This window comes from Theropithecus gelada, chromosome 3 (genome assembly GCF_003255815.1).
Source record: "Theropithecus gelada isolate Dixy chromosome 3, Tgel_1.0, whole genome shotgun sequence".
Lineage (NCBI taxonomy): Eukaryota > Metazoa > Chordata > Mammalia > Primates > Cercopithecidae > Theropithecus > Theropithecus gelada.
This window is the reverse complement of record NC_037670.1, coordinates 160,065,914-160,354,271: the sequence shown is the minus strand read 5'-3', so window position 1 is coordinate 160,354,271 and position 288,358 is coordinate 160,065,914. Positions and strand designations below refer to the sequence as shown.

General features: G+C 43.2%; 4 protein-coding genes, 1 non-coding gene and 2 pseudogenes across 8 annotated transcripts; 3 read left to right on the top strand and 4 right to left on the bottom strand.

The window, feature by feature from the left end:
• Positions 1–86,878: 86,878 nt before the first annotated feature.
• FAM180A (family with sequence similarity 180 member A) lies at positions 86,879–105,991 on the top strand. Its single transcript, XM_025378770.1, has 3 exons — positions 86,879–87,220; positions 98,755–98,855; positions 101,295–105,991. The coding sequence occupies exons 1-3, from the start codon at positions 87,145–87,147 to the stop codon at positions 101,637–101,639; spliced, it is 522 nt and encodes a 173-aa protein (XP_025234555.1). The 5' UTR covers positions 86,879–87,144; the 3' UTR covers positions 101,640–105,991.
• Positions 105,992–106,329: 338 nt separating this feature from the next.
• On the top strand, positions 106,330–153,737 carry SLC13A4 (solute carrier family 13 member 4). Of its 3 annotated transcripts, XM_025378767.1 has the most exons (17): positions 106,330–106,473; positions 107,894–108,190; positions 114,096–114,224; positions 127,443–127,579; positions 129,699–129,871; positions 130,349–130,403; positions 133,030–133,069; positions 134,123–134,203; positions 136,341–136,525; positions 139,826–139,945; positions 141,060–141,161; positions 142,904–143,005; positions 143,698–143,795; positions 144,010–144,134; positions 149,331–149,492; positions 150,746–150,883; positions 153,284–153,733. In XM_025378767.1, the coding sequence occupies exons 2-17, from the start codon at positions 108,092–108,094 to the stop codon at positions 153,419–153,421; spliced, it is 1,884 nt and encodes a 627-aa protein (XP_025234552.1). In that variant the 5' UTR covers positions 106,330–106,473; positions 107,894–108,091; the 3' UTR covers positions 153,422–153,733. The 3 variants fall into 3 exon arrangements, with proteins under 3 accessions (XP_025234552.1, XP_025234553.1, XP_025234551.1); XM_025378768.1 differs by lacking the exon at positions 106,330–106,473 and having other exon boundaries at positions 107,368–108,190; positions 133,033–133,069; positions 153,284–153,737; XM_025378766.1 differs by lacking the exon at positions 106,330–106,473 and having other exon boundaries at positions 107,368–108,190; positions 153,284–153,737.
• A 7,829-nt stretch (positions 153,738–161,566) lies between these two features.
• On the bottom strand, positions 161,567–175,462 carry STMP1 (short transmembrane mitochondrial protein 1). The gene is made up of 3 exons (XM_025378771.1): positions 175,349–175,462; positions 165,168–165,221; positions 161,567–163,891 (listed from the first exon to the last, which is right to left on the bottom strand). The coding sequence occupies exons 1-3, from the start codon at positions 175,361–175,363 to the stop codon at positions 163,817–163,819; spliced, it is 144 nt and encodes a 47-aa protein (XP_025234556.1). The 5' UTR covers positions 175,364–175,462; the 3' UTR covers positions 161,567–163,816.
• On the top strand, positions 172,229–172,332 carry LOC112621871. The gene has a single exon (XR_003118807.1). It is a non-coding gene; the product is annotated as a U6 spliceosomal RNA (small nuclear RNA).
• Positions 175,463–177,325: 1,863 nt separating the features above from the next.
• Positions 177,326–177,941, bottom strand: LOC112621131 (annotated as a pseudogene).
• Positions 177,942–187,818: 9,877 nt separating this feature from the next.
• LOC112621458 lies at positions 187,819–189,277 on the bottom strand (annotated as a pseudogene).
• A 2,145-nt stretch (positions 189,278–191,422) lies between these two features.
• Positions 191,423–284,154, bottom strand: NUP205 (nucleoporin 205). 2 transcript variants are annotated; one of them, XM_025379843.1, is made up of 43 exons: positions 284,096–284,154; positions 272,045–272,187; positions 269,283–269,454; positions 266,605–266,749; positions 265,865–266,024; positions 264,958–265,186; positions 264,053–264,228; positions 257,681–257,856; positions 255,023–255,139; positions 254,724–254,861; positions 251,524–251,674; positions 249,939–250,144; positions 248,411–248,593; positions 245,723–245,773; positions 244,938–245,147; positions 241,449–241,548; positions 240,911–241,048; positions 239,413–239,602; positions 237,957–238,077; positions 236,198–236,279; positions 235,527–235,691; positions 235,079–235,203; positions 228,118–228,232; positions 226,318–226,467; positions 225,336–225,407; positions 224,817–224,974; positions 224,381–224,461; positions 223,457–223,648; positions 222,430–222,697; positions 222,232–222,330; positions 218,553–218,701; positions 216,148–216,339; positions 215,138–215,259; positions 213,148–213,286; positions 210,852–210,978; positions 205,990–206,066; positions 203,575–203,703; positions 202,949–203,075; positions 196,788–196,954; positions 195,130–195,253; positions 194,557–194,685; positions 193,925–193,998; positions 191,423–191,769 (listed from the first exon to the last, which is right to left on the bottom strand). In XM_025379843.1, exons 8-43 carry the CDS (start codon positions 257,822–257,824, stop codon positions 191,617–191,619), a joined length of 4,965 nt encoding a protein of 1,654 aa, XP_025235628.1. In that variant the 5' UTR covers positions 257,825–257,856; positions 264,053–264,228; positions 264,958–265,186; positions 265,865–266,024; positions 266,605–266,749; positions 269,283–269,454; positions 272,045–272,187; positions 284,096–284,154; the 3' UTR covers positions 191,423–191,616. The 2 variants fall into 2 exon arrangements, with proteins under 2 accessions (XP_025235628.1, XP_025235627.1); XM_025379842.1 differs by having other exon boundaries at positions 264,064–264,228.
• Between the last annotated feature and the right edge of the window lie 4,204 nt (positions 284,155–288,358).

The window sequence follows — 288,358 nt, the reverse complement described above, 5'->3', positions numbered from 1 at the left end:
AAAGCCTGTGGGCCGCGGAGACCTGGCTTTTAGGTGAAAGGAGATTTGGTCTCTCCTAGACAAGAATCCTGCGAGTCAAATATCCTCTAATTGGATAGGCTGGCTGTAAGAATTGCACTGGGGAATTTGTCCAAGGGGAGAGTTTAGCCAAGAGGAGTTTAAGAAAAAGCCTGTGGTTTTTGATGCACAACTTAGTGGTCCAGATGAGCTGCTCTGAAATGGAGCATCTTTTTTTGAAGTCAGCCCTGGTTGCAGTTGAATAATGGAGTAAATGGGGGCTCTGAGATGCCCCCTCCATCAGGATCAGAAAAAGAAGTCCACTGGCCCTTCCTTTTGTCTGACATGACCCTGTTCCTGCTGACAGCACTGGCAATGTCAAAGTTTTCCTGGGCATGGTCCCACCTGCTCAGAAACTCTCAGTTTTTGAACTCTAAACAAGCCCAGCGAAGAGTAGGATGTTCTGTAACAATATTTGAGAGTCTTCCTACTTTTTTGGAGAGTTCTTTGGGGAACTTGAAAAGAGCTCTCTCAGGCCAAGCACTGTAATGCCAGCACTTTGGGAGGCCAAGGTGGGCGGATCTCCTGAGGTCAAGAGTTCAAGACCAGCCTGGCCAATATGGCAACAAAACCCCATCTCCACTACAAATACAAAAATCCGCCAGGCGTGGTGGCGCGCACCTGTAATCCCAGCTACTCGGGAGGCTGAGGCCGGAGGATCACTTGAACTGGAGAGGTGGAGGTTGCAGTGACCAGAGATCATGGCACTGCACTCCAGCCTGGGTGACAGAGTAGGATTCCATCTCAAAAAAAAAAAGAAAAGGTGCTCTTATGGAAAGCTGTTCCTTCAAATCTCTCCTATCTTCAATTCCAAGGTCACCCTTGTCCTGCTGATGTCTGACTTCCCTGCCCCTCCCCACTCAGCCTTACGTGTTGTGCCCATCAGCCTCCACTTATCCAGCCCTGGAGCCAGGGCCGACCAAGGCAGGAAAGAGACTTGGAGCCTCGGGCCACCAAGAGATGGAACCTGGAAGAGAGTGTGCTGCTACCGATCCTTGGTGCCTGCGGAGGAGCCTGAACATCCTCATATCCACTAGGCCTTAACCTTCTGCCAATCCCAGCCCCACAGCTGGGTGTCCCCCAATGTCTCCTCTGGGAGAACAGAGCTGACTGTATCCCCTGGTCAGAGCCTGGGGGCTTTTTCTAACTGAACACATTATCTAGACCCCCAAATCACTCCCTACTGCCTGGGACTGCCTGTCACCCTGTCCATCCTCCATGCAAGCCCCGTGGACAGCCACCCCTGCTGTACCACGCAAGGTACTCTATAGCTCAGAGGTTCTCAGTCTTCAGAGACTTGGGACACTTGGGAGCTTGTTAAAAACGAGAAGTCCTGTCTCCACCACTGGAGATGCTGATTCAACTGCCTACCCTATCCACTGATCCCCACCCCTGGGGGACATTGTGGAAGAGCTCTGGGAGCCCAGCCTGTATAACCCAGCAGGGGTGAACCGAGCCACAGGCCAAGTCCTCTACGGCTCCGGTACCTTCCCCTGTGCTCCCCACCAACCTCACCTCTTCATGTCCCAGCCTGTTTTGCAGGCAGTTCCACCAAGCCACAGCATCATCTGTAACTTATCCACATCTGTTCCCTTGCATCCAAAGCCTCCTTCAGCTGCAGGACACATGTTCTCTCTCAGTTCAATGAGACTGTCTATTGCACTCCAACTTCTGATCTCAAAGTATGTATAGGCTCCTACATACAGTGGGATGTTGATAAATTCTGTATCTAATAGAAAATTATTCAGCCTTAAGGCAATGTCTTTAAAGATCTTGCCATTTGCTACATGGATGAAACTGACGACATGATGCTAAGTGAAATAAGCCAGACACAGAAAGATGCTGTATGATCTCACTAATATGCAGAATATTTTTTAAAAGTCAAATAAATAGACAACAGTGGTTACTGGAGGAAGGGAGGAGGAGGAAGTGGGGAGAAGTAGGCCAAAGAGTGCCAAGTTGCAGTTGTGTAGGATGAATAAGCCTAGAAGTCTGATGCACAGCAGGAGGACTGTGGTTCATAACATTGTATGACCTACTCAAAACGTGCTAAGAGATACATCTGAAGTGCTCTTACTACATACACACAAAAGATAACTATGGATGGCAATGGATATGTACCTTTGTTTGACTGTCATAATCATATCACTATGTATATGCGTACCAAAACATCATGTTGTACACCTTAAATATAGGCAACAGAAGGTAAATTAAAAATAAATAAATAATAAATAATTAAATTCTATATCTGTCGGTGACAAGAAGCTAATTTAAGGAATATACATTATTAAAGAGAAATATGGGTTGATATTTCAAGCACGATAAATGTCTAAAGAACTGTCGTCGCACAAAAATGAACAAATGGGTGAATCTAAGAAGGTAGAATATAATAAAATCATTTTACATTTGTCCCATGTGGTCTATCTTTATCCTTTTCACAGTACAGCAGAAAACATTTTGATCTGACACCAGAAGGAACTTTCCATCCACAGCTTTATTTCAGATAAAGCCTGCAGAACCAGAACCCCATCTTGTGGGCAGAGAACTATGTATATAGCACACCCTCTTTACCCTGTACCCACCCTGGCACCAACACCGTGCCAGTCCAATTCCACTCCCGCTTCTTGGTGGTGGTGGGAGTGGTCCAGATTTTTCTTTAGTCTTGCCTCCCTCAGTCTCTCATCCCCTGCTGTGCCCCCTCTCGTGGTCTGTCATCTTTATTCACAAGACACAACATTAGGGCCTCTATTAGCATAGAGAACGGCAGTGAGAAATACAGTATGTGGAACAAGCCTCCCGCTTTCTCCTTTCTCTGCAATTATCACTCAACTGCCTCAGTAAACAACAAAATTGTTCTCCACACACATCATTACTGCTTACAAGATTAAAATAGTCTGGAGGTCAGGAAGGCGAACACAGGTTAGTTTGAGTTTTTGAAATGAATTGCTCTCCCTGGCTAAACTTTCCCTAACCCCTTCTTTCCTGGGGAAATTGAGAATAAGAGGCCAGTCAGTCAAGCTAGCAGTTCCCTCCTCACATGGGAAAAGATTTTAGAGAGAGAGAGAATGAGAAAAAGACTATTCATTGCAGCCTTGGGCTGGGCTGGGGGACACAGGCTGGGAAGCTGGGCTCACATTCAAGGTCTCTGCACTCTCAGCCACACCTTCCTGGGCCTGGGCACCCTCTTGAACCCCCAAGGCTTTGGTGCATCTTCCACAGGCATGCAGATGTTGGATTCTACCTGCAAGAGCCACCGACTAGGTCCAAAATAGGGAGTCCTGGGTGAGCAGCTTCCCATTCATCTCTCCAGATTGTAGTCTTTTTTTGAGACGGAGTCTTGCTCTGCTGCCCAGGCGGGAGTGCAGTGGCATGATCTCAGCTCACTGCACCCTCCACCTCCCAGGTTCAAGCGATTCTCCTGCCTCAGACTCCTGAGTAGCTGGGATTACAGGCACTTGCCACCACACCTGGCTAATTTTTGTATTTTTTGTAGAGACGGGGTTTCGCCCTGTTGGCCAAGCTGGTCTCAAACTCCTGAACTCAGGTGATCTGCCTTCCTTGGCCTCCCAAAGTGTTGGGATTACAGGCATGAACCCCTGCACCTGGCCATGGTCCTGATTTTATTATCCACCCAACCCCTGACAAGGTGGGCATGAGCTTTGTATACCACCAGGGCAGTATGATAATGACCAAACCCAACAGGCTAGAACCAAAAGCATCCTTACCAACCACAGCCCATGCTGCACTCCAGGGGCTCCGCATGTGCTACTCTCCATGGGAACAGTGCCCTGGAGCGGGGTCACACCACGGAAGCCTCCAATGGCACGGGCATGGCCCTCTGGCCTTGTTGGCTGATGCTCTCTGATAATGGGCTCTCCCCACAGATAAAGAGACACTTTCTATGACCTTGAAATGTGTCCTGAAAGGATGAGAATCAGTCATGAATGAACAGATTTAGTTGGGCCATGGTTCTATACCTGGCATAAAGGCGACGGGTGGATAAACTCAAATGACTCCCAGGACCAGAAAGGCAGCACACGTGTGAGCTCTGGTGGACTAGAGACACACCCAGCTGAAGGTCTTCAAATGCAAGTTTAGAAACCGTGCTGGCCAGACAAAAGACAGCTGAAGACCAGGTTCAGCCTCCTGGCATCCAGTTTGTGATCTCTGGACTAGGAAGAAAATAAAAAAGAGGAAAAGCAAGAGATGAGAATAAACAAAGGCAAAGGGTTTTGTTCTCCTACTGACTAGCAGCCACATCCTCTCTCCGCGGTGAAGCGTCTTCCAGACTTTGAAAAACGATCCCCATGAAAGGAACATGTTTCCAGGATGTTTTTCTAGGAATCAGAACGCCCTCCACCAGCCAGCCCCACTCTCTTCTAAGCTCCTTTGGGACCAGAGACGTCTTATGAAATGTCTAGCCGACATTAGAAGGAAATCTGCCGCCACAGCCTGGAGGGTTTTCTTCTACTGAAACTAGTTGGCATTGGCCATAATAAAAACCGCATGAGCTTGAAGCTATTTGCGTGGTGTTGTAATGGCAGCGCAGACCAGCCCAGTCTTCTGGTATTCTGTCCTGATGCCTGGCGAAGACGGAAATGAGGAGACACACGATGACTGCGTCCCCAGTGGTGTTCTGTGTCTGTGCCTGCTAAAGGCACTAACAAAGAAGCCAGTCATTGCCTCACACCATCATTACCCATCCCCTCTGATATGTGGGGCACAGGATGAGAGCATGATGAGTTAGCAATCAATCACATCCAACTAGGTTGGAAGTAAATGGGACCTTAAGCACAGGGTGCACCCAGCTGGAAGGATTCCTGCAGCTGCTCCCAGCAAAGATATTGCTCGTCCATAGAGACTCCAAACAGGCTTATTGGGGGCGGGTGAGGGGCAGGTGGGAGAAGTAGCAACAGTGGTTGGAGGTCAGGAAGGGAAGGGAGGGGATTGTCAGGCCTTGGGGACTTGGATTACATGTGAGTTCCATAAGGCCTGGTCCAGTAAAAATCATTAAAACAGTGGTTGTGAGGATTTGGGATCTAATTAAATAATAGATTATAGTTGACTGATTTACTAATGTTTTCTTCTGACGTCAATCAAAGGCATCTTTTCCGTTTCTTTTCCTTGTATTTTTGAAAAGTAGGAAAATTCCAAGGACAGGGGAACAAAAAAGAGGATAGTTCCCTTGTGTGTGCATTTGAGATTCAGTTTGAGAATCTGTTAGAAAACAATGGGAAACTGAAAGCTACAATGAGGGAGGGAAAGGGCAGATGGAATCAGTAGGTAAATACCTAATGCCAAGAGCTCCCTCGTGCCTCCCACATCACCATCCGGCTGCCCTGGCTCCCAAAACCCTGGTGGGCACAGTTGGAAACCACTGTGGCACCTACCAAGTCACCAGCCTACCAGACGTCCCCCATCCCACCATGGCTCCTGCACCTCTGCCCCATCACTACAGGTCCCCCTGGTCAAAGTAAGCCCAGACCCTGGCAGACACTCAGTGGCCTCCTGGTCCCCTGAGGGGGTGGCTGCCTGACCAACAGCCTGCACTTTCCCAAGGTTGCCCTTCATGGCCACCCAGGGGAGCTACAGCCTCCATAGTGCACGGCACAAGTTAAGTATGTTGAATATCACCCCCAGGGAAAGGGCTAAAATAGGAACAAGTTGGCCTAAGAACACTTCATAGTAGAAACATAAAAAGGCCATGGTTAATAAATGTATACGGAGACTATTGGGGGAAATGTAAAAATTGACATGAAATTGACGTGATTGGAAAGGCATCAGCTACAAAAGAGCCAGAGAAGAGACAAATATTTTCTTGGTCAGATAAAGGGTGAGATTGATAAAGTTTAGATGATATGAGCTACCTTAGCCCAGAAATGCCTATCAGTCCAACCTTGAGACAACTTCTCAGCATTTTTGTGGCTTAAAAACAACAAAGAGAGATAATCTCATTTCACTCAGCACCTCAAAAGAACTCTCTGGTGACACAGTAATATGAAACTCACTAATCAAATGCCTCAGGGTAAGTCAGCCTCCTTCACTTTCTGACAAAGTTCTATCATCTATAAGAAGAAGAAGAATTTCTAACCTGAGTCAACCAATTTAAAATCAGTGATCAATGGGCTGGTCTTTTTGCTTGAGGATGGCACATAATTTTTTTTTTTGTTTGGCGGTATACAAGGACAACAAAAAAGTTCCAGGGGAGGTAAGGTTGTCCTGTTAAACCACAAGATTGATGCAAGAAGGACCACAGTATAGAGCCTAAATCTCCAGAAAAAGATAGAATGACTCCCAAATCTATAAGACTGAACTGAAAGTATGAACAGATGAAGCCAGATCATGCCATCAGAAAAGAAGTTTTCTGGGATGTCACACCCAAGGTGTGACATCCCAGCCCATTTCAAGTTCACCAGAGCTTGTGGGCCCTATATCCCATATTTGGCCATGATTCTTCAGTCTCTTACAACTTGAGGCTGATAAACCATCTAACTAGTGCACCTTGTTCCGATTCCAAGCTCCTCACCAAACAATCTGCTATTGACAATCGACATGAAGATTATGCTATAGGACGAGACAGGTGCGAGCCATTACAATGTATTTTATCTGCATGATAGTTGCATTTTTCAGTATCTGATATGAGCCACAAGTATATACATTTGTTTAGAGCAAATCTTTCTAAGCATTGGATCTGCTGTTATCATCCTGACTGAATCAGGTTTTGAACCCATAAAGCTAGGGGTAAACCCTCGACCTTGGGGAGGCCTTCAATACCATTATCAATAGAGTCAGGCAGCTTCCCTGGTTACAACTCACTGCAGCCCTTCAGTTCACATCTGTGACTCCCACTTGAGTTCTTTGTTTTCCAGACGTGTATTGTGTGTTGGGCAGCTTTGAGCCTCATCCTCCAGAGCCAAGGACATACTTTGTAAGATGTCTGCCTACAGGTTTTTTCTCTTTGGTCAGTCACCTGGTCACTCTGAAGATTAAATGCATAACCCAGGTTTCGGCACACCCAGCTCTGGTCAACTGAGTGAAAACAACTCTAGCGCAGATGCCTTGAATATCCCTGACTTCCAACCATCTTATATGGGGCAGATTCCCAGAGAGACAGTGATGGCCTCCAAAGTTAACTGAGGGTTATCGGCCCCTTTTTCTCTCCAGTCAGGCTCTCACAGGCTCGCCTGGATGGCAAGTTCTCCACGGATGTTAGCAAGTGCTTTCTTTCAGCCTACTACTCATGTCAGTATCCCCAGTGCCTAAGAGGGTTCCTGGTCAGGTGGATCATGAGGTCAGGAGATTGAGACCATCCTGGCTAATGTGGTGAAACCCCACCTCTACTAAAAATACAAAAAATTAGCCAGGCGTGGTGGCCGGCACCTGTATTCCCAGTTACTCGGTTGGCTGAGGCAGGAGAATGGCGTGAACCCGGGAGGCGGAGCTTGCAGTGAGCCAAGATCGCACCACTGCACTCCAGCCTGGGCAACAGAGCAAGACTCCATCTCAAAAAAAAAAAAAAAAGGAAAGAAAAGAAAAGAAAAGAAAAAAGAGGGTACCGGATACATAGCAGGGACTCAGTAAGTGATTTGGAGTGAACCAATGAATGAATGAATGCAGGCAGTATTTCTCTACCTTGCCTCTGCCTCCAAGTCATTCACAAGCACAACATGTCCTAGAAGTAACAACTCTCATGACACAAAGGGATTCTCAGTGGTATGGGAGGGAGAGGAAGTCAGTTGCATCTCAAAATATCTACGGCCTTAAGTTTAATAACACTCCCCCTGCTCCCCCAACACACATCGCAGGAGATTCTAAAACTGCCACACTGACTCTTTGGAAAGAGACTAAAAGGAAACACTTGTTGGCTTCCTCCATGGAGGCATCCCGCCCACCTTGGACAAAGCCAGGCAGAGCCTGGGGAGCAACCAGAGAAGGAGCGTGCTGGTTCTCCAAGGCTCTGCTCCTTCTCATCCACCCACACGCAAGGAGCCTAACTCACTCACAGCACTGGGTGTTTGCCATTTCCTGTATGGAAAATGGTTACGGTAATTTTGTTTTCAAAGAAACAAGCCTCCCACTCAAACACACCATGCCAAAGGAGAAACCAGGCTCGCGAGAGCCCACTACAGGGCTCTGCCTGGAGCAGCACTTCCTTCTTGCCACAGACAGCACCTGTCTGCTCCTCCTCCTTGTGGTGGAAGCCCATGGCTGCCCGGCCTTGGGAACCCAGGCTGAGCCCCCAGGTTACTCCCACCACAGCTCTGGGGATGTGGGGGCACACTGAGAGTCTTTGGGGTCCCAAAAGATGGAGACAAAAGAAGGTCAATTTTGAAGTGAAACTCCCTGGAGAGGAATCCAAGAGGAGGCTCCAGGAGCTCTGCCCCGCAGGCACAGTGGATACCTTGAGCAAGGAACTATCAAATGCCAAATCAGGACCCCAGGACCCACTGGCCTATGTCCCCACTGTCCTTAATCCCCAGCCTCTGGGATCCCCAAGGCCCCCTGGATGTGGGAGTGGCTGGCATGTCACAACCTCAAGCTGTCCTCTCTCCCACCTGTCACCACAGCGACACCCATGAAGCAGCAGAAGTGTGCCCTGAAGGCATGGCACAAAGCTGAGGTGAGGCAGGAGGAGGGAGGGCAGCTGTGGGGGGTCCACTCACCTTTGGCATTTAGTCCAAACACCTGGGTGACATCCTCATCCCTGCTACTTCTCTGAGTTCTGTAAAGTCCAGGCCATGATTTTCCCAGAGACAAACACCTTGCACGGTGACTCCGGACACTAAGCCTCACTGGGAGTCTCTGTAGCCCTGCGTGACTGCTCAGGCTCCAGTTAATAACCAGATCCTGCTGCCTGCCCGTGTCTGCCACGTTCCTGTGCCAAGAGGAGTAGAGGAAGACCCTGTTCCCCGAGCACATCAGCGCTGCTCTGACCCACCACTTGGAACAGGCTGCCTGCACTTGCAAATCCCTAAGAGGAGCAGCCACCAGTCATGGGGTGCTCACCACACACCAGGCCCAGTGCTAAATGCTCAAAGCGCCCTCTCCCTTGGACATAGAGACTCTCATTATGCCCTTTTTATAAGTGAGACTTCGAAGAATTGAGTCTCACAATGACCTTCACCCCTCTGTCCAGTAGAGGCAATTTATAAAACCAGGATCTGGAATTAAGTTTGTTGCTACAGAGGAGAGTTGTATCCCAGATATGGAAATACAAGAACCCCTTGAGCAGCCATCCCTGCATCCCTCACTGCATCTAACTAATTAAATCAACATTTTCAACAGCCTCCCTGCGCCTGGCACCATCTTGACCTGTGTTAGCATCTCCCGAGTGCTGGTCAACATTTGCCATGAGAATAGCAGTGGTCTGAGGACCCGGTGCTGCTAGACACCGGGTCTCAGCTTGACCTTTGAGAACAGAGTGGCTTTTTACTCACTGCCTCCCCACCGGACACAGGAGACGGGACTCCCTAAAATGCTTGCCTTACAGGCAACGAGAATCCCCCCAAAGCAAAGCTAAAAAGGGATCTGTCTTCAAGGACGCTGGGGCCCTCCTTTTTTTTTAAGGAAGAAAATAAAAACGTGGTAAAAAGTGCTGAGAAGATTGAATTATAACCCATCAGAAGGAAAAGAGAATCTGCAGTTGTCCTTATTGTCGTCAGCCTGTTCAGTAATGAGTGGGGAAATGAGAAGAGGAAAGCAACTGGAAGAGCACATGACCCAGAAAAACCTGGCCCTTTGCAAATGCTGAGCTGGGCCTCCTTCTCTCAGGCTGCTCCAGAGCAGAGGCTCTCAGTGAGATCCCTGGACCGGCAGCAGCAGCATCACCAGGGAGCTTGTTAGAAATGCACATTCTCAGGCCTCATCCTAAGCCGTACTCAATCAGAAACAGGGTGGCCGGCCTTGTAGCCTGCGGTTGCTCATTTGAGAACCTCTGTTGTAGGGGAAAAGAAGTACCTGGGATATATTTACAGCTTCTTTACTCTTGCTGGAGCTGCAACACAGCTGCAAAGCCATGAGCGCAAGCCAAGGAGAGCCTGTGCCATTAGTGCAGAGCATGACTGGATCAGCATGTTGAATCCCAACTTTTTGAGTCATCTCCGAGGTGAAAGTGTTGTTTCCCCAACCTTATTTGCTCCAACCTTTTGAAAATCAGTTTTCTGGCCACACTCTGCCTCTTGCTCCCTCGCCAGGCAGATGGGAAGTAGGATTCCCCGAGAGGATCAGGAACAATCTCGTTGGACTAAATTAAGCCAATCTTCATCACGTGCCTAAAACTACCTTTGGATCTTTACAGGACCTTGAAAAACACTGGCTCCTGTTCCTTTGTCTTACTTCTTGCATCTTCCCAGAGCACAGCACAGCCTTACTCAATTCTTCTGACATAAATATGAATCACAGACCCTCCATAAGTACCAGCCCAGACAGGGACACAATCTCTCCCAGTGAGAGATGTCCCGTAGCATCATTTTGTCCAATCGTCCATTTCCACTGATGGCTCAGAAATCACATCCATGCCTTGTTATTGAAATGTACAGTTTGACACTGTTTTATTACAAAGACAAAGCCACACTGTAAAAGCATGTATTCGGCAAATCACTGGTCAGCACAGACATCAGTATCCCCAGGACTCCCTGAGATACAGCAGGAGGGAAGAGCCATTCTCTGTGGGTGATTTGCCTATTTTCTCTTTAAGGGACGGGAGAGAAGTTCTGGCTTAAGGGCCCCCAATTTAAATGTATGTCACTGTCATCTCACTGTTAGATCAGCTGTCAGCGACCACTCTCAGACTGTGTGAAGTCACAGTCTTTGACACAGCTTACATAGAAACGGTGACCCTGTGACTCTAGGGAGCCAACGACATAGAGAGGCGCCCACAGTGGGGCCTGTGAGCAACTGCTGATGACCAGATTCTACTTGTGGCTGGGATTCAAGGAGTTCAGTGAGATTGGCTCTGTCTCCAGCGATGGGACTCTCCATGTGGTGGAGGAGGGCTTAACTGGCAAGGTCACTGGGGGTGGGAGTGACACAGATACAACCTCTGCCAGCCTTGCTCTTTCCCCCAGCAACTAGGAGTCACTCATTTTCCCCTGCAAAGAAGGAACTGAGCAGGTTGCTCATTTGCCTAACTCAGAGGCCTCTGAATTTTCCAGATGCCAGGCCGTCTGCCACTCTTCTGCGGAGGGGACGGCCACAGGGGCCGGAAGCAAATTATCTTTAATGATCCTAGAAGGATCCCTTCTGGGGCCAACCTGCTCTCCATATGCCAAACGCCTGCTACATTGAGCTCTCTTTCTTCTCCATCCCCAGAAGCACCTCTTTTTGTGCCTCATTTAAAGGGTCTGAAAGGCAAATGGCTTCCAGACCTCTTCTACCTCATATCTTGAGCTCATTAACAGAGACAAAGAGGGACTGGGGGAAAAGTCACCAAATACAAAACACACTTTCAATGGGAAACGAAATACCATATGTTCTTACTTCTAAGTGGGAGCTAAGCTATGAGGACGCAAAGGCATAAGAGTGATATAATGGACTTTGGGGACTTGGTGGGGGGCAAGTTGGGAGGGGGGTGATGGATAAAAGACTACATATACTGGGTATGATATACACGGCTCAGGTGACAGGTGCACTAAAATCTCAGAAATCACCACTAAAGAACCTTTCCATGCAACCAAAAACCACCTCTACCCCAAAAACTGTTGAAATAAAAAAACTAATTTAAAAAAACTGTATTTTTTGTTTTCTGTTTAACATTCACTCACGCCTGGGCACAAGCATTTAGCAAGCTGGGCTAGCCTCCGTACAAAAGGACAATAGAACCTCATTGAAATAAACACTTATTTATTCAATAAATATTTATAAAACACATTCTTTAAGGCATTATGCTAGGAGTCCCAAAGTAAACTAATGCTGAGCAAAACTAACGTAGCCCTTTCCTCACTGAACGTCAGTGCAGAGAGCAGACAGGCATTCAACAAGAACATAAACGAATGTATGTGTGATTTCAATGCATGCTAAGTGCCAGGGAGAAACAAAGCACAACGATGGAGCCGAGAGGAGATCACTCAGGGAAGGCCTTGCTGAGGAGGAAATATTTTTATTATTATTATTATTATTATACTTTAAGTTCTAGGGTACATGTGCATAACGTGCAGGTTTGTTACATATGTATACTTGTGCCATGTTGGTGTGCTGTACCCATCAACTCGTCAGCACCCATCAACTCGTCATTTACATCAGGTATAACTCCCAGTGCAATCCCTCCTCCCTCCCCCCTCCCCGTGATAGGCCCCAGTGTGTGATGTTCCCCTTCCAGAGTCCAAGTGATCTCATTGTTCAGTTCCCACCTATGAGTGAGAACATGCGGTGTTTGGTTTTCTGTTCTTGCGATAGTTTGCTGAGAATGATGGTTTCCAGCTGCATCCATGTACCTACAAAGGACACAAACTCATCCATTTTTATGGCTGCATAGTATTCCATGGTGTATATGTGCCACATTTTCTTAATCCAATCTGTCACTGATGGACATTTGGGTTGATTCCAAGTCTTTGCTATTGTGAATAGTGCCGCAATAAACATACGTGTGCATGTGTCTTTATAGCAGCATGATTTATAATCTTTTGGGTATATACCCAGTAATGGGATGGCTGGGTCATATGGTACTTCTAGTTCTAGATGCTGAGGAGGAAATATTTAAGGCAAAACCTGAAGTATAAAAATAGGCCAGCCATGCAAGCATTCAGGAGGGAAAGTGTCCCATGCAGAGGGAACTATGCGTCAGAAGACCAGGTATGGGAAGTGTTGCATGAATTTAAGGAACACAAAGCAGTCAGAGCGGCCCAAGTGACATGAGTGAGATGGTGGGGAGTAGAACAAGATGGAATTGGAAAGGTGGGCAGGGGCTGGATCAGGGGAGGTGGGGTTGGGAAGGTGGGCAGGGCCTGGACAAGGGAGGACCTTGATAGACATACTATGAGATTTGGACTTTTTTCCAACATGTAATGGAATACCATTGAAGTGTTTCAAGAAGGAGTGTCATATGGTATAATATATCTTTTTTTAAAAAAGTATCTAGGCTACTCTGAGGAGAAAAAATAAATTGAAGGAACTGGAGAGAAAGTAGGAGACAAGTAAGCAGCTGGTGTGGTTGTCCTGGTGAGAAATGTTGCTGTCTGGAATTCTGCATTAGCAGCAGAGATGGAAGGAAGTGGATGTATTTGAGATATCTGGGTGATGTGGAAGAAGAAGAAATCAAAGACTGCACAAGATTTCTGACTGGGACAATTAGATGAATGACGGTCCCAGTAGAGATGGGCTGAGCACTCTGGTGACAAAGGCCATGTCTGTTGAGAAACAGAGGCAGGGGTCAGGCATCCAGAGGGCTGCTCTGAGCATGCCTGTGCAGAGTCAGTCCATGCGCTGACGCCCACCAGCAGTGCCCCAAGCGTTCCTTCCTCACTGCTGGCCATTAGCCAGAACATGGCAGTGAACACGCAGTTCCACGTCTCCTGGCATCAGCAGCTATAGCAAAACAAAACCAACTTTCTGCTTTCAACATTTGGTGTTGAAACACAAACAGAAACATCTCAAAAAACACCATTCATTTGGGTTTCCCATTATTCACACAGATTGGGTTGCCTTCTTGCTCATGACAGTCCGAGAACTAGCAGTAGGCCAGGCTTCCATACGGAGTTACTTGTTGACTAAGGAAATGAGAAGATCTACAGCCTTCAAGAACCCTGGTAATCCCAGATGTAAGGTTTCTACATCTGCTCTCCCTGGTTCCACTTTGTGAACCATCCCTCATTCCCATCTCTAAAATGCACGAGCCCTTAACTTGGACACAGTTGTGAATATCGTGGTGCCCAAAAAGACATGTAGTCTGACTTATATAATAAACCGAAGAATTCAACCAAGCTTTATAACTTCTCTCACAGCAGGTATAACTCTTTAAATTTTTACCGTACTTGTCTGCCTGTGTGTTATCTCTTCTACTAAATGCTTTGAAGGCAGGTTCTTTGGCACGGTCTGGGACTCTGCAAAACTTACTCTGGCTTGCTCACTGGAGGGAGACGCTTAATAATTTCTGATGATGATGTCACAAATCTCCAATGCCATTGTCAATTGGGAAGTTTAATTCAGACCTGTCATTGGAGGTGAGCTTAAATGGAAAAAAATGTAGGACCTCCAAGCTATCATCCATCCAAGTCAAAACAGCATTTCCTATTCACAACTAGCTAACGAAAGTACCAGATGTAAAATCATGAAGTCAAGGAGGTGCAGTAAGGAGTGCAGGAGCAGGCTCTGTGTCACGCTTCCTGGGCCCAAATCCCAGCACTGTCTCTTACTAGCTTTGTGAACTTAGCAAGTTACTTGATTTCTTTGGACCTAGTTTTTTTTTTTTTTTTTTTTTTAATCTTTAAAATGGAGATAATGTTAGGGTTATTACGAGGATTGAATGAAATAATATGTGTAATCAGCTTACAACAGTGCTCAAGAAGTGATCATAGGGCCAGACATGGTGACTCACACCTGTAATCCCAGAACTTTAGGAGGCCAAGGCAGGTGGATCACTCGAGGCCAGGAGTTTGAGACCAGCCTGGCCAACACAGTAAAACCCCGTCTCTACTTAAAAATAAAAATAAAAATTTGCTGGATGTGGTGTTGTACACCTGTAGTTCCAGATACTCAGGAGGCTGAGGCAGGAGAATAGCTTGAACCCAGAAGGCAGAGTTTGCAGTGAGCCAAGATCATGCCACTACACTCCAGCCTGGGCAACAGAGCGAGACTCTGTCTCAAAAAAAAAAAAAAAAAAAAAAAGAAGTGATAATGGTGATGATGGTCAGGATGATGGTGATGGTAAGAGTGATGGTGAGGATGGTGAATGATAAAAACCTTGCACATGGGGAGCTGAAACCAAGCTGAGTTGTTTCTAGGGAGTCACTGAACCTATGGAGTGCTTTGGGCAGGTTTTGAGTGGGCAGGCCTAATGAGAATGGAATGATTTATGGCAACACGGGACTTTATGAGCAGTGCTTTGCAGAAGCCGTCTAACAACAGCTGTAACTCATGTTGGCCCAAAAGATATCACATCACAGAACATGGAGCAACAATAACTTCCACTATTTCCTTCTTTCTTTGATGCCAGAAACAAATGTGACCATGCGGCAGCTCATCCCTATAGCCTTTCTGCCATCCTTGGTTAATGCCCGGCTTCCTGCCTTGTCTCGCAGCCTCCTTTAGATCCATTTATAGAAGATGACTTTTAGATGTGACTCCTGTATTCCTCAAGATAATGAGGAAATGCCTAATTACATGTTAACCTACCAAAAAAAAAAAAAAGACTAATTAGGTGACCAGGCCATTAATAACACTAGTGTGAGAATACAGACCAAGAGGGTCATCCAAGACCCTATTTCTCAGAGGAAAAAGAAGAGGAGAGGATGGAGCATAAATTCTGGGCTTGCACAGAGTCCCAGCTAGAGGGTTTTTGCATTGTCTTCTAGCAGACACATTAGCTGGATGGAGGACACTGTCACAACTGCCTGTCATGCTTGTTCCTGCCACTGGTCATTTGACCGATCCTGTCTCATCCCCTTCTTGACTCCTGGGTAAGACTCCTGATCCCTTGCTTTGTTTAAACACCCTCCATCCACCTTTAAGATATCAGAGCAGGAACAATGCATGAATCCATTTGCTTCAATCCCCCTCTTCCAACTGAACAACAGTTTGTCCCCAACCTACAAATGCTCTTTGACAGAACTAGACTTTACTCCCTCATCAAAACCCTCTTACCATCAGCCAGCATTCCCTAGACAATTCCAGGCAGAGAGTCAGGGAGAAGAAACCTTCCCAAGTGACCTCCTGTCCAGGCAACTCTGAAACAAAGCAAAAGGTGTGGATTTGATGAGAGATCACAGATTCCAAAGCTGAGTTAGGAGTGTAAATGCCAGCCACCCTCTATGAGCAGCTCTTCCCTGTTCCATGCAAGATATGACTGGGAGATGTGCCCCATGGCACTGGCCAACTGCTGCTGCGAGACATCCCAACTCAAGGAGCAACCTCAGCCAGGGAAAGTGTAAACTCCACTCATAAGCAATTGGTGGAATGAAGCTTGCAAGCAGGGGAATCCACAAGACCTGTCGGAAGCTGCTCCTTGGTGTACCACGCTCCACCTTACACACACACACACACACACACGCACACGCACACACCATTCACAAACCCAGATGCATATGTTGACTTGACATGATGTCAAGGACTCAGCATTAGAAAACCTTGTGTTTTGGGCTGCTTTTCCGGTAGAATCCAGCAATTATATCTTGAGGATATTTTATATAGCTAATGCGAATTCAATTACATGCATTGTGAGTAGGAGGAGGGACAGGGAAAGAGAGAAGAAATTGCAGGGTAATTTGTCCTCCAGTCCACACAGAATCACGAGCTCCACTGTCAGCCTCGGTTCCCATGGGTCCTTTACAATGTGAGTGGCTCTTAATGCTGACGTAAAGCAACCACTGTCTTGGCTTGCCCGGGACTTCGGTGTTACCCAGGATGCAGAACTTTCAGTGCTAAAACCAAGACAGTTTCAGGCAACTGGTACAGCTGGTCACCTAATCACAGCCTGTAATTCCTGTGTCTAAAGATCCTTTTCTGTATTTAAGATGCTGTGGGGCCGGGCACAGTGGCTCATGCCTGTAATCCCAGAACTTTGGGAGGCCAAGGCAGGCGGATCACTTGAGGTCAGGAGTTCAAGACAAGCCTGGCCAATATGGTAAAACCCTGACTCTACTAAAATTATATATATACAAAAATTAGCTGGACGTGGTGATGCACACCTGTAGTCCCAGCTACTCAGGAGGCTGAGGCAGGAGGCTGAGGCAGGAGGATGGCTTGAACCCAGAAGGTGGAGGTTACAGTGAACCAAGATCATGCCACTGCACTCCAGCCTGGGAAACAGAGCATTCGTATTACCCACTGGATATTACTTTCTGCATTAGACATTCATGACACATAATTTAGCACAGGATTTTACACACTCAAGGGTTTCATGGTAACATCAGAGATTTTCCAACGACAATTTTGAATCTGAGACTTTTCCCTTACCTGATGACTTTGAAGCCCACATAAGATGAAGTTCACCACAGAGGGACTGAGCCACTGAAAACCCAAGGCTCAGAGAGAAATCCCAGGCACAGAAGAGTCTCACATTTGTGGGACGCCAACAGGGCCATGCACACAGCCAACATCATGAGTGGCCCAGACTCAAACACTCACAGCTCTCCCCAGCCAAGACAGTCGCCTGTCCAGTTGCCAGCTGAGCTGTCGGCAAGGGGGACTCTCTGTGAGGTTCTGGGTACGTTACTGGTCCCCTCTGTGTTCTCAGCATCTCATAGCTTAAAAAGTTTTAAAAACACATGGCCAGGCACAGTGGCTCATGCCTGTAATCCCAGTGATCTGCAAGGTGGGATGATTGCTTGAGGCCAGAAGTTTGAGACCAGCTCTTGGCAACATAGTGAGACCTCATCTCTACAAAAAAACTATTAAAAAATAAAACATTTTTAAAAGACCACACTTTATAGCACACACTGAGATATTTGACGTGGAAGTCTTTTTACAATATGAATGTGATGCCATTCATATAATAAAAAGCACGATATTGCCACAGTCCCAACCCTCTGCCTGCATCTCCTCCCCAAAACCCCACACCGCTGGGGCTAACCAGGGAGAGCAGGCCAGTGACCTGTACCCACAAAAGGAGAATCAGAGTCTATAAACGAACATAAGGCCTGGGTGGGCGGGCTGGCTCTGTTCCAGATCCAGAGCCCCTGCCTGTCTTGGGAAGGGGAGCTCTATAAGAAATCGGCTATCACAGAGCAAGTCCAAGGTGAAATAGTCTATGATTATGCAAAGTCAGAGGCTGATGCTGGTGTGTGGAGGTGGCAGTACCTGAGCTGCATTTTGAAGACTGGGTAGGACAAGGATTAGCACATGGGACAGGAGAGGGGAAGGGATTCGAGGCAGGGCAACAGTGTGACTAACCGCAGGGACAACAAACATTTCTCAAGTGCCTACTCTGTGCAAGGGGGCTGTGATAGATGCTGGGGTGAAGGGAAGGGCCAGGCACTGTGTCCCCCTGGAGACTGCTAAATGCTCTCCTCCTTGGCCTTTCTTTTCTCTTCCTCACACCTTCTCTCCATCTCAACCACTCCCATCATTGATGTCAGCTTCATCTCATCACTGCTGGCTTGAGACTCTCCAGCAATTCTCTTTGGCGTTTTTAGACCAAATGTGATCTCAGCATCGTCCTACAGTGCCTGGCCAGCTGCAGTCTCCACACCTTCCCATACACTTTGCTCACACTTCTCAGATACCACCTGTACTCCCATGTGTGACTTTAATGACTAAAAGGCAGAGAAGCAGGAGGAAAGAAAGCAATAGTAGAAGTGCTGGGCTCAGTGCCATAGGGAATTGCTTTTAGGACTAGGCTCTGTAGCCACTTAGCCCTAGGGTCTTGGCCAGGTCACTAACCTCTTGGTCCCTCGTCTCCTCATTCAGATGGGAGAAGTGTGCTCTTATTGGACACTGACTCAGCTCAATAAGCAGGACATATTGTTTGTGTTGCTTCATTTAATCCCCACAATGGCCTTGGGAAGTAAACCTTCATGCATCTATTTTACTATAGACAAGGGAGTTGAACCACTTAATCTCCAAAGGCCCTTTCAATTCTAAGATTTATGATTCCATAAAAGAGTTTAATTCTGAGGCTCAGTAACAGAAAGAGGGCAAGAATGTTTCCTGTATTAGTTATCTACAGCTGCATAATGAGTTACTCCAAAATTTCCCAGCTTGAAACAACAAATGGTAATTATCTCCATTTTCCATGGGGCAGGACCCAGAGTGCCTTACTTAGCTGGGTAGTCCTGTCTCGGGGTCTCACAGGAAGTGGCAGTCACTATATCAGCTGGAGTCACAGAGCTACAGAGCTGCAGGATCCACTTCTCAGCTCAGTCACATGGTTGTGGGCCAGTCTCTGGGTCTCACTGGCTGTTGGCCGGAGGCCTCAGTAACTGCCCACGTGAGCTTCTCCCAAGGGCTGCTCACAGCATTTCCCCAGAGTGAGGGATCCAAGGGAAAGAAAGAATGTGAGAAGTCCCAACGCCTTTTATGACCTAGTCAGAGTCACACATTATCACTTGCACCTTATTCTGTTCATTACAAGTGACTCACATAGTCAAAGGGTGGGGAATTCAGTTCTACCTCCTAAGGAGATCAAGAAATTTGTGTCGTCTCTTTAAAACCATCATACTCTCCCATTCCAAGGGGAAGACAATAAGCAAAGGTAAATCCAAGGGACAAACATCCTTAACGATGGGAGAAAGTAGGTCCAGAACATGGGCTTTGAAATCAAAGCACCTTGAGTTTGAATCCCGGTCCCCAGTCACTTGAAGAACATACAACCTTGGGCAAATCCCCTAACCTCCATGAGTTTTAATATTAGTGGCCTCATCTGTAAAATCATGACAATGATAACTTCTTTGTATCATTATTATATATAGCAAATGCAATGTTCTGTAAAGCTAACAGACATTAACAAACAGCATGAAATAGTAGCTATACGATATGCCTCTCGTTTTACAATAAACTGTGCACATCTCTAACAACAATAGGAAGTTCCTGGATTAGAAGAATGTGAGACATTAGAAGAAATATGGATACCTTTAGGGGAGGGGTGATGAGCCCAGGAAATCAAAAGTGTGATCCGTAGACACCTTAATTTTTTGTTGGTGGCAGCCATTGCGGCTGTGAAAGCAAGAGGCTTCAATATCTTTTTGCTGTTGTTGTTTTATTCTTTGTGCCCATTGTAATTATATTTACGTTATTTAAATATCACCATTTCTACTGCTGTTGCAACAAACTACCACACACTCAGCAGATTAAAATAATACAAAGCTATTATTTCAAAGTTTCTGTAGGTCAGACGTCCAACATGGGTCCCACTGACAAAAACCAAGGTGTCCTTACTGGACACTGAGGAATACAATTCCAAACCTATGCAGGTTGTTGGACAAATAAATTCATCTCCTGGCAGTTATAGGACTGAGGTCCCTGTTTCCTTGCTGGCTGGGAGGCAGGACTGCCTTCAGCTCTTAGAGGCCTTTCTCAGGTCCTTGCACGTGGGTGCCTACAGCTCAGAACGGGCAACAGCATGTGAAATCCTCCTCACACTTGGAATCTCTCTGACTTCCTCTTCTGCTGCATCTCCTCTGCCATTTTCTTCCTTTGCACCTCTCTGGCTTCAGCCAGAGAATGTTCTCCACTTTTAAGGGCTTGTGTGATCACACTGGGCCCACTCAGATAATTCACGAGAACATCCCTATTTTAAGGTTGGTAATCTTATTTACATCTGCAAAGTCCCCTTTGTCATATAACACCCAACTTATTCATTCAGATAACCCAGATATTAGGGCATGGACACCTTCAGAGGCAACTACTCAGCCCACCACTGGTGCTAAATGGCTTCCCTGATCTGCAATAGAACCACCCACATCGTCAATAGGATATACAAACCGAGAGTCCAAGCCAGAGGGTTTAGATTTGGGGATGGGTCCCCAGACCCTGAGAATTGGCAAGAACACATGAGGGTCCTAGTGTTAGAGAAACAGGACTAGCCCGTAAGTGAACCAGGCAGAAATTCTAGATTAGGGCAACTAGATAGAAAACCACCACCTGGGCTGGGTGCAGTGGCTCACACCTGTAATTCCAGCACTTTGGGAGGCCAAGGCAGGTGGATCACCTGAGGTCAGGAGTTCGAGGCCAGCCTGGTCAACATGGTGAAACTCTGTCTATACTAAAAACACAAAAACTAGCCAGGTGTGGTGGTGCACACCTGTAATCCCAGCTGCTCGGGAAGCTGAGGCAGGAGAATCTCTTGAACTCTCACGAAAGAAAGAAAGAAAGAAAGAAAGAAAGAAAGAAAGAAAGAAAGAAAGAAAGAAAGAAAGAAAGAAAGAAAGAAAGAAAGAAAGAGAGAAAGAAAGAGAAAGAAGGAAGGAAGGAAGGAAAGAGAAAGAGAGAAAGAAAAGAAAACACCTCCTGAAATTAGCATCAGGGAAATGTACGGTTCGTACCACAAGGCAGAAACCCAGTTACTCTGCCCATAAGGTCAAAGCGGCCCATGGCAAGACTGGCTAGGTGGTGGGTGGATCTGCGGGCTCCTGAATTAAGCATCCTCACAATTTCCTGACTGAGAATAGGGTGGCCTGAACCTGTAGGCTGCCTGTCAGTGTTTCCAACTGGACAAATTTTAATTTGAAGGGAGAGAGCTGGGTAAGCCCTCATAGCCCTCTTTCTGAAAGCTCCCAGTAGGGCCTGGGGTAGAAGAGGCATAATTCACAAATAGCCTCATCTTAGCAATGTTGCCCTTCTACGTGTATTCAACTACCAAGAGATGAGAAAGTCCTCTAGTTAGTTACTCAAGGTATCCATTTGCTTTCTTCATCTTTGATGTACGTGTGTGTATTTCTGTGTGTGTCCCACCTCTTTTCTGTCCCTGGACCTGATGAGATGCTTGTTACGCTGCTCTATATTGTAAAGGTGAAAAATGTGCAGTCCATAAGCCAATGAACATAGCCACAGCAGCAGAGCCCTCCCTAGACCATGTCACCTTGGTGCAATCGTTTTGAGTAACACTACTCAAGACAGTGACAGGTAGGTAGAGGAGGTGATAGAGACCATCTCCAGCCCACACAGGAAAAGATTCAGGAGAAATCCCGTCTTCTAGCACCCTCTTCTCTGTCCCCAAGACAGAGGAGAGACAAATCTTTTGACTTCCTGAAAACACCAGTGCTTGTTCCCTTCCATTCTGTCCACTCTGTCCCCAGGCTACGTTTCCATCTGGCTGCCCTCTCCTCACCAGCAGTTTCGCTGCTGAAGGTTGTATTGGTTACTTTTATGTGTCAATTTCACTACACCATGTGATACCCAAATTAAACTGGATGCATCTGTGAGACTGTTTCTGGATAAGATTAGCATTTGAGGCCAGGTGTGGTCATGGCTCACCACTGTAATCCCAGCACTTGGGAGACGGAGGAGGGCATATCGCCTGAGGTGAGGAGTTTGAGACCAGCCTGGGCAACATGGTGAAACCCCATCTCTACTAAAAATAGAAAAATTAGCTGGGCGTGGTGGTGTGTGCCTGTAGTCCCAGCTACTCGGGAGGCTGACACAGGAGAATCATTTGAACCTAAGAGGAAGAGGTTGCAGAGAGCCAAGATTGAGCCGCAGCACTCCAGCCTGGGTGACAGAGCAAGACTCTGTCTCAAAAAAAAGAAAAAAAAAAGATTAGCACATTTGAATTGGTGAACTCAGTAAAGTAGATAGCCTCCCCAATGTGGGAAAGCATCACCGAATTTGTGTAGGGGCTAAGTAGAACAAAAAGGCAGAGGAAGGAGGAATTTGTCCCTTTTGCTACCTGCCTGAGTGTTTGAGCTGGAGCATTGGTTTTCTCCTGCCCTCGGACTGAGATTTGCACCATCCACTCCTCTGGTTCTCAGATCTTCAGATTCACACTGGAATTTCATCACCAGCTTTCCCAGGTCTCCAGCTTGCAAAGAGCAGATCACCGCATGTCTCAGCCTCCATAATCACTGAGTCAATCCCTCATCATGAGCCTCCTCCTGTTTATTCTGTTTATATCCTGTTTATTCTATTTCTCTGAAGAATCCTGGCTAGTACACTGGTCCACATGTTGACTCTCTCTGTTTCAACGATAACAATTTCTCTGGATGTTTATTTTAACTAGATTTTCCCAAACAGGAGAATTATAGGTCAGAGGGGGACACGCTTGCGGTATGCAATGATCCGGACCCCAGTGCCATCAGGATGGTCTGTAGAACCCTAGTGTGAGATGCACTGAGCAATCATTTCAAGAGGTAGCTCCAGTTCCCCACGAGTAACAGCCTTTCCAGTGACTCCCCTCAGCCTGAGGAAATGCAAGAGGTGGAGGTGAAGAGAAATGCCACCCACAGCCCCTGAGCCCTGTGGCAGCAGCTGAGCAGGCTGGCGAGGATTGCAGAAGCGAGTCTGTGACAAAACGCTCACTCTGCTCCGGTCCATGGTGTGCTGAGGCACCAGTGGCTGTGACTCTCTCCAAGCCCGAGGTCCTTGCCACACCGCCTGCAGTCTGCTGTGTGACCTCTGGCGGGTCATGTCGACTCCAGAGCTCAGCGTCTTCAACCATGAACTGAGGGATTTGGATTAGAACCTCCGGGCCTGGCATGCTACTCCCTGCCCAAATCCTCAACAAAATGTTTGACCTTTGAAGGCCTGAGGAGAAGAAGTGAATTTTACGTCTACACTCACAAACACAGTGGAAAGGCTTGCCTCTCTATCCCACTCCATCTTTTTTCCAACTTAGGCTCTGTATTCGTCTTAGTAACTTAACGAATCATACACCGCAGAGTGTCTAATATTCCCAACCCCAATAGATCGTGGGCTACTCCAAGACTATAGGAGAGTTCTAATCACTTTGTATCCCCACAGCACTGACCAAAGTATAGGGTTCTGCTTCCTAAATTCAATGAAAATACAGCTGCCAGGGCCTCATCCCAGACTGACTGACTCAGAATCTCAGAGTAGGAAACCGTATTTTTCGAAAGCTTCCCCAGTGATTCTAATGAGAAGCTTGCATTAGAAACCACTGTTTGGCCGGGCCCAGTGGCTCATGCCTGTAATCCCAGTACTTTGGAAGGCCGAGGAGGGTGGATCACCTGAGGTTAGGAGTTTGAGAGCAGCCTAGTCAATATGGTGAAACCCCATCTCTACTAAAACTACAAAAAATTAGCCAGGCGTGGTGGCGGGCGCTTGTAATCCCAAATACTTGGGAAGCTGAGGCAGGAGAATCACTTGAACCCAGGAGGCAGAGGTTGCAGTGAGCCAAGATCACACCACTGCACTCCAGCCTGGGCAACAAGAGTAAAGCTCCATCTCAAAAAAAATAAAATAAAATAAAATAACTGGGCGTGGTGGCACACGCCTGTAATTCCAGCTACTAGGGAGGCTGAGGCGGGGAGAATTGCTTGAACCAGGAGGTAGAGGTTGCATTGAACCAAGATCACACTCCAGCCTGGGCGACAGAGAAAGACTCCGTCTAAAAAAAAAAAGAAACCACTGGTTAAGTAGAGCCACAGTAGGTGCTCAATTTGTTGAATGCACATTGAAATCTACCTGGTTGGTAGACCCAATTAGAAAACAAAAGAGAAATGCACGATCTGTCTGTGTTAAAAGTACTAAACCATCTAGCTGTCTTGACCTCAGGAGCAAAGCCTCATCTGTCTTCCTGTCTTCCTCATTATCAGGTTGGGTTTTTTTGGGTTTTTTTCCTAGAATGACTGTATTTGCCCTTCTGGATAAGAATTATTATTTATAGAGTGACAAACCACTCAGTTAAGAACATGATCATGCCCAATTCCTTCACCAGCTTTAAAATACAGAGAAAGGGGCTCTGCTTTTAAGGATACCAGACCAGCCTAAGGATAGGAAGATATAGCAGCTGGGCGTGGTGGCTCACACCTGTAATCCCGACACTTTGGGAGGCCAAGGCAGGTGGATCACCTGAGGTCAGGAGTTCAAGACCAGCCTGGCCAACATAGCAAAACCCCCGTCTCTACTAAAAATACAAAAATTAGCTGGGCATGGTGGCATGCGCCTGTAGTCCCAGCTACTCAGGAGGCTGAGACAGGAGAATTGCTTGAACCGGGGAGGTGGGGAGGTGGAGGTTGCAGTGAGCTGAGATCGTGCCACTACACTACAACCTGGGTGACAGAGCGAGACTCCATCTCAAAATAAATAAATAAATAAATAAGAAGATATAGCAATCTGTGCCCTTGGTCAGTCTAATTTTTTATGGTACACATTTTCTAGGTTCATTTCAAGTCCAGAATGCATTGACATGATGGGGAGGATTAAAACGCAGAAGTGAGAAGAAAGGAGGGAGGGAATTCTTCTGGGCCTTTTTCTAATCTGCTCTTTTCCTGAGCCTATGCTGGAAAAGGGAGCCATCCTTGGCACTGTGCCCTTGGCCTGCTAATGTTGATAATAGTTGCCATGATCCAGACAAGGCCTGCAGTTTATAACACAGGCAAGAGATACGATAGTGCAGCCACTTTGGCTCTTTTCTGTCTCCACGACAGGCATATGACTGCTACACAAAGGAGGGAGAAATGCAGCCATCAGCTGCAGAGACAGAGAGGAGGAGAGGAAAGGGTGAGTCTTTGGTTGTGATGAAGATGTTTTAAATCAGGAGAGTGAGACATAAATGTCAGAGCAGCGCTCCTCTTCGTGGCCTGAAAATCTGCAAGAGCAAACAAGAAATGGTTCGGCGGTGGAAGGAGGTTAATGGGCCACGGCTCTATGCCCAGGCCTGGCTGGGTAGCCCTGAGCCAACACAGGATGGTCCTTCACCAAGGGAGGGGAGAAATTCTGAACTTGGGCCATAGGGGTAGGGTCAACAGCATGGATAGCCTTAATACAGTCAGGATTTTTCCAACTTCATATGCCAGAATCATCTAGAGATCTTGTTAAGAACTTAGATTCCTGGGCCCCACCACCCACGGGGGTCTTTGACCTACCACCAGACATGACCCAAAGTCCTGGAATTCCAGTGGGCGGGGAGAAGCTGGAGTCTTCTTTCTGCTGTTTACCCATCATTATAACATGCCACAGAGTCCATTTCTTGGCCTCCTAGCAGGCATGCCAGCCAAGGCTTGCTTGCCCCTTAACTAACAGTGGGATAATGAATCTCCAGCAGGACTGAGTTGCCCCAGAAACTTAAGTTCTTCTTAAGTCTGCACTGGCAGGAGCTGCGTTCTCATTTGGAAATAGTTGGCCGGCCTGGGCTAGTTCACGGGGAAATTCAGCCCTGGGTATGCATCAGGAGGACGACTGATACTTGAGAACTCACTGAAAATGTGACCAGGATTAGATTACTCCCTTTGAGCTGGACAGGTCAGATTTCCAGATGCAGGAGAGGCCATGTGGGGACAAGGCTTCCAATGGCCTACCCCATCACAGGCAGTGTTCTACTTTAGACCACCGCACTGCCCTGCAAAGAAAGAAAGAGCGTGTGTATCTATGTATGTGAACAGGGGCGTGAGTGTGTGTACTCAGGAGTATAGGCCTGAGGCACACAGCGTACTGAGGTGTACGGCAGCCATGGATCTCAATGGAAGCACATGTGTAGGGCTCTGTGCGGGTCACTGCTTGTTTTATTCTTCCTTTTGGGGAAGAAAAGACTTTCTCCCTTTCTCAGCATTGATCAAGCATCTCCTCTATTTTAAGCACTGTGGGAAACACAAAGGCCCTTATATATCAGAATTTACAGCCTAACTAGGTAATTTTGCAATAGAGGGCTGCATTTTACTCTATTTCTTTCTAATCCATTTCCAATCTATTTTACTCCAATCTTAATCCATGTCATCCACTCAGACAGAGCCCAGATCACCCCCCTTTTAGCCATATTTATTGAACAGCTATTATGTGCCCAGTATTGTGCCAGGTGCTGGGGGTATTCAAAAGAAGCATACTAAGAAATTAGGGAGCCAGGTATATCTTGTATAAAACCAATAGGAAAAGAAAATGAAACAAATTTATGATGCCAATAATATGTATGAAACCCAAAGACCTTTCTCCCCAGCCACAGTTTTTCTCAAATTAAAATAATGAATACTCTCTCCAAAGAAAAACTTGTCAGGAACCTTCCAGTTTCACTTAAAATTTGTCATGTTACTCGAATATGTATAAATATGAAACTTGGAATAATTTTTTAATTTACAAATAAATACCAAAGAAAATTTATAAATTACTTAGTCAAACAAAAAAACCTTCTGAAAAAATCAATATTCAAATTAACATCAATTTAATGATACTGTTTTGCTGCAATGAAATTGTTAGTCTTGGGTTTAATAATAGGAAAAGCATCAGGTCTGTCTCTAATCAGTGTTGTAGTTTGGCTTTTATAATACTAATTCAGAGAAGGCCTGTTTACATAAAAGAGCTGCTCAAAATTATATTAATGGTTTCAAGGCTTTGTCTGCTAGTTCAGAATAATCAGACCTCATACTTATACTTAAAACTTCCCCACATGTGATCCTCAAATGTCTATTTCAGTGATTTATCCTCTTATAACACCATGAAGCTGTCTCACTCCGTTGAAGATAAGATTAACATTATGACACTCTTCCATCTGCTTTAAATTTAGTCTCATCATTGCCTGTATTCGAAGAAAAATTATTCATTATAAATTTACTTATTTATTCATTTATTTAATTATTTATTTAGAGACAGAGTCTCACTCTGTAGCCTAGGCTGGAGTACAGTGGCGCAATCTTGGCTCACTGCAATCTCCGCCTCCTGGGTCCCGGTTGAAGCAATTCTCCTGCCTCAGACTCCCAAGTAACTGGGATTACAGGCATGTGCCACCATGCCCAGCTAATTTTTGTATTTTAAGTAGAGATGCAGGTCCACCATGTTGGCCAGGCTGGTTTTGAACTCCTGACCTCGTGATCTGCCCGCCTCGGCCTCCCAAAGTGCTGAGATTACAGCTGTGAGCCACTGCGCCCAGCCTCCTATATTTATTTTTAATGAACTGCAAGTTGCAAAGTACAGTTGAGACATACAGTGTATCTATTTGTATGTGAAACTACAATGGTGCAGATCCTTTGGTGTTCAGCATCCCGCCACCTCTATAAGCTACGAGATGACAAAGTTCTACCTCATCTCCTTATTTGAAACTCCAAAGCTTCATCGTACAGCCACAGTGATTTCACTTGTCTTTTACCTGGTGCAAATGGGATTTGGGCACAATAAATGCAAGCACAAAAACATTATGACAAATTTTGGTTAAAGAATAACTAGTCAGGGCCGGGCGCAGTGGCTCATGCCTGTAATCCCAGCACTTTGGGAGGCCAAGGCAGGTGGATCACGAGGTCAGGAGATCAAGACCATCCTGGCTAACACAGTGAAACCCCATCTCTACTAAAAATACAAAAAACTAGCCGGGCGTGGTGGCGGGCGCCTGTAGTCCCAGCTACTCGGGAGGCTGAGGCAGGAGAATGGCGTGAACCCAGGAGGCAGAGTTTGCAGTGAGCCGAGATGGCGCCACTGCACTCCAGCCTGGGAGACTGCGAGACTCCATCTCAAAAAAAAAATAAAATAAAAATAAAAGAATAACTAGTCAGAAGATCTTAGATGAACAGTTTTAGATTTTCACTGAAGTAAAATCATAAAGCTAAAAATTACTGTAAAAAAACTGCAACTCCCTGTGAATGTTGAGCTGCATTCATAACCCTCCATTCTGACCATCCATCTCCCAGGTTTCTCCGTGCCAGCCCACGCAGGGGTCCATCTCACAAGAACTGGGTCAGGTAAAAGGATGAACTCAATGTCCACATGAGGGAAAGGGATAAAGCTGAGCACTAAATAAATAGAACTTTCCCAGGCTCCAAAAGGAGAGCATCTAAAATATGAACACCTCCACATAGGTGCCCCTGAATTGTACCCCTTCGTCACCCACCTGCAACCCTTGACCCAGAATTCCTGTATCTCTCCTCGGAGAATTGCCTTTCATCAAACTCCCAAACTGGGAATCTCTATTTGCCTTTGGTAAAAACAAACTGTTCACCAGAAGGGACCTCAGTGTCTACTATCATCTTTCTTCTCCCCTTAATTCACTTCCCAAGTCTAAATCACTTCATCTGGAGGAGAGTCTCAAGAATTCTAGATAATTGTGACAGCCATTGCTATTGTTTGAATGTTTGTGTCCCCTCCATAATTCATGTTCAAACATGCAACACTGTTAAGAGGTGGGGCCTTGAGGAGGTGATTAGGTCATGAGCGCTCTGCCCTGGTGAGTGGATTAGTGCCTTATAAAAGGGCTGGAGGGGCTAGGCGGGGTGGTTCACACCTGTAATCCCAGCACTTTGGGAGGCAGAGGCGGGTGGATCGCCTGAGGTCAGGAGTTCAGCACCAGCCTGGCCAACATAATGAAACCCCATCTCTACAAAAATATTTTTTAAAATGGCCAGGCATGGTGGCAGGTACCTGTAATCCCAACTACTCAGGAGGCTGAGGCAGGAGAATCACTTGAATCTGGGAGGTGGAGGTTGCAGTGAGCCAAGATTGAGCCACTGCACGTCAGCCTGTGCAACAAGAGCGAAATTCCATCTAAAAACAGTTAAAAATTTAAAAAATAAAATAAAAGGAGTGGAGGGGTTGGCTCAGCCCCTTCTGTCCTTTCCATCTTGAGAGAACATAGCATTTATCCCCTCCAGGGGACAAAGCAACAAGGCACCATCTAGGAAGAGACTGGGCCCTTATCAGACACCATACTTGCCAGCTCCTTGATCTTGGACTTCCCAGCCTCTGGAACTATGAGAAATAAATTTCTGATCTTCATAAATTACCAAGTCTCAGGTGTTTTGTTAGAGCAGCACAAACTGCCTAAGATAAGCATTAACACACCAAATCCCACAGAGCAGTCCAGTGAGAACCGCTTTGGAATTCCTGCTTTCCCAGTGGGTAAAGGGGATCTCCTAGGCCAGACTGCCTTTGTGATCTCTCACCTGAATGGGTTATGGGCAGGATTGTCCCTTAACTATTGGACCTGTTGGACTAGGCCCATTCACACACATGCACACAGGTATGCGCACACAGACACACACATGTGCACAAACATTAATTCTCAGAACTGTAGCTTCTACTAGGAAGGAAGTATTTTTCTAACTTGCATAATTTTTGATGTCATCTCTATCCATCCATGGCATTAGAGAATCATATTATTATACAGAATAGTGTTTACTTCCTTTCCTTATTCTTCTTTAGGCTTACAGAATGAGAAAAAGACCACATATGCCTTAAGAACCCTTCCCTGAGGTACAAGGGAGGGTTGTATTGATCATTCTTCAGTTTTTCTTAGAGACAGGGTCTCACTCTGTTGCCCAGGCTGGAGTGCAGTGGCACAATCATGGCTCACTGCAGCCTCCAACTCCTAGACTCAAGGAATCCTCTCACCTCAGCTTCCCAAGTAACAGGTACTACAACCATGTGCCATCAAGCCTGGCTAATTTGTTTATTTTTTATAGAGATGGTGTTTCACTATGTTGCCCAGGCTGGTCTTGAACTTGTGGCCTCAAGCATCCCTCTCCTTGAGTTTTCCAAAGCACTGGGATTACGGATGTGAGCCACCATGCCTGACCTGAATTGATTATTCTATTGATGAGTCATGTAAATTCTCCACCAATGGCTTTTGCCCAGTGGAGAATGACCCAGTATTACACATCATCAAAATGAGCAAACATCAACATCTTCTAGACTTACTAAGGAGGCTTTATGGACAAGGCGAGGTCTGAGTTGAATCTTGAAGGAAAAGTAGGCTCTCCGCAGGTCTGATGCAGAGGTGAGGTGAGGGAGGGAGGGAGGGACACAAGAGCAAGATACCTGCACAGGGAAAAGCACAGAGCCTGTTATGGCCATAGAAAATAGTGGAAGATGGCCTGAATAGCCAAGATGAGCTAGATTATAAGGCTTCTAAAATACCAGAATGAGTTTAGGTTTAGCCCAAAAGGCCATGGGGAACCATTATATATCCTTGAGCAGAGAAAGGAAAGTTTGGAAGTGAATTGGGATTTGGGGCAAATAAATCTGGCAGTAGTGGGCAGGATGGGTTGGACTGGAAACAAGTTAAAGGGTTGTTTTCCATTATAAATATGACCGTAGTAATCCAAGTGATGAAACCCCGATTGTGGGACTTTCGTGCCATGTGGGCAGGTGTTGTGTCTCACATGATAAGCCCAAAGTCTACAAGTGTGCCCCACATACAGAAGGTGTTTACTTCTTCAACTAAACAAATAAAATACAGTTTAGTTACCAAGAGTCAATCATGGAGCCCAAGTGAGGATTACAAACATTCCTCCTCATATCCAGATAGATCCCACTCCCACATATACATCTGGCTCAAACAGCCATGATCTTTTGTGCTCTTTTAATAAACCTGGGTCATCAGAATCTCTGAGCACTTTGCCAATCTACTCCTACTAGTCTACAGATAGATGAAGAAAGAGCTTCATCACCCCCAGAATCTCGGGAGTAAGAAACCTTCTATAGTCCTCACATTCTTTTCCAGTATAAGTTATCTATTGCCGCAACATTGTTCCATAACAAACAACCACAAAACTTGAGTGGAACACAACAATAAAGATGTATTTTTGCTCATAAGCCCGTGGGTTGGCTGGGCTATCCTACTGATCTCAGCAGGCTCACACTCACATGTCTGGCAGGTCAGCTAGGGGCCAGCTGGTCTAAGACAACCTCAAGCTAGAATGACTTAGCTCTGTTCCATATGATCCCTCGTCCTCCAGGAGGATAGCACAGGCTTGTTCTCATAAGGTGGCAGGAGTTGATGACAAAGAGAGAAGCAAACAAGCCCAAATTTGCATCCAGTTTGCTCCTGTCCCATTGACCACAGGAAGTCCCAAGTCCCAGAGTCAGAGTAGGCAGGGACCGCAAGGTTACAGGGCAAAAGGCATAGGTATAGAGAGACCATTGGTGTGGGATATTAACGACATCAATCTGTCACAGTGCCTGAAAGAGATAAGACTGAAATTCCAAGAACAAGTAAAAGCCTAGGATTGAGGGAGGAACTCTCCAAGGTAGAATTAGGAAAGTAAGAATAGAATTAGTCTCCAGAGAAGTGAACCTTTGGTTTCAAAAGAAATGGTGAGTCACAGACTGGCCCCATGGCTTATTCTGACCTTTTCTCCTCCTCTGAGTCCTGCGAGCTTGGGCAATGAATGGCTGAGAGCCCTGGCTTTTTAACTCTCCTCTGCAAGCAATCACAAATACTTTTGTTTTCCCTACCTAAGAGATCTTTCCCTTCTGCATTCAGATATGATCTGCTCACCTTAAACAAGCTCTCACTTGACTTCTTGGGCCTCTCCAGCTCTTGAAATACTGAAAATGTAAGGAAGAGAAAGAATAGTTGGGAAGCAAGAAATACTGGTGTCCTAACATGATCGTTCCCTTCAAGTTAGCACAGTGAGATTTCGGCTGGGGGCAGGAGGACTTTATCAGGACCAGCCAGGATGAGGTGAGGCAGGATCTCAACCTACCCATGTCATTAGCAAAATCTGCAAAGGCTAGACTATGAGGCCATCGTGTTTCTTGTTCCTCTTGGCTCTGAAATGTGGACTAATCTAACATGCACAGATGTCTGCAGCCTCCTCACAACTTAACAAAGAGACGGGAGGGCTAGTTCACAAAACCCCCAAGAGTCCACTTTCCAAGATTGTTCCTACTGAAAGGAGGGTGCTGAGCACAGAGTTGGAAGGTTTAGGAAGGGCTCTTCATTTATCAGTGAGGCAGAGAAACAACCTGAGGTGCATTCACCTGGAGCAAAGGACTTGGGGAATAGCACAATAAATGTCCAGGTGCCAAGAACAGTTGGCAACGAGGACAGCAGGAGCCAAGCGGGTGGGAATGGCCTCCCGGGCACACCGCCAGAGCAGGGCTGTGCTCAGAGACAGGATAAAGAGCCTGAGGGACCACAATCAGTGGAAAACCCAGCAGACAATACCAGAGGTGATGGCTGGAGGGACATCTAGCCAGACCATATGGCAAGTGGCCTCTAAGACCATTGTTCCAGCCTGGGTTAGAGGGTGAGAGCTGGCATCTGTGACCAAAACGGGCCAAAGGAAGAGGCTAGGCTTTGAGCTGGGGCGCTCAGATATGGTGAACTGCCAGAGAAGATAGGTATTCCAAGGCCGGCAAGTTAGCCAGGGCTGGGAGAAGACAGGGTGCCTAAAGTAGATTGGTCAGTGCCTGAATCTGTGCCAAGTTGGAAGAGGGACAGGGACTATGTCTGTACTTTACAACTGAGCAGGGTTTGTTACTATAATCCCTGAAACTGCTATAGGATTGAACAGATGATGTGAATTGGTGATGTACAGAAAATGACCTGTAGGGATGAGGGGCAGGGCGGGGCGGGGGTTGGGGGAGAGGCGGTCCGTGAATTCAGATGCAGGGTCTTACAGAGGAATTTGGACACCCACCTTTGTCTCCCATTGGGAGACTAAGGACTCTTTGGTCACTTATGGGAACAAAGAAAACAGTTCTAAATTCCTCTCCACCTATGAACAGAAGACTCACCAGCAACGGGGTTTGCAGTTGACTTAGTATTCTCTACTCCCCTTGCCCTCCCCGGGAATGGAAATAATTAGTGTTGACTCGTATATTCACAGAAATGCATTTATAAGGCATCAAGCCAATGATTTTGACCTTAATATTGCTCAGCTCAGACTAATTGCACTAATGCAATCGATCACAACATGCAAAGAGGGTTCAGCGGTTAGCAATTTTTCCAATTGTCTTCGCCTAAGAAGAGAGCGCCATCTTGTGTACAAACACTGGATTCAGGCTATGCTGAACCTTTTTTTTTTTTTTTTTTTCCTGACTTAGTTCACCGGATTTCCTCTGAATCTGTGACCTCGTGTTTACTTTCCAGAGTTTCCTGAAACATTGCATTATGAGAAACATGAAGATGTCCCTGAGCGTGTTAAGCTGTTGCCAGCCACAGATTGTTATATTAAAGATGTACCTGGCCTGCGGAGGATCTCTTTCAGCCTAGTTTTTGAAGATCTGTTACTTCTCTTCCTCGATTTTGAGTTTAATAGATGCAGAAAGTCTTCCTACCTGAAATTCCACCTTTAAAGCATGTCTGTGAAACAAAGGTTTTCTACTAGCTCTTCCATCCAAGTTTGAAACCTCCTGCTGAGCTTTTCTTCCCAATGTGTGGGGCCAGCCATGGCGTTGCTCCCAGGGAGGGAGTGGTCTTGATTGGTAGCATTTGCTGATTTCCCTGATGCAAACTCTTGCACCATGGCTGATTTCAAGGACCAGTGCGACCTCATTGCTGCAGAGCTGGGAAAAGCCCCCCCTTCAGCTCTCCACAGCAAGTACAAGCTGGTTCCCGCCCACGTGGGAGACCCACGGATTATGCTCATCTTTGGGAAATGGCTCAGTTCATTGCTCAGAGATAAGGAACTGCTCAAAAGAGAGAGAATGGCTGACAGGAACAGGCCGGATGTGCGGACGCAAAGACCTATAATGTACCAGGCAATAGCAGGAAGGGTGATATGGAGCAAAGAAAAGACATCTTCTCAAAATAAATAAATAAAAAGACACTTTCTCTCCCTTTTACAAAGACACAAAATCCCAGCACCTTGAATGCTGTGTCCCAGAAGGGTCCATTTTCACCAACAGAATAATACATAGAAGAGGCTTAAAACTGCTAACATTTAGTGCTCTATACGTTGTCTTACTTGTTGTTAAAACTCAACTTTCTGGGATGCCTCAATTGGCCACATATCTTGATAAATTCATTATTTTCTTCAATTACGCTCTAAGAAGAATACTTGTATCTTCTTCAATAAGCTCTAAGAAGGATACTTGTATCTCCTTCAACCTCCAACAGACATTCCTTCAGCATCTACTGAAAGACCCCAAATATTTTCACTGGAAAAGGGCCAGTAGTGAAATTAACCAACACTCCTTCAACCAGGACAACACTTCTGAGGAAATGACATTTATTGAGCACCTACTACACGCCAGGCAATTACAAAAGATCTCATTTCACCCTCACAGCAACTCCGTAAAGGAGGCGCTATTGCTGTCCTTTTATAAATAAGGAAACTGGGGCTCTGAGATGTTAAAGGAGTTGTCTAGGACTATATGGTGAGATAGTAACACGGCTGGGTGATTCAAATCAGAATCCCTCAGACTCAAAGCACATTCCTCTCTCTATGTGTCTGCACTGCCCTTGATTGACAGAAGGCAGAGCTCAAAGGTGGCATTTTCATCAGGTCGTGAATCCACTTTCATGTCACATCACTGTGTGAATGGGACTCCTGCATTTGCACAGTGTACAGCCTGTGCACCCTTACAAGGCTGTGTGTGTATTTCTTGCCCCTCTTCTCTGTAACCTGTGCCCCGGGGCCATTTTCTCTTCCCCAACCTACACCCCAATGCAGAAACAAAGGTCCAAAGAAAACACTCACTTCCACTTCAGTGAAAGACAAATATTTTTCTCCTTAGAAGGTTGAGGAAGGAGAGAAAAAAGATGGTGGCCACTGAAAACAGGAGTGGAGGATGGTCTGGATTCCAGAAGGATGAGGAGGCCCCTAAGCAGAAGAAAGGAGGTCTCTCTATCAGAGAAGCCCAGCAAGGAGGATGAGCTGCCCCTATAGAAGCCTCTGCCAAGTTCTCCTGTAGACAACGTCCCAGACATGTGTAAGTTCCCCTCACCTTCAGGTCAGGAACCTGGGTAAGGGACCACGAAGGAAAGCTGAGTCCCTGACCAAGGGGTAACTGAGCGGAAATCAGTGGGGACATTTCCCTGTGGGCAGCAATAAGTAGTGATGAGGTTCCATGCTGCCCCCGGCCACAGGGAGATGTGCTGTGGGTAGACTACCTACCATAAAGGTAGTACAAGTGGTCCTGGGGATGAAAAAATAACATCTGAAATAGCTGCCACCAAAATTCCTCTTTGAGAGGAAACTCCTTTGTTGGAAGGGTTACTTGGGAAGTACTAGGGTTAAATAGTGAGCCCTTGAGGGGCATGGATGTGGCGGGCACGAGGGCTTTTAGGAGAGTATGGCCTGGGCTTCCCGTGGTTGGTATGGAGGCAGGGTGAATGGGTGGGAGGAAGGAGGTCAAAAGAAAGACAGGAGAGTGAAGGGGGATGTCAACGAGGTAACAGGAAGCTGCCTGGAGAGGTGGAATGCCCCTCTCTGCAAGGAAACATACTCAACCCACGGCTGTGATCGGGGTGAATGGGACTTTCTGGCAACTTCAGAAGCAGCTGTGGTCACATCTGGGTGGCTATGGTGTGGGACAGAGACTACCCGCAAAGACTTGGGGGCCTGGAGGCTGCAGTGACCCTGACTACATCAGCCCCTCACTATCCCCAGAGTTGGAAGAAACTGTAGGTTCAAGCCAAGTTTAGCTATTTACTGTGACCGTGGTAGGTCCTTGCTGATAGCTGGCTTATATAAAACTCAGACAATGAGCAGAGAAAACATAAATTCCAGCACAGGAGAACTTGGAAAATGCTGTATAGAGCAAATCGTGTTGACTTAGCATTTGTGCTTAGCCAAGAAGGTGCCGCCCTGCACGTGCACAGAGCCCCTCTCCCATTTCACCAACTAGACAAGTCACTCCGCTGTCCTGCAGAGAAGGCTAAGAGAGGGAAGGGCAGGTTGCTCTTCCATTCCTCTGAACATGTGGAAGAGGTAAGGGAGAAATGTGGGGTGAGGAAGAGAGAAAGACTTTCCCTACCCTAACAGCAAGCCAGGCTGGGTATGTTTGCCTTCAGTCAAATGGCTTATTCATACGGAAGAGTGCCAGAGGACAATTTATTTTGCCACTTACAAGCGATCAGGAAAAAGCCTTTTATTTAAATTTTGGAGGCTCAAGGACCCTGAACTTATTCTTAGGCTATTGAAATAATTTGACTATTTTGGCAATGTCTAAATGGAAGTACTTTAAGACACCCCTGTGCCTAAGGCTAACAAAATCATTGTGGTATAACTATTAGTTTGGTGCAAAAGTAATTGCCGTTTTTGCCATTAAAAGTATTTGTAAAACAAACCAATTACTTTTGCACCAACCTAATAGCACTGGATGCACTAACATGGAAACACCACACCACAGAGATGCCTGATTGCAAGGAGAGCACATGGTTGGCACATGACAAATGTTTGTGGAAGAAGCTGGGGAGTCGCCAGCAGCTGAAATGGATGGTGATCATCAACTTCCGAAGTGCTAAAGAAAACTGAAGGGTTCTGGCCAGGTGCGGTGGCTCCCACCTGTAATCCCAAGACTTTGGGAGGCCGAGGTGGGCGGATCACCTGAGGTCAGGACTTCAAGACTAGCCTGGACAACATGGCAAAACTCCAGCTCTACTAAAAATACAAAAATTAGCCGGGCATGATGGTGCATGCCTGTGGTCCCAGCTACTTGGGAGGCTGAGGGCAAAGACTCATTTGAACCCGGGAAGTGGAGCTTGCAGTGAGTTTAGATTACACCACTGCACTCCAGTCCAGGCAACAGAGCAAGACTCTGCCTAAAAAAAAAAGAAAGAAAGAAAACTGCAGGGTTTGGAAGGCAGGGGGCACTGTCCCGTAGGAGACTGAGGGTGGAACTTGTCCTTGAAAGCTCCCCTAACCTACTGAAAGTGGAATGAAGGGCTTAGATCCAAGCGTCTCAGAGGCAGCCAAGATCTTCCCAGTCCCCACGATGGGTTTCTCTGGTATGCTTGTTTGCTTTTCTTTGATTCTGCTGTTCAAAGGAAATAGGCTATGTTGATGTTTTAGGTGAACAGTGTGCTTTCTGGGTGACCTAATTTATCTAGCAGTGGAATGAAAAGAAAGAGAATGGACAGAAAGAATCAAAGGCCATGGGCTACCTCAACAGAAAGAAAATGTGTGAGTTTTTCATATAATGTTATATGAACATGAATCTGCCATTTTGCTGTGCTGTGTCTTCCATCTGTTACCTTCTAAACTGTGGACAAGAATGAATGTTGCACCAGATAGGGATGAGGGGTGGGTACATAGGAAGAGAACATGCTTGACACAGAAAAGAACTAACCATACACCTTATCTCATTTAATCCTCACAACAACCAGAAGGGCAACTAGTACATAAACAAATAAAAACAAAACAAAACAGGCCCAGAGAGAAAAGTCACATCGCTGGGAAGACCTGAGATTTGAGTCCAAGCCAGTCCAATGCCACAGTCCTTTCTCTTTCTACTGCCTCATGAAGGCAGTGATGACTCTGAAAATTACAAAACAGTCTTGCCTTGTGCAGGAGCTCCTTGTGTATCTACTTCAGACCAGATGCACTTATTCCTGGGAATTATTCAAGGTCTCGTCTTTTGTAGAATAGGTACAATATGGATGAAATATTTTTAGCTAGCCTGCTTAAAGCAATCTAACCCTTAGGTCATACTCTTTCCAATATAGTAATAGACAAGGTGAGTAATGGGATTTTGATCTTACGACGGTTAAATTTCCACATCTAAGTAGCTGTGGTATGTTGGAATAAGGGAGTTGTTTTGCAAAGCCGAGAAAGCAGATTACTGAGGCCCTGCAAGTTGACACATGCCCCCAAGCCCAGAAGTTGGAAAAAAGCAAGCAAAGAAGTGAGCCACAGAGGTGAGTGTTAGACTGCCCCTTATTTTCACTTCATCTGACTTGGATTGGTCTTTAACTGAAGTCTGTGCTGAGATTCTGTCTGCACCAGTCTGAAACAGTCTGTATACTAGTCAGCCATTCAACTCTTCTCTTTATAAATGCCATTTTCCCCTGTATTTGCTGAATGTTCATTCTTCATTCAAATGTTTGGGTGTCTGCATGATTAATGAACGCAGATGCCAGGGTTCTCTCAGAGCCAAATATTTGGATTACAAAACATTGAGGATATCCGCATAGTTGACTTCTCATTCACATATGTGACATTGTGTACAGACAGTTAAGCTTTAATAATAAAGTCTAAGAATGGATAGAGCTGGCTGTTGGCAGAGGAAATAGTGCTGCATCTAAATCAGTGTGTATTTTTAGAGCTAGTGAACATTTTTATGAGGCTGAAGTTTTACTTGGTCTCAGGTCTGCCATCACAGAGGGCCAAAGTAGGCCCAGCCCTGTGGCCAGGGTGAGATCACAGCTTCTGGGGCCAAGTTGAACTCAAATTTTACCTGATGTAGCCAAGAACAGGAAGACCCAAGGCAAGTAAAACTATGTTCTAAGGAGTTTTTTGGACCAGGCTACAGAATCCAAATTCTACTGTCGGAAACGAAGCCAAAGGGGGTGAGGAATCAATTGCAATCAAAGATCAAAAGAATGAGGAAAGAGACCCAAGATCCTCTCTATGAATGGAGCTGAAGTGATGAGACTTGATGTGACCAGAGTCAGGCCAGGTGTTGGTCTGAGGGTGTGGATTTGGAAAGGATCATTTGGCACACGTGGATTTTCTGGGTCTGTTCAGAAACAGCTTTCTCAGGGGACTTACCTGGTACTATGGTACTATGATTTGAATATCTCTCCCTTCCAAAAGTCCTGTTGAAATTTAATCACCAATGTGGTGGTCTTGAGAGGCAGGGCCTTTAACAGGTGATTGGGTCATGAGGGCTCTGTCCTCATTAATTAATTAATCCATTAAAGGATTAATGGTTGATTAATGGGCTAACATGGGAGGGGACCAGTGGCTTTATAAGAAGAGGGAGGGAGACCTGAGCTAGCACACTCAGTCCCCTCCCCATGTCATGTCCTGTGCCACCTCGAGACGCTCCAGAGTCCCCACCAGAAAGAAGACTCTCACCAGATGCAGTCCCTTGACTTTGGACTTCTCAGCCTCCAAAACTGTAAGAAACAAATTCCTTTTCTTTATAAATCACTCAGTTTCCAGTGTTCTGTTATAAGCAACAGAAAAAGAACTGACACCTGGTCACAGAGCATAACAGCTGACAAGACTTCTGCAGGCCAGTTTCAGGCTGACAAGGACAAATGGTTTCCTTTGGTGTCATCCAGGACAATGCATCGATTGATGTCTTGTCTAATAGATGAAAAAGGTATGAAAAAATAAACAAATACCCAAGAACATAACCTCCATTAACTTGCAGGTCTTGGAGGAGGGAAGGAAACATAGTCTGGTCTGGAGATAGTATAACTAATAGTTAAAATCATGGACCTCTGGGTCTCTGATGCCAGGGCTGAGCTGCTGCAGCAGCCTGAAGAGCCCACCTCTGGAATTGTTGTTATGGGCATGTTTTTCCTAAGTCACTGCTGGTTCAGTTTGATGTTACTTGTGGCTGATGTTACTTGTGCAGATTCAGACAGACCAGGATTGAAACTCCAGCTCTGCAACTTGGTGTTTGGAGACAGGAAACTAACCTCTCTGAATCTTCAGGTGTCCCATCTGTAAAACAAGCATAATGATGGCATCTGCTGCACTGGAATGTGATGAGGCTTGAAGGGTGTGACAACTGCTAGTGTTTATTGAGTCCCTACAGGGCTGTGCTCTTACAGGTATTGTCACATGCTTGAAAATAGCAAGAACTCAAACGTCAGCTATAATAACTGCCTACATTCTAAAACATTAACAAAGGAAATATGGTACAAAGAGTTCCAACCAGGCAACACAAAAGCATAGTTTTTAAACTCAAATCATTATCCATAAAATGTTAACAGAACATCTTTATAAAGGCTATGTTTGAGGAACAATGCTGGCTGCTATAGGAAATGCAAAGTTAAACCAGGCATGGTCTCTGCTCTTGAGGAGCTTCTAGTCTATGAAGTAAGATAAACACACAAATAACTGGTTGCTGCCATATATAAGAACATATATTTGCTAAAATCAAGATACAAGTAGTACATTGGGAGCAAGAGGGGGAAAGGTTTTTTGCATCTGGATGAGAAAACAGAGCTTCATGGAGGAGAGGAAGGAAGAGTGTGGCAGACCCTGATGGTGGGCTCTCCCAGTAGCCAGTCCCGCTGCTTTCCCTCCTTTCCCTTTCTCTCTTCCAACCAAATACTCACTTTCCCAGCCTCCCTTGCAGCTAGCAGGGGACAGCCATGTGATACAAGGCTGCACATGACACTTAAGAGGAAGATTATTGGAGCTTCAGAAAATGGTTTTACTATTTGATAAAAAGGAAAGTCATCAATGATGACAGGTTTGCCCTTCTTCCTACTTTGAACATGGACACAATACCTAGACCTATAACACTTTACAACCATAATGCAACAAGCCAACTTGCCAAGATGACAGAGAAGACAGATCAAAAGGGTCTGGGTCTCTGATGCCAGGGCTGAGCTGCTGCAGCAGCCTGAAGAGCCCACCTCTGGAATTGTTGTTATGGGCATGTTTTTCCTAAGTCACTGCTGGTTCAGTTTGATGTTACTTGTGGCTGAATGCCTTCCTAACAGATGCAGAGGATAGACAGCAAAAGCACAGAGGTGGGAAAGCACAGGACACTTTCAAGGAAAAGCAAATGTGCTCTGAGTTTTTGGAGCATAAGAAGCCAAGAGGGAACGTAGAAAACAAGGCTGGAAATGTAGGCTGGGGCCTTGTGTAGTGGGGTAAGATCTGGCAGTGGGGGAGCTGACAAGGTTTTTTGTGTAGGAGAATGATGTGAGAAGAACTGCAGTTCTGGAAGATTAAACTGAGTGCTTTGGCTTGGAAGGCAGGGGTGCTGGAAGCTGGGAGAGCCTTTGGTTAGAATGCCATCTCAAGCTTTCGTGGAGAATGTGGGGAGAGGCTGACCATGGGTGGTGGAAGAGGGAAAGGAGGAGATGAACGTGCATCGTTTTGAACTTTTCCTCAATCACAGAGAAGTTCAGCTCTCAAAGCAGAGCTTGAAAGGGGCCTTTTTATGGATTAGCTATAGTCCACACCAAAAAGTGCTCTTACAACTCACTATTTCTCTTAATATACAAAAATGCTCGGAACTCGGCCAGTTACTGTATCCCAGCACGTGCAAAGTGACTCGTCAGGGCCATCCTCTCGCTAATGCGTCCATTTACCACGTGGAAATGATCTGCAGTGTGACAAGGAAATTGACAGCCAGACACATCTGTGCATGTGGCCCTCAAGACATATTTGGTAAAGGGCAGGGCATGGTGGCTCAAGTCTATAATCCCAGCACTTTGGGAGGCTGAGGCGGGTGGATCCCTTGAGATCAGGAGTTTGAGACCAGGCTGGCCAACATGATAAAACCCTGTCTCTACTAAGAATACAAAAATTGGCTAGGTGTGGTGGCACACCCCTGTAGTCCCAGCTGCTCGAGAGGCAGAGGAAGGAGAATTGCTTGAGCTCAGAGGCAGAGGTTGCAGTGAGCTGAGATCACACCACTGCACTCCAGCTTGGGCAACAGAGCAAGATTCCATCTCAAAAATAAAAAAAATTGACGAGTTAATGGGTGCAGCACACCAACATGGCACATGTATACATATGTAACAAACCTGCACATTGTGCACATGGACCCTAGAACTTAAAGTATAATAATAAAAAAAAGTAAAGATTTACATACATGCAAAAAAATGTATATTTTAAAATGACAATTTTATAAGTTTTACCTCAAATTTTTTAAGTGCTGGGAGCAAGAAAGAGGGCAAAGAAAATAAAGGGGACCCTCTACAAAGGCATCTGAGGAAGTAGCATAGTGTGGTGAAAGACCAAGACTGAGAAGCCTGACTCTGTCACAACCACAGGTGACTTCAGGCAACTCACCTCCCCATCACAGCCTCGTTTTCTCATCTATGAACCTGAAAGGAATTAGAGCAGCCAGCTCCGAATGGATCCCATATAGATATTAGTTATTGCTGTGAATTTATTATTAAGTTTATGAATAGATATGTTCTTCTCTAATGACCTTCTCCCAGATGCATCCTGGCTTTGAAATCACTAGCTCAATCATCACCAACTTCTAAGACAAAATGAAGTGTCAGAGAGGCCCAAAGAGCCTGCTGTTCTAATAAATATTCTCTGTTGAGTGCGGGGAGGGAAAAGGTTCAGCAGAGCTGGCCTTTAGTGAGTCGAGGCGACGAATGCCATACGTGCTTCTGACCAAGAGTGTTAGAGAAATATGGTTTTTACTTCGCCACCCTGCAAAGCTAATAAATAACCTACTGTGTATAATTCAATATGACAATGGATATAAATATGTGTTGTAAACTCGAAGGCTGTCTATTCCAATGTAAAAGATGATTTGTAGCCATCCCAGCATTGAAGAGGCAGGAACTGGCTGAGCACGCTGGCTCTGATGAAAACAGCTCCATCCCTGCTGCGAGCACCGAGGTGAGGGTGGGTGACATGAGGAGGTTAAAAGACTACTTTCTCTCTTTCTGCAGTTCAGCCCAGAAGGGCTGCAGGCAGCAGTGGCCTCGCAGGACACAACCCCAGCTACATCCACCAGGCTGTGATCTCCAGGACACGATAAGGGCTGTGATGTGACACTGCTCCACCATCCAAAGACCAAAGTACAATGCTCCGCTCCTGCTTCTCCGGGCCATGCTGCAGGGAAGGGATCCAGCTCCCCGGAGGGCAGGGCCAAGCAACACTCACTAGCAGCCCTGCAGCGCTGGCTGGATGCGAGGCTCCCCTGGGACAATGAGGGTGCCATTCTCTCTTGCCTGCCAATAGCTTGCTGGCCCTAGGACTTGTGTGCACAAGGAAGGGAAATGCATAGATTCATCTAGGTGCATTTACCTCAACCCCATGTGTTCTGATACTGCCAACATAGACTTTGCCTTGACCACAAAACACTCATACTAGGAAAAAAAAAAAAAAAAGAAAAGAGAAAAACCAACCCAGGCACTATGATTTGAGGTCCATAAAGTCTGCCTGCTTTATATGCCACCTTCTATAATGGCAAAAATATACATGTCTATTGCACACTCAAACTCTTATTAGTATCTACTGTGTTAACCAGCACTTCTCGGCACAGTGGGAAGTTCATAATAACCAGAAGGTATGTTCTCTGCCCTTAAGGACTTCATTTGTTCATTCATCTGCTCGCTTTGTTTCTGAACATCTATTATGTGCTAGCAGTGAGAAGTCAACAGAGGAAGGAAAAGTGTTCATACCTAAAACAGAGAATAATCTCAAACAGACATCGCATGTGGGTACATCATGACAATTGCTGACACAAATGTAAGTTTAGCAACTTGAGTTCATCCTTTTACATGAATTCAGGCACATGAGAATTCAAAGGAACTCAGGTCACCACTGAGTCAGGTGGGACCTACCTGGTGACTGGCTGCATCAGAATCTCTTGCGGAGCTTCCTAAAAATACAGGTTCCTGGGTCTGGGAAATCTGTATTTCTGAAGCTCCGTGGGAATTGCTGACTTGCAGCCAGGTTTAAATACATCCAGTCCAAGTTCTTATTTAAGAGGTGAGGAAGTCACCGTCCAGGGAAGTGAAGTGACTTCCCAAAAGTCACTCAGCACCCTAGAGACTGGGTTGGGACCAGTCTAGATCAGTGGTTTCTAATCCTGGCAGGACATCTGAGTCATTCGCTGGGCCCCAACCCAGACCCACTGATTCAGGATTTATAGTAGAAGAGCCCTGAGCAACATGGATTTATAAGCACTTCATGAGCTCTTAACATTCTGATATGTGGCCATCACTGAAGGTTCCTGACCAAGTCTTCTGGTTTTGTTCATTCTCACACGCTAGACACCAGATCCTGGCTGAGAATCAGGGACCATGCATCTGCTGTTTGAGAGGGCTGCCACCAGCGGAGCTTCCTGTCAGTTTTGGTGATTTCACAACCATGGCTCTCCCTCTCTTGAGAAATAAGGTGTTTGCAAAATCAGAAGGCTTCATCACTGCATATTTTGGGGCCTAGTACATTGCCTCTGTTACACGTTGCAATGAGAACACGGTACCCAGAAAGTTAACACAGTGAGGAAAGGACGAGATAGAACTGCTTTGTTCCACTTCACCAGCCTACAATGCAAAAGAAAGTCACCTTCTTATAATGCCTCTAACCCCCCAGCTGCTCAAGTTAGTAAGAAGTCAAGGCCTACTTCCAGAACTGCCTTCCAAAAAATACTTCAAGAAACCTTAGGGTTGCATATGCAGACCAAAGGGCAGCTCAGGCTGCTCTCACCACATGGCAGCCAGGGACACACGCTTTCCTGCTTAAAGCAGATCACAGTTAAAAGGACCATTTGTGTAAAGTTAACAGACCATCTCTGGAGTCACTGCCATGGATGGGATTGTAATTCAACACTGTGAAGCTTTCACAAAACTTATGGATGATAAATGTCCTTTGGGGTAATCTTCCTGAGACTGAGCCAATGTCATCTACACTGAAAACCTGTTGAGGGAGATAGCCCCCTTTCTGGATGGCCACTGCAAATATCTTAAGAAAATTCTTAGCAGCTGTGATCTCCAGGGCACCATATCTGCTCTCACTCCCTCAAATTCGCTCTTTGATGTTGAGCAGGCTTGAACAGGCCTTGAACTTGTGTGGCCATCTAACACTTGCGATGCTTCAGCAGCAACACTTCTACCACATACAGACTTTAAGATTCTGAACACACTCCTAGTTGTCACCTGAACTCACATTAAGCCAAGACGTCTGACAATGATGTCATCCTCTTGTCACAGCTGCAAATTTCTTTGATTTCATTAGCCACTTTTCCTTGTCTCCTTGTTACTTGGCAAGCATCTCATGTGTCACTTGATCTACTCTTTGTCCTTCTAATCATCCTTACTGTCTAGTGATAATAGTGATAATTCACGAAATGTATGCAAACACACAATAAACTAATAAACAGTGTGGCTGCTATGAAAGGACATTGCATGACATCCACTGATGCCACTTGTGCAAGGTGGGAAGAGAGGGAGTGCTTTGGCTCTAGCACGGGGCTTTGGGGGTTGGAAGTCTGGAGGTGGAGAGCTTCTGTGAACTACTCGGTCTGCTCAAAATCCCTGTTCTCCATCCTTGATGCCTCTGCTCCTAAGTGATGCTACTTCCAATCCAGGAGCCCAGGAGCCCAGAACAGATCCATTTATCCTGGAAGTCACAGGGTAGGGTAGTGGAGGCTCCATCCCATAGACGTAAAGCTAGTGCAAGGTGCAGTGCAACTTACGACTGCACAAAGGCCCCTCATCCCCCAGTGTGGTCCACAGCCATGGTACATCCTGTGAAAGGGGGAAAGATACTGTGCTTCAAGTGTTACAGTTCTTAATAACCCACTCTTCCCATGCATATCCACAGGAAGACAGACAGACAGACACACATACACACACACACACACACACACACACGGAGCCATTTTATACCTAAAGTCACATTCATGGGTCTAAGATAGTCAGGTCAAGGATAGTTCCTGAATTAGCCAAACACCGTGGCCCTCCCTCTCTAAACCCTGGGCCAGACTCCCATCCTATGGTGACTTCTCCCTCAGCATCTCCTATGCTCCTCTCCTGCCCTCTGGCATCTGCTGGGCCAAATCCATTTATAACATATATTGTAACAACATTCCATTTTATCGGGAAGGTTTTAAGGTCTCAATGCAGACACTCCCTAGAGACACCTGTGTTCCTGATGCTAATGCACCCCAACTCTCTCCATCACAGCCAACTCGCTTGACATGTATAGTACCAATGAGCCATTCCATGAACTTGCCCAGAACAAGACAAGAGAAAGTAGTTAGAGACATAAAAATTGGAAAGGAAGAAGTCATCACTATTTAAAACTTCTATGATGATACACCAGAAAACAAGAAAACTGACAGGAAACCTATAGTAAACAATAAGAATATTTAATAACGTAGCAGGCTACAGATTTAATAAACAAGCAATTACCAGTCAGAAGATATAATGAGGGGGAAGATCTTCATTTATAATAGGAACCAGAGAGAAAGAAGATAATATAAACTTAACCCCAAAATTCCACAGCTACAGAAAAAAAACTTGAAAACAGTTCTGAAGGAAAAAAATGAGACTTGAACAAATAGATGAACTATGTTGTGATATATCACTACTCTCTAAAGGAATTCACAAATTAAACATTATACCAATCTAACTACCAATAGACTTATCATTTTCTGGAGCTAGACAAGATGATTCTAAAGTCCTCCAAGAGGAATAAAGTAGGAAAATTCCAAAAAGCAAGAGCAAAGAGTGGTATTAATGTACACTGCTGGCTGGGTGCTGTGGCTCACACCTGTAGTCCCAACACTTTGGGAGACCAAAGTGGGAGGATCGCTTGAGGCCAGGGGTTCAAGACAAGTCTGGGCAACATAGCAACATCCAAGCTCTACAAAAAAATTAAATAAAACTAGCTAGACACGGTGGTGCATGCCTACAGTCCCAGCTACTTGGGAGACTGATGTGGGAGGATCACCTGAGCCCAGAAGTTCAAGGCTGAGCTATGATTGTGAGCTATGATTGTGCCACCACCCTCCAGCCGAGGCAACAGAGTAAGACCTTGTCTCTTAAAAAAAAAAAACACACTGTTAAGCCTCAAATTGTTAAATTATGTGGTACTAGAATATAAATCATCAGACAGACTAATGTAACGACATGGAAAACACAGAACTATTCTCAAATACATAAAGAGTTGATATATGATAAGTTTGGGAACTCGGTGGGAGAAACATGAACTTTTCAATGAATGGTGTTATTACAACTGGGTAGACTTTCTGGAAAATGTTTTTAAACCACACCTTATGCCATACACCAGGATAATTTTCAAATGGAATGAAAATTTAAATGTAATGACCAAGAAAACAACCTATCAGAAAACATGAGAGAGTTCTTTCATAAGCTCAGAATGGGTAAGACCCTCCTCGAATGATTCAAAATCCAGATGTCGTGAAATAAAAGATTTAAAAATTGAATACCATAAAAATTAAAACATCTGCATGGATAAAAATAAAACAGCCAAATGACATATTACAGGCAAAGAGAAATGACAAAATGAAAAATACTTGCAACTCACATCCCATTATACGAAAAGTTCTTACAAATTGACAAGAAAAAGGCCAACGACTCAAATAAAACTGGACAAAGGAGAACCCACCAAAAGGAAATACAAATGCTCTACCTCTCTCATAATAAAAGATGCAAATTACAGCCAATGAGATACCAATTTCCTACTTAATAAGTTGGCAAGAATACAAAAGTTTAGTAAGGCAGAAGCCTGTAACTTATGGCTAGTGGGAGTGTAAACTGATACAAAGTGTTTGGAAGCAATTCGGCAAAATTTATTAAATCAAAAAGGCATGTTCCTCTTGGCCCAAGAATTCCACTTCCAGGAATTTATCCTACCGTTATTTCTTTAACATGTGCAAAGTGACCTGTCCACAATGTTACCCAGAAGTATTGTACACAATAGCAAAAGACTGTAATCAGCTCCAGTGTACATCAAGGAGACACCGGTTTTAAAAACTATGGTAGAGCCACAAAATAGAATGCTATATATACAGCTCTAAAAAGGAATGAACAAACTTTTCAAGAACTGATGTAGAAATGTCTTCAAGATATGATGTGAAGAGCAAAAAGTAAGGTACAGGAGAGTGTGTAGAGAACACTGCTAGTTATATTTTAAAAGTTGGAAGAGGAAAGAATATAGATTCATATTTGGTTGTACCCACTTTAAAAATACCTCTTGATTGAGAAGCTGAGGCAGGTGGATCACAAGGTCAGGAGTTCAAGACCAGCCTGGCCAACATGGTGAAATGCCGTCTCTACTAAAGATACAAAAAATTAGCTGGGTGTGGTGGCTCGTGCCTATAATCCCAGCTACTTGGGAGGCTGAGGCAGGAGAATTGCTTGAACCTGGGAGGCAGAGGTTGCAGTGAGCCAAGATCGCACCACTGTACTCCAGCCTGGGTGACAGGGCAAGACTCCATCTCAAAAAACAAAACAAAACAAAACAAAAAAAAAACACACCTCTTGAAGGATATCCCCAAGAAACTACGTTATACTGGGTTTCTGCCATAGGAATAGAAACTGGAAAAATTGGAAACAGGTTTATGAAGCAGCCATTTTACTATATCCATTTATAGTTTTTACTTTTGAATTATGCAAGTATTACCTATTTTTAAAAGCAAATGGTAATTTTTTAAAAGAATATGGTTAAAAAAAAAAAAAAAAAAAAAAAGGTGGTCGGGAGATTAAATGGTATTTTCCTTGCTTAACACAAGTTGTTAGAGCCACTCTTAGAAAACATCATAACATGAATGAGGCTACTCTCACCACGTCATGTAGGGGCCACCGTCTGGCATTCTAGCCTCCCAACCCATGAGGCCCCCACTCCCAGGACAGAAACAAGGAACTGTCAGCTCACAGTCCCTGCTTTGCAGCCCTGAATTGGAGGGAAAAAAAAAAAAAAAGCAAAAATAGCCAGGCCCAAGAAAGTCTTTCTTTGGGAAACTAAACTAGTTTCCCAAACCACATAGTAAACACTGAATAAGTGTGTGCAAACTCAGTATTACGAAGATACAACCATATAATTTGCAACTATATTTTAAGATTTTTTAAAAATCCTTTTGAAACAGGAACACAAATGACAAATGCACCTGACATCTCTCACTGGGTTCTCCACAATTTGTACTTTTAAACGTGATGCTGGTGTACTACAGTCTCTCAGAAGCAACATTTTAACCTTGTGTGAGCTGACTACTGGATGTGGTATGGTTAGTTCTTATGTCTGAGATACCACAAACACAGGCAAATTTATGAATTAATATCTATGACAACCGTGGCTATTTAAGCCATTGGAGCAACAAAGCCTCTTGACCTGGGCTGTCACTCTCTGGGTTAAAATGAAGAAGTTGAGGCATCTGTCTAGTCCTTCATGGATGCCTACTGTTGATTTACCCTACTCTATAGACTTGTGTACCACTTCTTCCTTCTCCTGCTCCTCCACCTTCTTTCTTCTTTTCTTTCTCTTCCTCCTCTTCCTCCATCCTCTCTTCTTCTTCCTCCTCCTCTTCTCTTTCTCCTCCTCCTCCTTCCTTCTAGTTAAGCTACTGCTGTGGTTTTTTCTATATTCCCAGCCGGGTGTCCCAAGGTACCCGAGACAAAGGAGAGAGCAAAGGAGGGGCTGGGGAGGCTGGAGTCCTCTTCTACCTTCCTCCCCACTCCATTGCACTCTTTTGCCTTCCTCACCTGCCTAAGTCCTATTCATTCTTAAGATTCAAGAAAGTTGTCACCTCCTTCAAGAAGCCTTCTCTGACTCCTCTCTACAGCATTGAGTGCCTGTCATTATATTCCTTCATCAGTTTCCTGTGCCTGTTATCAAAGCATTAATCACCCTGTACTATCATTGTCTTCTGCGTGTCCACTTTCTCCTAAACTGTAAGCTCTTGAAGGCTAGGGGTGCACTTCCTTCATTTGAATCCTTAAAGACTAGAATGTATCACCTGGCACACAGTAGGTGCTCAGCAAACATTCAACACATAAATGATGAGGTGGGAGAGAGGAAATCTGACCAACCAGTGCTTAGGAGGCAACAGAGTGCAAGCCTTTCCTTCTGCCATCAGTTAGCCAATGCAGGAGGCTAATTAGGGAAGCCTAGCAAGTGCTTGGGTTGTCCATGAGATGTGAGTTCTGCTAGCAAACCTTTAAGTGGATCATCTTAACCATCCGTTCCACAGACAGTTAGGCATGACCAGGAGGAGAACAATCGCATGCTATGTTTTCCCATAAAGCACCTGAGACATAGAAGCTGTGCCCACAGGGGCTGAAGGAGCTCGGAGGCGAGCGAGTACAGTGTGACTCACGACGGGGGCCCCTCTGGAAAGCTGAGTCCCAAAGAAAGGAAGTTCAAGAGCTGGTTTGTTGCAGAAGTAGCGGGAAGAGGGGACAGGACTAATGGCAAGGTGGCTAGGACCAGCCCATTACGGGGGTAAGAATGAGCCTCTCTCTTTCCCTACCACCTTTCTTCTCCTTCTCCCCTACCACTATCCTGAGACTACAAGGCTGTAAGCTAGAGAGGAAAGATTGTGCAATAAAGCCCAAATTATGATAATGGTAGTGAGAATACAGCAGGAGAAGGAGGAAGACCAAGCAGACCTGAGTCAGGGAGGGAGGAATTGTGTGAGCAGCGGTGGAGAATTCAGATCCTCTCCGGACTGCACAGACCATGAGTAACCACAAAACAATAAGGTCGCATGGGTAGAGAGCCATCGAGGGGAAAACAGAAGTGGCAGTGGGGAGGTATTGTGTGTTCTTAAGTAAGGACATAACAAAAGCAGTGCTTTGATAAGAACAACTTGACAGAGAGATGCAGGGTGGTTAGAACAAGGCCTCTCCTCTTAGGAGGCTGATAGACTGATCAAGGATTCTTCACGCAAGCTATTACAGTGGTGGGGGTTAGAATAAGAGTTAAAACAAATGTTTCACTTTTAAGGAAGAAATCATTACTGCCTGGAGGACAGATTCGATATAAGGTGTGATGTGTAAGGAAGAGTTATCATAGAGGATTCCAAGGTTTCTATGACTTGACTGAAAAACCAGAAGTTCCCTTGGTGGGAACTGGGTAATAGAGGAAGAAAGCTGGGATTTGGGATGGGAAGATAATTAAGGAGATTAATTAATGAGACTAGTGAGACTATGGGGAGAAGCACATGGAGGTGAAGGCAGAATCATCTACAGGAAACACCCTCATGTGGTTCTTTACTTGGAGGAAGGAACCTCGCATGACTCTCTTTAAGGTCAACCATACTGGACTCCCTGACAACATGAGTACAGCATGCTGTCACATTTTAACTCAATGATGACTTTTATTTTATGTGATTTTTTTTTTTTTTTTTTTTTTGAGATGGAGTCTTGCTCTGTCACCCAGGCTGGAAGGGAGTGGCGCGATCTCGGCTTGCTGCAACCTCTACCGCCCAGGTTCAAGCAATTCTCCTGCCTCAGCCTCCCGAGTAGCTGGGATTACAGGTGTGTACCACCACACGTGGCTAATTTTTGTATTTTTAGTAGAGATGGGTTTCACCATGTTAGCCAGGCTGGTCTTGATCTCCTGACCTGAGGTGATCTGCCCACCTCAGCCACCTAAAGAGCTAGGATTACAGGCGTGAGCCACTGTGCCCAGCCTATATTATGTGATTTTTAAGACCATTGCATATAAACTCAGAAAAGGTTTGAAAGTTCGCTGCTTTAGCCTCTCTCAGGCAGTTCCCTACTCATCAATTTGCAAGCAGGTCCGTGTTTGCCTTTTGTCCCTCCCATAATTATGTGTGAATTTGTTTGTACATCTCATATCATACCACTGTTAGGACCTTGACCTTTGATTGAATTCTGTTTCAATCAGGTACCCAAACTTCATAGAAATCACATCTTTTCTTAGTGAACCTTTCATGGAAGACCAATGCTTTCAAATTGCCTTACTTGGAAGGAAAAAGCAGCTCAGGCTAGAAATATTCTTCCAGAAACACACTCCCTGTCCCAAACCAAGTCAACATGGAGAGGGAGTCCCTGGAAAGCCTAGGGCCCAGGAGGGGTGGAGCAGAGATGGGGGCTATATTTAGGCCGTGAATGTGGGCTCCTCGCGGCCACTGGCATCACAGGATGAAGGAGTGCTGGCCCGCTGGACTATGTTCCTCAGCCCACACTCCAGGAGCTGCTGGCTGGTCATAGGTTATTTTCTGCAAGGAAAAATGCACTGTCCAGATGAATGGTGGCTCTGTCTAGGACTTGCTAAAAAAGGTCTTGGTGTATTTAAAATGAAATCCTGGCTCAGGGACTAAGGAGCTTCACTGGCAGGTCTTCCTGTTCTCTTCACCCTCATAATCCCCCACTCTCCTCCTTCCCTGTCCCCCAGTGCCTTCCCTCATCATCCTTTCTCCTACCCTTCAATATCCCACCAGAACAGGCGATGGGAAAGGAAGGAAGTAGGGGATGGTGAGGGGGAAGAGACCAGGCAGACCTGCCAGGGAAGACCTCCTTGGCAAGAAAGGAAGACGGACAGCCACTAGAGCTCCACGTGACTCCACTCAATGGGCAGCAGGAGCAGCTGCAGCCCACAAGACACAGGATCCCTGCCAATCTTCCCATGGCTACAGAACCGATGTGACAAGGTTTACTAACATTTGCTCTAATCGTATCCAAATGTTCCCTGGTCTCACATCACATCCTAGATTTTGAAATTTAAAAATCGTATCATGTCAGTATAATGTAGGTACAAGATAAAAGAACCCCGGGGCCGGGTGGGGAGTCTCATGCCTATAATCCCAGCACTTTGGGAGGTCAACGCGGGTGGATCACCTCAGGTCAGGAATTCAAGACGGGCCTGGCCAACATGGCGAAACCCCATGTCTACTAAAAATACAAAAATTAGCCGGGCATGGTGGCGGGTGCCTGTAATCCCAGCTACTTGGGAGGCTGAGGTGGGAGAATCACTTGAACCCGGGAGGCAGAGGCTGCAGTGAGCCGAGATGGCACCACTGCCCTCCAGCCTGAGTGACAGACTGAGAATGACTCAAAAAAAAAAAAAAAAGAAAAGAAAAGAAAAGAAAACAAAAAGAAAAAAGAACCCTGGAATCAGGGTGATTGGTTTACACAAGACTAAATTTGCGTCAAGCCACCAAATTTGCAAGTTAGGGGTCCATACATTTTATCTGCCTAAAATATGGCCCAGCTCAATCCTGGAGCCCAGCATTGGACTGAGAATGAAGATCGGGACTATGAGCCGGCCCCATCTGCTCATGGGAGAGTTCAGACAGTCAGGCTGGTCTTTGTGGAGTTTTTGGTAACTCCCCAGGTGAAACAAGGAATATGGGTGGGCCTGAGCCTCCCTGAGGATGCCTGATGTCTTGACCCGGGTCCAATCATCTCCCAAAAGGGCAGCTAAGGGTCCTCTTGCCCAAAGTGGTAGGCATCCAGCAGTCTACCTTATATAATGTGTCTCTTTGGAGGCTTCCCCCAAGTATCTTAGCATTTATTTATGTATCCCTGACTAAAACCCTATTTGGTTTTGCACATTTGCAAACTATATAAACAGAGTCACCAGGTTTATGTTAGTTTGCAAATTGCTTCTTCTACTCAACATTGTTGGTGAGATTTTTTTTCCAGGTTAATGCATGAACTGTAATTCATTTATTTTTCACTGTATGTAGCACAATGTATGTATTCATTTTCTCCTGGGTGGACATTTGTGTTGTTCCCAGTTTTTCTGTTATTAGCAACAGTTCTGCTATGAAAATTCTTGTGCATCTCTCCTGGTGCTCACTTGGGAGAGTTTCTCTAGGGTGTAGTAGTGAAATGTCTGGGTCATGCAGTTGTTTTACAGCTTTCACTTTTCTAGATAATGCCCATTTTTTCCCAAAAGTAATTTTACAGATTTACACTTCCACTAGTAGCACTTTGCTTCTCACTTTTAGAATTGTCTGAATTACTGATTTTTGCCAGTTAGGTGGTATAAAATAGCATCTCTGCTTTGTATTAATTTGAATTTTCCCAATTAACAATAAAGTTGGACATTTTTTATATGCCTTTATTCATTTGTGTTTCCTCTTCTGTAATGTTCCTATTCACATCTGTCTTTTCTGTTTGCACATCATGTGCTCTACCTTTTTCTTAACAATTTTTAGGGGTTATTTGTATATTCTGGGTAATAATCTTTTTTGTTCATCTGTGATACAAATATCTTCTCCCTCTTTGGAGCTTTTATTTCTACTCTTTTTATAGGTTCTTGTGATAGTTCTTAATTAAGGTAGCAACATTTATCAGTCTTTTCCTGGATGGCTTGTATGGTTGTATCATGTTTAAGAAATCCTTTCTTACCTTGAGGTCTTAAAGATGTTCTGTCTTTTCCAAAAGGCTTAAAGTGTATTTTGCCTTTGAATTTTGAGTCCTTAATCAGTCTAGAATTAATTTTTGTGCTTGGTGTGCTATAGGACTTCAGTTTCATTTCTTTCCCATGTGGATAATTATTACATAGTTTAGCACTTCCCCACTTTTCTTAATGCTTTTTTTGTCATCTATCCAGTTTCCAAATATGCTTAGGTCTGTACCTGCATCTCTATTTTGTTCCAATGGTCTTTTTGTCTATCCTTGCACTAATACCCTACTATCATAAATACCATTGCTTTATAATGAGACTTAATAGCTCATAGGCAAATTCCTGCACTCTGTCCTTTTTTCTTCTAGACTGTGTTGGCTGTTCTTGGACCTTTGCTCTTCCACATAAATCTTAGAAGCAGCTTGCCAACTACCATGAAAACCCATGTTGGTATTTTCATTGGAAATACTTTAAATCTAGAGCTCAAAGTTGGAAAAATGGACACAATTTCCAAGACTGTGAACTCTCCATTTATTTATGTCCTCTTTACAGACTTTCAATAAAGTTGGACAAGTTTACTGGTGTAGATTTTACACATTTTTATTAGATTGATTCCTAGGTACCTTACATTTTTATTGCTGTTGTAAATGATAGGCTTATCTAATTAAATTTTCCAAATGTTACTGGTGTATAAAAATGCAATTGACTTGTTTATATTGGGCTTATAGTTGACAAACTTGCCAAACTCTCATTAATTCTAACAAATTTTCTGGATTTCTATGCAAAAATCATATCATCTATGAATAACAAGTTTTGTGTCTTCTTTTCTAATCCTTGTACCTTGTAAACTTTTTTTTTTTTTTTTTTTTTGCTTTATTATAGACTAAGAAGTGGTGAAATCAGAAGCCCTTGACTTTCTTTTTTAAATTTTTAACCTCTTTCTAATTTTATTTTTTTATTGAGGTAAAATATACATGTGAAATTTATCATCTTTATCATTTTTAAGTGTACAGTTCAGTGGTAATAAATTTATATTCTCAGCTGAGCAAGGTGGCTCATGCCTGTAATCCCAGCACTTTGAGAGGCTGAGGTAGGTGGATCACTTGAGGTCAGGAGTTCCAGACCAGCCTGACCAACATGGTGAAACCCTGTCTCTACTAAAAATATAAAAATTAGCTGGCCGTGGTGGTGCGTGCCTATAATCCCAGCTACTCGGGAGGCTGAGGCAGGAGAATCTCTTGAACTCGGGAGGTGGAGGTTGCAGTGAGCCAAGATCACACCACCATACTCCAGCTTGGGGCAACAGAGCAAGATTCCATCTATAAATAAATAAATAAATAAACAAACAAACAAACGAACAAACATTTCTCCCCCCTTTATCTCCCTACCCTCCTCTTCCCAGCCTCTGGTAACCACCAATCTATACTCTAGCTTCATGAGATCTACTTTTTTAGCTCCTGCATGAGTGAGAACATACAATATTTGTCTTTCTGTGCCTGATTTATTTCACTTAATATAATGACCTTCAGTTCCATTCACATTGATGCAAATGACAGGATTTCGTGTGTGTGTGTGTATATATATATATTCACATTCTCTTTATCCACTCATCCATTAATGGGCACTTAGGTTGATTCCATATCTTGGCTATTGTGAATAGTGCTGCGATAAACGTGGGAGTGCCAATATATCTTCAATATATTGATTTCCTTTCTTTTGGATATATACACAGTAGTGGATTTGATGGTTGTTCTAATTTTGGTTTTTTGAGAAACCTTTATTCAGTTTTCCATAGTGGCTGTACTAAGTTACATTTTCACCAACAGTGTTCCTCTTTCTCCCCATCCTCGCCAGTGTCTGTTATTCCATCTTTTTTCTAAAAGCCATTTTAACTGGGGTGAGACGATATCTCTTCGTGGTTTTTATTTCATTTCTCCAATAATTAGTGATGTCGAGCATTTTTTCACATATCTGTTTGGTCATGATATGTCTTCTTTAGATAAATGACTGTTCAGATCTTTTGCCCATTTTAAAATCAGATTATTTGGGTTTTTTGTTTTTTGTTTTTGTTTTTTTGGCAATTGGGTTGTTTGAGTTCCTTGTATGTTCTCGTTATGAATCCCTTGTCAGATGGACAGTTTGCAAATATTTCCCCATGTTCTCTGGGTTGTCTCTTTACTTTGTTGATTGTTTCCTTTTCCGTGCAGAAGCTTTGTAGCTTGATGTAATCCCAAGTGTCTATTTTTATTTTGGTTGCCTGTGCTTTTGAGGTCTTACACACACAAAAATCTTTCCGCAGGATCAATGTCCTGGAGCATTTCTCCAACATATTCTTCTAGTGGTTCCATGGTTTCAGGACTTAAAGTCTTAAATCCATTTTGATTTTGGGGTATGGTAAGAGACAGGGGTCTAGTGTCATTCTTCTGCATATAGTTATGCAGTTTTCCCAGCCACATTTATTGAAAAGACTGTCCTTTTGCCATTGTATGTTCTTGGTGCCTTTGTCAAAAATGAGTTGGCTGTAAATGCATGGATTTATATTTGGATTCTCTTTTCTGTTCCATTAGCCTATGTGTCTGTTTTTATGCCAGTACCACACTGTTTTGATTACTAGAGCTTTGTAGTATATTTTGAAATCAGGTAGCATGATACCTCCAGCTTTGCTCTTTTTGCTCAGGATTGTTTTGGCTATTTAGGGTCTTTTGTAGGAACTCTTGTCTTATTCCTGCTTTTTCTATTTCATCATTAAGTATAGTGTTTGTTTTAAGTTATTTTATGTATACAGATGTCCTTTACCAGGTTCATATAGTTTTTTTTTTAATTCCTGGTTTTCTAAAAGTCCTTTTCATAAATTGATATTTTATTGAACAGTTTTCTGCTTTTTTTGAGAGAATGCCATATGGATTTTTTCATTTGACTTGTGAATATGGTCAATTATGTCAGATTTCAAGTGGTGAATCAGTCTTCCGTTTCTGGGATAAGCCTCTTTCCAATGTAGTCATGATTGGCTGTCTTTTATATGTAAATATTATTTGTTCAGTTTGGTAATATTTTGTTTAGGATGTTCACATCTAGATTCTTGAGTATGATCAGCCTATAATTTTCCTTTCTCATATTGTACCTATTTGCTTTTGGCATGGAAATTTTTTTACTAGCTTCATCAACACAGTTGGGAAGCATTTCCTCTACTCTATTCTCTGCATGGGCTTGTGTAATATTTTAGTAACCTGTTTATTGAAGTCTGATAAAACCTTCTAAAACTATCTAGGGTGGCAATTTTTTAATGGAAAGATTAGTTATATTAGTCTTATGTATTTAATGATTATGGAAGTATTCAAATTTTCTTTTAATTTTAAATCAGCTTTAATAAATAAATCAGCTTTAATATTTTCCTGTTAATTTGGCTGTTTCTCCTGTTTCTGCTTTATTGGCATAAATTTGTTTACAGTAGTCTCTTATGATTGTTATAATCTCTGTGGCATCTGCTAACTGTTCCTTTTTTTATTCCTAATATTTACTTTCTGTCGTCTCTCTTTAGGTCTTTATCAATACTACCAGAAGTTTGTTAATGTTATTACTCATATCAAAGAACTAATTATTTGTTTTAATCATTTTTATTTTATGTTTTAGTCTATATTTGTTTACTGTTTCATTAGTTTCTCCTCAAGTCTTTATTGTTTTCCTCATTCTATTTTCTTTGGGTTATTTTAATGTTCTTTTACTAACATCTTAAATCAGATGCTCAGTTCCTTGAGTTTTAGCCATTCTTATTTTATAATATAAGCATTTAAGGCTATAAATTTCCCTCCAAATGCCATTCTAGTTGCATCTCACAAATTTAGATATGTAGTATTTTATTATTTTATAAATAAAAGTATTTTATTTTACACAAAACAACACATAGTCCATGATTTATTTTAAAATGAGCTTTCAATCCTAGCACTTTGGGAGGCCAAACAACGTGGATCTTTTGAGCCCAGGAGTTCAAGACCAGCCTGAGCAACATGATGAAACTCTGTCTCTACAAAAAATACAAAAATTAGCCGGGTGTGGTGGTATGCACCGGTAGTACCAGTTACTCAGGAGGCTGAGGTGGGAGGGTTACATGAGCCCGAGGAGGTCAAGGCTGCAGTGAACTGTGATCATGTCACTGCACTCCAGCCTGGGCAACAGAGTGAGAGACCCCATCTCAAAAAAAAAAAAAAAAAAGAGCTTACAAGTAACTACCAACTAGGTCAAGAAACAGAATATTGCCTGTACCCTAGAAAATCCCTGAATGTTCCTTCTCATTCACTATACCTTCCCACCCTTCACAAAGCTAACCATTATCCTGAATTTAATGATTATCTTTCCCTTTTTTTATAGGTTTTTTGTTTTTTGTTTTTGAGATAGAGTCTCCCTCTGTCACCCAGGCTGGAGTGCAGTGGCACAATCTCAGCTCACTGCAACCTCTGCCTCCCGGGTTCAAGCCATTCTCCTCTCTTGGCCTCCTGAGTAGCTGGGATTACAGGCACATGCCACCATGCCTGGACAATTTTTGTATTTTTAGTAGAGATGGGGTTTCTTGTTGGCCAGGCTGGTCTCAAACTCCGGACCACAAGTGATCTGCCTGCCTCGGCCTCCCAAAGTGCTGGGATTACAGGCGTGAGCCACTGTGCCCCACCTGGAATAAGATTATTAAATTAGATACAAAACTGACTCATGTGCTGTGTGCTGCTAGAAACTAAAACCATAATGTCTGGTTATCTTTCCTACCAGACAGAAATTATTTGCATCTCTACTGCAAAGGTCAACAAGTTAACATATAACTTCACAGAGTCAGGGCCTTTAATAAGTGATAGAAGGCGAGTCAAATAAAGGTACATTCCCCTAGATACTTAAAGAACCCTGAGGGGAACTGGGGGCAGTAACTCATGCCTGTAATCCCAGCACTTTAGGAGGAGAAGGCAGACAGATCACTTGAGGTCAGGAGTTCAAGACCAGCCTGGCCAACATGGAGAAACCCCATCTCTACTAAAAATACAAAAAATTAGCTGGGTGTGATGGCGGGCACTGGTAATCCCAGCTACTCAGGAGGCTGAGACAGGAGAATCACTTGAACCCAGGAGGCGGAGGCTGCAGTGAGCTGAGATCACACCACTGCACTCCAGCCTGGGCCACAGCAATCTCAAAAAAAAAAAAAAAAGCCCTAAAGGGATTAAACACCACTCCAACATGACATTGAAAGAAACAAAGCCCTTCTTTTGCCTTTTGTCCAACTCTGAGATAATTTTCTTTTTTTTTTGTTTTTGTTTGTTTGTTTGTTTGTTTGTTTTTTTAGACAGAGTCTCATTCTGTCGCCCAGGCTGTAGTGCGGTGGCGCGATCTCTGCTCACTGCAAGCTCCACCTCCCGGGTTCGTGCCATTCTCCTGCCTCAGCCTCCCGAGTAGCTGGGACTACAGGCACCTGCCAACATGCCCGGCTAATCTTTTTTGTATTTTTAGTAGAGACGGGGTTTCACCGTGTTAGGCAGGATGGTCTCAATCTCCTGACCTTGTGATTCACCCGCCTCGGCCTCCCAAAGTGCTGGGATTACAGGCGTGAGCCACCGCGCCCGGCCAGATAATTTTTCTTAACAGCCAAATCCCTGTCTGCTGAAATGAACCACAGCAAGAATGGTACCACATGACTCTGGCCTGGCCACATTCTATGTCACAACTTTCCTAACCTAGTCTTCTCAGCTTCTCCACCAACTATTGGGTGCTGGAACATCCTCAAGACTCCCCCTCAAAGTAGGCAGCAAAGTCTACCATTTTGTGGCCGCCATGTTTGTCCCTGCTCACGCCAAGGAAGTGAAAGCTGGTCTACAGAGAAAAAGCAGCAGAGATCAAATATGAAAAAAGAAGCAGAGTCCAGGTGACCAAGTGAGAGAGAGAGAAAAGTGAGGATGAAATAACCTCTGGAATAGGTTTTTGAAGGTTTTGCACTCACTTCCTGGTTCCAGGCCTTCATGTAGCTCCGGCTGTAGTTCTTGGCCTTGAGTTTTGTGTGCTACTCCAGGACTCTTCCAATAAATTCCCTTTTATGCTTAAAGGAAGTTAAATGAATTTTAAAAACAAACAAGTCTGGGCGAAGTGGCTCATGCCTGTAATCCCAGCACTTTGGGAGGCCAAGGAGGGCAGATCACTTGAGGCCAGGAGTTCGAGATCAGCCTGGCCAACATGGCAAAACCCTCTCTCTACTAAAAATCAAAAAAATTAGCCAGGCATGGTAGCACATACCTGTAATCCCAGCTACTAGGGAGGCTAACGCATGAGAATCGCGTGTACCCAGAAGGCAGAGGTTGCAGTGAGCCGAGATTGTGCCACTGCACTCCAGCCTCAGGGACAGAGTGAGACTCTGTCTCAAAAACAAACAAACAAGAATAAGCCACCATTTGAAAGCCCAGAGAAGTGAAGACAGAGAACAACGAGAGTTATCTTTCTGATCAACACAGCTCCACAGGTCCAGGTGCAAGACCCCCTTGATACGTCAGAAAACATCAGTTCATATGAGTTTCCTGTTAACCAAGGGTAAGGCTACTCTGCTATGCAGGAAGTGCCACACAGTACACAGTTAATTAGGACTTGCTTTGAGCCAAGAACTCCACTGGGCTGAGCTCATGAATTTATTTACACGTGGTAGATCCAGGAACATAGTCACATCTCTTTCCTCCGCCTTATTACACATTCATCCAGGTTACTGGTGGTGTCTAACAGCCTGTGGCGTGTCCTCCATTGCTTCTATGCATATAAAGCAAGCCAACTACATCTGCACAGCTTTTTAGCTTTATCAGGTCAATCCAGAGGGGTGCAAATATGCAATTAAAACACCCACATTTTAAGTGGCTATTTTTCACTTTCATATTGAATATATTTTTAAATGTTCAAGCTTCCAATACTAAACACTAGGATAGCTCTAGAAAGACCCAAGGAAAAGGAAAAGGGACCCACTGGGAGGCGGTGGTAAATAAATGGGAGGTGGCTGCCGATGGGAGGGCTTTTGCGAGGACGAGGAGGAGGGGCAGAGATAACATAAATTGAACCTGATACTACTAGAACAAACAAGGGAAAGACAGATTTTGCCAATTGTTTATCCTGTATAAATCTTTTTAAAATTATCCTGATGCATGTGACAACAAATAAGAAACAAGAAAGGGGCTTTTACGAAAAAGCTTTTTAGAATGTGTGAAATAACAAAAAGGTCTAGTTTTCCATCTCAGCTCTTTTGTGCAATCACATCAAAGAGAAGCTCAGCAGGCCCGAGGGCCACTGCTGCTTCTAATTAAGGCCCCAAGGTAAGGCCTTAGGGGGCACATTAGGGGGCATCATCCCAGCAAAACATAAATTCTACCTCTGTCTTTAGCAGCAGAAGGCCGATTTGGGCTCAGTACGCCGTGTTTGTTCTCAGCTTGCATTAGAAGTGGCAGGCCGCACCTGCCTTCCAGACGCCCTACAAGCAAGTTTATTCTGACACTGATTCTCTTGTTCAAACAACTCAAAGCATGGCTAACAGATGGTAAACAGAGGAGGAAGGAGGAGCCAGGCATTCCTCCACTTTGTGTGTACTTTTGTGTGTGCGTGGATGAGGGGTGTTGTACCTAAAAGTTACTATTTCTTTTCAAAAATAAGACCTCATCCATCACACAGGTGTCAACTCTGAAATTTTGGGGGCTGGTAAAGGGCCTTATTGCTGTCATATGTTTCAAAGAGAGTGGTTCTCCAACTGGAGTGATCATTAGCCTCACCTGGTGGGCTTGTTAAAAATTCAGATTTCCGGCCACACCCTAGAGTTTCTGATTCAAGAGCTTCAAGAATCAGCATTTCTGACAATTTCCCAGGTGATGCTGGTGCTGCTAGTTCAGGGACCACACTTTGAGTATCATGGTTCTCAGACAATAAAGAGACAGAGAAAAGGCAAAGAAACATCAGCTAGGCCTCTAACCCAGCCTTTCTGATTTTTTGAGACACAGCTGGTAGACAAAAAAGAGACAGCTGTGTTTGGACGGGGGCAGATATGCAAAAGGGCAAGTCAATGGCAGGCAGAGGAGAGCACTAAAAATGATGAGCACGTGTGCAATGATTTGTTATGAGGCGTGGGATTCACGTTTGCTGCAGGAGAGGCTGTGGGCCCCCTTCAGTCCAGCCAAGCTTCCTACACTTTCAAGGCTCTAGTTGGGGTCCTAGCTCTTCATTTCCTCCCTGGCCTATTCTAGAAGCTTTGCGTGCCTGACACCCCTGCTCCTTCCTGTCCCCTCCTATCTCCCCGAGTTGAAAAAACCCAGCTGGTGGAGAAGGAGCTTCCTCAGCTTGGTTCCTAGGGAAGAAGAGCTGAGAGTCAGCACATTCTAGGTTCTGTTGTTTTAGGCCTGAGCTACAGGACACTGTCTCCAGCCCCGTTCCCAGCCTCGCATCCCTCACACCTGGTTAATTCTACCAGAGGACTAGGGCTTGTTGTTAATTACAGGGGTTGGGGGTATCTGTTCCTAAGGTCTTTGAGGGGATCTGTCAGACAGAGGGAAACATGAATACAGTATTCACTTTTCATGTGGTTTGTCCTTCCTTGCTGACGCAGCCTTTCCACCTGGTCCCCAGTGAGATAGTACAGGCTGAACTAATGAAATAGCTGAGGCTCCTGGTCCCGCCATACGAGTATGAGTCACCAACAGGACCAACTACTTAATGTTCAGGGCCCGGTACAAAATGAAAAGCCAGGGCTGCTTGTTCAAAATGTATTAAGAATTTTAAGACGGCAATAGCAGACCACTAAATTGAGTACAGGGTTCTGTGTATGGGGCCCTGTGTGACTTCACTGGTCACAGGCCTATGGAACCGGATTTGTCATGGGATTGTCTATGAGTGTATAGACTAAGAATCTCCTTGTTTAGGCTGGGATGCTGCCCCCAGTGGGGTAGAGGGACCCCCTCCGTAGTAGGCCCTCTAGAAGGAATGGAAAGAGGAGTGAAGCCAGACAAACAGAAAATGCAGTCCTAGACCTCAGAGAGCTAGCTCTCTGTTGATCTGGGAGATAGACAGACACTGTCGCTAAAAAATAGGTATTTGGAACAACTTCATATGGACAAGATGACATGGTTGACCATTCATACATCTTACTCTGCTTATGGGCACATTTCCAGTGCGGTTATCCAGGAAAGATAAACACAAGAGACCCTTCACCGTCAAGGGCAGGGGAGGTAAAGCTGAAGTAAGGAAGCTCCAGCACCTTCTATGTGATTGCTGCATTTTGTGGTCTGTTTCTGGAAGCCTCAGACAATATTCAGAATTATTATGTGCAAATCAGGGAGTTGAAATAACTAACCTCTAGGTCTCCCTCAGCTCTGTTAACATGTGCCCAGCCTTCTCTACAACAAAGTTCCAGGCATCTGTGACACAGCAAACTATTCTAAACATTGGTAGCTTAAAATCAATGTTAAGGATAAACATATATGAATACAATAAAACTACCATTTTATTATATCTCACGATTTTGTGAATTAGGAATTCACACAGGGCTCAGCCATTCAATTTTTCTGTTCCATATGGTATCAACAAAGGTCATTTGATAGTGGATGGGCTAAGCTGGAGGGCCCAAGATGGTCTCACTCATGTCTTGCACCTTGATGCCTTGATGGGGATGGCTGGCAGGCTGAGCTCAGCTGGCACCAATATGTAACCTTTTAAGCATGTGAACTCTAAGTAGTAAACTTCTTGTATGGTCATTCAGGGTTCTCAGCAAGGATTCCAAGGAACCCAGTGGAGAGTTTCAACCCCAGCCATGGAAATTTCAGAATGCCACTTCCACTGCATTTTACTGGTCAAGAAAAAAGCCAGCACAGATTCAAGCAAAGAAAAATTGGACTCCACCTCTCAACGTGAGGAGTTGCGAAGGATTTATTTGTGGCCATTATTGGATCCATTATTAATGTGGCTCATACAAGAAAGAAGAGAAGGAGCTCAAACCAGCATACCTGTGGTCAAAGAAAAAGCCTAGACTCAATATTAAAATATTAGTAGATAAATGCACATTTGATGTTTTAAGTTAAAATATTTAAAATATATAGGAGTCATATTTTTGTACTGATTCCTCAACTTTTTCCCCTTATTTTGACCTATCACTTGACTCAATTGTATGAAATAAAAATCTCTAAATTTTTTTCAAAAAATTCAAGAACTTAGATCCATGACAATACCTTATTTGTCCTTAAGGATTCAAAGCACAGAGTGTGTTTACTAATTCAGTACAAACAAACAAACAAAAACTAGGTGCCCACTTTTGTTTGCGCCAGAGCTTCTGGCAACAACCCCTGTGGTTTGTTTGTGAAGCTCCAATTCTCGGTGCTAACTTGCCTTTGTTGTGGGCCATTTTCACCTCTTTCTTCCACTGTCACCTTAGCTGCCTGCCATTTTCCAGGGCGCACTTTGGCCACGTTTCTCCAACACAGAGGCTCCCTTCCTCTGCCTGCTTCTAGATTAAGCTGGGAGATGCTTCTTACGCCATACTTTCAAGGAAAACCAATGTTTTCCTTACGCGGATATCAAAATGCTGGCCATCTGCTAACCCCTCTCATGAAGTCATCCTTGCTCAGGCCCCTGAGAGTTTCCCTAATGATGCATCCCCAGGTGCCATCATCCCCTCATCTCCTACAGACCTTACCAATGCCCATCAGACCCTGCACCTCAGTGGTCCTGGCATCCTTTGTTGCCATAGTAACTGTCTCTGGGCTTCCACACAACCTTTCTCATGCCCAGAGTCCCTTCTCCAATGGTCTCTGGCAAAACAGAATCTATATTTTTCAACCATTCTTCCCCATTAAGCCTTTTCCAGCTCACGCCACCCATAGCTGGCCTTTGCTCACTGAATCCCAGCACTCCTTCACCCTCTCTTTACACCATCTCTCTCCTGCAGCCCCTGCATCATCTTAGAACTGCTCCTACCTTCCATGCCTGTGTGTCTTGCCACTCCCCACTGCAAAGCAGAGCCTTTGAGAGCACAGATCATTGTTAATGCATGTGTGTGTGTGTCTCATACAGCGTAGAAAACAGGACTGGGCTTCACGGTCTATGCTCTAAAGAGGCGTACTGAAATTAAATGTCTAAAAAAGGTACATAACTGGTGCCAGGTGCTGAACTCGGCACTTTATAGTACATGAACTCTTCATTTTCACCTCATACCACTATGGCTTCCTCTCATGTGCCAGTTTAACAAAATTCCACAACAGGAAAGAATTTGGATGTCCCACATAGTTAATTATAATGAGATTTTTTTCACTTTTATTTTTAGATTCAGGGGGTACGTGGGCAGGTTCGTTACCTGGGATATAATGCGATTTGGAATCTGGTACAAACACAGCTCAGAATGCCAAATAAAGGCATAAACATCATGAGGTGGGGTCAGTGGCACAACTTGTTGGCAGGTGAGCTTGAGCTTATGTGGCTCAGACTCCAGGCAGAGAGAATATTCTAGCCCAGAGAAGCCTCAGCCCTAAGAACCAGGCATTTGTGTGTGTGTTGGTGGGGGGGGTGGGTGGTGGCGAGAAAGAGGTGTCCTGCTCTCTCTCAAGGAGAGGAACCATGGTAGGAGTTGTGAGGAATGAAGCCGTGGAAGGGAGGGGTGGATCCCAAATCCCACACCCTCAAAAAAGTCAGACTTTAATTCTTATAATATTTTACAAAAATTGGAACCAGTGAGGAAAAGAACAAGCCGCAGAAATTCATTCTTGGCTCCTGTCAGACAATTGAGCCCCAAACCATGATCTTAAAATCTGTTTGCTATTGAACAGGCAATTGGAAGACTAAAAGGCGCTGACATGTCTGGGGGCTCCTGGCTCAGCTGCCAACTGGAGGGTTGGAACGGTTGCCAGCAGCCTGCTCTGGTACACTCTGTCCCACTCTGTCCCTGCCCAAGTCCACTGCAGTAATTAGCTCTGCTCATTAGTTTCAAGTAAATAATCTCCTTGTCACAGCTGGGATCCTTTATCAGAGCAGTGGACATTAGGGGTTACAGAAGCAAAATGAATTTTTTTCCCTGGAATTCCCTGGAACACTAAATCATGACCCAGTAATCTGAATGAGGCAAGGAAACTTCCGAAGACGTCTAAAATTTCCGAAGAACAGGTCTGCTTAAAAGGTGGAAGAGTTGGGTATTTAAAACAAACAGCCAAAATACAATAGCCACTGCCACCCTTAGAAGTGGATGTTGATTTTTTTCTTCAATTCAGTTTAATGGCTCAGATCATCAAAATGCGCAAAGTATTTGTTAAGGGCTGATACTGAGGTAGTCCTGACCCAGAGAGAGCCTCCAGTCTAGGCAGAGGGAGAATGACAAGTAAATTGGTCTAAATGCACTAATGGCATTCTTGCACTAATAATGCATGCAAACAGCAGAATGCACAAGAGGGAGGGCGCTTTAAGCCAGCCTTGTTCTTCAGTGATGGCCTCCCAGAGATGTGGCGCTGTTTTGAGAAAGATGAGGAGTGGCAGCCAGGAGTGCCTCTACAAGAGGGCTTGCACGGACGAAGCACGGGCTGGATTCTGAGGTTTTTGAAACAACTGGCAAAATACATTTCCTTATCCTTTTGTCCCTTGGTATCACATCATTATGCCCACTTTGAAGAAGGGGAAAGTGAGAACAGAAACTTCAGCTCTGCCCCTGGATGACCTGTGGAGTTGGGGCTGAGGGGACAGCTCTGACATTGTGGGGCAGGACCCCTGCCAGCTTCAGGAAGAGCCTCATGGTGACAGGGCATCTCATCCCTGGCCCTTTAAGCTCTGCCCTCCATGTCCCCACCCTAAAGATAGCAGGGGCATCTGCAGCACCCTTAGTCATTGCCAAAGAGGGTGCTCAGTCTGCTCACAAGCCTGCGTGGGCCACAGCTCAACGCCAAATGCCAATCTCCTTCCAGTGTGGCAGAGGCTCGCTCTGGAGTTTAACACAGGGTTGCCCAAGAGCAGAAAGGAAACATGGGTAATTCAAGGGCAAGAGGGATACGTTTTCTGGTAAGACTGATTGGAAATTACAAGATGAGAAGACAAGGTAAAGAGGTAAATAATTGTGTGGGGGTTAAGAGGATGAGCTTTGGAATCAAATAGGGCTAGTTTTCGGTCTCAGTCCTGTTACTTCCTAACTGCATAGGAATGTTCCTTGACTTCCCTGAACCTCAGTTTCCTCATCTGTAAAGTGGGTGTAATAATAGTACTTACCCCAGGGGGTTGTTATGAGAATTAAATGCAGTAGTATGTGTAGCCACTCCATGCAGGGTCTGGCACACAGAGGCTTTCAATGAATATTACCCATTGTTTTTTCTGTCCATTTATATCCCCCGTATCAATGCATAGGATACCCAAATCCACCAAATTTACCCGAGTCCTCTGGTTAGTTGCCTTCATTTGGTCATTTTGGAGATAGCCAATGATATTTTACACTAGTAATTTTTATTTTTTAACCAGAAAATGAAAAAATACTTTCTAGTAGCAAAGAAGAGTTTCTAGGAAGATCAGTGCTAGAGATAAACAATGATGTCCAAGTTCTCATGTCCTTTCCTGCAGAAGGGGCTTATGTAATGAAACCTTGACTAACTGGTACCCATCCCATGCCCTCGGGCACACTTAGTGATATGTTATGTCCCAGAACGGATAATCCCTGTGAACAGCCTGGCTGGACCACAGTATCCCATGTCCTGGGATGAGCTGAAGTAGAGATGAGAAGGCCTTCACCGTTTGTTCATTTGGACTAATTTATGCCACTTGTTCTTTGATTAGCAGCTCTTACATTCAAAGCGTTGCTTTAGAGACCACTGCCCTCACCAGGGACAACAGAGGCAGAGCCACCGAATAGGCTGCCCTTTCATTAGGAAATTGACACTCTCCATCCACAGCTGTGGTCACAATCGGCAAACTCTACTTATTGACAACTGGGTAAAGCCCAGCCTGACCTCCCTATGAAAGAGACAATCCGGGATTTTTACTCCTGTCTTGTAGAGCAGGAAACAATCGTGCTTGTTGGATGCCATTCCACTTGACAAGGAGAGAAAGTAGGGCTTGCCTCCTGGTTTTCTGATTCTAAAATCCTTATTGTCACTGAATCAGGTACTTTTGTCACATGGAGGGGGAAAGCTGCACATCCTTTGCCTTTTAAAACCTAGAGGACACATTTCAAGGACAGTTGGCAACAGGCTATGGTCCTGCAACCTCTAAGCTTTATTCATGCCATGATCTAGAGAATTTTGCAACTAGTTTCATCATGCTCCAAATTCTGCTGTTACCTGAATTAGAAGCATTCAGTCAGCTGGACAAATGGAGCAGAGGGGAAACGCTGGGACTCAGAGACCTTCTAGGAGGACAGAGACAACACGATTCATTCTCCATGGAAAATTGCATGAGTGGCTCCAGCCAGTCTCCCACTTCTTCCATTTTCCCGAACTATCCAGATCCTTCTATTTCTGGGCTTCCCTTATATTCTCTCTCTATGTGATCCGCCTCTCGGTCACTCAGCACCTATAAAAATTACCTGTCCTAGGATCCAATAACTTCAAGACTCTGCCTTCAGCCAAATGTGGGGTTAGAAAAACTCCAACGAACAATTTTATTCTAAAAGGATAATAATATGTTGTGTTTCTCCAGAATATTTGCTCTTTTTTTTTTTTTTTTTTTAAAGAGAAGGTCAGGGACCGGGCACAGTGGCTCAAGCCTGTAATCCCCAGCATTTTGGGAGGCCAAGGTGGGCGGATCACGAGCTCAGGAGATCTAGACCATCTGGCTAACATGGTAAAACCCCGTCTCTACTAAAAATACAAAAAAAGTAGCCGAGCATGGTGGCGCACGCCTGTAATCCCAGCTACTCGGGAAGCTGAGGCAGGAGAATCGCTTGAATCTGGGAGGCGGAGGTTGCAGTGAGCAGAGATCACACCACTGCACTCCAGCCTGGGCAACAGCAAGACTCCGTCTCATAAATAAATAAATAAATAAATAAATAAATAAATAAATAAAAGAGAAGGTCATTAACCTTAAGACTTAATGGCAGAACTTTAGGCATTACAACGCTGGTGGGGCAGGCAGTACTTCACAGCAAGGGACTCTCTCACCACACATGGGAGGCTGTTGTAAATTTCCTTTCTCCCTCTGTCCAGTATGCTCAGCCTTAGGTCACTCTTTTTCCTCTGAAATCAAAATCTCATCCAGCTGCTGGGAAGACAGAACAAAGCTGCCAACTGATTATTATTCAAGAACAAAGCAGACCATTTATTTTAGCAGGTTCAGAGCCATTATCTCCCCAGGACACGAGCTACAGTGTGTGCCGGCTTTATCTACCTGAATTGCCTTCTGTCTTCAAATCCTTAAAGAGGGTACTGCTCCTCTTGCTGGAGCAAGACAATAGGGAACAGGAGAACGAAATTTCTTACAGCAATGACCTATGAAACTTCTCTCTCCTTCCTTTGCTGCCTGGGCTTCTTAAAGGCAACAGGATTTCCTGACTCTTCAAGAAACTGCAGGCAGATGAGAAAAGGTGTGAGAGAAGCAGGCTTGGGCAGGCATCTCCATTTGAAATAAGGCAGAAGGCTGGGCATGGTGGCTCACACCTATAACACCAGCACTTTGGGAGGCCGAGGCAGGAGGATCACTTGAGCCCAGGAGCTTGAGACCAGCCTAGGCAACATGGTGAGACCTCGTCTCTACAAAAAAATAGCCAGGCATGGTGGCGCATGCCTATAATTTCAGCTACTCAGGAGGCTGAGGTGGGAGGATCACTTGAGTTCGGGAGGTTGAGGCCTCATTGAGCCGTGATTGCACCACACTGCACTTCATCCTGGGCAACAGAACAAGATGCTATCTCCAAAAAAGAAAGAAAAGAAAAGAAAAGAAAAGAAAAGAAAAGAAAAGAAGAGAAGAGAAGAGAAGAGAAGAGAAGAGGGAAGGAAAAGAAAAGAAAACAAAAAAGAAATATGGCAGCTCAACACCATCAACCTCACTACTCACTACCATCATCAAGGATTCGGGCTTTTTTTTTTTTTTTTTTTTTTGAGATGGAGTCTTGCTCTGTCGTCAGGCTGGAGTACAGTGGCACCATCTCAGTTCACTGCAACCTCAGCCTCCCAGGTTCAGCACTTCTCCTGCCTCAGCCTCCCAGGTAGCTAGGACTACAGGCACCACACCACCGTGCCCAGTTAATTTTTGTATTTTTAGTAGAGACGGGGTTTCAGCATGTTGGCTTCTTTGAGAGTCTCGAGAAGGAATTGCCAGATAAAACACAGAATGCCCAGTTAAATCTGAATTTCAGATGAACAGTAATAATTTTTCAGTATATAAGTATATCCCATGCAATATTTGGGATATACTTATACTAAGCAGTCATTCATTGTTCATTTGAAATTTTAATTTAACTGAGTGTCCTGTATTTTTATGTGCTAAATCTGGCAACACTATCACATCATATTTCTGCCCAATCTCCATCCCTCCCCAATAGCTGGCTCTGCCCCCACTCGGTCCCATACTGGTCACCTGAAGTGCAGCAGAATTCCTTTGTTACAGATGATGATTTGGAGGGGTCCATACCGTAAACACACAGGAATGATATAGATCTGCGTTTAGCATTGAACAGCATCAGAGAGAAACTTCACCTGCCTGGAGTTACCTCCTGTCTGGCTGCTTCAGACCTTCTTGCCTAAGGTCACACTGAACACCTGAAAAATCAATACATTCTTTTTATGCTCTTAAACAGGCACCGTTTTTTCCACAGGAGATAGTGACGTTTTTGAGAGCGGTCTCCCACTTGCGTACAGAGAAGCTTATGGAAAACACCCATCTGTCTAAGCCTCATCTGAAAATTGCACGTTTACGCCAAATTCCTGAAGTCCTCCCTGCTCTAAATTCTCTGAGTCCGTGCACCCCCTGGCTCCCCAACCATGGTGCTGCCCAGGCCTGCTCAGTCCCAGGCCACCCAGGGGTCCCACTCCTGCCCCAGCTCCTTCTCTCATGGGGATCCCCATAGCAAACTGCTTCCCAGCTCTTCCTAAAGCATCTAACACTTCTCTACCTTCCCAGCCTTGCCCTCCCGTTCAGAAGATGGGTTCTGCTTGGAGACCCTCACTGCAGTTGGGACCCCAAGTCTTCTGGTCCTCCCCTGGCCATGGTTTATCTCCTACTTCACCAGGAGCAACCAGTCAATATTAACACTCATTATCCCTGATAAGTAGTCACTTATCGGAATTTAGGCTGAAAAGAAATCACACGAATTCTGACACAGTAAAGGCCAACATGTGGGCTTTACGCTGAGTCCTTTATGCACTTGGTAAAATTCACTTTTAAAGTAACACGAGCCCAAGACCACCCAGTCGTGCTTCTTTTTTCTTTTTCTTTTTTTAGATGGAGTCTCACTGTGTTGCCCAGGCTGGAGTGCAGTGGCATGATCTCGGCTCACTGCAACCTCTGCCTCCCGGGTTCAAGCGATTCTTCTGCCTCAGTCTCGCAAGTAGCCAGGACTACAGGCGAGCACCACCACGTCCGGCTAATTTTTGTATTTTTAGTAGAGACGGGGTTTCACCATATTGGCCAGGTTGGTCTAGAACTCCTGACCTCGTAATCTGCCCGCCCCGGCCTCCCATAGTGCTGGGATTACAGGCGTGAGCCACCGCGTCCCGCCCCAGTCGTGCTTCTAACACAATTATTCTTCCCTCTCACTGCCAAATCTTTACTCATTTTTTTGTGTTGATTGCTGTTTTAACTGTGTTCTCTTTCCAAACAATTTGTCCATTTGAATTAATCGACCAGTAAAGTTCATGAAAAGTCAGTCCATTCTTTTTTTCTTTTCTCTCTCTCTCTCTCTCTCTCTCTCTCTTTTTGAGACGGAGTCTCGCTCTGTCGCCCAGGCTGGAGTGCAGTGGCGCGATCTGGGCTCACTGCAAGCTCCGCCTCCCGGGTTCACGCCATTCTCCTGCCTCTGCCTCCCGAGTAGCTGGAACTAGAGGGGCCTGCCACCGCGCCTGGCTAATTTTTTGTATTTTTAGTGGAGACGGGATTTCACCGTGTTAGCCAGGATGGTCTCGGTCTCCTGACCTTGTGGTCCGCCTGCCTCGGCCTCCCAAAGTGCTGGGATTACAGGCTTGGCCACCGCGCCCGGCCCCCTTTTATTCTTAAACTGATTCTCTGGTGAGATCTATCTAACTGATAGCTTGTATTTTTTTTTTCTCTCACTCAGTCTCTTCCATTTTTGTTCTGCTCAAAGTACACCCACCCTTTCAAGATTCATAGGAATTTACATTTTGTAATCTAGCATACAAGGTCCTCTGAAGACACCTTTTTTTTCTTTTAAACAAATGAAGACTCTACCCTCTGAAGCATTTCATCTTCTGGAAAACAGACACAAAATTATTTAGTCATTTCCCTAAAGTCAACATTGGTGAAAATTTCTGGGATTAAGAAAAACAATATGATAGGATTTGGTGGTAGAGAGGTTGCCTTTTATATTTTACTTGTGACTTTTCCCAGTGCCAAAATTCTATGACTCTATGATCAATTTTCTCCCATGGCTCTCATGGCTGCTAATGGTTGTGTTTGGGGGACTTTTTCTTCTAACTGTAAGAGTCTGGAAGCTTAACATTCCAAAGTGCTGGCTACATCCCCGGTGGAAAAAAAAAAAAAATTCCTACCATGTAGTACCTATTTCTATTGTTTTATCAGAATGAAAAGAAACCACATAATTAAGCCTGGAGCCCAAGGAATACAGCTCAAAAAGATGCCTTCTGTGGTGCCATGACAGTGGATGACAAAGTAGATAAACAGCAGTCCTTCCTGTCCCCCAGATAGAAGGCCATATGAGTCGAGTCATCCTCCCGCATCTCCTGCCAGGCTACCCCCAGCCAATGTGCTTATATAATACTGGATAATAGTGAGTGAAAGTTTACATCCCAGGGTCTCCCAGTGAGTTTGTCCATTCGTTCATTCATGCAAACCCATCAATTGCATCTCTCACATGTCAGGTACTATGCAAGACACAGGAAACATAAAGGTCAATAAAACCCTGTCTGGACCCTCAAAGAACTGCAGACATGCATGAGACAGATCCACAAATAATAATGCATCTCAATGTATCTTTCAGTGTTGAACTAAAAGAGTGGGCTCTCTGTCTCAGCAACTCTCAACCAGGACCAATTTTGTGCCCCCACCCCCGCCCCGGGACGTTTAGCAGTGTCTGCAGACATTTTTGATTGACACAGCTGCGGTGAGGGATGCTACTGGCTTCTAGTGGGTAGAGGCAAGGGATGCTATTAAACATCCTGCAGTGCATAGGACGGTCCCCCACAACAAAGAATTATCTAGCCCCAGAAGTCGACAGTGCTGAGGTTGAGAACCCTCGTCTAGTGGGATAAAATATGTAGTCAGCTCTATCTGGTCATCTCTGGAATTTGGGCTGACTTGATCACTTTTGTTCTTTTCATAGTTGTGTCATTGATTGGCTTTTGCCCCTAAGCAAGTTACTTCACCTCACTTGGCTTAAGTTTCCTCATCTATAAAATAGAGTTAGAGTCTCTGACCTCTAAATCCAATCTAGCCTAAGAAGCTATGGTTTTCTTGGGCCAATATTTATGCTTTCACTGAACCCTGCTTCTGAGAAGAGAATGCCTTAACCAAAGGCTGTTTACTCCACTCCAGGTCAAGGAGATAAACTAGTTTCCTGTGTTGATCTGGAGTCTCACACAGGAAGGGGAAGCGCGACCTCTGCCCTGCCCGAGGACCCTGAGTCTTTGGAGTTTTCTCATCAGCAAACAGGAACTGCTTAACTGCTCTGCCTCCCTGTGTCCGGAGGAAACCTTTGAGTCAATGAAGACATGGAAAATTACCCGGATGCTGTTCCTGTGACTAGGTCCAAACCACAAATGCCACTTTTCTCCCTTCGGAGGGCCTGTGGCAAGGACGGGGTGGGGAGACACCGCGCTATTCCTGTGGTGTAGGCTGGTGGGTTGGGCTGGGAAGGGGTAGTGTCTCTTTATATGTCTTTGGGACTGCCTTAGGGAGGACCTTCGTCATTTCTCTCCCTGAGGACAAAAAACTTCGATTCTTAGCCACGTATTTTAGGCTCTGGGGACTGGGTGGGGATCTGGTGCCCTCAAATTCTCATTTTCTCTCTCTCTTTCCCCTGCCGTGGCTTCAGGCTTAGTCACCAAACAGAAAGAGCTTTTCTGAGCCAGTGGCTGGAGGACAAGAGCAGCTACAGAGACCAGGGGATGCCAGGTCCCCACAGGACGGGAGGCACTCCTGCCTGGGCCTGAACAGAGGCCTCTTCAGAGGCTGCTGCGGTGCTGCTGTAACCAGAAAGGCAGAAAAAGGGAGACTATGGCAGGGCTGGAGACGAGGGCAGGGCTGGTCTCGGCAGCGACACTGAGTTTGGTGTTACTGGGCTCTCTGTCTTGGCAGAAATGCATCAAGGACTGCAAATGGAGTATGTTTGTGTCCTCTCCCCTGCTGGACCAGTGCCCCCTGAGGTAGTAGATCCTGTGTGTGATGAACAAATGAACTGCTGTTAAAAAAAAAAAAAAAAAAGAAGGAAAGAAAAGAAAAAAAAAACCCCACAACCCAGAGACATTAAGTAACACGCCCAAGTTATTTAAACTGCTAGTCAAGGGGAACTTCTATCAAATTTGCTTCACTGAACTTATCAACAATAAAAGTTCCAAATCAGACAAATATTTCCCACTGTAGATGTTTTCATTGCTTGGGATTTTGGGGGTTTTTCTGGAGGCAGCAGGGTTGATATGATTTATATTAAGTGAAATGTGCAAATCTTAAGTACACTGCCTAATAACTTTTATATACATACATACCCAAGAATCATGTTCCCAGATGAAGATATAAAACGTTCCCATCATTCTAGAAAGTGTCATCGAACCCTATTTCAGTCGATAGCCACTTCAAGAAATAACCAGGTTTTTTCCTACTTCCGTCACCATAGATTAGTTTTGCCTGTTCTCGAACTTCTTATTATCAACCTGATATTGTTTTCTTCAATATAATGTACTTGGGGTTCATCCACGTTGTGTCAGTAATTTGTCCTTTTTGATTGCTGTGTAGTATTTCACTGTATAAATATACCACATTCTTTTTATCCATTCTTCTGTTGATGGATATTTGGGTTATTTTCAGTTTTGGTTATTGTAATATATTTATCCTAAAGATATGAATTGAATAGGGATAATTTTGTGTTAATTTGTCTCAAAACATGTGCCTATTTTAATTCCCCTTCAAACAAACTCTAATAAAAGTCATCCTCCCAAGCTCCCAGAAGTTGAGATAGAAAGAAGTATTTATTAGATGACCTCAAAGATCCTTTCAGACATGAAATCCTCTAATCCAATGTCTTCTCTAAGAGCTGCTGTTAAGCACCTACTTGCATGAATTCTAACATTTTCTCTGAACTGTAATACAGAGAGTGGTTATTTCCATGTAGAAACAACCCCTGCATCTATAAATTCACTGACAAAGACTAAAGAACTTATTCAAGCACAAAAAAACATACTCATATCACTTCACCAGATGGCACCTATTTCCAAATGAAAGACGTTCTCCCGTTCTGCGCACTGGAAGCAACTTGGGAGTGACCGGAAGAAATGGTGGAATATAAATAAATATAGCTACTGCATTTCAATCCTTTTTTCCTCCCTGGAAAACAACAGTGGTTTCTTTCTTGAGATAGGTGGGAAAGAATGAAGCCCACAATGGACTATTCACCAGGCCTCCAAAGCATTTCTCAGAATTTTCAGATCCTGCAGTGAATTCCTGCCACCCATTGTATTCAGATTTTCATTTCGTCTAATGCTAACTCTAATGAGTCTATTCCACACCTGGTGAGCTGAACTGCAGTGCACACTCCATCACACCATCACTCCATCACACCGTCACTCCATCACACCGTCACCCCATCACACCGTCACCCCATCACACCGTCACCCCATCACACCATCAGGCTTCGATTTAACCCGGACAAAGGCTCTTTTATACTCTTCCTGTACATGAAAATAAAACATTGGAAACAATCATTTAAAATGATATACTTATGTAAAAAAAAAAAAAAAAAAAAAAAACCTTTTCCTTAAGATTTATTCAACACATATTCATTCAGCCACAAAGACTGAACTCCCAAAAGTCAGAATTACCACTATTGTAGTACCTAACATCTTGCATGGTATCTAAAAAAGGAAAATTCAGAAGAAAATTTGCACAATGGCCCACGATGGCTGTAGTCAGACATGTAGGTAATAAAACCTAGGCCTGTAAACTAAAGTTGACTTCTTGATGTGTAACTGGAGTTTGTTACACACTTCACTGACAGGTACTGGTTATAAACCTGTTTATCAGCTGTAGAACAAAGACAGGATGCAAAGAGTTGCCCTCCACCAGACCCTAAGGCACCTAACCTTTCTCCTACCCACTCCACCATGTATTTACCTTATCTTAAATGGACAGTGTCACCAAATCAGAATCACAAGAATTCAACTACTGCTTCCCTCCTCCTTTCTCCCACCTTCTGTGACATGCCTATCCCCCATTAGGAAATGTATCTATACTGTGCCTCCCATAACCTACTTAGGGACACATTCTTAGTCTATACTGAGTCTGTGTTCCTGGGCTTCCATCTTCAAGTGTGGCTCAGAATAAATCTAACAGTGATTTCTCTAAGTTCTAGTGCCTGTTATTTCACTTTTCAGACAATGATGTATACCATCCAAACACTGAAGTCCTACCCTCATCACACCTAAGACTGCAACAAAAAAATGTTATGGGCAGGGCGGTGAGGCACACAGATTCCATCCCATTCCCTTTCTGTCTTCTCTCATCCCTCTTGGCTCAGCCCTGATCTCTCTTCTGCTCTCCCCTCCTCTTCTATCCCTCTTCCTACTTAGTCTTCTGTCTGCCAATCTCCAAGGCTCTTTATGAGTTCACAGAATAAAGAAAAGGGGGTGGGGGAGTGGGGAGAGGACACACAGATGTAGCTGTTACAACTAAACAGCCTTTATACTCAAGCCATTCAGATTCCTGTATCCTGCCTTTAGGTACTATTGGTTCCTCACCTTACCCCACATATACCCCAGGAAGACCTTATCTGCACTCCAGCTGGCCTAATGCACCATTATTTTCCCCAGCTCCTTCACATCAAGACCCGAACCTCCTTCATCCCACCCACTTAGCTTTACCAAGGTAGGGAATGAAATTCCTCCCTGGGATCCTAACGAGCAGTGATAGTCCCTGAGCTGCCAATCTCTCATCCTCACAACAGGCAGGGGTGGTGCTTGTCTGTCATTATACTTGACTCCTTTCCCTTCCTTTCCCTAAGCTGGTCTCGCCCTTTTCTTAAAATGACAACACCATGTAGAACCAGCTCCTGACAGCCTCACCCACCCCAATCAGCCCCAGCCAGCCAGGGTTCTGGAGGCGTCATCTGAAAACCAGGGTATTTTTTTCTAACCTCTCCCCGCCCTCCACCCACCTCTTGTTCTTTCAAGAACAAATTCTTTCCCTGGCGTTTCTAAATTAAGAGGAAAAGAAAAAGAATTTCTTCCATTTTCGTCGTGGATGAAAATAAGCCAGTTGTCAGTTATTTACCCAAAATCTGATTCCGAAATGACCCAGTCCTAGACTGGATTTAAATTTTAAAGGCAAACCTAAAACGAGTTTCTGAGATATTTTTTAAAAATTCACCAAAAGTGGCCAGGAGGTGAATTTGCTAAGCTGTGGTTATTGGCAAGAAGAACTGCAAAGACAGGAAATTCTCTGCATAACTAGCCCGTCTTCCCGAAGCCTGCCGGGAGCAGGAACAGGAGCTTCCAACTCCTCCCTGACTATTTCCCCTGAGTCCCCAGTCCAGGCACCCACTGGCTCTGGGCACAAGCCCACCAGTCTCTTACTGCAAATCACAGCATATGTTCACATCCATTCATCAAATCCCATTTGGCAAGAGTTCAGGCAAGAAGGTGGGATTAACTTGCAGAGACACCAACCACTCCTTCACTAAAGGCTGCATGATGTCCTCTCCTTCTATGTAATCCAGCCAGACAGCAGCCAAGATGCCCACCCCAGGGAACTTTCCATTCTGGAAAATTCCTTCTGGAATCACCTTCCATTCCTCTGCCCCACCAACTCCACCTCTCTGACCCAACTCCCACCACACACAGACACAGTGTATTAGTCAGGGCAGGCTGGGTGCTGCAACAAACATCCCCAACATCTCAGTGAATTAACACAGAGGGTTTATTTGTGTCTCATGTTTAACATTTGAGCAAATATTGCTATGATTTTGAGGGTTTTTCCAAATTATACTTCTAGACTTCAAGGTCTTAATTTTTTGAGGAACTCTGACTTATCCATGTTTATGTAACAGAGATGTCCCTCTTTATAGTTTGCAGTGTAAAGAGCATACTTCAGGCAGGTCCCAGATGCAAGGTTTGAGCCTTCAAAAGCTGGTAGCAGCTGGACATCCTATATTTTTATTTAATTCTATATTTTACAAAATTCCAACTCCTTTGCTTTTGTATATCCAAAGATACTTACCTTTGGTAAGTAAGTAGGTAAGATAGGTAGGAAATGGGAAGAAAAAATGCAAAGGAAATGAGAAGTCAGAGAGGGATCAAAACTTATTCAGTCCTATCCAGCTCTGCCAACAACAGTAGCAGGCTGTTAGCTGGGCGTGTAGTCAAGATAGGCAATACTCCCCGGAAACCACAGTAGTGACCCTCCAGGGCTAGTAGTCAAGAAACTATGCTAAAGATCCAAGCTCCTTTCCACAAGGACTCTTTCAGCTACTCCCCTGGGTGAGCAGACCCCAAGAGACCTGGATCAGGATGGGGTTGAGCAAGTACCTCATGGATCCAGAACCATTTTTCCCTTCTCTCCTGCCTGGATTTATCAGCTCCCCCTGTCCATCTATCCATCAGTCTACCCACCTCAAACCTCCTAGTAACTTCATTCTGGGAATCCAGTTGCCTGTCTCTGCCACTGACCACAGTTGGAGCCAGCCTGACGCCCATTCACAACAGATGTCCCTAGTTCCGAATCTCAGGGGAGGGTGTACATGCCTCTAGGAGATTGTATTCCTGTTCACCAATGATGCCCTCTTTCCATGCTGTGGAAGAAGTATACATCCCTGCCCTGCTGGACTCAGAAACAGCCCTGTGACTTACTTTAGCCCTTAAAATGGGTTGGGGGCAGGGGAGATGGAAATGTGGAATGTGTGTCACTTCTGAGCAGAAATTATGAGAGCCAGAGCGTGGTTTACTTGACCCTTTTTCCCTCTGTCATCATGACCAAGCAGTGCTTCATATAGAAGCTGCTGCATTAGCCCAAGTCCCAGAATGAGGACAACATGGAGGAAAGCCATAGCCAACCCAGGATGAATACGTTGCATGCATGAGAAATAAACCTCTACTGATTCTTGCTGTAAGCTCTTGGAACCTCGGGGTTATTTGTTAAAGTGGTGGAAGCTTGTAGGTCCTGACTGATGAAGTGAATGCCCTGCCCTCCCCTCCCAGAATGCTCTGGGACTCCCTGTGTACGTTACACCACCTTCTCCTCAGAGCTTTTCACACCCAAAGAGACTTCTCAAAGAAATCATTTTGCGTCTTTTCTCCAGGTCTGCTGTCTGCCTTCTTTAGCAAATAAGGAAGTCTCCACATCTGCCCTGGCACGCCCTTCTAGTTTGGCCTCTATAGAAACTGATCGCAGTTCCTTTTGCTAATGAAGGAAAAAACTGTAATCTCTGAGGGCATTGCCACTACCTATGTTTGTCCTACTGTGGTTTGTGCATGGTAGACACCAGTGGATGTTTGTTATCTGAAGAGAACAGGGTAATTTTGAGGAAGAAATTGGTAGCATCATTAGTAAAGTTTAAAAGCCTGAGAGGTGGGTGGGACCATCTTGAATGTGTTCCATCTACATCTCTACCCATACTGTGTCCCTGTTTTAGCAATCTCCCTCAAACCCCTCCCCGCCAAAACAAAACAAAACAAAAACAAAGAAGCACCTGTCAGCAAAGGGTGTAACTCGGTTATTTTTAAACTGAAAATACAAAGATCCAAGGCTTTGGGACAGGTCAAATAAAACTGCAATTTTTATCTCCCTGTCCTCCCCTAGACAAAGCACTTGCATTTGGTGTGGAGATTACACAGGCATTCAGTCTATGCAAAGCCCACAAGCTGAACTGATTGCATTGCAGATGCTTTAGGGACACCTAAACACGCCTTCAGAGGCTCCACCAGGGCAGTTGGTGTTTGCATCAGAGGAAAGACCCGGCTCACTTTGCTCAATTGGCCCGTCCATTGGTGGTCCAGCATTTACTTTCCTGAATCACTGGTCTGGCTAGCGGGCCTGGCAGCAACAACTCCACATTCAAGCCTTACATAGACAGAGGAGCTGAATTGCCCCAATGATTCTTTGATCTGGTGCAGAACCTGCTATACACAGTGGACTCCACATTGCAGGTGGATGTTCCGGCCTGGCCCGGCAGAGGCGTGCACGTATCATTCGTGCTGGCAACCCTTGAGGGCCGGATGACTTTTCTGCTTTGGAGGCTGGTACCATAATTACAGCTGTGTTTGTGTTGTCATACCCAATTACCTCACTTACAGCCTTAAAATAGAATCCAGCCAAAGGTGCTGGCTGCACAGACAAAGAGGGAGGCTTCACAGGACTCAGAACCTGGGACTCAGCCAGAGGGGAGGGCTTGAAGCTAGACACAAGTGTCCTAATTGTTAAAAACCCAGGACTCCTTTTTCTCTCCTCGTGAGGGAAACAGAATAGTGCCGCAAGACTGTAAATGAATGAACAGGAGCATGTTGGAGACAGAACTCCAGGCTACTCTTGTTTCTAGTTTGGAAACATTCATTTACCCATGAATGAAGTCAACCAAAGAGGGGATCTTAGGTGTCCTGTTAGCTAAGGGAGAAAACCCAGAAGAGTTCTGTCCCTGTGTCCGTACGTCCCTCCAATGACGGAAATACTCCAATCCACAAGTGACTCTTCTCTCCAAAAAGAATGTCTGTTGTCTGCCATCCCCAGAGCTGCAGGCCACAGCAGAGAACCCAGTGCAGAAGAGAGCCCTCCAATTACAGAGCAAGAGCCATTCCCCAGGCGGTCAGGGAAAGAACAGCCGCTTATCTCCAAGGGTAAGGAGGAAGCAAGCCTCTGGAGAAACCAAGTCATAGCAATGCCCAGCACTTGCCTCGCTCTCAAGCTTTCTCCACAGAAACTGTAAACCCTCTCCTGAGCTCTCCATCTAGACTGGGGACACTTCTCAATTTTTTTTTTTTGTTTGTTTGTTTTTGTTTTTTCGGAGACAGTTTCACTCTGTCTCTCAGGCTTGAATGCAGTGGTGGGAACACAGCTCACTGCAGCCTCCATCTCCCAGGCTCAAGCGAAACTCTCCACTCAGCCTCCCAAGTAGCTAGAACCACAGGCATGTGCCACCACACCCTGCTAATTTTTTTTATGTTTTGTAGGGAAGAGGTCTCACTATATTGCCCAAGCTGGTCTCAAACTCCTGGGCTCAAGCGATCCTCCCGCCTTGGCCTCCCAAAGTGCTAGGATCGTAGGCTTGAGCCACCACCTCTGGCCAGAACTTCTTGTCTGCTCCCTCTCTCCCACTCCATCTCCTCCTCTCAGACATCTGCACATTTCTGATTTTATGTCCTCAATCTTTCTCAAATCCATTTCTTCTCTCCTTACCACTGGTTCCTGCCCTGGTTCAGGTCTTTATCATCTGTCCCTGGAGCTTGGCATCTTCTTGACTGGTCTCTGCCCTGTCAAATCCACCCTCCACGGCACAGCCAACCATAAAGCCGAGCCACCTGCTGGGACTCTCCCACCCACCTGCTGGGACTCTCCAGGACTCCCAGTGACCAGTAGGGTGCAGTGCACATGGTAGCCCATGACTCCACCAGGCCCTCCCCTCCCGGCCCACCAGCCAGCGTCCCACTGCTCCCTGGATCCTACTTGATCTTCCAGCAAGGCCAAACGACATGAGGTTCTGCACCTACATCGGGTTGTCTCTCCCCTCAGAGCTGTTTTTCAGGCTGTCCACTCCCTCACCATTCCTTCTCCCACAACCTAGTGAAATCCAATGCATTTCTAAACACTTAATTCAGATTTCAACCCCTCCAAGAAGCCTTCCCCAACACCTCTCTCCTGCTCATTTTCTACATGAGAATCCTCCAGCATTAAATACAACATCATGTGTTCTGGATATCTGCAGAGGAGTCTATTTCCCCCATTGTTATGAAGATTCTTGACAGCAGGGGATATATCTTATTTGATGTGGTGTATACCCACTGCTGGCACGGAGGAGATTTTCAAAACCCAGATGAATGAATGCATGAATGAATGAGTAAAGGACGAACGAAGGGGTATTGACTGAGCCACTTTTGTGTTAGAGCCTCGGAGAGAGCAGACTCTTCCCCCACATTACCATGAGAAGGGCCCAGACCAGAATTCCCTCCAATGCATTGTACTTGCCATGTCTAGAAGCCACAGCCACTTTATTGGTTTTTCTCGGGGTTTTTTTGTTTGTTTGTTTGTTCTTTGTTGTGGTGGTGGCTTTTTGTTTGCTTGTTTGTTTTTGAGAGGGGTTTTGCTCTTGTTGCCAGGCTGGAGTGCAATGGCATGATCTTGGCTCACTGCAACCTCCACCTCCTGGGTTCAAGCAATTTGCTTGCCTCAGCCTCTCAAGTAGCTGGGGTTACAGGCACCCGCCACCACACCCGGCTAAGTTTTTGTATTTTTAGTAGAGACAGGGTTGCACCATGTTGTCCAGGCTGGTCTCAAACTCCTGACCTCAGATGATCCACTTGCCCCGGCCTCCCAAAGTGCTGGGGTTACAGGTATGAGCCACCGTGCCCGGCCTGGTTTTCTGATTTTCATCTCAGCCCCTGCTAGGCAGCATATGGGAGTGTCTACCATACAGTAGTTGTGTGACCCTCGTTACTTACCCTTTCTAAGCTTCAGGTTGCCATATGTTAAATGGACTCTATTTTAGTATCTACCGAATAGAATTCCTGGGAAAATTGAATGAGATAAAATGAGATGTGTAATCAGAACTCAGTAAATGGTAGATGTAACTAAGCTGGAAAATTGACTGAGAAATACAGGTAGGCGTAGGGGAGTTCAGAGTGAAGATGTATTGGACAGCTATTGTCTTCAGTAGAACATCTCCCCCTAAAGCCCTAAAGTATTCCTTACATAGTCAATAGCTCTCGGAAGCTCCACTGTCATGATTTTAGTGCTCTGCTACAAAAGGCAGTATTATCCATTTCCTTACCAGTCTCAACCAGTGCACTCAGGATTGCAGTGGGAACAAGAAAAACATGGGGAGAGAAAAAAATCAGTACTGTATGCTAGGCCAGGCCTTCCCAAGACTTCAATCAGGCCCCTTGAGAAGCTGTAAATGTTCATCTCCTGGTGCCAAGGTGTAGTGGTGAGAGAGAAGGCCTGGCTCTTCATCTTAGGAAATGAAATTAGTTACAAATATATTCATTCCCAGCCCAAATCCAAAAGCTAATCCTCACCCCAGTTCAGTAATTAGTAGGTGACAGTTTGGAGATTTGAGCCTACAGATTCGAAAAGTCTGGGACTGGAAGTCAAGATCGTGATTTCTGTTCCTGGATTCCCCATGGCCTGGCAAGCCACATCCATCTTCCTCACTCACAAGAGTGTCGGCAGGAGACCAGGGAGGCCTGAATCTCCTTGGCTTCAGCGTCAATCAACAAGTTTTCAATGGGCAACTGCAGGGTGCTTGCTACCCCGTGCTAGGTCCTTTGGGCAATCCTTGCAGATTTACAAAGCACAGAAAGAAAACATGACACCAAAAGCAAAGATAGTTAGAGCCAGTAAGACTAATGTGGTGAGTAGAGGCCATTGTGTGTTGGAGCCAGCTCTTACGGACTTCCTGAGAGCCGATGGTTAATATTTCAGAAATTTTGCAAGCCACTTGTTAAATTAGCAGCAGTTTGAAATCAGCCATGAGTATTTTCACCAGAGTATTTGTAGTGGCAGGCACTACAAATCAAGGTTTCTCCCCACCCCTCCAGAACTGGTTTCCCAGCACTCCAATAAGGAGTTCCCAAAATATAAGACTTTAAGGCAGGCGAGGGGAGTGGTTTTGCATGCGGGTTATGAAATCACATAGACCTAGGTTAAAAATCCCAGCTCTACTAGCTGGATGACCTGGGACAACTTACTAAACCCCTCTGAGCCTGTTTCTTCATGTGTGAGGAGCTCACATGTATTCAACGCTTACTATGTACCAGATATTATTCCCAACATTTATACATATTAATGCATTGATTCCTTGAAACAACCCTAGGAAGAAGAAATTATTATTATCCCCATTCTATAGATGGAGAAAATCAAGCCCAAGAGAGATTCGGGAACTCCACCAATATCACACAGCTAGTCAGGGGCAGAGCTGGGATACAAAGACAGGCATCTTGCCCCAGAGCCTGCCCTCTCACCATCTAGCTCCTCACTGCCCGATACAGGAGCCACTGGCTGCATGGAGCTATCAGGTACTTGAAACAGGGCTGGTGTGACTTGAGAAGTGCTGTAAGTGTGAAATACACATTAGATTTCAAAGACCTTATGTAAAAAATATATAAAATATCTTGCTAATACTATATCACTTACTTGTAGAAATGATAGTATCTTGGATATATTGAATTAAATGAAAGATATTATTACTATTCATTGTACTTGTTTCTTCTTAATTTTTTTCTTTTTTTTCTTTTTATTTTTTTGAGATGGAGTTTCACTCTTGTCACCCAGGCTAGAGTGCAGTGGCATGATCTCACCTCACCACAACATTCACCTCCCAGGCTCAAGAGACTCTCCTGCCTCAGCCTCCCGAGTAGCTGGGATTACAGGTGTGCACCACCATGCCCAGCTAATTTTTGTATTTTTAGGAGAGACGAGGTTTCACCATGTTGGCCAGGCTGGTCACGAACTCCTGACCTCAGGCGAACTGCCCACGTCGGCCTCCCAAAGTGCTGAGATTACAGGCGTGAGCCTCCACGCCCAGCCTCTTTTTACTTTTTTTAATATGAGTTGTAGAAAATGTTAAGTGATGTTTGTGATTCACACTACATTTCTGTTGGGGGTTGCCGCTGGCTAGTGCCCTAACCTCCTAGTTCGGTGGATGCGTTAAATCAGTTAATGCAAGGAGGACACCTAACACGCTGCCTGAAACAAATTAAGCACCTAATAGCTATTATTAATATTAGTGAGAGGACTGGTTTTCAAATGTTGTAGTCCAGTATTTTTTTTCCCAAAAAAAAAAAAAAAAAAAAAGTTTTTTCTAAATTTTTTTAAGAGAAAAGTTCTCACTCTGTCACCCAGGCTGGAGTAGAGTGTTATGATCATAGCTCACTGCAGCCTTGAACTCCTGGGCCTAAACGATCCCTCTGCCTCAGCCACCTGAGTAACTAGGACTACAGGCACACGCCAACACACCCAGCTAATTTTTTAAATTTTTTGTAGAGACAGGGTCTATTTTCCGTAGGTTGGTCTTGAACTTCTGGCCTCAAGCAATTCCCCCACTTCAGCCTCCCAAAGTGTTGGGATTACAGGCGTGAACCACCATGCCCAGCTCGCAAACAACTTCTTATAACAGATTAAAGAGGAGCTTTTGCAGTAGCGTAGAGCTTCGAGGAGCCCTCTCCCGGAGCCCATTCACCCTGGGCACCACCTCCACAAACTGGAAAACCCACACGATGGCATAATCTTTAAGTGTCCTTCAAGCTTTAGTGTTCCCTATCATTCCAGAGAAGTTGAGAAAGTGGTATGGGAAAGAATTAAGGTGTCCGCGGCAGTATATTACAATGATTATGGAAAAACATTCCCATTTTGCTTGGGAAAATCAAAGTGGCTTGGTCCCAGGTCTAGGCACAGCCCAGAAATGGGAGCATCACCAATGCGAATTGGGGGTCACCTGTGGGCTCCTGGATCATTACCTATACACGTTCGCATGGACAATACCAATGCACCATGTCACCTCTCCGCTTCAGCTGGGTCATAACCTGCCAGCTCCCCACCCACCCAGAACCTGGGCAGACCAGACACAGGCTCTAGGCAGGCGCCAATGTCCTAGTCTAGCTCCAGGGCCGGGCAACAGTGACACTCAGCCCAGGCACCACAATGATTTTGCTGTCCTGAAGGCAACTTAGGCTCAACCAGCCCTGGTGTCTGCCAGGCAGGCTCCCAACTCTGCCTCCAGCCCTCGCCCCTGGCTCTGGTATCGTATGTGTGGAAGGGGAGAGCAGCCAACTCTTCGCCGGGCTCTCTAACAAGTTCCGCGGGTCTGTTTGTTAAAGAAAAAATTCCAGTGGGTGCATCCAACACATGGAACTCAAGTACAGAAATTATATTTATCCGCCCCACTGCCAAGGAGATCACATGCCCCGTGAGTCACTCCAGATGTGCTCAAAAACAGAGTCTCTCTGTGGAAGCCCAGTCCCCCAATCCCAGAGAGAGTCAAATGAAGAGAGGTACCGACTCCTGTCCCACCCAGGACGCAGCCTTCAGCCTCCAGCCTTCTGAGGCAGAGTAGGCATTTCTGCACGTCTGCAAAAGGAAGGGAGGGAAGCACTCCATCATCTCACTGGGAAGAACAGCGCGGGCATACCTGCAGCTACTGGGGTTCCATTGGGCTTGAGGGTCGATTCGTCACCTTTTGAAGGACAAGATGCATTGGAAGACGTTGCTGCTTCTGCTGTTGTATTCCAATGCTCAGGCTTCCATGTGCCACAGGTGGAGCAGGGGTGAGTTGCTTTTTATTCATTTGTTTGTCTGATGCTCATTATTCTCTTTTAAATGTAATTCAAAATTCGGAGGGAAGGACATTAGAAGCCCCGCACTCTCCTTTTATCTAATCTCTGTCAATTGCTTGATGCTTCTTGACGTGTTCCCCCTTCTTAGAGGGTGATGGGGAAATGACACTGGAAAAAAATGAAAGCCCCTGAGGGAGCTAGGTCGAGGTGGACAACCCAGAGAGCATCCCTTTCTGGTATCCCAGAGAGAACTCATTTCTGCTTCATAGAAAGTAGAACTCATTTCTTCGACTGCCCCCACCACCTGCAGCAGTTGGGCCAGACCGTCTGGAGAGCAGGTGCTGAGGTCTGCTGCTAAAATGATGGAGTGATGGGGGCTGGGATGCCAAAGGCCTGCTCCCTGGGGGAACGAGAGCAGAAGATCTACAGGACGTTGCCTCCTCACCGGGAGGGGATGCATCTCTGCAGCCAGAGGTGGGCAGGTGAGGAGAGCAACCCTTCAGCCTCCGCCGCACCCACCGGCCCCACCACCTCCTCACAAAGGAAGGGGCCCCAGCAAAGGCTGTTCTCTCATCACTGACTTCCTCCCTCTCAGGATGTAGTTCCTTCTAGCTGGATGGCATCTTTTCTCCATTTCCCTGGGACTGGCTCTGCTTGGTAGACTCCGGGAGCACCTCGAGCCAGAGTTTATCACTGTTAGGAAAGGAGGTACCCACAGCACTGCCCACTCTTCACCAATATGAACGGAAATCTTTCCACTGCCTAAAGTCAACTGAGTTCACTCTCCCAGAAAGAACTGCAACAAGAATGGGCTCCTTCAAGTCAGGCCAGTAGGTGTTTCTAGAGATGCAAAATTGGAAGGCAACTGGCATGGTGGCGTGGACGCACCTCCTTCTGGCTTCTCAAGGACCGTGTCAGGGAAGGAAGGAGTTGCCGGAGTGGGGATAGAGCAGCGCAAGAGAAGGATCTGAAATGGGAGGGAGGCAAAAGCTACTGTACTTATGCTGGGTTTTATTTCCTCACGGTTCAACCTGATATTAGAGACTTACATCTCTAACAGGGATATAAGTCTTTTGAGCTGAGCGGTGAAGTGATCATTGCCCAGAAACAAATAATACAGCACTCTTCATTTTTCTCATAACAACATTGCATACACATGCACATGTACACTCCTCCCTTTTCCCTTTTTAATTTTTAATGTTTAATTTCTGTGGGTACATAGTAGTTGTTTGTATGTCTGGGGTCTATTAGATGTTTTGATACAGACATGCAGTGAATAGCAATCACATCATGGAGATGGGGTATCCATCCCCGCAAGCATTTATCCTTCGTGTTACAAACAATCCAATGATACTCTTTTATTATTTTTATGTGTTATTTCTTTACTTATTTATTTCTGAGATGGAGTCTCAGGCTGGAGTGCAGTGGCACGATCTCAGTTCACTGCAACCTCTGCCTCCCAGGTTCAAGCAATTCTCCTGCCTCAGCCTCCGGAGTAGCTGAGATTACAGGCACCCGCCACCACACTTGGCTAATTTTTGTATTTTTAGTAGAGATGGGGTTTCACCATGTTGGCCAGGCTGGTCTCAAACTCCTGACCTCAAGTGATCCACCCACCTCAGCCTCCCAAAGTGCTGGGATTATAGGTGTGAGCCACAGTGGCCGGCTCTCTTTTAGTTCTTTTTAAATGTACAATTAAGTTATTATTGACTATAGTCACTCTGTTGTCACACATCCCTGTTCATGATGTGCACATACTTTGAGGTGGCACTTGGAAGTAAAGAGCAAAGAGATCTTGGAGTTGGGTTCTGTCGCTCCCCTCTTTGTCACACTGGGGATTTGCTTATTAAACAGGATAAATAATGCCCACTCTTCCTAATGCACGGGCTGTTACAAAGCCAAAAGGGATCATTTGACTTGCAATATGGCTTATAAACATAACAGCCACATCATGAGCTACTCTGCAAGGGACCTGATTTAAGTTCTCTATTTGGCAGTGTGATCTCAGACAAGTTTCTTAACCTCTCTGAGCTTTAGTTCACTAACAGGTGACATTAACATCCATCACATCAATAAAACTCACCCCCATGGTGTTACTGTGAGGGTCATATTCAAAAATATAGATGAAAATGCTTTGTAAATGACAAAGCACAATATAAATATTAGCTATTGCCTACAACTTTTCATTAAAGGAAGTTTGAGGCTCTTAACAGGGGAATCTATAGCAACATTCTGGGAGCAGCTTCTCTGGACCATGTCCTTCCACATCGGGGAAGGTCCTTCCACAGTGAGTTCACAATCCACTGACTCAAAGCCAGCCCATCTGATATCGAGGCCACTACGAGGCAGCGGATGTGACGTGCTAGATTAATGGCTCAAGTCAGCGCTCAGAGTCAACAAATGATATGGAGTCCCTCCAACCATCATCAAATGTCTTCCACGTAGCTGATTTTTTTTTTTCATTTTTAACATTTTTTTCTAATTATAAAAGAAATACACAATTCTTGCCATCTTTTTTTTAAGACGGAATAGGAGTCACACCCAAATGAATAACAGTTTTTCCAAATGTATTATTCATTTCACCTTCATCCTTACCCCCACCCTACCTCCAGCCTCAATTCAAAGTACTCCCTTTGGAAAGTCTTAGGGCAATCTCTTCCTGAGATTTTCCTCTTCCACCCCCTGCCCTTCAGCACCCCGCCCCACCGCTACCCCATGTCCATCCTCCTACCCTCCTGCTCCAACACGTAGAAATGTAGACGTAAACCCACAGGCAATATGCACCCTGCTGTTAGGACTGTCTTTTTCCTACCATCCTCCCAGCCTTTCCCTAAGCGCTCTCTAGGATTCCACCCTGGGAGGCAGCTTTCCATGCCAGGATCCAGGATCACCCATTCCAGCCCCACCAGCTTGATGAAGACCAAATGACTCACCTGTGGCCAAGCCAGGAAAGCCACATCTACACACACACAAACACACACACACAGGTGGCCCACATCCCAGCACATACCAGGTCCTGCCAGGGCACTACTGGAAGGGGGAGGACTAGCCATACTTGAGAAACAAATATGCATCTATTAAGGAATATGAATATCTATGCTTTTGTTGAATACACACAAATTATTTTTTAAGTAGTTTAATAGAGCAGCCCTTCCATTTTTTGATGGAACTTATGTCATTTTCAGGTGTCCACTTTAGGGTTGTGTGTGTCCTCAGTCATGAATGTTCCATGAGGGAAAGGCCTGTGGTCAGTACTCAGTAAGTACTCACTGACTGCCAGGCATGGTGGTGCACCCCTGTAATTCCAGTGACTCAGGGGGCTGGGAGGCCAAGAGTTCGAGACCAGCCTGGAAACATAGTGGAACCCCCCGTCCCATGTCTTAAAAAATTAAAATTAAAACAAATTAGCTGGGTGTAGCAGCATATGCCTGTAGTCCCAGCTACTGAGAAGGTTAAGGTGGTAGGATCACTTAATGCCAGGAGATGAAGGTGGTAGGATCACTTAGGCCCAGGAGGTCAAGGATGCAGAGAGCTATGATTGAGCCACTTCACTCCAGCCTGGATGACAGAGCAAGACCCTGTGTCCAAAAACAAAATTGTTTTAAGTATTAACTGCCCAAGTGCCCCATACAGAGCCATCTTCTCACTCCACAGTAACTCCATGAGGCAGGTGCTATCCTGGCCATTTACAGGTAAGAAAACTGGAGAGTGAGGCAAGAAGTGAAGTGCCCCAGCTCCCCCAGCTGCAAGGGCAGGATTGAAGTTGATTCCCGACGTCCATCTGCTGTCACAGTGCCCCGTGCTCATTCGTCCGCTCTGCATATTTCTCCATCCCCATGGGCCACTCACCTGCTCCCGGCAACCCCAAGCTCCCCCTACGTGGTGGAGCTTTCCAGCCAAGGGGAGCTGGCTGCCACAGCCCTCTCAGGAGCTCTCCCAGAGGACCCCCACGCACAGGGCCGAGACCCTGGCTTGCTCAGAATAGCACTGTGTTTACAGAGGGCTGGTCCAGGAGCCAAAAAGTAAATGACATCCGTCAGATCTGGCAAAAGATCTTTTACAAATGAGAGCTTTTCCTTTCCACACCCACTGTCCTTTCCATCGAGTTGCTTCAACTGATTCATTAAAAATACAGTTGTAGTTTGGCTTGAGATGGTCTGCAGCTTGAATCCTTTCCAACAAGCTATTTGCCACAAATGCTACACACAGTTCTGGGGAAAGCATGATTAGCCTGAATATCGTGCTACTGAACATATCGGAGGGATGGGAGGAAAGAAGAAAGAGACTTTTAACCCAGATTACAGAAAGTCAAAGAGAAGGTCGGGCTGCCCAACAAAGACAGGCTACTCCACTGGAGTGCCTCTGGCTGTTTGTCTAGGCAAGAAAGCTTTGAAGGGCTAAGGTGTGGGGGAAGTAGGGGACAGCACTCACTGAGATCAATTAAAAAATAGCTTCTTCCAGGCCCAAAAAGGGACTCCTCAGGGATAAGGGGAGGGTGTGGTGGAGACAGAAGTCAACATCTACTTTCTGATCATTAGCCAAGACAAGAATCACAAATAAACTCTAGATTCACCCTATTAGAAAAGGAAGGATTTTGTAAGGCACTCTATTTGAAAAGAATAGAGCTTAGTGACCAGGGCAGGTAATGTGTTCCTATGGGATTATTTATTCATCTGATGAACAGGAAGGGGCATGATGCTAGGCACTGGGAGTACAACAGTGAACAAAATAGACAAAATCCCATACCCTCTAGTGAGAGGAAACAGGCAACAAATATATTTATATTTTAAAATAGGTGATTTGTTGGATGATAATAAAGTAGGGACAGAGGGTAGAGAGTCCAGAGGGTTGTAATTTTAAAAAGTCATCACAAAGAGCGTTTTTCTCCAGCCACATTCAGGTGCACAGGGGCAGGTGTGGAATGGGGAGAGCTGGATTGTGCTTTTGCCAAGTGATTGCAAAGGAACAATAAAGGGCCAGGCGCGGTGATTCACACCTGTAATCCCAGCACTTTGGGAGGCTGAGGCAGGAGGATCACTTAAGGTCAGGAGTTCGAGACCAGCCTGGCCAGCATGATAAACAACCCCGTCTCCACTGAAAAAAAAAAAAAAATTAGCCGGGCATGGGGGCACCTGTAGTTCCAACTACTCAGGAGGCTGAGGCGCAAGAATCGCTTGAACCTGGGAGCCAAGATTGTACCACTGCCCTCCAGCATGGGCAACAGAGCAAGCCTCTCGTCTCCTGAAAAAAAAAAAAAAAAGAGGAACAATGAGGGAGAAAAGGAGAATCAAAGCAGGAGAGTGATGCTAAAAGTAGTTCTTTCACCTTGCATATCACATTATTATAAGTCGAAGTCAGAGTTTTGAAAAATATGTATGATCCATTTAAGAATACATTTTCTATCAAATGCATAGGCATTCCTTCATTCATCACTAACTACCATTTATCCTTTCTGGAGTTATTCAGAACTGAAGAATACCCAGTCTCTGGGCAGAGGTACCTACAAAAAAGAGCATTGTTCACTTATCAGTGAGATTGGGTTTTGCAGCCTTGGAGATCTGGATTTTAATCCCAGCCCTACCTCACATAAATCGGATGGCCTAGGGCAATTTTCTTAACCTCCAAATTTCTTCATCTATAAAATGGAAAGTTCATATTTACCTCACAAGGTACCTATGGACAGCACAAGTCACACAGTGGGTGCCCCTGAGCTATTGCATTATTATATCTGAGCTCCACATGTTAAGAGCTTTAGTCTGAGCTCCAGAGGTATCTCTCAGCAGAAGACATGGACAGAACACGCTATAACACATGAATCATGAACTCTGGATCCAGCTCCTGGACTAACTCAGTCCATGTGGCATGACCTTTAGCAAGTGAGTCACTTGTTCTATGCTGGTTGGTCCCATGTGTCCTAGATGCTCATTTGTGCAGGGAATCAAGGAGGAACTGAGCAGCGCTTGGCTTCCCCACCCCATGGACAGCCTGGGCAGCCAACTTCCACGCAAGTTGACCATTGAGTCTCAGGGCCCTTAGGACAGACACACTGAGTGGCCCTCATGAACACATTCACATCCTGAAGAAACGCCTGGACAGTGGGCTGGGCGGGGAGCATTGAATGGAGAAGAAAGTAAACAAATGGGCCCAATTGTACACGAGCAAAAGATGCACAAAGTCCGTGCTTCTGACATACATGTCACACCAACCTTCTTGTCTGAGGTTCAGTGCTCAGGCGGCACCTGGGGGGCATGGGATCCTCCTGCCAGTCTCTGGTCTCCCCACCCCACTCTTAGAGGGGGTGCCGTTGCTAATGGGCATCCAGGGAGGAGCACTCAGGCCTCCCTCCCATCAGCCTTGTGAAGGCTGGGCTGCCCAGAGCACTTTACTCACAGGGAGCAGGGAGCAGGGAGCTGAACTTAAAGCGACCTCCATAAGTTTGAGGGATGGGGCAGAAGGAAAAGGAAGAAAAACCAGCAAAGCCCTGAAGAGTCTCCAAGGCTGTTGTTTTGGTTTGGTTTTATCACTACCTAGTTTATGTTTTCTTAAATCATTCCAAAATGTATCCTGAGACTGCACCTAGAGCACTGCATTACACACATACAGAGGTGAGGCAGGAGCTGCACATAGCCCATTCGCTCCCTCCCAGGGCCTGGCAACCCTGATGAAACGTTTCAGGGTGGCGTGCAGCAAGATGCAAAACATGCGGCCTGGATGAAGAAAGATAGAGGTAGAGAAGGAAAACCACCATGTACAGTGGGGTTCCCAGGAACGTCTTCCTGCGGAAACAGGATTTTCTAAAATGTAGGAGCAAGTCTAGTTTCCAGCTTTGCACATATACATCTTGGAGTTTGCCAGCCCTTGTTTCAGCCATCAGCATTTCTGGTGGGGTCCAGCCTTTGTCATTATGGACAAGAACATCTTGGAGTGATTGTACATTGTGAAATTTGACCTCTGTGTTGTGACATTGATCAGATAGAGCTATTTCTCACCCACCACCTCCAGCCTCTCCAGTGGAGATTCCCTCTAGGTCTTGCCTCACACAGGGAGTCAGATTTGGGTGGCTGCTGAACCACTGAGATGTCTGCCCTAGAGCTGGCTGCACTCCAGCAGCCTAAGGGGCATAACCTTCCCTACCCCTGCCCAATGCACAAGGTCAAAGCAGCCACAGAAATGTGAGGGGCAGCACTGCTAGGGCTGGTGGACCAGTACAGGGGTGGGGGTGAGGAAGGGAGGGAGAGAGACCCATCTTTAAGATTCCTGTGCTTCCCACACATACATTCTGATTTTTTACTTTTTAAATGGATTGGTAGGACCTCTTTTTTAGCTTCTAGATATTGATCCTTATCAGTTACATTCATTGGAAATGCTTTCTCCCATTTGCTTGGCTTTTTCTTTTTTTCTATTTTTCTTTTTTTTTTTTTTTTTTTTTTGAGACAGGGTCTCATTCTGTCACCCAGGCTGGCATACAATGGCTAATCACAACTCACTGCAGCCTTGACCTCCCAGGCCCAATTGATCCTCCTGCCTCAGCCTCCCAAGTAGCTGGGACTACAAGCATGTGCCACCATGCCCAGCTAATTTTTTTTTATTTTTAGTAGAGACGGGTCTCACTTTGTTGCCCAGGCTGGTCTCAAATTCCTGGGTTCAAGTTATCCACCTGCCTCAGCTTCCCAAAGTCCTGAGATTACAAGTGTGAGCTGCCGCGCCTGGTACAAACTTACATCCTAAAGCAATAGCCATTCCCCTTGTCTGAAGGCTGAAGCTATTTCTAAGTCTCCACCAAACTGTTATTATTCAGTACGATACCAAGAGCTATTGGAAATGACAGAGTTTCCATTATCAAGCTCAGCTTTGAATCAGGAAGTATTTTCTTCTTGGCTCTTTGAGAACTAGGGGTCCGCCTGGGGTGAGCATGTTAAAGGTATGTTGCTGTTCGCAGGGCAACAATTGAGTGAAGAAAGTCCAGGTCTAAGATCATGAATAACTTCCAGGCAGGCAGCCACAGGCTGGCTGTGATTACAGAGAGCAGGAAGGGCTCCACGCCCTGACATTCCCTCCCTATCGCCTTCATCTGCTGGGACTGAGGGGTTTTTTTTGTTTTGTTTTGTTTTGTTTGTGTGTGTGTGTTTTTTTAAGGGAACAATACCTTTAATTTGGCAATAAGAGATAAATTCTAGCAGAATTAAAGAAGTCAAGTCGCTCTTAGATCCTATCCTAAGAAGGGGGTTTCATCCACCCCCTTTCTTCCTGGCGGGAAGAAAAGAAGAGCATGAAGAAAGAAACAGGCACACCTTGACCTAAGACCAACTCATCTCATACCAAGGAGAAAGCAGAGACAAAGCCCATGCCCTCTCTGTGCCTGCACTCCTCACCTCCAAGAACGTGATGACCTTGGGCTCTTCAGTTGGCCTTGTAAGGCCCCATCAGACAGGCAAGAACTCTGAATTGTTTTATGGTAGAAGGACACCATCGGCCCGTGATGTGGATAACACAGATCTGGCTGCCTACTGGAGCCTGGGAGCTGGAAAAAGTCCCAGTGCCTACGTTTCACTCCCAGAGATGCCCACAGATTGGCCTGGAGTGTGGTCTTGGGTATTCGGGTTTCTAAAAGTGCCCAGATGAATCGAATGTCTAGTCGCGGCTGGGAACCACTGGTCTAACCAGAGAGCGGCCACACAGCCTAGGGTCTGCGTCTTCCACACAATTTCAGGTCAGGCTCACTCTCACTAGGACAGTGGTTCTCAACCTTGGCTGTCATTAGAAGCATTTAGGAAGCTTTATGAAATCATAATGTGTTGGTTGCACTCTGGTTCAGTTAAATCAGAACTCTGGAGCCAGATCCAAGAAACCGCTTTGGTGACTCTAACAGTGTGAACTAGTGGCGTCACAGACACCTCGCTCTCCTGCGTTCCACCTGACACTACAGGCACTGGCAGTGGATGAACAGGGGCAAAGGCTTCCTCAAGCCATGAAATCTATGAATCTGTGGGAAACTGGCTCTTTTCTGGCAGACTCTGCTGAAATGCTGGGCTAGTGAATACTGCCATGGAGCTGATAGCTTCTTCCCCGAGCATGGTCTGGCAAAATAGAGCTGGTCACTCTGCTGGCCGAGGCGACCATTAGTGCAGGGATTTGGTCATCAACAGCTATGCCTGGCACACACCCCAGAAGCCTGCCAGGCTCTGCCACGGGTACAGAAATATAAAACTATATGGATTCCAGTCCTTGAGGAACTTGTAGTATCAATCATAAATGAGTTACTAAGAAAGTAATTTACAGCAATACTATGATACATCCATCAGGCTTTTCTGGGACATGGGAGATCCCCACCAGTGAGCTTTACAGGAAAGTTCCTCTAAGTTAAAGATGTTTCTTTTTTTTGTTTGTTTTTATCACTTCTGATGGAAATCTTTCTAAAATGATTTCCATCCTTCTCTGCCTTTTTTTTTTTCTTTTTTTTTTGAGATGGAGTCTCACTCTGTCGCCAGGCTGGAATGCAGTGTGGCACAATCTCGGTTCACTGCAAGCTCTGCCTCCTGGGTTCAAGCAATTCTCCTGCCTCAGCCTCCCAAGTAGCTGGGATTACAGGCACACACCACCATGTCCAGCTAATTTTTGTATTTTTAGTAGAGATGGGGTTTCACCATGTTGATCAGGATGGTCTCAAACTCCTGGTCTCATGTGATCTGCCCGCCTTGGCCTCCCAAAGTGCTGGGATTATAGGGCCACCGTGCCCAGCCTGCCTTCTTTAACTGCGTACACTGAACATAATTTGACCTTTTCTCGGTGGCTCAAGGGCACTATTATCAACTAGCAGAGCTGCCATGTATGATTAAGCAAAATATGCCTGTACAACTTCAGGGGGTGCCAACACCTTATAGTCTTGATTTTTACCGTTATTTCCCCTGTTTTCTGGTAGATCACAATCAAGTGTCTTAAAGAAGCTGTACCTTTTTCTATCAGCTGCTGATCATTTCTGCACAGTGCCTGCTCCCCAGAGGGGCCATGGAGGTGACCAGGGCTATTTGCTCCTAGCCTGACGTGGTCATAGAGAACTGCAATTTATAATGATCTTTCCTATACCCTCTGATGTTCTGTCTTCTCCCTCACTTGACCCCAGCCAGTGCCTAATTCTTGCTATCCTGCGTACCTCTAGTAGCCATTCATCTTCCTCCAGTTACCACTTCTACATGCAACCACTGGGGAACAGCATTGTCAAGTCACTGACTTTATACTAAATGCATTCCTAAATCAGCCAGCCTTGGCTGGGTGCGGTAGCTCATGTTTGTAATCCCAGAACTTTGGGAGGCCGAGGCAGGCAGACCACTTGAGGTCAGGAGTTCAAGACTAGCCTGGCCAACATGGTGAAATTCTGTCTGTACTAAAAATGCAACAATTAGCCGGGCATGGTGGCACTCACCTGTAATCCCAGCTACTTGGGAGGCTAAGGCAAGAGAATCACTTGAACCCAGGAGGTAGAGGTTGCAGTGAGTCAAGATTGTGCCACTGCACTCCAGCCTGGGTGACAGCGCAAGACTCCATCTCAAACAAACAAACAAAAAAATCAGCCAGCCCTCGGGGAAAGCTCTGAGCTTGACCCCACAATGATGCCCTAGATCCAAGGGCCAGGGTCTTGTGCAGCTCTCTTCCTTTATTTTGTCACCTGTGTTCAGATTCTTGGCAGCTATATTTTGGATGCGCTCGAGGTGGCCAGAAGCCTGATCTTCTGATTTAAAAGGGCATAAACCAGCACTTCATAGTGGTAACATGCTAAGATGTGTGCTGTGCTATCAGGGAACAGTGTTTTCAGGGAACTCATTCATCGACTTTGGAGCTTTTTGTTTGCTCATCATTTCTGCTTTGTTTTATTTTGCTTTGGTTTAATATAAATTCCCTAAGGCATGTGTATCCCTAGGCATATAGAATTTACAAAACTTTCTCAAATGGTTCTTCCTTTTTCTTTTTCTTTTCTTTTCTTTTCTCGTTTTCTCAGATGGTTCTGATGAGCAGCCAGTTTTTCAGCCACTGGTGTGGCATGCCTGAGAGCTTTCTAGGCCACACCAGGGGGGTGTGTCACCTCTCTCCTCACTCTATGTCCACCACCACTTTCAAGTCAGTCCTTTTTTTTTTTTTTTTTTACATGGAGTCTCGCTCTGTTGCCCAGGCTGGGGTGCAATGGCGCAGTCTTGGCTCACTACAACCTCCACCCCCCATGTTAAAACGATTCTCCTGCCCCAGCCTTCCAAGTAGCTGCAATTACAGGCACCTGCCACCGCGTCTGGCTATTTTTTTGTAATTTTAGTAGAGACGGGGTTGCACCATGTTCGCCAGGCTGGTCTCGAACTCCTGATCTCAGGTGTTCCACTGGCCTCGGCCTCCCAAAGTGCTGGGATTACAGGCGTGAGCCACCAATCCTGGCCAAGTCAGTCCATTTTTAAGACTCCTTGACTACCCCGCAGGTGGATCAGAGGGAAAAGTTCTGGGTGCACACAGCAGCCAGGAACTCACTGTTTTCTTTCTTTCAGCCGTGCTCTTCCCTGCTGCCCACCGGCCAAAGAGGTCCTCATCACTGCCATTGAACCCAGTCCTGCAGACCTCCCTGGAGGAGGTGGAGCTGCTCTTCGAGGTAGGCAGAGGGGAATGTGCTCAATCCAAGTCACCCAAAAGGCACTGCACTTTCTCTCTCTTTTTTGGAAAAGGAGAAGTGACCTGAGCCCCTGACCATGAGTGACCCCTGCTGTGGTAGGGACTAGCCTAATTTGTAGAGGTCACAGAATCTTGCTCATTCATAAAGTATTCCTCATGCCTCCTGTCTTTCCCACATGCTATAACAGAGAATGATGGCATTAGGAGTTCAGTTCAGTTTAAATTAAAATTAGAATTGGCCCATAGGCATCAATCCTGGCGCCCAGGCAGCAGAGTGTGGCAAAATTCCCAAGCAAAGGCCTTGAGGCAGGACTTGCCAGGAAATGCCAAGCTGTTGTCTGGGTGCAGCCATGTCTCCAAGGCCCTGCATGCTGTGACAGCAGTGCTGTCTGGATGAGCTGCCAGCCCAGCTGGGTTTCTGGAAGCCACGGACCACCCTGCCAGCTCTCTTCTACTGCCTCTCACCTTGCATCACTGAGACCCCACTCCTCCACCAAACCACAGGGTCAGTTTCCCAAGGCCACCCAGATTGGTTCAGTGTTATGATTCCAGGCTCGAGATCTGAGCTTTAGTCCTGGCTCTGTCACCCGTCCGCTGTGCCACCTTGCATAAGCCATAGTTTCTCTCTGGGCCTGACTCTCCTCATCTGTTAAATGAGAGAATTCAACTATGCTGTCCAAAATTCCCCTCCCGCTGTGACATCCTCTGACTCCATACACTAGGACTGTCTGGTTAAGAAAGAGACAGCTGGGCCAGGTGCGGTGGCTCATGCTTGTAATCCCAGCTCTTTGGGAGGCCGAGGCAGGTGGATCACCTGAGGTCAGGAGTTCGAGACCAGCCTGGCCACCATGATGAAACCCCATCTCCACCAAAAATACAAAAATTAGCCGGGCATGGTGGTGTGCACCTGTAATCCCAGCTACTTGGGAGGCTGAGGCAGGAGAATCACTTGAACCCGGCAGGTGGAGGTTGCAGTGATCTCAGATCATGCCACTGCACTCCAGCCTGGGCGACAAAGCGAGACTCCATCTCAAAAAAATAAAATAAAATAAGAGATAACTTGCTGTAGCCATGTAGTTAAGTCGGGAGAGATTTCAAATCCTGCCTTGGGAACCAGACTGGGAAATGCAGAGTCTTTGCCTAGTCTTGAACATGGGAGTCACACGAAGTGATCTATATTTCAGAAAGATCATAGACAGTGCCATGGAGGATGAACTAGGGCAGGGGAAGACGGAGACAGAGAGAAGAGTTAGGATTTGGAGTCATTCCGTCCCGACTGTGAACCTGGCACTACGCAGGGAAGTGCATGGCAGACCCAGTTCCTACGCTTAGTGGGCAGGTGAGAGAAAAGGGCAAACCTCTGTATCCCACTTGATTCCTAGCACAATCCTCTGCATCCTTCAAACTCTGAACATTTTTCCAGAGGTCTTATAGTAAATATAAAGAAACTAGAGCTATACCCAAATAAATAGATTGTTTGCCAAGGATGTACTTCTTGACTTTTCCAAAAGCTGCCAAGAAGAATCAGTTAGAACATCAGTCATTTGGCTTGGCGCAGTGGCTCATGCCTGTCATCCCAGCACTTTGGGAGGTCGAGGCTGGGGGATCATCTGAGGTCAGGAGTTTTCGAGACCAGCCGGACCAACATGGTGAAACCCCATCTTTACTAAAAATAAGAAAAACTAGCCAGGCATGGTGGCGGGCACCTATATTCCTGGCTGCTTGGGAAGCTGAGACAGGAGAATCGCTTGAACCCGGGAGGTGGAGGTTGCAGTGAGCTGAGATCGTGCCACTGCATTCCAGCCTGAGTGACAGAGTGAGACTCCATCTCAAAAAAAAAAAAAAGTCAGTAATTTTATGACCTTTATGTCTGAACTCTTTTTTGAAAGCTGGTTTAACACAGAAGAGAAACAGGAAGGGACCAACGGCCCGATCCAGTCACACCTTGTCTTTGAATAGAAAAACCAAGCTAATGCAGAAAGAGTCTCCCAGCTTCTGCCTTAAAATTATCTGAAATAGTTGATGCTTTAGATGATCTTTGTTGGGTGGGAGAAAGAAAGGGAAGAAGGAATTTATCCAGGACACTAGAAACTATAATTAGTCCCTTAAATACTGGTTTTGAACCAGGCACTCTATTAGCTTTGTCCATATTTGTCTTATTTACCTCTCACAATATCCCAGTGAAGTAGATGCTGTTACTAATTATTTACACAGAGAAGGAAAGTGAGGCTCAGAGAAGTTAAGTAACTTGTCCAAGATCACACAGCAAGTGAGAAAGTCACAACTGGAACTCAGGTCTCTTGGGTTCCAAAGCTCTTCTGGCAGCTGCCTCCCTAAGGGAAGGTGCGTGATAATGAATACAACTGTGTCCTCAGCAATGCCCCACTTCATATTTTTGCACATTCACGTTTCTCACCAGTTCCTGCTGGCCGAACTTGAGATCAGCCCTGACCTGCAGATCTCCATCAAGGACGAGGAGCTGGCCTCCTTGCGGAAGGCCTCGGACTTCCGCACCGTCTGCAACAACGTCATCCCCAAGAGCATCCCAGACATCCGCCGGCTCAGCGCCAGCCTCTCCAGCCACCCTGGCATCCTCAAGAAAGAAGACTTTGAAAGGACAGTGCTGACCCTAGCCTATGCGGCCTACCGCACAGCCCTGTCCCATGGCTATCAGAAGGACATCTGGGCGCAGTCCCTCGTTAGCCTCTTCCAGGCCCTGAGGCATGACTTGATGCGCTCCTCACAGCCGGGAGTACCTCCCTGAGAGACTGGCCCACACCAGGACCTCGGAGCAGGGACCAGCACAGTAATCCAGAAAGTCTTCATTCTCTATTCCATTTACAGAGACCAGCAACAAAACACGTACCGCTGACACAGAGCAGCAGAGATCAAACACAGTAACGCCGATGCTCTTTTCTCCTTGTAGTTTCCTAGAAGACACATCTGATTCATGCCATCATGTGACCTGGAAGGGCTGGAGTAGTAATTCAAGATGCCTCCATGGGTAGAATGGGTTGCCTGTGGCAGGCAGAGGTCTGATATGCTTCAACCCAGAGCACCAGCCACACACACTCAAGAGTGAAGACAGGCCGGGCACAGCGGCTCATGCCTGTAATCCCAGCACTTTGGGAGGCTGAGATGGGAGGATTATTTGAGGTCAGGAGTTCAAGACCAACCTGGGCAACACAGTGAAAACCCATCTCTACTAAAATCACAAAAATCAGCCGGACACGGTGGCGCATGCCTGTAATCCTGGCTACTCAGTAGGCTGAGGCAGGAGAATCATTTGAACCCAGGAGGTAGAGGTTGCAGTGAGCTGAGATCATGCCACTGTACTGCAGCCTGGGGAACAAAGTGAGACTCTGTCTCAAGAAAAAAAAAAAATTAAAAAAAGAGTGAGGAATGAGCTAAAGGAGACATTATGGCAGGAAGATGGGGGACAGATTCCTTCGGTCCTAAGGGACTAGGGTGCTGGGATGAATGAACATTTTTCCAGAGGTTCTATAGTAAATATAAAGAAACTAGAGCTATACCCAAATAAATATATTATTTGCCAAGGATATACTTCTTGACTTTTCCAAAAGCTGCCAAGAAGAATCCATTAGAAAATCAGTAATTTTATGACTTTTATGTCTGAACTCTTCTTTTTTGAAAGCTGGCTTAACACAGAAGAGAAACAGGAAGGGGCCCACAGCCCAGTCCAGCCATACCTTGTCTTTGAATAGTAAAACCAAGCTAATGCAGAAAGAGTCTCCCAGCGAACAAGGTGGCATGAAGACCCGTGCCTGTCTGTCTTCATGTGAAAATAATTTAGCATCATCAGAGCACTAAATGCTCCAAATAAAAATGATTTTCAGATGACAGAATTCTACCCTTTCAAATGCCAAAACTTTCCTTTTAGAGATATTGACTCGATATCTATTTAAACTATACATACATATCACCTTAAGCTTTTGTTTAGTGTAAGATCATCATTTAAACATTCTTGTGTGTGTGCGTGTGTGTGTGTGTGTGTGTGATATGAGAGAGATGGAGTCTCGCTCTGTCGTCCTGGCTGGAGTGCAGTGGCACTATCTCGGCTCACTGCAACATCTGCCTCCTGGGTTCAAGTGATTCTTCTGCCTCAGCCTCCCAAGTAGCTGGGACTATAGGCGTGCACCACCACACCTGGCTAATTTTTGTATTTTTAGTAGAGACGGTTTTTTGCCATGTTGGCCAGGCTAGTCTCGAACTTCTGGCCTCAAGTGATCCACCTGCCTCAGGCTCCCAAAGTGTTGGGATTATAGGTGCAAGCCATTGCACCCGGCCATATCATCATTTAAATATTCTAATGAAGAAGTTGGATAAGATAATCTCTAAGACTCCTACCTATGAAGTTTCTACAATCGTTTAACTGTGAGATGCTATAAGGAGAGCACCTGGACCTAAGAAGTCTGCCCAACTGTTTGTACCGACGCTGAGAGGTCCCAGACTCCTCATTCTGTGTTCAGCTCTGAGTTTTTCTGCTGTCTCCCTCACTGTCAGACTATTAGAGCATATTTTTCTTTGTTGCCAATACAACTTGCCCTTCACAGTCTGTTCTTTCTTAGCTGGCCATCACCTACAAACTAAGATAGCCAGGCTTGTTATAATTCTATGTTAAATAAGAGTTAATAGATGAAGGCCTCTGCTAGGGGTTGAGTGTCTGGGTCCTAATAAGGATTCCTCATTAGCTCAGAGATCTTTCTGGCTTCTCCTAAGTTTACAGCTGTGTTCTGCAAGCTAAAGCTGCAATAAGTCTGATCTTTGAATGAGTGAGGATTTATTGGGCTAAACTTGATTCTGAAATGGGTATTTAACAATTGTCATTTGATAATGATGAGGTCTGGACTCCTTCAAAATCTTTGAGCAAATAAGCTTTGCCTAGCAGTGCTACCTGCATGATCTTTTTGGAGAAATACTGGGATGCAGGAAGAAGGTATTCATCATCAGAGAAAAACACAGTTTTGCATCCTGATATTCTCAGGCTCAGAAGATTAGTAAGTCTCAGTCTCTCTTTCTCATTCCTTGACCATACTGCTCTTTTACCTCCTTCAAATACAGATTCTGATATATGCTTTTTTTGTTCAATCTTTCTCTTTCTAAATGTACATGTTCTCTCTGACACGGTCACTCTGCTTGTCTCTTTCTTTCTTTGTTTTATTTTAGTTGGTAGCTCTGCTGCTCTATATTTGGGCCCAATTCCATATATCTTTGTGTCTGTTTTTCGATGCATCTGCAAGACTCTTCTGCTTGACTTTTGCTCTGTCTCTGCTGACCCACACTCTAACACTCACTGTCTGTCAGTCTTCTCTGGGTATCATTGTTTAAATAAAGCAAAAGTCAGTGTACAGACAGTGTTGGGATCGCCCAGAGGCAGATAAACACGGTAGCCTACCTTCACTGTTTGTACTTTTCCTAGATGTCAGGTGGGGAGTGGATTAGCAATGGCCTCAGTCCCTAGACACTGTGCAATACCCTGATAGTCAGTGTCCCGCCCTGAGGCTCCACTCCCTTGACAATGGATCTGAAAACTTTCTTGTACTCAGAATCATCAGACACAAAGGCCCACCCCTGTAGTCCCTGACCACCATGTTATGTAGATGGCTGCTCCCAGTAGTTAAGAAATCCATGAATGGGAGGATGGTTCCCAGGAACACTCACCCAGCAACAAAAAAATTAAACACAAATTGGGGCCTGAATTTCTGTGGCAATCAATGACTGAAAAAAAAATAGAAAAAAGAAGGACATGACCTTTTTAAAGACAGATGAAGACTCGTTTTCAGTAACTAGAATCCTAAAAACTATTTTAATCTGAATGCAGATAATTGTTTACCCACAGTTTTATAACAATGACTTCATTGACATGCAGAATCGAATACTATGATCACCACCAGCAGCCAGAAAACCCTATTCTTTGCCCAAGGAACAGTAGAAATGTAGACTAGACAGACAAACAGGGTCTCCTATTTTGCCTCATTAGTGCCACACTCTACACAACCACAGTCATGAAGGGGTCACATTTGGTTATAATTACTATTAGAATAATATGGGAGTGTGATGTTTATAGTGGAAACTTGCCCATGACTTATGTAACCATTTCTGCTGACAAATTTTAGGATCTAAAAACTTTGTGAGTTTTTTTGTTTTGTTTTTGTTTGTTTGTTTTTTGAGACAGTCTCTCTCTGTCCCCAGGCTAGAGTGCAGTGGCGCCTCTGCCTACAGGGTTCAAGCGATTCTCCCACCTCAACCTCCCGAGTAGCTGGGACCATAGGTGTACATCACCATGCCCTGCTAATTTTTTTGTATTTTTAGCAGAGATGGGGTTTCACCATGTTGGCCAGCCTGGTCTCAAACTCCTGACCTCAAGTGGTCTGCCGGCCTTGGCCTCCCAAAGTGCTAGGATTACAGGTGTGAGCCATCGCACCCGGCCCACGATCTAAAAACTTTCTACGTTTCCTCCATCGTTGGCATCCTCACAGCTATCTCCAGTGTCTCTCAAGAGACATCAACAAACATTTAACTGCTGAAACCTTCATTGCTCTGTCACCTCACCTTGAATCTAACAAATCAAAGTATTTCTGCAGGTCCAACAGTCTAAAATTAAATGCTTGTTAAATTATTTTGTACAACACCCCTTACTTTCCTAATCCACTTCAATATCTTATTTTTTTTATTGTGGTAAAAAACACATCACGTAAAATTTACCATCTTAACCATTTTTAAGCATATAATACAGCAGTGTTAACTCCATGAATGTTGCTGTACGACAGACCCCCGGAACTTTCTCATCTTGTAAGTCTGAAGCTCTATACGCATTGAACAACTCCCCTTTCCCCCTTCCCCCTGCCTGCCCCAGCTCTTGGTACCATTATTCTGCTTTCTGTTTTTGAGAGTCTGACTACTTAAGATACCTCATACAAGTGGGATCTGGCTTACATTTCTTGAGCATTGTATTCTGGAAAAGTGTTTCCTTCCTCTGAAAAATGGGTAGAGTTCTGAAGGAGAACTACTGGTGTTATTGTATCACTTGCTGTACCTATTTTTATTTAACAAATATTCATCTATGGTATAATAAAAATGTCATGATTGAGTTGCCTACCGGAATCTTTGTTATCTCAGAGTATCTCGCTGAGGAATCTGAAATGGTTCATGGGTTTAACAGTGGATGTTGACTTCCACAGCTGCTTATAATTATCCGGTGTCTTTAATGTTTGCGACCAAAACATCACACGTGGTATTGTTCATTCTGAGTTTCAAAATCATAACCAAAAAAATGAGGCCAGAATGTAGTAAATACAGTAGCCAGTCTTTAACATGCATTTAAAGAGTTGAGTCATCCTAGCCCATCCTACGATGGCAAGATAATTTCAAAGGGGACCTGGGCTGTCCACAGTTGCACCTGCCTTAAAAGTCAAGAAGAATTTGTTTTTTGGGTGACTTCCCTGGTCACTTTAGCCTGGGGATCATTTCCAAGTAGTATAGCTGCAGATCTTGGAACGCCATTCCTGTGTTCTGTGAATTCAAGACAACGTGGGTTTTATAACCCTTTGACTCTGCTCAGCATCTCCCAGATCAAGGTAAGGTCATGTTGCCAGGAACCACTACTTACAGAATGTTTGGGCTTTTGCTTTTGCTTTTCTCCCTTGCCCCAAATCCACATGTCCGTTCTGAGAAAAGAAGCTAACAACTTCTTCCAGTCTGTGAGCAGGAGAAATTCCAGAGTTCAGCTGCAGCTAAGACCTTGTCCCTGAACTCGTCAACTTCTTCCCTGCCCTCCCACCTCCTCCTTTTGTACCAGCCAAAGAAGGGCTTCGGTTTGCTTTTTGGAGAGCCTCAGAGAGAAGCATTTGAGCACCTACTTTAGCCAGAGAGTCCACTGACATCTGGGCATGAGACTGGCATCTAGACTTTGCCAGGGAGGCAGCTGTACTTCCCAAAAGATCTGGAGTCTTTCTCACGGGCTCATACCCTCTGCTGGCCTAGACCCTTTATATTCCCTCCTGGTGCTGAGGCAAACGATCTTTGCCAGCAGGGAAGACTGAAAGGCTTAACTTTGTACACTCTGAGGCAAATTCTCCAGAAGGAATGTTGCATTTTCTCCCTGCCACCAGGCACATTCCCTTCCTAAGGTCTAGATCAGCAGGTGGCCCTCCCAGCCAAAGCTCTGTGTCCTATGATCCGAAACAATAAAGCTGTGCTTGGGTACGTGAGATTATGTTTACGATGATGGTCATCACTCCAGCCGTAGGAAGTTGGAGAAACTGAAAAATAAGCTTAGCAGGCTGCCTAGGTTCTGCGGAATCAGCAAGCCCCCGCTGTGACCAATCAAGAGCGGCCTCGGCGAGAGAAATTAACTCTTTCTTTTCAATTTGCTGATTGGCTTTGAGGAGTGGGCGGAGCTACTGCCTCTGTCCCGGCTTCCCATTGGTGGATGAAAGTTAAAGGTGGGCCTCCAGTAAGTTTTTGTCCTTTGATAAAAAGGAATGTCGTGGGGACTTTTCTTTTCTGCTTTGGAGGCCCAGGCTCAAGGCAAATTATAAGTAGGGAACCAATCTGAGGGAAAGACATGTGAACAGAGTTAAGGTACTAGGTCCTGGGAGCGACCAGCAGCCCCACCTGAAGTCCGCCTGCAACTCTGACAAGCTCAGGTGCTTGTTTTAAGGAAAGGGGCTACTAGATTCTTACGAACAGGGAGCCTAGGTAGGAGATGAAACAAGGACTCCCCAAAATAGATCATCAGAGGGAGGAAAACTGATGGAGAGCACAATATGCTCTGAGCGTTTTTCATGTTTTTAAGCTTTTAAATGATTTCTTCAAGGCCGAGCAGCAGCAGCAAAGGTGTGGTTTAATGGATTAAGAGGGTTTTTGCTGACACCTAGAATGAAGTTACTCTATTACTAATCAAGCCGAGAGAAGGCCCACTATGCCCCCGTTTATCATCCTTTCCCAGTTCCTTTTTGCTGGTCACAAAACGATGCTCATCAATCCCACCTAAAGCAGGAGGCCGGGAGCCCAGCCTCTTGCAGAAACAGCGAGGGTATAACTGCCCTCCAGTTCTGCCCCCAAGACGAAGGAGGACTCTTGGAAGCCAAGAAAGGTTTAAGAAGTCTCTCTGGATAGAGAGCAGTGCCCAGGGAGGAAGCCCTTCACCGGCAGAGCGGGGTCCGAGGACGAGCTGGAGAGGACAGCGGCGCGATGGGCCTGCTGCAGGGCCTGCTCCGAGCCCGGAAGCTGCTGCTGGTCGTCTGCGTCCCGCTCCTGCTGCTGCCTCTGCCGGTCCTCCACCCCAGCAGCGTGAGTACCGATCTGCGCCCGCCAGGGGTCGGGGAGTCAGTGGGAGGGCAAAGAGGGGAGGTCGATGGGGAACATGGGGTGCTCAGGCAGTCCCTCAAAGTGGCTTGTGGTGGGTTTAAAGAAATGGAAGGGTTTTTCTGGAGGAAACCAAGATACCTTCTTCCTAAAAGCTGTCATGTTCATCTCCTATCCCAGTCCCAGAGCCCTAACCCCATGACCTCCACCAGGGGTCAGGACAGAGTAGGGGCCTTGGCAGAAGGATGTTGCACCAAGCAGCAGGCCAGCCCGCCCCAGCAGCCAGGGCCAGCGACACCCATGCAAACGACATGGTGCATCTGTGTTTGTCGGGAATTCACCTGGGATCCTGGTTATCTGAGAGCCCCTGGAGACACAGAAAGAGCTCCCAACAGTGGCACTGAGGAGAAGGCTGGGGGAGGAAGAGAATGGTGGAGCCAGTCTGTGGTCTGTGGTGGCATCCTGGTGGGCTTCGATGACCACAGTTGAAGCTCTAATCCCGAAGGCTTCTATCAGCTTCAGGGAATGAATGATTAGAGAAGGAACGAAAGAAGAGCTTGGCAGGCTGCCCCGGTCCCATGCATGTGGCCTTGAATTATTTGTGTCTTCTGTGTTTTCTTCTCTGTGCCCTTGAAGGACAGACAAAAAGTGGCACGATAAAAAAGAGATAAGAGCCCTCAAACTCTACCCTGTGAGCTCATTCTTCACCTGGTTTGTGTGAACAGAGGAACCTGAGCTCTGGTTCCGCATCCAGCTCCACTGTCACACCCTCCCCGTGGTCACCTGCTTCCCTTCCCTTCCTTCCGCTGTTCTCTTCCTCCTGTCTGTGGCTTGTCCCCGTCCTCCAGCTGGCACTGCCCTGGAGACTTTAGGAAAAGTAAGCTAAAACAGGTTAATCACGTTTGTAGGACGGGGAGTAATTCTTCTACTCTGCTCCTTAAGTAACTTGGTAACCAAGATTAAGTTAAAAAGTTAAACAGAGGGGATTAGGATGGCTCTTCTCAAAAACAAACTGGGTTAAATCTTTCATAGAATAAATACTCCAGAGTGCCAGGGAGATGCCAATTAAAACTGGGCTGGGATTAGCAGACAGTGATTGTTGCTGACATTTTTCCTGGACTGTTCCCCAGTCAATTTTCTGCTTTGTCCAAATGGGTCTGATCTTTTTTCTTTTTGTGTCTTTTCTTGTTTTTGTTTTTTCTCAATGTCAGGTTGATATAAGGGACTGTTACCAAGGGACATATTAGCCTCCTCTCCTAAGCAGTATCAGGAACCTCTTATATCTCCTGGTTGAGTCAGCCCCACCTTTGGGGACCTTGGCCACAGCCCACAGAAGGCACAGACTAGGTGCCCAGCAGATAGAGTGTCTTTCATCCATCTGTCACCCCTTTCATCAAACTTTTTTTTTGTAGACGCAGAGTCTCACTCTGTCACCCAGTCTGGGGTGCAGTGGCACAATCATAGCTCACTGCAGAGCTCCTGGGGTTAAGCAATCCTCGTGCCTCAGCCTCCGGAGTAGCTGGGACTACAGGCAGGCAAGCACCACTGCATGCAGCTAATTAAAAAATTTTAAAAATTTTTTTCTTTTTTGTAGAAATGGAGGTTTCACCATGTTGCCCAGGCTGGTCTCAAACTCATGGTCTGATGTGATCCTCCCACAATGTTGAGATTACAGGTGTGAGCTACCATGCCTGGCCTGCCTCAAACTTTTAGATTCTGATATTGAACCCTTAAAATTCCAAATAGATGTGCTTGCCCTGGGCTGGAGCTGAGAGCAGCGATGCAGTACCTGGACAGGAGCTCCTGGCCTGCAGTTTTGATGGTTCTTCTAAGCGACAAGCCTCAGCTACATTTTAGGAGGAGTCAAAATGACCTTCCCCCTTTTTCTTGCCCAGCTCTCTACAACTAGAGGTCCAGACACTATTTATCATGTTATAGAAGAAGAGGGTACAAGAGAGGGCATCCATAACTAAGCCCTTCCTCAGTGCCCCCAGTGGGATAAAAGTTGCATCTCAACCACCCAAGCTAAATTTTTTTAAAAGGCGCCCCCAGTCGTTCATGGTAACAGATAACAGACTTTAACCTCCTTCCCGTGAAGTTGGAGTGGGATATCACTGGAGTGGTCAAACTGCATGGAAAATGAGCAGTTCCATGCCTAAGTTAGTAGCTGACTAGGAAACGTCCTACATAGGGAAATGCCACTTTCGAACTCTTTCCTTTACTTGTAAACAGAAACTAAAAAATAGTAGATAGCACTGTCCCTTGAAGACATTGTCTGAATACTCACCAATCCCCAACCCCCCCACACCTGTTTATAAGGAACCAGTGGTGTTGATAAAGAGCCTGGGGGTTGCAGAATATTCTCTCCAGATGAGCGAGACCTGACAGCCAGCAGAGAAGTCCAGCGCAGTTCAGCCCACGTGAATTGAGCCACTTGCTAGACATGGGATAGGCACCGAGGACATGGGACTCCTTGTAAGCAAACTTTGCAGTATTTTTGGTTGTCTGAATACAAGCTTACCTCCTGAATTTTGGGATGGTTTAGAAGTGGAAAAATGAAGTTTATGGAGATTCCATGGGTGAAATAAGTGGAAACTATACGGAAAGACTCTCTAAAGGTGTCTCTTGTCCATTCTTCTACTCTAAGGAAAATCCAGGTAAAAAATGATAGTAATCAATCCTGTCCTTACTACTGCTGGGTGAAGGTGGCCTGATGACTTACTTCCTCCAGCAACCTAGTCGCATGTCTAATAATATTTACAACCAAAATGTTTGCCTTATTTTACCCAAATTCTCCTAATTCAAAACTAAAGGTGCCCAGCAGAAGGAAAGTCCTCTCTCTTTCTTTCTCTCTCTCTCCTCTTCTTTTTTTTTTTTTTTTTTCGAGACAGTCTCACTCTGTCACCCAGGCCCTAGAACGCAGTGGCGCGATCTTGGCTCACTGCAACCTCTGCCTCCCGGGTTCAAGGCATTCTCCTGCCTCAGCCTCCTGAGTAGCTAGGATTACAGGCATGTGCCACCACATCTGGCTAATTTTTTTGTATTTTTAGTAGAGACAGGGTTTCGCCATGTTGGCCAGGCTGGTCTCGAACTCCTGACCTCAAGTGATCCACCCACCTCAGCCTCCCAAAGTGCTGGGATTACAGGCTCCTTTCCTCTTTCTCCTTTCCCTTGCTCGCCACCTTCTCTCCCCACCTCCTCTCCCCACCTCCTCCCCCTTAACTTCTAACTTGTAGCCCTGTAATGACCAGATCAAGAAAGACTAAGGGTTCCAGGAAGAAATAAGGGGTCTCCAGTGAGGGGCAGACATTTTGTCTCTCAACTCTTTCTCTTCAACTGGAATTAAGATCTGCCACTCTGTCTCTTTCCCAGGAAAGAGACGAGAACACGTGGGCTTGAACTCGTTTAGGTAGTTTTATTTCTATAGCAAACAGGGTATTTCTCTAAATTGAATTCGTTTCCAAGTGGAGCCTTTTTTTTTCCCACCATTGGTTCTGTTGTCTTATCAGCACTTTCAAAAGTTTTATCTTCCCTCTGATCTTTTGGCCCCAGAGAACATCTCAGTGGGGAGCTACAGTCAACAATCATTGGGCCCCGTTCCCATTTCTCAAACCCCAATCCCATAATCCACGAATATCAGGAGGGCAAAGGTCCTTGCCAGCCCAGCTGATTTAATCACTCCAGCTGCCCCTCACTGATACAGCGACCTTTTGTAACTTTTATGCAAGAGTTTGAGGACGCGTGTTCTGAACTCAAGGGGCGATAAACAGCAAGATTTGTCGGGTTCCTTGATCAGCAGCCAGCCTCAGGGCAAGTCAAACACGAGTCCTGGTGGTTTAGAACTATGTAAAAATTGAGGTGCCCACAGCCAACTTGGATTTTCTATAAATGGTCTTCTGAGTCACGGAGCTCGGTGATGTTCCCATTAACAAGGCCCTTGAACTGTAGCCTCTCCCTAGAGCAAGCCAGTAACCTGTCATAACAGCCTTCATCAGCGCAATTCAGGGCCATCAGCATGACTAAAGGGTAAGCTGCTGGAGGGCTGGCTTTTGATAAGAATGTTGTACTTCATTACCCTGTGCACCCCTGGGTTGTCCAGCCAGCAAAGTGAGTGGGCTATGGAAAATGTCGGTGAATTTCCAGGCCTCCCCTTCCAGATAGATGGCTGTCTTTAGTCTTTGTAGACGGATGTTTCCATGGGGTCAGGCAGGTAGAATGGAGTCCAAGAGCAATGAGAACCAGACCCTGGTTAGGGCGGTGGCTCTCAATCAGGGATCCTTTTACCTCCCCAAGGGACATTTGGCAATGTCTAGAGACGGTTTTTTGGTTGTCACAATGGAGGAAGTGCTACTGGCCTTTAGTGGGTAGAGACCAAGGATGCTGCTCCTTTACAGTGCACAGGACAGCCCCCTGCAACAAGAAACTATGTGGCCCTAAATGTCAGTAGTGCCAAGGCTGAGAAACACTGAGTTAGGAGCTGATGCTTCCTCATCCAAAATGAGAGTCCCATGCTCAGGATCGCTGCCTTCCTCCTCAGTCCTCCCTTCCCTCTCCCAGGGAAGGGAGCTCTGTATTAACTCGTACAGAGACCTTTGGGCGAAGGATCAGTCTCTAGACGCAAAACATGATAGAACCTCAGATCCAAAACTGAAGGGGGAATGGTCAACCAGTTCTTGCCTAACAATTTATTTGATTAAAATTTACTACTGAATCAAGTTGTTTCAGCAAATAGTCTAAAACAGGGGGATTTAACTTTGTTGATTCATTTTTAAAGCAGTAAAGCCTTTTTTTTTTTCCAAATGAAATTTCACATGTAATGTTTGTATATGAATCAAATGAGAACAAAGCTACTCCATTTGGGATGAGGCTAGAGAGGGGGTCCAGATTCCAAGTCTTGCTCATCTCCCTGGGATATTCTTGAGACACACCCAAGATGCCCAGGGCTGCAAGAGCACAGTCCAGAAACCACCTTTTGGATTGTTTGTAAATCTCACTTCTTACTGATCCACTTCTCTTCAGTCAGGCACACACCAATGCCACATATCTTCATATCTTAGGCACATGAGTCAAATTCAGGATGGCTGATCTCAGAGCTTACATGTGAACTAACTGTCCTTTTTCTTTCTTTCTTTCTTTTTTTCCCGGAGACAGCATCGCACTCTGTGATCCTGTAGTCCCAGGCTGGAGTGCAGTGGCACATGACCATAGCTCACTGCATGCAGCCTAAAGCCCCTGGGCTCAAGTGATCCTCCAGCCTCAGCCTCCCAAGTAGCCGGGACTACAGGCCTGTGCCACCACACCTGGCTAATTTATCTTTTATTTTTTAGAGATGGGGTCTTGCTGTATATTGCCCAGGCTGGTCTCAAACTCCTGGGCTCAAGTGATCCTCCCACCTTGGCCTCCCAAAGTGCTGGGATTACAAGTGTGAGCCCCAGTCCCAACCGCACACAGTGATTCCTATCTCCAACTACCCCAAGAACTTCTCCTACCCAGTCAACTTAACACCAGTTACATCCCAGTTCAAGTTAAAGCTTTGAACTCCACTTGTATGGTTTTGTAATCATGGGTCTGGTCACTGCAGTTAAGTTCAATCTCCACCTTGGCAGTTTCTAGAACCCTCAGAGCTGCCTGGCTACACACTAGTGCAAACCACAGGCCAGGCATCGGTCCCCCAAGGAGCAGCCAGAATGTCACCCACCAAAGGATGGACTCACCATGTATTCACCATGCTCGCCTGCCAGTCCAGCTTTGGTCCCAGGGCTGTATGCTGGTACCTGCATTAGGGTCCGAGTACCTGCTGCTTCAGATGTCAGGGTTGCATCCGGACACTCAGTGGCAGTGACTATTCCTGCTATTCCGGTGAATGACTGCCCCTTTCCTTCCCTCGCAGGAGGCCTCGTGTGCTTACGTGCTGATCGTGACTGCTGTGTACTGGGTGTCGGAGGCAGTGCCTCTGGGAGCTGCAGCCCTGGTGCCGGCCTTCCTCTACCCGTTCTTCGGAGTCCTCCGATCCAATGAGGTTAGACCACTTGTAGCCCCACCCCCCTGCCTGGGTCCCTGCAGGGCCCCTGAAAGAGAGCCTCCAATGAAGGGAGATTCACTCAGCACTTGAGGATGAGGGGGCCTTGTCACCCACTGGAATGACCGCTTAACACTGAGCCTTGGCATCTGCAGTTCTAGACCCTGAATTCCTCTCCTTCCACCCATAATCCTCATCTCCTTCAAACTGGCTCAAAACTTGCCTCTTTCAGGAAGCCTTGCTTGATTAAACACATCCAGTTGCTCCCTCGGTCTGAAACCTTTTAGGAGCTGTGTGATTGATGCCGAAAACTCAGCTGCTGTTGACCTTTTTCAGTCTCTGGATGTCTGTTTAGACGATAAGCACACAAAGGCAGGAATCCAACCTCCCATTTTGGGGGCATCTCATTAGAAAGCTGAGCCTGTATCCAGTAGGTGCTCAATGAATGTTTGTTGCAGAGAGACTTACCATGTTTCCCTGAGCCCTGACAATGTTTTCATCCACCCCTCCAAAAAACAACATTTCTGTTTCTTCTCCCCCGACTTAAGTTACCGCATGTTCTTTCTTTGCGCCTTCCCTAGAGTGAGCCCTCTCCATTCACTGTCTGTGGCATTCTCAAAAGCTCAAACGGAAATTGTCAGCGGGAAGCCCAGGCTGTGGCAAAATTTCAGAGCAAATGTTTAAGCCTGCCATGAGTAGGGAAAAAGAAACAAAACAAAACAGCCAGAACCTGGGAGCAAAATGAATGATGATCTCATTCAGCAACACCTGGTTCCATTTGAACTGTCTCATTATTCACACCTGGTCTCTGCTTAGGGTTTCTGATGAAAAAGCCTGAATCGTAGAGATGGGGGTAAGGTTAGGGGCAGAGGCACAGAAGGAAGACGTAAGGAAGCTCATGTTTGAATGCCTACTAAGCGCCAGGCACTCTATCAGAAGTGCTACATTTGTTATGTGATACTCCCAAGAGCTCTACAAGGCACATGCTAGTATTTCCATTTTACAGCTAAGCTCAGAGAATTAAGAGACTCACCCCAAATCACAAAGCTGAAAGTAGCAGAATTAGATTCAAACCCGTAACTATTAGATTTCAAAGTGTATACACTTGATCACTACACCATAAGCAAAAGACTCCATAAAGTGGTATGTGGCTTCATGGCACTGTGAACACATGGAGTTATTACTAAGAACTGTGAGTCTTTCGCTTCTGTGATATGAGGAAGAACGGAGCTGGGCCTATGGATGCTTTAATAGACAACAGAACTTTCCAAAAGTAGAATTAGGCAATTCTCCAACAGTTGTATTTGACTGCAAATGAACACTTTGTCTTTCTACTGGATAGATTTAACTGACTAGTTTTTTGTTTGCTTTTAGGTTCCTTTTCTTTCTTTCTCTCTCTCTCCCCACCCCCCCTTCCCCTGTCTCTCTCTCTCTTTCTCTCTCTCTCCTCTCTCCTCTCTCTCTCTCTCCTTCTTCTTTGTATCTATCTATCTATCTATACACATATATATGTGTGGGTGTGGCTATCTATCTACACACACACACACACACACACACACACACATATATATATAGTGGGCATTGCATAGCCATAGCCTCAGGCTCACCAAAAAGAATAGAATCCCCAAAGCTCTCAGCAGTGCTTTCATTCCTGGAGATGGGTACAACCCCAATATCCTGGGGACTCATGTAAAAGCTAATCTGTGACCAGAATCACCAGGCAGTTGTTCTAATTGCCCCCGTTCTTTTGTGAAAAAAAAGAATAGGTAATATGGGGCTTTGTATCTGCCTAAAGAAAAAAGCAACCTAAAATGTGACTTTTCTTACGAGAGCTCTACAAGCTTGTTCTCCAGGCTTCTCTTTAAAATTGTGAAATTAAAACCAGCAAGGGCAGGGGTTGAAAGTAGAGGGTAGAGGGAAAAAATGACGTTTAGAAAGAACTGAATCCTAAATAACATTTTAAAGTGAGAAAACTATTAATTGAGAAACCTAATCTTTGTGTTTCACTATAGGCAGCCCAAAAGCCAACAGCATGCCTTAGCTTTCAAGCAGACAGTGTCTCTGTTTCTCCAAGGGCACAGCAGAGATGTTGCCGGGCAACAGTTATCCGAGGGACGCCCCTTTGTCCATAAGGAGAGTCTGCAGAGGCAGTCGCTTGGGAGGGTAACAGGACTCTGTGAGAAGTAAAGGAAGACAGTCCAGGGAGGGGCTGTGTGTCCCTATTGCTGGGGGCTGGAGGAGCCAGAAAGCATGTCTTATCATTTGAGGTGAAAAATCCTAATCCACCTGCCTGGTGACATGGCTTTGGCTGATGATGATATTTAGTAGTTGGGCTACAGGGAGCAGCTTAGTCCAAATATAGTCTGTTTAGCTGAACTTCTTAGCTCAGATTGGAGGGAAATGCCAGTAAGGCAGAGCACATGGGTTATAGCCCTTTCTGAGCCAGTTAACTTTGCAGAAAAAACACCTATTCCACAACCACCTGTGCACCACTGTGACAGCAGAATGTGCCATGGCTCATAGGGGGAAGCTGGGCTGGTGCTCTTTAGGAGCCCTCAAATCCTTGTCATTCCCCAAACCCACCTACTACTTGACCATCCTCTTACTGCGACTTGGGTTATTCTTCCACTTTGGAAAGTTCTCTCCCATTCCTTTGACCTTTAAAGCCCTACTCAATTACTTTCTTTGGTGAAGCCCTTTCAATGACCAAAGGCTGAAAGTATTGATCCCTTCTCTTTGAGTCTATTTGATGTCTTTATCTTTTAAATGGTGCATCAGATACACCAGATGTAAACTTTTCATAGACATGTGCTCTCCCCACCAAGGTTCATGCTCTCTGGGATGTACAATGTCTATGGCCTATCTAGCCCAGCGCCATCCCTGCATCAGACCTCTATTCACGGCTCTTGATTGCAGTGTTTCTTGACAATGTGTCAGTAATGTCATCTTCAGTGAGGGAAGGAAGGCACGTGAATAGGATCAGTGTGACTCTGGGACTGTGGCTGTGTTCCCTCATGTTATTCATTCAACATGTAGAAAAACATATTTTCTGAGTTCTAGATCTACCAGGTGCAACATGGGATGATACAGGTACCCTGAGGGTGACAAAAATAAACAAAATGTCATCTCTCCCCTCTTGAGTCTCATATCTGAGCTCTCACTGTCTGAAGCTAGATATGTTCTGCAGTTTCTCCAGAGAAACAGAACCAAGAGGAGACTAGCGTGTGTGTGTGTGTGTGTGCGTGTGCGTGTGTGTGTGTGGGAATTGGCTCACTTGATTAATTATGGAGACTAAGCATCCCATGAGCTGCCACCTGCAAGCAGGAGACCCAGGAGAGCTGGTGCTGTCACTCTGTGTGAGTCCAAAGGCCTGAGAACCAGCGAAGCCAATGGTGTAGATTCCAGTCCCAGGGCAGGAGATGAGAGATGTCCCAGCCCAGGTAGTGAGACTGGAAAAAGCAGGCAAATTCCCGCTTCCTCCACCTTTTGTTCTAGTTAGGCCCTCGACAGATTGGATGATGTCTGTCCACATGGTGGAGGGCAATCCACTGATTCAAATGCCAATCTCATCCAGGAACACCCAGAAGCAACGCTTAACCTGGGCACCCTGTAGTCCACCCAGGTTGACATGCAAAGTTAACCATCACAAGTACATATAAATGGTCCATTTTTACAGTGATGATTTGTCAGCCAGTGGGTATTAGGAGTTGTGTGCGAAGCTCAGACTCAGGTGCTGATAAGAGATTCAAAATGACAGAAGGGCTCCTGACCTGGAGAAGTTTCTATTTCAATAGAGAGAAAGTATAAACCATGTGGAAAAATACAGAATGCCCCATGCAATGGTGCCTCAATTTCTGGCATTGTGGAGGATTTATACCACTCCTCAAGAGGGGATGTTCTAGATAAACAAAATTTACACTGCCAACTGCCCAAACTTCATGTTGACCAATTTTTGATTACAGTCCTTCTAATGGGTTTTATAATTTCCTTGGTCTTTTAAACAGAAGTTATTAAATCTAATTTAACTTTTTCCTTGGAGCCTTCAAAATTTCCAGGGGGAAAGAAAGAATTTCTCACTCGGAGGAGCCAGAGTGGGCTCCATGAGAAAGCACAATTGAGTAACTTGAGGGTTGGGTGAACAGCTGAACCTAAAGAATCTTGAATAACATGTTGGCATCAGACTGGGGTGAGATTGCAGTTGAAAATATAAAAGGCACATTATCAGATTTGCAGATGGCTAAGTTGGATGCGCTAGCTGGCTAATGTACGGTGCTAATGTACGGTGGCAGAATGAGACATGTGGACAGGAAGAGACAATGGACTGAAACTGAAAAAATGAAGTCTAATAAGGATAAATGCCAGCAGTTCATGCGAAAAAGACCCTTGGCTTTCAGCTAAGTACAGGCTCAGCATGAGTCACCATCAGTCCAACGTGGCTGCCAAATTCTGAGTGTTTACCATACGCCAGGCACTGTGGGAGGTCATTTACACACACTATATAACTCAATCCTCCGTGAAGGAGCTATTATTTTTATCTTCATTTTAAAGAGGAGGAAACTGAAGTTCAGAGGTTAAGTAACTTACTTACCCGAGATTATGCAGCTACTAAGTGGTAGAGCCAGGACTTGAATCCAAGATTGAATGATTCCAGAACTTGAGCTCTTAACCCCTAGGCAATGTGACCAAAATCTTCTGTTGAATTAATAAATTGTGGGCTAGGCACGGTGGCTCACGCCTGTAATCCCAGCACTTTGGGAGGTCGAGGCGGGGGGATCACCTGAGGTCAGGAGTTCGAGACCAGCCTGGCCAGCATGGTGAAAACCTGTCTCTACTAAAAATAAAATAAAATAAAAAATTAGCAGGGTGTGGTGGTACATGCCTGTAGTCCCAGCTACTCAGGAGGCTGAGGCAAGAGAATCTGTTGAACCCGGGAGGCGGAGGTTGCAGTGAACTGAGATCACACCACTGCACTCCAGCCTGGATGACAGAGTGAGACTCCATCTCAAAAAAAATTTTTTTTAATTTTAAAAATTAATAAATGATGTGTCCAGCTCCTTATCAAATTCTGGATAAGGAGCTCATCCAGAGGTAGGTGGCCAGGATGTCAAAAAGCTGGAACCTGAGTCACATGAGGAATGAAGAGAAGACTTAAGGGGACATAAGTCCAGGCTTCCATGAGTCCAGGCTTCCATGGCTCCACACTCCAAGCCCAAAGTGTCACACCAGAACCAGAGTCAGAGCACCATAAAGAAATTCCCCGTTCTGTATAAAGGAAAACTCTGAAATGAGTTGCCATGTGTGGTCCTTGTGTTCCCGTCCCTAGAAGTCTGAGCCAAATGACCATGCCAGATACACTAGACATAGACTTTGTGCCTTGGGAGATGGGTTGGACTCTAAGGTCCCTCTATGATCTTGTGAGCATCCAGCTGATGCTTCCTTTGCTGATGCACAGGGCTTAGCCCTGCATTTTAGGTTTGTGTTTGTCTGTTTTTGTTTTGACTCCACTATGACTCTCACTTACTGTCATTATATCTGCCTCTGAAGTCCTCCAGGCCCCTTCTAAAGCGTTGCTCCCAAAGTTTATAGCCTGGGCATGATACCTGTGTTAATCAAGTTAGCTAAGATTTACTGTCTGTAGGAGAATGGCATAGAGGTGGGCACTGCAGGGCTCTCTGGTGGAGTAGAAAGCATGGGTTGGGTGTTGGGGATTGGGAACACACAGCTCTCCAGGAGGCCCAGGGTTAGGGTGCACTTCAGGGAGTAATTGCATGTGCTCTTTATCTCTACCCTTTCCCCAGCACGCACACACACTCACATACACACTCATACACACTCACCCACTCATACACACTAATACACATTCACACACATTCACAGACACACTCATACACACACTCACACTCATACACACTCATACACACACGCTCACACTCATACACACTAATACACATTCACAGACACACTCATACACACACACATGCTCACTCACATGCTCACACTCATACACACGTTCACACATACATACACAACACTCTCACACACTCATACACATACACTCATACACATGCTCACATATACATACACTCACACTCACAGGCACACTCATACATACATAAGCTCACATATGCATACACTCACACACACTCATACACACTCATACACATGCTCGCACATACACTCACATATACATACACATACATACACTCACATACACACTCATGCACACATACACTTACACATACACTCACACACTCATACACACATACCCATATACACACATATACACTCACACACAGACACACACATACATATTCATACACACATTCACATGCATACACATATAAACTCATATACACACATACACATACACTTATACACACACATACACACACATTCACACACTCACACAAATACCCTCACACACACATACATTCACACTCATACACACTCACATATACACAAATACACACATATAGACACACACATACACACACACATTTTCATATACACACTCTCACACACACACTCTCACCTGGGCCCAGACAGCAGTCTCTGGCCCTGTGCTGCAGGCCTCGGGCCGGTCTCACTCAGCTTCCAGGCTACAGGGGCAGGAGAGGAGTCCAGGCCGTGACCACTGGGATAACCAGCCTCTGCCGCCCAGTGCCACTGGAGTCGGCTGTCATGAATCCGCTTCCCTGCTGGGTCCTGATCTTTCTGACCCGCCAGATTCCTGCCCTCTGACTCGTTACCCTGACTTTCTCTGTTTGTTCAAGCCTGGGGGCATTTCATAAAGCACTCTCAGCTCTGCCTTTCCCACCTTTCCTCGCCATGGAGGCTGACCGGCCCTCCGCATGCGGGCCCGAGGGCATGTGGGCTGGACATCCAGCTGGCCACCTGCCTGAACCCCAGGCTGCCCTCACCCTGAGCCACCCAGATGCAGCCCAGGGCTGGGCTCCACACTGGGCTTTCAGTGGGAGCCTACAGACCTTGCAGTCTTTCGAGACCAAGCTAATGTTTCTGTGGGGAGGAGCAGCTACCTCTGAGCCACCACCTGACCAGCAGCCCCTTGGCTCGTGGCTCAGAGCCCAGCCCCCTGCCTCAGCTTCCCCATCTTGGTAGTTCATACAGTCCCAAAGAAGAAACTGGGGCAGGGTTGGTGGTGGGTATGAATCAGTGTCTCCAGTCATGCAGGAGTTGGGCCAGCTTCTGGGTCATGCCAGCACCCATCTGGGTCTCTCTACTTTAGACTTCTCTAGGGCAGGATTTGCAAAGAATGTTTTTTTAAGCAACGAAAACTTTTCTTTAAACCAAATCTTAGAAGACTCAATATATAAAACAGATGGAACCAGGAATGCAAATCAGGTGATGAGAAGGGTGTCTGAGCCCCTGCTGGGGGCTTACCCAGCAGAAACAGCATTCCTGCCCCCAGGGAAGGTGGAGAGGAGACACTGCTGGCTTGGCTGCGCTGCTTGGACACTCACTGGAATGGAGTCCTGGGGGGCTTCAGCCCTGGCGGGGCTTAGCCTAGCACTGAGTGGGAGCCAGGCCAGGTATCTGCTCCCAGGGTTCAGAGAATTTCACTGCAAAATTGTTCAGATGAGGCTGGGCACGGTGGCTCACACCTGTAATCCCAGTACTTTGGGAGGCCAAGGCGGCCGGATCACTTCAGGGCAGGAGTTCAAGACCAGCCTGACCAACATGGCAAAACCCCGTCTCTACTAAAACTACAAAATTAGCCGGACGCAGTGGTGGATGGGTGCCTGGAATCCCAGCTACTGGGGAGGCTGAGGCACAAGAATCGCTTCAATCTGAGAGGCTGAGGTTGCAGTTAGCCAAGATCATGTTACTGCACTCCAGCCTAAGCAACACAGTGAGACTCTGTCTCAAAAAATACATAAAATTTTAAAAAAATACAATTAAAACAAGTAAGAGCCCACCTGCATTATCTTACATGTAAAGCCCATGTCACAGCAGATTAAATTAACTATGTAGCATCACTATTGGCCCTTTAAAGAATTGGTGACAGAGGTACAGAGGTTCATTAGCTTGTCCAATAGCAGGTAACTCGTCTGAACTTCACAGCCCAAGATTGCTATAGCTATTCTTTGTCAGGGTGACCTCCTTGAGCCCATCTTTCCTATAACACAGTCCAGAAACACCTCTGCTCTCCAAGTTCAGTGATGTGGCATACTGAGAAAAACCACAGAGCAGAAAAGCAGAAAAAGCAATCAAACCACCAATGCAAACGTCCTAACATCCATGCACTTTACTCCTGGGGAGGAACAGCCACTTAGAATCTAACTTCTCTTTACAAATGACTCTAACAAGCTTCATTATCTGGCTTCCCAGCTCACAGGATATGAGTCTGGGAAATTAGAAAACGGGGAAGGGAATGCTAATGGCAAACATCCTCACATTGGGAAACTGCAGCCGCCTAAGAATGAGACGGGAAACCAGCAAAACACAGACCCAGGGACCAGAGAAGGACCAGCAGCCTGGACAGCTAGTCAAGGGCAAGGGCGATAAGGGGCTCCCTGGGCTGAGGCTATGATGGGGAGAGTTGGCATGTGTCTCACAAGAAGCTGGGGAGAGTTGGCACGTGTCTCACAAGAAGCCGGGGAGAATGCACGGGCCCTGTTGATAAAGGCAGGAAATCTGCAGCACACTCTAGAAAACAATTACAGTCATCCTCGAGAATCCTGGAAGTCTGGTGTTCCCTGGGAGGTTCTGAATAACCCAGGTGTTATTGTGAAAGAAAAATCAATGGGCTAGAAAACTAACAAACAGCACCACTGAACAGAATTTTAATTTCTGAAATGAAAAAGCCCTGTGGCTTTGCTCTGTGCACGGATGAGCCCACTCTGTGTGCTAATGGCCTCAAACCAGGTCAGCCTTTAGATGGAGTACTTCACAACAGGAAGAGTCACCAGGGATCCTGGCCATCAATGTGGCGGGCCATGCCAGCTGGTTTGCACGTGTCATTTAATAACCTTATGAGGTAGGGACTCACAAAACCTTCCTTTTTGTTGTTGTTGTTTTTTAGATGAGAACATGAAGCCCAGAGAGGCCAAATAACTTATTTAGGGGTCACGCAGTAGAGTTCCTGGCTGACTCCAGAGTCCTCCCTCTTCCCCACTCAGTGACGTTACCTCTGGATTACAAACCATATCCTGAGCCCCAGGCCATGTCTCCCGAGCACATGGTATCACTTAGGAGGGAGCAGGAAAGACATGAGAATAAAGCTGAGCCCACCAAACCCCCAGCACAGAGCCAATATCCCACTGAAGCTGGGCCTGGAGCTCAGACTGGCTCTGGCCGGGGCATTTAAGGCCAATGTCAGGACTGCGATTATAAATGAAGATTAAAAATGTGTACCAGTGGGCTGGGTGCAGTGGTTCATGCCTGTGATCCCAGCACTTTGGGAGAGACTCAGATGAGCAGATCACTTGAGGTCAGGAGTTTAAGACCAGCCTGGCCAACGTGGTTAAAGCTCATGCCTACTGAAAAAAAAAAAAAATCCAAAAAAATTAGGCAGGTGTAGTGGTTTCACTGAGGTGATTTCCTTAGTTTTTCTAAGCACCTGTAGCTCCAGCTACTTGGGAGGCTGAGGCAGGAGAATTGAACTCAGGAGGCAGAGGTTGCAGTGAGCCGAGACTGCGCCACTGTACTCCAGCCTGGGCCACAGAACAACTCTCTGTCTCAAAAAAAACAAAAACAAACAAACAAACAAAAACAAGACAAGCAATGTGTGCCAGCTCATGCTGTCTGGGAGACCAAGAAAATCCCCTTAGAGTTGAATCGGATGGGGGGTTTCCAGCCAGCTCACGGTGTGGCAGGCGGTCTAGGAGGCTTTGGATTCAGATGGCCCTGCATTGATATCCTGCCTCTGCCCTTACGCTATGACCTGAGAGATGCTCCTTAAACCCTCAGTTTTCTCATCAGTAAACTGAGATACAGATAGTGCTGCTTCATAGGACTTGTTGTGGAGTTCAAATTAGAAAGTGAATGCAACCAGCAAAATGCCGACACTAGAAGCCTCTCCATATTCTTGGTTCCTTTCCTCTGCCTCCAAGTGGAACCCAGAGAAAGTGGCCTACCTGTCATTTAGGCACTGAGTCTCCTAAAAGGCCATCACAGCCAAACCGCTGTTCTAGAATGGGATATGCTAAAGAGGCAGAAAACGTAGCTGTTGTCAGTCAGTCCCTGGGGAGAGTAACCCCAGTTGCACTGACTGAAAAAGCTTCGCAGGGTTGTGTCATGGGGTTGGTGGAAAGACCATCTCCCACAACAGTCCCGCATCTTCTGTGGGTTTCTCTCCTCGGTAGACAAGAAAATAAAGCTCCGGTTGTGCCACAAAGCCAACTCCTGGAAGCCTGGGAAAGTAACCAGGCAGTGAGAAAGGCCCTTGACCCCCAAGTTCAGCCGCTTCCCTAGGACAATCCTGCAGCGCCTCCCGCTCCCCCCTAGGGGGCTGCTTCCCCCCACCACAACCCATCCCCCAAAGCTACCCTACCCTACCCCCCCCAACCATGACCACCGCCCTCTTAGAGTGGACTCTGCCATGGAGTCACAAGCTGTCCAGAGCAGTGGGCCTTCCCTGGCCCCAGGGGGCATTCGTGACAGTAGTCCGCTGAGGAATGGGCTTGGAGACAAGAACTAGGTTAACCAGAAGCAGGGGCTCTTCCTCCCAGGAAATGATCAGAGAGAGAGCAGATGTCCCTTCTCCTACACAACCCTCATCAACCAGAGGCACTGAAATGTCCACGGGGCAAAAGAAAGGGAGATGGAGCAGCCTGCCTTTATTTTGGTTTTGATGTTATCAAAGTGTTTCGTGCACAAAGTTTAAAAATCAGAGACTTTAATACTGAACGCTTACAATGAAAAGTCAGCAGTCTCTTTCTCATCCCTTCCACTTCTCCCCCTAGCAAGTCCCACCCCACCCTCAGAGTCAATAACTTGTAACTTTGTTAACAGCTTCTTCTGTCATTAAGCTCCATTCCTATACGATATTCTTATATTAGTCCTCGAGTTCTCACTTTAAGCGTTTATCAGTTGACTTCTTGTTATAGCAGATGAAGATTTTTTCTGTTTTTTTTTTTTTTTTTTTTTTGAGACAGAGTCTCGCTGTGTTGCCCAGGCTGGAGTGCGGTGGCGCGAACTCAGCTCACTGCAAGCTCCACGTCCCAGGAACATTTTTTCTTTTACATCCCCTACTTTGCCTTCCATGACCATCCTCCCAATATGCTGATATCACAATTTTTGTTAATTCAGTAATCAAACTTAGTATGATTATGTACATATTATTTCAAATGCTATGTATTTTACTATATATTTCCTTTCCTGTTGAATTTTTATTTTTGCTGCAGTTAAAAATGTTCTTGTTTTCTCACTTCAAGAGGGTTTTTCAATTAGAAGTTAATCTTTTCTATATCTTTTCCTCTCAATTTCTGTCATGGTTCCTCCAGCTGGAAGCAATTCTCATGTATGTGACAAATATTTATTGAGCCTCTACTTTTGCATATTATTCTACTGGGTGTTAAAATGTATAGAAGGGAACCATTCACAGCCAAAAAATTTAGTTGAGAGACAAGAGAGGTACACATACAAAAATAAACGGACAACAGTACAAGCAGAAAGCAATCAGTCAAGCATTGCTCCAAGTGCTCTGCGGTGTGTGGAATTAATGGTGCCCAGGAGGAATGTTCTGGAGTCAGAGACTAGGGCCACAAGAGGGTGCCAGGCCTGAACTGGGCTTCAAAATCTGATTGGAATGTACAGGCAGAGATGGAAAGAGAGAACGTTCCAAGTGAGAGAATCAACAAAGATTTGGTCCATGAACCTCAAACATGTGAAACATCTTTTTAACTACCCTGTGTCTCAACTTTCCCATCATTAAATTAAAAAGTAGAAAGGAGCTTATAATTGGTATTGTGGCTACTAAGGAAGAGAAAATCCCTATTCTTAGAAAATATACCCTGAGCCTGGGAGGTCAAGGCTGCAGTGAGCTGTGATCATGCCACTGCACTCCAGCCTGGGCGAAAGAGTGAGACCCTGTCTCAAATTTTTTTTTAAAAAAAGAAAGGAAAATAAACACTGAAGTATATAGGGGGAAAGGACCAGCCAAAATGTATGTAACTTACCCTTAAATGGTTCAGGAAAAAAAAAAGAATGTATAGGTATGCCTTGTACTATTTTCATTTTTGGAATTCATTGGAACTTGAGAATTATTGGGAATTATTTAAATTTTTAAAATTAAGGCTGGGTGTGGTGGCTCACGCCTGTAATCCCAGCACTTTGGGAGGTCAAGGGGGGGCAGATCACGAGGTGAGGAGATTGAGACCATTCTGGTTAACACAATGAAACCCCATCTCTACAAAAAATACAAAAAAAAAATTAGCCGGACATGGTGGTGGGCGCCTGTAGTCCCGGCTACTCGGGAGGCTGAGGCAGGAGAATGGCATGAACCTGGGAGGCGGAGGTTGCAGTGAGCTGAGATCACGCCACTGCGCTCCAGCCTGGACAACAGAGCAAGACTCTGTCTCAAAAAAATAAAAAATAAGGAGACTCTCAAAAAAAATGATGAGGATATTATGTTAAATGAAAAAAGGTAAGATATAAAAGTTTACATACTGTATAAATCCATTTATGTAACTATATAGATATAGGAAAAATGGAAGAAACTATAACTATTAACAGTAGCATGATTAAGGGTAATGTTGTCTTTAACTTTTTCTGTATTTTAAAGTTTTCCATACCGAGCATGTATTAATTTTCTAATAGAAATGAAACGAAAATAATTTTCTAATGTTTTCTAAAAACATTAAAAATTAGGTTTGGGGAGAAACCTAGGGTTATTTTAAAAGATCAATATAAAATTATATGTGTTTATTCTTTAAAATCATATCCACATCATATTTAAATACAGTGGTTTTATGTTTTCCAAAATGGAGAAGAATATCTATCCTCTAGAGTTACTGGCCAGATTGAATGAAATAATCTTTGTAAAGTGCTCAGCCCAGTGCCTGCCCACAGTGAACGCTCAGTAGATATGACTCTAGGATGGTCGGCTATTTCGATAATCGTCACCTCCCTGCTTCCTGTTCGCCAGCTTCTTTGATTGAGAACAGGTTTGATTGGGTATGGCCCATTCTCCCAGCTGGTGCTGGGCCCTGGGTCCTTGGTCCAGGAGGGTGGCTGACCTGCCTGGCCTCCCTACAGGTGGCGGCGGAGTACTTCAAGAACACCACGCTGCTGCTGGTGGGGGTCATCTGCGTGGCCGCTGCCGTGGAGAAGTGGAACCTGCATAAGCGCATCGCTCTGCGCATGGTCTTGATGGCGGGAGCCAAGCCGGGCATGTAAGTCTTATTTGGGATGCCAGGCTATAGTGCATCCTTCTAGCTCCCAGTGTGCCACGAGGACAGTGGTCTCAGGTCACTGTGGATGTCCACTTCAGCCTGTTTTTTCACCAACAGGGACGGGCTGACATCAGAGCCATAGGACCCGTCAAGGGAGAGGGCCATGGAGTAGAAATTTGAGCCTGTGACCTTGCTATCATTATCCAAAGAACTTACCCATTGACCTAGGCTGCAAGGGCAGCAGCTTACAACATATAGGGTCCCATTAGGTAAAACAGGATGGACCAATAGAAATTGTTTCCCAACCTGCTTCCTGTGTATCAGGGAACAGGCTGGAGGGGAAGTGCCTGTCTTCTCCTTTGTCACTGAAAGAGACATGAATGTTTCCTCCCATCCACCCTGAGTTTTTGTCATCAGTTCAGACCACAGACCCAGTTAGAGACACTGCATTTGACTGTGATGCAGGACGGGGTCCCACCCTCGGGGAATGTGTTGCGGTGTCAAGGTTGAGTTTTGGGTTAGCTTCACTGATGCTCCATTTGGATTCCCCTGCCTGTACCTTCCCTTTTGGAATATCCTGCTCACCTCCTCCTAGTTTACAACTTACTTGCTATATTTTATGTAAGCTGCCCTGACTCCTATGGAAGTCAATGTAAATACAAATAAAAAATATAGCATTGGTTCTCAACACGAGTCATTTAGATGACTATAGGTTATACTTAAAAGCATGTTCCTGTCTCCCAGATTGTCAAACAGGTCTGCTAACTACAGCTTAATCCACCCCCTAGCTCAGTAATAATCTTGTCCCCACACTCAACCTCCCAGGCACACAGTGGCATTTCGTCACATCATATGGAGACTCTGTGGCTCTTTAAAATCTCTGTGTACTCTCTGCAAGAATTTTTTTCTTCTTCTTCAATTTTTTTTTTTTCTTGTTGAGACAGAATCTTGCTCTGTCGCCCAGGCTGGAGTGCAGTAGCGCGATCTCAGCTCACTGCAAGCTCCGCCTCCCAGGTTCATGCCATTCTCCGGCCTCAGCCTCCCAAGTAACTGGGACTACAGGTGCCCGCCACCACACCCAGCTAATTTTTTGTATTTTTTAGTAGAGACAGGGTTTCACCGTGTTAGCCAGGATGGTCTCGATCTCCTGACCTCGTGATCCACCCTCCTCGGCCTCCCAAAGTGCTGGGATTACAGGCATAAGCCACTGTGCCCGGGCAAGAATTTTTATCCTCTCATATTTCCACTCCTCCCTATTTACATCAGTCAGCAAGTTGCCACCCCCCGAGGCAGTTACCTGTGTGGGTACAGAATCGGCAAAGTCATGTCTCTGTCAGCTGACGGAGTCCACATGATAAACGCACTGTCCCCAAATTGTGCAAAGTCAGTAATTCCACCTAAAATAATAAACACAGTAGTCTTTATATTGGCTTATCTTATGGAAACTAGGACATGTCTGTACAGGCACATATTGCACAATGTTCTCAAAGCCAAAGAGAAATAATTGGAAGGTTATCCTTGTTAGTGTTTTTCTCCAAGTGTTGACGCTTTACAATGTCAGCTGGAAAAGTGCACACAAACAGTGACGGGGACACTTCTGTGACTTTGGGGGCTATCCCTTCAGCATGTTTACAGGTAGTGGGCGGAACTGTGAGCTCCAAACATTCATCTCTATTGGGTCACTGATAACTATGGTGACTTGGCAGCAAAGCAAGGAGTACCGTAGCACTACAGAATTACTGACTGCGAGGGCAAAGAATTCCCTTCCACACACAAACACACATCACCGCCAAGCTCCAGCCAATGTCAGCAGAGACAGAAAAGCAACGGTGAGTCTATACCCTGTGGCACTACTACCAGAGCTTCACTAAGGACTTTTTTCTGGCTAAGGCCGCTAGTCCATGAAGTGTCATTCATTCATTCAACAAGTATTGCTTTAATACTTATGCTGTGCCAAGCACTGGGAGTACAGAGCTGAATGGCACCCTGCAGGACAATCGCCTACCTTTCCAGCCACATCTGTCTAGACCAGCCCCAGCAGGATGGCAGCAGGCCCACTGTGGGGCCGCAGGGATATGTGTTCTGTGGACACTCTGCCCCAACCCTCCCTGCCTTCCAGGCTGCTGCTCTGCTTCATGTGCTGTACCACATTGCTGTCCATGTGGCTGTCCAACACCTCCACCACCGCCATGGTGATGCCCATCGTGGAGGCCGTGCTGCAGGAGCTGGTCAGTGCTGAGGACGAGCAGCTCGTGGCGGCCAACTCCAACACCGAAGAGGCCAAACCTATCAGTACAGTTTGCTGGAGTTCATCTCTCCTTTGCTCCTCCAACCTCCCCTGGGGTCCTCCCGCCTGGCTCCTCTGGGGAGACTGCCCAACTTGGTGCCCACCCCAGGACCCCCTCAGCCATGCCCCCACCTTCCTCTTCCTCTTCCCTCTCTCCTCTTTCCCACCCCAGCTCTTGGACTCTGAAGCTTCCCTGAACTCCCTGTTCTGGCTCTTCCTTCCTCCTTCACTTATGGACTCTTTTCCCCTAAATGTTCGAGGGTACACACTGCTCTTTGCCCCCAAATGCTCAAGGACCACTACAAAACCCTGGGGTCAGTCTGCATCCATGAGCCCCACTCTATTCACAGAGCAAAGGGAAGGAGAAATGTCACCCACTCCACATGCCCCATCCCCGCCCTAAGCCCTTGAGCTACGCTCCAACCCACAGGGTCAGCCCCAGCCTCCACCTCTCACATACTGCTTTTCTTTGCTACTCGTAGGTCTGGATGTAAAGAACAGCCAACCTTCTCTGGAACTCGTCTTTGTCAATGAAGAGTGAGTATGACTGCCCTCTTCCCAGACAGAGCCTCTCAGAATCCATAGGGGAGGTCAGAAAAGATGGGACCTGGACCCACAGACAGCTCTTTGAGATGTACGGTCCAAGCTTACCACCTTGTCACCCCCCCACCTCCCCCATTTCCTCTCCACACCTAGGAGCCACCTGTCAGGACCTGGAGGGTCACTTCCTTAACCACAGTGTTGCAGTGATGAGGAAGAAATAAAAAGGCCACACTGAATCTCCATGGATATATGAACTGTCCACACAGCCACCATGCAGAATCTCATCTAAATTCATGTCCCTTTTAGGAAAATAATATGTTTAATTTGTTCATGGAAAACCATTCACATATCGATGTCACTGCAGATTCTTGGAGAATCATGAAATATTTTCTAGATATTAGATAAGGTCTTAGTAGATTTGGTCTTGTTAGATATGGCAAAGAAAACTTAGGTGACAGGTAGGGGATGAGGGGACAGGAGGTGAGAGGGCCATGTGATGATGGGAAGCAGAGCTGGAAAAGGAGAAACGGTCTCAGACATTCCTGGGAGGAAGCTCCATTAACAGCTGATTCCATCTGGAGATTCTGTTTCAAAATGTGGCCCACAGGCATGCCACAATGAATAGTCCACATTTAAAAGCTGGATTTGTAATAGAGCTCAGCTCTGTCATTTGCCCTTGTAAAAAAGGAGAACACACATTAGGTGAAATCAGCATTCGCAGTGGGACAGATGCGGAAGGGTGCCATCAGGAAATTGCTTTATTTGTCACCACCACTGTCTTCAATCATAGCATATTGGATTTCTTGATGACATCACCCTTGATGATATCTCAGGCAAATCCCGTAGCTCTCCTGGTTCCTTTCAGGTATTATAACAATCTCATGTTCAGACATTTGGGAGACTAGTCCAGATTCATATCAAAACTTCAACTTCTCATCCAAAGCTTCTCCCACACCCACCCACCCCTTACCCTAGGCCTGCAGAAGAAAGAAGGTGAAAGTAAGTGGGGGAGGGAGTTGAGCTTCTTTCTCCCTTCCTCCACCTCCCTCTTCTCCTCCTCCTCTAACCCAGCCCTCACTCTGCTGCTTCTGACCTTTCCGGGCTTACGACAGCAGCTCTAGGGTACAGGAAAGATAAAGGGGTGAGAAAGGTCTGGACGGGGACTATTGAGGTCTACAGTCGGTGCCCTCTGAGATTTCAGTCCCTGGCTCTTTCATCTGTGGGGCAACTGCCTTCAGGGGCTTTGAAGCATCCCCTTGTGGCGCCCTCTGCAGGGTCTTAGGCCTGATGGCAGGGCCTTGCTCTGGGATTAACACTCATGCCACCCTCCTGGGCCTGTGCTCTGGAGGTTCACTCCCCCACAGCCCCTGTGCTGGGGCTGCCTCTGCCTCTGGGCAGGCCTTTCCCAGATGACCCAGGAAAAGGCCATCCTCACTGTGGCCTTTTCTCCTCCCTGTGGCCTCTCTGGCATCACCCTGCTGGCTTCTTGCCTTTGCTCTTTTCCACACAAAAATGTGTCCTCCAAAAGAGAAGCCTGAGTTGACCCTAGAACTCTAAGCATCTTTTGTGCTGGTGGGAACTGGGTCATTTGCTGGGCATGCAGACAGCACTCTTGCGGCCACTGCCTCCCATGCTACCTGAGGGTCCTCGCCTGCCCTCCTCACCCAGTTTGGGAAGAAGGAAGGGGAAACATCACAGCACATTTTTCTCCCAGGCGAAGAACTCACTCCAAAGAACCCTTCCCTCTGCACACCTGTCAGTTTCTTACCCTTCCCTGACAGAGCCTGGAGAGGGGCTGTGGCCGCAGGACCCACATCCCGCATGTGTGTGCCCAATACGCTCTCCGTCTTCACAGTGGCTGAGCTGGTGGCACCCACTGTCCTCGCAACTAAGACAAACTGGAAACATTCACTGATCACTCAGTGTGTCAGTTACACTGATGGCTAAGTTCTCATCTTCTTCTGTCCTCAAGGCAAAGGGACCAGCAGGGGTGGGAGACACTCACCCCGTGAAGCGTACTTGCTGATCAGAAGTTCTTCCCCTCCCCCACACTCTCCCTCTCCCTCGACTTTCCCTGGGTAAAATCCAGGCCCTCCTTGCTTCTGTCACCTCAGATACGCATATCACAAGTTCCCCTTTCTAGATAGTGGTCTTCCCAGAGTCAGCCAGTAAGAGCATGGTCAGGGGGCGTAGGCTCTCCAGAGACACAGACTCCTGGACTCCTACCTTCCTCCACCACTTAGCATCCCCGTGCTAAGTACTGGTGTAAATGGAGGTATGAATGCCAGTACCATAGATCTGTGATGAGGATTAACAATGTCTGGGGTTAAAGCCCATGTATATGTACTCTGTATCTAATGACCACTCCACGTCTGCTGTCAGGACTATCCTTAATATCAAAGGAAAGTGCTGCCCCTGCCCTCAGAAGGAAGCCAGCCCCGGCCCCACTAATCCTTACAGCATCTCAGAAGGCAAGGGAGAGATTAGTCTTCTTTGGAGGCTAGAAAACTGGAGTGCAGAGAGTTTAAGTCCCTTACACCAAATGCCTGATGCAGGGGGACCTCCCCTCCCAGGAGTCGGCCTCACTGACGTAGCTCCTGTGTCCTCTGCTTGGTTCCAGCAGGTCCACCGCAGACCTCACCACTCTGATGCACAATGAGGTATGACCTTGGGGTTTTTCTGTGCTTTGGAATCACTTGAAAATCCCTCAGCACTTCTTCATGGAAACCCAAGATTCAGAACCAGATTTTCAACAGCCACAGATCCACCTTAGAGTTCCTTTCACTGAGGATTCCACTGACAAAATGTTATTATTAAAAAGGACACATTGGCTGGGCATGGTGGCTCATGCCTATAATCCCAGCACTTTGGGAGGCCACAGCAGGAGGATCACTTGAGGCCAGGCGTTCAAGACCAGCCTGGCCAACATGGTGAAACTCCACTTCTACTAAAAATATAAAAATTAGTGGTGACGGGCACCTGTAATCCCAGCTACTTGGGAGGCTGAGGCAGGAAAATCACTTGAACCTGGGAGGCAGAGGTTGCAGTGAGCCCAGATCATGACACTGTACTTCAGCCTAGGCAACACAGCAAGACCCCCATCTCAAAAAATACAAATAAATAAAAATAAAAAGAACACATTTACAGGGGAAAGCACAATTTACCTGCACACAGTTACTCGAACTTACTTCACTCCCCCAAGTCTGGTTATACATCTTTTCAGGAGAAGTGTAAAAGGCCAATAAAACATTGGACTTCAGCTGGGTACAAAGGTGTGCCCATGTAGTTTCAGCTACCGGAGAGGCTGAGGCGGGAGGATCGCTGTGGCCCAGGAGTTTGACCCCAGCCTGGACAACCCAGAGTGAGACCCTGTCTCTAAAACAAACAAAAAAACTGTGGACTTGGTTGTGATGATTTTTTTCTTTTTTTTTTTTTTTTCTCATCTTTTATATGAAGGGTTCTTCATTAGCTAATAAAGTCCCAGAAAGGCTGCCTCTCCTTTAAGGGCAGAGCCATGTTCTGCCTAGTTTCAAAGCCTCTTCAAATGGAGAGCTTGACACCAGGCTGAGTGGGGTGCATGCTCCCCCTGGCTTCTGTCTGGTTCCCACAGTGCTGAGGCATGGGGTGGCCCTGGGATGATTAGGTGGTCCTTCTCGAGGCACCTGACTCACCACTTCCTCTTCCTAACAGTGAGATGGCCTTTGTCCCAACAGAACCTGAATGGTGTGCCTTCGAGCACCAACCCCATCAAAACTGCAAACCAACACCAGGGCAAGAAGCAACACTCATCCCAGGTAATAGAACGGCCCCTTCTGGCCCTGTTTCCTACATGAAACGCTGTGAGCTGCTTCCCAAGGGCACTGGCCTTGAAGTCGTAACGGAGTCAGGCTAGTGAGCTGTCACCAGGCACTCATTCCCCACATACATGTCTGGCCTGTGTGCACCACGGAGACGAGACATCAAGCTCACTTGACTGTAGCAAGACAGCCCACTGCCTGAGCCCCAGTGTCTTCAACTATAAAAGCTAGGGGTTGGTGTAGATCAGAGGTCCTCAAACTAGTCTTCAAAAATGCTTCAGGGACACTGCAAATATTTTATTTGAGTGTCCTAAGATTGTAAGGCAACTGCTTTTCTGAACTAATAATGATCTTCCTGGCACGATTCCTCTGAAATAAAATGCAGAAGTCAAATGAATGAATGTTAAGGCTTCTATAAAATAGCAACTGTCACTTACGACCCTTGATTTCAAATGTCTGGGTTCATCTCAACAGTCTCACTTGTTTAATGTCCATCATCATAAATAACTGCCATTTATTAAATGCTTATTATGTACCAATCATTGCACTCAGCATTTTTTTCTCTGGTCTTGGCTAAATGAGGTAGCGATTTTGAGCTCCATTTTTGCAAACAAGGCAAAGATGAAATCATAACCCAAGGCCAAGGAACTAGGTAGGGGAGCATTCTGATTCAAATCCAAGCCTCCATGACCACATGGAATTAACCCATCCATATACTTCCAATTACAAAATTGGATGCATGCCAGCCAGGTGCAGTGGCTCAGCACTTTGGGAGGCCAAGGCAGGAGGATCCCTTGAGCTCAGGAATTCAAGACCAGCCTGGGAAACACAGCCAGACCTCATCTCTACTAAAAATAAAAGTAAAAACATGAGCTGGCATGGTGGTGCATGCCTGTAGTCCCAGCTACTCAGGAGGCTGAGGCAGGAGGATCACTTGAGCCCAGGAGGTCAGGGCTGCAGGGAACTATGATGGCACCACTGCACTCTAGCCTGGGCAACAGAGTGAGACCCTGTCTCAAAAAAAAAAAAAAAAAAAAAAGATGTATCCAATTGCTACACTTACACTATTCTGTGTAAAATTTCACTAGAAGAAAGGATTGTGGAAAACCACTGGACCAAGGAATCTTTGAGGTCTCTTCCAGCTCTGATAATGGATCTTTTAGAGATCTGGAAGGGTCCAGCCATACTTTGGCCCCACGAGGAAGACGGGGCAGTGGGAAAGGGCTTTGAGAAATGTGGCAAGGTGGCACTTCCCCATTGGTCCTTTCATGACCTGACTTGCTGACAATTGCACCAGGACTTTCCTAGTCTCATGAAGAATTAATGAAGGTGGCCAGGTGTGAAGGGAACAGAAGGGACTTGCTTCTTCAGGCAACACTTGAGACCAGAGTTCAGCAACCTCTCTGACCCTGAAAGGCCACCATCTGGACCAAGCAGGGCCAGAGAGGACCACAACTAAGCTGAAGTTTATCTGCAAGGGAGAAGAAAAAAGTAGAGAGGAAAAGTCAGGCAAGGAGAAAAGAGTGAGGAAGGGAGGGAGGAAAGAATCACACTTCAACCCTCTTCCCAATGAAGACTAGGGTTTTTATATAATCCAGGTGTATTTTTTAGTCATCTCTCCATCAGGGCTTGATGGACTTGAATGGCCAGACTTGAGAGAGATTCAGAGGTAGCTTGATGGGTCTTGGTAGGATTAGAAAGGGCCTGAGGGGAAGGTCAAATCCTGTCATTCTAACTCTACAGGAATAACATCTGTTTGTTATTCAAATACAATGTGGAGACACCAGTTTTACTGGAGTTCAAATAAAAAGCCATGCTGTCAATAATAACATTAATCACAAAAATAATAATAGCCTACCATTCATTAAATGCCAGGAAGTGTTTTAAGCGCTTTACATATATTACTTCATTTACTCTTCACAACAATTCAGCAGAGAAAATATGGTTTCTACCATTTTACAGAGAAGAAACTGTAGCTCTGATGCATGCCCAAGTTGATAAATGGTAGGAACTGTGATTTGTCTGACACCCAAGCTCAAACCCTTTCCGCTGTACCATGGTGCCGCCTGCCTCTCATGCTTCGGCCAGAGAGCCCAAGCTGGGATGGAGAGATTCGCTGATTTTCCTTTGTTAGGAAAAGCCACAAGTCCTGACCCCCAGCCCCAGGAAGCAGAAGCTGAACAGAAAGTACAGGTCCCACCATGAACAGATGATCTGCAAGTGCCTCTCCCTGAGCATATCCTACTCTGCTACCATTGGCGGCCTGACCACCATTATTGGCACCTCCACCAGCCTTATCTTCCTGGAACACTTCAACAAGTAAGTGATTCACTTGGTCAACAAATATTTACTAACCACCACTGTGTGTCAGGAACTGGACTAGGTGCTAGAGATATGGTAGAAAATGAGAATGGAAGAGTTTCTGTAGAAAGAGGGAAAAACAGGCTGAGCACAGTGGCTCATATCTGTAATCCTAGCACTTTGGGAGGCTGAGGCGGGGGAATCACGAGGTCAGGATCTCTAGACCAGCCTGACCAACATGGTGAAACCCCGTCTCTACTAAAAATACAAAAATGATCTAGGTGTGGTGGCACACACCTGTAATCCCAGCTACTCAGGAGGCTGAGGTAGGAGAATCACTTGAACCCAGGAGGCAGAGGTTGTAGTGAGCCGAGATCGTGCCGCTGCACTCCAGCCTGGGCAACAGAGCAAGACTCCATCTCAAAAAAACAAAACAAAACAAAACAAAAAGTCCCACCACAGTGGCTCACACCTGTAATCCCAGCATTCTGGGAGGTCAAGACGGGTGGATCACTTGAGGTCAGGAGTTGAGACCAGCCTGGCCAACATGATGAAACCCCATCTCTACTAAAAATACAGAAGTTAACCAGGCATGGTGGCAGGTGCCTGTAATCCCAGCTACTTAGGTGGCTGAGGCAGGAGAATCACTTGAGCCCAGAAGACAGAGGTTGCAGTGAGCTGAGATCGCACCACTGCACTCCAGCCTGGGTGACAGAGCGAGACTCCATCTCAAAAAATAAATAGATAGATAGATAGATAGATAAATAAAAATTTTAAAAAGGAAAAAAAGGGGAAAATAAAGTCATTATAGCTAAGTGAGACTGGAGAAGTCTAAGACTCTGCAGGGAGAGCCCTGCTCAGGGAGCTTGCCCATCTACAGGGAGGAAATGCCTCCCTGAAGAGGCGACCATGTGGAAACCTGAAGGACGGGAGTAAACTAGATGAAGGGAGATTATCCAGACAAAGAAAACAGTGCGTAGGAAGGCTCCGAGGCAGGACAGCAGAGCACATAAAAGAAAACGACAGAGGGTAAGAGGAGGCCAGGGAGCTGGACGGGCAGATCTCCAGGGCTTGGCAAGACCCACTAAGGAACTTGGACCACATCTGAAAGGCTTTGAGATGCTTTTAAAGAATTTTAAGCAGTTAGTGAGGTGGTCAGATTTATAGTTTTGAAAACTCATTCTGGATGAAAAAGACAAAAAAAAAAAGGGGGGGGGAACAGATTGGAAAGGAGAAAGCAGACAGCAGGAAGGCAATTCAGGACACTGCTGCAAAGTTGTCCAGGGCAGCCAGTGGCTTGGCTGACAGCGCAGTGGGGAGGAGGAACAGTCAGGTTTAAGGGAAACTCAGAGGTCACTTGCTGGGTCTCAGGAAGGTTAGACAGGGCCTGAGAGAGGGAAAGGCTGTCTGCGCCTCTCAGGCCCCTGCCCTCAGCAGGTGAAGGAATAGAGGGGAAAGAGGAGGAATGGGGTCTTGGAAAAAGTGGCATAGAGGCTGAGATGTCCAGGTGAAAACAGACCTGTGACTCTCAAGGGAAATATTAATGTTTAGGCTGAAGGCATAGATTTGAAGTGAGCAGCCTGCAGGGCTGGGGCCATGGGCATGCCACCAGTACAGGGACACGGGCCACCATGCCCAGACAGGCGTCATGCTTGGTTTAATGTTCTGCTGTCCCTGCCTGGATATTCATAATAACCTTTGGGTAAAGGGGCCACATATTCATTTTGCCTTCTGGTACCGGAAGTTACAGGAGTGGAGGAAATTACCTAGAATATACAGAGTAAGGAGAACAGAGGACATAAATATAAAGCTCACATATTTAACAGACAGAAGGAAACAGTATCAGACAGCAGACAGCAGAGAGGAAAGGGAAATCTAGTGCCACTCTACCCAAGGGAGGAAAGTATTTCAAGAAAAAGGAAGTGCCTACAATATTTAATGTCAATGAATGATGATGCAAAGTAAGGATGAAAAGGTATCCATTAGATTTGGTGACATGGAGGTTACTGGTGATGTAGGCAAGAGGACCTTGGTCAAGTGGTGGGAGAAGCCAGATTCTGGTGAGTTGAGGATTCTGGTGAGTGAGAAAATAGAGAACTGACTGTGAAGGGAAGGAGAGATGTGGGATGATAATAAAAGTAAAGTAGAGGACGGGCACTGTGGCTCATGCCCGTAATCCCAACATTTTGGGAGGCCAAGGCAGGCAGCTCACCTGAGGTCAGGAGTTCGAAACCAGCCTGGCCAACATGGCAAAACCCCATCTCCACTAAAAATACAGAAATCAGCTGGGCATGGTGGTGTGCTCCTGTAATCCCAGCTACCTGGGAGGCTGAGGCAGGAGAATCGCTTAAACCCAGAAGGCAGAAGTTGCAGTGAGCTGAGATCATATCACTGCACTCCAGCCTGAGCGACAGAGCAAGACTCTGTCTCAAAAAAAAAATAATAATTAAAAAAAAAAAAAAAAGGAAAGGAAAGCAGGGTCAAGAAGGAGTTTTCAAGATGGGAGACATTTAAACGCTGGTAGGGATGATCCAGATGAGAGGGAAGTTAAAGATCTGGGAGAAGGGATCACTGATAGAGGGATGTCTCACACCTAGAGGAGTTTTACACCCAGCCCCGAAAACAGAGACCCAAGGAAAACACAGCGTAGGTCATTTAGGCCTGAGCCTTGTCTAGGCAAAAGCCATGGCTCATGGCCTGGTCCATCCAGGCTCCACAGGAAACAACACTTGGGCTGGGGAGCCACAGCTCTGCCTGCTGATGAATGAGCAGTTCGCCAAACAAATCCCCTCTACCCTGAGACCAGTGGATGTTTAATAAAGATTTGGAGATTGCAAGTCCTGGTTCTCTTATGGGCACCGTAATATCTAAAAACTTCATTAAGCCCTAGAGCTTCAAATTCTCCAGAACTGTGTCCCCCAGTCAAAACTTACATTCCTTTGGTGATTTTAGAAACAAAGTATACCAAGCTGCTCCGTTTTCTGTTGTCTTGAAAACCAGATGAATAAACTTAGCAGAATCTTTAAGGGCAAATACGTCCTGAGTCATTCTCTTGAGTGCAAAGTAAATACACTTCAATAATATGAATTTTAGTTGTTTTGATTCCTTTTCTTAGCTAGTTTCATGATTCTTGTCTGGGCTCTCTACAGTTGCAACTGTCAACTAAATGAGTCTGTAGACAATGTTTTACCATACTGTTACCATTATCTCCCCACTTAGCCCAGCTGTGTGTTTTAGGGAGCATTTGGCATACTACCCCAAAATACCATATGGAAACCCTCCCTTTTCTAATTGCTGACCTGCTTCTTTACCCTCCAGCCAGTATCCAGCCGCAGAGGTGGTGAACTTTGGCACCTGGTTCCTCTTCAGCTTCCCCATATCGCTCATCATGCTGGTGGTCAGCTGGTTCTGGATGCACTGGCTGTTCCTAGGCTGCAAGTGAGTCCCAGGGCCCTTTCAGCAAAGCACTGAGGCCCCCCTGTTGATCCAAAGGCCATGGCATGGGCCCCGGATGGCTCTGTGCAAGGGGGACTGCTAGGTAACCACAGAGGATGCCCAAGGAGAATGCAGTGGTCTGGACTGAGAGTCAGGCGCTGTCTCTTCTAGACATTCTAAATATTTGTGAACTCTGTACTTCACTCTCAGCTCCACATGAAATGTTCTTAATTCCAACTAAATGGTTAGAGAGCCTGTCCAGTTTATACAAAGTCTGACGTGAAGAGTATTTAATGTCGTTTTATTGCTCTCAAAGCATATAGAGTACTTCCAATTACTCCAAGAAATAAGAAATAAAAAATATGACTCCAAGTAGAATTTGCATTAGGTTTAACTTTATAGGCATGGGTGATTTACACTTAGTAGCCTGAATAAAATATGCTCATATGCCTCAAAATAACAAGTCAGTCTACTCCAAATTTGATCAAACACATAAGGGAAGATAATATAATGTTTTGCTATTAGTCCATATGCTCCCATTGGTCAAGAAATGTTCTCTGACTTTTCTTTTTACTCAGACTGTTGTCAAACCAATGATGTCTATATACTTCTTAACTCCAGTATTGCCAATATAAAACTAACACTGTGTGTTCCATATATGCAGATGTTTGTGTGTTTGTTTGGCTAGAGACAAAGCTTCTCTGAAGTAAAAATGTTAGTTATACATCTAGACACATAGTGGAGTAAAAGTTGTAGTTTATACACCTAGACACATATACCACATTACACTAATTATTTTACTTATGTAAAAGACAAGTAGGTAGAAACGACCCCACGCGAATACAAGTGCACAAGTCCTTGAGACATCACTTCACACCGATATACCAGAGACAGACCCAGATGGATATCCCCAATAGTGTAGGGCACAAGGTTGATGAGGGTCCGGATAATGTGGCAGATAAAAGCCGTATGAATAGGTGGGGGATAGAGGGATAGAGCATGTGAAAGAGGAGAAAAGTGACCGCAGCAGGCGAGTGGTTTAGTAAATACCTAATATTTGATCTCTGGGCCTCAGAAGTGTGTTTTCTTTAATCATTTGCTCATTCTCCCCTCTCAGTTTTAAAGAGACCTGCTCTCTGAGCAAGAAGAAGAAGACCAAAAGGGAACAGTTGTCAGAGAAGAGGATCCAAGAAGAATATGAAAAGCTGGGAGACATTAGGTAAAAATCAGCCATTCCTCTTCTCTCCTCCTCCAGCAGAAACACAGCAGGTAAAGTGAGCACAGGAGTAGCCTTGTTCTTGACAGCCCCTGACACTGGGAGAATTTTCCACAACTCTGAATCAGGCATTTAGAAGATGCTATTTAATGCCAAAGCCAAGCTGGCCCAGATTTCAGGTGGCCACCCTTTCCCTTTGCTCTATTTGGAGTCCAAGGTATAGCCGTGGCATGGGGTGGAGTGCTGACCATGGGGCAGCCGTGGCATGGGGTGGAGTGCTGACCATGAGGCAGAAGAAGGGAAAGACAGCACAGTCACCCTCTTGGAAAATGTGAATTCCTTCCAAAGCCAGGCCTCCTCTCATTGCTCAGACATGCCATCACAGTGGTCCAGTTATCACTCCCAGGGAGATGGGAGACACTGTGCTATATTTAGGGCAAAAAGCAGTATCAAAGACAGACTTGGAGACAGAGGGCCCAAGAAATCTCTAACCAACCCTCAGCCACTTCTATCAGCTTCTCCACAGGGACCCAGCTTCCTATTTAGTGCTATTTCTCCTTTTATGGCAATTGGCACACACAACTTTGCATAAAACAATCCAGGTAGACACTGTCTTATTTAAAGCTTTAAGTTATAAAAGGAATACATGTTCATCGTAGAACATTTCAAAAATACAAGACAGTATAAGAAAAAAATTAAAATTGACTGAATTCTTAGCACCCCGTGTTAACAAATGTTGACACTTCTTTCCATGCTTTTTTGTGCAAAACTCTATGTATTTTTGGTAAAATTCAGTCCACACCGAAACCATTGTATACCTTGCCTTTCTCAACTCAACACTGTACTCAACTCAATAGTGTACAATATGTTCCATGTCCTTAACTCTGCTGTGGAAACAGGATTATCAGTAGATGCATCTCATTTTAACATAGAGTTGTATCAAAATGTATTCAGTGTATGAAATATCATTGGATATACAGGATGCTTCCATTTTTTAATAGGTAATAAATGTCTCAGTATGCACTTCTGGTTAGATGATGGGAATGACCAACTTTTTTTTTTTTTTTTGAGATGGAGCCTCGCTCTGTCGCCCAGGCTAGAGTGCAGTGGCACAATCTTGGCTCACTGCAACTTTCGCCTCTGGGGTTCAAGTGATTCTCCTGCCTCAGCCTCCCAAGTAACTGGGACTACAGGCACCCGCAACCATGCCCGGCTATTTTTTGTATTTTTAGTAGAGACGGGGTTTCACTGTGTTAGCCAGGATGGTCGCCATCTCCTGACCTCGTGATCTGCCCGCCTCCGCTTCCCAAAGTGCTGGGATTACAGGTGTGAGCCACCACACCCGGCCAGGGAATGACCAACTTTAAGGCTTCTGATGTATATCATCAAATGGCCTCAAAAAGGTTGTAGCAATTCCTCTTCCCACCAGCACAGTGTTTGGGGGTGCCTATTTCACTGCACTCTCCTTGTAGGCTGTATTTGAAATTATTTTATAAATGTACAGTGCTGTGTTCTCTTGCCCTTTCCACAGAAGTTTCTCCAGGGAACATGGTTAATGTCATGTTTTCTGGGGGCCACTCAGTCTTCTCCTCATCTCACTGTCAGCCATTCATTGTGGTTAGGCAGTGAGTGTGTTTTATGTCTAGGGTATTGAAACTCTAAATACAGAAGCTTCCAGAAGCAAAGTGAAAAAGCTAGGAGAAATTACTCAGTTCCTGAGTGGGTCTTTCTGTTTTATTTTATAGCTACCCTGAAATGGTGACTGGATTTTTCTTCATCCTGATGACCGTACTGTGGTTTACCCGGGAGCCTGGCTTTGTCCCTGGCTGGGATTCTTTCTTTGAAAAGTAAGTGATATAATTTCCTCCTTAAGAACAACTCCCTCACCCCAATTCTTCAGGCAAGAACTACTGGCGTCCTTCATAGACTCTCAGGGGAAGATATGAAGCCAGGAAGATTTCATTCCCTGGGGAATCCACTCTTTTTAGGGAGGCTGCAGTGTGAAATCAGGAAGGAAAAACACCCTTTGGAGTCCCGGTCTGGGGCTGGGATCCAGTGCTGCAAGTAGTCTCATTACATAAGCTCTTGGAAGCTTGGTTACCTCATAGGTGGTTATGAGAGTTAAAGGAGAAAACATCTATAAAGTACCAACTGTAAAGAAAAGAGACCAACTTCTCACTTGAGAAGGGAGGCACATGGAGGTGTGGCCTTCATAGGAAAGAGGTCTCATCCTCTTCTATTCTCCTTTATCTAACCATCTTCACTCCTGATCACTCCTTCTAGGACTTGCCCCAATTAACAGGCTCACAAATTCTCACCAAGACACCTACTCTAGCCAGGCCCTGCCTCCAGACATTCACCATTGCCCATTAAATCCACTGTGGATAGGATGGCAGCAACTGGCAAGAACTAAGGTTAATTTCACCTCTAGACTAAGTCCTAAAAAGAGGCACTGTGTTTGCACAGACTGCCCCGAGATATCATGTTACTCCTGAAAATTCCTGACCCTTCTCCTCAGCGATGCTTGTCTCTTTACTAGGAAAGGCTACCGCACTGATGCCACAGTCTCTGTCTTCCTTGGCTTCCTCCTCTTCCTTATTCCAGCAAAGAAGCCCTGCTTTGGGAAAAAGAATGATGGTGAGAAAAGGATCAAGGGAAGAAACTGGGGGTGGCTCTAGTTGAAGAATCCCCAAATCAGACTAATACTCCCAAAGAGATTTACCAAGGTCCTTCAGATTCCCACCCCCCGAAATAGCAGTATCCCAAATCATCCACTTCACCAATTAGGTTCCTGTCTCCACAAATCACACCTATCAGGGTTTATCTGGCTTTACATCTCTCTCTAATCCAGGAGAGAATCAGGAGCACTCACTGGGGACCGAACCCATCATCACTTGGAAGGACTTCCAGAAGACCATGCCCTGGGAGATTGTCATTCTGGTGGGGGGAGGCTATGCTCTGGCTTCTGGTAGCAAGGTAATTCTTGAATTCTGATTTTTTTTTTTTTTTTTTTTTTTGAGATAGTCTTGCTCTGTCGCCCAGGCTGGAGCACAGTGGCATGATCTCAGCTCACTGCAACCTCTGCCTTCTGGGTTCAAGTGATTCTCCTGCCTCAGCCTCCCAAGTAGCTAGGACTACAGGTGTGCGCCATGATGCCAGCTAATTTTTGTATTTTTAGTAGAGACAGGGTTTCACCATGTTGGCCAGGCCGGTCTCGAATTCCTGACTTCAAGTGATCTACCTGCCTCAGCCTCCCAAAGTGCTGGGATTACAGGCGTGAGCTACTGTGCCTGGCTTGATTTCTGTTCTTATGGGTGAAATACTTTTCCAGCATCTTTACCTAATGAATCATTATGGGCATGGGAGGAAAGACTCAATGGACCTGAGAAGTAGATGTTCACCAAGTCCCCGGGAAGGGAAGCAATAGAGCAGCATGGATGTCCCCTCTTGCCCTAAGCTTCTCAGTTAGCACTACTGGAAAGAGAGGAACAGATCGGCTGTGCCATACAATCATGATACATGGGCATCGATACTTCATCTATGGGGCCCATGCTGCTATAAGCAAAAGGTTTATTGGAGTTTGTAGCCATCTCCTTCTGGGATTTGACAGTGGCAATAGGAGATGGTAATAGGAGATGGACATAGGTAATAGGAGTGGTAATAGGAGAACTCTGTAAGGGACCAGAGATATTTCAAGTGACACATGGTGAACTATCTGTCCACAATACATAGACTGAGCCCCTTTGGAAAATCTAGGCTAAAGCTGATGTAAATGCTTCTTGATTTTCTAATTGGGAGGAGTTTGGATGAGATCTTTTAAGTGGGGTGGGGATGTGAGGGGATGGTTGAATTTCCTAAAGTGTTAGCCTTCCCTAAAATAGAAAAGAGTCCTAAGAATGAATTAGGTTAAGGTTCAGACTATTTCTCCCTCCAGCTTGTCTACGTGCATTATCCCATGCTAAACTTGGTTCCCATTTTTTTTTTTTTTTTTTTTTTTGAGACAGAGTCTTGCTCTGTCACCTAGGCTGGAGTGCAATGGCGCCATCTCGGCTCACTGCAACCCGTGCCTCCCAGGTTCAAGCAATTCTCATGCCTCAGCCTCCCAAGTAGCTGGGATCACAAGCACACACCACCACACCCAGCTTAATTTTTGTACTTTAGTAGAGACGGAGTTTCACCATGTTGGTGAGGCTGGTCTCGAACTCCTGGCCTCAAGTGATCCGCCCACCTTGGCCTCCCAAAGTACTGGGATTACAGGCACGAGCCACTGCGCCCGGCTTGGTTCACTTTTGATGGCCTAAAATACTATCTGCATTATTAATAAGAAGGTCACAGAATATTACACTAAGGAGAACCTTAGAAAGCATGAGTCCTATCTCCTGCCCATGGTGAGATTTCCCTCCATGGCACCTCTGGCTTGGACACTTCCAGTGACAAGGTACTCCCTGTGCAGGGAACAAAGAATAGTTGTTCCTTATTTTCAGCTCAGGTGTTCTGCACGTTGTCTGTCCACTGTTGGCTCTAGCTCTGTTCTCTGGGACCCTTTCCTAGCTAATAATTATTAACATGAAAAAATCAAGAAGTAGTGACCCATACCATCTGGGTCTCTCTCCTCAGGACTCACTACACTTGGCCTTATTCAAACATGGTCCACGGGGTGGCCAGTCTACTGCCAAGCAGAGTAGTTACATTACCCAAGCCCCATTTCTCAGCTCTGATTCAAGCAGCACCCTGCATTTTTATGGAATCTTTTATAAAGCATCCTTGGCACTCATGTCAACAATTATATTACAACTGCAGTCAATTAGAACGCTTCATTCTTTTAACTGTTCATCATTACTAGACTTTCAACCCATCCTATATATATGCTATCAATATTTCTCATTCCAAGTTCGGAATATTTATATTTATCTTTATTTAATTTCAGTTGTTAGTTTTGGCCTTTGACAAGATTGGCCTGGCAATGTTTTACTTTTTTTTAACCAAAATTGGGCTGGGCACTGTGCCTCACGTCTATAATCCCAGCACTTTGGGAGGTCATGGCGGGAGGATTGCTTGAGTCCAGGAGTTTGAGACTAGCCTGGGCAACATAGTAAGATCCTATCTCTACAAAAACAAAAATTAGCCCAGTGTGGTGGTGTGCACCTGTAGTTCCAGTTACTCAGGAGGTTGAGGTGAGAGGATCACTTGAGCCCAGGAGTCCAAAGCTGCAGTGACCCAAGATCCCACCACTGGACTCCAGCCTGGGAGAGAGAGGGAGACCCTATCCCCTGCCACCAGAAAAAAAAAAAAAACATTGTGCACATATTAGAGATAGTACAGTTATTTCTGTAAAGCCTATGCCTCTACTAATTTTAGTAATAATTTGGGTAGCATATGTCATTCCTACTGAGTTTGAAATAATTTCAGTTTTGACATTAGTGAAGAAAATCCACTGTAAAATGTTTTCATAACAAGAGTTTAAAAAATTGAGACTTCCTTTGATTGTGTTTTTTTCTAACTTTGAAGTCTAATTTATTTCAAATTATAGTATAAAATCGTTCTGCTGGAAAAATGATTGCCACTAAATGATTTCACTTCACTAGGCCGGGCATTGTGGCTCACGCCTGTAATCCCAGCACTTAAAAGAGGCTAAGGCAGGAGGATCACTTGAGGCCAGGAGTTTGAGGCCAGCCTGGCCAACATGGTGAAATGCTGTCTCTACTAAAAATACAAAAATTAGCCGGGCATGGTGGCGGACACTTGTAACCCCAGCTACTTGGGAGGCTGAGGCAGGAGAATCGTTTGAACCCGGGAGGCAGAGGTTACGGTGAGCTGAGATCGCACCACTGCACTCCCGCCTGGACGACAGAGTGAGACTTCCTCTCAAAAAAAAAAAAAATTTAGCCAGGGATGGTGGTGCACACCTGTAATCCCAGCTGCCTGAGAGGCTGAGGCACGAGAATCGTTTGAACCTGGGAGGCGGAGGTTGCAGTGAGCTGAGATGCTGCCACTGCACTCCAGCTTGGGCGACAGCACGCAACTCTGTCTCAAAAAGAAAAAAAAAATTATTTCACTTTACCTACCAGTACTATTTGGATAACATGTTAAGTAAAACTCTATTTCTTTATATAATGTACCATTTCCACTCAACTAACTGCTCTTCCTCCCCTGCCTCTGTCCAATGAGTGAGGTTTAATGTGTTACCAGAGGGAACAATTAAAGAGTTCCTGGAGGCCTTGGGGCTCTGAAACAAGCATTAATTGATGCAGTCTGCACAGACTGGGTTTGTAAGCTCTCAGTCAGTTGAGAGGAAGAAAAGGAAGAAAAGTTCTACAAGGTGAAGTGGCTACAACAGAGAGAATTCTGAAGGCCTTTGGTTATCAGTTGTCTATGAGCTCGCCAGGAGGTAGCCAGGATACTATAGAGATGAAATGAGCTTTTGATGAATTTGGAAGAGAGGAGAAAAAGTAACATGCTGACAGTGTAGGGAAGGAGGTCTTTAAGAGTAAAACATGTGTAGCAGGACTTAAGAGCTTGAGGAATCATAAATGTCTCACCTTGCTTTCTGCCCCTGCTCTCCATATCGTCATTATACTTGCAGTTTCTACGGTACCATGGGAAAAGGCAGAGCCTGTCAACATAGAAGAGACAGAGGAAGGGAGGCAGGATGCATATGGCAACCTGGAATTTTTAATACAATACTCAGTGATACCTTTCATTTTGTAGGAGACGGAAATAGCCCTCCCTATTTGCAGGTGAACATCTTACAACCAAATGAATCATTACAAGTGGGAATATTTATTTATTTTTATTTTTATTTTTATTTTTTTGAGACAGAATCTCACTCTGTCACCCAGGCTGGAGTGCAATGGCACAATCTCGGCTCACTGCAACTTCTGCCTCCTGGGTTCAAGCAAGCCTCCTGAGCAGCTGGGATTACAGGCACGTGCCACCACGCCTGGCTAATTTTTGTATTTTTAGTAGAGACAGTGTTTCACCATGTTTGCCAGGCTGGTCTCAAACTCCTGACCTCAAGTGATCCACCTTCCTCAGCCTCCCAAAATGCTGGGATTATAGGTGTGAGCTACCTCACCCAGGCAGAATGTTCATTTATTTAAGTGGATGTGTGTAACTGTTGCTAGTGGAATAAATTCAGGATGGTCAATATGCCTTCGTATCTGTGTCTTCAAAAAGCACTGGCAGGCCAGGTGAGGTGGCTCAAGCCTATAATCCCAGCACTTTGGGAGACCAATGTGGGAGAATTGCTTGAGCTCAGGAGTTTGGGACAGGCCTGGGCAACATGGAAAGACTCTGCCTCTACAAATAAAAAGATCAGGGCATGATGGCTTGTGCCTGTGGTCCCAGCTACTTGGAAGGCTGAGGTGGGAGTATTGCTTGAACCCGAGAGGTTGAGACTGCAGTGAGCTGTGATCATGCCGCTGCACTCATCCTGGACCCTGGGCAATAGAGCAAGACCCTCATCTTAATTAAAAAAAAAAAATCCTGATAGTAGAACTAATGTCAGCCACGATGGGATTTGAACCTAAAACAGGTTGGGGCTGAATGACCAGCCTCCATGGCACTTAGGAGGCACCTTCTCCACTAAATGGAAATATACTTTTATCCCTCTCTACTTTATTACTCCTGTAAAACCTCCAGTGCTCAGCTCTGCCTGTTCATCTCCCTAAAAAGACAGGAAAGGCTACTATCTACAGATGTTGATACATTTTTCCCGTTTTTAGGTAACAAAATAAACTGATTTCAAAAGCTGAATAAAGGGCTATACTTGGCCCTCTGTGAAGGGCATTGTCGAATCAATGCACAGGGTAAGGATGTCAGAGGCTAGAGAAAGGGTAATGAGATTGAAGTTGAGGAGCAAAGATCTCCAACCTCTGACAAGTTGTCATGGCAAAGTCCTAAGAAGGATCATGGCAATTAGGGTGGGTGGCTCTCCATGCCCCATGATGAAACCGAAAGACCAAATGTTGTACAATCATAAAAACCAATTTTCTGAGCTACAAAAATGATCGAATCATAAAAATCATGAACCCCTCTGGCTCCATTCAGACTAAAGATCAGAGGATCCCTGGTGGTCCAGCCTTCCAACATCCCTGACCTTCTGAATTCTAAGAACTCTAGCTGGGATGTGTTTCTCCTCCTTTCTTCTTACTGTAACACCTCTTCCTACAGAGCTCTGGCCTCTCTACATGGATAGGGAACCAGATGTTGTCCCTGAGCAGCCTCCCGCCATGGGCTGTCACCCTACTGGCATGCATCCTTGTGTCCATTGTCACTGAGTTTGTGAGCAACCCAGCAACCATCACCATCTTCCTGCCCATCCTGTGCAGCCTGGTGAGTAGCGCGGGGCTCCCAGATGTCCAAACAGGCTGTCCCAGGGGCCTGGAGTGGCAGGCCTAGCTCAGGGCAGCTTCTGTGGCTGTAGCCTCTCCTCTGGTTACTGCCCACAGCCTTCACTGATTGGTGTTCAACTCCTATTTTGAAAAATGAAGTTTTTCAAATAGCAACTAGCAAATAAAAGGATTCACTAATAAATCACAGCAAGAGTTCTAGAAATCCTTGTCCAAAAGAGTAGGATTAGTTTAGGGGCAGCCCTGAGTAGAAACCAAAGAACATACAAAATAATCTTCAAACCCTATCATTTCAATTCCCCGCAATCATCATCAACCTTTCTCTCCTGAGATAAAACCTGAGTAGGGCCAAAGAGGTAGCCACAGAAAATGGAGGTAAAACACACACAGCTGCAAAGACTGAGATCACAACTCAGACAATCATCACAGCCTCCACTGAGATTCACTGTCCTCCGGGAAGTTCTGAGGATTGGGAGCAAGGTCAGCTTTGCTCCACAGCCTCAGACCAATTTGCTGTGAATGGAATAGGGGAGGGGAGCAATGGCCAGTTCTTAGCCTGGCCAAGCAGCCTGAAAGGTGATGCATCCGACCCAATGCTTCATCTGTCCCATTCTGGGAGGCAGAATCCAGGAGATGAAGGCCCCTCCCCACCCCAGCAACATAGTCTCCTACTGCTCTTTCTAACCCCAGCCCCACACTCTCTGCTCATTGCTCAGATGACCCCAACTTCTCCCTTCCGTCATCTTGCTTGTGTGAGCAAGAGAGTGCAGTTAAAACTTGGCAACATTGAGAGCAGGACCATGGATTCAAATCCCATATAAAACAATTATCTTCCCTAGGAAAAAAAAACCACCTTAGTTCTGTACCCTAAGCCTGAGGGATCCCCACTTCAATCAAAGCAACTTATTCATGAGATTTGGGTTTAAGGAAAGGAAGTCTTAGCTAAAGAATAAAGTTTAGGAACCACTTCCTTAGAATAACACCAAAAAAATCAAACATCCCTTCTAGGGAGTAACTCAAAGCCACATTTCCATGTGGAGCAAGTGAGCAGCATCAGCCTATTCAGGTTGCCAAGGGCACTGCATGCCCCCGAGGGCAGGGACCTAACTACCCCTCCACATAGTGTCCTGCTAAGGTTAGCCAGCACCAAGTCATCATTAAAGCATGCTCGTCACGGTAAGCACAGGAAATGCAAGCCTAATCTCGTGAAATGTTTCTGTGAATTCTCTCTTCTAGTCTGAAACGCTGCACATTAACCCCCTCTACACCCTGATCCCAGTCACCATGTGCATCTCCTTTGCAGTGATGCTGCCTGTGGGCAATCCCCCTAATGCCATCGTCTTCAGCTATGGGCACTGCCAGATCAAAGATATGGTGAGTTGGGGTGCCTCTCCCTGCCAGGCCCAGCTGCCATGAGGACAGGGATGACCAGCTCTGCAGCCTTCTTTCAAAGCTTATTTTGTAGCAGTGTCCCTGGCCTGTCAACACTAACCCAGTGTGGTAGCAAGAACAGCACTTATAAAAAGGTTTTTGGTTGGTCTGTAAGCACCAAGGATAGCAAGAATGTGTTCTCCCCAGCCCTTCCCTGGAAAGAAGTGGGTACCTAGGTAGAGAAAGCTGGAACACACAGGCTGTTGCCCAGTTCCAGAAGGCATGAGCCTGCGCAAAGTTTTGCCTTCGTTTCTTCATTAGGCCAGTGGAGACATTCATTGAGAAAGCTACTGGTTTATTCACAGAAAGATGAGAATGAGAAAGTGTATGAACATAGGGTGAAAGGTATTTTGAGAAAACAGGATTCTTCTGCTCAACTCACCCCCCAGGCAAGAAACCCCTGAAGCAACAATGGAAAATGAAGCATCCACCATTCATTTTCATTTTCAGCTGGGCTCACAAACGATGGCTTTGAGATATTTTGCTGCTGACTTTAGTGTTGGGTCTATCTACCTTCTGCTCCTCTACCTATACACTATACTATGCATACTATGCTGCTATACTTAATATCCAGGGCTGAGGGGGGTAGAGGAGAGGATGGAAAACACTGATACAAATTACTGATGGTCTTACAATTTTTTTTTCATGGGAGCCAAACTTGTTCTCACAGCCCTGTAAAGCAATAGAGGAAAGAAAGAAGTTTCAGGCTGGTGGCAGATATTCAGGTCCTTTTTTTTTTTTTTTTTTTTTGAGACAGACTCTCACTCTGTCACCCAGGCTGGAGTGCAGTGGCGCAATGTCAGCTCACTGCAACCTCTGCCTCCTGGGTTCAAGTGATTCTCATACCTCAGCCTCCAGAATAACTTGGACTACAGGTGTGCGCCACCACGCCCAGCTAAGTTTTGTATTTTTAGTAGAGATGGGGTTTCACCATGTTGGTCAGGTGGTCTTGAACTCCTGGCTTCAAGTGATCCGCCTGCCTTGGCCTCCCAAAGTGCTGGGATTACAGGTGTGAGCCACTGCACCCAGCCTATTCAGGTCCTTTTGACTATTCAAACTGCTCATCTAAGTCATCCGTGATACTTCCTGGAATGGGGTGTCCCAGTCATCCCTCTCCCCTCCCATCTTACTGAGTAACCCTCAGTCTGCTCACACTGAGCTCTACCCCAGCTCTCCTATCTCCCGCTTCTTCTGCTGTGTGTCCCCACCACTGACCTCTGGCTTTCCACATGGGAATCAAATGATCAGAGGCAGTAATTTTCAAAGGTACCAGGTGACAAGAAGTGAGTCAGTCTTGGGTTCTATTCCCAGCTTGGGCACGACCTTGACTTCAGTTTCCTCATCTGCTAAATGATGAGGCTCCAGCTGGATGCTCCATGGGGTCCCTTTCAACTCTAACACTCCTTAATTTAGCCCTGCTAGAACCTGCCCTTTCACCTGTGGGGAAACATGGACTGTCCACCATGCCAAAATGCCCAGGGGACCCTCACCAGACAGCAGGAGAGAGAGGACATGCCTAGCCATTTGCTTGAAACAATTTCCCAGTATCCATTTTCCCCTTGCAATTTTCCCAACTTAATGCCAGCTAGTGACTTGTTTTGGCTACACTCTGTATGCCTGGTTACTTATTGGGAGGGTGCCAGCTATCCTTACAGGACACATTTTTCCATCTGGCTCTGCCAGCCCATCATCCCTCACCTCCCCCACTTCACCTGTGAGTGTCAATGTCAAGGCAGAAGTGAAAAGGGTCAGTCACTGAGGTGTAATTCCCTCAGAGGAAAGACGCAAAGGCCCCACTCCAGCTAGCACACCTGTGTCTCCTTCCTGAGGAAGAGCTGAGCAGAGGCAGCTGAACTGTTTCCCCAGGTGAACTCAAGGTACACTGTTTCCACAAGCTGTTCCTTAAAAAAAGGTAACAGTAGCAAAGGCTTCATGTAATACAGCCCCTCCTACAAGTTCCCTGTATTGGCGCATAGGGGCTGAGAAGTTCCTGCTTTACAGAGATCTGGCTAGTTTTGTTCAGCACATTTCCCTAAGAGTGAGCTGCAGAAATACCTCTTCACGTTCCGTAGAGTGGGTGTTCCAAGTAACTAACACACCTTCTAGGCTTCCACTTGAAACCTAGTGAGAGTGCTGTGAGCATGAAGTGGACATGACTCTAATTGTCCCCCTCCCGCCCTACCACAGTCCTGTGCACCCTACAAGGCAATGCTAGAGCACCCCGGACAGCACTGGGAACTAATCTGGGCCACAAGGCATAGGCTGCGGGAGCAGAAGGGGGACTTGGGGATCTGTGCTGCTGCTGGTCAGAGTGACTAGGGTGTGCTGGTTTGTGTCCTGTAGGTGAAAGCTGGCCTAGGAGTCAACGTTATTGGATTGGTGATAGTAATGGTAGCCATCAACACCTGGGGAGTTAGCCTCTTCCACCTGGACACTTACCCAGTATGGGCGAGGGTCAGCAACATCACTGATCAAGCCTAATGCAAGTACACAAACTGGCCCAACCACAGGAGCTGCCAGTACCCAGCAGAATCTGGACCACAGGCAAAGAAAACCACTAGGACCACCAGGAGCACACAACCCCAGACCCACGCCGGAGGGCATCCCTCCAACAGAAGATTCCACCACCTCAAGCGAACTGCAGGAATCCTCCAACAACCACAAACACATGCTTAGCTGTTAGTGTCTTCTTCTCGCCCTCAGCACCACAGCTCAAGAAAACCTAAAGTTTCAGTACAACCATAGGCTCACAGAAAAAGAAAATAAAAATTAAGTTAAAAAAAGAAGACAAAGAAAACCTAAAATTGTATCTAGTGTTTGTAATCTATTCATTCTGAAGACAGGAAAAGAAGGCCTGTCTTACTTGCCTTCAGAGGCTAAGCCGTGCAAACTCACTAGGTTTTATGTTATTTTTAATACCTTCTTAGGGGTGGAAGATACCCAAGCCATCCTACCGAGGCAGAGTGAAACCAGTGACATCTTTTTTGGGGGAAACCTCACCCAGAACTTGAAACCTAATTGTCAGCTCCTTTCTCTTGCTCTTTTTTTTTTTTTTTTTTTGAGATGGAGTCTTGTTCTGTTGCCCAAGCTGGAGTGCAGTGACATGATCTCAGCTCACTGCAACCTCCACCTCCCAGGTTCAAGCGATTCTTCTGTCTCAGCCTCCTGAGTAGCTGGGATTACAGGCACGTGCTACCATGCCCAGCTAGTTTTTTGTATTTTTAGTAGAGATGGGGTTTCACCATGTTGGCCAGGCTGGTCTCCAACTCCTGACCTCAGGTGATCCACCTGACTCAGCCTCCCAAAGTGTTAGGATTACAGCCATGAGCCACCATGCCCGGCCATCAGCTCCTTTCTCTTAAGTGCTTCTATCCTAAGTTCCCTCCACAAGAAGGCATTCTTAGTAGGTCTTCTTCATGGCAATCAGTACTCTTTCATCACTACTTTGATTCCCTGTTAAGCATCTCTCTTCAATGGCTCCCCTTTACCTTGGCACCAAATTCCCGTAAAGATATAGTGTTCCCTTTCAGAAAAAGGCTGGTGTTGTTCTATTAGTCAAAGGAAAGGGAAGTCGGCCAGGTGCGGTGGAGGCAGAGGCTGCAGTGAGCTGAGATCGCACCATTGCACTCCAGCCTGGGCGACAGAGCGAGGCTCCGTCTCAAAAAAAAAAAAAAAAAAGGAAAGAGAAGTCAAGAAAGAAGATACATTGAGATTAACATCTCTCTCTCCACCTGTCACTAACCACAAATCTATTGCCTTGGTTAAGTTTTGGGAGGGAGGGAAAACTTTCCTACCAGTCTTATAAGGGACACCAAAACTATAATTAAGACCACAGCACTATTATTATATTACACTGGCTTGCTTCTGGATATAATAAGTAGTTTGTTCCTGAGAAAACAAAGTACTAAGTAGTAGCCAATGGTCCAAACACATCTGTCACTTCCTACACATCCCTACATGAGCCCCTTGAGGGAGAAGAGCTGTCTATGCCTCTTGAAATCCCCCAGCAACTTCTACAATGTAGTAAGCTGTAAGTGCTCAATAAACGTGTCCCATGAGAAAAAAGCTGTCTGGAAATCAAGGCTTCTTTCTCCTCCTGAAGATCATGCCATTTTCTCCATGATAGATATCCTTGCTACATGACTGGCTATAGCTCTCAGTCCCTCTAGTTTGTTGGCATTACAGATTTTTTTATTTCTACCATCAGTTGCTTGCTAAATATGTCTTAGGGGAAAGGGAGTCCCCTACAATTACTGCACTGTTTTAAGTGATTTTAAGTTACTATTGATAGCACGTGCAGTTTTCCCATAATAATTTATCTATAAAATCACTCCCTTAATTGATCAAGCATCCGTGAGTTGTAAAGTTTATTTTGGAGCAAAAGAAACAACCTCACACATCTGCTCCAACCACAGAATGTGACTGACCAGGGTTAACAGGAACATTAGTGCTTCTGCCCTGTGAGTTAGACCAAAATTATTTGTCCAATGTAATAGTTAAGACCTCACAAGCCCAAATGAAATACCAATGTTAGGTAAGCTACAGCTGATTTGATCCAGCCAACATCTCTAAAGTCATTTGCTTTAAATTTTCAAGAGTCAGGGTGTTAATCTTAAAATTATCAGAAGAGCCAAACATCACATTTATCACCCATCACAGAATGCAGATCCTTTGCCCTTAAGTCAGACAGTAGGACAAAGGTGTAGATAATCAGTAAGATTCTGGGAGTATAAGTAAAAAGAGAAAGAAAAGTTGATTTAGAATTAAGTGGACTTAGAATTACTGGCCAGTATTCAACTATGTGAGAACCTGACTCACTCCTGAAGGGAAAGCTGTGCCAGCAACTGCTGCCAGGTGCTCCGAGTAATGAATGCATTCAACTAGCCAATTTAGAAAGAGCGTTTATTTCAGTCTGGTCTACTAACTGCTCTCTGTTCTTTCCCAGAACTGGAGATTCAAGCCAAGCAAGGTTGCCCATTCCAGTGACAGGAAATGGCAGATATGATTAATAACTCCTTGTCATCTAAATCACTCCACTGTTGGATAACTTCTAGCCCTCCTTAATAGTCTTGTGTCTCTTGCAAATATAATTTAATTTTACCTTCTAATATTTTGTGGATGATGAAACTGGGAGCCAAAGTCACTAAGTATAGTTGCATCTTATTGTTACGTCAATTCTTTATCAAATTTGCTTACAGTTGCCTTTGAAGTTCCATTAAGTCAGACATAAAGTACATGGTACACAATCTTTCACATTAATATTTACATATCACAGACACTCATGTACCATCTTTTAATAAATAAAAAGCAGCTAGTTTTCCTTCCAACATCAGAACAAATCTGTTTGTTCAGCTATACAATAAATGAGGTAGTTGGCTTCACATTTGGGGTCTGCGGTATTTGAAAAAGTCTCTAAACACTAGAATCACTCTCAGGACAGCAAGAAACTCAAAACCATGAGAACACAAAGGGAACCGAGACCACCTGAGTACACAGGTAGCTCAGTGGGGCTGTCCTCACTGAACAAACACTGAACACAACTGCATGTACTATTTACGTGGCACCTTTTTTGGTCCCAGTCCTGTACAATTGTGTAAGATGATGCAACAGCACTGTACCTTTCATAAGATCCTCCCACTGAGGCTGTGATTCAGGCAGGCCCAGGACCCAGGGTTTGCAGCGTCCCACTCTGGGAATTTCCAGACGGTCTCGCTGTTCTCAGTTCATTTTTCTTTCCCTGTGCCTTGCAAAACATGCCATATGTTGGTCTTCAATGCTTGACTAAATACACTGCAACCAGATTTGGGGAAGGTATAAACTGAACACTTGAAAATCTAAGTGTCACAAACTCCCTATTAAGACCAGGCAAGATCTCAAAATATTTTCCCTTCACCACCCTATTCCTTTCCATAAGGCAAAGCCCTAATAGTCAATAGGGAAAAAAAGAACTCACTCATCTGTAAGGAATTGAAATGCTGCATGCAAAACCCAAGACTGGAAGTTTAAGAAAAGCCTCATTTGCTTCCAGTACAGTATATAACGTTCCTTCAGGAGGAGTAACTCAGAAAGGCATTAAAAATGTGAGAGACCTCAGCAGAAAAACAAACACCAGCATAGTATCTAGGGAGTGAACGGCTTAGTGGAAATGAAAACATTACACGTGTACATATGCTCTATGAGGCAACGTGTATAGACAACTAGAAAAACCACACAGCCTACTTTTCTCTATAGTCACACAAACTCATTGGGTAAATGAGTTAGAAAAGAAGAAATAAAATTGCTCCTTTAAATCAGAATCAGGTAACTGCTTAAATACATAAAATACCAAATCAGAAGAAAGGTCTAAAGATATAATTTTGGTAACTTCAAAAAATTCCGCCTCTTTTGACAATTTTAAATAAGGTTGTTTTTTTTTTCTTGCTTTGTTTTTGTTTTGTTTGGGAGGATTACAGTTTAGGGATAAGCTTTTCAAGTTCACTGTATTTATTAAGTTTCCAGCACCAATCCTGAAGTCTTGTATTTCACATGTCAGAGTGATCTGCACTAGTATTTTGAGCAACTCTCATTTTATGATCAGATGTGGCAGAAGTTTTCCTACCCATATTAGTAGGAGTTTTCAAACATTTTTTAAAGGAAAAAAAAAAAGGCATATCTTGTGGTGCTTCTTCCCACCGCTCCATTGATTTGTGTGGCAAGGGTTCCCACAAAATTCCCAGGGAAGGGGTAACTTTCAGTGTCACAAACCCCATTCACAGCAAGGATTTTCAACTACACCCTAAAACCATGATGGTTCTGGGTTCCTCCAACATATAGCTCAGTGAAGATCATCTTGCCTGAGAACTCTGAGGTCCTTTTCATTGCTGCCAAGAACATAAAACTAGGAGAGGATTTATAGCACTAAATGCCCACAAGAGAAAGCAGGAAAGATCAAAAATTGACACTCTAACATCGCAATTAAAAGAACTAGAGAAGCAAGAGCAAACACATTCCAAACCTAGCAGAAGGCAAGAAATAACTAAGATCAGAGCAGAACTGAAGGAGATAGAGACACAAAAAACCCTCCAAAAAATCAATGAATCCAGGAGTTGGTTTTTTGAAAAGATCAACAAAATTGACAGACCACTAGCAAGACTAATAAAGAAGAAAAGAGAGAAGAATCAAATCGACGCAATTAAAAATGATAAAGGGGATATCACCACCGACCCCACAGAAATACAAACTACCATCAGAGAATACTATAAACACCTCTACGCAAATAAACTGGAAAACCTAGAAGAAATGGATAATTTCCTGGACACTTACACTCTTCCAAGACTAAACCAGGAAGAAGTTGAATCCCTGAATAGACCAATAGTAGGCTCTGAAATTGAAGCAATAATTAATAGCCTACCAACCAAAAAAAGTCCAGGACCAGATGGATTCACAGCTGAATTCTACCAGAGGTATAAGGAGGAGTTGGTACCATTCCTTCTGAAACTATTCCAATCAATAGAAAAAGAGGGAATCCTCCCTAACTCATTTTATGAGGCCAACATCATCCTGATACCAAAGCCTGGCAGAGACACAACAAAAAAAGAGAATTTTAGACCAATATCCCTGATGAACATCGATGCAAAAATCCTCAATAAAATACTGGCAAACCGGATTCAACAACACATCCAAAAGCTTATCCACCATGATCAAGTGGGCTTCATCCCTGGGATGCAAGGCTGGTTCAACATTCGCAAATCAATAAACATAATCCAGCATATAAACAGAACCAAAGACAAGAACCACATGATTATCTCAATAGATGCAGAAAAGGCTTTTGACAAAATTCAACAGCCCTTCATGCTAAAAACGCTCAATAAATTCGGTATTGATGGAACGTACCTCAAAATAATAAGAGCTATTTATGACAAACCCACAGCCAATATCATACTGAATGGGCAAAAACTGGAAAAATTCCCTTTGAAAACTGGCACAAGACAGGGATGCCCTCTCTCACCACTCCTATTCAACATAGTGTTGGAAGTTCTGGCTAGGGCAATTAGGCAAGAGAAAGAAATCAGGGGTATTCAGTTAGGAAAAGAAGAAGTCAAATTGTCCCTGTTTGCAGATGACATGATTGTATATTTAGAAAACCCCATTGTCTCAGCCCAAAATCTCCTTAAGCTGATAAGCAACTTCAGCAAAGTCTCAGGATACAAAATTAATGTGCAAAAATCACAAGCATTCTTATACACCAATAACAGACAAACAGAGAGCCAAATCATGAATGAACTTCCATTCACAATTGCTTCAAAGAGAATAAAATACCTAGGAATCCAACTTACAAGGGATGTAAAGGACCTCTTCAAGGAGAACTACAAACCACTGCTCAGTGAAATAAAAGAGGACACAAACAAATGGAAGAACATACCATGCTCATGGATAGGAAGAATCAATATCGTGAAAATGGCCATACTGCCCAAGGTAATTTATAGATTCAATGCCATCCCCATCAAGCTACCAATGAGTTTCTTCACAGAATTGGAAAAAACTGCTTTAAAGTTCATATGGAACCAAAAAAGAGCCCGCATCTCCAAGACAACCCTAAGTCAAAAGAACAAAGCTGGAGGCATTACGCTACCTGACTTCAAACTATACTACAAGGCTACAGTAACCAAAACAGCATGGTACTGGTACCAAAACAGAGATATAGACCAATGGAACAGAACAGAGTCCTCAGAAATAATACCACACATTTACAGCCATCTGATCTTTGACAAACCTGAGAAAAACAAGAAATGGGGAAAGGATTCCCTATTTAATAAATGGTGCTGGGAAAATTGGCTAGCCATAAGTAGAAAGTTGAAACTGGATCCTTTCCTTACTCCTTATACGAAAATTAATTCAAGATGGATTAGAGACTTAAATGTTAGACCTAATACCATAAAAATCCTAGAGGAAAACCTAGGTAGTACCATTCAGGACATAGGCATGGGCAAAGACTTCATGTCTAAAACACCAAAAGCAACGGCAGCAAAAGCTAAAATTGACAAATGGGATCTAATTAAACTAAAGAGCTTCTGCACAGCAAAAGAAACTACCATCAGAGTGAACAGGCAACCTACAGAATGGGAGAAAATTTTTGCAATCTACTCATCTGACAAAGGTCTAATATCCAGAACCTACAAAGAACTCAAACAAATTTACAAGAAAAAAACAAACAACCCCATCAAAAAGTGGGCAAAGGATATGAACAGACATTTCTCAAAAGAAGACATTCATACAGCCAACAGACATATGAAAAAATGCTCATCATCACTGGCCATCAGAGAAATGCAAATCAAAACCACAATGAGATACCATCTCACACCAGTTAGAATGGCGATCATTAAAAAGTCAGGAAACAACAGGTGCTGGAGAGGATGTGGAGAAATAGGAACACTTTTACACTGTTGGTGGGATTGTAAACTAGTTCAACCATTATGGAAAACAGTATGGCGATTCCTCAAGGATCTAGAACTAGATGTACCATATGACCCAGCCATCCCATTACTGGGGATATACCCAAAGGATTATAAATTATGCTGCTATAAAGACACATGCACACGTATGTTTATTGCAGCACTATTCACAATAGCAAAGACTTGGAATCAACCCAAATGTCCATCAGTGACAGATTGGATTAAGAAAATGTGGCACATATACACCATGGAATACTATGCAGCCATAAAAAAGGATGAGTTTGCGTCCTTTGTAGGGACATGGATGCAGCTGGAAACCATCATTCTTAGCAAACTATCACAAGAACAGAAAACCAAACACCGCATGTTCTCACTCATAGGTGGGAACTGAACAATGAGATCACTTGGACTCAGGAAGGGGAACATCACACACCAGGGCCTATCATGGGGAGGGGGGAGGGGGGAGGGATTGCATTGGGAGTTATACCTGATGTAAATGACGAGTTGATGGGTGCAGCAGACCAACATGGCACAGGTATACATATGTAACAAACCTGCACGTTATGCACATGTACCCTAGAACTTAAAGTATAATAATAATAAATAAATTTAAAAAAAAAAAAAAAAAAAAAAAAAAAAAACTAGGAGAGGGCATCTGAATGGTGAATGCGAAGTCAGCCTGCACTGTGTAGCAGTACACATGATGAAGCTGAACTTAAGAACTGATCTGCTGGATGGATCCCACTGGTAGAAATGATCTCCTTGGCAAGGTTAAGTGTCACCCCTAAGGGAAGCCCTAAGTCCAAATGAGCCTTGTTTATAAGGTATAATACAAAGAGACCTAACTTCTAATAGCTAAGTGACCTCCCATCCCAAAGCAGCCACTCTGGGAGACCACATACACCATAGCAATGCTATCATGGTTGGTAACAAGGAATCTCTCTTTGGAAACAGCTTTCTAAGCTTCTAGCATTTTTAATACCCACAAGGTAAACCTTCATCCTTTGGGGCTCTAGTTCATTGCGCTAACAATTCAAGATCAAATCTTGTGAGCCAGATGGTATGATCCAGGTGGATACTGTAAGTTTTCATCAGTATCAAAAACAGTGACTACAGAATAATGACAAATTTTTTGTGTGGTTCATAAGCTGATTCCAAAAGTGACTGCAGAACTAGCCAAAAAGCAACAAGTTTGTACTAATAGCTACTATTTATTAGATAGTCTGCAAAGCACTGTGCAACATTACATACATTATCTCAATAATTTTTTTATGAAAATCCCATGAGGTGGATATTTACGTCCACATCTACAGATAATGCAAGAGTTTCTGAAAGAATAAGCTACAAACCCCTCTGACACACAATTTACCTATTAAATGAACCTAAAAGTTTAAAAAAGCTGGGCGCAGCGGCTCATGCATGTAATCCCAGCACTTTGGGAGGCTGAAGTGGGCAGATCACTTGAGGCCAGGAGTTCGAGACCAGTTTGGCCAACATGGTGAAACCTCGTCGTTACTAAAAATACAAAAATTAGCCAGGTGTGGTGGCAGGCACCTGTAATCCCAGCTACTTGGGAGGCTGCCCGAGAATCACTTGAACCCAGGAAGAAGGGGATGCAGTGAGCTGAGACTGCCACTGCACTCCAGCCTGGGCAGCAGAGTGAGATTCTGTCTTGAAAAAAAAAAAAAAAAAAAGAATAAGCCACTTGCCCATGATCACGCTGCTAAGAAAAGTCAAACCATAATTTAATCCTAATCTGTCTCACACACAAAGACAACCTTGACAGGAATAAAACTTACTTCCATGTAGGAGAGATGCAACTCGTCAAAGAGAAGCAGAATCACTTCATCACATACAGAATCAGTGTCATTACTGTCTGAAAAAAGATGCTCTGCACAATTCTGCCAATGTATTGATTCTGAACCTGCCATGTCTTCAAAAATGGCATTATTAGTGAAGCTGCTCAACAAGCCCTCTGAAACAAAACAGCTAATGAAATGGGTATTTATATTTAGTCTAAACTATACTTTTAGGACTTTATCTTATAGCTCTATCCTGAATCGATATGTTTAATAACATTAGGAATGAGGTTATCATTGTAACAGCAAAAGAACAACCTAAGCATTCACCAGTAGCAGATTAAATCAATTATGTTGTATCTATTCAAAAAAATATTAGGCAGTCAAAAAAAGAATGAGGTTCCTTGCTACTTACTTGCTGATATAGAATGATCTCCATTAAAAAAAAGAAGCGAGGGTCAGACCTCTGTGTATAGTTACTATTTGTGTTACACATGTTTGTTTAGGCACAGACTCTTTCTCAAAAGTATAAGGCAAAGTGGTAACAGTAACTTGTCAAAGAGGAGCCAGGAGCCAGAGAACAGGGGTGGGAAAGGCCCTTTACGTGAAATTACTTTTGTATCTTGTCCTATGGGAAAAGTTAATTATTCAACTTTTTTTAAATTTAAAAACAATACAAGCTGATTATACATTTGACAAATACAGGGAATTTCTGACTGCAGGAAAAAACAAAGCATCAACTACAAAGAGAAGCAGAAATTCTTCTTGAGCTGCTGATTTTACTATACATTTGGGCTACATTTTTTCTTAAGAGAATCACTACAAAGTAATAGTACAAATACCTTTTTTAATGTGAAAAGGTATAAAATCTCCTTTAAAAACTTTTCACTTATCCATCACATAACATCAAATGTACCTGTAATCCCAAGTATGATTCTTCTGAAAAGGAAAAGTCAGATCAAATACATCATTAAGGAAAAACATGCACACTAAATAGACTACGAACTCTACTGGGACAAAGACCATTATTTTGCATATTTTTTCATTCCCCAATTCCTGACAGGATTCTCAGAATCATTTCTTAGTTAATGAACAGCAAATTGACTCATTGGTTAAATTAGCAACTACAGAGCTGCCTAACAGCAGTACAAAATAAATGAATAATTCACCAAAAACTAGCTCTAGATATTAATTTTAATTACTTTGTAGCAACATAATTTAGTACCAAATGTTTAAAAAGTACCCATTATAATTGCTAAACTGTGAAGTCACTATTATTTGTATCTGACCAGCTATACAAAACTCATCCGTTTTTCTCTTGACAAAAGGTAGTAAAAATCGCAAACAATAAAGAAGACGCTACTCATTAAAAGTCATGTTTACTAATCTAGCACCATAATTCCAGTCTTAGAACCTCCCATGCAGTTGGAAAGGGAATATGGGAAGAGGTGAGTATGTTGGAAATGTAGGGTAGTTCTCAAATTGGGGCCCCATTTTGCTTGCTCTAAAGCAAAAAACACAGGGTCTAGCAAAGAAGAGAAGTGCTGAGGCTGGAGTCGAAAACAAAAGCTTTTGGTTCAGATGGTAAAGGAGGCCCTCAAGAGTGGTAGAATCAGTGTATCCCGAAGGCAGTGCTGGAGGCAGTCTCATGCACTAGGGGGTTTCTTCTTGGCATCCAAGTCCTTTTTAATTTCTTCAAGTTTTTTAGCCAGGTTTGGTATCTTTAAAGAGAAAAAAGATTATTATAATTTTGCATCTACCTAATCAATATTCTTGTACTTCTTTTCCTCCAAAGATAAATGGTTTTACAAGCTTTTATCTTCCTCCGAAAGAGATCTCCTAAACAGTGGTTCTTTTTGCTTTCTTTTTTGAGATAGGGTCTCTGTCACTCAGGCTGGAGCGCAATGGTGCAAACATAGGTCACTGCAGGATTGACCTCCAGAGCTCAAGCGATCCTTCCCGCCCCAGTCCCGCAAGTAGTTGGGACCACGGACATGCCACCACGCCTGGCTAATTTTTGTATTTTTTGTAAAGATGGGCTTTTGCCACATTGCCCAGGCTGGTCTCAAACTCCTGAGCTCAAGCAATCTGCCCACCTCGGCCTCCCAAAGTGCTAGGATTACAGGCGTGAGCCACTAAACCCGGCCAATAGTGGTATTTCTTAGCCTCATAACTGCATAGAAAGATATCAGAAGTTGTCAGATAAGTATGCTCCTCTCTGAAAGCCACTTCTACTTTTGTATACCCACTTCCACTCGATCTGGTGCCAAGTAAAGGTTGTGCGTATAAACAATAAATGTGACATAATATAGCCTTTGCCTAGAAAACTATATGACTCAAACGAAGGTTGACAAAGGAATTCCCTTTGTCATACAAAAAGCTTTACAACAAAACAAATCAATATCATGTTTCCCTTGCTTGTCTTTTTCAAACACCTGTCCAGAATCCCCATTCGTAGGCTGCTGCACCACCTGGTTTTCAACATCGCCATGTATAAAGGGAGGTTAATACAACTTCACAAAACTCTGTCCTCAAATGTGCTACCCTTAGAATTTTGAAGATGGAATACAGATCTATATTTTTCAGTCCGCCTACCCAGATGCATCTCCAAAATTCTAAGTCATCTCTACTACTGGGTAGTGGGGCTGAAAATATTATCCAATTAATCTTTAAATTCTCACTTATCACATGATTTCCCTAAGAATTTTAAGAGCCCAACTTAATATTACTCTGAGCTAACAAGCCACAGCTAAGGATCTTCATGAGCCCAGCTGAACTGAAGGGATTTTTCCCTCTTGTGGTGATACGGAAGAGGACAGATGTTTCATGAGCTGTATTACTTTTTCAAACAATGGCAAACCATTCTACAATATTCAGGAGTTTGCCTCAGCCCTATGGACCTCATTTATGCTGGAAGTCACACCTTACCTCAAACAAAGAAAAGTCACTCTAAAACAGTCACATGGAATCAAGGTAGTCATGGATATGGCCACTTACGTCATAGTTCTGAGCCAGATACATTCCAACCACGTTGCCCAATGTAAATCCAAGCTGAAAAAATAGAATAGTAAGAGTTACAGTGCATACCGAGTCCTGTGCCAGTATGATTCCAAATTAAAATACGAAGACAGTATCTTCCTAAGAAGCTTAGGACAGTTAGAAGACCTTAATGTCCAGTCTAGGGCTGTGTACAACATGAGAGTCACATTTTTCTTCTATAAACACAGAGATGCCCTCTCCAGAGGCTAAAGAGTATACAAAAGAATAAATGGTGACACCAACCAAACGTAAGAAAAAAATAAAACCGCAAAAAATAATAAATGGTAACACTGTATAAATCTACCCTAAATTCTCTTATCCCCTCACAACTCACATAAATACTTGACTACAAGTTCTGGAAACTCAAGCCAAAGTTCAGATTTTTCTTGTGGAATGCTGCAATTTTTTGTCTTTTTTTGGTTATGGATATTGTTATTCCTTTTCAAATCAAATAAAAGTTATTCATAAAAGTTATACTATAAAAATACTTTTTAAAGTATTCACTCAAGGCTGGGCACAGAGGCTCACACCTATAATCCCAGCACTTTGGGAGGCCAAAGTGGTGGATCACTTGAGGTCAGGAGTTTGAGACCAGCCTGGCCAACATGGTGAAACTTCATCTCTACTAAAAATACAAAAATTAGCCAGGCGGGGTGGCTCACACCTGTAATCCCAGCTACTCGGGAGGCTGAGGCAGGAGAATCACTTGAAACCGGGAGGCAGAGGTTGCAGTGAGCTGAGATCAAGCCACTGCACTCCAGCCTGGGAGACAGAGCAAGACTCCATCTCAAAATAAATAAATAAATATTCAGCCAAATCATAGGATCTCAGAGAATGAAGGGACTCTTCACAGTTTACAATCTCTTCATAGTTCAAACAGAGGACCTTGAGGCCCAGGATGGAAAGGGACTTCTCCAAGGACATTCACAATAAGGAGGACAAGACAATCTACATTAGCTTCACACTCAAAAACTAAAATATGTGATGACAGAAAAGAAGAGAAAACTCTGACACACCACTGAGAGCACATATGGCTTAGCACTCTGCCACAGGTAGTCTAACATGCTAACAGGTATAGTCTGGCAGGACATTAAAGGTCGGTGGGAAACACAGTGACAAGAGACAGGTGCAACATTTAGAAAACTTTAAATATTTATCCCATTTGGTGACTATTTTCCTAAACAAAAACTGGTTCATGAAAATTTAGATATACCCAAAAGGGTCAAGGCTCCTCAGCTTTGAGTTTTAATGATAATAATTCCCTGTTTTCCTCTGGTAATTAAGAGGCTCCATCTAGAGCTTAATTTTTCATTTTATAAATTCAAACTAGTATGAATTTTTTTCATCATTTTCTTTAATCAGTGTTGCTTTTACTCAATCAATACACAGCAGAGAGGTTTTAAAAAAATTAAGTGTGGCACTTAACACCATCAATCACACATGGCGTGACTGAACCTTATCTTCAAGTTGGAGATGCACATAGGGGAACAGAATGCAGCTGGGTTCTTAGTACGCTTTAAACTTACTAAGCTTGAAACACCAAAAGCATAATTTAAATTGGTTTGTTATTAGCAATAAGAAACATAGAAGAGGCTATCTAATCTCTAATCATAGACCATTCTGATCATTTGATTAATCAGATATGGCCTGCAAAATCCTACTTTTACCAATGTTGCACCTTGAAGCAGAATGATTTTTTTCTCCTATGGGTTGAAACCAGGTAGGAAGAGGTTTTCCAAATCCAGAAGGAGTATTAAATTTGCTTAAAAGAAGAGGAAAAAAAACCAAATGAAAGTATTAGTTCTAACACCAAAAAGAAAAAACATGGGATTTAAAAACTTTCAAAAAAAATAATCGAGTTCGGTTCCACCACTATCAGGCGGTGTGCCTAAAGCAAGACACTTAACCTCTCTGGAGCTTTGCTGATTTGAGCTTCCTGATTTATAAAACATTATACTCACAATGTAATGTCCAGCTCCAACATTCTAAGATTCCTAGTTCTTACCATATCTGTCTCTAAACAAATGTGGCATGTCTAACGTGGCTTCATTTTGGCAACTTCGCCAGGCATCAGGGCACATGAAAACTCATGATTATTTTAAAACACAACACAAAACAAAAACCATAAGCCTCTAAATAAGTCATATCCAATTCCAGTTTCAGAATACTACCAGATCTACCAAAGGGGTATTGTAAGATTAAATACACAAGAAAAATGTCACTAAGAGAAATATTTCCGAATACTACCAGATCTACCAAAGGGGTACTGTAAGATTAAATACACAAGAAAAATGTCACTAAGGGAAAAATGCATGAAGCCAGAAAAGCATATACAGTATGTTGTTCATGGGATGGTCAATAGGCATGTTTACACACACAAAAAAAACCTAAATCTGAGGAACAGTGACTCAGTCTGAGAGGTTAGACTGGAGTCAGATTATAGGAGGTCTTGGATGAGTCTGAAACCTCTTTGTAGGCCAAGAATGCCTAACATCTTCCTGGCCAAGACCTGGAAACCTCATCAGTAGTTCTGTCAGGTGAATGCCATCACAATGCCCTGCTTCCCCTACATGGTCACCCGTTAGTATTCCCTGTAGAGAAGACTGTAGCATAAGGAGTGCAATGCCTTCTTCCCAAGCTCAGTACTAAGTGCATGACTATCACACCCTCTCTGCAATAATTTTGAGACTTTAGGGGTATAAAAAAGTAGCTTCTTTTCACAGAAACATTGGGGACAATTAATGGTACAACACTGCAAGTTTGAAAACAGAGGACTGAGATGAGGAAAGTAGTGTACAGGAAAAATAGACGGGAAGAAGATGCTGGAGCTAAGAGCCCCAAAAGGGAAGTCTAGACTGGCACAGAGCAGTACACAACAGAAGAATTGCATTGTCAGCTCTATAAATAGAGAGTACACTAAGAATCAGTGAAGCTCCACAATCCATTATCCACAATTCTGAAACCCAACTCAATCCAAACTACATTACATCATAACTCATTTGGTAACAAAAGCATACCTGACCTGAACTAACAGCAGACTATTTATAGTCATTATCACATTTTAGTGTGAATAATCATTTTTTGCTATAGTAATAGAAATCTTTAAATATAGGATCCTGCCTTAGACCTCCTCACTGGAGAATATGTCTCACAGCAAAAATATTAATACATTTGATTACAAAGTGCTATCCCAGATGCTGCTGGGGGTGTTAAGTACCAAGGTACATGATGCAGCTTATTACTTTTCTAAAATCTAAAAGAAATCTGATTTCCCAAATACATACGGCCCCTAAAGATTTTGATTAAGGGACTGCAGACCTTAATATACTAAAAATCAACTTCATATTTAGCCCCATGAAAGGATTAAAAATGATCTCTGCCCTTAGATAACTTATATGATGAATAGGAAGAAATGTTAGGTAAAATAGTTGTATAACAACAGAAGGCAGGACCCCACACAGGATTTTCAATGTTAACAGATGCTCCAAAAATCAGAACTAGGCCATGCATTCAGTGGCAAAATGAATGATACAGAAGTGATTCTTTTAAGAAATCATACTTGAAAAATATGTACCTCAGGTTGATATTAAAGGCTCTAAATATGCTAAGTGTTCACATTTAAACTGGTGATATGGTTTGGCTGTGTCCCCACCCAAATCTCATCTTGAATTCCTACATGTTGTGGGAGGTAACTGAATCATGGGGGCAGGTATTTCCCATGCTGTTCTCATGATAGTGAGTAAGCCTCATGAGATCTGATGGTTTTATAAAGAGGAGTTCCTCTGTACAAGCTCTCTCTTTGTCTGCTGCCATCCATGTAAGACGTGACTTGCTCCCCCTTGCTTTCTGCCATGATTGTGAGGCCTCCCCAGCCATGTGGAACTATAAGTCCATTAAACCCTTTTTCCCTTATAAATTACCCAGTCTCAGGTATATCTTTATCAGTAGTGTGAAAATGGACTAATACAACTGGCAAGGGAAATGTGAAGAATACTGAATGTGGAAAATCAAGGCACAAGATGGGAATGGAGATGTGATGACTGGCATAAAAGAAACAGGCCTGACTGGAAAAGAGAATTTGAGTTAAAGAATGGAGAGAATTAAGTATGGAAAGCTGGGCAGGGCTAGATGATGGGCTTCAAACAGCAGGTAGGGCAGCCAGGCACAATGGTAATCCCAGCACTTCGGGAGGACAAGGTGAGAGGATAGCCTGAGCCCAAGAGTTTGAGACCAGCCTGGGCATCATGGTGAAACTACATCTCTACTAACAAAATGCAAAATTAGCCAAGTGTGGTGGCATACATCTGTAGTCCCAGCTACTCTGGAGGCTGTGGTGGGAGGATCACTTGAGCCCAGGAGGCAGAGGTTACAGTGAGCTGAGATTACGCCACTGCACTCCAGCCTGGGCGACAGAGGCAGGGGTTTCCTTCACCTGCAGTTGTGGTAGGGAACCACTGACTACTCTTTGCCCGCAGCAACATGATGAAAGCACTGCCTGAGAAGCATTCTCCTGGTACCTATACTCAGAAAAGGCTGAGGAAGCAAGGATCTACTAGATGATGAAAAGATGTAGGAATTAAAAACATAATTTTTTTTTTTTTTTAAAGAAAACCAAGTACCTATTAGAGAAAAGCTGATTACTGTGGTGGCAAGCAAACAAGACTGAATTGTTTCTATTGATCAATAAAGATCAATGGAATAGAGTGGAGAGCCCAGGAATACACCATAAAGGCTTATTATGGTCAAGTGATTTTCAACAAGAGTGCCAAGGCACTCAATATGGAAAGAACAGTCTTTCCAAGAAATGGTGCTGGGAATAATCTTTTCAAGAAATGGTGCTGGAACAATGGGATATCCACATGCAAAGAATAAAGTTGGACTCCCACCTCACACTATATACAAAAATTAACTCAAAATGGATTAAAAACCTAAATGTAAGAGCTAAAACTATAAAACTCTTCGAAGAAATCATAGGCGTAAACCTTCATGAGTGGGGCTGGGCAAACAGTTTTCTCAGATATGACACCAAAAGTACAAGTAACCAAAAAAAAAAAAAAAATTGGACTTCATCAAAATTAAAAATGTCTGTGTTTCAGAGAATACTATCAAGAAAGTCAAAAGACAACACACAAAATGAGATAGAATATTTTCAAATATATATCTGATAAGAGATCTGCATCCAGAATTTATAAATAATTCTTACAATTGAATGACACAAAAAAACTCAATTTAAAAATGGGCAAATTGGCCAGGCACAGTGGTTCACGCCTATAATGCCACACTTTGGGGGCCAAGGTGGGTGGATCACCTGAGGTCAGGAGTTCAACACCAGCCTGGCCAACTTGGTGAAACCCCGTCTCTACTAAAAATACAAAAATCAGCCAGGCATGGTGGTGGATGCCTGTAGTCCCAGCTACTTGGGAGGCTGAGGCAGGAGAAACTGCTCGAACCCAGGAAGCAGAGGTTGCAGTGAGCTGAGACTGCACCACTGCACTCCAGCCTGAGCGACAGAGCCCAACTCCATCTCAAAAATAAATAAATTAAATTAAATTAAAATTAAAATGGGCAAATGACATGAAAGGATTTCTCCAAAGATACAAATAGTCAACAAGCACATGAAAAGATGCTCAACATCATTAGTCACTGAGGAAATGCAAAGCAAAAGCATAAGGAACCACATCACACCCACTAGAATTGTTTTAACAAAAACAACAGCTACAGCAAATGTTGGCGAGGATATGGAGAAATTGAAACTGTCATACATTACTGGTGAAAATGTAAAATGGTGCAGCTACTCTGGAAAACAGTCCAAAAGTTCCTCAAAGAGTTGAGCATAAAGTTACCATATGATGCAGCAATCCCACCTTAGGGTATATACCCAAGAGAACTAAAATACACATCCACACAAAAACCTGCACACAAATATTCCTAGCAAGATTACTCATCATAGCCAAAAGTGGAAACATCTTGAATGTCCATCAACTGGTGAAATAATTAACAAAATAGAAATAAACGTAACAAACAAGGTGCAAGATAATTATTCAGAAGTTAATGAAAAGACATGAGACCTAAATAAATGAAGAAATGGATCATAACAGTGAAATAGTAAGGCCAGGCATGGTGGCTCACACCTGTCATCCCAGCACTTTGGGAGGCGGGGGCGGGCAGATCACATGAGGCCAGGAGTTTGAGACCAACCTAGCCAATATGGCGGAACCCTGTGTCTACTAAAAATACAAAAATTAGCTGGGGATGGTGGCACACGTCTGTAATCCCAGCTGCTTGGGAGGGTAAGGCACGAGAATTGCCTGAACCCAGGAGGCACTGGTTGCAGTGAGCTGAGATTGCGCCACAGCATTCCAGCCTGGGTGACAGAGGACTCTGTCTCAAACACAAAACAAAACAAAGACATAATAGTGTAAAGGTTTCATGAGCATAAGTCATCAGGAGGGCCTCATGGAAAAAATATCAGAGTGGGACCATGAAGAGTATTTAGAAAGGTAAAAAGGATAAAAGGAAAACCAGCCAGGTGCAGTGGCTCACACTTGTAATCCCAGCACTTTGGGAGGCCAAGGTGGGTAAATGACTTGAGGTCAGGCGTTCGAGGCCAGCCTGGCTAATATGGTAAAACCCCATATCTACTAAAATAATAAAATTAGCCAGGCGTAGTGGCACATGCCTGTAATCCCAGCTACTTGGGAGGCTGACGTAAGAGAATCACTTGAACCCAGGAGGCGGAGAGTGCAGTGAGCCAAGATGGCACCACTACACTCCAGCCTGGGTGACAGAGTGAGATTCTGTCTCAAAAACAAACAAACAAAAGCAATAAATCACAATAACAGTATCATAGGCAGTGTGCACAAAGCCCCCAGCAGTGCCATCATGTTAGTTTCCCTCTGAAAGCATCCTTAAAATAACTCTAGCTAAACCTTACGAATAAGGAAGCAGTAGCTTTCCTCAGGTAGTGTTGGTTACTATCTGCAAAGAGGTGTCTTCTACTGTGGTAAAAGAAAGAGAGGGTGCTCACTTTGGCAGCACATACACTAAAACTGGAATGATACAGAGATCAGAATGGCCCCTGCGCAAAGAGGACATGCAAATTCCTGAAGCAATGCATTTTTTAAAAACAGTCTAGGAGCAGTGGCTCAAGCCCATAATCCAACACTTTGAGAAGCTGAGGTGGGAGGATCGCTTCAGCCCAGGAGTTCAAGACCAGCCTGGGCAATATAGTGAGACCCTATCTCTACTATTGAAAAAATAATAATAAAGGGGAAAAAACTGCAGTAAAAGAAAAGGGAAAAACCACAGGAACAAGGTCTCTTCAAGATAGAGACAACGGGCAAATATTTTAACCTGGGGAGGAATATGAACAATGGAAGGAAGATATCACCAACACAAGCAAATACAGTGGTTTTCAAACTGTGCTCCACAAATCACAACTGTAGGAGAAACATCTTAGAGGGTTCCTGAATGTGTAATGACAACGCACCTGCTTAACTTGTGACTGTTTCATCACTTCTAAACCTTTCCAATCACCTACCCTTCTGTAAGAAGCTAATCCCCACTTCTGAGAAGTAACCAATCAGGGTTCAAATGACACCCTGCAAAGGAAAAACTGAACACTATCTGAATCCTTGTTGAGTGCCCCTGTTTTTAAGTTTTTTAACGTGTTAACTCATTTTTAATCCTCACAACAAAACCGTGAGGTGGGTTTGCATTTTCAGATGTGGAAATGGGAGCACAGAAAATTTCAACAGCCCACCCACGCTACCACAGCTTGAAAATGGTGGGACGCAGGGTTCAAAGTGAGAAGTCTGACTCTGAAATTTAACCTCTTAAACACTAGAACGTGATGGTCATTGTTTTATAGATGAAATGACTGAACACAAAGAGAAATACTTGCTCAACTTTAGAGTCAGTGGCTCATTTGACAGAGGTGGAATCAATGTGAAAAGTAGTGCTATCCACTTATTTAAAAAAAAAAAAAAAAAAAGCAGTGAGGTGGGAGACCAGAGGGTGAGAGAACATCAGGGTTCCAGTTACTTCTGAGCTAGGAATATAATGGACAGCTTTAGCATCTCTCCTTAAATGCTGAGAATTCTGAATTCTCAAATCAGAATATGACCAGGTACAGTGTCTCATGCCTGTAATCCCAACACTGTAGGAGGCCTAGATGAGACCTGTATCTACAAAAAAAAAAAAAAAAAATTAAAAATTAGTCAGGGGTGGTGGTGTGGGTCTGTAGTCCTAGCTACTACTAAAGAGGCTGAGATGGGAAGACTGCTTGAGGCCAGGAGTTAAAGACTGCACTGAGCCATGATTGTGCCACTGGACTCTAGCCTAGGTGACAAAGAGAAACCTTGTCTCTAAAAAAAAAAGAAAAAAAAAAAAAAAATTAACACGCAGTAAAAGTTTATTGCAAAACCAAACAGACCCATTCAGCAAAACCACTTAGAAAGTTAATTGTAACTGAATCATGTCCTCTCAGTTTATCAATGAGCAACAGATACAGTAGGCAGCTCAATTACATCATCCTATACCCTGGAGCTAAGTGATACCGCTTTTAATCTAGTGTTTACTACAAGAAAATGACTGTCATTATTCTGAACTCACAAACTAACACCTAGTTAGGACACTACAGAAACTCCTAGAGGCAAAGAAGCAGCCGTCTGAGCTGGGCAGATTAAGGACACTCTTTTGACTAATTGGATTTAACAATCCATTACCATCTTTCAAAAGGACAGAAGAGGCACATTTTGTGTTTTAATCTCTTTGGCAAAGATAAAGCATTTGGGGCCAGGTGCGGAGGCTCACGCCTGTAATCCCAGCACTTTGGAAGGCTGACGCAGGCGGATCCGGAGGTCAGGAGATGGAGACCATCCTGGCCAACAGGATGAAACCCCGTCTCTACTAAAAATACAAAAATTAGCTGGGCCTGCTGGCGCGCGCCAGCTACTCGGGAGGCTGAGGCAGGAGAATCGCTTAAACCCAGGAGGGGGAGGTTGCAGTGAGCTGAGATCGCTTCACTGCACTCCAGCCTGGCGACAGAGCAAGACTCCATCAAAAAAATAAAGACAAAGCATTCGGGCGGGAGCGGTGGCTCACGACTGTAATCCCAGTACTTTCGGAGGCTGAGGCGGGTTGATCACTTGGGAGGTCAGGAGTTCGAGACCAGCCTGGCCAACTCAGTGAAACCCCATCTCTACTAAAAATACAAAAATTAGCCAGGCATCGTTGCGCGCGCCTGTAATTCCAGTTACTCGGGAGGCCGAGGAGAGAGAAGCGCTTGAACCCGGGAGGCGGAGGTTCCAGTGAGCCGAGATCGTGCCACTGCACTCCAGCCTGACGACATAGCGAGACTCCGTCTCAAAAAAAAAAAAAAAAAAAAGAATTAGAGGTTGAAAGCACCAAGTTTTGAGTGCACAATAGCTTGGCAGAAAAACTTTCACTTGAAAATTTGATGAGCAAGTCCTCCTGGAACCTTCACTAAGCAATCTTTGAAAGATACCGAGTTTTGCCAGAAAACTCGTTTTTAACTCAAATAAGGAGCCAGGAGAAACAGTCTGCTTACTCATGCTTAGTCATTTCGGGAAAAATTACGTGTATACCAGTGTCTGACTCATTCCTCCAAGTCTGAAAGGTCTGATGAGGACTTAGCCTCTCGGACTTTGTGAGGTGGCTAATTTACGGTTTATTTCTGGCCCTCCTACCTCCTCAGAAATGCCAACTAGCAGGGCTCCACAGCAGGGACCGGCCGGCGACTATGTAATGGAACAGGAGCGCAGAAAGAAAGGGGAGCGGACTACGGAAAATCATCAAGGACCACACAAGCTTTAATACAAGTATTACACAATGAGCGCGGGGCGCGGCGCACAATAAGTAGCTCTGGAAACGCACACTCTCTGACACCTCAAAGTTTTAGGGACTTGGATGGATGCAGAAAAATAGGGGCAAAGGGATTTTCTGGGGAGGCAGGAAGAAAACGGCCGCCCTGAGAGGCGACGACCAGGCGCGGGGGCCGAAGGGACCGCGGGACCCACGCCCAGGCCGGGTCGGCGGGGTCGGCAGTCCTCGAGGGGGAAATGGGATCCGAGGCACGCCCCAGGCAGCGGGCCCCGCTCTTCGGCAGCTCCACTCACCAGGAACTGGAGCATGATGTCGGTGGGGAGGGCGAGGAGGGCGCGAAGGACTGCTGCAGCTCCGCGGGCCGGTCCGAGCTTACCTCCCCATGCGCGGGGGGCGGAACGCCCCGTCGACTTCCGGGTCACACCCCGTCCCGCCCCGCCTCGCTCCTCCCGCCCAGCCCGCGCCCGGAAACGCCTCGCAGCGTCGCAGCGTCCCGGTTCCCCCTGGCGGAGCGCGTCGGCCTCACAAGCTGAACCAGCCGGGCAGCGAGCGCGCGACAAGACTTGCGAGGAGCCAAGTCCCGAGCCTGGCTGGGCAGCTTTGAGCATCCCGCCTCTGTAAACCTGGGCCGGGGCCCAGGAATCTGTGTTATTCTCAGCATGCGGACAATTCTGATACACAGCCCAGCTTAGGGCTCTCTGGCCTAGAAGGACTGCATGAGCAGCGGGTCCCATCCCCAGGTTCGCAGCTGAATCGTGGGAGCTTTTGCAACATCCTCTACCAGTGCCCAGCTGGACTTTGCGGGGAGGAAAGGAGGCTTGTAGCTCGCAAAGCTCCGCAGGTGTGCTGTGTCATCAGCGTTGAGGACCCAAGGTAGAGGCTGGGTGTTTAAGAGGCTTGGATGGCGGGCTTTGGAGTCTGGTGATACCGGATGGGGCCCATGCTGCCGTGTGCCGCACGCCAGTCACTGAGTTGATGAGTTTTGCAGCAGAGAAAGGGTTTATTCACCAGGCAGCCAGCCGAGGAGACGGGAGAACAGATCTCAAATCTGCCTCCCCAAAGATGGGTTTTAGGGATATTTATGGGATAGAGGAGCAAGGTGGTCTGAGGTGTGGGGAAAGGCGATTGGAGGTCAGGAAAAGTTTGTCAATGGGTGATCTGCGGGAGGTAGTCAAGCTTCATGGCTCTTCGTAGGATACATGGTCACAAAAGGGCATCCTTAGCATGATCTGAGGGTGGAGGTTTTGGCCCTCTAATGTCAGAAGGACACCCATAAGGCTTTCATGCAGGCCCAGTTGAGGGGTTGGTGGTCCCGGCTGTAGAAGAACTGACCCAGGCCGGGCGCGGTGGCTCAATCCTGTAATCCCAGGACTTTGGGAGGCTGAGACGGGCGGATCACGAGGTCAGGAGATCGAGACCATCCTGGCTAACACGGTGAAACCCCGTCTTTACTAAAAAATACAAAAAACTAGCCGGGCGAGGTGGCGGGCGCCTGTAGTCCCAGCTACTTGGGAGGCTGAGGCAGGAGAATGGCCTGAACCCGGGAGGCAGAGCTTGCAGTAAGCTGTGATCCGGCCTCTGCACTCCAGCCTGGGCAACAGCGAGAGACTCCCTCTCAAAAAAAAAAAAAAAAAAAAGAACTGACCCCAACTTCCTGAAAAACAAGAAACCTTATCAAGCAACCCAGATGTCAGAGATGTTATCCATAAGGAAGCCAGTGGGAGCTTAGATATATATTGTTTAGCTCTGTGACTTTAGCTGTATGGGTTTGATTAAAAAACTAAGAGCAGGTGACTAAAAACAAGTGAGAGAAATTTCATTTGGCAGTCCTCAACAAGTTGACCCTCAGTTTCACTGGCTCAGCTGGGTTTCTTGCCTAGCATGGCCATAGGTCCTGTTGACAATTTGGTATCGTATCGCCACAAAGAATCTGTTCTTTCAGTCTTTTGGTCTGTGTGTGTATGTGTGTGTGTTTTCTCTCTCTTTTTTAAAGAATTTATTTTAAGCCTATTATACCACACAGTATGTTTTAAACACTAACTCCCTAATAAGATATAACTCCCTAATAAGATAAAGCAAAGACAAAAAAGTTCATCTTATTAGAAACAAGATATACCATCACTTACTGTCTTCAAACATTATTGCACTTTAATTTTCATAATTTGACAAAGCATTGATGAAACAATCTGCAGACTAGTTTTAACAAACAACACCTGTAAGCAGACATGACCATCCTAAATTGCTTATTAGGTATGAATTTTACAAACTACTTATATTTGCGGTAACGGTAGAGCTGGAGAGTATAGTGCCTTCTCCAAGCTGCCCAGCAAGAACCATCAGTATGGGGGAACTTACGACACTTTCCAAGGCCACGGCTCTTTCGGCCTGCAGCTGTCAGCCCACACATCTCCCTGTGTTTGTGGACTGGTTTGGTGATCGATTGGGTGTCAGGATTTCTTCTGATAACTTTGTGGAATAGATCAATGAGGATAACCTCAAAATATTTGTATGTAAAATCTTCACCAACCCAGTAAGAATTCAGGACTTTTAGAGCCCCACAGTTGTGTCCGACTCGCTCCTCTGCAATGGACTGAAGGCTTCAAGCAAACTTTAGCTGGTTAACACCATGATGGACAGGCTTGCTGTAAGTTGCACCCTTAGGAACTGGGCGTTTTCGGCCACCACGGCGAACGCGAATCCTATCTATAACATAACCTTGCTTGGCCTTGTAGCCCAGCTGGTGTGCTTTATCAGGCCAGGTGGGGCAGGGAGCCTGTGGAGAGCAGAGAGCTGGCGGTACTGCCAGCAGCGGACCCTCAGAAGAAAGCACATGACATCAGACTGCTTCTTCCTCCATTGCTCCTGGATGTACTTGTATGCACCCATTTTGGCTTACCTGATGGATGCTGCCAGACAGAAAGGAAAAAGCCTTACTCCCCCTGGTCTGTGTTTTAACATTAATGCTGATCAGTTGTTGCATTTAAACTGCAAAGGAGAGGGGATATAACGAGGCATGTCTAACCTCTCATACCATCATGTCTGGGAACTCAGTTTTAAGGTCTTTCTGGAGTCCCTTTGGCCAAAAAGAGGGTCTGTTCAATCAATGGAAGGGATTTAGGATGTTTAGTTTACCTAGCTATAGGAATTTAAGCAACATTTCCTATTTCTGCTTTTCTCCAAACGTCTCTCATTGTTCTCTCTCTCTCTTCCCCCACCTGCTTCCTGGTTTTTCTGCTTTCCAGCATATTGCCACTGCAACCAACCTGAGTTTATTTATTAAATGGCTAACCATAGAGTGTCTCTATGGTTAGCCATTTGTATTAGTCTGTTTTCGCACTGCTATAAAGAACTCCCTAAGACTGGGTAATTTGTAGAGGATAGGCATTTAACTGACAATTCTGCATGGCTGGGGAGGCCTCAGGAGACTTAGAATCATGGTGGAAGGCTAAAGGGAAGCAAGGCACATCTCACATGGTAGCAGGAGAGAAAAAGGGAGGGGGGAGCTGCCAAACACTGTTAAACCATCAGATCTCTTGAGAACTCACTATCACCAGAACAGCATGGGGGAAACTGCCCCCATGATCCAATCACCTCCCACCAGGTCCCTCCCTCGTCACGTGGGGGCTACAGGGATTACAACTGGAGATGAGATTTAGGTGGGGCCACAAAGCCAAACCATATCACCACTTAACAAGTAAACTCAAGTAAGTTGAGTTTACTCAATAGGATCTCTCTCTCCTTGCCATTTTCGAATGCCAGGGAAAGGAAAACTGGTGGGTCAAGATGGTGGCAGATGCTCCACAATCAACTACAACTAGAAAGGGCAGGGTCTCTTTGAACTAAGGTGGCTGCCAAGAGGGAAGAGGGAAGGAATGCTAGGAGATGGCTACAACACACCATACTTTCCAGTCTGTCCAGGTTAAAATTTGACTCAAGACTTAACCCGTGCTTCTCAACTTTAATCTTCATTCATATCACCTGGGCATCTTATTAACATGTTCTGATTCAGTAGGTCTATGGTAGGGCCTAACTTTCTACATTTCTTTTAACCTCAAATGACGTTGCTGGTCTATGGACCAGACTTTGAGTTGCAAGATGCCAGACTGTGAGCTACATTAAGAGTGAGGTCTTCACCTGTTGAGCTCGTGACTCCATCCTCAGCGCCCAGTGGGTGTCTGGCACAGCCTCTGAGCACAACATAAGGATAGTTATTAAAATGTTTTTCGTAGGACCTTATCCTCTCGTTAAGATAAAGGCTTAAATGAAGCCCGGCTTTTCCTCTAAGGCTTTTTCAAAAGTATTTTCTCTAGCTAACCACAGGGCATGGAGAAGCAAGGCAGGACTCTTTTGCTCCCCACTGCTACTTTCCGAATTACCCCTCCAATATCCTTATATAAAAACACTTCCTTTACTTTCCTGTTTGCCTTTAGCCCTTTTTTTTTTTTTTTTTTTTTTTGCAACAGGGTCTAGCTCTGTTGCCCAGGCTGGAGTGCAATGCCGCGATCTCAGCTCACTGCAAACTCCACCTCCTGGGTTCAAGTGATTCTCCTGCCTCAGCCCCCTGAGTAGCTGGGATTACAGGCGCCCGCCATCATGCCCAGCTAATTATTATATTTTTAGTAGAGACAGGGTTCCATTGTATTGGCCAGGCTGGTCTCAAACTCCTGACCTCGTGATCCACCCGCCTTGGCCTCCCAAAGTGCTGGGATTACAAGCGTGAGCCACCGCACTCAGCCTACCTTTAGCCCTTCTTAATGTCTTAATCTCTTGATTTCTGAGGCAGTCTCCTCATTCACTGAAGGCTTTGGGATCTAACCCACGGCCTTCCTTTCAGTGCCACGTTATCATAATCTTGGGTGACTTCAAGGCCATATACACTTGTACTTTCCAGAACTCCTTCCTTCCAGTGACCTTCACCTTCACCCCCCTTCAGCAGTGCTCTGCCGTGATCATAACACTTTGTCATATCGTAGACCTGTGAAGTATACCCCAAAATCCTACCTCCTCTCCTATCAGCCCTTTGACTTTAGCCAGACCTCCACTCAGCTATTCCATATTCTCATGAGCTATGTGCTCCCTTCTGGAAGGCTTCAATCCTTTTCTGTCTAGTCTATACCCCAAGAGACCAGCACTTTATTATCCAGTGGTCTTCTCTGATACTTGCCTTTTAAAATTCTAATTTTTGATCTCCACCTTTTCCGGTCCCATACCAGTGATTCTAAGCACCAAATGGAGAAAAGATGGATCATTCAGCAAATGATATTCATCTAACTAGGATCATTACCTGGAAAAAATAATGATGTTGGGTTCCTACTTCACACTTTGCACATAAATTACAGATAACATAAATGGCACTGCACACATAAATAACAGCTTAAACAAGACAAAAAATGTTAAAATCAGTAGGAGAAAAAGAGAGAAGTTATTTTATAATCTGCAAATGAGAGTGGAAGCTTTTTCACATGACCAACATGATACAAAATCCAGAAGCCATAAGAGATTGAGAAAATCAACTACATAAAAATTTAAAAATTCTGTAAACACTTTTTGTGAAACAAGTGACAGAGCTAACTTCATTTATATAAAGATCTGCTACAAATCAGTGAGACCAATGGCTCAGTAAAATATGGCCAAAGAATTTGAACAGTTCACAGAAAAGGAAATAGAAATGCTTCAAACATATGAAAAGATACTGTGGGTAGCATTTATATTAATACTAAGAGAAATGTGGATTAATACTATAATGAGGTATCATTTTTCTCCAAATTGGCAAAAATCAGAAAGGTTGGCCAGGCGCGGTGGCTCATGCCTATAATCTCAGCACTTTGGGAGGCTGAAGTGGGCAGATCGCTTGAGTCCAGGAATTTGAGACCAGCCTAGGCAACGTGGTGGAACCCCATCTCTACAAAAAAAATACAAAAATTAGCTGGCTGTGATGGTGTGCGCCTGTAGTCCAGCTACTTGGGGGTGCTGAGGCAGGAGGATCGCATGAACCCGGGAGGTCAAGGCTGCAGTGAGCTGTGACTGCACCACTGCATGCATGCCAGCCTGGGTGACAAAGTGAGACCCTGTCTCAAAAAAATAATAAATGAAATAAAATTGAAACAGCTTGATAACATACTGTGTTGGAAGAAGTGGGGGAACAGGCACAGTTTACACAACATTGAGGGGGGAATGAGTTGTTACAACTTTCATGGAGGCAGTTTGGCCAGAACTATAATTTTAAATAAGCATAACTTTCTCCTAGCAATTGCTGAAATTAGGCTCAAAAACATTCATGGTAGAAAAAGGTTGGAAACAATGTTAACCAATAAATTACTGATTAAAATCATGCTATATATCTACATTGAAATACTTGTGCAGAAGAAAAGAGCTTTATATGTGCTGATATGAAAATATCCTCAAGTGAAAAAAGCAAGGTGTTGGTATGCTACCATTTGAGGCATTGACAAAGGTATCAGTGGGAAGGAATGTGCTATTCAATAAATTACAAAATTATCCATATGAAAAAAAAGTAAACGTAGCTTATACCATTCACAAATATCAATGCCAGAGAAATTAATGACCTAAGGAGGAGGCAACATTTTTAAATGCCAAAAGAAAATACAGAAGAGTGTCTTTATGATTTCAAGTGGGAGAAAATTTTTAGATAAAGAGCACATACCATCAAGGAAAAGATTTGACACATTAAAATGTAAACAAGTATACCATTAAAAAGTTGAAAAGATAATCCAACAGACTGGGTTATCTGAAAAGAGAAAACTGAAAAAAATTGAAGCCATTCTGAATGGCTTCAATTCAGCATGTGTAATTCAGCAATTACACATAAATTCAGGATGTGTAATTACCTCCTACACATCAAAAAGAAAAAAACCAATAGAAAAAAAATGGGTAAAGCTTTTTAAAGGGGGGGAAAGAATGGTACACAAACTATGCAAATCAATCAAGGTAACGTTTTATACCCATTAGACTGGCAAAATTAGAAAGTATGATGACTGGGCCGCGCGCGGTGGCTCACACCTGTAATTCCAGCGCTTTGGGAGGCCGAGGCAGGCGGTTCACGAGGGTAAGAGATTGAGACCATCCTGGCCAACGTGGTGAAACCGTGTCTCTAAAAATACAAAAATTAGCTGGACATGGTGGCATATGCCTGTAGTCCCAGCTACCGGGGAGGCTAAGGCAAGAGAATCATTTGAACCCAGGAGGTGGAGGTTGCGGTGAGCCGAGATCACGCCACTGCACTCCAGCCTGGCAACAGAGCGAGACTCCATCTAAAAAAAAAAAAATTAGCCCAGCATGGTGGTGTGTGCCTGTAGTCCCAGCTACTCGGGAGGCTGAGGCAGGAGAATCGCTTGAACCTGGGAGGTGTAGGTTGCAGTGAGCCGAGATCGCGCCACTGCACTCCAGCCTCGCAACAGACCGAGACTCCATCTAAAAAAAAAAAAAGGCCAGGGGCGCATCCCAGTTGCAAAGTTTTTTAAGAACAAGATATTTGAAGTATCCCTCCATGGATCAGTTATGGGAATTCCCAGTAATGGGAAACATATATTTTACAACCAAGATGTGTGTCAAATACCAACTTAACCAGGTGGTCAAGCTTAATATAATTGGACACAATGATATGCACCTCCTCCTGATGTGATCCACCGAAGGCACAAATCAACTGTACAAGTGTGGTATTCTGGCCACAAGTGTTTAACCTGAGTCTAATCAAAAGAAAACAAATTGTAGGACCTTTTCCAAAACAGCTAAAAAATGTGAGTTATAGGCCGGGCACGGTGGCTCAAGCCTGTAATCCCAGCACTTTGGGAGGCCCAGGCGGGTGGATCACGAGGTCGGGAGATCGAGACCATACTGGCTAATATGGTGAAACCCCGTCTCTACTAAAAAATACAAAAAAACTAGCCGGCGGAGGTGGCGGGCGCCTGTAGTCCCAGCTACTCAGGAGGCTGAGGCAGGAGAATGGCGTAAACCCGGGAGGCAGAGCTTGCAGTGAGCTGAGATCCGGCCACTGCACTCCAGCCTGGGCGACAGAGTGAGACTCCGTCTCAAAAAAAAAAAAAAAAAAAAGATGTGAGTTATAAAAGCCTCCCATCCTCCGAAAAGCCAGGGAACCGTTTTAGAATAAAAATTGACTAAAGAGATAGCTAAATATTGGGCCGAGTGTGGTGGCTCATGCCTGTAATCCTAGCACTTTGGGAAGCCGAGGTGGGCAGATCACTTGAGGTCAGGAGTTGGAGAGCAGACTGGCCAACACCGTGAAACCCGTCTCTACTAAAACAAATACAAAAATAGGCTGGGTATGGTGGTGCCCTCCTATAATCCCGGCCACTCAGGAGGCTGAGGCACTAGAATCACTTGAACACGGGAAGCAAAGGTGGCAGTGAGCCAAGATCGAGCCACTGTACTCCAGCCTGGGCAACAGAGCAAGACTCTGTCTCAAAAAATAAAACAAAACAAAAAAAGAGATAACTAAATATAATGTGTGATTCTTTTTTTTTTTTTTTGAGACGGACTGGTGTGATCTCGGGTCACTGCAAGCTCCGCCCCCAGGTTCACGCCATTCTCCTGCCTCAGCCTCCCAAGTAGTTGGGACTACAGGCACCTGCCACCACGCCCGGCTAATTTTTTGTATTTTTAGTAGAAACGGGGTTTCACCATGTTAGCCAGGATGGTCTTGATCTCCTGACCTCGTGATCCGCCCGCCTTGGCCTCCCAGAGTGCTGGGATTACAGGCGTGAGCCACCGCGCCCGGCCAATGTGTGATTCTTAATTGGATCCCGGTCAAAAAAAAAAGTTATCAAGTGCATTTTTGGAACACTTGAGGAAATTTTAATGGACAGATTAGATATTTTTATTGTATTTTATTGTCAAATTTCTTGGATATGATAATGGTGTTGTGGTTAGGAAGGAAAATATCCTTGTTCTCACTTGCTAAAATAGGGATAAAGTGTCATAATGTCTACAATTTAGGGAAGAAAACTAGTGTATATACACAAAAAAACAAAGCAAGTGTGCAAACTGTTGACAACTGGTGAATCTAGGTGAAAACTGTATGGGTTCATGGTACTTTTCTTCCAACTCTTTTGAAGATTTAAAATTGTTCATAATAATTGGGAAGGCCGGGTCACACCTGTGATCCCAGCACTTTAGGAGGTGGAGGCAGGCAGATCACCAGAGGTCAAAGAGTTTGAGAACAGCCTGGCAAACAAGGTGAAACCCCGTCTCCACTAAAAATACAAAAACTAGCCGGGCATAGTGGCGGGCGCCGGTAATCTCTGCTACTTGGGAGGCTGAGTGAGGAGAATCACTTGAACCCGCAGGCGGAGGTTGCAGTGATCTCAGATTGTGCCACTGCACTCTAGCCTGGGTGACAGAGCAAGACTTAGTCTCAAAAAATAATAATAAAATAAATAAATAAGTTGAGAAAACACTAGACAAATTTTTTTTTTTTTTTTTTGAGACAGAGTCTGGCTCTGCTGCCCAGGCTGGAGTGCAGTGGCCGGATCTCAGCTCACTGCAAGCTCCGCCCCCCGGGTTCCCGCCATTCTCCTGCCTCAGCCTCCCGAGTAGCTGGGACTACAGGCGCCTGCCACCTCGCCCGGCTAATTTTTTGTATTTTTTTAGTAGAGACGGGGTTTCACCGTGTTAGCCAGGATGGTCTCGATCTCCTGACCTCGTGATCCGCCCGTCTCGGCCTCCCAAAGTGCTGGGATTACAGGCTTGAGCCACCGCGCCCGGCCTTAGACAAATACTTAGAAAAGGTTATGTTGTATATTAACAGCTGTTAAAGCTCAGATAAAGTTCAGACATAATTTTTATATTACCAACTGACCAAGACTACAGTAGTAATGACTGGGAAGAGTGTGTACCTCTTTTTAATTTTCTAACCCACCAAACTGATTCACTCAGTAAAAATGACATATTTAAATCCTACATGTGTTTAAAATTTAAATGTAGCTTTTAAAAACAAACTATCCAACACCTGGTTTTATCCTCTTTGCTTGCTTCGCTGAAAAGTGCGTGCTGCACCTGGCGCCCTCTCTGCATGCCCCAGGTAACAGAATGCAGAGGTCAGGCTGAATGTCAGCCTCTCCCCGCTGTGTCACACAAACATTTCTGGTCAGCAGCATCATGCAGCTGCAGGCCTGCCCGCCACTCCCTCCCACACACTTCTCCACTGCCCCAGATTCTGATCCACAGTCAGTGGTAATTTGGGACAAAATGGTAAGAAAACAATATGAAACGTAGTAAATCCAAAATCTTTATTTTTTTAAGACTATAGTCTTATAGTAAAGGGAGGAAGCCTTAACTTGCAAGACAATTCTTGTACAAGTATCTGTACAACATACTTTTTATTTCTATAGAATGGAATCAAACCCAGACAGAGACTACAGAATGTATACTAGAAATTAGCAAATGCCAGGAATGGAGCAGGAAAAAGACAAGTGAGGCATAAACACACAAAACCCTTCACTGGGATCTGTTGACCGCAGCCAGAACCAGGGCTGGATCACACAATGGAGGCAGCTACCAGGGCCACAGGAAGGGAAGTAGCTGGGGCAGGGAAAGGCCCACACTGGGATACGGGGTTTAGCACCAGGTAAATTACTCTTGGTATTTACATACAAAATCAGTTGGCTCTATTTCTTAGACATACACACAGAAAGGAAGATTTGATCATTACTTTATGAATCTGTTATTTTGCAATACTGGTATTATTAAGAAATAGGGACAATTCACTCAGATTCAAATTTCAGTAGCAGGAAATAAATATCAAAATACCATCATTGGCCCTCAATACAAAACCTCTACAACACCCAATATTACCCTCCCTGCCCATCCCCAAAGGATCACTCCCTGGTGGCTGCCACTTCACTGCTGCCATCTCCAATACATACCACAGGTGTCATGCAGCCCTCCTTAAGGCTGGCACCGTAGGCTTAAACAACTGGCTGAGAACCAGGAGTGAAACACGCCAAAGGCTCTGTACTGCAAACACGACCCCTCTTTTTTTTACACTACAAACTTCTTTAAGGATCTGGTCACTCAATTGGAGTGATAAATAGCTTTTTAGAAAAAGAGGAAAAAGTCCTTAAAAAGGAGAAAGTGTAAATCTGATTACTCCAAACCAGTCATCTTTTTTTTTTCTTTGAGATGGAATCTTGCTCTGTCACCCAGGCTGGAGTACAGTGGTGCAATCTCGACTCACTGCAACCTCTGCCTCCCGGGTCCAGGCGATTCTCCTGCCTCAGCCTCCCGAGTAGCTGGGATTACAGGTGTGTACCACCACGTCCAGCTAACTTTTGCATTTTTCAGTAGAGACCAGCCAGGCTGGTCTCGAACTCCTGACCTCAGGTGATCTGCCCGCCTCTGCCTCCCAAAGTGCTGGGATTACAGGTGTGAGCCACCGCACCCGGCCCAGTCATCTTCTTAAAGTAGAGCAGTTCACAGATTCTCAAAGTCTATTAAACAGAGGTGAGCGTGGACCTGGAGGCAGCCTCGGGGGGGGCGGGGGCAGGTTGTTATGCCCAGACCGTTTATTCCCCGAAGAAGACCACCAGAGTCCAGAGTCAAAGCTAAGCAGCAAGGATCTTTATTACAGGTTCGAACCTGGAACTCTCCCTCGCTCGTGAAACGAGACGGGCAGGAGAGCTCCCCCACTGAGCTCCGAGCAGTGTTATATAGTCTAAGAAAAGTGGTCATAGAGTTATTATACAAATCAGATATATGATTGGCTAGTGTTTGAACAAGGCGTTTTGGCTAACTATGATTGGTTCCCGCCATTTCTGATATTTCGGTTCAACCTTTGAGGCGGGAGAGCAGGTTTATGGCAGCAAGAGTTTATCTTACTTAAACACGTCTTGTGACCTTGCCTCAGAACTTACAAAATCTCTGGTACGTGCAGAAAAACAGGTACTCACAGAACTTACGAAATCTCTGGTATGTGCAAAACAAAATCTCTGGTACGTGCAGAAAAACAGGTACTCACAGAACTTACAAAATCTCTGGTATGTGCAAAAATTAGAGAGTAGAACAAAGGGTGTAGCGGGGGAGTGGGTACACATCTATCTTTGTGTCCTTTCAAGGTGTCCTCCAGGCAAGTGCCTGGCAGGGCTGGAGGTGCTGGTGGAGTGGGCTGGACACTGTGCTCAGAGGTCAGGCTGGTTATCTGTCCTCTACAGAAAAAGCTGCCAAGCTAGGGTGTTTTGGTCTAAAAATTATTGGTGGGGACAGGGAATCCCTGAAGGGAATACGTTTGTTTGTTAAAAAAACAAAAACAAAAACAGTTATAGTGGAAATGGGAAAGGAGCACAAAAGCTTTTTTGGGGGGATGGGGTAGGGAGGGGGACAGACTCTTGCTCTGTTGCCCAGGCTGGAGTGCAGTGTTGCCATCTAGGCTCACTGCAACCTCCATATCCTGGGCTCAAGCAATTATCCTGCCTCAGCCTCCCGAGTAGCCAGGATTACAGGCGTGCGCCACCAGGCCAGGCTAATTTTTGTAATTTTAGTAGAGACGGGGTTTCACCATGTTGGCCAGGCTGGTCCCGAACTCCTGACTTCAAGTGATCTGCCCGCCTCAGCCTCCCAAAGTGTTGGGATTACAGGCGTGAGCCACTGCGCCACGCCCCGAGAGCTTTTCCATAAACATGTAAAAAACATTTTTAAGGGAGAAAGAGAAAAATAGTCTCTGAAATGATTCTGAGGAAATGGAAAGAAGGATGATGGAAACAGTCTTCATTGCTGGTCTGCCCTGAGTAACTCAGCTGGCCTCCATCTGGAGTTTCTTCCTACTTCAGGGCTCTTCATGCTCCAACTCTGAGCTGGAGTCGGAGCTCCCATCAAAGGCAGAGGTGGTGCTGCCCTTGGCATTGGTGTAGAGGATGCTGTCTGAGGAGGGATAGTTGGCCTGTGGCTGGGCACTTGACCTCCCCTTCAGTGCACGGACTTCCTGCTTCAGAAGAGCATTCTACCGCTGAGGTCATCGATTTCTCACTGGCGTGTGGTTTTTCCCTCCACATATGCTGGATATACTCTATGGCTTTGTCTAGGATTTGGGCCCCGGATGCCTTCTCTCCTTGGAGTATTGGGACTGAGTCCCACAAACTGAAAGCTGCCTTTGATGTGGTCCCTACGATTTCATTCCAGTGCATCATGATGTGTGGGGAAAAGAAAGAGAGATCAGCCTGTTACTGTGTCTATATAGAAAGAAGTAGACATAAGAGACTCCATTTTGTTCTGTATTTGAGATGCTGTTCATCTGTGACCCTACCCCCAACCTTGTCCTTGCAAGAGACATGTGCTGTGGTGACTCAAGGTTTAAAGGATTTTGGGCTGTGCAGGATGTGCTTTGTTAAACAAGTGCCTGAAGGCAGCTTGCTGGTTAAAAGTCATCACCATTCTCTTAATCTCAAGTACCCAGGGACACGTACACTGCCAAAGGTCGCAGGGACCTCTGCCTAGGAAAGCTAGGTATTCTCCAAGGTTTCTCCCCATGTGATAGTCTGAAATATGGCCTCGTGGGAAGGGAAAGACCTGATCGTCCCCCAGCCTGATACCTGTGAAGGGTCTGTGCTGAGGAGGACTAGTACTAGAGGAAAGAAGGCCTCTTGGTGGTTGTTGGCAGTTGAGACAGAGAAAAGCATCTGTCTCCTGCCAGTCCCTGGGCAATGGAATATCTCAGTGTAAAACCCGATTGTATGTTCTGTTTACTGAGAAAGGAGAAAACCGCCTTAGGGCGAAAGGTGGGACTTGCTAGCGCAATGCTGCTCTTTATGCACTAAAAAGGTTTATGAAGATGTCTGCATATGCATATCAAGGCACAGCACTTTTCCTTAAACTTATTCATGTCACAGAGATCTTTATTCATATGTCTTACTGCTGACCTTCTCCCTACGATGATTCTATTATCCTGCCACTTCCCTTTTTTCTAAGATGGTAAAGATAATTATCAAATAAATACTAAGGGAACTCAGAGACCGGTGCCGGCGTGGGTCCTCTGTATGCTGAGCGCCGGTCCCCTGGGACCACTTTTTCTTTCTCTATACTTTGTCTCTGTGTCTCATTTCTTTTCTCAAGTCTCTCTTTCCACCTAACGAGAAACACCCACAGGTGTGGAGGGGCAGGCCACCCCTTCATCGATGGGCCCATTTGTCAGCCGCAGATTGAAATCTCTGTTGTAGCTTGTCACTCTCCACCTCGATGTCATCATTATCACTCATTTCCTACAACTCAGGGAGCAGCTACTGCAGCAGCAGCAGCCAGGGAGGCAGAGGGATAGAGGAATCTGAGGAAGTCACTGACAAGAAGCAGCAGAGTTCCCCTGCCTACATACACACACTCACTTGCTCTCACGCACACAAAACATGGGCAAGAACCACCTCCTCACTCCCAAAATCTCAGTTCTAAATTTAGCTATATGTCTTATCTGTTAAGAAGGCTTCGTACTTCAGAAGTTTATAAAACGCTTTGATTTCACGCCCAGGCTCTTTGCTAATTATTTCTAGGTTCATGCCTGTGCTCCAGATGATAAGAGATAATCATATACGTGACCAGCAGAGCAATATGCACTGACTACATTATGGATCCATTTATTTATTCTTTCACATCCAGGACTTCTATTTATCAACAGAATGTTTTCCAGCTAATGTTTATATCTGGTGGGCAGTAAATTAATTACAAAATATAACATTGACAAAGCCTTTATATTTTTCTGACAGCATAACTTTCTCTAAGATAAAGCTGTTTTAAAAAGATGCTTGAAGGCCAGGTGCAGTGGTTCACGTCTGTAATCCCAGCACTTTGGGAGGCTGAGGCGGGCAGATCACTTGAGGCCAGTAGTTTGAGATCAGCCTGGCCAACATGGTGAAACCCCATCTCTACTAAAAATACATTAGCCGGGCATGGTAGCACACGCCTGTAATCCAGCGAGAGGCGGAGGTCGCAATGAGCCACGATCATGCCACTGCACTCCAGCCTGGGTGACAGAGTAAGACCCTGTCTCCAAAAAAAAAAAAAACAAAACCAAAAACCCAAAACCCAAAACCAATGCTTGGAAGCCACAGTTTTATTGTAAGCATTTAAAAACAACAACACTAGGCCGGGCGCAGAGGCTCACACCTGTAATCCCAGCACTTTGGGAGGCCAAGGTGGGCGAATCACAAGGTCAGGAGATTGAGACCATCCTGGCCAACATGGTGAAAACCCATCTCTACTACAAATACAAAAATTAGCTGGGTGTGGTGGCAGGCGCCTGGAGTCCCAGCTACTCGGGAGGCTGAGGCAAGAGAATCGCTTGAACCTGGGAGGTAGAGGTTGCAGTGAGCCGAGATCATGCCACTGGACTCCAGCCTGGGTGACAGAGCGAGACTCTGTCTCAAAAACAAAACACAACACTATAACACTATAGAATAAGTATCAATTTTATTCTATAGTGTTATAGTGTTTATTCTGTTACTACATGAAAGTGAGGACTTTCTCCTCTCAGCAGTCTCTCTTAAGTATTAGGCTGAAATAATTGTTGGCTGGAAAAGGAAATTTGCAGTTTCAGATGATGTAGTTACTTGAACATGAAAACAACTGGGTAAGAAATAGAGTGGTGATCATGTAAATGTTTTGTCCTAGTGATAGCCATCATATTAATTATATGAGAAATATTGGCAGATGATTAATTTGAGAAATTTCACAATCATTTCTAAGGAACAAATGCAAATTACTGTAGAGTCAGCTCTCCATATCCCCAGGTTCAACATCTGCAGATTCAACCAACCACAGATCACAAATATTTGGGGGAAAAAAAACAATATAACAGTAAAAAATAATACAAATGTAAAAACATAGTATAACCACTATTTATATAGAATTTACATTGTATTAGGTATTATAAGCAATCTAGAAATGACTTAAAGTATACAAGAAGATGTATCTATATTATATGCAAACACTATGCCATTTTATATAAGGAACATGCATACCAAAACATAGGTTTTGGTATCCGTGGGAGCCCTGGAACCAGTACTCACCAGATATCAAGGGACAATTGTATTGTCAACTTACATGCAAAAAAGAAAAAAAACCGCAAAACCTAAATAATTTTAGGAAAAAGCTTAACTTTTTCAGACATTTTCACAGTATTGAGTACACCATTCTATAAGAACATGGCTATAGTTTAGTAACCCTGAATATTGTAATAGTGCAATGTAGCTACAAAGGGTAAAAAAATAAGAATTTTCAGACTATGCCTTTAATTTGGCATTCAGAATAATATCTCTATGGGAAAATCACCACTGTTGAAGGTTTATTTGTCAGATTCCTGATAATACTGATCATTTTCTAGATAAAAGATCAAAAGATTAACCATACATTTGTTTTGTTTTTTTAAAAAGTATTTATTTTTTACTAGTGAGGATGGAACTAGGCAAAGTTTACAGAAAAGATGTCCATATACAAAGAAAGAAATAGCAAAATATTTTTGGTCATAATTTAGAAAGAAATTAATCTATAAAACGGAGACAGTTCTCCCCAATTCATCTCTCTCATAGAAGAGCGTAAGCACAGGCTCTCAGTTCCTTGATATCCTCAAGAGGCCACGGATACGTCTGACAAGAGCCTGTATGAAACTATATCGAGATCGAACTTTTGAATATAATCCTTCAATGTCCAGGAGTTTCTTTTGTAATGATTCTCCAAAAGCACTGATTGCATCAGCCTGAAGCTAGAGGGGACACAAAAGACATTTTGTTAAAATTGTTGTCTCAAATATTCCTTTTATTCTAAGTCTTCCAATTTAAAACACCTTAGAATTTTTGTAACGTGGTTCTTTCAATGTAAAATACTTTTGAATTTTTGTAATGTGCTACTAAATTAACTAAACATTCACATTTTCGACCTTAGAATTTTTTGGTTTAATTCTCATGTTTTTCCTGCTTTCTTTTCTTGTATACATTTAAAAACCTGCTTTAAATAGCAATGAATGTTGATGCTGATGCTGATATACTAACATACAAACAAAAACATTTCCTAAAGGGCCATACAAGAAGTCAGTAAGACTGGGAGGGAGGGAGGGAGGGAAGGACGATGCGGGGAAGGAAGGGAGGGAGGGTAGGTGGGAAAGAAGCTTTTACTTTTTATTTCATTTTGCATTTTTTAAAAACCAACTTGCATGCTTTTGTTTTTTAAAAATATTCATGTGCGGATAAACCTGGTATATGCTTTAGAATTCATATATATTCTAGAATGCATATGTAGTTTCAGATGGATCTTTTTGATGTTATACTAAAAGACTAAAATTAAGTACAAAATCAGATGAATCTACCTGTTTTCAGTTTTGCATTAAAATCACAGTACAAAGTGAGATTATTAATCCTGCATTTTTTTTTCTAGCTTTTTTACAAAGCAGTCTAAATGAAATAGTAACAGTTATTACTTCAAAATATATTTATTTTTGTTGTCCTAGCTACTCAGGATGATGAGGCAGGAGAATCACTTGAGCCCAGGGGGTTGAGGCTGCAGTGAACTGTGGTCACACCACTGCACGAGAGAGCACCTGGTAACGGAGTAAGACCTTGTCTCTTAGACAAAACAAACAACAAACCTCTGAATATCTTTGGCTAATTTTGCACATGGCCTCAATTAACACTAGTTCTCCTAAACAAGCCTAGCCACAAAATTCCTTTTATTTCCTATTATTCACTAAAGAGCGAATGTAGTCCGGATTAGGATGGGAGCGTGGTATCCATGACATCTAGCAAGGTGTGCTTTGGAGGTTGCTGTAACTGCACCTTTCATTCCCAACCTTGTTTTAAGAAAAATAGCAAAAAGAAGGATTAGGGAGGAGCAGAGGCTTTATCAAATCACGGCTAAGGACATGCAGATGGCTAGTAGAGGATCTAGCTGTAATTCATTTTCCCTAACATCACACACCCTGATACCTGCTTTGTTAGAAACATAACTTTGCTATTAGTTCAATACGAGGTTTTCATTGTAATTGTTTTTGGCATGCTCTTCATTCATTCCAACACTACTGATCAACAGGTTAGTAAGAGCACAGTGTTGTGTACTATGGTCTACTACAGCGCAATTTGTATTGGCTGCTCTCAATCTCACCATTAAATGATTTCCTGAAAAGTAAGTGCTGAGTGATACTTTGTACCTAAAAAGTTCTACAAAGCTAATCAAAAGATACCAGGAGTTTCCAGATCTTAATGCCTACCAATCACAGAACACTTACCATGTTCTAGGTACAACATTAGCAGCTTCACATACATGAAACCTCACTTAATTCTGACAAAATCCTTTGAGGTTGAATCATCCCTCCTATTTCTTAAATGAAGAAATTGAGGCTCGGAAGTTAAGTAAGTTGTTCAAAGTCACATAGCTATTAAAATGGTCAAGCTAGAGTTCAAACCAGGTCTCTATAAGCAACCCTGAAAATCATAATCTTATGAACATACCAGGCTTTTCCTTTTACTTACTTACATTCATTCATTTATTTATTTATTGGAGACAAGGTCTTGCTTCACTCTTTCATTCATTTATTGGAGACAAGATCTTGCTCTGTTGCCCAGGCTGGAGTGCAGTGGTGCGATCACAGCTCACTGCAGCCTCAATCTCCCAGGCTCAGGTGATTCTCCCACCTCAGCCTCCCAGGTAGCTGTGACTATAGGTGCATGCCACCACAGTATGCCAATTTTTTTTTTTTTTAAGAGACAGGGTCTCACTATGTTGCCCAGGCTGGTCTCGAACTCCTGGGCTCAAGCAATCCTCCCATCTTGGCCTCCCAAAATGCTGGGATTACAAGTGTGCACCATCACATCTAGCCCTTTTACTTTAATAAAGAAAAATAAAAGAATATAAGAATAGAACGTTACCTGGTCTAAATCATGTTGGCTCACTATAGCCAGCCCACTTCTAAAATCTAGATTGGTTTCTGAGGCGAAGGAATCTAGAGATAAAAGAACAGAGTCATACCGGCTGTGCAAGTACACATCTACCACACAGTGGAGGACCTGATGACAATGAACAATAACAATAGTACCATGAAAAACATGGCTCAAGATTGGGAACTCAATTTTCAACTTTTAGCAAATGGAAGCCCCTAGAAAGCATTTCACTGGTCCAGACCAGGGTTCTCAGCTCTTCTCTATTTCTTTCCACCTAAGGGATCCAATACATGCCCATCAGTCACAGAGACCCACTCTAGCAATAAGAGTCAGCATAATAGCAGACCTACTCCATTCTTCTAGAGCTGGGTCAGTCCCTAACCGCAGCAAGAAGCTGAGGAACAGCTGATGAGCAGGCTCTAGAATATTCTTATGCTCAGTACAATGTCCCGTGAACAGAAAGTAAAATGCAAGAAATAGCTACGTCTAGTGACTAAGCAGCTCTTGATTCACCCAATTCACTCTAAGTAATCTGGAAACATAAATAAATAAAAACGTTACTAGCTTTTCAAGGCACAAATAGGTATTTATGGCTCATTAATTTTTAGCAGAAAGTTTACCTTGCAGTCTTCTGCTTTTAAACAAGGTTCTCGAGGCAAATAAGGAATCTTGAGAATCCGTGGGCATGCAATGTAACAAGTAATACTCCAGATGGCGCCAAAGAATAAACAGGCAGGTCTCTATGATAACTGTATCAGAGCTCAGAGTAAAGGAACATAATCTCATCAAATATTTTTTACAAACCAGTTTCTGAGGAGGAGAAAAAAGGAGAGACTGCACTCACTTAATGAGGTAGCCACAGCCTCAGTCTGACAGACAGGGTCCCAATGAAGGCTCCTCAAGAGGAAGCAGCAAGGTGTGCTGAGGAAGGAGGTGGGGGTCCTGTGCCAGCAGTCTCATGTCCCTACCTTCTTCCCTGACAGAAAGTGCCCATGTATATTATCAGTATTACCAGCTACTCTAAAAGATAAGAACAAAAAAGTACAATTTGGAAACACATTAGGCATTTACTGGGAAAAAATTAAGTTTATATCTCCTTCCACCTGGTTTTGGTGCCCAAATAATGAGAGAATAAGTGAAGAGTTCCTACATTTCAAGGTCATCACTCAAGTGCATGATTTCATAAAGGATACAAGAACAAAGGGAAAGCAGTTTAGCTCGATTGTTGATCACCTTCACCAAGCGCCGTCTTGCTAGAACATATTTCTGGGCAGTGGAGATTTTATCAACACCAGCAGGCATCACAGACTGACACAACTAGAAGAAACAAACGTGGTTATTAGAATGACATCAACTGGAACAAAATTTTTAATGAAAAACTACTATCAGCAGGTCACCGTGGTAAATGCTGTGGAAACACTCGAATTTAAACATCCTTGCAGATAAGAGTTTTTTATCTAAGAAGCTAGCAATTTTAAAAAATTAGAGCCAAAGAAGCAAATTCACAAATGAACATTTATCTGCTGCATTTTGAAAAAGTCTGTCCCTGAAACACAGTCAGGGTTGCTGATGAAACCCTGAATTTCCTGTCACATTAAAACAAAGCAAGACAAAACGATAGGTTTTTCAAGCAGTAGCTATAACAATCCCATGGAGAATTTCTAACAGTTGTCAGGTATCTCCTGCAAAAAATACAAGGTAGACACCTAGAGCATAACTAAACTATGACCCTCAACCAAAGCTCCCATGACCACTTCTCAATGTGGCACACACACGAGCACAATGGTTCCAGCTAATGTTCCAATGCTGGGTTCCACGGAAGGTGTACTGAAGTGAGGCTGATGGAAGGCCACACACTTCATGATAATGATGCAATTCCTCTTGCAAGTACAAGCATCACTGATTAGCTACACGTTAGAGGAAGGACTGCCCGGCATAAACCCAAAATTTCAGGGGTTACCTAAACCCAGGCATTGACTCCTGCCTCACCCTGTTCCTGCCAGCTACATGCCTTTGGGTGTGTTATGCAAGTCTGTGCCTCAGTTTCCTCACGAGAAATGAGAATAAAAACAATATCTGCCCAGGTGTTAGGTAGAACATGTAGTTCAGGGCCTGGCATGTTGTAGACACTCAATAAATGTCCCCTGAGATTACCAGAAGAGTGGCAAGAGGGAGTAGGCATGGACTACTCAAAAGAGTAACATGGAAGTTTTTAGAAAGCTCGGTGCAAACCAGGAATGATAAAGTGGTTCAACATCCAGGCGGCCACAGGACACCAGGAAGCTTCAGCACTGCCTGAGGAACTGGCCAAGAGATGCCTTACGTTCAGCTGTGCCAAACGGAAAAGGCAGCAAACTACTTAGTAGCAATCCTGGTCATTCAGCATCTTCAGTTATTAATACAGTAAGTAGAGGGAATGATTCTGGGTCACTGAGAGAAGGCAGTCAAGTCTCACATGCTACCAATTTTGTTTGAAAAATTTGCTAAACAGATATTGAAGATGCTGACGGCACAGAGACATTTACCTAAGTTCTATTAAAAAAAATCTGCAATGGAAGCCTTTCTCAGCACAGATTTTACGGTATAAATGACCCCAAACTCTTCATTCAAAGGCCAGCTGCCTTTATTTTTTTGAACAGGTGCCACACTTCACTGTTTTTCAGTCAAGAGTTTCTATGCTTATAAGGCTGGTGCTATGGCGAAAGAGTCTTCTTCAAATCACACAGAAGTATCATTCCAATTCCTCCAGTCATAATGTATACACCGTCTTTACTCAGTCTGAGACCAGCACCCTGGCCCTAGTAACAGCAATGATTTCTCAAGTCCCCCCAGCTCATTATAAGATTCGTACCTCTTTTATCTCATCTGGGGGAAGCTGGTCTACATTCTGTAGCTTGCTGACACTCTGTCGATGACTGTCATAATAGCTGAAGAAATCATTCGCACTCTGTTTCAGCAGGTAGACAATAATGCCTAAACCAGGCAGGCGCCAGTATGGAACCACTGGAGCTTGGGTATCTAATAGAGGTGATGAGATAAAACAATGTTCCACTTATAAGCATTTCATGTGAATTTCAAATGACCTGTTTTAAAACAAGGCATGCCCCAGAATTTAAGGACATGTAACCTGTCATTAAAACCAACCCAAGATTACTTTTAAATACCATTGATAGTTTAAAGAACAAATGGTTAGGAGCCACCGTAATCAGGTACATACATAAGGCTGGAGATCCTGCAAGAATAAAGAAATCTGACTGATGCACGTTGGCAGAGTCTACCTTTTATTAGGCAGAGAGTTCTTTGAGAACTCTATCAAAGTATAAACCTTACACACACACACACCTCCACATAAAAAACAATATACACAATTTTGGGGTTTCTTAACACCAAGTGAATAATTTCTGCCTTGCCTGATGGCTCTAGTTGTATGGATTCATTTCTGGTCTGCATCCTTCTGGTTACTAAATTGCCAGTTCAAAGTCATTTCTCTTTCAAAGAGACAAGAATACCAACTGAAATATTCAAAAAATATAAATGGATTTAAACTTTAAAAAATCTTTTACCACAACAACTACATTACGGTAGTAAAACAAAGTGATCTGCCTTTTACCTGGCTACTGGCTAATGAAGACACAAAGGAACAGTGGGATGTCATAAAAGCTGTTTGCAGAGGGAAAACTAGAAAGCAATAACAATATTATCCTAGGACAGGCACAGTGGCTCACACCTGTAATTTCAACACTTTGGAAGGCTGAGGAGAGAGAATGGCTTGAGACCAGGAGTTCAAGACCAGCCTGGGCAACAGAGACCCCGTCCCTACAGAAAAGAAAAAAAAAATCATCCTAGCGATAATCTGTGTAGTGCAATTAGAACAATTACCTCTAGTGATTTCGTGGAAACACTGTGGCAACTTCTTTTCTTTTTTTTTTTTTTTTTTGAAAGGGAGTCTTACTCTGTCATCCAGCCTGGAATGCAGTGGTTCGATCTTGGCTCACTGCCACCTCTGCCTCCCAGGTTCAAGCGATTCTCCTGCCTCGGCCTCCCAAGTAGCTAGGATTACAGGCACATGCCATCACGCCCAGCTATTTTTTGTATTTTTAGTAGAGACGGGGTTTCACCATGTTGGCCAGGCTGGTCTCGAACTCCTGACCTCAGGTGATCCGCCTGCCTCGGCCTGCCAAAGTTCTGGGATTACAGGCATGAGCCACCACAGCTGGTCCAACACTGTGGCAATTTCAAGTTCAAATTGGAGATAATCTTTGTTTAATGACCCAAACTGCCATGAATACTGAAGGCGAGATCCGCATTTGCTTTTTTCTTCACTAACAACTCCCTTAACTTTGCTCTAAAGTCAGACTCATATATCTTTCTTTCTTTCTTTCTTTTTTTTTTTTTTTGAGACAGGGTCTCACTTTGTCACCCAGGCTGGAGTACAGTGGCACAAACAGGGATCACTGCAGCCTTGACCTCCTGGGCTCCAGTGATCCTCCCACCTCAGTCTCCCAAGTAGCTAGGATTACAGGTGCATGCCACCACACCCAGCTAATTTTTTTGTATTTTTTTGTAGAAATGGGGTTTCGCCATATTGCCCAGGCTGGTCTCCACCTTGTGGGCTCAAGCAATGCACCTGCCTTGGCCTCCCAAAGTGCTGGGATTACAGGCGTGAGCCACCACACCTCGCCAATCCCATAGATCTTTATACAGAGGGGAAGAGACAGAAGAGTCCCTTGTCTGTGGACGGTGCCACCAACTAGGACATCCTAGACAAATTCAATTTGCCAGGTATCCTCTTCTAGTCTACAGCAAAGATGTGACAGTTTTCACAATACATTGTTACACAGAGCCTTCTCCTAGTGAAATCAGGTATCCTGGTCCCCAGATAACATTTGTGTGATCTCTATCCTGGTAGGAAGATATCCACAAAGAGGATGATTGAATGCTTGGAGGACTCCAGAGCATTTCAGGAGTTCTCACCCTACTAATTTTTCCAAGTCTAGAAAATATTTGCGCATTTCGAGGCTATTAGGTTTGCATAAAACAGCCGGGCGCAGTGGCTCATGCCTATAATCCCAGCACTTTGGGAGGCCAAGGCAGGTAGATCACTTGAGGTCAGGTGTTTGAGACCAGCTTGACCAACATGGCGAAACTCCGTCTGTACTAAAAATACAAAAATTAACCAGGCATGGGGCGTGTGCCTGTGGTCCCAGATTCTCAGGAGATTAAGGCATAAGAATCGCTTGAGCCCAGGAGGTGGAGATTGCAATGAGCAGAGATCGTGCCACAGAACTCAGCCTGCGAGACAGAATGAGACTCTGTCTCTAAAATAAAATAAAATAAAATAAATTCATCGGAAGAGAGCTTGCCATTGCTTCCATTTTACGGATAAGAGAACTAAGGCACAAAGAGGGTGATTAACTTTTCCAGAATTACACCAATAAGTTATTTGTAGAACTGGGATTCAAATCCAGGCAGTTTGTCATTAGTTGATTAGATTGAACTGCTTCTTTATATACCACATACCTACTCACGCACGTGTCTAGAATTGGAAGAGAAAAATATGGTTGCTGACCCTAAAAAGAGTCTAAGAAAAATTGGAAAAATAACAATTTCTAAGACTCAATGGGCTGGGCACGATGGCTCACGCCTATAATCCCAGTACTTTGGGAGGCCGAGGCTGGCAGATCACCTGGGGTCAGGAGTTCCAGACCAGCCTGGCCAATGCGTGAAACCCCGTCTCTACTAAAAATACAAAAAATTAGCCGGGCGTAGTGGTGGGTGCCTGTAGTCCCAGCTACATGAGAGGTTGAGGCAGAAGAAGAGCGTGAACCAGGAGGCAGAGCTTGCAGTGAGCTGAGATTGAGATCTGCCACTGCACTCCAGCCTTGGCGACAGAGCAAGACTCCGTCTCAAAAAAAAAAAAAAAAAAAAAAAATTAGCCAGGCATAGTGGCAAGCGCCTATACTCCCAGCTACTTGGGAGGCTGAGGCAAGAGAATCGCCTGAACCTGGGAGGCAGAGGTTACAGTGAGCCAAGATCGCGCCATTGCACTCCAGCCTGGGGGACAAGAGCGAGACTTCATCTCAAAAAAAAAAAAAAAAAAAACTTAATGAGTTCGCCTTCAAGTATTAAAGATCAAAGACTGAGAGGATATGGAAAAGATTAGCTCAAAATGAGAAGCAACTAAATAAAATTTTAATAATGACCAATGAAACATTATTAGCACATGATTAATATTAAAGAATACAAAATTACATTTTTGTTTGAAAAATCTTATGTTCAGGTTACATTTGTGTTACAAGGTTAGTTTCAAGGAGAAAGAAAGGAGCCCTTTTGAGGCAGAGTTAGAGGTCTCCATCAAGCTATTGGCCTTCAGAGATTAATAAACAGATTGATGTCCATTTTCAAACTGCCAGATGGAAAGGGGATAAATCAGGTTATAAGTTACTGCTGGCCGACAGGTCTTTGGATAGGAATCCCAATCATTCCATGCCATTCCAAAGTGAAATGATCTCTTTTTCACACTGGTTGAGCCACTTGGACTAGAAGGATAACTTTCCCCTCATGCCAGTGAGGATATGCAGATATTGGAATCCCTCCATGGTGGTTCCTTTTTATACTATCTTCCTGGCAGCAAACTTTTTTTTTTTTGTTAGAGTCATGGTCTCACTCTGTCGCCCAGGCTGGTGTGCAAGTGGCATGATCTCGGCTCACTGCAGCCTTGAACTCCTGGGCTCATGTGATCCCCCTGCTATAGTCTCTTGAGTAGCTGAGATTACAGGCTCAGCCATCATGCCTGGTTCCAACTTTCTGAACACAGGAGAAAACAAGAACTATGTAGAATTAACTTGTTTAAGTCAAAGGAACTGTTTTACATGTCCAGTCTAATTTAACTATTTTACTCCATAAAATGGAATTGCAAATCTTTGTAGCTACCTCCCTGCTTTCTTTAAGACATCCTTTCACCTAAGACTACTCCCTCTGAATCACTGAAAGATACCTTTAAATAAAGGTATTTTATTAGCTATTAAGGACTTAGTTTGTCTTAATATGACAAACTAAGATTCTACCGGTCAGTACTCTTCTCCCCCATCCATGGCATAAAACGAAAAAGCCTAGACATAATACAAACAAAAGCAGACACTGGTAGAAGGCAGGACTTTTGTGACAAAAACCAGAATAGTAGATGCCTGGACTAGGGTCGAAGGAAACAATCAAATGCCATCAAAGGCAAGAAGAAATCTTTAAGGAACAGGGAATTGTTCTGTATTTTGGTTATGGTGATGGTTACCCAACTTTATATAATTACCAAAAAGCATTCAAACTGTATACCTAAAATGGGTGAATTTTGTTGTACATAAATTACAACAACAACAAATTTAATACTACCAGCTAGGACATTTTATAATAGAGTTTGTCTAACAAAGTTCTTAACATAATTTATATAGGATAAGGTTGAATGTTGCTAAACTAATACATTTTTCTTTAAGTTTTGGGATACATGTGCAGAACGTGTAGGTTTGTTACATAGGTATACATGTGCCATGGTGGTCTGCTGCACCCATCAACCTGTCATCTAGGTTTTAAGCCAAACATGCATTAAGTATTTGTCCTAATGCTCTCCCTCCCCTTGCTGCCTATCCCCTGACAAGCACCGTTGTGTGATGTTCCCCTCCCTGTGTCCACGTGTTCTCATTGTTCAACTTCCACTTATGAGTGAGAACATGTGGTGTTTGGTTTTCTGTTCCAGTGTTAGTTTGCTGAGAATGATGGCTTCCAGCCTCATCCATGTCCCTGCAAAGGACATGAACTCATTCTTGTTTATGGCTGCATAGTATTCCATGTTGTATATGTGCCCCAATTTCTTTATCCAGTCTATCACTGATGGACATCTGGGTTGGTTCCAAGTCTTTGCTATTGTAAATAGTGCTGCAATAAACATGTATGCATGTGTCTTTACAGTAGAATGATTTACAACCCTTTGGGTTAAACTAATTTTTTTTTTTTTTTTTTTTTGAGACGAAGTCTCACTCTGTAGATCAGGCTGCAGTGCAGTGGTGTGATCTCAGCTCACCACAACCTCCGCCCCCTGGGTTCAAGCAATTCTCCTGCCTCATCCTCCAGAGTACCTGGGATTACAGGCACGCCACTGCACCTGGCTAATTTTTTGTATTTTTAGTAGAAACGGGGTTCACCATGTTGGCCAGGCTGGTCTTGAACTCCTGCCCTCAGGTAATCTGCCTGCCTCGGCCTCCCAAAGTGCTAGGATTACGGGCATGAGCAACTGCACACCCGGCCACTAATATATTTTTCATAATGTCATTTTATACTATTATTCTACTAAACACATATATTTTGTGATTAAGTAATTTTCAGGGATAATAAGATCTTGAAGAAAATGAAAATGTGACAAAATTTTTCTCACAGATCACAAAGACTTCCTGAAATCACCAACAGTCAATTCCATTATCCCCACTAAGATAGTAACGGGGTTTTTCTTCTGAGTGTTCCATAGGATAACAGCTTTACCCATTATCCTGCCCCATATTCAAATATTCCCTACTGAGTCATTAAAGAATCACAGGATAAGTTGGCCTAATTAGTATCTAAATTGTATTTTGTTATGTTATAGAAATTTGGAGCTATAATAAAAAACCCAGTTTAGACACTAAATTCAGCTTAACATGATTTAACATATAAAACTGTTTGTTGTATTTTCATCTTTTTCACCCAGCCGACTTACTCCCCAATTTAGATCCTTTGAGCCCTCAAGTGCTATTCAAAACATGGTTCCTCTAGATTAACTCTCGGTAAATCTTGAATTTCTCTGTTCTCTCCAGTCTTATACATAAGTCTAATAATAATACCTCCTGCTCAACTTTAAAACTTGTTTAAAATGTTTCCCATTAATGACCCTTAAAGAAAATACTGCATCTTAATGGAGCCAAGCTGGAGAGCTATGTCATAACCATAGCAACTTAGTTCCTTCAATACAGAATGAAAAACTAAGCTCACCTTGCCGCGGTCCATCTCTGTTAACTGTTTCTGAAAGGCTAGGAGTGAAGAGACACACAGCATGCTGGAAGGTAGGAGAACTCTGTAACATGAGTGACTGGCAATATTCCATTACATTGGCACAAATCTATAATCAAAAACCAGCAGTAACAAAAATGTTAGACCCTGAAATGCCTTAATTAGCATGAAAATCGAGATTTGAAGAAGAAAAGGTTATAAATCAATCTGTAAAATGACTCACATCTGTTTTTTCTTTTTTTTTGAGATGGAGTCTCCCTCTGTTGCCCAGGGGCTGGAGTGCAGTGGCATGATCTTGGCTCACTACAACCTCTGCCTCTCGGGTTCAAGCAATTCTGCCGCCTCAGCCACCCCGAGTAGCTGGGACCACAGGCGCATGCCACCATGCCCAGCTAAATTTTTTTTGTATTTTTAGTACACACAAGGTTTCACCATGTTGGCCAGGATGGTCTTGAACTCTTGACCTCAGGTGATCCGCCTGCCTCAGCCTCCCAAAGTGCTGGGATCATAGGCGTGAGCCACCGCACCGGTCCCGCATCTGTTATTTTTATCAACATTTTCTAAAAACATAAAAACCTTAGAGAAGTCACATGGTTCTTGCCCCTTACCTGCTGCATAGCCAGTTCAATCTCATCTTTCTTGCTTACTTTATCTCCCTCCACATTATCGTCTTGAAATTTAAACTGACGCAGTCTGTCAGAGCCACCAAAGCGACTTAGTAGTCCTAAGCACTGGCGCTAAGAAAGAAAAATATATCTTGTTGATATGAAGTTAAATGTATTTAAAATTAGTAACCTCTCTTTCTTGAGGGATAAAGGAAAAACTCAGTGAAGAATGGAATCATTCCTTAAAGCGTCTAATATCTTACTTAAAACTGAGCCAACTAAAAGTAGCATTATTAAAATTCAACTTTGTGCAAAGGTATTTGATTGGTAGCTAACAGATGAAAAGAGTACCATCTTTTTTAAAGCAATAAATCCCAGTATCATCTAAATGTTTGCCAAATAACTTTCTGCATTATATCAAAGTATGTGTTAATTCTTTGGAAGATACTCATTAAATGAAAAACAAGTTTATAAACAAAAGAGAAGCAAAATGAGAGGGCAGTCACAAGATGGACATGTCTGTGATAATTTTGTCTACCAAGGCACAAATCTAAAAGCTATTGTTCCTGTGGTTGCTCCCAGGGACTTCGTAAAGGGGTTACAAACACACAGATCATCTTGGAAGATAAATGCAAATGTCCCAGCTTCAAATGTTAATACTTCTCACCTGAGAATACAGTATTTCCCATGGTTCTCAAAGAGAAAGGACAAGCTTTTCAATACTGGCAGTATATCTAGCGGTTAGCTGATGGCTTTGAAATTAGAGACATGGGTTCCAGTAACAGGTACAACGTTCTGCTCTGTGACCTGGAATAAGTTACTTAATTTCTCACGCCTATATGTTTACATTTCTAAAGTGGTAATAACAATTCCTATCTTATAAGATGGCTGTCAGGATTCCCTGACACATAGTATTTTATTTAAAGTGCTTAGTACAATGTTCTGCACATAATAAATGTATTTTAAATGAAACGTGTATTTTAAAAATTGGTAATACCATATACAGATTTAGATGTATAGAGAGCTATACACATATATAATACACAATGTCTTATTATTTTATTTATTTTTGAGACAGTCTCTTGCTCTGTTGCCCAGGCCGAAGTGCAATGGTATGATCTCAGCTCACTGCAACCTCTGCCTCCTGGGTTCAAGCAATTCTTGTGCCTCAGCCCCGCAAGTAGCTGCTACTACAGGCATGCACCACCACCCACGGCTAATTTTTGTATTTTTAATAGAGATGGAGTTTAGCCATGTTCCCCAGGCTGGTCTCAAACTCCTGGCCTCAAGCGATCCACCCACCTCGGCCTCCCAAAATGCTGGGATTACAGGAGCGAGTCATCCCAACCAGCCGCAGTAAGTTTGGATAAGGCAGAACATATTAATGAGACTATAACATAAACTTATTTTGCCAAAATAGTTATATCTATGTTTAACATTTATAAATGTGTGTTTGCCGCTTCTCTTACAGATAAAATAGATGCACTCAAACATTTCCAAAGGTCACCTTATGAAAGATCCATCAAAAAGGTGTCTTCCGCCATACCAATGAAAGATGACTTAAAAAACCCAAAGTATTTGGGTTTTGTTGGTGAGAGTCCAATCTTTTCTGGAATGCTGTTTGACAATTATGATGTCAAAATGTACTATGTGTATACCCTCGGTCCCAGTGATACCATGTGCTATTTACTCCAGAGGAAAATATGCACACAAAAATGCTAACATTAGCATTTTTCTTTTGAAATCTTGAAAAACACTCCGTGAAAAAAGGACTAGTTAAGAAAATTGTTGTATCCAAAACAATGGGATATAAATGCTAGTACATAAATATTAAATATAATTACTCTGCAGTCAATAAAAAGTAAAGATCAAACCAGGCCAACAGGCTCCCAGAAAGACTGATAAAATATCTAATTGACAAACTAATATGTTAGAACATATTGAGAGGAGATTACAAGATCTTGTAAAGAGTTTGGGGATAAATTAGTAATAAGTACATAAAAACCAAGTAAATAAAAAAGAAAACTCTAGGGCAAACAGTCTGCTTGTGGCTTATTCACAAATGACATTTACACAGTCATAACAATGTAACACTTAACATTAATGTAACCAAAACTATGATGTAATTATATTGAGTTTCAGGGGGTGTTACAGGAAATGTATACATTGTATGATGGAAAAAAAGGAGTAAAAACACCTAAATTCTCATATCCTCCCCATCCCCCAACAATGGAAAATCAACAGATGATTACTATAATTAGAAAATCAAGAAGCAGCAATATAAGCATATTATTTAGAAATACCAAAGAACCAAAACAGTTGAAAGGGGTTTCCCAAATCTAGGGGGCACGATGGGGAGGATGGTATATTTTGTAACGTGTCTTATAACTGCTATTTAAAGATATAAGAATCAGTTACCTGGAATCTTCCAATATGTCCCTGTAGCTCCATTAGAGATCCTTCATTTACATCAACGTCAAGTTCACTTAATATCCCTATAAAATGTAGAATGCTTTACAATATACTATAGCAAACAAAAACATTAAAAACTAGGAAGAGAGGTTCTAATATCTGACATTCTTCTTGTGCATGAACAGATATTTTTGCCATAAAAAAGTTTCAAGAACTATGACTTTACAAAGACTGTAAGGAACTGTAAGTACCTGTTGAGAACTATGATTTTACAAAGATGGTTAAGTAAGTATATTAATAACAGCACCGGTACATGTGCATTCACACCCAATCTAAAATGCAGAGTGAATTGATCTTAAAAGGCACTTTTAGTTTTCAAGAAAAATCTAATTTTTTTATAATGATAAAAGTAATTTTCTAAATTACTTTCTTATAAAATGCATTTCTTTTTAACCCCTCTAAATATATATAATTTGCTTTTTCTTTTCCCCTAGGCAAAGTACAATTTAAAAAGAACACAAAAACATTTCCATTCAACGTCTTAGTTTGGACCCATTACAAAACTCCTAAATCGAAATGACCCACCTCTAATAGCACCATAGCCTCTCCTGATTTCTAATGAGCCTGCAAGTGACCCTAACATGTCATTCTCCCCATCAGTTTGTTTCCTTGTTCCATCACTAATCGTGCTGAGGAATACCCACCTAAACCTATCCTAGCCATCAAACTTCCTATGTGTTTTCAGATTCCTTTAATTCACTTCATCCTCACTTCCAAGCATAGACTCCACAGCACAAACCAAGAACCTGATCCTTCTCTCCTCATAATGACAAGTCCTCCTCTTTTTAGATTAGCTCAGCCCTCAACACAAACTGACAGAAAATCCTATCATCTGGTACATGCGGGTTCGTTATATCTCCACACCTGTGCCTTACTGCTTCCCGAGAGCCTATCCTGTCCCACCTTCAACTCCTCTGAGAGTCTCCTCCCAGAATTGCTTTCTCTTCTAACATACTAAAATCTACCCTGCCACAGAAGAGTTTTCCTATTTGAAAATAGGCTCAACTCTTTCTTGTACTCCAAAACCAAACAAAACCAAACCAAATCAAGCAAAAACTTGGTTAGTATCAATTTTTTGAAAGTTTTTCTTTAGTTGCTGCTTGTATTCATAATTCTTATGCCCTCCTTTGCCATCTGAACTCCTTGAAACCTGGATTTTTCACCTAACACTATCATGAAACGAATACTTTTTCCTCTTTGTCCTCAAACTTGCTGAACTGTGCACCAGGTATTGCTGTTTCAAAGTTCACTTTCCCCTGAATGTCAACTGCTGCCTCAATTTAAAAGGACTTCCAATTCTCAAATTCTGTAAGATCTTTCTGTTAAATGCCATCTAACTATTCTATGTATATCAATCACTCTCAACTCCAAAATACTTTTCAGAGTATCTGTGAGCCAGCTGGGCATGGTGGCTCACATCTGCACTTTGGGAGGCTGAGGTGGGAGGGTTGCCTGAGTCCAGGAGTTTGAAACCAGCATGGACAACATAGTGAGGCCTCGTCTTTATTTGAAAAAATAAAATTAAATATATATATATATATATATATGAGTCACAGAAACAAAATTAATCTGCTGATAAGATTTGTGGAGGTACAACATACACAGTGGTGGGCTAGGCAGCATGGCAGATACAAAGTTACAAACAGAACTGCAATCTAAGCGAGCATTTAAGACAAATGTGCATAAATTATAGTATATTATAGGATAATACAGGGCTGAACTGTATACAACAGGGTTGATAAGAGTATAACTTGTTTAAAAGTGTTTTCAAAAGTTTGGAAGGATATTTGGCATTATTTTTAACAAAAATGTTAAGCACATATATTTCTGACAAGTACTGCCAGGAATTTATCAAATCTATCAGTTCAAATGGACAAAAATGGGGCTGGGTGCAGTGGCTCACGCCTGTAATCCCAACACTTTGGAAAACTGAGGCAGGATTGCTTGAGGCCAGGAATTCGAGACCAGCCTGGGCAACACAGCAAGACCCTGTCTCAACAACAAAAAATTAAAAATTAAAAAAGTAATAAAAACAAATGTACAAAAATATATATGAATGCATATGTAAATACATAGCTAAATAGTAAGTACACACACACACATATACACAAAGTTATTAAATGCCACATTGTTTAAAATTTTAAGAAGCTTGGAAACAGTCAACATGTCAGAGAATCTGATTAAAAAACAAAGGACTAGCTATGCGTGGTGGTGTGTGCTGTATTCTCAGCTACTTGGGAGGCTAAGGCAGGAGGATCATTAGAGCTCAGGAGTTCCAGCTATGATCGTGCCACTGCACTCCAGCCCGGGTGACAGAGTAAGACCCAGTCTCTAAAACAAACAAATAGGCCAGGCATGGTGGCTCATGCCTATAATCCCAGCACTTTGGGAGACTGAGGTGGGAGGATTGCTTGAGGCCAGGAGTTCGAGAACACCTAGGCAACACAGCAAGACCCTGTCTCTACAAAAAATAAAAAATTAGCTTGGTGTGACAGCATGTGCCTATATTCCTGCTTACTTGAGAGGCTGAGGTGGAAGGATCACTTGAGCCAGGTAGGTCGAGGCTGCAGTGAGCCAAGACTGCAGCTTTGCACACCAGCCTGGGTGACAAGAGTGAGACCCTGTCCCCTAAAAATAAAAACAAACACAAACAAAACAAGTGTCTGCTTAACTATCTCACAACTGGAAAACTAGGCAGTCAATTAAAAAGAATGGGCAGGAGCTAAATGTGCTGATGAGAAAAAATCTCATGCAGACCCTGCAATTTACAGAAGTACATTGACAGTAATTAGTTAAGTCCTGGAAAAAATCAAAGGAAAAACCATTAGGAGTTCCACCCCACAACACTACAGGACCTTAGTAGAGGCAAGAAGGCTGGCCTGACTTGGTATTATCTTAGGACACTGGAATGAACTGGTGAACGAAGCACACCACCAGCTGGGTGGAACGGACCCTGGGATCTCCTTGGAAGAAGCACAGGCTCCAAGTAACTCAGCTGGCACTGTACTCAGCCCTGGCCAACTCTCAACTTCTCTCAACCCAGAGGGCTCAGCCACCGAGACAGCCCAGACAAAAAAAATATTGGGGATTATAGGGTGGATTCAGAGGTTGCCTCAGATGTCTCCAAAGCAACATAAAAATGGAGGTAATATAGCCTAGTAGTTACATATATAGATTCAAAAGACGTACTACCTGGGAAACCCTATACTATCCAGTGTTATCTGTGTGACTTTGGACAAGTTAACCTTCCTGTGCTTCAGCCCCCTCAGCTGTAAAACGTGGAAAATGACAGTTCTACCTCATAAGACTGCTGTATCTTCCAATCAGTTAACATGTCAAGTATTTAAAACAGTACCTGGCACATACATGCTTAATAAATGTCAGCTACTATCATTTATATTACATATTCTAAGCAAAAGAAAATCATAATCGGCGGTCCTGTCATTAAAGAACAAAGACAACCTTTAGACATTCTTAAACATTAGAGAATTTCGGGAATATGAGACAGCATGCTTTTTCTTGAGGGAATGAACCTCAGTACAAATTAAAAATACCAAGAGATAAATCAAAAGAAAGAATTCGTGAATGGTGACGCCATGGTGGGGAACACAACTGTTTTGCAGTGAATCCATGTAAACATACAACTAAAACTAAGTAGCTGAGGATATTATGGTTGCATAACAGATGTAAATGTTACAAAACCTGACAAGGTTAAAATGATATAAGTAAACATCATCTGAGGGTGGAAGAGGAAGTGTAAAAGAAGTCATCATTTCATCTTTCCCATCAGGGAGTTAACTGATTCTAAAATTTACATGTAGTAAAGGAATTATAAGGTGGGGGAAGTAACCAAAATATCTTAATAATGTTTCATAATTTTTTTTCCTTATGGTGATCTTTTAAAAGGTGACATACTCTAGTAGTAAAGAAACATTTGTCTGGAATTTGGCAATTCCTTTCATTTCTCTTCAATTAGATTTTTGTCTGTTAAATTCATATAAAATTCACATGTATACATATGTAACAAACCTGCACGTTGTGCACATGCACCCTAGAACTTAAAGTATAATTAAAAATCAATAAATAAATAAATTCATGTAAAATTAAATATTTGTTTTTTAAAACAGCATGTAAAAGGTCATCCTATTCTCATTAGTTGCCTCTGTATGTCTCTGTTGCTTTCTCTCTCTCCCCTTCTCTCTCTCCCTTTCTCAAAGTACATAAAGCGATGTTTGAAAATGTATCAAATGTCAACATTTGGTAATTTCTAGGTGGTGAGATTTTGAGTGTTTGTTAGTTATCTCCTTTTGAATGTTTTTATAATGAGCATGTATCTTAAAAAAAAAAAAAAAAAAGAGACATCTTGCTCTGTTGCCCAGACTGGAGTGCAGCAGCATAATCTTGGCTCACTGCAGTCTCGAACTTCCCAGCTCAAATAATCCTCCTACCACAACCTCCCAAGTAGCCAGGACCACAGGTGAATGCCCCAATACCCAGCTAATTTTTTAAAATTTTTTTGTAGAGACAGGGTCTCTCTATGTTGCCCAGGCTGGTCTTGAACCGTTGGTCTTAAGCAATCCTCCTGCCTCAGCCTTCCAAAGTGATGAGATCACAGGTATGAGCCACCACACCCAGCCAAGCATGTATCATTTTATAAACATAAACTTATTATATAAATAAAGGCTCTGTTAGCAGTACTAGTTTCAAATAAGTCATATATAGCTGCAAAGTAACAAAAAACCTCATTTTATTAATTTATGGCAGTCAGTAAAGAATTATTCAAAGTCCTTTCAACATAATCAACTCACCAGGAAGTGCTGCTTTACTTATAATTCCTGTCAGCAGAGCCAATTCCTGCAAAGACCCAGCACTAACATCCTGACAGCGCAGAATTGCTTGTATGGTATCAGAATGTGAAATAAGAAACTGCAATACCTAAGCCATTGAAAAGGAAGAGGAACAGAAAAAACGGATGTAGAAGTAGAAAATTATATTATAAATGCATAATTCATCTTATAAATAATGTTGAAGGAAATAATTCAATAAGTGACGAAGAATAACAGATAAGCAACTGTTTTCTGTACTTACATATTTATTTCTTCAGGAAGTAAACATTTAAAATTCACAAGACTAAAAGGATTATTTTAAAGTTTGTAAGTTAACACATCTGGAGACTACTGTAGAAGAATATAACGCAGAACTACTGTATGAAAACTATTATCTGACCACTATTTTCTTTCTTTTATTGTTTTGCCAAATGAACTAGAGTAAGAATTTAAAATAAGTGGGTATAAAAATGACTACTGAATTCGAGAAGCTGCTCTATGAAAGCATAACTAGCATGACATGGGGAAATCACATAAAAGCCTTTGTCTAATTCTCCTTTTTTTAAAAAAATTCACTTTTATTATTATATAATAGAGATAGGGGCCGGACATGGTGGCTCACGCCTGTAATCCCAGCACTGAGGGAGGCCAAGGCAGGTGGATCACTTGAGGTCAGGAGTTTGAGACCAGCCTGGCCAACATGGTGAAATGCCATCTCTACTAAAAATACAAAAATTAGCCATGTGTAGTGGTGCACACCTGTAATTCCAGCTACTCAGGAAGCTGAGGCACGAAAATCACTTGAACCTGGGAGGTGGACGCTGCAGTAAGCTGGGATCATGCCACTGCATTCCAGCCTAGGTGACGAAGTGCGACTCTGACTCGGGGTGGGGGGAAGAGAGACAGAGAGATAGGGTCTCACTATGTTGCCCAGGCTAGGCTCAAACTCCTGGCTAAAGTGGTCCTCCCACCTTGGCTTCCCAAAGTGTTAGGATTATAGGCATAAGCCACCGCACCTGGTCATAACTCTCCTTTCGATGCGGTTAAAAAAAGGAGATGTAAATCCTGACCTCCAAACTCTACCCTTCCATTTTGGCATTTTATAGTGTATACTCATGGAGTCCTCTTTCAGTATTTTCACTTAGGAATATCTCAACTAGCTTACAAACATGTTAAAGGCAGAGTATATGCCCAAACAAGCCAAGGATGTGAATCACTCAGAATTGTGATCATTTTTGTCTTTTAATAAAGATTCCTAGCCTAAGCTTATAATGGCTGGTCACAGAACTCAGTCATCTGTGCTTTTCTAAGAGGCTCCTCAGGTGATTCTGCTTCAGTCAATACAAGATTGGTGCTAGGGAACCAATGTCTTATATCATAATGTCCCACTTCTACTAAAAAATCTTAATCTCAATCTAGGAGAAGACAGGCAAAGTCTCTTGAGTTTTAAAAAGTATTAACTTGAAGACCACATAGGCCCAAAAGAAGTAGGAAGTCAACCCAGATTGATGTGGTATAAAATAAGGTGCCACTTTAGAACAGCAGCATCTACCTTGGTGAGATGGCCTAAGGCCTAATGGTAGAGAAAGCACAAAAAATGACCAGAAATCAAAGTGTTTTAGGACACAGTTCCAAAATATAATAAAGCAATACAATAAAACATTGTGGATTCATAATGATAAGCCTAATTAATCAATGAAAGGCTAAATTACATAGAAAATTAATTTTTAAAAAAATGTGCGTTGGAACATTAGAGTGTTTCACTGAAAAGCAATCAAAATAAAACTAATTTCTGGTGTTTAAAAACATTTTGATAGCAAAATCACTCATTTAAATTATTTCATTCTCTATCACATATAAATGCAGTATTATCATCTATCAGTTTCCCAAAGTACCGGGATTATAGGCGTGAGCCACCATGCCTGGCCTGCAAGGCCTAGCATAGCCCTCTCTCAATAAATATCTGGTTAAATTACATTTTAGAAGCCAGCTTATTCCTATCACAATAACTGCTTTCTTTTACAGAAGAACAAATTTCAATCTCTTGCTTTCTGTCTCATGATTCTATTAATTAGCTACAGTGTTTCATTCAAACAAAAGTATAAAAATGGGCCAATGTAGTTAAAAACAAAGTACAGAGGCCTCTTTTCTCTACCCTGCTCCGCCACAAGCATTAGGACTAACGTAAATTCACTTAAGCGTTCCACATGTAAGGTTTCTGTACTTATAAAATGAGGATTTTGCTCTAGACAATATCTAAACAAAGGGTTCACCTTACCTGCCCTGCTGCCTGCAAGTGCTGGGCCATACTAGATGTGAGGATGACCTGGCACAGCTGGAGAGCTGGGAGGAGAATCTGGCGGTAGCGATCCACTGGGGTAGGGATGAACACTGGAGGGTCTCTCATGCCAAACATGCTTGATTTATTTCAACCAAACAAGGAGAAAACATTCCAAGAATTAAGGTATGCTCTCGGCAATTCCTTAACATTGATAGGGCAAATAAATCACAGCCAACTGATTAAGATGTGAAGCTACTAGTGAGTACTCTGCATCCCACATATACATCCTTGGTCCAAAGAAAGAAGTGTCTTCCTAAACTCATAGCTTAGTTAGTAAAAACAGTTATTTGAATTCTGAAAAATCTTATCAAGGAAAACCTATGTAATTTGACAACACAATCTTGAAACTTCCCAAACATTTTTATTCTTCTCTAAATGCTCCCTTGGGCCATATAGGCTGTCAGTAAGAAACAGATTTTAAAAGTTACTTTCCCTAAAATTCCCTCTCCTCTATCCAAGCCAAAAATCCACTATGCTGCCTGTTGTATAGGGTGAGTACCACTTATCCAAAATGCTTGGTACCAGCAGTGTTGCAGATTTTTTTGGATTTTGAAATATTTGCATTATATATACTTACTGGTTGAGCATCCCCAATCTGAAAATCCAAAATCCAAATTGCTCCAATGGGCATTTCCTTTGAGTACCATATTGGCACTCAGAAAAGTTTGGGATTTAGAAGCACTGCAGATTTCAGATTTTCAGATTAGAGAAACTCAATCTGTATAAAAATAAAACAAGATTTAAGAGTTAAAATGAGACTGTAAAATCACTTCACCTTTAAGAGTAGGTCTCAGAATACTGTATTAATAAGCTAATATTTATTGTAAACGTTTACATTTAAATTTTTAGAGCAAAAAAATGGCTGCCTATTGAGCGGGAATGAAAGCAGAATATGAAAATAAAGTAAGAGAGAGGCTTTGTACAGACAAGTGATAATAACCTGCCATGAACTAATTAACTTTACCTAAGGCGAAAGTAATAACTCTCATGTTGGAAACTTTAGACAGCAATACTAAAATAAATGTTTTTCCCCTGGAGGTAAAATAGTTCTGTAGTTAAGCCTTAAACATTCAAATATTCACGTTGGTAACAGATACTTTTAAAACAATTACTAAACTCAAACTAAGTATTATTTACTTCTAGGAAGGTATGCTGACTGCCTCACAATGCTGCAGTCATGTAAACAAAAAAGAAAATCAAATCAAATTTTCCACATTCAAACTGAACTAAGAAATCAGCTGAAAAGCTCAAAACTTGAAAACAATTCCATTTGAAGCTTTTGAATTAGCAAGCAGTAAGCAAAATATTGAAATAAGAAAAAATATACATAAAACCTAAAATCCTATTCAAATCACCCAGAACAGGAAAGCCGTAAAAAATTAAAATTTAATTACAACTCTTTAAAAATTCTCTCCCACCCCTACCTACTTTTTCCCTAGTAGCAACTTCCATTTATTAGTAAATGACAGGGGCACAGTATGAACAAAAAACCCCACATCTGGCCGGGCGCGGTGGCTCAAGCCTGTAATCCCAGCACTTTGGGAGGCCGAGGCGGGTGGATCACGAGGTCAGGAGATCGAGACTATCCTGGCTAACATGGTGAAACCCCGTCTCTACTAAAAATACAAAAAACTAGCCGGGCGTGGTGGCGGGCGCCTGTAGTCTCAGCTACTTGGGAGGCTGAGGCGGGAGAATGGCGTGAACCCGGGAGGCGGAGCTTGCAGTGAGCCGAGATCACGCCACTGCACTCCAGCCTGGCAGCACAGCGAGACTCCGTCTCAAAAAAACAAAAAAAAAAAACAAAAAAAAAAAACCCACATCAAGATGAAAGAGAATTGTTAAGTGGCAAAATTATGTTTGGAATTTTTTTTTCCCTTAATAATCCTTTACTGGGAGCTTAACCAAATTAATCTATATAGACACTTACCTCTGTGGGTCCGTTTCTGGGCGCATGTCATAGACTTGGCATTGAGCTAGTCTCACAATCACCCCCGATCTTAGCAGCTCTAATGCACCCTGCTGTATCTTTGCCACTCTTGTGAGAAATGCCTAAGGAGTTAACGAGAGAAAAAATCATCAGTGCTGAAATCACGTCCAAGGGCCTCAGAGAAAAGTGAAACACTTTCATGGCACATTTCTCATCCTTAGTTATCACTGAAGAGAAATCTGGGCTGGTGACCAGGTTACATTATACCACTTTCTTCCTAGGATTTTCATGAGGACTCAGTGTTCAACATATCTAAAGTACCCACAGACAGTAGCTTCCAGGACTCAAGTATTCATTTACAGTGTGGGTTCTGTTATTACCATGTGCGCCCATGGAGGGCAAGGAATTTTGTCTGTTTTGCTAACAGCTATGTCTCTAGTACCTAGTGCCATGCCTGCCATTTTGCAGGTATTTAATAAATACCTGTCAAATAAATGAAGGAGGGAAAAGGAGTAAATGAAGAATCTTAAACTTCAGTGCTTCTATTATTGTAACATTTGTGATCCTTTTAACCAGGAGGAAACAGAAATTAAAACAGATTTGCAGGCAAAGAAACAATGAATTATATACTATATTAAAAATGCTGTGTTTAGAATAGAACCAGCATATCTACATGGAAATTTTCAATCAGCAACGACTACAGTCTGAATTGTATTGTGAGAGGACAATTTTGCTCTGTCCTCATGGAGCACTGGCTGTCATACTGCCATCATGAGCAACCTGAATGAGTGAGGGAAGCAGCAGTTCCATTATCCAGCTGTCCCTTGGAGGAGCATTTCACCCATCTTTTGCACACTAGGAAGATTCCTAAGTTTAAAACTCCTTTAAAAAAGGATTCCAGCTTATGATAGAAATATTCAAAATGAATGCCACATTCATTTTCTTTAATACATGTATAGCCAAGAGAAAATGACTTCTTGATCTAACACCACATGTCTAAAAGGCCTTACCATTTTAGATTCATAAGTATAAAGTGCTTTTAAAAGGGGAGGCTGTGGCATGAGTAAGCTCTGCAAAGTACGGTCATCTTCTACCAAGCTGTCTACGAGGACCTTCAAGTAGCCACTGTTAGAAAGATACAAAAGCCACTGCTGCTGTTTATCTACGGAGACAATCCGATCAAGTAGAGCCAGGGCCAGCATCTGAAGGAAGAATAAATTAAAGTCCAAAACAAGTAGATGCTACTAAAATCAACAACAGTAACTGACTTTATCTGGAAATAGGAAGACTTTTTTTCATAAAGAGAATGTTGCTTGCAATAAAATTTCCTTTTTACTTTACTTTTCTTTTTTTTTTTGAGAAGCTGAAAACTATGGGTCCAGAATCTCAATTTATCAATAAAGGAAAGCAGTCAGGTAAACATTTATTTCCAAAACAAAACCTAACACGTTAAAATAGTGGCATTAGATATATTTTAGTAGAGTCTAACATTGTTGGCGAGAGAAAAGAAATTTTTTTAACAGCTGTTTTTTCTCATTGTGAAGTTTTATAATGCTTATTACAGAAAACACAGAAAAGCAGTAACTTGGCTGGGTGCCATGGCTCACCCCTGTAATCCCAACACTTTGGGAGGCAGAGGCAGGCGGAACACTCGAGGTCAGGAGTCCCAGACAAGCCTAGCCATTAAAAAAATTAGGCTGGGCACAGTGGCTCACACCTGTAATCCCAGCACTCTGGGAGGCCGAGGCGGGTGGATCACGAGGTCAGGAGTTCAAGACTAACCTGGCGAAGATGTTGAAACCCCGTCTCTACTGAAAATACGAAAAAAAATTAGCTGGGCATGGTGGCAGGTTTCTGTAATCTCAGCTACTCAGGAGGCTGAGGCAAAGAATTGCTTGAATCTGGGCAGTAGAGGTTGTAGTGAGCCAAGATCATGCCACTGCACTCCACCCTGGACGACAGAGCGAGTCTCTATCTCAAAAAAAAAAAAAAAAAAAAAAGATTAGCCCGGCATGGTGGTGCATGCCTGTAGTAACAGCTACTCGGGAGGCTGAGGCAGGAGAATCACTTGAACCTGGGAGGTGGAGGTTGCAATGAGCCAAGATCACACCACTGCACTCCAGCCTGGGCGACAGAGCAAGACTCTGTCTCAAAAAAAAAAAAAAAGAAAAAGAAAAGTAATAACTACACAATCTGGTAAATGCAGTTCATCCATTTTGGTCTGTTTCCTACCAGCATTTTTTCTATGCATACAAATATTTTTAAATTTTTAAAACATAATTAAAAGGTGGCCGGGAGTGATGGCTCACGCCTGTAATCCCAGCACTCTGGGAGGCCAAGGCGCGCAGATCACAAGGTCAGAAGATCAAGACCATCCTGGCTAACACGGTGAAACCCTGTCTCTACTAAACACAAAAAACTAGCCAGGCATAGTGGCAGGCGCCTATAGTCCCAGCTACTTGGGAGGCTGAGACAGGAGAATGGTGTGAACCCGGCAGGTGGAGCTTGCAGTGAACCAAGATTGCGCCAGTGTACTCCAGCCTGGGCAACAGAGTGAGACTCCGTCTCAAAAAACAAAAAAAAATAACTAAAAGCTTATGACAGTTTATTTTTAAAAATCCTATTTCCTATGGTCTTCAAAAACATGATTTAATTGCTACATAACGTTGCTACATAATTTTCCATTAAGAAGTTATCTTCTCACTGCATCATTACCAATGTGCCACAATACTGCATAAGAAATATAAATGCTCCACAAAGCAATTAGGCAGACAAAGATATATTTGGTACAAGGCAATTTATTCAGTATTCTCTTAACCAAAGATCTTTATTAAGCAGCATTTCTGTTGTTTCTACCAGTCAACCTCAAAATTAGCAAGCAGATAATTCTGAAAGGCAATTCTGAATTAAGATACTAACAAAATAAAACACAACATACGAATAAATAAAAGTCCCAAATTATAGCAAATAAGAAAATACACTATATTATAAAAAATAATTCTTAATATGCAACATATATTATTAGAAGTTGAATCAATTTACTTTATTTTATTTTTTGCAGCAGGATCTCACTTTGTAGGCCAGGCTGGAGTACAGTGGCTTGATCACAGCTCACTGCAAGCAACCTCTGCCTCCTGGGCTCATGCAATTCTTCCACCTCAGCCTCCCAAGTAACTGGGACTGCAGGTGCATGCCACCATGGCTGGTTAATTTTTTGTATTTTTTTGTAGAGATGGGGTTTCACCACGTTGCCCAGGCTAGTCTCAAACTCCTAGACTCAAGCTATCTGCCCACCTCAGCCTTCGAAAGCACTGAGATTACAGGCATGAGGCACCACAACGAGTCGTGAATAAGTTTATACTTTAGTAAGTCAAAAAACTTATTCAATTACAATACTAAATAAGAGTCGCTTTACCCTTCCAATCTCATGACCATCACAAGCATCTCGACAGACCACTTCCATGAGGGCGGCGCCATAACTTTCAATAATGGCTATGTTTTCTCGCTGTAATTTGCTAAATACATCTTCAGGGGCTGTCAGTCTTTCCCACATGGTTTTCTTGGCTAAAAGGATTAAAACAGAAAAAAACACTCCAGTGGAAAGCAGTGTAATAACTGAGTAATTATACCTCACACGCTAGATGTGAGCTGAGAGAAGGGGAAAAAAAAACACACAACAACAAGAAGTATCCTTCCATTACTGCTTGTACACAAAGGCCCACTGACCAATGGGTCCAAGCAGGTTAACTCTAATAACACAATGCACCTATTTCATGCATAGCTCGTACCACTAAGATAACAATTGTACCAGGAAAAGGATAAACCATTCTTAAAGAGATCAAAATGAATTACAAGACTCCATGAGAACCAACGTCCTGTATTTATCCTGCTAATCAATCTTTTTTATTTCTTCTTCTTTTTTGAGATGGAGTCTCGCTCTGTTGCCAAGCTGGAGTGCAGTGGCTTGATCTCGGCTCACTGCAGCCTCCACCTCCTGGGTTCAAGCAATTCTCCTGCCTCAGCCTCCCAAGTAGCTAGGACTACAGGCGCACACCACCATGCCCAGCTAATTTTTGTATTTTGAGTAGAGATGTGGTTTCACCATGTTGGCCAGGATGGTCTCAATCTCCTGACCTCATGATCCCCCCACCTTGGCCTCCCAAAGTTACAGGTGTGAGCCACTGTGCCCGGCCGCTAATCAACCTTTTATCTTTTGAGATCTTTGAAAACTGTCAGGCATGGTGGCTCACACCTATAGTCCTAGCACTTTGGGAGGCCCAGGCAGGCAGATCACTTGAGGTCAGGAGTTCAAAACCAGCCTGGCCAACGTGGTGAAACTCTGTTTCTACTAAAAATACAAAAAATTAGTGGGGCGTGGTGGTGCACACATGTAATCCCAGCTACTGGGGAGGCTGAGGCAGGAGAATCACTTGAACCCAGGAGGTAGAGGTTGCAGTGAGCTAAGATCACGCCACTGCACTCCAGCTTGGGCTACAGAGTGAGCCTCTGTCTCAAAAAAAAAAAAAAAAAAGAAAGAAAATTTAGCTAGAAAGGATCCGATACAATGTAGACAAAAATCTGCCTCCAAAAAAATCAGGTATTTTTATTCTTTTTTTAGTTGAAATACTTATTAAAAATAAAAGCATACCCATTATAAAGGTAATTTAAATATAAATTTAAATATACAATGATTATGAACAGTATGATCATACATTTTATGTAAGACTCATAAATACACTCTTAAGAGTCTTTTAAAGGTTCACAAATACATTAAAGAAAGCAATAATTTGTATTTGAAACTAATCTCGGCCGGGCGCGGTGGCTCAAGCCTGTAATCCCAGCACTTTGGGAGGCCGAGACGGGCGGATCACGAGGTCAGGAGATCGAGACCATCCTGGCTAACACGGTGAAACCCCCGTCTCTACTAAAAATACAAAAAAAAAATAAGCCGGGCGAGGTGGCGGGCGCCTGTAGTCCCAGCTGCTCGGGAGGCTGAGGCAGGAGAATTGCGCGAACCCGGGAGGTGGAGCTTGCAGTGAACGGAGATCTGGCCACTGCACTCCAGCCTGGGCGACAGAGCCAGACTCCGTCAAAAAAAAAAAAAAAAAAAAAAAGAAACTAATCTCCTTTTTCCAACTACTACATAGCAGCAGTTTTTAAACTGGCATCTCGATGACTTCTTATAAAATGCCTATTGTAGAGCCCCACCTAGTGGTTAAGTGGTGACTTGGCCAATTCAACCAAATGGAATGTTAAAACACACACACACACAAAAGAACAATGTGGGAGGTGCTGAGAGTGGAGAAATCCCATCACTATCTCTTTTCTGAAAAGAAGCTTGTGTTTGCTTAAAAAAACTTCTCTGAACTATTCTGTCATTTTTCCTCACCTTACAAATATTCTCATGCATTATTTATGTGGGTGCTACATGCCTATAAATCTACCATTTGGCTATTACTACCTTCTCAGGTACTATGTATGGCATAAGACACAACCACTATAAGAATAATGAGATCAATTGAACCTTACGTACACAGTGGTTTTTAACAGTCTATACAAAATAACACAAAGGTGAAGAGTGCAAAGAAAGTCCATTATCAGAAGGTGCTCTGACAACTTAATAGCAGAATAACTCTGAATGACTTGATCGAACATCAAATGTCTATAAGCATATAAAGCATTATATACTGATCTGTTGAACACTTAATAACATTTTCATGTCTTAAGATTAGTCTCAATTAAAAATGCTAACTATATTTAGAAAGCAGCCATTTAGCAATATTTTAAATATGCCTAACTTTTGACCAAGAAATTCCACTTCTTGCAATTTATCCAAAGAAAACCTCACTAGTACAAAAAGATACATGTATACTATTGATGAGTTTATACTGGAGAAGGTCATTCGTTTGCATCTATTAAAATAAAAGTACATACTTTTTCACATGGAAATTCTACCATTAAGCAGCATCCTTTCTGAGAAATATAGGCATATAAAAAAAATTGATGTGGCATTTTTGTAATAAAAATTTAGAAACAATTGAAATGCCTATGAATAAGGAAAATGGCTAAATAAGTGTTTCATCCATATCATGGAATAACAAAGACTTTTGTGGCTTTTTTTTTTTTTTTTTTGAGATGGAGTTTCACTCTTGTTGCCCAGGCTGGAGTGCAGTGGCATGATCTGGGCAACCTCCGCCTCCTGGGTTCAAGCGATTCTCCTGCTTCAGCCTCCCGAGTAGCTGAGATTACAGATGCCAGCCACCGTGGTTGCTAATTTTTTGATTTTTAGTAGAGATGGGGCTTCATGATGTTGGCCAAGCTGGTCTCGAACTCCTGACCTCAGGTGATCCACCGGCCTCGGTCTCCCAAAGTGCTAGGATTACAGGCGTGAGCCACCACGCCAGGAAGAGATATTTTAAAAGAATCAACTAGATATGTACTCTGATGTAGCACAAAGGAAAGAAAGACATTGGGCCATTCTATGTAGAGCATACTGCTCAGTGGGACTTGAGGCAAGTGAGGGAGTTACAGAAGTATATAAACCTAAAGTATTATTTGAAGGTTTTTTTTGTTTGTTTGTTTTTTTTTTGAGACGGAGTCTCGCTGTGCTCCCAGGCTGGAGTGCAGTGGCGTGATCTCGGCTCACTGCAAGCTCCGCCTCCCGGGTTCACGCCATTCTCCCACCTCAGCCTCCCAAGTAGCTGAGACTACAGGCGCCCGCCACCACGCCCGGCTAGTTTTTTTTTTTGTATTTTTAGTAGAGACAGGGTTTCACCATGTTAGCCAGGATAGTCTCGATCTCCTGACTTCGTGATCCACTCGCCTCGGCCTCCCAAAGTGCTGGGATTACAGGCTTGAGCCACCGCGCCCGGCCTATTTGAAGGTTTTTTTAAAAGCAGTATTCAAGTATTACTTCATAATTCTTAAAAACTAAACATTCTCTCTCAACTTTTGAGTAAATGCTTTAAAAAATGACACCAACACTCATTTATTACAGTTGTGATTAGTCAAAAGATGGAGAAGTGATTTTTTTTTTTCAGTTTAAAGTAACCATCTCCCAATCCAGAAAAGATTAGGAATTGATCTCATTCTACCTGCTTCTAAGGTGTCTGGCTCATCAGGTCTCTGGGCAATCTGTAAGTAATAAAGCAGAGAGCCATACAAGTGAGTCCTCACTCGCTGGAATCCACCACCTAGGGAGATTAGGAAGATGTCAAATGAAAATCTTTTCTCAATTAAAGTTAAAACAAATATAATGGATAGAATTTATAGAAATTTTAGATGAAAAAAACCTGTCTTCAAAATGAAGTCTAACAGTTTCTTCAATATGATGTAAAGTGAAGAATCTCCAATAGAAGCAAAACCCACTAATGGGTTCTCTTCTGGAGGAGGTGAGGTGAAGGAACTATCAAGCATAAAAGCGTAATGGGCATCTGCTGGTCCCAAGACTGATGTTTGCTTCTGTTCGGTGAGGACGGCCTGGCTCAGGTGAGCAGTCAGTGTGAACACTGCCCCGGCGACTACAGGCATTAACTCCTGCGCTGCTTCATCATCCAGTATCTTAAAGAACAAGGGCAAATTAGAGTGAGAATCCTGCTTTCAGCTATAATCATTAACAAGTTTCACAGCTTTTTTTTTTTTTTTTTTAACTTAGGGTCCCACTCTGTCACCCAGGCTGGAGTGCAGTAGCATAATCTCAGCTCACTTCAGCCTTGACCTCCTGGGCTCAGGTGGTCTTCCCACCTCAGGAGATTGGTCTCAAACTCCTGGGCTCAAGCGATCCTCCCACCTTGGCCTCTCAAAGTTCTGGGATTACAGGCATGAATCACTGCATACAGCCCATTAACAAGTTTTATATATATTTAGCTTGTCAACTATGATAACAATATAAGAATGGAAAACAGAAATTAGTCAAAAAAAAGAAAAGAAAGAAAAAAATCTAATATATACAGAGAAATTTAAATATGATGCTAGGTAATGGGTGTTCTTAACCAGAAGGGATTCCTATCAGAATTCCCTAAGGAGGTTTTCTTTTTGAAATTCACATAAATGGTCTCACCATTACATTCAGTAGGTCTGGGGTGGGCTCTGTCCATGTGAACTTTTACAAAGCTCCCTAGATAATTCAGACACACACTCTGGTTGACAGTCACTACTTTACAGAATTAATCCCTTTCTCAAGGAAAGTCTTAATGTTGGTATTGTGCAATTCTATTTTATTCCTAATCAAAAATGGAAAACAATTGGGGTGCCAAAATTTATTCATTTAAATGATACATATTTGTTCAGCAGTATAAAGTAATTTAGGAAGTATGTCACCTTATCATGCACGTCTTGTAAAATATCACGAATAATCAGTTGTCGATCCTCTGCCTGAATGAGGTCCTGGGGACAAGCTGTCAGTATAATTTCTACCAGTTGCCTCCACGACTCCAGAGCGTGACGTTTTGCATGAAGACACTGCAGCAATTTATTTCTTCCTACCACATACTGAAGTACAGTGCTGATTTCCTAAAGCCACAGGAATGGAATCACAAGGTTAAACAGGCAAATAAGATCAGTTATCTGTCAGTTACTCAGAAAATATCTATTTGGAAACCTACTACATGCATGCCAGGAAGCAGATATCTTTTCATATTATTTCAGTAGCCAGGGCTATAAAAAATACTAATATATAAGGTGTGTATGTGCGTGTGTGTATGTGCATGAAAGGTAGGGGACAGAGGTGGCATAGATAAATTTGTATTTTTTGACACTATCTTCTTTCTCCTTGTACCTATCTACTTATACTTGCTTACTCTAGAGCACTAGAATTATCTAAACTCCAAGTTCAATGGCATGTTTCCCTGACATCTCTTTTATTTCTTTGCCCTTGCTTTGGCCTGGCCAGCTAGGTCTCCATGCATGTGGTTCTTTCCACCTGACCTCTTACCTATAACTTTCCACTTGTGATGACAAATGACCCTCCTTTCTCACTGACGGGGACCAAGTGAGGTATAATACAAAATATGGTCAGGCTGCAAATCCTTAACTAGTCTAGCAGAAAAGGTGTTATTTATTTCGGCATACCAGATAGTTCAGCTTATAAAAGTTATAAAATCAAAAGTGAAAGACTCCCTAAATGTTTAATTTTTAGGTAGCTTACTAATTAGCAAACTACACGTTAATATACTATTTTAGTCTTTTCACCAGCAACCTAAGTAGTTAAAAGGTTGAAATGAACACATACTCAATAGAGCTTACCTCCATGAGTAGAGGTCTCTGTCCTATGGCTGCCATACCCTGAAGGGCATTTACTTCAGCTACAAGAACCCTATGAAGAAGCTGGATAATTAGGAAAAGAAAGAAAAATAAGACATTTCAGACACTGGTAGAACAATAACACCTAGCAATTATCATAAACTGCCCTAAAGGCAAAGGCGTCAGATACCTTTATATATAATCTAACAAGAGCAACGTCCACTTTCCAGACCAAAATATTAAGTATCCCTTTTCAAGAAATTAGTGTGATACATTAAGATTTATTTCAGGGATATTTTACAAAAACCACAGTCCTTCCTATAAACTAGTAAACCAATGTCTCTATCAGAAAGAAAACCTGTATGGTTCTATTTGTTTCTGATGACTTAAGGTCTGAGCCACTTGACACTGCAGATATGTACTTTAAAGCAACCCTCACCTTGACATTGCAGACTGTCTGTCCCCGTAAATTCTTGTGTTCACAGTTAGCAATAACTTGTTCAATCTGGGTCCGATCAAAAAAATCCAACTGCAAAGGCTCAGGGATCTCCTGACTGAAGTCAATCGAGTCAAGAATATTTAGAATTTTTCGACGTACTAGAAATAACAAAAAGTAATTTGATTTTACTTGGGACATCGAAAAGAAGGGCAAACCATCATATTCAGTTGATTTTCAAAGAAGTGCTATTTTCAGAAACAGCATAAAATAGTCAAGAAACTGAAAACTGTATTGGAATCTAAATTTGATTTTATTTCTGATACATCCATTAACAAAAATATTTTCTTTCCTGTTGTATAATCCTTTTATAAAAAAATTTTCAGGTGGCAAATAATCCTTTATATAGCTTTTCTATACCAGTTCAGAGTTTGCAGGCACAGGCATAATAATCCTTTGAAGTTTTAAGCAATTTAATGTATGTCTATAAAATAAATTTATTACAAATTCAAAGGGGATTACCTTTCGTAGCAGTGTCAAAGTGAAGGAACCCAGAAACAGACCTGTTTTCATCTTCCATTCCTCCTTCACCATCTGTTGGAACATCAATAATACTGAATCAGAAAAAGAAGAACATGCTCTTAAAACTACATTTATTTGGAAATAACAAACATAAGGTATTTTATTTCTAGGTCATTGTTTCTGCATCAAACAGCCCTGTGCAAATGGATAATTAAAATGCAAAGATTGGCCGGGCGCGGTGGCTCAAGCCTGTAATCCCAGCACTTTGGGAGGCCGAGACGGGCGGATCACGAGGTCAGGAGATCGAGACCATCCTGGCTAACACGGTGAAACCCCATCTCTATTAAGAAATACAAAAAACTAGCCGGGCGAGGTGGCGGGCGCCTGTAGTCCCAGCTACTCGGGAGGCTGAGGCCGGAGAATGGCGTAAACCCGGGAGGCGGAGCTTGCAGTGAGCTGAGATCCGGCCACTGCACTCCAGCCTGGGTGACAGAGCGAGACTCCGTCTCAAAAAAAAAAAAAAAAAAAAAAAAAATGCAAAGATTGATGAGGACTTACTACCAACATTCATCTAATTCTTTCTGTCCCTATGGAATCCACTTCACTATTGTAAAGAGAATAATCAGATTCTCAAAAACGGCAAGATCCAATCATGCCAATGAGATGATTTTAAAAGTTTATACTTAATTTGCATGAATAATACATATTGAAATAGCTTAGGTCATGCTGGCTCAGTATGACAAACTCCACTGACAATTCTGTATGTAATACCGGTATGACTACAGTGTCATGTGGATGCTTAAAATAATAATAAATGTCAATCATAAGATGAGTTAAAATTTTTGTGTTTTAAGAAAAAAAAAATTCTAAAAGTGAGAAGATAGTTTTGGTTTATAGTCACATACTAAGCACAAGCTTCACATTTGTGTTTGTCTTCACAACAACTAGTCACCAGCACAATAAAACAAATACCAATAATCACCTGAGTACGGTTTCACTGGCATGTCATCTAGTAAGAGGTGTAGGAGCCTCTGGGTATGTGACCGCTGACGATTCAGAGAGGTTACCCTTAGTTCTATTGAGGCAGTTTTCATAAGCCATGACATCTGGTTCAGCATAGATATTTCATATTCTAGAATTTAAACATGCAAATTTTGTTTCCCAGAGTAATAACACAGTATCAAAACAGACTTAAATTCTGTAATTCAACAGATATTTCCCATGTAACAAAGTCAATAATTTATGAAACTCAGCAACATAAAATTTCTCATCTGTAAAATTACAAGAGAAAAAAAAAAGATACCAAGGAAGAAAAAATAAGCTAGTATAAATCTATGAAAGATGAGCTAAAGTAAATGAAGAGTAAAAGAGAATCAAGTTTTCATTACTGATTTTAATTTCACAAAGATCCTGAGTCTATCGTTTTTTGACACTGATATACAAAACAATATTTTAAAGTAATTTTCAAATACATAACTCAAAAGCTATCATAGTTTGGTTTTGATTTCACAAAACAAATACTTAAGAAAAATTAAACTTAAATTGCATGATTTTATAATACCTCAATTAAGGATGTGGTTTAACATTTAATTAAGGCTGAGAATCACTTATACAGTAGTTTTTATTTTTATTTATTTATGTTTTATTGTTGAGACAGGGTCTCACTCTATTGCCCAGGCTGTACTTGAACTCCTGGCCTCAGTGATCCTCCTGTCTCAGCCTACCTAAGCACTGGGATTACAGGCGTGAGCCACCATGCCTGGTCCCACAATAAGAGTTTTCTAATCCAATACTATTTTAATATGCTTGACATTGAAACCCTAAACTGTGATAGTATAAACATAAAATTAACCAAATAACAGTAATACTAATAATAATTTCAGGCAAAGCTAAATGAAGTTTTATAAAACACATACCATAATAGGTAAGATGTTAATTTTTATTTTTAATTAGTTAGGTGTAAAAAGAGGGTTTCTAAAAGCTTCTTATATAAACAAAATCACAGAACTAAAAATAAGACACTTAATGAAAATAAAGTGAAAAACCTCTTGCCATTAGATAGCTCTCAGAGGTCTAACACCATTATGCTAAAAGGTAAATTAGATGCTGACAATTACTAGTAATAGAAATTTGTTTACAGCATGTGTGAGCCCCAATTTCCTAAAACATAAAGATGATACAAGCTAAACTTTTAAAAAAACTCAATAGACCAAGACTGTCTGAATATAATTTGAATTCAGAAAACTGTTAAAAGTTGGTCAAAAAGAAAATAAAGTAGAATCCTGATAACACTTCATTAGCCTGGAATAATTGTTAGTCATGTCAATAAACTAAGTTTAAACTGTTTTCTACCATAATTAGTTTTCAACTTTTCATTTCAAGACCTGAATTGGTTTCAATACAAACACAAGAAACGAAAGTATATCAGGATATTTTTTTCTTTTAAACAGCCTGGGAAGAGAAAATCAGAAATCTCTGTAAAACAATTTTCATTCAAAACCTTTAAATTTCCATTAATTTTCTTATCCCTTCAACACAATCTTTAAATTTTATTTGCCATAAGAGAATCAAATTCCATCCTTGACAGGCTATATTTAAATAAGTTTTTGCCAGCAGTTAAAATATCTTGCTTCTTTGAGCAGAAATTACAAAAGGAACCTAAAAAAACAAAAAAGCTGAAGTATCTGAATTAGAACAGAATTCCCCCAAATATTGTATAAATAAAATAACTTAACATGGAATTACAAATGTGTTCTTATAATAAGTGAAAATAATGGCCTACCTTTGTTAGAAAATGGTAGATATTGCAACTGGGAAAATAAGAAATCCTGGCTGGTTCTCAAGTACCTCATAGTAGGGCCAGACGTATCAGAGCACGCACATAACTGATATATGACCTAAAGTATTAAAGTAAGAAAAATCCCTAAATCAGTCTTTCTGTGTTATACATATTAAGGTAACAAAATATGAACTGAGACCTACTAAGTGAAAAACTAGGGCCCATCAACAACTCAACTAAAATGAACAAACAGATGCACAAAACAGAAGCTCAGAGTTATGAACAGTCCTTGGCAGCCTAGCTCAAGAAAAATACACTGAAATATGATTGAGTGCTGATGACATTACTACAGAACTATTATTAATATACTTATGAATACATACACATCTAGTTAATTAGTAAATTTTAGTATTTTAGCTTAATTATCAGTAGCAGGCCGGGCCTGGTGGCTCACGCCTGCAATCCCAAAACTTTGGGAGGCCGAGGTGGGCAGATTACTTGAGGTCAGGAGTTTGAAACAGTTTGCTCAACATGGTGAAACTCTATCTCTACAAACATACAAAAATTAGCCAGGCATGGTGGCGTGTGCCTGTAGTCCCAACTACTCGGGAGGCTGAGGCAGAAGAATCACTTGAACTCGGGAGGTGGAGGTTGCAGTGAGCCAAGATCACGCTACCGCACTCCAGCCTGGTGACAGAGCAAGACCCTGTCTCAAAAAAAAAGGAAAGAAAAAAAAATTTATTAGTAGTAAATTACTTGGAAATAACTTCTGAGAACCATACGAGTTATATCTCAACCTCAGGAAGATTAAAATACCAAAACCAAAGCAAATGCAGAAATTACAAAGAAGATCCATCAATTCCACTAAATAACAATAAACTGAATAAAAATTTAACAAAAGAATAGATAAGAGAAAAAAGTTCTTATATTAAATATAAGAAAAAGTTACTAATTCTAATATATATAAAGATCTCCATTACAGATATGAATAACATAAATATCTAAGTAGGTCAAAGGGTAAAAGACATTTTATGTGAGAAAAATAAAAGTAGCCCATAATCAAAAATGTCCATGTTTTCAGGAATTAAAAAAAAAAAAAAATCAAGATGATAATAGGTAGGTACCATATTATAAACCAGCAAATTTTTTTTTTTTTGAGTTAGGGTCTCATTCTGTCACCCAGGTTGGAGTACAGTGGTGCAATCACAGCTCACTGCAGCCTCGACCTCCTGGGCTCAAGGGATCCTCCCAGCTCAGCCTCCCGAGTAGCTGGGACTACAGTAATTGCATACCGCCATGCGTGGCTAATATGAACATTTATTAGATGTTTTCCATGTACCAGGCACTTTAGACATCTTTATTCTGAGCACTATTAGTACCTAGTATAATTGTTATGACTACTTGTGAATTAAAACCTAAAGTCAAACACTTTATAGCCTTTGACCCGACAGTCAATCTTCATTATTTTCAGATTCCATATTTGCAAATTCACCTAACATGCTAAAATTTATTTATAATCCCCAAATCGATACTTGCAGTGCTTCCATGGTCCTTCATGTGCAGGAGGTAGAACAGCTACAAACTGCAGTCACCCAACTCTCATGCTCTCAAATGAAGCAATGCTTTTCCTGTTCCAGCTATCATACCATAAAAAGGGTCCTTTAAATGGTCTATTTAGTGCCACAGTTTTTGCATTTTTGTGCTTGTTGATTTTGCTGTTTAAAACAGCCCCCAAACATAGTGCTGAAATGCTGCCTCATGTTCCTAAGTGCAAAAAGGCTGTGATATGCCTTTCAGATAAAATACTACATTAGATACATTTCATTGAGGCTGAGTTATAGTGCTGTTGGCTATGAGTTTAATGTTAATGAATCAACTACATGAAGTAAGGTGCCTTTAAACAGAAACACACATAAAACATGATTATGAATTCATCAGTTGACAAGAATGTTGGAACCAGAAGCTTGTAGGAATCCTAGCCTGTATTCTCCACAGGGGCAATGAATTCACCAGTTCAGTGTTCACAATGACTTTATAAAACACAACTACTGTGAATAACAGGAACTGACTATGAACCCTTGTCTGGAAATATATTCTCTCTTTTTTTTTTTTTTTTTTTTTTTGAGATGCAGTCTCGTTCTGTCACCCAGGCTGGAGTGCAGTGGCATGATCTCGGCTCACTGCAAGCTCCACTTCCTGGGTTCACGCCATTCTCCTGCCTCAGCCTCCGAAGTAGCTGGGACTACAGGTGCCTCCAAAGTAGCTAGGACTACAGGTACCCACCACCACGCCTGGCTAATTTTTTGTTTTTGTATTTTTAGTAGAGATAGAGTTTCACCGTGTTAGCCAGGATGGTCCTGATCTCCTGACCTCGTGATCCGCCCGTCTCAGGCTCCCAAAGTGCTGGGATTACAGGTGTGAGCCACCATACCCGCCTGGAAATATATTCTTAAGAAAAATATAAAACAACCAAAGATAATTTATTTATTTACAACCTTGCCTCAGTCTCCCAAGTAGCTGGGATTACAGGCACGTGCCACAATGCCTAGCTGATTTTTGTTCGTTAGAGCTGAGTAAAAAAAAAAAACTGGAAACAACCTGAATGTAATTCACATTGTTGCAGCACAGAAAGTTTATACAGAGAGGAGTAAAAAGGGCACAAAACTTCATGTATACTAAATACAACTATAAACAATGTATATACACAAACAGAGAGAGAGAAGACAAGGGAAAGAGTAAGCAGTTCTGCTACAGATGTACATTGACCTTTCAAACAGTTTTGATACTGTTTTGATACTCTATAAACAAACAAAAACTTAAAAAGCTAATACTGAACTTCTCAAAACAAAATCAGTTAGGTGTATTACTGAGCAAGTTAAAACACAAGAAGATACTCTAACATGTGGAAGAAATAATACTATTAGAAGAGAAATGCCAGCCGGGCGCGGTGGCTCAAGCCTGTAATCCCAGCACTTTGGGAGGCCGAGACGGGCGGATCACGAGGTCAGGAGATCAAGACCATCCTGGCTAACACGGTGAAACCCCGTCTCTACTAAAAATACAAAAAAAATTAGCCGGGCGAGGTAGCGGGCACCTGTAATCCCAGCTACTCGGGAGGCTGAGGCAGGAGAATGGCGTGAACCTGGGAGGCAGAGCTTGCAGTGAGCTGAGATCCGGCCACCGCACTCCAGCCTGGGCAACAGAGCGAGACTCCATCTCAAAAAAAAAAAAGAAGAGAAATGCCGGGCACAGAGAATCACGCCTGTAATCTCAGCACTTTGGGAGGCCGAGGCAGGCGGATCACCTGAGGCAAGGAGTTTGAGACCACCCTGGTCAACATGGGGAAACCCCATCTCCACTAAAAATACAAAAATTAGCCGTGCATGGTGGCCCGGGGACGCCTGTAATCCCAGCTACTTGGGAGACTGAGGTATCAGAATCACTTGAACCTGGGAGACGGAGGTTGCAGTGAGCCAAGACCACACCACTGCAATCCAGCCTAGGTGACAGAGCAAGACTCTGTCCCCCAACATTCCCCCCCACCAAAAAAAGAAGAAGAGGAGGACACAAAAAGTGAGTTCAAAAAGCACTACAAGCCATTTTACTAAGATGTGGCCTATATCCTTCCTGTTTTCCAAGACCAGGTAGAAGAAATCTCCGTTCTTAAAGAAAAGAGGGCAAAGGCACCAGGCCTGGTCTCAGCTTCTTCACCCAGAAGCCTTTGTGTTGCAGGACAAGGAAGGTATCAATAAGGACCATTTCCCTTTCCTACAATCAGATTTATTTAAACTAACAAGCTCTTCTTACTTACAGGTTTAAATTTTTTTTCTGAAGCAGGGTGAAGCACAAACATATAAGTAAAAGCAGTATATTTAGTTATCAATGGAGCAGTGCTTTCTGTAAACAATGCAGATCTTGACTCATCAGGTCTAAAGTGGGGCCTGAGATTCTGCACTAATAAGCTCCTAGGAGATAATGCTGATGATACTGGTCTCTGGGCCATATTTGAGTAGCAAGGTCACAGAGCATATGTTACGGTCAGGCGCGGTGGTGCACGCCTGTAATCCCAGCACCCTGGGAGGCTGAGGTGGGTGGATCGCCTAAGGTCAGGAGTTCGAGACCAGCCTGGACAACATGTTAAAGCCCTGTCTCTACTAAAAATACAAAATTAGCCAGGCATGATGGCACATGCCTGTAATCCCAGCTACTTGGGAGGCTGAGGCAGGAGAATCGCTTGAACCTGGGAGGTGGAGGTTGCGGACAGCTGAGATCGCACCACTGCACTCCAGCCTGGGCAATAGAGTGAGACTCCATCTCAAAAAACAGTAACAGCAACAACAACAACAAAAAACCAGAGCGTATAAACTGGTAGACTGCTGGTATGGACACGTTTTCCTTGGCCAGTACAGTGTTCTAAAAATTAGAACAACTTTCACAAAAATTCAGATTTCCAAATCCTTTTAAAAATTAATAAATAAAAATAAAAATAAAAATTCAGATAATCTGGCCCAACAAATCCTGCACTCTGGCATGGTAAAATAAGCCAGAGTTTAGTAGGAAGGCATGTGCTCTCCAGTCGCCAGATTCTCCCTTCCTCCTGCTCCCTTCTTAACTGGACCCTGGCTTCATTCATTTACTTTACCTGCCATTAGCCTAGGTGTTAAGCTTATCAATTGTTTCTACTTATATATCAAATTCTGTAAATCTGTGCTAATACGTACATCAAATTTGTTCTCCCATTAAGGAAGAATTAATTTTGATTTATAAGAAAACCTAGCTACAGTACTTACAGTGAAGGGATATTTGGACAGAGGACAGAAAAGATAGCAAAGAATTACAAAAAGAAAAGCAGGAGATTAACAAAGAAAAACCTCTATGCCAGTAACACTAAGAGGTTAGTCATGCATTTCTTTTTTTTTTTTTTTTTTTTTGAGACAGGATCTTGCTCTGTCACCCAGGCTGGAGTGCAGTGGTGTGATCTTGGCTCACTGCAAGCTCCACCTCCCGGGTTCACGCCATTCTCCCAACTCAGCCTCCCGAGTAGCTGGGGACTACAGGGGCCTGCCACCATGCCCGGCTAATTTTTGTATTTTTAGTAGAGGCGGGGTTTTACCGTGTTAACCAGGATGGTCTCAATCTCCTGACCTCATGATCTGCCATTTCTTATCATAAAAATGTAAATTTAGGGTAACACTTAAATTGAGAAATTAGTCACAGCTTATAAAGCCTAGTTCTTTTTTTTTTTTTTTTTGAGACAGAGTTTCGCTTTTGTTGCCCAGGCTGGAGTGCAGTGGCATGATCTAGGTTCACTGCAACCTCTGCCTCCCAGGTACAAGCAATTGTCCTGCCTCAGCCTCCTGAGGAGCTGGGATTACAGGCGTCCACAACCACGCCCGGCTAATTTTTTTGTATTTTTAGTAGAGATGGGGTTTCATCATGTTGGCCAGGCTGGTCTTGAACTCCTAACCTCAGGTGATCTGCCCACCTTAGCCTCCCAAAGTGCTGGGATTACAAGCGTGAGTCATTGCACCCGGCCAAGCCTAGTTCTTAAAACACTTATAAAATGAATAAAACAATAAATAAACAAAAATGAACAAGCAAAATGAAAGTTCTCATTATAGTTTACTTATTTATTTATTTTTATTTTTTTGAGACAGTCTTACTTTGCCACCCAGCTGGAGTGCAGTGGCATGATCTCGGCTCACTGCAACCTCTACCTTCTGGGTTCAAGTAATTCTCATACCCTAGCCTCCCAAGTAGCTGGGATTACAGGCACATGCCACCACGCCCAGCTAATTTTTATATTTTTAGCAGAGACAAGGTTTTGCCATGTTTCCCAGGCTGGTCGCCAACTCCTGGCCTCAAGTGATCCAGACCACCTCAGCCTCCCAAAGTGCTGGGTTATGGGCATGAGCCACCGCGCCCAAGCCCAGCCCTCATTATAGTTTAAATCTTAATCTGACATTTTACCACCTAACATAGTTGTATATAGGACTTCTTAATTTACTTAGTTATTAAAAAGTGCTTTCTAGCCAGGCACGGTGGCTCATGCCTCTAATCCCAGCACTTTGGGAGGCCGAGGCAGGTGGATCACAAGGTCAAGAGATCGAGACCATCCTGGCCAACATGATGAAACCCTGTCTCTACTAAAAATACAAAAATTGCTGGGCATGGTGGTGCATACCTGTAGTCCCAGTTACTTGGGAGGCTGAGGCAGGAGAGTCGCTTGAGCCTGGGAGGTTGCGGTGAGTTGAGATTGTGCCACTGTACTTCAGCCTGGGCGACAGAACGAGACTCTGTATCAAAAAAAAAAAGTGCTTTCCCAGCCTGGGCAACGTGGCAAAACACCATCTCTACTAAAAACACAAAAATTAGTCAGGCATGGTGGGACACACATATAGTACCAGCTACCTGGAAGGCTGAGGTAGAGGATCATCTGATCCAGGGGAGGTTGAGGCTACGATGAGCTGTGATCACACCACTGCACTCCAGCCTGGGTGACAGTGAGACCCCATCTTAAAAAAAAAAGTGCTTTCACTTACATTTTTATTGAAGTCTCTCAACAGTCCATTTCAGATTGAAAAACTCAGACTCAGAGACATTTCATGCAATGCCCAAGGTGACTTTGCCTGTCATGGGGCAGAGATGGGAACCAGAGGTCTTCTGACCCATCAGAAGGAGCTACTTTAAACACAGCACTGTTGAAAAGTTTCTAAACTGCTGGTAAAAATCCATCACAAAAATCTATTTCCTCCATTTTTCAAGTGATTAACATAAGATTTGGATCTATAGTATCTTGGGGTTTGTGCTTTATGGATTTTATCCACAAATGAAAGACAGGTCAAACTGCTAAATGAACTCATTTCAACTAAGTCCTACTGTTATACTGTCATATCTGTGGTGTACTCATGTACCTGGTCAAGTTTCTTCTATTAAGTACCACAAAACCCAGTTTTCTGTGTACCTGATAACATAGTTCAGCCAGTTGAGGAGATTCTCGCACTGCCACTGGGCCTGTTCTCCCTTCCGTTCCTTTCTCCAAGATGTTTAGGATGGCGTGAAGGCATGTCCGAGGGCAACCTAACACTCCTACATTAAACCAAAAAGAAATTCAACTTTTCTTTTAGAATTTCTGCATTAAAATCTTAGATTGCCTTTTCAAAAGTTAAATTCTGTAAATATATGCTGTAAACACTCTTTCAAATACTGATACGGAAAATTGATAAAGGCTGATTCTCTATAGCTCAGTTTGTCCAGTTTGTTCTAAGCCCTAAGGACTGACCCATCCATCACCTTACCTTTCATACACTTTTTCTTTGAATGAATTATCCCATGAGCCCAGAATGCAATAAATGACCCCTGGGATACACAAATATGGATGGAAAGAAATGCCTTTATGTCTTAGGCTATACCTGGATCTTGTAGATTTGTAGTACTGACAGGTTTCTTCAATTCAAAGCCCAACAAGTAGAGAGCAAGATTGGGTGGATTGCATTCCAGAGAGGTAATGAGAAGATTCAAGATGTGGATTCTTGTTTCATAACGAATTGCAACTAATTTCTTTTCAAGATCTGACCCTTAATGCAGAAATCACAAAACAATGGAAAAATAACATAAGTCAAATAAAAAATACAAAACTTGTATTCCAAATCTCCATGTTTTCTTTAGATCATTTGCCTGATTATCTATCACATTCGTTTCAGATTTATTTAAAGAGGAATCCTAAAAACCTTATAAATTTACAAGATGAGTACCCTTTATCTGAAATGTATGGGACTAGAAGTGCTTCAGATTTCAGATTTTTTGAATTTTAGAATATTTGCATTATACAGGTTGAGCATCCCTAATCCAAAAATTCAAAATCCAAAATGAACCAATGAGCATTTCCTTTGACAGTCAAGTTGGTGGTGCTCAAAAGGTTTCAGATTTTATTCTGAACTTTGTATTCTCAACCTGTATTCTAGCAAATTCTCAATTTCTCTTACACCATCACTAAACAGTTAACAATTACAAGTGCTTTCTTTAAATTAAGCATATATAAAAAGTAAAAGAATGCATGTATGCACATTAATCTAACGCATACCCTCTTCCAGACGTACAAATTCTTCTGCATCTTCACAATCCAAACACTCCACAAATCCAGCCATTAGTTTCTGACTTACACTCTGAAGTAACATGAAGGTAAAAAATGACAAATTACTACAGGTTTCTAAATATTAGAAAAACTGTGATTGATATATGTATAAACATTCATCCATAAAGAAAAATAGGCAAATCTGCTTAGGTATTTACATTTTAGTTACATTTTTAATAGAAAACTCAGTTCCTTAAGTTGCCATAATTTAGCTCTCCATACAAACAATTAAAGAAACAAAAGTTTTATAAATTTATTGATTTCAAAACTTGCTTCCTAATTTTCCTTCCCAAAGAATCAAGCTAGTTAAAAAAAAAAATCACATGAAACTGCTGTTTACTGAGCTCTTCATTATACAGTCAATGTTATGAGATCTTAACTAAAACGTAAAATAAAATTTTCATCTTCTCTCTTTAGAAATGTATTACTTATCACTCGTTTTCTATTTCTGAGCTGATTTTGCCTTTAATAATCTAGGAGGATGTTAAATCAGTAATAATAATTTACACCAAAATCGACCAAAAAAAATCAGCACATCAAAAACCTATAGCATCCCCTGATTATCACATGGTTTCATAAACCTCATCCGTAAGCCACAGATGAGATTTACACTTATGGTGGTTCTCATGATGGGTGGTACCACCACTCCAAAGGGAACCTAGAAATAAGTGGAGTCATCTAAGTAATCACAACTAGAGGTTACTACTGACAGATAGTAGTATCTAGGGATACTAAAGGTACTAGATGTGAGGGACTATAACACAAAAGAAGATCTGTGCCATCAACATGCCAGAAAAGTCCTTATTTCAAAATAGGGACTCTATGAAGGACTACACAACAAAATCCTTCAACGAGGCCAGGCACGGTGGCTCACGCCTGTAATCCCAGCACTTTGGGAGGCCGAGGTGGGCACACTGCTTGAGCTCTAGAATTCAAGACCAGCCTGGGCAACATGGTAAAATCTTGTCTCTACAAAAAAATACAAAAAAACTAGCTGGGTGTGGTGGCATGCGCCTGTAGGATCGCTTGAGCCTGGAGGCAGAGGCTGCAGTGAGCTGAGATTGTGCCACTGCACTCCAGCCTGGGTGACAGAGCGAGTTCCTGTATCAAAAGAAGAAAAATAAAAATTCTTCAACTAGCTAAAGCAGTGACTGCCAACATAAAGACAATGGGATGAAATGTTCATAAAGAAAAAAAGCAGATTCAGCAATTGTAGGTATTCAGTGAACAGAACTATTATAAAATGAATAAAAAGAGGAACTCCTAAAAACACTCTGCAGTGTTATCAAATGAAGTGACACACAGGTGGATCACAAGAAAACCAGTGAAGTAGACAACTTACAACAATGAGATATTCAGAACTGCAGAGGCTCACTTAGAACACAGGCAACTGACAGGTCGGGAGCAGTAAACAAACAAGTTACAGCAAACCTAATAATTTTAAACGTGCCTAGAGTAGCAGTGGTTGTGTTAGGCTATACAGTCACATACTATAATATATGCAGTAACACTGTGAATAGCATCATCTTCAAAGATAAGTTATAGCCAAGTTCGTGGATAGGTTTTCACCCATCCTATAGAAATATACTTACTCTTAATGAATTTTTCCACAACCAAGAATATGATTCCTCTATAGACACTATAACTTTCATATACAGTCAAAATGCACAATGCACCAAAAAATAACAACAGCAACAAAATCAGTTACCTGGTCATGTGTGAAATCTCCAACCAACTTTATCTGAATATTAGAGTTGCAAGAGATACAACAGAGGATCTTGGCACTTTCAAAAGCCAATTCTGGATTAGTATTGCCATGATACAAGTATCTTTAAAAAAAGAAAACATTTGAGGAACAGCGATAAAATTTTTGGTGTCTCACTATTCCCAATAAAGAAAATTTAGAACCAGGGCTTCCCCTGCCCATACAGCACTTTGAGGTAAATTAGAAAAAGTTGTCCCCTTCTAAACAGATGCAGTCTGTTAGGGGTCGAATCATGTCCCTGGCCCCAAAATCCTTACGTAAAGTCTGGCTAACCCAGTGACCTTATTTGAAAGTAGGGTCTTTGCATACATAGTCAAAGAAGTTCAGACGAGGTCATTAAGGAGGGCCCTAATAAAATATGACTGGTATCCTCATAAAAAGGGTAAATCCAGACACAAACATACACACACAGGGAAAATGCCATGCGGCACTGAAAGCAGAGATTGGGGTGATGCTTCTACAAGCCATGGAATATTAAACCACCAGAAAGCTCAAGTTTTCTGTGCCAAGTTTGCTTCCTGTCCAGCCCCATCCTCCAAACACCTAGTTTCCCTACAGGAGACAGACAATATTGTCATTTTCGACTTAGAGATTTCGGTTGCGCACGGTGGCTCACACCTGTAATCCTGTAATCCCACCACTTTGGGAGGCTGAGGTGGGCAGATTGCTTGAGGTCAGAAGTTTGAGACCAGACTGGCCAATATGGTGAAAGCCCATCTCTACTAAAAATACAAAAATTAGCTGGGTGTGGAGGTGCACATCTATAGTCCCAGCTACCTGGGAGGCTGAGGTGGGAGAATCACCTGAGCCTGGGAGGCGAAGATTACAGTGAGCCAAGATTGCAGCACTGCACTCCAGTCTGGGTGACAGAGCGAAATTCTGTCTCCAAAAAAAAAAAAAAAAAAAAGACTTGGATTTTTAGAACATGGAAGAAATTGTAAGGTTCAGAGTAATTAATATCAGGGTAGCTAGAGAAGGCACGAGTAAAATGAGGCCAGGCGCGGTGGCTCACGCTTATAATCCCAGCACTTTGGGAGGCTGAGGCTGGCGGATCATGAGGTCAGGAGTTCGAGACCAGCCTGACCAACATGGTGAAACCCCGTCTCTACTAAAAATACAAAAATTAGCCGAGCATGGTGGTGCTCACCTGTAATCCCAGCTACTCAGGAGGCTGAGGCAGGAGAATCACTTCAACTCAGGAGGCGGAGGTTGCAGTGAGCTGAGATCATGCTACTGCACTCCAGCCTGGGCGACAGAGCGAGACTCTGTCTCAAAAAAAAAAAGTAAAATGAGGCAAAAAGAAAAAACAGTAATGCACTAGATATCTAACCAGATTTGAAAATCAAAGCTAGAATGTCTATCTGTTTATTTCATTTCTCTACCTACAAAGGTAACTTACCTGGCAATGTTTACCACATTATCTGCCTTCTTAGTTCTGGGATTAATTCCCTGCAAAAGCTGTTCTAAAGGAGAGACTATTAGAGCCAGCTGACTTTCTCTTAGAAGGTCCATAAAAAGATTTTCCTTTTGCAGAGTAAGATTGAGAAGTGCAAGGCAATGCTGTACTGCTTTCTCCAGGTGTTTTTTCCCTATCAACCAAAAATAAAGTTAGAAAGTTCTAAATTTATCTTAAAAACTCACAGTCAATTCTTGGGAAAACAAGACAAATGACAAGTTTTAGATTTTCAAATCTAGAGATTTAGACTCTTGTTTCCAACTTTCAGCAGCAAAACCTAGAGACTTAAGCTCTCGTTGTTTCAAACTTTCAATTCCAACTTCACAAAACCATTCATCTAGGCAAGTTACTGTTATTTTGCAATCCAGAATACTTCCATGGAATGGATTCTCAAGTCACTTCTCCTTTATCTTTTCCCTTATTGTTTAGAGCAATGGTTCTCAATGGGGTGACTGAGCCCCAAGGGACATTTGACAATGTCTGGAGGCACTTCTAGTTATCATAACTGGAAATGTGCTACTGGCATCCAGCTTACAATACACAGGACATCATCCACAACAAAGAATTATTCAGCCCAAACTGTCAATGGTGCCAAAATTGAGAAACTCTGATCTAAAGTAAGACAAAATCATTGTGGAAAATAAAGCAGAAAACAGAAACAAGGATCACCCATAATCTTACTGACCAAATTTAAAACTGTGGCCTGATTTTTCTTATAGTTTCTTACCTGTATATTCTGACTATACAGTTATTGTTCATATGTTTAGAATCTCTTTTCTCATTTTGATCATACCCACATTAAGTAAAGGTAATATAGCATCATGGTAAAAAGCATGAGCTCTGGAGCCAAACTGACTAGGTTGAAATCCCAGTTCCCACATTTGCTAGGGAAAGCCAGTGTAACTTCTTTGTATTTCAGCTTCTTTATTTTTTAAATGAAAATAATAAGATCTAACATATTTTTGAATAGATTGAATGCATTAATATATGCGATGTGCTTTTAAAAGAGCCAAATACATAGTAAGCACTCAATAAATAATAATTAGTGGTAATAATAACAAGTAAAATGTATTGACCACTATGTATCAGGCACTATAGTAAGTGCTTTTAAAACTATTATGGGGAAGGAGGAGGGGCGATGGACAAAAAAGTATTTTAAAGTTGGGGATGTTAAAGATGTTAAAATGATAGAAAGATCATTTCACTTACAAAAGACCCTGCAGTGAAACACAGTTATACTGAGAATCTCTCTGTACTTTAGTCTGTTTTTACTTACAATACACTCTCGTTTAAATGATTCATTGAAAACACCACTTCAGATACAGAGAGAGAATCTTACAGGGAAAAATGACCTCAGAGATCATCTATTTCAAATTCTCAGTTTACAAAAGATGAAAACATCAAAACTGTTTGCAAGACATGAAGACTTTTAAGTATATACCAGGAAAGGGGGCATAGGTGTCAAGCTGCTTAACTCCTTCTTCCAGTAAACTGAGAGCAAGCTCCAACATTGGTGACTCATTCAGCAGATGATACATCAGACTAAATCCAGGTGGCTTATAGGCTATGATTTCTTCTCCTAAATAGAACATAACATTTTCCAAGAGATGATGGGTTAGTATTTTTGTCACACCCTTGATTTATATGAAATGTATGACACTTATAAATTAGATGGCATCTAAATAGATAAAGGCAAGTTTCAATTTAGAAACACAACAGTAATTCTCCTAAGGGCGAATCTGCATGAAGCAGGCAGTCAACTATTCTGTTAACTCATTAAAGAAACTGTAATGCAGTGTTCTTGATCTTCCATTCAATAATTTTTTCTCTTGAACAGAAAAATTAAAATGATCAAAACAATGAAACAAAAGATTAAATTCTAATTTAAAAGTATAATTTTAAATTTATGTATCACATAGTCATAATTTATAAATTATAAATAATTGATACCTTATTTGAAAGTGACAGAATTAAATTACCTTGTAGTTCCACAAACTGGTCTACAAAATCTTCAAGCTGAGGCTCATAATCTCTGAGCAATTTATAAAACACCTCCAAAACCACCTCAGCAACTTCCCACTATAGAAAGATACAAATATGTCAACAACAATAAAACAGACCAAGGTGGTGGCCTTGCAAGGCTTTTCCCTCTTTCCCCTTCTTTTGCCAGTAAATGAGTGAAGTTTCTTATCTACTTTATTCACTTAGGCTAAGCAATATAGAAATCCCAATTCATGTTGCTTTATTTTGCTAAAAGATAATGAATTGGCTCATTTTCAAGGTAAAATATTTTTAATTCATTATTCTTAAAGATATATTTTTATAGGAGATGTTTGGAATTCATTAATACATTGACAACATTTAGTATCTAGTCATATTCAATTTATAATTAAACATCAAATTTGGACACTTTTCAAGTGCCAAATATTTCACATTTTCTCTAAGATGCTCGGCTGCATGGAATCTGAGAAATCATCTCATCTAAACTCCTTATAAGTGAAGCAAGTGAAGCTCAAAGCAGTGAATGAATTCCCCAAGACCATAAAGTCTGGCAGCAAACAGGCTGAAAGTCGAGCCCAGGCCTTCTCGTTCTTAGACCAGGGTTCCATCCATGGCTATAGTCAAAGAAGGTAAGAAGACACAATCACTGGTAGGCTTGCCCCAAATAATCCCATTATCGCCGTCTTGTTCAAAATGTATTTAAAAGCTATGTACCAGTAAAGAAAAATACCTATGCCAAAAAAATTATATACAACCGCATAGCCAGTAAAATTAAAACTTTGCTTAAAAACTCCACTACATAGAATTTTAATAAGACTGTGCTGGTCATTGTAGACAGGGTGGTTTTTTGAATTACTATTTTAAAATTATTATTTCCACTGCACATTAATTGTATCAAGGCTGAGTTAGAAAATGGGACTATAAAGTGACTTTTTCATTATTTTTATATTATTCACTGTTTTGCACTTTCCAAAATGTTCAAAAAAATTTATTTAAATAAAAAAGGCATATTACCACATAATAATGGATTTAGGACTGGTAAACATACTGATTGCCTCTAACACCTTGTTATTTATCTCAATCCAAAGCACTGTTTGTGTGAGCAGCTAGTGTCCTAAAATAGTCATATAAATTAGATCTTAAGAACACTTTCAAGTAAAACAAATTCACAACATTGAGGGAAAATTTTTTAGAGTAAGTAGGGGTGGAACTGAAATGAATGGCAGCTAGGGAAAAGCAGCAACACTTGAAGTCTGGCTCTGCATGGGTGAAAAGTGATGGCATCTGGAGAGAATATGGCTGACTAATGCTCTAAACACTCAGATCACAATGATCTTTTTAAGAAAAAGCATATAAGACATTTAAAACAACTGTAAAAAAAGTACCAGAACATTTTGATGAAATGAGTGCTGTAATTATCAGCACTCATTATTCATCTGAAATGACTTTATTCATGAGGCATGGTTGCTGTGATTGTTTTCTTCCCATCAGGAAATATATGTCAATAAGGTAGTTCTAGAGCTTAAGTAAAATTTATACTCCATCTCAGTGTTCATTTTTACAACCTGGCAAGCCAAAATGCTAATGCAATTGACAAAAAAAAGAACTTCAATTATTTGTGTCTAAATATCAAAAACAAGCTATATCCAATGACAGGTCAGTGAATAAACTATGCTAGATACAAGTAATAGGTTTTATGCAGTCACTAAAAAGACTATTTTCTTTTTTTTTTTTTTTTGAGACAGAGTCTTGCTCTGTCACCCAGGCTGGAATGCAGTGGTGTGGTCTCGGCTCACTGCCAGCTCCGCATCCCGGGTTCACGCCGTTCTCCTGCCTCAGTTTCCTGAGTAGCTGAGACTACAGGTGCCCGCCACCAGGCCCGGCTAATTTTTTTGTATTTTTAGTAGAGACAGGGTTTCACCGTGTTAGCCAGGATGGTATTGATCTCCTGACCTTGTGATCCACCCGCCTTGGCCTCCCAAAGTGCTGGGATTACAGGTGTGAGCCACCACACCCAGCCTAAAAAGACTATTTTCAAAGAATATCCTAGGATATGAAAAAAAATCCCCACGATGCTAAGTGGACAAAAAAGAAACACAAAGTAATATAACTAATTATCTCAAATGTTAATTAAGTGTACAGGCATAAAAAAAAGACTAAAAGTAGTTATTCTTCCCTTGGCAACAAAATTAAGGATGGTATCATTTCTTCATATACATATATACACACACACACACACATATATACACACACACATACATATAAATATATATATATATATTTTTTTTCAGATGGAGTCTCGCTCTGCCGCCCAGGCTGGAGTGCAGTGGCGTGATCTCGGCTCACTGCAACCTCTGCCTCCCTGGTTCAAGCAATTATCCTGCCTCAGCCTCCCAAGTGGCTGGGATTACAGCTGTGCGCCACCATGCCTAGCTAATTTTTGTATTTTTGTAGAGACAGCATTTCACCAGTTTGGTCAGGCTGGTCTGGAACTCCTGACCTCAAGTGATCTACCCATCTCGGTCTCTCAAAGTGCTGGAATTACAGGCGTAAGCCACTGTACCTTGCCTTTTTCTTATATTTTTTGTATTTTCCTAATTTCTCCAAATTTGCATTAACTAAATTATGTTTATCATCATTAATACAACACAAAAAAACCCAACAGGGTCAAAAACAGCCAACTACCAAAATAAAGCAGAAATGTTCCTATAAGATACAACCAAGAGTATTATTTAAGGTTAATAAACAGTATTATAGACTAACGTGAATTACATCAGAACCTAGAAGAGTCTCTTACATAGCTTAGTGGTTATGAGCTTGGATCTGGAATCAGAGTCCTAGGTTCAAATCCTGGTCCTGGACCTTAGGCAAGTTCCTTAACCTTGCTAAGCCTCCATCTGTAAAATGGGAATATTAAATAGTACCTGCCTCATGGTAATATTGGAATTATATAAAATGATATATATAAGCTCACTGGTTAGTGTCTTGCAACTAGAGCAAATGTGTCATAAAGATCAGTGCTCTCTCAGCCTCTATCCATGGCAGACATGCCTAATGGATTACAATACTCCTTCCCCCTAAGCCAATACTCCACAATCCAGTGCCACTAATCAATAGAAACTGGTGTGCAAGTTTAAACTTATTTCAATCCCTAACCTAAACCATTCCAATTAGCAGTAGTAGTGTGTTTCCAACAAATGTGACATTTTTTGTTCCATTTCAGTCAAAAAGGATCTGAATATGAACTCCTATCGATTAGATTAATGATGACTAATGTCAGTGCCTGGGTTTTCATGATCAAATTTATTTTTTAGTGCACATAAACTAATCAGACCATAGATATTTCAAAATAAAGACTGTGAATTTTACCCCCTTTCAAAAGCTAACATGAATTTAGCACTGTATACTTTTGATAAAAGAAAAGCAGGAAATGCATAAGGAGATGAAAGTTTTTCTCTGAACATAACCTTTTCAGCTGCTCTCCGGTAAGCTCTCGTACGGAATCGTAGAAACACAGAGTCTCTAAGGAACTGCAAATAAGGGTCAAAGCCAGGGGGCCGCAGTCCAGCACCCAAATTAGAAGGAAATGAGCTCTCCACCAGGGTACTAATGAGCTGGCAAAAGGCCCGAGTCAACGGGTATTCTTCACACCGGGATTCTATTTCATTTAGTTCAACCTTCCAAATAAAAAGAAAGAAAACTTGGTAATAAAAACTATTAGCTATGAAGTGCAAAGTATTATGCAGACATTAACTTATTAATAGTGCTAACTCACACCAAAAGACATAACAGATATTTCTGTTTTTCATTTAGAGGAAAAGATAAAAAAGTATTACATGAATCCAGATGAGTCAGATGGAAGAACTCCAAATTCCCACTTATTGTCCCCAAACTTGAATTAAAAACAGAAATCTTTAAAGTTTCTTTTAAAAGAGAGGGAGAATTAGAGAGAAAAGAAAACAATTCTCATTTCAGGTTGACTCAAGTAATCTAATTAAATTGAGTTAAAATCAAGAACTTTCCATTTGGATGGCTGCCATGTAACATCCTTTTCTAACTCTGAAACACTAAATATTTTGGTTCCTTTTATTAAAAGTTTCATCTCTATTTCAACACTGATTAGAAAACCCTTCAAATAAAAATACATTAAATTTGAAAATTATGGAAACATAAAAGGGTAAGAATGATTCATAGACTTCTTATCATTACATGCATGAATGAATTAGCATTTAAACTAAAAGGAAAACTTTACCTCAATACCAATAGCTTGCCTCTGGCTTGGAATCCTCACGGTCTGCAGTATCTTAAAATAGTAAGAAGTAGATGTCAGAAGCACTCCTTATTCATCAATGAATATTAGTGGCTTTGCAATATAATAGTCACATATCCCACTGGACCCACAGATCTCACAACGTCCATCAAAAAGACAATCAATTAGTCCCTGGATGGACTTTCGTTAGCAGTTCTGTCAGGTTGCGATAGAACTTTTGACTGCCTGGGGTTCTAAAAATTGGTAGTTTCTAAGAGCACACAAGACATTTTTTCAGCAAATTTCCTCTCAGATATTCTAGGAAATGAACCTTTAAAAAGGATTTATGGGATGAAATCTCACCAGTGTTCAAGATACTGGACTGTTAACTAATCCTACTGATGGCACAAAAAACCCAAAAAGTAAACTTCTTTTTCTCTTTCCTTTTTTTTTTTCTTTTGAGACAGAGTCTCGCTCTGTTGGCCAGGCTGGAGTACAGTGGCATGATCTCAGCTCACTGCAACCGCCGTCTCCTGGGCTCAAGCAATTCTCCTGCCTCAGCTTCCCAAGTAGCTGGGACTACAGGCATGTGTCACCATACCCAGTTAATTTTTTTTTTTTTGTACTTTTAGTAGAGACAAGGTTTCACCATGTTGGCCAGGCTGGTCTCAAACTTCTGACCTCAGGTGATCCGCCCGCCTTGGCCTCCCAAAGTGCTGGGATTACAGGTGTGAGTCACTGCGCCCAGCCAATAAACTTCTTAAGAACGGGTTTGTTAAAGGAGGCTGAAGTTTTGACTTAAGATGTTCTGTCCAGACCTTGATATGGGCCTAAGTAGTTTATGGTATAATAAATAATGCTGCTGTCATGGATACTTTACTTTCTTGCAAATCAAAAGTATACTAATCAGGTAGAATCCTTTAAAAACAATAGTGTTGCTCTAAGGATACAAATGTCTAAACCCAATCACATTTGATTTCAGGTGTAAAGAAGCACTAAGCCTGTAAGACACTAGTAAGTATTGGTACACTCAGGAATCAAAAGGTGAAGTATCAATAGTAAGCCAAAAGTTACTTAGCCTCTCAGCAAACCCCAACTCCGTTAATTATTATGTTAACTAAGTATCAATAACATCTTCAGGATACATATGTTAGAAAATAATCTAGAGTACTTCACTGCTTCAAAATGGTTGCTTCCGGCTGGGCATGGTGGCTCATGCCTGTAATCCCAGCACTTTGGGAGGCCGAGGCAGGCAGATCATCTGAGGTCGGGAGTTCAAGACCAGCCTAACCAACATGGAGAAACCCCGACTCTACTAAAAATACAAAATTAGCCAGGTGTGGTGGTGCATGCCTGTAATCCCAGCTACTCGGGAGGCTGAGGCAGGAGAATCGCTTGAACCCAGAAGGCGGAGGTTGCAGTGAGCCGAGATCACACCATTGCACTCCAGCCTGGGCAACAAGAGCAAAACTGCATCTTAAAAAAAAATTTTTGCTTCTATGAATAATGAGTTAGAATCCCAGACTCTCTTAAGTTGTATTACTTCCAAGACAGATATAATCCCACCTAACCATTTTCCTAGAGATACGTCTATAAAGCGCATCCATATTTTCCTTTTTTATTTTATCACATATAAAATAATTATACCTGATAGAAAATTTTTAACGGAGCTTATCTTTAGAGAAAAGAATGTTAATAATTTTGAAGTTAAGGAGACTTCAAACATTATATCATCCATTTACTTCCCCACATCAGCATAGGTACATTCCCTCAGGGTACGGAAGTCAAAAAATCAAACTGTAACATTCCCTTTCTGCCCAAAGTTAAGATTATGGTCCTGAAAATAAACCTTCATAAACACCAATAAAAAGTATTCTAAACGCTGTTAAAATTTCTCTGCAGGCTAGGTGTGGTGGTTCACACCTGTAATCCCAGCACTTTGGGAGGCCAAGGAGGGCAGATCACTTGAAGCCAGGAGTTCAAGACCGGCCTGGACAACATGACAAAACCCCATCTCTACTAAAAATACAAAAATTAGCAGGGCATGGTAGCACAAGCCTGTAATCCCAGCTACTTAGGAGGCTGAGGCACAAGAATCACTTGAATCCGGGAGGTGGAGGCTGCAGTGAGCTGAGATCACACAACTGCACTCACTACATCCTTGCCAACAGAGTGAGACCCTGTCTTAAAAAAAAAAAAAAAAAATTATGTGCAAACTTGACGGTTACACCTGCCCTTTAATGGAAAAACAACCCCAGTGACCATGTAGCTATATAGAGATACTTCACTCTTCTGGTATAGGGCAGGAAAGAGCAGATAAGAAAAACAAACATTCCCCACATTTAATGAGTGCAGGTGACTCGTGAGGGCTTACATCAGCCTGGTTTAAAGACAGAGTGGTGGAATTCTGTCCATCTAGTAATATCTTATAGACATTGAAAAATAAGGTCTTCAGAGAGGTACAGTACATGAAGAACCAATCTCTGGTAATCTAGTGAAGTTATCAACCAATCTAAGAAAAAAACCCAAGTCTATTAGTTTCTATTGCTATGCTCAGTCCCTAAACCGTAACTCTAGTGGGGATGTTCATGATGTACTATAAATTCCAATCGAATGCTCTTGCTTCTACAGTATTATCAAGCCCAACTTTCCACATTGGGATAATATAAATATGGGACTTCAGAGCCCTACCTGAGTGTATTCCAATGACTGCCAGAGGGAAGCAGCAATTTCAGGAGATTTTCCAAAAGCTGCGAGTGTCTTCAGTAGCTCAGCTTTTAGGACAGGGGGAATACTGCATTGGAGGAGTCCCAGAATCACCACAACAGGGGTCCACTGAGGATGTTCACAGAGTGCCAAGCGAGCATTTTCACTCTAAGAATTGACACAAAAAGAACAAGACTTTCCATTTTTAAAAGTTAAGAAAATGACCAGCAATCATCTAAATTGCTATCATTTATACTGAGTCCTCATAGGTTTAATATATACTAAAACAAAAATAAGCCTATCATTTATGTTTGAAGTCTACCAACACATCAAATCAGGTCACTCATTCATTCAAAGTAAAAAACTGGAGGAGAAACAGACTTTGTAGAATTACTTTTGCAGTTCCAAGTATGAGAAATAATACAAACAAAGATAAATGGTCTGCAAGGGTTGGATAAATCTTACCTAGGCGTCTTAAATCCTTTCTGGAACAATATATTATACTGCAATATAAAGTATGAATGAAAAAAAATCTTGTCCTTTTCTCGAAAATATGGAGATATACAGTACCAAGTATCATAACTTTTTTTCATTTTTCGTTGATATGTAATAACTATATATATTTACAGGGTACAGAGTCATATTTTGATACATGTATACAATATGTAATGATCAAATCAAGGTAATTAGGATATCCATCATCTAACATTTCTCATTTCTTTGTGTTGGGAACATTCAAAATCCTCTCTTCTGGCTTTTGAACATATACAATGAATTACTGCTAGTTATATTCACCCTATAGTGCTATAGAACACTAGAACTTTCTTCTTCTCTATGTGTTACTTTGTATGTTAACTAACCTTTCCCTATCCTCCCCTCTCATCTCCATTTTAATTCAGTGAGAAATAGTTAATAACTGACATTTTGATGCCTAATAATGTTAAGTACTATTAGAAAAGCCAAAAACTTAGAAGTTCCCATTCCTACCCTTCAGAGAGAATGTCAGACTATTCTAGTTAACAATAGACATAACTAAAAGATATTTCCAAGTTGGGAAATTACATACAGTCATGAAAATAATGTTTTTTACAAAGATCAATTTGGTAGTGGCAGGTAAAATGGTTTGGCATAAGGAGAGGAAAAATAATTCAGTAAATAACTTTTAATTACAATATTCTTTATGTATACACACATAAATGCACACATACACCTCTACACCTATGCTGGAAACCTAGAAGCATATGCATCCAACAACCAGTTCTAATTTGCCCTTATGACTATTTTCTTTCAGGCTCAGGCTATTATTTTTATACTAAGATTATGCCAATGAGCAGGGCTACCATAACTTACACCCTCTAGAGATCAAAAAACAAAAAACTTAAGGGTAGAATGCTATATATCTATCTACATAGGCTAAGTTTATTACTCTTAAATTAAAAGAAAATGTTTGAGGCTCTTAAAATGCTACTGTGCTGTAATAAAAATAAAATTATGCTGGGGATGAGTTACCTACCCAAGTAATGATGGTAGATGTGAGCTGCAAAAAAGCAATCAATCCATCTTGCTCCTTCTGGGTGATGCCACGGGAAGGAAGGTGACGGTACTGAACGCTATCTGCACTTGGAAGATCCTTCCGAAGGTGTTCATGGTAAAGCATCAAGGAGTGAAAGAAATGTTCCCAGGAAACAGGACTGCCACCTGCTCCCTGAATATTCTCAACTATAAAGAAAAACAGCACAGAATTTTCTTTAAAAAACATCTAAGCATTTGCTGGGAAATGGAGAGAAAATTAATTTAAAACAATAAACTTTTTTGAGACAGGTTCTCACTCTGTCACCCAGGCTGGAGTGCAGTGGGGCAATGTCGGCTCACTGCAACCTCTACTCCCCAGGTTCAAGCAATTCTCCTATCTCAACCTCCCAAGTAGCTGAGATTACAAGTGTGCACCACAACGCCCTGGTAATTTTTGTCTTTTTGGTAAAGACAGGGTTTCACCATGTTGGTCAGGCTGGTCTCGAACTCCCGACCTCAAGCGATCTGCCTGCCTTGGCCTCCCAAAGTGCTGGGATTACAGGCATGAGCCACTGCACCCAGCCTAAAACCATAAACTTTGTTTGCCTTTGTCTTAGCACAAAGGCAATCTTTGTCCTGAAGTAGTGTGCTGAAAATGGGTTAGAATCCCTCTGTGAGCTAGAACTCTGGATTAATTTTTCCTCTGGATTAACTTTTACTCAAGAAAGGGGCTACTGCCCATGTAAATGAAAGGTAATTTACTTTGGATGTCAGTTACCTACTTCACATCCAGGAGAGTTCTCTGTGCTCTCATGTAACTAACTGTACAGGGCTGCTTTTTCCCACAGAGTAATTCGCAAATGTTGAGCTTGAATTCCCAAAGAAAGAGGTAACTACAGTCTTAATTTGTGAATTACACTACTCCATTGCCTCCCAGGCATCAGAAGCAAAAGCAAAGCACACAAGACTGGCAGGCTTGACAAAGTAGTCGTAACACTGGATTTGGAGCAAAGCCAATTTCAGCTCCCATCACGGCTCCCCAAATAGCTGTGATGTTGGGTAAATTCCTTAACTTCTCTAAACCTCAGTTTCTTCACATGTAAAGATAAAAATATCTACCTAACAAAGCAGACGCTTAATTTCTTTTCCCTTTTACAGTGTTTTTGGTCTAACCAAACCAGTCTGATAATCAAATAAGAAAATTGGGAGAGGGTCAAGAGACAAATTCTAAGTACTTAAATTAAGAAAAACAAAATACAAAGATAAATTAATCAAACTTATAAGGCAAGGGCATATGCTTTCTTTGTGGACCAGATGTGTTACGGAAAATTTTCATACATTAATTCTGATTTGTCAAAATGAACTGTATTTTATAAAGGAGAATGGCGAAACTCCCCAATCTGTGAGACCATAATCCAGCATCACTATGCATAAAGCTGTATGCGTGCTTCTTTCACCCTATTGTTATGAAAATAATTTATATCTCTGGTAGAATCTAGTTCAAATACCAATCTTCTTAATAGGTACTGGGATACTGAACTTAAGAGTATAACAACAAACTTTAACAACATCTACATATTCCTTACCATGACTACTACCATTGACTTTGAGTAGGCTGAAACAGTAGTGGGCACACTGAGGCCCATTGGCCAATCCCTGGAGCATTTTCAAATAAGGAATATAAATAGTTGGAGGCAACAGGTCACCCATTTGCCTAACAAACTTTGACAAGACAACCTGAAAAAGAGAGAAACAAATGGTTTATATAATGTATAGCTTAACTTTAAGGCAACACGGACTAGCTAATAAAGACTACATATAAACTAAAAGTAGTGCTCTAACTTAACCCTCACAACAAATTTAACTGATATTCTATTTATGAAAAATTGTTTCAGCTTGCCGTTAGCAATTTAATGCAATTATAAAATAATATCTTTATGAAATAAAAGTACATTTTAAAAAAAGTGCCTCAATGTCACAAAATATAAGACCACTCAGATTTTTAAAATATAAGGCACGTGACATTTACTCATCCAAAACCAACTGGCAATTCAAAGGTACACTTAAAATCTAGAGTTCCTATATCCCAGCCAAATTAGTATGAAGACCTAAGAACTTGAAATCATTTTTGATAGTAACTTAAGTATATTCTCTTCTGTGGTCCCACCAATGCCACGTTCCCATACTCCTGTTCTTTAAGTCCACTTCCTAATTTTCCCTTTTTTCTTCCTTATACCTTAAACCTATTATCAACAACTAACAATATTATTCAAACTCACTAGTTGGAACTGAGAACTGAAAATACTACTGATGTCTGGAAATCACTGTTAAATCAGCTAGGTTAAACAATGGTTTGGCCAGGTGCACTGGCTCCTGCCTGTAATCCCAGCACTTTGGGAGGCCGAGGTGGGCAGATCACGAGGTCAAGAAATCAAGACTATCCTGGCCATCATGGTGAAAACCCGTCTCTACTTAAAATACAAAAATTAGCTGGGCGTGGTGGCATGCACCTGTAGTCCCAGCTACTTGGGAGGCTGAAGCAGGAGAATCACTTGAACCCGAAGGCAGAGGTTGCAGTGAGTCAAGATCGCGCCACTGCACTCCAGCCTGGGCGACAAAGTGGGACTCCGTCTCAAAATAAATAAATAAATAAATAATAATAATAATATAGTAGATGAAGCAAACATCATAAGATGGTAACTTAAAATGTGAAATTAAAATATGTGGCATCGCTTATAATAATCCCCTCTTTCACATTTCAAATTTTTCGTAACAGCAAGCTTTCTTAAAAACTTCAAAAATTTTTTAATAAATCCTTCTCCAAAACATTCTTTTTCTTTTGAGACAGGATCTTACTTTGTCATCCAGGCTGGAATGTAGTAGCACAATCATCACAGCTCACTGCAGCCCAAATGATCCTCCCACCTCAGCCTCCAGTGCAGATGGGGCCATAGGCACGTACCACAATGCCTGGCTAATTTTTAGAATATTTTTTATAGAGACAGGGTTTCGCCATGTTGCTCAGACTAGTCTAAAACTCCTGAGCACAAGCAATCTGCCTACCTTGGCCTCCCAAAGTGCAAGGATTACAGGTGTGAAGCACCGGGCCCAGCTCAAAACGTATTTTTTAAATGGGAAAAACAGTGAAACAATACAGTTTAAAAAGTGGCATCTGGGCCAGGCGCGGTGGCTCATGCCTGTAATCCCAGCACTTTGGGAGGCCGAGGTGGGTGGATCACCTAAGGTAGGGAGTTCGAGACCAGCCTGACCAACATAGAGAAACCCCATCTCTACTAAAAATACAAAATTAGCCTGGCATGGTGGCGCATGCCTATAATCCCAGCTACTCGGGAGGCTGAAGCAGAAGAATTGCTTCAATCCAGGAGGCAGAGGAGGTTGCGGTGAGCCAAGATTGTGTCATTGCACTCCAGCCTGGACAATAAGAGCAAAACTCCATCTCAAAACAAACAAACAAAAAAAGGCATCTGATCTGTAGTCCAGAAAAAATAAAAAATATATGGCATAAAAACTTCTAGAACAGAAATCCCCCAAAATGAACACTTACATGGATGGCAATCTCCCTCCAACACTTTTTTTTTTTTTTTTTTTTAAAAGAGACAGGGTCTCACTCTGTTGCCTAGGCTGGAGTGCAGTAGTGTAACCATATCTCACTGTAACCTCAAACCCCAGGGCTCCTGCCTCAACCTGAGCAGCTAGGACTACAGGCTCATGACACCACACTGAGCTAGTGTTTTTTGTAGGGATGGGGTGTCGTTATGTTGCCCAGGCAGCTCTCAAATTTTGGCTTCAAGCGATCCTCCCACCTCAGCTTCCCAAAGCACTGGGATTGCAGGTGTGAGCTACTGCATAGCAATTCATTTTATTTGCCTCTGCACATCATACTAAAGTTAATACAGAATGAACTTTAGCCTATATTATCTACAGACTCATAGGCATTTGGCCATCAATTAAAATGTTTAAGACTTCTCCTTTAATACTTATACCTCTCCTATCCCCCCAAACTTGAAAAGATTGTCATGCCTATGGAGAACTAAAATACTAATAAAATTCAAGTGGAGCACAGTGGCTCATGCCTGTAATCCCATTGCTTTGGGAGGGCTGACTGAAGCCAGGAGTTCTACACCAGCCTGGTCATCATAGCAAGACCCTGTCTTTTAAAAATAAATAAATAATAAAGAGACTGGATGCCTTTCTGCCTCTAATAATTCAACATATATCTAGTATCCAATAAAGGACTGACTACATAAACTTCAAAATCAACAGAACTTAAATTTTAAGAGTTTCAAATTTTCTTTTATAAAAGAGAAAAGTAGGCTGGGCACAGTAGCTCATGCCTGTAAATCCAGCACTTTGAGAGGCCGAGGCAGATGGATCACTTGAGCTCAGGAGTTACAAACCAGCCTGGGTATCATGGCAAAACCCCATCTCTACAAAAGATACAAAAATTAGCTGGGTGTGGTGGTGGATGCCTGTAGTCCCAACTACTCTGGGGGCTGAGGCAGGAGGATCACTTTCACCTGGGAGGTCAAAGTTAAAGTGAGCTGAGATTGCATCACTGCACTCCAGCCTAGGTGACAGAGTGACACTGTGTCTCAAAATAAATAAATAAATACATACATAAAATTTTAAAAAGTGTAAATCTCTAAAGGTTACACTAGTGATCATTTGTGTTAATAGCAATAAAATCAGGATGTAACATCTTTCATGTTTTCAAGACTCTCTATCACAGTACCAGAGTATAAAAGAGGAAAACCTAAAGTCTTACCTGGCGTTGAGGGGGCCGCTGATGAGCCACCCCTAGATAAGAACCCATGATAGTCGGAGTCTGAAGAGGCTCTGTGGGACACCAATATTCTAGAGCAAGCTCCAGATGAAAAGGGTTCTTTTTATATAGCTCGCCAATCTGCAAAGAGTAAGCAAAGACTGTAGGGAAATGTCTACGACTCAAAAATTACTTTCAATAAAAAAGGACATTTAAAGTATTAGACCTGAAATTTTCCAAAGTTAGGGGAAAAAATAATGAAAGGAGGGAAAGAGGACAAGCTTTCTAATAGAATGGCTTACCAATAGCATTAAGTGTTCCAGGTCCCTTCTAAGTGAAATGGGGGGTTCATTACCCATCTGCATACTCATGTGAATCATTCGAGCATCTTCATCTGCCCGATTCCTCAGCTGTTTCACCTATTAAATTTATTAGATATAGTTTTAATATGTAAATGTATCGTACATACTAATAACAATGAAATCAGGCAACTGTCTTAAAGTGATCACATACAAGAAATATATTGTTTAAATATCTATTCCACTTTAGGTGACATGAAGAAACATGCCAGGAATCTTATTTGCAATATTACTATCCATAATTTATAATATCTTAAAACTTCAATGCATTTTCCACTACAGAAAAGTTGAACTTAACTGTAGTGTTTCTCGATGGGGACATTACTGACATATGGGCACAACATTTCTTCACTGGGCTGGATTATCCTGAATATTCCAGGACATTTAGCAACCCTGGAACTACCTACCAACTATCAATAACAACACCAGAGTCATCATAACAAGCAAAACTGGCTCCACTCATTTCCCAAACACACTCTGAAGAACATTATACCTCAGTTGAGAGTCACTGCTTCACAACATTTATGTGAACTAAATGCCAACAAAAATAAGAAACAAATTCTGTTAAAAAAAAAAAACATAGCTAGACAAATCCACAATTATTGTTGGAAATACCAACACTCCTCTGTCAATATTCAATAGAACAAGTACACAGAAAATCAGTAAGGATATGGAAAACTTGAAAAACAGCAAACCAATTTGACTTAATTGACACTTATACAACATTCCACCGAACAGCAGCAAAATATGTGTTCCTTTCAGGTGTACATAGAATATTTACCAAGATAGGCCATATTCTGAGCCATAAAACAAACCTAAACAAATTTAATACAACTGAAATTCTACAAGGTATGTTCTCTGAGCACAATGGAATTAAACTAGAAATCTGTGACAGAGATTTGAAAAAGTCTCCAAACAATTTGGAAATTAAACAACACACTTCTAAATAACCCGTCAATCAAAGGAGTCTCAAGGAAAATTAGAAAACATATTAAACTGAACAAAAAAAGAAACTGCAACATATCAAAATTTGTGTGGCATAGCTAAAGCAGTGATTGGAGGTAAATGTACAGCATTATTAAATGTTTATGTTAGAAAAAATAAAGATTTAAATCAATAACCTAAACTTCTATCTTAAAAAACAAAATTAAAGGAGCAAATTAAACCCAAGGCAAAGGGAAGAAAATAATAAACATAAGAGCAAAAATCAATAAAGGTGAAGCAAAATATAAGAAAATCAATGAAGCCAAAAGCTAATTCACTGGGAAGATCAATAAGATCAATAAACTTCCAGCAGGGTTAATTAAGAACCGGGGGAGAAGACACAAATTACCAATTTTAGGAATTAAAAAGAAAAATCACTATAGATCCTATAAAAATAAAAAGAATACAAGAATCTTAAGGGCAAATTTATGATAATCAATTTATACTTTTCAGGAGATATGGTATCAAAACTGCACAATATATTACAAGTATAGACCTTTTAGGGTGCTTTTAAAAAATACACATTTGAAGTAGGTGGTTTTATAATATAAACAAAAAAAAGATGTTTTTCTCCCTCATTTACTTCCCACCAACATTGGATGGCTTCTTTGGCACAAAACAGCACACAGACCATATACTATAACGAACTGTTTGAAATGACTCTAAGAATTGCTTTTCAGATGACAGTTATAGTTCAAGCCATCTACTCAAAAGTAGCCTTATTATTTTATCTGTATCCATGCTGAAGCCCTTTTATACACCGCAATTCAGAATCTAAACAATCGGGCCAGGTATGGTGGCTCACACCTGTAATCCCAGCATTTTGGGAGGCCGAGCTGGGCAGATCACCTGAGGTTGAGAGGTCAAGACCAGCCTGGCCAATACAGTAAAACCCCATTTCTAATAAAAATACAAAAAAGTAGCCAGGCGTGGTGGCGGATACCTGTAAACCCAGCTATTTGGGAGACTGTGGCAGGAGAATCGCTTACCCAGGAGGCGGAGATTGCAGTGAACCAAGATCACACCACTGCACGCAATAGAGCAAGACTCCGTCTCAAAAAAAAAAAAAAATCTAAACAATTATCTATAAAATGCAAATTTTCCACTGTGCCTCTTCCAAATCATGTATAAAAATATTAAATAAAGCAATCTTGGCACTAATCCTTAGGGTAGAATGGGGTTAGTAATTTTCTACCCACAGCAGCATTCTCATTTACTAATTACTTCCTCATTTATAAACCATTCAGTGTCAAATTATTTCTTTCTACTGACTTATCCCCAGTTAAGAGGACGTATTTCCACAGAATAGCAGCAAAATATGTCTTCCTTTCAGGTGTACATAGAACATTTACCAAGATAGGCCATATTCCGAGCCATAAAACAAACCTCAACAAATTTAGTACAACCGAAATTCTACAGGGTATGTTCTCATACCTTGTAGAGACTCATGACTTACTTCATGAGTCACAAACTGATTCACAAGATGTAATACAACTACTAGCAAATTTTAGTCTGTATTAAAAATTTTTATTAGTTTCTAAAACATAAAGCTAATCAGTTTTAAATTATTTTATAAAATTCTTCTACTATTTACTTATCCTCCATTATTACACTTACCTTCATTGGCATAAGTGCAAGGAAATCTGTGATGAGATTATGGACTCTGCGAATATAAAATTCTTCCTGATAAAAGTATTCTGATACCACTACAGATTCCGTGAGGAACAGGAAAACGTTGTCAGCAATTGCGAGTTCTGCCATTGCTTCATCTGCCTCTGTGAATTCTGCCAGAGCTAGAAATAGATTTTAAAACACAGTACATGGAGGAAAAGTCATTAACCCAGATTGTAATTATATCTCATAATACTCTGCTGATGGTTCAGACATCTTCCCAGCCTTCTAGCATGTGCTATGCACAAAATGAGACTATATATAACTGTAATTGACTCATAAACCCTAAAGAACTCATAAACCCCAAATAACAATATACTCTGAATGTATATTAGAAAAATACATACTGTTTGAAATAATAACATAACTAATGAAAATTATTTTAGAGATATGTGATGCAACACTGATGTAGTCAGGGAGCTATTATCCAAACATTCACATATTAAAATGATGTTAAGGCTTTAATCCCAATGAAACCTCATGGGTCATCTGAAAAGTCTTCAATCCAAGACCAAAACCTGAACATGAATGGTATACTAATTTGGTAACCAAGTAGCTGAAATTTAAAAACTAAATTTTAACTTGAATATAAACTTGTCTAACTAATTTTTTTATATTTTATTTGGAAAATATCCAATACATATCTAAAAATAAGTATAATAAACTCCACATACCCATCATTTGTTTCAATACTATCAATTTATGGACAATCTTACCTCATCTATATCTTCCCCCTCTCCACCCACACATATCTCATTAAAGCAAATTCCAGAAAATTTAACATTTTACCAGTAAGTATTTGCAGTGTACAACTCAAAAATATACCTAAGAAACAAGGCTGGGCGGGGTGGCTCACGCCTGTAATCCCAGCACTTTGGGAGGCTGAGGTGGGCGGATCACCTGAGATCGGGAGTTCAAGACCAGCCTGACGAACATGGAGAAACCTCATCTCTACTAAAAATACAAAAAATTAGCCAGGCGTGGTGGCACATGCCTGTAATCCCAGCAACTCAGAGGCTGAGGCAGGAGAATCACTTGAACCCAGGACCAGAGGCTGTGGTAAGCTGAGATCACACCATCATTGCACTCCAGCCTGGGCAACAAGAGCAAAACTCCACCTCAAAAAAAAAGAAAGAAAGGAAGAAAGGAAGAAAGGAAGAAAGAAAGAAAGAAAGGAAGGAAGAAGAGAAAGAAAGAAAGAAAGAAAGAAAGAAAGAGAAAAGAAAAAAGAAAGAGAAAAGAAAGAAAGAAAGCAAAAGTAAAAATTCACTACATACATACAACACCATTATCATACCTTTATTTTATTTTATTTTTTGAGACAGCGTCTCGCTCTGTCACGCAGGCTGGAGTGCAGTGGTACAATCTCAGCTCACTGCAACCTCTCCCTCCCAGTTCAGTTCAAGCAATTCTCAGGCCTCAGCCACCCAAGTAGCTGGGATTACAGGCATGCACCAACATGCCTGGCTAATTTTTGTATTTTTAGTAGAGACAGGGTTTCACCATGTTGACCAGGCTGGTCTTGAACTCCTGATCTCAAGTGATCCTCCCAAAGTGCTGTGATTACAGGCGTGAGCCACTGCGCCTGGCCATTATCATATCTTTAAAACTAATTCCTCAGCTGGGTGCAGTGGCTTGACCTAGAGTGACTTACCTGACTTACATTCAACTTTCTATTAAGAGTATGTCATAGGTTACGGTGTATCCTTCCATCAAGAAACATATTGCTGATTACTGCTTTTAAATTTTAAATATAGGCCGGGCGCGGTGGCTCAAGCCTGTAATCCCAGCACTTTGGGAGGCCGAGACGGGCGGATCACAAGGTCAGGAGATTGAGACCATCCTGGCTAACACGGTGAAACCCTGTCTCTACTAAAAAATACAAAAAAACTAGCCAGGCGAGGTGGCAGGCGCCTGTAGTCCCAGCTACCCAGGAGGCTGAGGCAGGAGAATGGCATAAACCCAGGAGGCGGAACTTGCAGTGAGCCGAGATCCGGCCACTGCACTCCAGCCTGGGAGACAGAGCGAGACTCTGTCTCAAACAACAAAAAAAGGTTTAAATATAAAATTGCCAGGTAATTGTGTGGCAATCTGGCTTTGAAAAATACTACACAGCTTATTCTGTTTGACTGTCACACAGACCAAATACATAGTCTGCTACCGAAAGTACATTTTCATTGCCTTGAAAAGGGCCAGAACAGATAAAAGCCAAGACAGTCTCAAACAGAGGAAAAAATATGATTTGTAGTTATTTATTTATTTATTATTATTATTTTTTAGAAGGAGTCTCGCTCTGTCGCGGAGGCTGGAGTGCAGTGGTGCGGTCTCGACTCACTGCAACCTCCGCCTCCCAGGTTCAAATGATTCTCTGCCTCAGCCTCCCGAGTAGCTGGGACTACAGGCGTGAGCCACCGGGGGCGCCTGGCCTGTTTTTTTAATGTTTTGTTTTGTATTTTGAAATAAAGTCTGCATATCACCCAGGTGTGGTAGCTCATGCCTGTACCCAACACTTTGGGAAGATAAGACAGGAGGATTGCTTGAGCCCAGGAGTTCAAGACCACCCTGGGCAACACAGTGAGACCTCATCTCTACAAAAAAATCAAAGAATTAGCTGTGGTCCCACCTACTTGGGAGGCTGTAGTGGAAGGATCACATGAGGCCTGGCGGTTGAGGCCAGTGAGCCACGGTCACACCACTGCACTCCAGCCTGGGCAGCAGGGTAAGACCCTATCTTAAACAACAAACAAAAACCTGCATATCTACCCATATTATACAAAATCCTTAAGAGTAAAATATTTTCTTAATTCTTTAGTATGACTAATAATAACGATTACTGAAATTACTATTAAATATTTTTAATAACAATAAATTCTTTCAAACCTTTACTTGAATTCAAAAACACTGGAATTAAAAGAGAATCAACTCAAAGATTACGTCCTTTTTTTTTTTGAAACAGTCTTACTGTGCTGCCTAGGCTGGAGTGCAGTGGCGCAATCTTGGCTCACTGCAACCTCTGTCTACCAGTTTCAGCGATCCTCCTGCCTCAGCCTCCTGAGAAGGTAGGATTACAAGCATGTGCCACCATACTCAGCTAATTTTTATATCTTTGGCACAGACAAGGTTTCGCCCTGTTGGCCAGGCTGGTCTTGAACTCCTGACCTCAAGTGATGCGACTACCTCAGCCTCCCAAAGCACTGAGATTACAGGTATAAGCCACTACACCCGGCCAAAAATTACTTCTCGAAGACCATTTAGGTAATAAGGCACCATTAATGAATTAATATAAATTGAGTTTCAATGCCTAAAAACATTATGCTAAAATTCTGTAAAGCTCAGTGAAATTACAAAGATGCTTGGTTTTTGTTTTTAGGTTTTTTTGAAATAGAGTTTCACTCTGTTGCCCAGGCTAACGTGCGGTGGCACGATCTCAGCTCACCGAAACCTCCGCCCCCTGGGTTTAAGCAATTCTCCTGCCTCAATCTCCCAGGTAGCTGGGATTACAGGCACACGCCACCATGCTTGGCTAATTTTTTTGTGTTTTTAGTGGAGACAGGGTTTTACCACATTGGCCAGGCTGGTCTTGAACTCCTGACCTCAAGTGATCTGCCCGCCTCAGCCTCCCAAAGTGCTGGAGTACAGGCATGAGTCACCACACCCAGCTGATGCTTGTTTTTTTAATTTTTTTTGCGATGTGATCTCACTCTGTAACGCGGGCTGGAGTGCAGTGGAGCAATTTCAGCTCACTACAGCGTCTGCCTCCTGGGGTCAAGTGATTCTCCCGCCTCAGCCTCCTGAGTAGCTGGGACTACAGCCAAGTGCATGTCACCACACTGGGTTAATTTCTAATTTTTTGTAGAGATGAGGTCTCACCATATTGCCCAGGTTTGTCATGAACTCCTGGGCTCAAGCAATCCTCCTACCTCGGCCTCCCAAAATGCTGGGATTAGAGGCATGAGGCACTGCGCCTGGCTTCATGCCTTTTATAAAATAATATAATAAACACATTTGATAGAAGTTTCAGAAATCTATGAAGAGAATAGAAACCAATTTTTCAAATTGGAGATCTGAGTTAAAACTTGTCCAGATTATTTCAAGAAGTGACCATTCTGCAAATAACACAAGCTATTCAATTTTTCTAACAATTTTTAAAATGCAAATTAACAGAAAAAATTTTATAGTTTAAAAGTTCCAACTATAATACCCCTAACTATTAAAGCTTATAAAAGGGTATGAGCATATAAAATCAAAGAGATTAAGTAGCCAAAGATCTGGGACTTGAAACTTGGGCTACAATTCCTAACCTATTTTTACTATTATTCTACAGCAAACTACAGCATATTCTATTAAACCTTTCAAAATTAGTGCAATGGTATTGGAAATTATAGCATAAGATTGTGACTATATTACATAATATTATAACTATCTATGTATAACTATATTATATAGCTAATATGAGATATTAACTATCACAGCCGGGCATGGTGGCTCGCGCCTGTAATTCCAGCACTTTGAGAGGCCAAGGCGGGCAGACTGCCTGAGCTCAGGAGTTAGAGATCAGCCTGTGCAACACAGTGAAACCCTATCTCTACTAAAATACAAAATATTAGCTGGGCGTGGCAGTGTGCGCCTATAGTCCCAGCTACTTGGGAGGCTGAGGCAGGAGAATTACTTGAACCTGGGAGGCAGAGGTTGCAGTGAGCTGAGATCATGCCACTGCACTCCAGCCTGGGCAACAGAGATTCCATCTCCAAAATAAAATTTAAAAAAAGATATTAACTATCACATAGCCACTTAAAAGGTTAAAGGGTAACTTTATGTCAGAAAAGTAGTGAAATAAGATTTATAAATGAAGAGGGTATGCATAGGTAAGAAATAGAATTTGCACAGGAATGTAAAAGTCTAATTAGCTATCAACATTTAGATATATAAATTGATAGATAGAAATTAAGTGGCCGAGGAAAGACTCCTAACACAAAAAAAGCTTTCTGCAAACACCTTGGGAATAGCATGACACTAGTGAAAACAAAATGTTCTGGAATTACATAATTGATAAGATACTAGAATCTGTTGATACTTTAGGATTAGAAAACTGACATAAATTATAAACTTGAATAAAGCCTTTCCAGATCTACCATAAAAAAGATACAGACGACGACAATTCTTTGAGCTTCGAGTTCCATGTACAGTCCTCATTCTGTTAGAATAACCCCTACTAATATGACAATTAAATAATGTAAATGTAAATAGCAGAATAATATATGCTACAGTGAGTTAATAGGTTGTTAAAAGTCAGTATTCTGGTCAGGCACGGTGGCTCACGCCTGTAAATCCAACACTATGGGAGGCCGAAGCAGGTAGATCACCTGAGCTCAGGAGCTTGAGACCAGTCTGGTCAACATAGTGAAACCCTGTTTCTACCAAAAAAACATAAGATTAGCCAGGCGTGGTGGCATGTGCCTGTAGCCCAGTTACTCAGAAAACTGAGGTAGGAGAATCACTTGAACTCAGTAGGCAGAGGCTGCAGTGAGCCGGGATTGAGCCACTTGTACTCCAGCCTGGGCCACAAAAAAGGGAAGTCGGGATTCCACATCTGTTCTTGACTGATCCAAATATCTCCCTTTTAATATACAGTATGGGAAAAAAATTGTTTTTAATTTGACACAATGTGAAAAATTAGTCTGTGAACAAATCAAGAAGGAAAATGTATAAAAATAAAAGGAATAGTAAATTTTAATTTTAAAAAACATTTAAGGCCAGGCGGGGTGGCTCATGCCTTGTAATCCCAGCACTTTGGGAGGCCAAGGCGGGCAGATCACATGAGGTCGGGAGTTCAAAACTAGCCTGACCAACATGGAGAAACCCCGTTTCTACTAAAAATACAAAATTAGCCGGTGTGGTGATGCATGCCTGTAATCCCAGCTACTTGGGAGGGTGAGGCAGGAGAATCACTTGAACCCAGGAGGTGGAGGTTGTGGTGAGCCGAGATTGTGCCATTGGACTCCAGCCTGGGCAACAAGAGCGAAACTCCATCTCAAAAAAAAATCATTTAAGGTGACACTGTCATTCCAAATTTTAAACTCATACCCTGAAGGTAAAAGAGCATTGTCACTGGCTCCAAGAATGGGAAATAGTATTTCATATAATATTTTTGAGAAACAAGGAGAAAAAGGTCTGTATTTCACTACTACACTAAAAAGTTTCATTTAATATAACTCTGGATATCTTCCTATGCTTGTGCTTATGTATGTCAAGGATAAGACTCCTTCCAAAAACTTCATTAAGTGCTAACATGCTGTTTCTCATAACAAAATTACCTACAAGCAATTCACCTGTCACATCAGGTAGCTGGGATATTCCCCTCAATGCCAGTGCCCAGGCAAGTCTAACAGTGGCTTGGAGCCCAGGCAGTTTCCAAAGCTGAGAGTCCTGAAGACGAGAGTGAATTGTTGCAATGTACTGTTTTTCTGTCAACAGTGGAAGTTGATGAATCATATCTGAAAACACAAAAATAGAGCACTTTACCAAACACCAGATAAATTCTCACTTCTGATCACAGGAATAATGTCCGGAAGTCAGAAAATCTGAGCATTCTCACAGAAGAATAATGACTAATTAACATTAATTTCTATAAACCAAAAGGTACACTACTGTTGATTGTACACATACTAAAAACAAAAAAAGAAAATGACAATAATCCTAAATTCTAATTTCACTATTTTCAGTTATTTTTATAAGTGTACTACAAATAAACTAGAAAAAAGTTAGACATTCATTTTTTTCTGCACATAAATTCTAGAATATTAATCATGTTATCTAAAGATCATAAAAATTTTATTTACTTCATAGAAAACACAGGTCAAAGATAACATTACTGAAATGACAGTCACTGTCTCTCAGAATGTTTTAATAAAAAGTTTGAAAATGTAAATAAATGGTAACGAAACAAGCAATTAAGTAAATTAGGCATGTGCAATCATGAACATATATAATATATGCTTTAATACTTTCCATTCCAAATCCCCCCAAAAAACAGAAATAATTAACAGGACTGCAATTGTTTTTTAAATGTGATCTTATATATAAATATTCAAATATGAACGGATTGCACACACAGGAACAGAGCATTCTATTTTAGTAGCTAAAATATCATCCTTTTTAAATGTTATCCCCACAATTTTAAGTCTGACTTTTTTTAATGTAGGTAAATGTATAAAACTCAATACCGTCTCGTTCCTCTGTGCTTTGCTCTATAAAACTGGTATCAAAACAGTACAGAAGCGCCATAAGAAGAGCCAGATTCACTGCGTCCAGTGAGCCATTGGCCTCAACTGTCACTCTTTCCAAATGTCCAATAAGGAGGAGAGTGTCTTCTTTGCCTAAAGGTGACTGGCAAGCCCAGGCAAAAAGGCTTTCTGCAAGAGACTGTCTGCACTCCTTAATGAGATCAGAAACCTAGAAATAAAAACATATGACTATCAGCATAAACAAATTACAGTGAAGCCTGGTCTTATTCCAAAGTACAAACTACCTTTTACAAAGGCTAAAAAAAAAAACCTATCTAAATCCACAAGTGATCCTAAGATGTCACCTCTGGAATTCTGAACAAACCCTATTGTTTATTTCTTATCCTTAAGTTCCTTAAGAAATTGGGATGACTAATTTCTTGTTCACTTCATAAAAAGAGCTAGAATAGCACATAAATGACTATACAGAAGCTGAAACAACTGCAGGTCAATTTTATGGACACAGCTGACTACAAACTTTAATATACATTATGAGCTGACTATAATCAACAATAATTTATTGTATACTGTATTGTCAAACAGTAGTACAGTGAATTTTGAATGTTCCCAACACAAAGAAATAATAAACGTTTGAGGTGATGGATATGCTAATTATGTTGATTTGATTATTACATATCATACATATGTATCAAAATATCACACTGTACCCTATACATATATACAATTTTGGGTCAAAGAAAAATAATAAAAGCAAAAAAAAGAAAAGTGGCAATCACACATGGTGTCACTACATAATTCATCTTGAAAAACTGAATATTCTAATTGTCATGTTTCTGCCTCTGAGATTTGACAGACAACTCATGAATTGATTTCATTGAACCCTTGCCTCTTTGCGATGTTTTTCACTGCCCAAACCTCTCTCTCGCTGTAGTTTCTCAAACTCATTATTCACATCAATCTGTGACACCAGGGTAAGAACTTTGTAAGTCAATCCTTGCTCCATCAGCTCATCTGTAAAGCGTGTTGTCATTGAAGCCAGCTCTGGACTGTAATGAAAAGAAATCAATAAACTATGTGAAACAATATTGCTCATGCTTCTTCATAATAATAGATATAGCAAATGCTCTTTTTTTTTGAGACAGAGCCTTGCTCTGTCACCCAGGCTGGAGTGCAGTGGCGTGATCACCGCTCACTGCAGCCTTGACCTCCCAGGCTCAGGTCATTCTCCCACCTCAGTGTTCCAAGTAGCTGGAACTGCAGGTGCATGCCACCATGCCCAGCTAATTTTTCTATTTTTTGTAGAGATGGGATTTCATCATGTTGCCCATGCTGATCTAAAACTCCTGAGCTTAAGTGATCCTTGTAATCTGTAATCTGTAGACTGTAATCTGTAATCTCAGCACTTTGTAATCCAAAAATAATTAGAACCACTGCATCTGGGTCCAAATTATTTTTTATTTATAAACACAATAAAACAGATTTAAATTGTTATATCTTTCTTGGCAGAATGAGAGAGTATATTACTCAGCTTGTTACATACTGCTCAGATTGTATATAAAAAGGGAAATATTGTCATTCTTCAAGTAATTTCAAATTAACCCCTGAAATCCCAAGAAGTAAAAAGACCTGAGTTCTAGGGTCCATGTCTTTCCCCGTCTAGACTGTATCAAGGCTTTCAAGGAATTCGCAATGCATCGCTTTCCATCCCAGTACAAAAGAACAGCTACTAATCCTCTGGTAAGGCCAGGAAAATGTGGCTGTTGGTGCTCTCCTAAAAAAGGAAGTTGAGAAACAATATTATTAATAAACACATATGTGTTTAGGAAGAGACAAAAATCAATTTAACAACGTTCAGTTCAAAGAATCACAGTCACTCAGGGCTTAAGGGGCCATGGGGTCCTCTACTACAAACATCCATCTACTGTCTAACTTCTTGCTCAACATATTCTAGGGCCATCCAACTTATCCCTAAACACCAGCAGGGACATGGAATTCACCATTTTCCATACTCCCAATTTTTAACTCTCACACTCACCTGTGATTTTCTACATACTGGGTGAGAATCTTTTGGTCTCACTGTTGTCCACTGAATTTAATTTTATTCAATGCCCATTTTACTATCTCATATGGAATCTTTCAAATATTTCTAAATTTCTTCCCTCAGAATCTTCTCTGAATAAATAACCTTTTTATAATTCAAGTTCATTCACCATTTTAACTGCTCTCCTTTGAATGAGTTCTACTTTTTTTTTTGAGACGGAGTTTCACTCTGTCACCCAGGCTGGAGTGCAGTGGCGCGATCTCACTGCAACCTCTGCCGCCTAGGTTCAAGCAATTCTCCTGCCTTAGCCTCCTGAGTAGTTAGGATTATAGGCACTTGCCATCGCTCCTGGCTATTTTTTGTATTTTTAGTAGAGACGGGGTTTCACCATGTTGGTCACGCTGGTCTTGAACTCCTGACCTTGTGATCCACCTGCCTTGGCCTCCCAAAGTGCTGGGATTACAGACGTGAGCCACCACCCCCGGCTAAGTTTCACTTTTTTTAAGAGTACTTTGCCTATAGTTTCAGTTTCATTTCCTATAGCTTTCTTTTCCCCTTACTGCAATTACTCCTCCACTCTACTACTTTTTGTTCCCCAAATTCATCACCTTGCTTCACCCTCTTGCACAGGCAATTTCTTCTGCCTGGATGCCCTTCATCCTCCCAAATAACCACCTATTCCACCTGATGTATGCTTACTCATTTTGCAACATCTACCTTAAACTTCATGATGTTGTTAAGACTTCTCTGTATAATCAAGGTCCATCTAATACCTTCTCTCTGGACCATCTCTAAATCTTGCACAAAACTGCATCAATGTACTTAATTGTGTCAAAATCATTTGTTTCCACATCATTCTCAATTATTAAAATATGAGCTTATTTACATTAGTTGAGATTTTATTCATCTTTATATCACTGGAGTGATATAATTAACACCATGCCTGGCACATGGTAGGTATAGAAGAAATGTTTGTTAAATGAAAGTTCTGAGTTAAACTCAAAACTCAAGCATGTCTAGTGAACATCCCCCTCATTCTCAATATCATACTTCTTTTAATGCAGTCTTAGGTCAAAAAGGATTTTGGCAGCCATATATTATTTTTAGACATATTAAAATTTGTTCAACTGAAATGCCCATATCTTCTTCAAATGGCTCCTCCGTTATAATCAAAACAAACTACTTATAATATAGAAATTTTTCTCTCTTTTCTCTATACAGCAACCAGAGAAATAATTTCAGAGTTAGAATGAATTATGTAATGTCTCTGCTTAAAGCCCTCATCAACAACTTTCCATTGCAATCAGCATAAAATCCAAATACCTTTCATAGTATGCAAAATCAAACATGCTCTGATTCCTGCTGTATGTGCATCTTCCTTTGCTTTCCCTCTAATTAATGATGCTCCAGCCCCAATGGTCTTTTTATCCTTAAACACGCCTTTATTCCCACCTCAAGCACTGGCTGCTTGCTCTCCCTGGAAAAGCCTTACCCAATAGGTCTGGGTGGCTGGAACCTTCTCATCATTTAGGTCACAAGTCAAATGACCCCATCTTAGAGAGGCTTTCTCTACAGACCCTACTTAGAGTTGCCCTAGTCAGCCTCCACCTCTCTATATCCCACTGCTTTATTTTCTTCCTAGTACTCTGTATTATTGAAATCATCTTCTTTTTCACCTATTGTGAATAGGTGAAAACACATTATCTGAATTACTCTCTCAAAAAGAAATTCCCGAAAAGCAGTGACCTTACCTGCCTACTCACTGACAGCAAGGGTTTTGTGCTGTAAAATTTCTGAGACGTCGTTAACAATTCTGATCACTAATGACCTTACCTGCCTACTCACCAACAATTAGTGCTTTGTGCTATAAAATTTCTGAGATGTCTTTAATAATTCTGACGCTAAACTGAAGCTTTCCTTTCAATCAAAGGTTAAAAAAGGCTAGCCAGGGGTGGTGGCATGTGCCTATAATCCCAGCTACTCGGGAGGCTGAGACAGGAGAATCACTTGAACCCGGGAAGTGGAGGTTGTAGTGAGCTGGTATCGTGCCACTGCATTCTAGCCTGGGTGACAGAGCGTGACTCCATCTCTAAATAAATAAATAAGCAAAGAAAGATTAAAAAAGGAAATATTTTGAACATGGTTTTACCAAACTGCATCCTTTAAAACTATGATAGAATCTAAACAATAAACTATTTTAAACTATAAGTCATTTTATAATTTTGCATTATTTTACCACTGTTTCAGTTAAATGTCAACCTACCAGCAAGAAGAAGCTCAACAGCTGCCAATTCTCCAATATCAAAGAGGTCACTGAGAATAAAGGCTTCTTTAATGAGCTGTTCAGGAAGAAGTCGAGTTCCCTGTTGACCCTGAATGGCGACTCCCTCTGTACTGGCTTTCTGAACCTTCTCATGCTGTTGAACATTTTTTGGCTACAATGATAAAATTGTAATTGTTATGAAAATAGCACACTGGAGACAAGGTCCCAAAGTGTTACCTACAGAAGCTTATTCATGATAATTCAGCCTGGTAACATGACAAACAGAAGTATTTCTTATCATTCTTAGGAGCAATGACCATCTTTTTATTCTCCATAATAATTGCACATTTTAAAATAACTAAGAGTATAAATGGATTGTTTGGAAAACAAGGGATAAATGCTTGAGGGGATGAATGATACCCCATTCTCCACGATGTGATTATTTCACACTGCATGCCTGTATCAAAACATCTCACATACTTCATAAATTTAGAACAGACTTTTATGAGGTAATAGTTTACGTAACCTTAAACTTTTTATTCCAATACGACCTTGTCAATAACTGTGACTGCTAAACTCTGAACTAAAAAATTTGGAGAAAATATACAAAATAGCATACTATTTTTCAAGTTTCTACAGAACTTTTAAACTATATTATAAATAAAAATAACAAGGTCTTCAAATGGTACATAACAAATGGATATATGAACTGTTTAATTACTTAGTAGAGCAAGTAACTGTTTATTAATGTTACATAAAATGTGGTCTTATTTCCTAAAAGATTATTTGGCGCAAACATTTAACATATGACATACAGTACAGAATTACCTGACAGATCATAAAATCTAGTTTCAGAACTTAAAGGTTACACATTGGTCATTGAATCTAGCTCCTCTATTACAGATAGAAAACTTGACATCTGGATAAGTCAGGTAACTTATCTGTGGTCATAAAACTCTCTAGTGGTAGAGCCAAGACTGGAAATCACCCCAACTGGCTCCCAAGCTGGGGCTCTTTCTAATAAAAAAAAGAAAAAAAAAAAAAAAAAAAAAAAAGCTAAAAAGCAAAAAGCCATTTCTTGTAACGCAATCCCATAAATAGTTCTTAGATGGCTTCCTTGCTGTACACAAAAGAAAAGTGCCAGACTGGGTGTGGTGGGTCACGCCTGTAATCCTAGAACTTTGAGAGGCTAAAGCAGGCAGATCACTTGAGGCCAGGAGTTCAAGACCAGCCTGGCAAACATGGTGAAACCCCATCTCTAATACAAAAAAAATTAGCTGGACATGGTGGCAGGCATCTGTAATCCAGCTACTTGGGAGGCTAAGGCAGGAGGATTGCTTGAACATGGGAGGGAGGCTGCAGTGAGCCGAGATCATGCCACTGCACTCCAGACTGGGTGACAGAGTAAGATTCTGACTCATACACACACACACACAAAGGAAGTGTCAAACAACAAGAAAAGCATTTTCCAAGTTTGAATCCCCTCCACTAAAGTACTCTATTCCTATTGCAAAGAATTTCAAGATGCAAAAAATAAAGATACACAAGAATTAATTCGTTCCACTAACACAACTTACATAATACTATAAACACTGTAAAATAATACTTAAAATGTTAACATATATCTGGAAATAAACAAAATAATCAATCTTAGCAAGCTTAGATGTATTACCAACTAGAGGTCAGAAATTCTAAGGCAGTTAGTATTTCTGGAATACACTAAATTTCTTAAATAGTCTTCAAATATTATTAAGTTTATCTCCTAGCTAAACATAATATTAACTTCTATGGAGAATAAAGACATAATCATTTCTCCTAAGAAAAATTCCATTAAAATCACAGCAGGGCACAGTGGCTCACATCTGTAATTCCAACACTTTTTGAGACCAAGGCAGGAAGATCACTTGAGGTCAGGAGTTCAAGACCAGCCTGGGCAACATATCTAGACTCTATCTCTAAAAAAAATTAGCTGGGCATGGTGGCACACACCTGTAGTCCCAGCTACTCAGGAGTGAGGAGCCAGAAGAACGCTTGAACCCAGGAGTTTGAGGCTACAGTGAGCTATAATCAGGCCACTGCACTCCAGCCTGGAGGACAGAGCAACACCCTGTCTTTAAAAGATATCTAGAAAAGAAAATCACCGAATCACTGGAGACAGGTAACATATTTTCATTACATACATTAAGAGTTTACTTCCAAAGATCTACTATTTGATAGCACAACAGGGTGATGATAGCCAATAATAATTGCACATTTTAAAATAACTAAGAGTATAAATAGATTGTTTGGAAAACAAAGGAAAAATTCTTGAGGGGATGAATGATACCCCATTCTCCACGATGTGATTATTTCACACTGTATGCCTGTATCAAAACATCTCTTGTACCTCTTAAATATATACATCCTTTATGTACCCACAAAAATTAAAAATTAAAAAAATGTTTTTAAAATAGTTTTTGCAGCTGGCATGGTGGCTCACGTCTGTAATCCCAGCACTTTGGGAAGCTGAGGCAGGAGGATCACTGAGACCAGGAGTCCAAGACAAGCCTGGGCAACAAAGTTAGACCCTGTCTTTTTTTTTTTAAGTGTTTAGGGGCACATGTCATCAGGACTTCATGAGACTGTGTCATAGTAAATAAATTTCTGAAAAGAATCCGAAAATTAAAAAAAGAAGAAGAAGAAAAAAAGAGTTTACTTGCTTCCTCAATCTTTAAACAAACAAAAAAAAAACCAAAAAAAAACTGAAAAAGAAAATTTCTTACCGGATTTTTGAACAATGAGATGAAGTCAGGTTTGTGTTTCTTTAAAATCTTATCAAGAAGGTGAACAGCTTCAGGTTGTCTTCTCCAAAGAGCATTTCCCACTTTATGCCAAATGTCTTTGTAAGGACCCCATAGACTAGCAGCTTAAAGAAAAAAATAAATGAAACCACCGTCAAAGAAAACATACACTTGAAAAATAGTATGAGGTTACCATCTACACATTTTAGTTACACTCACAGCTACTTTTTCATCTAGGAAGGTATCTTAATTAATATAATTATCAACTATATTATAAATAACTATAATTAGTATGTTACATTAACTATATTAAAAATCATTTAATATAATAAATGATTGATATATTGATTGATATATTGATAATGATTGATGATTGATATAAATGATAATTATATATCAACGTACTGATTAAGAGACACTAATATAAAAGCATAGTTTATTAAAATTCTCAAGCATTGATATAAAGACATCACTTTATCTGACTCGTAAAATAAATCCTGACTTCAGGTCAGGCACAGTGGCTCAAGCCTGTAATCCTGGCACTTTGGGAGGCCGAGGCGGGCAGATCACTTGAGGTCGGAGTTCGAGACCAGCCTGGCCAATATGGTGAAACCGCGTCTCTACTAAAAAGACAGTAATTAGCTGGGCGTGGTGATGGGTGCCTGTAATCCCAGCTACTCAGGAGATTGAGGCAGGAGAATCACTTGTATCCAGGAGGCGGAGGTTGCAGTGAGCCAAGATCGCACCACTGCCTTCCAGCCTGGGCAACAGAGTGAGACAGCATCTCAAAATAAATAAATAAATAAATAAGTGGATCTCTGGCCAGGCGAGGTGGCTCACACCTGTAATACCAGCACTTTTGTAAGCTGAGGCCAGTGGATCACCTGAGGTAAGGAGTTCTGACCAGCCTGGCCTACATGGCAAAATTCTGTCTCTACTAAAATATACAAAAAACTAGCCAGGCATGGTGGCGCACACCTGTAATCCCAGCTACTCAGGAGGCTGAGGCAGGAGATTTGCTTGAGCCTGGGAGGTGGAGGTTGCAGTGAGCCGAGATCGTGTCACTGCACTCCAGCCTGGGTGACAGAGTGAGACTCCATCTCAAAAAACAAAAAACAAAAAAATTTAAGCTCCATAAATTAACAGTAAAGTATCGAAGAAGATAAGACAAACAATCCTTGTCTTAAAGCTCACAAGTTGGGGAGATACAATGTACATAAGTGAAATATTCCAGTAAAGGAATATGATTGTTGGCACAAACAATAAAATAATTTCAAAAGATCAAACTGATGGTCAGAGTTGGCTAAGGAATGGCTGCACTTGTGCAGCGTTTGAAGGATGAGGAAAATCTGGGCAACAAACAACAGCTAAGAATAAGTGTGAGCAAAGGATCAGAGACAGGTGTGAGGGTGTGAAAGAGAATTCACAGAGCAGTAGCAAGATTAAAGAGGCAGGAGTAGTGCTTTCAAACTCTGACTATAATCCATAGTAAGAAATATTTCACGTTTCAACCCAGTACACATGTATATACAAAACTGAAACAAAAGTATTATATAAAATACTAAAACTCAGGCTGGCTCTCACCTATAATCCCAGCACTTTAGAAGGCCGAGGCGGGGAGATCACTTGAGGCTAGGAGTTCGAGACCAATCTGGCCAACATGGTAAAAACCGGTCTCTACCAAAAATACAAAAATATTAGCTAGGAGTGGTGGCACACACCTGTAATCTCAGGTACTCATGAGGCTAAGCACCAGAATTGCTTGAACCTAGGAGACAGAGGTTGCAGTGAGCCTAGATGGTGCCACTGCACTCCATCCTGGGCAACAGAGCAAGAATCTGTCTCAATAACAACAATAAAAAACTAAAATAAATTCATTTATTACATTTAATGTATGTATATTGTGTTCTGATATTTTGTGTTCTATCCAATTTTTGGTGAGGGGTCCACTAAATTGATTTTATCTTTATTGTTTTTAAGATACAGTCTCACTCACTCTGTCACCCAGGCTGGAGTGCAGTGGCACAATCTCCGCTGACTACAACTTTCACCCCCCAGGTTCAAGTGATTCTCCTGCCTCAGCTTCCTGAGTAGCTGGGGTTACAGGCACGCCACCACGCCCATCTAATTTTTGTATTTTTATTAGAGATGAAGCTTCACCATTTGGCCAGGTTGGTCTCGAACTCCTGACATCAAGTAATCTGCCCGCCTCGGCCTCCCAAAGTGCTGGGATTACAGGCGTGAGCCATGGCGCCCGGCCTCTAGTAAACTGATTTTAGACTCACCATTTAAAAAATATGACCCTAAAGCTAAAGTTTCCTGTTTGGAAATAAGCAGATAAGGTAACCCTGTGTTTAGACTCTGAAGGAAAAACTGGTCAAAACCAATCAATCACTCAACAGATGAAACTTAAAACTAACTATAGCCTAAACATTAAAGATTGTAAACAGGTTAAACTGCTGAGAAAACCCAAATCCAAATAAAGTTACCAGGATATAAGAATAACATGAAAGATAACTGTAATGTAATTAAATACATCATAAACCAATGAACAATGATGTCAGATGATGCAATGTAATGAAAAAAAAATTTTTTTTTGAGACACGGTCTCACTTTGTCACCCAGGCTAGAGTACAGTGGCGCCATCTCAGCTCACTGTAGCCTCGACCTCCTGGGCTGAAGAGATCCTCCCACTTCAGCCTCCTGAATAGCTGGGACTACAGGTGTGCAACCACAACCGCCTAATTTTTGTTTGGTTTTTTTTTCTCCTTTTTTTGGGTAGAGACGGGGTTTCACCATGTTGTCCAGGCTCGTCTCACACTCCTGGACTCAAGCAATCTGCCCACCTTGGCCTTCCCAAGTGCTGGGATGAAAGGCATGAGCCACCACACCCAGGCTGAAAAAAAAAAATTGTAAAGGGTAGATATACAAGGAGAGGATGGACTAAACCAGTGGAGCTGGATCATCTATTCATACTTTCATTCACTATCAAATATTTACTGAGGGACCTTATAGATATAGACTGAGCAAGACAGACAGAATCCCAAGCCTCATGGAATTAATAAATTGATAAGACTGACAGACATTAAACAAAGAATTCCAGGCCAGGTGCAGTGGCTCATACCTGTAATTTCAGCACTTTGGGAAGCTCAAGTGTGCAGATCACGAGGTCAGGAGTTTGAGACCAGCTTGGCCAATATGGTGAAACCTCGTCTCTACTAAAAACACAAAAATTAGCTGGGTGTGGTGGTGCACACCTGTAGTCCCAGCTACTCAGGAGGCTGAGGCAAGAGAAATCGCTTGAACCCAGGAGGCAGAGGTTGCAGTGAGCTGAGATCGTGCCACTGCACTCAAGCCTGAGCAACACAGCAAGACTCTGTCTCAAGAAACAAAACAAAACAAAAAAACAAAGAACTCCAAAGATACCAGTATAATAAAAGATATGATGAAGTACAGAGTGCTATGAGAGTATATGAAAGAGAGAACCTATTCCGAAGATTAGGGCAGGAAGTGAAGCGTCGGGTCTTTGATGTGGGGATGTGGAAGAATGGGAATCTGCATATCTATATCTTCCTTACATAGAGAGATCATCCAATTCCCTGCTTTGCTTCTCCTGCTTTGGTCTCACACTTGCCAATCTTCTGATTAAAAATATAGCTCGACATACAAATTTCTAGTATGAAGAAGGTGCTGACAAAGCAACGTGAATACCTATGCAGACATACTTCCCATTAAAGAGCAATAACTGGCGGACGGGGATGGTGGCTCATCCCTGTAACCCCAGCACTTCGGGAGGCCAAGGCTAGGAGTTCGAGACCAGTCTGGCCAAAATGGTGAAACTCTGTCTCTAGAGAAATACAAAAATTAGCCAGCTGCAATGGTGCACACCTGTAAATCCAGCTACAAGGAATTTTGAGGCACAAGAATCGCTTGAATCTGGGAGGCAGAAGTTGCAGTGAGCTGAGATTACACCACTGCAATCCAGCCTTGGCAACACAGCAAGACTCTTTCTCAAAAAACAAACAAACAAACAAATAAATAAATAAATAATAAAATAATAAGAGCAATAAATGGCACACTGGCTTATGTATCTGTCTTTTCTGAATTTGATTAGCGAATAATCAATGAATGGGACCTAATCAACTCTAAATACTCTGAAAAAAATCAGATTTCTGTGCCTGCCAAAATGAGGACCTAGATCCTGGTGACTAGCTGACTTTCCTCAGGATGATTTTCTTGGCCCTCTCTCTAACTGCAAAGGATAGAGTAGGTTTCAGCCTTGGATTCCAGGCCCATGATGGAATTTTTCCTATTAGTAAATGGCAAAGTTTCCAGTAGTAGATGACAAAATGAAACTGGCATTGTAGGACAATGGTGTTCTAGTGTGGTTGATAGACTAGAACAGGCAGTGTCAGGAAACAAGGATAATAGGTAAGTAAGCCACTTATAAGAAAATGGAACCCGGAGGTCAAGGCAGGTGGATCACCTAAGGTCGGGAGTTCAAGACCAGCCTGATCAACATAGAGAAATCCTATCTCTACTAAAAATGCAAAATAAGCCGGGCATGGTGGCAGGCACCTGTAATCCCAGCTACTCGGGAGGCTGAGGCAGGAGAATCGCTTGAACCCAGGAAGTGGAAGTTGCAGTGAGCCAAGATCGCGCTATTGCACGCTAGCCTGGGCAACGGGAGTGAAACTCCATCTCAAAAAAAAAAAAAAAAAATATATATATATATATATATATATATGAAAATAGAACCTAAACTAGGATGAGGACAGTACAGGAGGAAGAAAAGGTCTGTTAGTAACAGAAAGGACTCAGAATTGGTTAGCAAATGGCACAAGGTATAAAGGGAAGGTATTAATGATGACTCCTGCGCAAATCTGAAATATACCTTACCAAAGACATTTCAGAAATCTGATAAAGTGCTGACAAAAGTTAATTTTCTCTCCTTCATTTTAAATATTAATTAATACACAGTAGGACCTCTGAAAAACTAATAAATGTCCTTGTACTATACATATTTAGTGTAGTAAGCTCAGTGAATGGTAGGGAAAAATCCAATTTTTCCCCCAATAATGGCAGGCATCCAATTAAAGGTCAAAACTCTACAATAGGCCAGGTACAGTGGCTCACACCTGTGATCCCAGTACTGTGGGAGGCCAAGGGAGGCAGATCACTTGAGGTCAGGAGATCGAGTCCAGCCTGGCCAACATGTTGAAGCCCTGTCTCTACAAAAAATACAAAAAAAAAATTAGCCAGGCATGGTGGCGTGCGCCTGTAATCCCAGCTACTCAGGAGGCTAAGGTGGGAGAATCACTTGAACCCAGGAGGCAGAGGTTGCAGTGAGCCGAGAGCACACCCACTGCACTCAAGCCTGGAAGACAGAGTGAGACTCCATCTCAAAAAACAAACAAACAAACAAACTCAACAATAAAAAAACAAGTACACTGGCCTACTTAGTTCGTCATTAATATCAACATAGCACCAAAGGGCCAGGCAAGGTGGCTCACACCTGTAATCCTAGCACTTTGGGAGGCTGAGGTAGGCCTCCCAAGGTTCAAGGAGCTTAAGTGCAGGAGTTCAAGACCAGCCTGGGCCACATGGCAAAACCCTGTCTCTACTTAAAAAAAAAAACAGGCCGGGCGTGGGGGCTCACGCTTGTAATCCCAGCACTTTGGGAGGCCAAGGCAGGCAGATCACAAGCTCAGGAGTTCAAGTCCAGCATGGCCAACATGGTGAAACCCCATCTCTATTAAAGATACAAAAAAAAATTAGCTGGGCGTGGTGGCACACACCTGTAATCCCAGCTACTTGGGAGGCTGAGGCAGGAGAATCGCTTCAACCCAGGAGGCAGAGGTTACAGTGACCTGAGATCGTGTCATTGCACTCCAGTCTGGGTGACAGGGTAAGACTCCATCTCAAAAAAAAAAAAAGCTGGGCATAGTGGCTTGTTCTATAGTCTCAGCTACTCATGAGGTTGAAGTGGGAGGATCACCTGAGTCTCAGAGGTAGAGGCTGTAGTATGCCATGATTGAGCCACTGCAGTCCAGTGTGGGCAAGAGAGTGAAACTTCGTCTCAAAAAAGAAAAACAAAAAACAAAAAAACAAAAACAAAAACAAAAAACACCAAAGGTAGCTACAACAGAGAGTTATCTTCAATCTGCCTTGAGTTTGACCAATTTTAGTAATACTTTTTTTTTGTTTGTTTTTTGTGACAGGGTCTTGCTGTCACCCAGGCTGGTGTTCAGTGAGGCAATCACAGTTCACTACAGCCTCAAACTCCTGAGCTCAAGCAACCTCCTGCCTCAGCTTCTCTAGTAGCTAGGATTACAGTTGCGCACCACTAGACTTGGCTAATTTTTGTATTTTTTGTAGAACTGGGGTGTTACTATGTTGCCCAGGCTCATCTTGAAGTCCTAGCTTCAAGTGATCCTCCCTCCTCAGCCTCCTAAAGTGCTGGGATTACAGCAAATACCTTTTTACTGATTACAAATGAAGGGACACTATAAATTTTTCAAAATTACTAAATATGTACTTTTAACATGTAGTTTAGTCAGTTGAGAAATACATTTCTTTTCCTTAATGTTTAGGGATACCTCCAGCAAATCACATTTACTCACTCACTCACCATGTGTAAAGTACTGGTAAGATTACACTGTAGTAAGGAAAAACATTAATCATAATCATACATAAACGTAAAATCTGGTCAGGCGCGGTGGCTCACGCCTGTAATCCCACCACTTTGAGAGGCCAAGGCAGGCAGATCACGAGGTCAGGAGATCAAGACCATCCTGGCTAACACAGTGAAACCCCATCTCTACCAAAAATACAAAAAATTAGCCAGGCGTGATGGCATGCGCCTGTAGTCCCAGCTACTCGGGAGGCTGAGGCAGGAGAATCGCTTGAACCCGGGAGGCGGAGGTTGCAGTGAGCCGAGATCACAACACTGCACTCCAGCCTGGGCAACAGAGTAAGACTCCATCTTAAAAAAAAAAAAAGTAAAATCCAACTGTGGTCAGGATATGAAGGATATGAAGGAGAGGTAGCCAGAGCAAGAGATCACATTATAGGGGAATCTGACTTAGCCAGAGAGGCAGGAGGAGAGAATTATCCATGAGGAAGTGATAACTAGGCTGAAATCTGAAGAACAAAAGTGGTAGTTAACTGACAGGTGGGAGGTGAAGACATGCATTCCAGGAAGAGGACATGTGGGTTTCTATGGCAAGAGGGAATGCGACATGTCAAAGAACTCAAAAGGCCAAGAGAGCTGCAGTACAGAAAACGGGTTTGGCAAGATCATCACATAGGGCTCACCTGCCCACGTTAAAGAATTTTGATGGCTGGGCGTGGTGGCTTAGGCCTGTAATCCCAGCGCTTTGGGACACCGAGGCAGGCAGATCACGAGGTCAGGGGATCAAGACCATCCTGGCCAACATGGTGAAACCCTATCTCTACTAAAAATACAAAAATTAGCTGGGCGTCGTGGCGCATGCCTGTAGTCCCAGCTACTCAGGAGGCTGAGGCAAGAGAATCGCTTGAACCCAGGAGGCAGAGGTTTCAGTGAGCCAAGATCACACCACTGCACTCCAGCCTGGTGATAGAGCCAGACTCCGTCTCAAAAGATTTTGGTTTTTACTCTAAAAGATCAAGTCAAATGAAGATTTAAAATATGAGGACTTTCTGCTCATGCCTATAATTCCAGCACTTTGGGAGGCCGAGGTGGGTGAATCATTGGAGGTCAGGAGTTCGAGGACAGCCTGGCCAACATAGTGAAACCCCATCTCTACTAAAAATACAAAAATTAGCCAGGTGTGGTGGCGGGCGCCTGTAATCCTAGCTGCTTAGGGAGGCTGAGGCAGGAGAATCTCTTGAATCTGGGAGGCAGAGGTTGCAGTGAGCTGAGATCATGCCACTGCACTACAGTCTGGGCAACAGAATGAGCCCGTCTCAAAATAAAAAATAAATAAATAAATAATTTTTTTAAAAGGGACTTTCTGAACTACAAGAAACAGAAGTTAACCCTATTGAGAGCTGTTTACAAGGATGGAAGAGACCAGAATGGGTGAAGGAATAGTAGGTATGAAGAGGGAGTCAGTGGGCTGGGCACAGCAGCTCAGGCCTGTAATCCAGCTACTAGGGAGGCTGAGGCAGGAGAATGGTTTAAACTTGGGAGGTGGAGGCTGCAGTGAGCTGAGACTGCACCACTGAACTCCAGCCTAGGCAGGGAGAGGGAGGCAGGGAGGAAGGGAGGGAGGAAGGAAGGAGATGGAGTCAGTGAATACTAACAAATCTTTTGACAGGTTTTACTAGGAAGAGGACAGTAAATGGAGTGAGGCATGAGATTATTAGTGGAGAGAAAGGAAAGAGCAAGACAGAGAAGTGAATATATAAGACAAAAAAAGGGTAACAGAAGAAGAACATGATGGGTGGGATTTACATTAGATAGGAAGACAGAGGAAAACTGATTCAAAAGGATGCAGACACACCTAGGTTTATAGGTTTGAGAGTGAATAAAGGGAGTTTATGCATGTTGGCTCCTATTTTTTCTGTGACTAGAAGTCTGAGGGTTTAGTTAGTCGCAGGTTGAAGATTTGAAGAGTGTGGAAAGGTCTGAAGTAGTCACTGCTGTGAACGGACGAGGTGACCAGACTATCACCGAAGGACTGCCAAGCAGTGTTAATAGTTGCTTATTCACAAGGATGTGAGTGTACTCAGCCGGGTTGATACAGGTCACAAGACCAGTTGTTATACAGCTGAAATACAAGCATAGGTCTTTTTTTTTTTTTTTTTTGAGACTGAGTCTTGCTCTGTCACCCAGGCTGGAGTGCCGTGGCCGGATCTCAGCTCACTGCAAGCTCCGCCTCCCAGGTTTACGCCATTCTCCTGTCTCAGCCTCCCGAGTAGCTGGGACTACAGGCGCCCGCCACCTCGCCCGGCTAGTTTTTTGTATTTTTTAGTAGAGAGGTCTTTTTTTTTTTTTAGACAGAGTCTCGCTCTGTCGCCCAGGCTGGAGCGCAATGGCATGATCTTGGCTCACTGCAACCTCTGCCTCCCAGGTTCAAGCGATTCTCCTGCCTCAGTCTCCCAAGTAGCTAGGATTACAGACAACTGCCATCATGCCAGGCTAATTTTTGTATTTTTGTAGAGACAGGGTTTCACCATGTTGGCCAGGCTGGTCTCGAACTCCTGACCTCAGTGATCTGCCTACTTCAGCCTCCCAAAGTGCTGGGATTACAGGCATGAGCCACCACACCCGACCAACCATAGGTCTTAGAACTCTACAATCTCTATATTTTTTCCTTACAACTCTAAGATGTTTGATTTTTTAAAACTAATTTAAAGGAAGCACATAACACAGAATGCAATCTCCACAAATTTTAAGTGTACAGTTCAGCAGTGTTAAGCATATTCACATTGTGCAACAGATCTTCAAAGCTTTTTTCATCTTGCAAAATAGGAACTCTATGCCCCCTAAACAACTCCCCATTTTCCCCTTTCCCAGCTCCTGGCAACCACCATTCTACTTTCTGTTTCTATGAGTTTGACTACTTCAGATACCTCATATAAGTGGAATCATGCAGTATTTGTGTCTTGTGACTGATTTCACTTAGTATGTCCTCAAGATTCATCCACATTGTTTTATGTGACAGGATTTCCTTCCTTTTTAAGGCTGCATAAAGATATTATGTATATGCATGTATACGTTATGTATATGCATATACATTATGTATATTGCATGTATATGACACATTTCCTTTACCCACTCAACCCGACATTCATTACTTGATGGAAAAAGAGTTCCTTCCCTACCACGTTTAGTTTTTTAAAAAAACCACCTCCTGACTCTTGGCTTTTAAAACTCTTGGTTTTACCGCTAACACGGTAAAACCCCGTCTCTACTAAAAATAAAAATAAAAATTAGCCCGGCGCGGTGGTGGGCGCCTGTAGTCCCAACCACTCCAGAGGCTGAGGCAGGACATTCCTTGAACCCGGGAGGCGGAGCTTGCAGTGAGTGGCGATCGCGCCACTGCACTCCAGCCTGGGCGACAGAGCGAGACTCCGTCTTAAAATAATAATAATAATAATAATAATAATAAGCCAGGCTAGCCAAGCATGGTGGCAGGCGCCTGTAATCCCAGTTACTTCGAAGGCTGAGGCAGGAGAATTGCTCGAACCCGGGAGGCTGAGGCTGTAGTGAGCCGAGATCATGCTACTGCACTCCAGCCTGGGTGACAGGGTGAGACTCCATCTCAAAAAGAGAAAAAAAAGAAAGGAAAATAAATGTATATACCCTGCGCGCTGGCTCACACCTGTAAACCTACCACTTTGGGAGGCAGAGGCAGAAGGATCGCGTGAGGACAGCAGTTCGAGATCAGCCTAGACAACATGGAGAAACCCCGCGTCTACTAAAAATACAAAAATTAGCCCAGCGTGGTGGCGCGTGCCTGTAATTCCAGCTACTCGGGAGGCTGAGGCAGGAGAATTGCTTGAACCTGGGAGGCAGAGGTTGCAGCGAGCCGGGATCGCATCACTGCACTCCAGCCTGGGAGGCAGAGCAAGACCCCATCTCAAAAACAAAAAATTAAAAAATAAAATAAAATAGAGAAATTATATATAACCACACGTATAACACGCAACCCTTGCTTTTAAGCATATCTAATTGGGAAGGAAGGACAGCAATATTAAGCATGTAACTTCATTACTAACCTTCTAATATATGTCTAATATCATAAAATGAATTAGGTTGTGCTTAAGTAGTAGCACTAAGTAGTTTAAGCACCTAAGACTGGCTTAGAATCATTAGATGTTTAACTCTGGGGACATTACGTAACTATTTGAAGTCTCTATTTCCAAATCTGTAAAATGGTGTATTTAACAGCAACTACTCCAAAGGTGTATAAATGGCAACTGAATGAGATAAGCACAATAATAAGCGTAAAGCTGGGATATAGTATGTGCTCAGTAAACATAGCTTTCATTATAATTTATCACAGCGTTTCTGAAATGATTTGATTTACAAAACAGATTTAGACAACTTTTCGAGAATATCAGTCCTGTGGAAAATAGAACCAATACTTTAAAAAGTGACTGTAAAGAAACAGAAAATGCACCCAGGAAAGAGTCCTTTTAAGTGAGATTCTTACAAGCATTTACCACACAAATGTACTCTTAATCTTGCCCGCGAAGTTCTGAGCATCTCAACCGAGGCATTAACATTCTAAGCGCCAAATTCTTTCCCCGGACTGCTCTGCCCATGAAGGACTTTCTGCATCCTTGCTCCGCCTACTATGCGACAGCAGCGTACCCCAGGAAATATGACAATCAAAATGCACTCACTCATTCAGACACCACTGGAGGGCGGTATCGCCCGAATTGAGAATCACCAAAAGAGGATCCACCCCAAATCTTCCAGAGTTCCTTTACTACCTTCTAGATTCAATTCCACCCCGAAAATCTACAGCTCCAAAGGTACAAGAACATCCAGGGCCTAACCACACCCGCAGAGTTAGGAGACGTCCGCTGAAGCCCCGCCACCCTCTTCCTGACCACCTTTCAGATGGCCGACTTCATCATCGGGAGTATTCGCTGCCTGCAAGATCTCCCACCCTCTAAGAACACCGGCGCCTACTTTCAGCCTCTGCTCGTGGCTGGAAAATATCTCGGGTCCTCTGGCTTCACTGCTGAAGACCTGACGCTATTCCGGCGAAATCTGGACCACAGACGCACAGCGGAACTTGGGGGTGAGGGGGCCAGGCTTAGCCCTGGGCTGTGAGAGATTAAACACCTGGGTCCAGCGGCCCAAGCCTCACTGCCTCGACTCTCAAACGCCAACTCAAGGGCTAGAGCTGCAGCACCGACGCGCGCCATTCAAACTGGGGAGGGGTGAGACTCTAGGCCTAGAATTAGGGAAAAGCAGGCACCGCACATAAGTTGGGTCCTAGACTCCGAGAAACCCCACGGTCTCGTCTCTCCCTGAAGACCTGGTCATCGCTCAGCTCAATCATCTCCTTTCTGTCTGGCCACACTTACCCGAATTTACCGCCAAAGGCGTCGCCATCTTAGAGGCGCACTAACAGAGCCCTTCTGCCGCATGGAGGCCCCGGGAAGGGGTGAGGCTGCCCTGAGTGAAGCCTGAACAAAAAGGCACCACGCTGTCCCCTCCACGCTGGGCCGTCCCAGGCGTACAGAAGGCTCCAGAATCTGCTCTGGGTCACAAGCATCAATTTTCATTGGGATTATTCCCATTCAAATAAGGCGAGGGCAACCACTTCAGAGACACGAGGTCCTCGATCGGACGTTCATCGTGTAGTGCATCCTGGGACTTGTAGTTTCTTTCTAATGATGAATTGGTTAAGTGGAGAGGAAAAAGTAAAGTGGAATAGAAAAAGATATTCTGAGAGTAGTTATTAAAATGACGCCCACTTATGAGATTATAAAAGCCGTAAATTCAAATCATTAGCTCCGTTTCAAGTTAAATCTTCCTTACAGTGGGGAGTGGAGTAAGGTGTGAAGTGTCTACACCTCAAAAAGTCATTGACCAGTTAAAAACTAAGTTTCCGTGACATTTCAATTTACCAAGTATGTTGTGTCAACATAGTTGCGTAGAGCGAAACAAATCATAATTTTTAACTATAAAATTTTCAAATGGATACAAAATTAGCATAGTGAACACGCAGCATCAATAACGCGGCCAATTTCCCACCACGGCAGCCCCAACCCACCCTTACCACCCCAGCACCCTATCCTCCCCACCCCCCGCCCCCGATTATTTTGCAACAAATTCCAGACATATCGTTTCATAATCACCAAGTATTTTTCTACCTGAGCAACCAAAGTAGCTGAACTCTCTTTCTTCAGTTGTTAAATTTTAGTTTACTGATTTTCAAACTAAAATATAATCATTGCTATTTACAGCTATGTATTAAGAATTTTACAGCCATTATTTCATTTAATCCCTGCAAACCATTCTATTGGGAAAATGATCTGATTATAGCTATGTCAGCGATGTTCCATGTGCCTTACAATCTCATTGTATCAACTCTCCATCATTCCCATTTCACTGTTGGAAATCAGAATCAAATAATTTAGACAAAAGCACAGAGTATGTTAACAATATCCAGAACTGGCTGGGCGCGATGGCTCATGCCTGTAATCCCAGCACTTTGGGAGGCCAAGGTGGGCGGATCACTTAAGGTCAGGTGTTTGAGACCAGCCTGGGCAGCATGGTGAAACCCCGTCTCTACTAAAAATATAAAAATTAGCCAGGCATGGCGGCACACACCTGTAACCCCCAGCTGTTCGGGAGGCTGAGGCAGGAGAATCCCTTGAACCTCGGAGGTGGAGGTTGCAGTGAGCTGAGATCATACCACTGCACTCCAGCCTAGGCAACAGAGTGAGTGAGACTCCATTTCAAACAAACAAACAAAAAAGAATATCCAGAACAGAACATTTATTATTTTGGACAAATAATATCAAGTGACACAAGGTACATTAGGTTTGAAACACAAAAGTCACTGGTGATTTTTTTCCAGAAGTCATTGTTATATAGAGACAAATGCCAAACTACAATTAAAGTGGTTTTAAGGAGTGAAGTGGGGAAGAGAGAAAGTAAAGGCAAAGGAATATTTCAAGAAGTTTATCATGAAACTGAGAAGAATACTGTGCAGGAACTTGACAGGAAGTGGCATTCAAAGATTTCTCTCTCAGCACAACTGTTACCAGCCTTTCCCTCTCCACACGCACTTTTTAAGCCCACACATTTCCCTCTCAGTAGATAACTTTGCTTTCTATAAAGTAACTCTTTAACTTCCAGCAAGTCCTCTTCACCCATCATTACACTTTACAAGTATTCTCTCACAGGATTCTTCAATTCGTAGCACCTGGGAAATTGCCATCATAAACCCTTCTAAAATTGCTCTTGGTATGTTTACCAGTGATCAGTCATCAAATTCCATGGGCACTTTTCTGAATTACGATAGTTATAGGCCGGGCACAGTGGCTCACGCCTGTAATCCTAGCACTGTGGGAGGCCAAGGTGGGAGGATCACCTGAGGTCAAGAGTTCGCGACCAACCTGGCCAACATGGTGAACCCTTGTCTCTACTAAAAATACAAAGTTATCTGGGCGTGGTGACAGACTCCTGTAATCCCAGCTACTTGGGAGACTAAGGCAGGAGAATTGCTTGAACCCCAGAGGCAGAGGTTGCAGTGAGCTGAGATCACGCCATTGCACTCCAGCCTGGGTAATAGAGTAAAAACTCTGTCTCAAAAAAAAAAAAAAGAATAAAAAAAGAAAGAAAGAAAGAGAGAAAAGAAAAGAAAAAAGAAAGAAAATTATATTATCCTGTGGCTACTGGGGCACCACTGATACTGGTTTTCCTCCTCTCCTTCCGTTCATTTTTAGTGTTTTACATGGACTTCTCTTCCTCTTCTACTCACTAAATCTAGCTCTTCCCCCGTGGTCATTTCTAGTTTCTGTCCTTTTCATTCTACATGCCTTCTCCAGGACATCTTATGGTTTGTTACTACCACCTGCTTGCTGATGAATTTTGTGTTTATATCTCTAGTCCAGTCCTCTCTCCTGAGCTTCAGATTTGTATAACCAACTGTCCAGTTCACTTCTATATTGATTGTCACGCAGGCGTTTCAAAACCAGCATGTCTGAAACATAAATGATCACTTTTCCCCTAAAACTCTGCCCCCTGTATCCACCCAGTTGCCAAAATCAGAAACCTGGGATTCTTTCTGTATTGTTCCTTCAATTATCAAATCCTGTTCATTTTACCTCACAAATATTTCCGGAACCCTTTTCCTCTTCTCTGCTTTCTATACCATTGTTCAAGTCTCATCTTCTTAAACTTGGAATTTTGCAATAGGCTTCTCACTTGTCTTTCTTACTTCCATCTGATCTTCCTTTCAAGGACTCCCAAGGTGATTTTTATTTTTTATTTTATTTTATTATTAATTTATTTCAAGATACAGTTTCATTCTGTCACTGGAGTGCAGTGGCACAATCTTGGCTCACTGCAGCCTCCACCTCCCGGGTTCAAGCAATTCTTGTGCCTCAGCCTCCTGAGTAGCTGGGATTACAGGCGCACTTCACCACACCCAGCTAATTTTTGTATTTTTAGGAGATGGGGGTGGGGGTTTTGCCATGTTGGCCAGGCTGGTCTCAAGCTCTTGACCTTGCCTTCCCAAAACACTGGAATTACAGGCATGAGTTACTGCACCCAGCCTGAAAGTGATTTTTAAATACAAAAAACATGGCCAGGCACGGTGGCTTACGCCTGTAATCCCAGCACTTTGGGAGACCAAGACGGGCTGATCACCTGAGGTCAGGAGCTCGAGACCAGCCTGACCAACATGGAGAAACCCTGTCTCTACTAAAAATACAAAATTAACTGGGCATGGTGGCGCATGCCTGTAATCCCAGCTATTTGGGAGACTGAGGCAGGAGAATTGCTTGAACCTGGGAGGCGGAGGTTGCGGTGAGCCAAGATCACGCCATTACACTCCAGCCTGGGCAACGAGAGTGAAACTCTGTCTCAAAAAAATTTTTTAAAAAATGGCCAGGCGCGGTGGCTCACGCCTGTAATCCCAGCACTTTGGGAGGCCGAGGCGGGTAGATCATGAGGTCAGGAGATCGAGACCATCCTGGCTAACACAGTGAAACCCCATCTCTACTAAAAATACAAAAAATTAGCCAGGCGTGGTTGTGGGCACCTGTAGTCCCAGCTACTCGGGAGGCTGAGGCAGGAGAATGGCGTCAACCAGGGAGCCTTGTTCTTCAGCCTTCCATACTCTTCCTCGAGAGCCCTTTAATCATTCTGAACTATTTATTATCCCCAAGTACAACATGCTTTCTTTTGCCATGTATCGATGTCTTTGCACCTGTTATTCTGTCCTCCTGAATTGCCCTTCTTTCCCTTCCTTATCCACCTGTGACCACCCACCAAGTTAGCCTCCAAACATGATCTGCTCTCAAAGTCTCAGGGCCTGTGTTAATGCTGCCTTCATAATGCTATCCTTGATCCCCTCCCCCATCAAATTCAGGTGTTTCTTTGCCTACAGACCTATTGCACTTTTTCCCACCTTTATTACGGCCCAATGTGCTATGACAATTGTCTCCTCACTAAAACTGTTAGCTTCTTGTGGTAGATTGTTATTAAAAGGTCCTCAGTGAATCACAGGTCCCTGAATTGAAGCCATTGTGTAATCCTCTGCCACATTGAATCTGGGTTGGCCTTTGACTTGCTTGGACCAGAAGAATGCAGAGGAAGTGATGTTGGGCACT

What these genes read in the sequence shown, in the direction of transcription:
- FAM180A (XM_025378770.1), top strand. Translation starts at nt 87,145, where the DNA reads ATGCATTGGAAGACGTTGCTGCTTCTGCTGTTGTATTCCAATGCTCAG. An exon ending in GTGCCACAGGTGGAGCAGGG is followed by an intron (nt 87,221 to 98,754) that starts GTGAGTTGCTTT and finishes TCTTTCTTTCAG; the next exon opens with CCGTGCTCTTCCCTGCTGCC. An exon ending in AGGTGGAGCTGCTCTTCGAG is followed by an intron (nt 98,856 to 101,294) that starts GTAGGCAGAGGG and finishes GTTTCTCACCAG; the next exon opens with TTCCTGCTGGCCGAACTTGA.
- SLC13A4 (XM_025378766.1), top strand. Translation starts at nt 108,092, where the DNA reads ATGGGCCTGCTGCAGGGCCTGCTCCGAGCCCGGAAGCTGCTGCTGGTC. An exon ending in CGAAGAGGCCAAACCTATCA is followed by an intron (nt 129,872 to 130,348) that starts GTACAGTTTGCT and finishes TGCTACTCGTAG; the next exon opens with GTCTGGATGTAAAGAACAGC. An exon ending in TGCCCATCCTGTGCAGCCTG is followed by an intron (nt 149,493 to 150,745) that starts GTGAGTAGCGCG and finishes TCTCTCTTCTAG; the next exon opens with TCTGAAACGCTGCACATTAA.
- STMP1 (XM_025378771.1), bottom strand. An exon ending in ATCTGGCTCAGAACTATGAC is followed by an intron (nt 163,892 to 165,167) that starts GTAAGTGGCCAT and finishes TTCTCTTTAAAG; the next exon opens with ATACCAAACCTGGCTAAAAA.
- NUP205 (XM_025379842.1), bottom strand. Translation starts at nt 284,123, where the DNA reads ATGGCGACGCCTTTGGCGGTAAATTCGG. An exon ending in AGCGGCCCCCTCAACGCCAG is followed by an intron (nt 251,675 to 254,723) that starts GTAAGACTTTAG and finishes TCTCTTTTTCAG; the next exon opens with GTTGTCTTGTCAAAGTTTGT. An exon ending in ACTTGCAGGCAGCAGGGCAG is followed by an intron (nt 210,979 to 213,147) that starts GTAAGGTGAACC and finishes TCAATGGCTTAG; the next exon opens with GTATTGCAGTTTCTTATTTC.